Genomic DNA, 287203 nt, shown 5'->3' with positions numbered 1-287203 from the left:
AAAAACATGACCTGGGAAGAAGGGGATTGTGAGGTCAGAAGGAAAGGAAATGCAGAAAAACACAAACAGCAGTTGATAGCACAGACATGACTAGACCAATTTACACATGTGGTTTTAAAAAAGGACACTGTTTTGCCAATTAAGCCCACAAGTAATGCCATTGAACAGCTTCTCACTGCAGTCTCGCTCTGGAGTTCTTTTATACCCGTATGGCCACCTTAAGATCAGTGACACAGGGTCTTGGATGTTTGGAATACCACCCTGCTCTCTTGTCCATATTGAGGTTTCTGATGTTAAGAAACTTCTGTTGTAAGAGCTAAACTGGATTTTTTCTTAGTATAACTGTATCAGAATAAGCTTGTTTGGGATACCTTCGTCTGTCCATGTTAGGGAAAGCTATTCCTCCCCGGTTGCAGCAAGAGCAGAGAAAACAAGGTAGGGTCCTTTTTAATGAGTGTATTCATTCATAATAGCGAGAGATAAAAGAACGCAGCAAGCCCTGACAATGGCATTGCTCCTACTGGACTCCTCCTCCCTCCTTCCGAGCAACAGCACCTCCCTTTATGGTGGCCGCTCGTGGCCAGTTGTCTCTGAGTCCTTTGTTTCTGCACTCTTAACAAACGATGAGTTCTGGAAGAAGGGGGGGTCAGAAATACTCTCCAGTGACAACGTGTCAGCTGGCTGCTCTGCTTCTGTCTCCCTTCCCCCTTCTGCTAACACTTTCCAACTCTTCTGTTTGCCTATCTCTGAGCTGTGATCGTCCTCAAACTCCTCAAACCCCTGTTGTAATTCAGTGCTGCATTCTTCTTCTTCTCCTGCAGCATCAGGAGAAGGAGGGAGTGATCTCTACCATTCCTCCTCCATCTCGCCCTCTTGAGTCTAATCCCTGACAGTTGTTTGCTTTCTCTTCCCCAAATGCGTGGAGACTGAATGTACACCCTTCCCCTGCCCATTTGTGTGTTTTTCTGTAGAAATTTCACCCACTCAAAATGTGCAGAAGGGGGAAAATGAGCTTCAGCAATATTCTCCACAGACTTTAAGGTGTGATAGTTCTCACTTCCGCAAGTGGGCTGATGTGTCAGCTCCCTTTCCCCTGCCACTGAAAGGCACCCAGATCTCCGCAGATCCCCATGAAAAGAAGCTCTTTATACCTAGAAGAGTGTACAGTGGTGCCTCGCAAGACGAAATTAATCTGTTCCGTGAGTCTCTTCGTCTAGCGGTTTTTTCGTCTTGCGAAGCAACCCTATTAGCGGCTTAGCAGATTAGCGCTATTAGCGGTTTAGCGGCTATGAAAGGCTTAGCGGCTATTAAAGGCTTAGCAGATTAGCGGCTAAAAGGCTATTAGCGGCTTAGAAAAGGGGGGGGAGCGGGAAAAATCGGAACACTCGCAAGATGTTTCCGTCTTGCAAAGCAAGCCCATAGGGAAAATCGTCTTGCGAAGCGCATTGAAAAACGGAAAACCCTTTCGTCTAGCGGGTTTTCCGTCTTGCGAGGCACTCGTCTTGCAGGGCACCACTGTATAAAATGGAAGAGCCCCCAACAAGCACAGCTATGAAATAATGTAGACTGCCCAAACTCTTCTCACTTTTACTATTGGGTTTTTTGTTGTTTTGATTCAGTTTTTATTGCTTTCTTACTTGTTTATTGTTGGAAACCTTCTCTAAAATGTGTGTATAGATGAAACTGGTTAGCGGCAGATAGGGCCTGAATTTGAGCTATAACAATGACAGCACATGTAGGGCTTCCCCATACCTGAGTTTAATGTGTATTTTAAGCTGTTTACATTCCCATTTAAGTAGCTTCATCTGCATGACATCCGTCTCAAACAGATCCTAACTGGTGGGCTTCCCCCTGTAAATCCAAGGATTATCTGATAAATTCTGAAAAGCGAAGCAGTTTGCAAGTCCAAACTGCTTCGCTCCAGACATCAAACATATTGCTTCTTTTGTTTCCTGTGGCTGGATCAAGCATCCTTTTTTGGTATTCCCTTTTCCACTCCCCCTGCATCTTTCTAACTCTAGTTCTGTTCTGGCAGACCAATGGTGCCTGTTTCTTGCAAGCTTTGCACCTGCTTTTGGTTATGTGATGTGTGCAGTGCAGAAAAACAGAAAAAAATATTATTTCTCCAAATCTTAACTTTCTCTCTCTCTCTCTCTCTCTCTCTCTCTCTCTCACTCACTCACTCACACACACACACCAATTGATTTGACAACTATCTTTCTGTTTTGGAATGGGAAATGACTGTCATTTTAGGATTGAACATAAAGTAAACTGTGCACCAGCAGGCATGCATTGAATTGGAAATTGGGTTTGTCTTGTTCCCAAAAAGTCAAAATGGATTATCCATCTTTATGGGCACAAGTGGGGGGGGGGGGTACTGTGGTTCTAGATTTAAAAAATCAACTTCTCTCTCCCCCTTTTCCATTAGGTCTAAGCACACTTCTTCCTGCCCTCAGTAACAAGGAGAACATCTTCCCCAAAGCTGCTCTGTTTCAGTCCACCGCCCTTTTCATATATCTCTTCTGCTACAAGGCATGAGGTATGGAAAGATGGCCCATCAAAAAGGTCAGTTTCGAACTGTGGGCAAATAAATGCACACAGGGTGACAGGAGAGAGAGAGAGCTTTCATCCTACATAGTCTGCTTGAGAATTCAGTTGTCTATTGTGGTTTACAGTTACATCCGCAAACCCTGTGTTTTTAAAGGTCAAGGCCTAATAATAACAATGCCATGTAATTTCCTGACACCATACACTGGTAGCTAACCTTTTCTTCAGCTTGAGGACCAAACCCTGAGGGTTTGCCACACCTCCAAGGGCTGCATGCCAGCAAGTACACTCTCACACATGCAGACACACTCATGGAGCACACACACACATGCAGTGTGGGTGTGAACAACCATATAGGCACACACACACAGGCAAACACATTCAAAGAACTTGCCTGAAGGCAGCCACCACTAAGACATCAGCTTTCTTCACCCTCTCATTCCTTGCAGTGGGAGGAGTCTATCTTCTACAGCACTTCCTGTAACATCATGCCAATGCCTGATTAGTAGAAACAGTCATTGTTTCTCCAGGCCAGCCAGTGTTTTGGGCTCCCTGTGTAGCTTTGTGCTTTGGCTGCTTTCAAGAATGTTAGTTAAAGATTGTAGGTGGTAGAGCAGAGCAGCACCATTGGGATTAGTGAACCTAAATTAGTTGTGTTCATTAATATCAATGGACCTCCATTAGACTAGCATTGGATACTAGCCAACAGAGAAGACCTAAAGTGGGAGCTCATATCATCGGTTCATGAAGAGACTACCCATGGCCTGAGATAGTTATTGAGCCAACCCTTCCCCAATCTTTCTTGGCTACAGACATACCTCAGGTTAAATATGCTTCAGGTTGAGCGTTTTCAGGTTACGCTCCGCGGCGACCCGGAACTAATGGAGCGTGTTACTTCCGGGTTTCGCCGCTTGCGCATGCACAGACGCTCAAAATGATGGCACGTGCATGCGCAAAAGCGACAAATCGCGGCCAGCGCATGCGCAGGTGCGCAGATGTGGGTTGCATTCGCTTCAGGATGCGAACAGGGCTCCGGAACGGATCCTGTTCGCATCCAGAGGTACCACTGTATTTAAAACCTGTGTGTTCTGAGGTGAAGGCAATAGAGGAAATGCCCAGGCCAATGAAGCTGAATGCTAGAAAAAGAAAGTACTTCTTTTCACTCTGCATAAGTATAGAATTTGCTCCCGCAAGAAACAGTGATGGCCACCAACCTAGATGGCTTCAAAATAGGATTAGACAAATTTGTGGAGGAGAAGGATATCAGTGGCTACTAACCCTGATGGCTATGTTCTGCCACCACTGTTAGAGGCACTATGCTTCCAGGTACCAGCTTTTGGAAACTGCAGGAGAAACGAATGCTGCTGCACTCCAATCCTGTTTGTTGGCTTCCCATAGGATGGTGGACTGGATGAGTCACTGGCATGATGCAGCAGGCTCTCACGTTCTTTACTCATCAGCTCTGAGAAGACAACCAATGGACTTAGACAATTCTCCTGTTTTATTGATTTGTTTTTCATATTTTCATACTGTGGCATACTGCCACATTTGTACAGTCAAGAGCTAGTAGTAACAATGCCATGATATTTCCTGTAACCATATACTACACTCTTAAAAGGCTGCCTCAGCAGAAAAGTGGTATATAAATGCAACCCAAAGAAAAACAATGAAATAAGCATTACTATAATCCATATCTATTTATAGTTATTCATTAGTGGAGTGCCTTTGGTATGTGTACTGCAAGAGGTTGGTTTCTTTTTATTGCTTGTTCCAACACGTTTTATTTAATAATTAAAATAATTCCAACATTTTATGTCCGGGTTCTCAGGGGTATGCAGTACCGGCACCTTTCCCCTCCAAATGTTAAAAGTGTGGCACTAATGAAGGATAAGCCTATCGATTCATGAAGGATAAGCCTATCAATTGCTACTAGCCCTGATGGCCGTGTTCTGCCTCCACATTTGGAGGCAGGGGGAAACCACAGGGTAGGGGAGAGGACTCTGTGCTTGGGTCCTGCTGAAGGGTTTACCACAGGCGCCTAGTTGTCCTCTGGGAGAATAAGATGTTGTACTGATTCATCGGCCTCTTCCCCATTGTGGCTCGGTTCACAAACTTAATTTGTCGGGAAACATTTGATTGGCTAGTACCTTCCTGTGATGCAGAAGCCCACCGTGTGGTCTGGGTTGCGTGAGATGATTTGTGTTCAGCTGTTGGGTGATTAGTCCAGCATTGCAATCTGGTTTGGAATAGAAAGTCTTCGGCAACTGCATGATTTGTAAACCCCGAATCCAGTGGCTATGAAGCAAACGAGTAATGATAATTAGCTGTTAAAAGCTTTCGGCTTTGTTTCACTTTGTATTGCTAGGCCACAGGATGTTTTCAGGAAATTCCAGCTCATAAGTAGTAAATTTACCGTATCATCACAATATGCAGTAGACCACAGACTCAGAGAGAAAGAGATGGAGGGAGAGAGAGAGGGAGAGAGAGATTTACACCAGCAAGCAGTAAATGACAGGAAGCAACAGTACTGTTTGTTATTGCACAACAGAATTATTAATAACATTAATAGTTCAATTCACTAACTTTTGCAGGAAGGGATTCTGAGGAAAAGAGGCAGATAGTGGTGAAAAGATATGAAGTTCAAGACCTTATTGATAAAAACTGACAAATTGCCAGGTCTGGGTGACATCTACCTGAGAAGAACTCAAATGTGAAGTTGGTGGTTTTCTAACAAAAATATGTTGTTGTTGTTGTTGTTTAGTCGTTTAGTCATGTCCGACTCTTCGTGACCCCATGGACCAGAGCACACCAGGCACTCCTGTCTTCCACTGCCTCCCGCAGTTTGGTCAGACTCATGTTTGTAGCTTTGAGAACACTGTCCAACCATCTCGTCCTCTGTCGTCCCCTTTTCCTTGTGCCCTCCATCTTTCCCAACATCAGGGTCTTTTCCAGGGAGTCTTCTCTTCTCATGAGGTGGCCAAAGTACTGGAGCCTCAGCTTCACGATCTGTCCTTCCAGTGAGCACTCAGGGCTGATTTCCTTAAGAATGGATATGTTTGATCTTCTTGCAGTCCATGCGACTCTCAAGAGTCTCCTCCAGCACCCTAATTCAAAAGCATCAATTCTTCAGCGATCAGCCTTCTTTATGGTCCAGCTCTCACTTCCATACATCACTACTGGGAAAACTATGGCTTTAACTATACAGACCTTTGTTACAAAAATATGTAACTTGTGCCTAATATCAACCTCCATACCTGAGGACTGGAAGTCGCCAATATAACACCAACTTTTAAAAAGGAATTGGAGGGTGGAGGGATTCTGGATATTGCAAGCTGGTTAGCTTAATGCTTGTTATGGAAAAACCAGCGGAAAGTATTGTTAAAGATGAAATAACCAAGCATATAGAAGAAGAAGCCTTGCTGAAGCAGAACCAACATGGCTTCTAGAAGGATAAATCCTGTCTCACTAACCTATTACAGTTGCAGATAGGTAGCCGTGTTGGTCTGCCATAGTCAAAATAAAAAAATTCCTTCCAGTAGCACCTTAAAGACCAACTAAGTTAGTTCTTGGTATGAGCTTTCGTGTGCATGCACACTTCTTCAGATACACCTGTATCTGAAGAAGGTGTATCTGAAGAAGTGTGCATGCACATGAAAGCTCATACCAAGAACTAACTTAGTTGGTCTTTAAGGTGCTACTGGAAGGAATTTTTTTATTTTAACCTATTACAGTTCTTTGAAAGTGTCAACCAGCATATAGGTAGAGGTGATCCAGTTGACACAGTATACTTGGATTTTCAAAAAGCTTTCACAAAGTACCTCACCAAGGACTCCTGAGTAAGCTTAGCATTCATGGAATAAGAGGCAAGGTCCTCTTGTGAAACAGGAACAGGTTAAGTAACAAGAAGCAGAGAGGAGGAATAAATGAACAGTTTTTCTAATGGAGGGTGTGTAGAAAGTGAAGTCCCCTAAGGATCAGTATTGGGAACTATACTTTTTATCTTGTTCATAAACAATCTAGGACAAGAGGGAACCTTGTGGGAAACAACAGGACAGGTCCCATGGCACTGAACAGTAGACTCTGGAAATGGCCCTGGTAGAAGGAACAGAACCACTAAAGTATAATGGCCCCTATCCCCACTCGCCTGAGCTACTCCAGAAGGAAACCAGGATCCACAGTATCAAACATTGCTGAGAGATCAAGGAGAATGAGCAGGGTCACACTTACTACATTTATCTCCTGATAATATCATCAACAATGGCAACCGAGGCAGTTTCAGTGCTATGACCAGGCCTGAAGCCAGACTGGATTGGATCCAAAATCATACTGTAATGTACTTATACACATTCGTGGTGTGGCCACGTGGTGTGTACAGTTCTAGTTGCCTCAGCTCAGTAAGAATATTGATGAGTTGGGAAAACCAGTTTAGAAAAAGGCAACCATCCTGGTGATTGGATGGAAAAACTCCCCTTTAGGGAAAGGGTAGAGCATCTGGAGTTTTTTAGTTTAGAAAAAAGGTGAGGTGATATGATAGAAGTTTATGTAGTTGGTACACAAAAAGTGGACAGAGAAAAGTTTTTCTTCCTCTCCCCTGAATTTGGGGGAATCCAATTCAGCTGAACATTAGAAGATTCAGGACCAAATAATAGACTTCTTCACATAGCACATAATTAGACACAGGAGGCAGTGATCACTTAGATGGCTTTAAAAGAGGATTCAACAAATTCATGGATGGTAACACTATTTGCCATCTTTTGGAACTGGCAACCCAGCAAAAATGCTTTGTGGATTCTTGTGAATCAATCCACCTGATAAAGTTTCTTCCAAGCTGGGTCTCTGCTGCATCAAAGTATGCATTACCCAAAATGTAGAAAAAATCGTGCTTCAGAGATGCATGTAGGGTAGCTAATGCATGTAGTGAAGGATCATGCACACCTGAGGATTCTGACATGGCAAATACATGCTCAGAAAGAGAATTGCACCAACTCACAAACAAAATAAAATATTGTGCAAATCCACAAAAGTTGCATCTTTTGAGGATGCAAATTAAGATTATTCTATGCATTTTGAGCACCAGAGGCAATAAGCAGATGACGGTCTATAGCACGATGGAAAAAGTTTGCACATCAGATGACACAATCTTGTCGACAAAGGGAACTGTCACGCTGCAGTCTTAAACACAATTCTAAAATCATCTTGTACAATAACATCGTGTGTTTTCTTAGCTGTGGCATGAGAGACCTTCCTTATAACATAACCATCCCTGATGCAGCTTACTGAAAAAGTCCCCTTCAATCCCCATTTGAGTTTCCATCTTATGTGAGTGCTATGTTTACCCAGTAGTATATCCCAACTCCAAGCTTTCTAGTTTAGCCCATTTAGGAATAGTTTTCCAATGGGAAAAGTAAAACCAGAGGCCTTTCTCTTAGGCATTGTCGGCCAATTGGTGTCAAAGAGGGATAGAACTTTTTTTATGTACGCTACAACAGCAGCAAGAATACTTATCGCGAAGTATTGGAAGACACAAGATCTACCCACTCTGGAAGAATGGCAGATGAAAGTGATGGACTATATGACATTGGCCGAGATGACAGGCAGAATCCGTGACCAAGGAAAAGAGACGGTGGAAGAAGAATGGAGAAAATTTAAAAGTTATCTTAAGGACTATTATAAACTTAATGAATGTTAAAGTGTTGTGGTTCTCAGAAACAAAGGGATACAGTGATATAAGGTCAGAATATAGAGATGACTAAGATGACAGAGGTTGGAAAGTAACAATTGGGAGTTGCTATAAAATTATGGACATTGGGATGCAGAAAGGGGGGGTATGGGGAAGTCCGAGAAAAGAGGATTATGAAAATATGCTATGAAATTATACATGTATGTTTGTCTTTTTAAGTGTTTGTTTGTTTTCTAAAATTTTGTAAAACCAATAAAAATTTTATAAAAAAAAAAGGAAAAGTGTGTGCGCAAACTTACAAATTAGAATTATTCTTGTATGCTTTTATTTTATTTATTTCATAAAATTTATATCCTACTTGACTGTAAAACAAACAAACAAACAAACAAACCCCAAAACAGTTTTTGAAGACTGCAAGCATTCAGTGAACAGATGGAAACTCACAATCAGCAAAACAACACAAACTGCTGAGACTGTAGCAACTCTTTCTTAGCAGTGATCTGCGTGGTGCGTGGGAGGCTGCAGGGGCACCAGATGGGGAGCTGGGTACAGAGCTCATTGCACTTGAGACTGTGTGACATAGCTGTCAACTTTTCCCTTTTCTTGCGAGGAATCCTATTTGGAATAAGGGAATTTCCCTTTAAAAAAGGAAACGTTGACAGCTATGCTGTGAGACAAGAGCCAGCAGGAGACCTCCCAGGCCCCGAAAGCCTATAGAGCCAGAGCCAGAGCCAGGTACCCAAAGAAGCATTTCGCAACAGGATGGGAAGTAATGGAACAGAGATGGGGGACCTTCTTCAGATAGCAGGTGGCTGGCCCTTTTAAGGGCCTGAAGTTCTCTGCAAATGGTGGAGCCTGGAGGACATAGTCAAGAGACAGAGACTTAAAAGGCCTCAGTCTGCTCCCAACTTTTGTCAGAGCAAATTGGTCCCTCAGAACCATCCACGGTCTGGCAACCTTTGACTCACTAGCCTTGCCTCAAGACTTGCTGCTTTCATTGTGGGATCACGCATCAGGCCAGAACATGGTATCAGTGCTAAGAAGAGAAGCAAGAAGTGCTGGGTAAAGTGGCTGCAGTAGCAGACACTGTCTTTATTTCTCCAAAAGGCCTCTGGCCCTCAGTGTGTTGCATGTTGGGGCTGGGACCTAGAGATGTTAAAGGAAATGAAGATGGTGTCTGTAACGACCTTGGTCACTGCCCCTCTCTCTCTCTCTCTCTCTCTCTCTTTATTGATACACCAAAAAAGGGAAAAACAAGACAAAAATACAAACAAAACAGTGATAAAGACTATATTAATTACAAATCAATAAAGCAAAAAGTGGTCCTTAGACTATAGACCCGACCTCCCGTCCATTCCTTATTTCAATTATCTATTATTTGTTGCCAATACACATTTTTATCTTAAATTAACTAATTACTGATTTATCTTAAGTTTCATATCTTTCTTAAATCTACTACTAAAGTTATTCAAAAGCTGCAACAGAGTTTAAACTACTGTAATTGTTTTTCAAATAAACTTTGAAGACTTCCCATTTTGAGATAAATTCCTGTTTTGGTTTGTTCTTTATTTTTCCTGATAAACTATCTAACTCTGCATAATCTGTTAGCTTTTGGATCCATTCATTGATAGAGGGGATTTCATCTCTCTTCCACTTTGTAGCAATAAGAACTCTTGATGCCACTGTGGCATATAAAAATATACTCTTCATTTTTTGTGGGATATCCAAATCTGTGATCTCCAGGAGATAAGCTTCTGGTTTTCTCTTATAGGAAATCTTTATTATTTTTTGCATTTCTAAGTGGATACTCTCCCAAAATGCCTGGATTTTTTTTTATTTTATTTTTTTTGCATAGCCGCCACATGTGATAGAAAGTGCCTGATTTATTTCCACACCTCCAGCAATTACCTGGGACACTTTTGTACATCTTTAACAGTTTCCAAGGTGTTAGATACCATCAGTGTTGCATTTTTAGGAAGTTTTTTCTTAAGACATAACATTTTGTGAATTTCCAATTATTCTTCCACAAATTTTCCCACTGTGGCATGGTTATTGAATACCCAAAGTCTTGTGACCACTTAACCATGGCCTCTGTGACCTCCTCCTCCTTGACTTCCCAGTCAAGAAGGAGTCGGTATGCTTTGGAGAGGGTTTTTCTTTTAGAATTTACTAGGTAAAGGTAAAGGTACCCCTGCCCATACGGGCCAGCCTTGACAGACTCTAGGGTTGTGCGCTCATCTCACTCTAGAGGCCGGGAGCCAGCGCTGTCCGCAGACACTTCCGGGTCATGTGGCCAGTGTGACAAAGCTGCTCTGGCAAGCCAGAGCCGCACACGGAAACGCCGTTTACCTTCCCGCTAGTAAGCGCTCCCTATTTATCTACTTGCACCCGGGGGTGCTTTCGAACTGCTAGGTTGGCAGGTGCTGGGACCGAGCAACGGGAGTGCACCCTGCCGCGGGGATTCGAACCGCCGACCATGCGATCGGAAAGTCCTAGGCGCTGAGGTTTTACCCACAGCGCCACCCTAGCTCAGATTCAAATCATGAGATTTCTATTGCGAAACCCTTTTGTTTATTGGATGCGGGTGGGGCTGTGGTCTAAACCACTGAGCCTCTTGGGCCTGCTCAACAGAAGGTTGGCGGTTCGAATCCACACAATCGGGTGAGCTCCCATTGCTCTGTCCCAGCTCCTGCCTACTTAGCAGTTTGAAAGCACACCAGTGCAAGTAGATAAATAGGTACCGCTCCGGCAGGAAGGTAAACGGTGTTTCCGTGCACTCTGGTTTCCGTCACAGTGTTCCATTGCACCAGAAGCAATTTAGTCATGCTGGCCACATGACCCGGGAAGCTGTCTGTGGACAAACGCTGGCTCCCTTGGCTTGAAAGCGAGATGAGCGCCGCAAGCCCATAGTCGCCTTTGACTGGACTTAACCGTCCAGGGGTCCTTTACCTTTTTTGCCTTTTTAGGCAGATGATCTAACTATCTCTGCTATTTCTTTGTTTTCCACACCTTTATCACTTAACTACCTTATATTTGATACACATCATTTCACCAGAATTTCATGAACTGCACTTCTCAGGAAAAGTTACATCAGCTTACCAGTGCTAATTACAGTAATTCTTTGAGTATGTGTCACAATCAAGCCAGATATTATTTATTTATTGCTCACCCTTCACCCCCCGGGTCCCAGGGCAGGTATACAATAATATAATAATAATAATTTATTATTTTTACCCCACCCATCTAGCTGGGTTTCCCCAGCCACTCTGGGCGGCTTCCACAAAGACCAAAAATAAACCAAGATGTCACACATTAAAAACTTCCCTGAACGGGGTGGAGGAAAAAACTTTTTTTTTCTTTGCATGATGTGATATTAATAACCCTTCACGCCAGATAGAAATAAGATCATTGCGTTTTCACTAATCACAAGCAGGAATTCAAGAACTGTGTGGGATGGATTATAACAGGAGAGAGGATTGGTGAACGGTGAGAAAGAGGAAAATTTTCATGACGCAGTTAAAAAATGGCGTCTCGCCAAGACAGGCTTGCCGGAGAAAGAAGGACAGGGGGAGGAGAATCAGGATCATTCGAAAGAGAAGGAATGTTGGAACGCAAGCTTGACCTGACAGAGCCTCCTGATTCATTTGATTTATTTGGCAAGCCTGAGAAAAGTAAAGGACAGACCGAAGATTATTATTATTATTTTTGGAAGCGTTGAACAAAGGCTGTCCCTGAGTGATATGATCTTTGGAGAGTGCAAAACCCACACAAAGGATGCATGTTTTCAATCTGCTTGTGAAAATTATCAGAGTTCGCAAAGAAAGGAATATACAATAACAACAAGAAGAGAAAGAAAGTAATAAAGGACTATCTGGATTGAACTGGATAGAACTGTCTAATTAAAGCAGTAATATAAGTGATGTTTGGACTCGTTTGGAGTTTTGGACTCGTGCGGAGCTTTATGTATGGGTACCCCCAACAAAATTTAAAATTTGGCTGTATAATTTGGAACGAATGTGATTTGGATAGTGTGATGTGATTGGCCTGTTAATAAAAATTATTAAAAAAAAACTTCCCTGAACAGGGCTGCCTTACAACATCTTAACTGTTCTTAATATGGTGTTTTAAACAACTTCCAATCACAAAAATAAGATGGGCCCTAAAAATATAACCTCAAGTGTAAAAAGCAAGAGTAAAGCTCTCTGATGAAGGTGCCAGGTATACCTCTGTAGGGAGGGAAGTCCATAGCATAGGTGAAGTTGCAAGCACCCCAAGCTTCTAACACAGAGGAACTATTAAGAAGGTCCCCCTCTGCAGATCTCAGCACCCAAGAAGGTCTGTAGGGAAGACCAGCAGAGCTCTGAATGGCCTACAGTAGATCAGCAAGTGGTATTGATTTTCAATTATTTTACAACAGCAATAATGATATGTTTTGTCTCTCCCCAGTTAGTCCACTTCAGATCGCAGATCTGTACCATACTCTTCAACATTTTTGTCCCCCAAAATCAAGTCATCAGGAGAGGCACACCTTCTGATCTGGCACTCTGGTACATTCATATGCAGGTCATTCCACCGTATTCCCCCTGGGGTACCCATGGCTCTGACCGCTAAGCTACCATTTTGCATCTGGTTTTGAGTGGTAGGTTGTGAAATTCTGGAGGGAAACTGAGTCGATCCGGCAAGCCTGATGCAGTTTTCAGTTCTGAACTTCCTGAAAGTCAACACTTGAACATCTCAACACTATGAAAGCACTTCTCATTTGAACAGGCTCACATTTGGAATCCTATGTTAAAACAGGGGGATGGGGAGGCATTTAACAAAGTAAATTTTATGAAGACTGGAAGAAATTTAAAGACTATTTGCAGAAATACTGTAAAATTAATGAATGTTAAAGGGATGTTGGATTGAAAATAAGCGGTATTGGTAAAAAGATTAATAAGAATATGTAAATATAGATTGACAATGATTGGAAATATTTAGTTATGATAGGTTAAAATATTAAGTGAAGATAAATGATAGAGGGTAAGGATTTGCTGAATTAATCATGTGAACTGGAATACAAAAAAGGGGTGTGTGAGGAGGTCAGGAAACAAGTAAATGAAATATAAGATATGAAAATATGGTGTGTGTTTTCTAACTTCTTTCTTTTTTTACTTTTTATGTATTTTGTCTTTGTATTTTTGTATTTCTTTTTCTTTTATTATTGTTACTTTTTTCTATTTCCTATTTTTAATTTTGTAATTTTATATGGTCTGTAAAATTTAATAAATATCATTTAAAAAAACAAAGTAAATTTTATTTCCCTTGTTTTCATTTGCTGTACAGTGTTGTCTGCTTTGATAAAGGGTAGGTAAAATGATTAAATGAATTGTTTAAAATGTGACCCGTTCTGAGAGGTAATGTAAAGTGTGTTTGTGTGTGTGTGTGTGTGTGTGTGTGTGTGAAATTCTTGGGATTTCCAGCGTTCTTAGAATCAACATGAAAAAAGCTGGTGAATGTCTTAGTTGTTCTGTTTCGTTTTTTCTAATGCTGGCTAAAGAACTCAGCAATAATAGTGATAGATGTGGTCACATTTCTTTTCAAAGATGCAGCTTGCAAGGTAATGAGTGACTCTTACTTCCTGCGGATAAACATCCCCCCCACCCTGAGAAACACAGTTCAAAGTCCCTCCCTTCTTAGTGGCTGCAAAAGTGTCATGTAACTGCGAGGTCTTTTGCTGAAAACCATCTTCCTTTCTGCTCACTCATCATATGGAAATTAGCCAATGACACATCCCTCAAGTAGATTCATACAATGAATTCCAAGTAGGGCTGGGCAACTGCATCAATTTCAGTTTCTTACATTTCCACTCTTAAATTCAGTTCTCCATATTTCCACATCACTTTGCAGTTATTTTTTAAGTTCCCAGGAGAAAATGTAAACAAATTTATCCTAATATACAGCCTTTTTGCAAACACTTTCTGCTAACATAATGTATTTGTAAATGCTGTTCAAAACAATAAATGCACTTTTTTTTTTTGCATACTTTACCCTAGTAAAGTGGTACCTCGGGTTACATACACTTCAGGTTACATATGCTTTAGGTCAGTGTTCCCCAACCTTGGGCCTCCAGCTGTTTTTGGACTACAACTCGCATCATCTCTCGCTAGCAAGACCAGTGGTCAAGGATGATGGGAATTGTAGTCCAAAAACAGCTGGAGGCCCAAGGTTGGGGAACACTGCTTTAGGTTACAGACTCCGCTAACCCAGAAATAGTACCTCGGGTTAAGAACTTTACTTCAGGATGAGAACAGAAATTGTGCTCTGGCGGCGTGGCAGCAGCAGGAGGCCCCATTAGTTAAAGTGGTGCTTCAGGTTAAGAACAGTTTCAGGTTAAGAACGGACCTCCGGAACGAATTAAGTTCTTAACCCGAGGTACCACTGTATCTGCATTATTGTGTACAGTGCTTGGCTGCAGAACTGCGTTTCAAAATTCAAAGCACAATTTTTTTGAAAGATGGTTGCATTTTAGTTCCTTGTATTATTTCAGGAAAGGTGAAATTTGTGTGAAATTTAAACATGAACTGAATCGAATTTTCCCCGATCCCTATCTCCAGTAAAAGACTTCCAAAAAGGATCAGATAAATCACAGGCATCTCTAACAGTTTGAGCAGTGATATAATTGTGGTAGCTTTCTAGTTTGCAAATGAAGCTCTATATGAGCAGGGAGTGGCTGCCCAGGTTCCACATACAGACTATTTTGTTTTAGTGAAGAGGGAAGTCACTCTTTGTAGGAAAGAGAAGGCACATCACAGGCCCACCGGAGCCACTAGATCAGGACAATAATGTGGAAAGAAACTGCAGCGAAATCAGTAGGACAAGCTTCAGCATCGGTTTAGCACAATTTAGCATCATTAAATCAATATACCTTTATACATGCAGGTACAAGAGTTTTTCCCACCCATGCACTGAAGTTTTCCTTCTCACAACGGAAGACCTGCACACATGGAATTCTGACTCATGGTCACTCACCCTAGTCCTGCAATCTCCTGATTGGCTTGGCGGGGTTGTTCATATACGTCAATCCACAGAATATTCTGCCACTCAAGGTGAAACTTTCTAAAGCTCCAGGTAACTTTGAAAGCTGCCTTTCCAGTGTCAGCGGGGGAAGGACTTGGTTGGGAGTCTGTACATGTGCTTTCTCACCTGGGAGCTGTTAAGCTCCTGGAGACTGCTTGTTCTCCTCCTCTCCTGTGCCTTGCTAGAGGAGCAAGCCAACAGCTAGGGAGCTCTTGTCCAGCGTCTCTTTGCCAGGGGCCTCTGCCTTTGAGGGAGAAAAGCTGAGAGCCCAGTGCATGTCTCCAAAGGGACTGTGGAAAGCAATGACCTTAAGTATGCCACATGGAGAAAATGTCAGGAGTTCAGCCTACACTTGAGTAGGACCCTGGCAGAGACACATGACCAACTGGCATGTTCTCTCCCTCCTGGTTGATCGTTCGGGAACTTCATAAGCTTTCTTCAGCCTGAACATCACAGCGACCGATGCCAACCAACACCAGCACACTTAGGGATCTGCAGAGTTTGCGCATCATGTGCATGACAGACCTCAGCAACTCAGCATGTTGGCTAATCTACTTTATTTACATATACAGTGGTACCTCGGGTTACATACGCTTCAGGTTACAGACGTTTCAAGTTACAGACTCCGCTAACCCAGAAATAGTACTTTGGGTTAAGAACTTTGTTTCAGGATGAGAACAGAAATCGTGCTCTGGCAGCGCGGTGGCAGCAGGAGGCCCCATTAGCTAAAGTGGTGCTTCAGGTTAAGAACAGTTACAGGTTAAGAACGGACCTCTGGAACGAATTAAGTACTTAGCCTGAGGTACCACTGTAAACACACATGGAGCACTGCAACATGGCTCCCTCTCTCTCTAGCATCAGACAGTAAAGAGAAAAAGAACAAAGGACAATAGTCCCACATCACGGAACACAGTAATACAAATATCCTGTCTCTGTCACTTCCCACTCTGTGGAGTCAAAACATATACCATCATGTGATAGACAACAATCCTATGACTGCAAACATGGAGCAGGAATTCTAACAGAAAAGACATCACAGACAACCTGCCACACCTGCCTGAAAACAACATAGAAGTGAATAAATGAATATGATTATGTTCGTCCCATTAATTTCAATGGGTCCACCATGAGTAAAACCTAGTTGAATACCATCCTACAACTTCCATCAACCCAGCCGCCGTGGCCAATGGTCAGAGGTGATGGGAACTGATGTCCAACAACATCTGGAGAGCAATGTATTGACTAGCTCTACCTTAAAAAGAAATCGCAGAGAGGAGCTACTTCCTTTCTATCGCAGCGATAGATAGGTGTACGTCTAGGGCAAATTACTATGGAATTGATCCATCTGGGCACAGGTGGTGCAAGGAGTTGCCCTGTTTCCCCAACCCCAACCTAAGTGCATAATTGCTCATACAGATACCAAATAGGGTCATTGCACAGAATGAGAACTTCATTAAAACTTCCTATATGCAGAGGTGTACCTAGGCTACCTTGCATCATTGGCAAGAAGATGTATTGACACGCTCCCAAGACCATGAGCCAGAAACTCAAAGTTTGCTTTTTGTTGCCTTTTGTGCTCCACCAGTCACTTCCTCCATGAGCCTCCCATTCTCAGAAATGCCCCCATGTTCTGATTATATATAGCCATGCATTGGCAGGGAAATGGGGAAATAAGATTTTATGGAGCTCTCACAAGCTTCTCCATGAGTAAATGTTGCAAGCATCCTTGATGGGACAGAGCCCTAAATATTTAGGATCAAGGTGCTAGCTGCATGTTTTGAATTTTTTAATTAATGAAGCACTGTATTGCCTATGAAGGCTGAAGTTGAGCAATAAAAACAATTACTTTGATTATTTATTGTCCCTGTCTGCAGTGATTCTGCTTTAAATGACTGCTAAAATGGCACTGTGGGTTAAACCACAGAGCCTAGGACTTGCCAATCAGAAGGTCAGCGGTTCGAATCCCCGCGACGGGGTGAGCTCCTGTTGCTCAGTCCCTGCTCCTGCCAACCTAGCAGTTCAAAAGCATGTCAAAGTGCAAGTAGATAAATAGGTACCGCTCCAGTGGTAAGGTAAACGGCGTTTCTGTGTGCTGCTCTGGTTCACCGGAAGCGGCTTAGTCATGCTGGCCACATGACCCGGAAGCTGTTTGCAGACAAACGCCAGCTCCCCCGGCCTATAGAGCAAGATGAGTGCCGCAACTCCATGGTCGTCCACGACTGGACTTAATGGTCAGAGGTCCCTTTACCTAAAATGTATATGCAGCATATGCAGTGGTACCTCGGGTTACATATGCTTCAGGATATATATGGTTCAGGTTACAGACTCTGCTAACCCAGAAATAGTACCTTGGGTTAAGAACTTTGCTTCAGGATGAGAACAGAAATTGTGCTCTGGTGGCGCGGCGGCAGCAGGAGGCCCCATTAGCTAAAGTGGTGCTTCAGGTTAAGAACAGTTTCAGGTTAAGAACAGATCTCCAGAACGAATTAAGTACTTACCCCGAGGTATCATTGTATATTACTCAGCCGCTATATCCTTTTGAACGATATGCTCACTGTATCATTTGTTTCTTCTTCTTACTAGAAGATTTAGGTTTATCTTGAGTGGGCTTGATCTAGAAAGGCAGCTTATAATTATTTAAATGGATAAATAAATTAGGGTTTTTTAAAAAAATAATTATCACAGTTATTCAGTGGCCAAGGATTGCTTTGCTGTGCATCAGTAAGCAAAGCTAGGGTGTCATCTTCACTAAAGTTTTTATCCAGTATGCCCACCCGTTGGCTAATCTGACTTCTCCATTCAATGGAAGAGATGGACCTATATAAATCGCTGCCTCTTTCACACAGGGCACCCTAGATGCCTAGGCATTCTGCAGATCTCCTTCTCTGTGGGTGGAGAGAGAGGTCCACCTTTGGACAGGGAGTCCGCCCTCAATGGCTCCCCAGAGCAGCAATGGAAAGGTCTGCTTCTGTTGCACCTCCAACTATGATGTTCTGAGAGCATAGAGGGCAAAAGGCATATTTGTTAGGGAAAGTTTTGAAAGTTCTCATGTTACCTTGACACATCCCTGGAATGGGGAGAGGAGAAAGTGTGCCATTCCTGGAGCTGTCATATGTCCTTTCCCTGCAGCCAACTCCTCCCGCCTTCCATCCTGGCTGATGTGAGATTTGGCAGGGTGGTTCTGCCACCACTGATCCTCACTACCCTAGCTTCCTCAGATTGCTCTGTTCATTGGATAGAAGTTGTAGGCAGGGGGCACTCCCAATGTACACTGGACCAGGAACACCAACCAAAATATTCCCATCACTGGTCCTGCTGCCAGCTTCCCACACTGCTTCTGCCTTCTGAACTATGTCCCTCTGCAAACGCTGTTCCTAACCTATACTGTCCTCTTGCTCCTGGGAAGATTCAGGGTCAGAAGGAGGGGGCAGCTCCCACCATTCCTCCTCAGTACAGTCCTCCTCAACACGGTCCCTGACAATAAATAAATGTATTGCTTGTGTACGGTGTACTGCATATGAAAATTAACAAGAATGTACCACTGGACAAGTTACTGTAGTTATATGTTATTCTTGAAAACCAATAAAATTTGTTGGAGGGCTGGGGGGAGAACGAAAGATGGCAGGATCCCCAGGGCATAGCTGTCAACGTTTCCCCTTTTCTAAGGGAAATTCCCTTATTCCAAATAGGATTCCTCGCAAGAAAAAGGAAAAGTTGACAGCTATGCCCCAGGGATGTGGTGCACAGAGAGCTGGCTTCAGGCTCATTGGCTGACTAACTCTGCGTTACAAATATGACATGAAGGCTGACAATATCAGCCCTGCCATCAACTCTATTCACAATCAGTCTTGGACAGAAAGACTTGAATTAAAATATAAGCATGTGGATGGATGTCCTTATTGTCAGTTCTTCCCGTGATTCCTTATGAGCACAGGGGCTCCCTCTGGTGCAGACACCCACCCCACTTGCAAAGACGTCCTTCTCACTGCCCTGATGGGGCAGCTCTGCACACACAAGGAGATGGCTGTGGAGAATTGCCTCTGCCACTGAAGTGAACATGGAAGCCCATTTCCCAATGGGGAAGTAATAATAAAACTAATTTCTTTCTCCAGTCTCTTTGTGATCTTCAGTTGCCAAAACAACAACAACAACACTTGACACTTTGGAAACAGAATAATATTTTCTTTAATTAAATAATTTATATGCACTCCATGGAAGATGCCAAGTAAACTCTGGACAGGTTCTAACTGACCCTGTTAACAAATATCAGAAGATAAATAGGAATTCAGTTCTATTAATTTATTACATAACATGAATTATAAATACTTCAAATCAGATGCTGATTTGTGTGTGGTTGTTTTTTTTTACAAAATTGGCATTTATAAATAATTATTTTAAACTGTTAAATATAAATAAATAGTTTTTTATATATATTAAAAGGAGCTCTCTGTAGAAAAACAAGGCTAGCCTCTGGGATTTGGTTTGTATCGCATCGGGACGCTGGGGTTGTGCCTTCGACTTCTCCTCTTTCTTTTAACTTCCTCTTTGTTCACCTCCAACATGACGTCGTAAAATTCAGTGATTGCCTTGCGCTGGATTTTCACATTATCCATCTGATTAAAATGACAAAAATGCATTAGCTTAACAGTTCGCAGGGAATTATGCTCCGTGTATATTTACTGGAGAAATGGCACTTTAAAAAAATAATGTAATAACATTCCAGAAAGCCTATGAATGGCAGAAAGACAAACTCAAAAGCCAACAATGCAGATGTGGAGCTCCCTTGTTTGTAAGCCCCTTCTCATTCATTTCAGTCAAATAATAATAACACAATCTAAGAAAGCAAAATAATTATGCATCGTTCATAGGGTCCCATCACCCTCACAGAAATGCAAGTACAGTGGTACCTCAGGTTAAGTACTTAATTCGTTCTGGAGGTCTGTACTTAACCTGAAACTGTTCTTAACCTGAAGCACCACTTTAGCTAATGAGGCCTCCTGCTGCCGCTGCGCCGCCAGAGCCCGATTTCTGTTCTCATCCTGAAGCAAAGTTCTTAACCTGAAGCACTATTTCTGGGTTAGTGGAGTCTGTAACCTGAAGCGTATGTAACCTGAAGCATATGTAACCCAAGGTACCACTGTACACAATAGAGTAATACATGTGAATTATTGAATAGGGGTCAATGACCTACCCTTTATTATTTGTCTGGGTTTTACTCCTCCCTTCCTCTATAACAGGGGTGGCCAATATGGTGCTCTACAGATCCCATCAGCCCCAGTGAGCAATGGGGCAGGGATAATGGGAGTTGTAGTCCAGCAACATCTGGAAGGCATCACATTGGCTATCCCAAGGTGGCATGCAGGACCCCTCCTCCACCGTTTTCCCCAAGATAGGAAGGCGTATGAGGCAGTAGCTGGCCCAAAGTCCAGTAATTATTATGGCTGAGCAGAAATGTCACCCTAGATCGAAGCAGTCTAATTCCAACATACCACTCATTAAATGACATTGACTGGTCACCAGCCCACATCTTGATTGACAATATCCTTGTAGCATTTAACAATGAAGACAACAACACTGTCTGTTTGTGAAACCGGCTAGAAAACACTGACTGGCTAGAAAACATGATTTAACTTCCTGTGGACCCATGACTGGTACCAAATAAAAATCTGGACTTGTTTAGCTTTCAGTGCCTACTTATGCAAGGGATATACTGTATTTTTCTGTCTATAAGACACCCCATGTATAATATGCCCCCTATTTTGGGGGACTCGCCAATCTACTCTCGGCACTATCCATGTATAAAACGCCCCCTAATTTTTGACATTGTTTTTTAGGGGGGGGACCTAGTCTTATACACAGAAAAGTACAGTAATTCCTCATTTCATGCTTCTTTCATGTAGCATCTACTTCCTTTCCCCACCACCAATCAGACTTACTAGGGTTGCCACGTGTCCTCTTTTTCCAGGATACGTCCTCTTTTTTAGAGCTAAAATTTCTGTCCGGGTGGATTTTCTAAATGTGCCAAAATCTCCCTGGCTATACTTTCTGGGTGAGACATACACATAACTGGTGGCTGAGGACTTGCTTTCCTCTTCTCTTCTCCTGCTCCCTCAGCAATATATCACAGCTTCTATAGCCTACATATAGGAGGAGTATTTAAAATGAGAGTCGTCACAGCATCCTCTTTTCTGCTCTTCAAAATATGGCAACCTTACTTGAGCAGAACTAAGAATTACATGAAGTTGAGCAGGCCTGGGCTTGATCAGCATGTGGAGTGAAATCTGCCTGGCTACAGCTTTGTTTGCCTAATTGAGCTATTTTAGAGGAAAGTCAGGTTAACTTTTTAAATAATACATTATGTGCAAACATCAGCACTGCTACGTTCACCCACAGATTCTGACTTTGACCTGTGTGGCAACCCTGCTGTGGTCAGACTTGACCTTAGGTGAATATCCTCATGTTCCCTATTGTTTCAAATTATCTGGTAACATATAATTGTGTGATGAGCTGCATTGCATTCCTAATAGATGGTAAGAAACGCCTGTGATTTTCAATGTGACGTTATTGGTGGCAGAGGAGATTTTCCGAATGCAATGCATCAGCAAGACTGTCGGCCCAAACCATTGACCTGTTGAAGCTTCTGCCAAAAGATTCCTTTAGTCCAGCATCCTGGTTTCCACAGGGGCCAACCATTGGCTTCAATGAAGTCCACAAGTAGGACATGAAGGCAGTGGGGTTCCCCCACTTTCTAAACTAAAAAACCCAATTTTTAAATACACTTTCCCCATAGGAAAAGTCCTCCAATCCCTTGAATGTTTTAATTGCCCTTTTCTGCACATTTCCCATTCACAGAATAACCTTCTTAGAAGTGGTGGCCAGAACTCTATACAGTGGGTGAAGCTACACTCATGGTTTTTAACATGAAGGAAGGGTTTTGATAACTATATGGGCACATGACATCCTACTTTGAACGTTTGTGATGCGTTATTAAAATGTGACACCAGAGGGTGTTACAGAAAATCCACCAAGACCACCCACCATGTATGATCTAGTTGAGATGCCTCATTGCTGGGATTGGACCAAGTGACCTTCAGAGTCCCTTCCAATTCTACATTCTATGATTCTGTGACCAACATCTCTTTCCTTTTTAGTCACTGCCACTTCACAGCACACCCATCCTCCTTTGGGAGGAAGGGCAGGATATAAATTTAATGATTTAATTAATTGATTGATTGATTGATTGATTGATCCCAGTGTGTAACCCATCAGTCCATCCTTCAATAGCATAGAGTGAGCCACATATCCCTCAGATAGACAGACGTTATATTCAGTGACATAAGCAAAAGGAAGAATGCAATATTACCGGAAGTTTTGCTATCTCAATTAGATCTTTTGCTTTTTTCAAGCTTTCGCTGTAACTCTCTTTATAGACTTGCAGGACTTCTACCAAACTCCTGACGTCCTTTGGATTTTGAGTGCTGTTTAGATTAGTCAACAGGTCCCAGTATTTGGAAATCATCTGAGCGAGCAAGATCTTTCTTTCATGGGCCTGCCAGAAAACCAGCCCCAAAGAGAGAGAGAGAGAGAGAATGGATTAGTAACATTTCCCAATAACAGAAATATGGAAAATTATTACATAACATTTATCTCCTGTTCTTCCTTCCAAAATTGCCCAGGGCACCAAACAAGGCACTAAGAGGATACAATTAAAAATAAAACAAATAAAAGCATTTGAAAACTTTAAGGGCATCTCAAAACTTATTAAAATATTAAGAGCCCCTAAAAACATTGACAATCAATAACATATCTTCAGATGTACTAAGGTCAAGGTTTCCAGGAACTGTATCTGGAATGTTCTTAAATTCCTTCTGAATGTTAATAATGAAGGCCCTCAGAACTTTCAAGCAACCAGATTTTCTTACGGCCATTGTTGGCATTAGTGTTGTTATAGCTTGAGTCAGCCATTTGGCAAAAGCCAAAGCAGTGGTGAGCTCCCTTTTGAAACAAGAACGGCTTCTTGAGGGTTTCTCCTGATAGCACCAGAAGCACTCCAGTAAAAGTGATAGATTTCCACCTTTCACTTTTAGTTTACTTATCTCATTATGAAAGAGAATGTAAACAGTATGCCTGATCTACAAAGCTGTCTGGTGATATTGTCTAGCCTTCCTCAATCTGGGGGCTTCTGGGAGTTGTAGTTCAAGACATCTGGACGGCACCAGGTTAGGGAATGATGATATAGTTCTTGTGAGGGTTAAGTGGTGGGTTAATAGTCCAAGGCCAACTGCTAGGCAGCAACTGACATTTCACGTCGGATGATTGGTGTTGTACGAAACCTGTCCAAATATTTACACAAACCGAGACAATTACCTGTGACCATAGAGCGTTCTTCAGATGAGTCCTGAAAATAGCGCCACCCTCGGCAACATCAGGCTGACTGGTGTTCTGCAATACAAAACGCAAATGTCTCAACCAAACATGTAGCATTATTCAGTCTGGGCCATGAACATTCAGGCTGAGCTCCAGCATTTTTCCTCCTTAGTCACATGACTGAGGCCCAGATGTACAGCTCATATCCACCGTGGGTGCCAACTTGAATAAAATATTGGGGGGGGGCCCACAGGCAACACATGACCACCCACATGATATGGTGCACACACACCATTTGAATGGCATATATGCCTATCAACTTTGGGAATCCCGGCCCCCTCAAATATTTTATTGGGGGGGATGACGACCCCTCCGCCCCTAGGAGTTGACTGCTATGGTATCTACAGAAGCAGTGTATTAGACAGGCCCCCTCCCTGTTGAACATTCAGGCGCCTACTGAAGACTTATTTTATTTCAGCAGGCATTTCAACAAAATTCTGATTTCATCATTTTAACATTATTATTATTATTATTATTATTATTATTATTATTATTATTATTATTATTATTATTATTATTATTATTAACTACTTGTACACTGCTTTGAGATTCTTGTAATTAAGACTGTTGTAATTAAGTGGCCTTTAAATTGTCCCCCCGCCCCAGGTTTGAATCATCTGATTCACTTCAAAGATAACTTTAAAGCAAATTTCCTCAGCAGGGCTGGACTTATAGGTTTCAGTTTAGAAAGACTGTGTATACTCTGCTTTCACTTCCACGTACACCCCAGATCTTTACCCAGGAGCAGCCTCCCCTCTCCTGATGCCTTCTAAATGTTTTGGACAACAGTTCCCATAATTTTGCTCATTGCCCATGCTTAATAATAATAATAATACCCCTCCCATCTGACTGGGTTGCCCCAGCCACTCTGGGTGGCTTCCAACATTGTAGTCTGAAACATCTGGAGAAGTTACAGGTAGGTAGCCGTGTTGGTCTGCCATAGTCAAAATAAAAAAATTTCTTCCAGTAGCACCTTAAAGACCAACTACTTAGTTGGTCTTTAAGGTCCTACTGGAAGAATTTTTTTTATTTTGACATCTGGAGAAGGTTAGGTTAGTGAATACTGCCCTAGAGGAACAAACACATTCTGTCGGACTAAATGTGCATGAGTTATTTTCACTTGAATATCTTCTACATTTAACAAATAAATTCACCAAACTGACAATCTTCCTTCTTTTTTTAAGTACCGTGTGTCTCAGCCAAGATGGACACCTATTATAACGTTATAAAACTTGAATAACAGAACTGACAAGCTTGTATCGACCGCTGTGGAGAGATGCTCGACCAAACAGAGGGTAAAGGTATGGCAGGCAATACATTTACAACGGGCTCCAAGTCAGGAGAGAGCAAGTACGAAGAAGGAGCGGTAGCCAAAGAGTCAAGAGCTAGACTATGGTGAGGCTTGTCACTGCAACATAGAAGGAAGGAAAAGGCAGCACCTCTGAGGTTTGCTATCCCAAGAGTGAGTCAAGAAGAGGAGGAAAGGAGAGGCGACCGATGTAACTGAAGAAAGAGGGATTAATGGGGAAGCAAAACTGCTTAGATAAGCAGATCTCAGGAGGGATTTGAGGATGGGAAAGGCTCTAAACTCATCTGAATGGAGAGATCACCAGTCAACATCTCCCCAAAGGCACAAGAATCCCTCGGGTTTTGAAGGCCCTTGGGATCCATAATGGGGAGGGAGAGCCCTCACACGGATATATATGCACCCTGGACTTTATGGGGAGGGGCACATTATAAATTAAATAAACAATAAAAGCAGCAGCAACAACAATCATTATAATTAATATAATATTTAGAAAAATATATTCCCATGAGGAATTCAGTTTTGTATTGTTTAACGTCACAGTGAAAAGCACTCGATAGATATGAAGCTGTGCTAAGAAAGCTGTTGTGATTATCTTGGGCTAGTCATAGGAGAGGTGACTGGTTCTTTGAGGGCTGAAGGAATGAAATATGTTTTGGGTGGCAAGTGACTGGTTGTGCTCACCCACTCCATCTAGTCGATTCCTATTCCTGAACGATTCATTATAAAGAAAACCACACATAGATTTGTAGCAGCTGTACATGTCAGGCTGATGACTAATACTAAATTGTGTGGTCTTATAAAACACCGAGGATATTTCACATTCTCTTGTGAAGGCAATGGAAGAAACTTCCCTGCAACTTTACAAGAATCACCAAAATCGGTAAAATACAAAAAGATTACAAAATGAATGACACATAGTGTCATAAAACCAGGTCTTAGCTCTCTGCCCAAGAATATTGGCCTCCTCAAATAAGCCAGAGTATAGGCAAATGAAGAAAAGACAATAAGATTATCAGAAGTTATACTTACGAATTCTCTCTGCAGCTTGCTTATATGTTCTTTCATGCTTTCAAAAAGTGGCCCAGAGGGGACATGTCCATCAGAATAACTAATAGCCAGAAAGAGGAACAGGCAAATCTTCCAAACCATGGTTCTTGACTCAAAATGGAAATGCTGCTTTGTTGTATGTTTGGATGTCAGCCCCACTGGAGTAGACTAACTTGGTTGTCAACGGCACTTTCCAGTTTGATCTTAGCCACTCTGGGTGGTGATATTTATACCTGGCCGCTGAGCATTTTTATGCATTTTTCACACATTTCAGGAGATGGTGTTAGATAGGAGGCGTGTCTGGTGTTTATTAATAGGCTTGGTTTGTGGGATTGTAGTGTTTAAAGTTTCCTTTAAATGACTAGGTTCCCCATGATGAATGATTAGCTACGTGTCCAACCTATGGTTCTTCAAGGATCCCTCGAAAGCATGCCCACACCACCAAGAGGACACAGGAGAATTTCCACATCAGCCCCCACCCCATTTTAAAGGAAACCCTATGCACACTACCATGAAACTGCTTTAAAACTTTGTGGTGAGGGGACGAGCAAGACAGGAAATTCAGATTCAAAGTGTAATATTGCAAAGCGTATGTGTTAGTGACTCAGATGTGCAATTTTTTTGCAAACCATCAGAAAACAAAGAAACAATTGTATGTGGTTAATGGGTCATTTTGACAGGCATGTCGCTTGTCTTCCTTTTTTTTTAGTATTGATTAATGCTGCACTCATCATTATTAAAAGATAAGACCAAAAAGATAATTATTATCAAAAGAAAATACCAAAAAGGATATATCTGCCTTTCATATCCGCCTTATGGATGATAAAAAATAATTATCATAGGGTTCTTTCCAAAGTCCATTATATCAATATTCCATCTTCACAAGGATTTCTGCTTGTGCAATGAAACATTCTCCTCCTCTTATCTCCCCACACTCCCCCTAATTCTGTTCTAGGGGTCCTCCAAGCCCCTGGAGCTTATCTGGGGAGAATGCATGGGGGAGGGGGGAAGTCCCATTTTATGAGCAAACTTATTTCATTGAAATCACATTATACATTAAGGACATCTGGGAAAATCTATTATCCACATAGTCCCATGAGAGTAGGACAGAATCCCACACAATGGACTTTGAGATAACATAATATGCCATGTTTCTGCAACTAGAACCAAAACTATTTGGGAAATTTGCTTTGCAAAAATCTGTACATTAGGCAATATTGCATACAAAAATTGTATTATGAGAACTATGCACCAAAATAAATATTTATGAGAAGTGGATATGTAGAAACCTGAACTTAAGATTGGACACATGAGAAACTGAGAGAAACCAAAACTGAGATATTCACCCAACTGTAGTGTGAGGTAGGGATGGAGCGAATTCTGCATTTTGGAGCAAACCTCCTCTTTTTGCCCCCTCGTGACCAGTGCATGGAACAGATGGTTGATCTGTGGAATGAGCCACACAATCAATAGACCCAACAGCATATCTGGTCCATACTATACTTACAAGGTGGTCTGAGGGCTTCATCTTTCTTCTTTTTTAATGTATTTAACTTTTTAAACTGCCCAGAGGAACTCTGTGGCCATGCAGTGAAATATCTCTTGGGAAGTGCCACTTGACACACTAACGCTGTGCCCACCCTCACTCTTCAAAAGGAAGATGCAGGGGGACATATTGCTTGTTTAGTCAATGCCTTTGTTGTGCTTAGCCATGTGCCTCTCATGTACCTGTTGCATCTTGTCACCTGTGCCTTACCCGTGTACCGATCTGATTTATGCAAAAAAACCCTTTGGCAGAAACCAGATTGGGAGTTCGAGTTCTTCATCCAGCAGTGAGGACCAGGACAACTGCGTACCATTTCGCCATATTTTTCTCTGTGTCAAGATAGGACTCTGTGCGGTGGGCTGGCCAAAATTGCCTGATGGACATAGTGATGCACTGAGCAGCCGGTCAAGTGGAGACAGTCATTGTGTGGAGTGATTTTTAAGCAACCTGTGGGTGAGATCCATAATAAGTACAGTGGTACCTCGGGTTAAGTACTTAATTCATTCCGGAGGTCCGTTCTTAACCTGAAGCACCACTTTAGTAATGGGGCCTTCTGCTGCCGCCGCGCCACCGAAACACAATTTCTGTTCTCACCCTGAAGCAAAGTTCTTAACACGAGATACTATTTCTGGGTTAGCAGAGTGTGTCACCTGAAGCGTATGTAACCCGAGTTACCACTGTACACAAGAGCACACCAGGTTTTGCCAATTAAGCCCACAAGTAATGCCATTGAACAGCTTCTCACTGCAGTCTCGCTCTGGAGTTCTTTTATACCCATATGGCCACCTTAAGGTCAGTGACACAGGGTCTTGGACGGTTAGAATACCATCCTGCTCTCTTGTCCTCATTGAAGTTTCTGATGTTAAGAAACTTCTGTTGTAGGCGCTAAACTGGATTTTTTCTTAGTATAACTGCATCAGAATAAGCTTGTTTGGGATACCTTCTTCTGTTCATGTTAGGGAAAGTTATTCCTCCCCTGGTTGCAGCAAGAGCAGAGAAAACAATGTAGGGTCCTTTTTAATGAGTGTATTCATTCATAATAGTGAGAGACAAAAGAACTCAGCAAGCCCTGACAACGGCATTGCTCCTACTGGACTCCTCCTCCCTCCTTCCGAGCAACAGCACCTCCCTTTATGGTGGCCGCTCGTGGCCAATTGTCTCTGAGTCCTTTGTTTCTGCACTCTTAACAAACAATGAGTTCTGGAAGAAGGGGGGTCAAAAATATTCTCCAGTGACAACGTGTCAGCTGGCTGCCCTGCCTCAGTCTCCTCTCCCCTTCTTCTATTACTTCCCAACTCTTCTGTTCTTCTATCTCTGAGCTGTGACCTTCCTCAAACCTCTGCTGTAAATCAATGCTGCATGCCTCTTCTCCTGCAGGGTCAGGAGAAGGGGGCGGATCTCCACCATTCCTCCTCCATCTTGCCCTCTTGAGTCCAATCCCTGACACCTAACTTCCCAACACCATGAATTGCTGCTGGTTACTGGAAGGGAGTGGGGCAAGGCAGCTGAGAGTTCAGCAAGGTGTGGACACAGTTGAGGAGCCAATTTGACTCTCCCTTTGCCGCCCCCATGCCATGCCAAGCTCCTCTCTGCCTTGCAGTGATGCATAGCATTGGAAAGCCAGGTGAGCAGTTGCTCCACCAGCCTCTATGGTGCAGAAGGATAGCAATATGTCTTTACATCCAGCCGCTGAAAATGCTTCAACTAAAATATCCAGAAATTGCCTTCTGGGCACTCACATAATCACACGGATCACAAAGTGGCAATCAGCTACAAATCAATAACCTGGATCATCTTTCTGTTCCGAGCTGATGAACAAAAATGTGTGTTATTTGCCCTCAAATGACCGGTGTGCCTGAATCGTATTCTGTTTCCATTAATCCACTTTTGAAATCATCTCGTTCATCCTATATAATTTCCTGGTCCTTTTCTCTAGACTAATAATACCTTATTGAAATCTTCATCTCTGAATTGTAACCTAAGAGCACATAAAATAGATTCCACAACAGATTCCTAAAGAATCTCAGTCAGTGGCACACAGACAATATATGTAGTTGCTGTGTGAGGTTTTTTTAAGAGCACTGAAGATAATATGTTAGAGCTGCCATTGTTCATTGTGTGGACATTTGTATCTGTCATCCTCCATTGTTCCTGAATTGTTCCTCCATTGTTTTGAAGCGATATCAATTATAGCAGTCCACTGCGAACCAATGTAACTGCCATTATTTCCTCTGAATACTGGAATTTGTCATTGCAAAAGAGATTTCTGCTAGAAAGTCCTTAGCCCTACATAGAGCTGCCATTCCCAGGATTCTTTATAAGCCATCACAGTTAAACAGGCCTGGAAACAGATTTCAGATTCAAATTTCTAGTGTAACCTTGCAGTTCACATGATGCCAAAAGCAATAACGGTTCTGTGGCACCACTATGAATTCTGAAGAACTGTCATCTGTATACTCCACCCTTAGGTACTTAAATAACAATAATTGCATAAATGATTATATGATTTAACATTCCTCAAGCTACTAGGGACATGGGTGGCGTTGTGGGTTAAACCACAGAGCCTAGGACTTGCCGATCAGAAGGTCAGCAGTTCGAATCCCCGCAATGGGGTGAGCTCCCGTTGCTCTGTCCCAGCTTCTGCCAACCTAGCAGTTCAAAAGCACGTCAAAGTGCAAGTAGATAAATAGGTACCGCTCCGGCGGGAAGGTAAACGGTGTTTCCGTGTGCTGCTCTGGTTCACCAGAAGCGGCTTAGTCATGCTGTATGCTGGCTCCCTCGGCCGATAAAGCGAGATGAGCGCCGCAACCCCAGAGTCGGCCACGACTGGACCTAATGGTCAGGGGTCCCTTTACCTTTAAGCTACCTGGTAGTTTTTTTTTACAAAATCCAACCACACATGTAAATAAATCTGTTCTTTAAAAAGGAAATGTGCTAATTAACTGCAGTACACCAGTGCTTTCCATTCATTTCATCTGTAAACTTTCATACACTTTGAGCTTTTGAATGATCAAACAGTGTATGAATTTTATGAACTAACTAAAATAAAAATGCTCATCCCTCTTTACCATGGGTTTTTGGCACTTGAGATGTATTTTTTTTAGGACCCACCTAATTTTTGTAATTTTAAGTTGTTTTAAAACTATTTTTAATATTGTGTTCTAATATTAATGTTGTGTTGTAATAGCTGTAACCCACCCTGGGATCTTAGGGTGAAGGGCGCATAATAAATTGTAATAATAGTAGGTGGAAAATAAGGAGCATTTACAGGTGTATAAAGTTATACATGATGTGTAGTACAGTGTACTAGAACTCATGGGACGTGGGTGGTGCTGTGGGGTAAACCACTGAGTCTCTTGGGCTTGCCAATCAGAAGGTTGGCAGTTCAAATCCCCACGACGGGGTGAGCTCCTGTTGTTCTGTCTCAGCTTCTGCCAACCTACCAGTTCAAAAGCATACCAGTGCAAGTAGATAAATAGGTACTGCTGCAGCAGGAAGGTAGACGGCATTTCCGTGCGCTCTGGTTTCTGTCATGGTGTCCCGTTGTGCCAGAAGCGGTTTAGTCATGCTGGCCACATGGCCTGGAAAGCTGTCTGTGGACAAATGCTGGCTCCTTCGACCTGAAAACGAGATGAGCACTGCAACCCTATAGTCACCTTTGACTGGACTTAACCATCTAGGGGTCTTTTACCTTTTACTCAGGGACATTCTAGGAAGCCATACAGATGGACAAAGTAGTAAATCTCTGAATGTCAGTTGCTGGGAACCACAAGTAAAAGAGCACTGATGCGCCCAAGTCCTGCTTTCAGACTTCCCAGAGGTATCTCATTGCCAATGTGAAAACAGGATGTGTTTTTAACAAAACGATGTACCTCTTCACACAGTAAGTACACAGTTAAACTGTTTGCTCCCACAAATCTATCCATTTGGATGTCTTTAAAAGAGGATTCAACAAATTCACTGTTGATATGGCTATCAATGGCTACTAACCAAACGGGGCATCCCATTTTTTCTCACGAGATCTCGCAGCCATTTGGGGGGTCCGCAATCTCACACATGCACTGCGCTCTTGCCCCGAAAAAGTGTTTGGGGGGCTGTGATCTTGCATGGCACCCAAAAAATGTGCATTTTTTTGGGCACTGCATGAGACCTCACTAACACACAAAAATGCATTTTTCCAGTGAGAGAGCAAGGTGTGGGTCACGTGAGTCTCTCAGGAGCACGTCCCAGAAGATGCAGGTCCCAGTTTTACATCGGAAAAAGTAGTTGAGCTATGTTCTACTTCCACGGTTGCTGAGGAGAATGTTGTTGCACTGAAGTCCTGCTTGTGAGCTTCCCAGAGCCTTCTGGTTGGTCACTGTGGGAACAGAATGCTGGGTGGATGGGCCTTTGACCTGATCTAGCAAGGTTCTCCATATGTTTTTATGTATATGCAGCAGACAAAATTGCCAATAATATTGACCTCCACTTGTCCACAATAGCCACCTAAGTTCTACTCAGAGTAGACCTATTGACAATAATGGGCTCCAAGCCTCAATTGGTGCTCCTCTCACACTTCTTATAGCATCACGGGCCGACTAGGGAGGAGGCACTGCTTGGCTTCTGCAGCAGCTCACACCAGTGACTAGATTCCTCTGGGCCTGGCTGCCCAGAGCAGCTGAGGATTGGTCTCCTAGCCACTTTGAGCCAGAGTGGAGAGGCACGATTTCTGTGCCCCCCGGGCCTGGGTCCTTGATGGGTGCCAACCTGACAACACCCAGGTATGCTCCTGCTTTTAGTTTCATTTCAGAGCAAGAGCTGCTGAAGATTTTCTGGTTTGCAGTCAACGTCCAGAGGTGAGCTGGAAACTCTTCAGAAGAAAATTTTCAGTCGCAGGCTTGGTTTCAGCTCATCTGTCACCAGTGGTTGGGCTGAATGATGACAGGATTTCTCACCTACTCATAGGTGGTTAAGTCTCTGTTTGCACAATGAATTCTGCTTCTAAAAAACTGGTTTGCTTAATCAGTATGACAATTTGTATGGTGGAAAGTCCAAGCAAAGACCGTTGAAGGAACAAGTACCTGGCAAGAAACTCCCATTGCAAATAGCAACAAATCTTCTTCACTGCCTCTTGAGATTATTTCTGCTTACCTTTTAAACAATATTGGGTGAGGAGGCAAGGAAGAAAATCGGTCTGTTGTGATTCTATATTAAATACAACAAGTGCAACAAGTACTAGTTTCTGTACAAATACAGAAGGTAGCAATAAATCTCTAGCAAGCCCACTTACCAGCCCTGCTATAGCTGCCTGGCAAAATGCTAGCTCAGGAAGAGATACAGGTCGTTTTCGAAGCCACAGCTTGCTTGGTTTATGCCTCTTTCTATGGAGGGACGGAGGAGAAGTTAAGCACAGCAATTGTTGTCTCTCCTGTCCTGCTCAGCCCTCTGATGTCTTCACCAGCTGCTCTCTTGCCTTCAAGCCACAGGGACGAGAAACTTTTGTTTTAAATGTTTTAAAGGTGGGGTTCTCAGGGCAGTGAATGGTGCACCAGGTGGATATCACGGTCTTTGCATCTGTGCAGTATTCTTTTTTTAAAAGAATTTTTTTTTAGAAAAACTATGTTTTATTCATTATTCATGCAAACTACAGAAGCAATATTTTAAAAAATTAAGTAAGCAAAAGCCTCTAATATGAAATTATTAGATCATGGAATTATACAAGGGATCCCAAGGGTCATCTAAACCAGTGTTTCCCAACCACTGTTCCGCGGCACACTAGTGTGCCGCGAGATGTTGCCTGGTGTGCCGCGAGATGTTGCCTGGAGGGAGGCGGGCGAGTCGGGCGGCGAGAGGCGGGGCAGCGGCGGCGAGGAGAGGCCGCCCAGCGCGGGGCTCTCGCCGTCTGCCTGCCTGGCTGCCTGCGAGCTCGGCGGGCAGCGCCTCCGTCCGCAGCGCCCACCTCACGGCTCTCATTCCCTGCCAAAGCTCACCCAGCCAAGCCGCGCTCTCCTTCCTGCCTCGCTTTGCTGCCTCCTCCCCCCCCCCACCCCCAAAGCTTGGAGGTTCCCCGGCAAGGGGGAGGGAAAAAAATTGAAACTTACACTTTCGTGCGTCCCTCCCGGCGTGACGCTGCACGCTGACGTCAAGGGGCTGTAATGGTGGTGTGCCTCGAGTTTTTTTTCATCAAACAAGTGTGCCTTTGCCCAAAAAAGGTTGGGAAACACTGATCTAAACCAACCCCTTGCAAGACAGGCATCTCAACACACTGTTCCCCATCTAATTTGAAACCATACCAGCCTCTGCTTAGCTTTGCAAATGTGCTAGTAGTTTTATGGCTGCGCTGCTGTCAATACATAATTCCATTACTTTGCTAAAATAAATATTATAAATAAATAATGATCAATGCAATACATGATAACAATAAGAAATGCTTTGCCTGGTGTCTGGCTTATTCCTCGTGTAATTTAAACCTTTTCCTGTTTTGTTTTGCTTTTTTCATTTTTTCACAAGTTCATATAATCAATATGTCTGCAATATTCATAGGCCTGCTACTAGCCTGGTGTTATTTTAATTAGTTTTCTCCGATTTTTCTTCATATAACACCAGTCCTGAAAACCTACATTGCCTCACGGTACATTTCTGAACACAATTCAAACTATTGATGCTGACCTTTAAAGCCCTAAACGGCCTCGGCCCAGTATACCTAAAGGAGCATCTCCACCCCCATCGTTCAGCCTGGACACTGAGGTCCAGTGCCAAGGGCCTTCTGGTGGTTTCTTCCCTGCAGGAAGTGAGGTTACAATGAACCAGGCAGAGGGCCTTCTCAGCAGTGGTGCCCGCCCTGTGGAATGCCCTCCCATCAGATGTCAAAAAAACCCTCAACTATCTGACTTTTAGAAGACATTTGAAGGCAGCCCTGTATCAGGAAATTTTTATGTCTGATGGCGTATTGTGTTTTAATTTGTTGCAAGCCGCCCAGAGTGGCTGGGGTAACTCAGTTAGATGGGTGGGGTATAAATAATAAAATTATTATTCTTATTTATTTACTTTAGTACATTTATATACCACCTGTTCCCTATAGCACTCAAGGCAGTACGGTATATATCAGTCTTTGTCACTCATTGAATGGCTCTGAGTTCTAAAGTTCCCCAAGTATAACTTTACACACCTCTATCATGCCCCCCAGCGGCGTAGCGTGAGTTGTCAGCACCCGGGGCAACGCAAGTAATTTGCGCCCCCTAACCCGGGGCAAGGCAAGTAATTTGCGCCCCCCCAACCCCTAACCTGCGAGTTGCCGCTGGCGCTGCCGCGCAAACAACGCTGCTTGCCCGGAGGAGGATGGAGGCAGAAGCAGCCGCCGCCTGTGGCTGGGCCGAGGGGATGGCGGCGGCGGCAGGGTGCAGAGGCTGCCCGTGCCCGGCCAGGCGTCGGTGGCGGCGTCGGCGCTGCTGCAGCGGCTGCTCCTCCTGCGAGCAGTGAGCGGAGCGCAGCCACAGCGACGGCGGGGGGCGCGCGCGCTAGGGCGCAAGGCTGGCGGTGGCGGCGGGGAGCCCGGCGGAGGAAGGAACTTGTCCCTTCCCTCTGGACTCGCGCCCCCCGCAGATGTTGCGCCCGGTGCGGTCGGCACCCCTGGCACCCCCCACGCTACGCCACTGATGCCCCCTTCTTATCTTGCCCTTTCTCTAAACTGACAAGCCCCCAAATGTTGTAACCTTTCCTTGGTCACAGGGCAGCTGCTCCCCCGATCATTCTGGTTACTCTTTCCTGAATGTTTTCTAGCTCTACAATATCCTTTGTGAGGCGAGGCAAACTTCTCCATCGCACTGCCCTTCAGCTGAACTGAATGGGGTACTGTGACTCACAAGATGCAGAGGCTCCACTGTGAACCCATTAAATAGATCACTACAAACATGGCCAGGATTAGCATGTCAGTGTCAAGCTTGCCATTGGGTTTCCAAAAGGATAGTCGTGGGGTTGGGGTATGGGGACAAATGGCAAATAATGACTAAGAGCCCAAGTATCAGGGTAAAATAAGCCACAACTTTATTTGTTACAGAAGAATAGGCATGTGGCCATTGGTCAACCAGCTGAAGTGACAGTTGATATGCTGTCACCTGACAGAAGAGGTTGGCCGATGCTGGGGCCCACCATGGCATGAACCACTTCTGGTGGACTCCCTTGGGCTACTGGTAGGGGGTGCTGGGAAAATGTTGCCTTCCAAGATCCCTTAGGGATCTTTTGAGCACCTTTAATCAGTCTTCTCTCTGGTCTGCTCCCAGGCCCTGCTTCCGGGGCTGAGCACTTCCCTGAATGCAGGCCCTACCTCAAATTCCCACACCAGAGCTCACAAAAATGCCTCTCAGCCACACAAGAAAACAAGGATACTGTTTCCCCCCCCCCTTCCCCCCTGCCTTGGTAGGGCCACAGGTTGGGTTCCACAGTAAGTTGAGGAACTGGGTTTAAAAAAAAGATCCTTTAACATGCCTGCAAGCCATGCAATTAATAGAGCCTGTAGTTAGGCACTAAGACAATCAAGTCACTCTGCCTTGTGTCAGGGTCAGACTTATAATATGACATCAAACTTTTGCTCACCATAGCTTATTTCATCTGGTACCTTTTATTTGTTAAAAAAACATATGCCATCCTTCATCATATCAATATTTCAGCATGGTGTAGAGCACGGTTTCTCAAACTTTGGTCTCCAGGTGTTGTTGGACTACAACTCCCATCCGGCCTAGCTAGCAGCACCAGTGGTCAAGGATGATGGGAATTGTAGTTCCAAAACAGCTGGAGACCCAAGTTTGGGAAAACCCCTGGGGTAGAGGATGGCCTACAAAGTGAGGACCCTCAATGTAAATATACACAAAGCCAGGGCTTCTGGGTTTCCCATAGCTCACTGAACGGTAGGAGACTTATTCTAAGGGCTGCCTTAACCCTCCTGCTTTTGGACTCAGGCGAGGATATTATTACGCCTCTTCTCTCATTGGAATTTTATGGCTAGAAGAATCCATTGTATCAAATGACACACAATGAAAACTTCCTTCTAGTGGAAAACATCGTCACTTTTCTTTTCCACTGACAAAGCACAGTGACCTTTTTTAATTGGCAGAGAATTTCCCTTATAATTAGCGGGGTTTGTCGTAAAATTACGAAGCACGCAACTTGCCTTCTTGAGGTTTGTTTCTAGACCCTTCTGCATCGTTTGGAAAGAATTGCTGTGCATTCCCTAGAATGCCGAGCAGAAAGAGTGATGCATTTGTGACAGGTGACAATTTTTCTTGAAACAGCGACACTGCGGTTTAGGACGAGGAGCTGTTTTGACAAGCACAGACCACCCCTTTCTTTATTTCAGGGGTGAAGGAAATCAGGAAATAACTCATAGCGTTGTGAGATTTTTTTTTATTTTAAAATTTTTTGCTTTAAGGCGTCACCTTCGAGAGTCCAGGCTTTCCAGAAAGGTAAAAAGAAAGAAAACGCTCTGGGTGTTCACCCATCTTCTTCCATGCTCAGCAACGGAAACCCCAAGCACAATTTCCTTTCTTGTATCACAGTCTGTGTGTTCTATGGCGACTGAAACACTGACTCATCACTAGTCAAAAGTTCTGCTTACATCACAATTGCCTGAGGAGGTTTCCTATTGCCTTAACTGCTGTCAGATGAAAAAAAAAAAACTGGCAATATTGAAACAAAAGAGAAGACTCATAACCTTTAACAATTCTTCAACAAATAACTCCTGTTATTGCCAGCTAATCTTGAAAAGATGCAGAATTTTTTGGGGGGAAGCCTAGCTATATTGAGTGATTGTTGGGAATAAGGAGGAAAAGTTGATAAAAAAACCATATTATTACAAGTTAGGCAGTGATCCTTAGCCTTCCACATGTGGGCATCTATTCTTTTCAGTGCTTCTCCACCCTCGACATAACTTTTCATTTTCATATATTTATTTTATTTTTTATTGTTAAACTTATAACCTGCCCTTCCTTCCCAGGGAGTCCCAAGCGACATACAGCAAGTGATGAAACATATTAAAACAATCCCACTACAGAATACTAATAGCTAAAAATTAGAGAGGGGACATTGTTCCCTCAATATCGGAGTGGTAAATCTAGCTTAGTGAGTTTATAGAGTTGGCCAAACTGACAGCAGCTATTAGACTTCAATCAAATCAGAAATTGAGGAAAGAATGGGTATGTGTGGCAGAGTATATGACAAAACGTTATTCCAAAACAAATTTATTGACATGTATTGACTGAGTTTGTAAAGTTAAGGGTAAAGATAGAAAGAAATTAGTTAATAATACTTATAACACAATATAAAAGTTTTGAAAAACAAAAGAAGCCAAACTTTGGTGAAGGGAAGACACAATGCTAGAAATAAGGAAAATATATATTTACACATAGATCTATATACAGTAAGGATTATACTGTAAAGCATGATGAATTGTGTGATTGTATTCAGTTCAGTTGTATTGTAATTGTATAACATTGCAAAATAAAATAAAGTAAGATGGATTTTAAAAAAAAAAAATAAAAAAATAAAACAATCCACTACCGATATAGACTGGGAAGGATCTCAACTAAAAAGTCTGGTTGAAAGAGGAAGGCCTTCAGTAGGTACCAAAAAGAACAAAGACGGCACCCTTCTAATATTTATTTTAGGAGGAACTGATCTGCAAAAACGTGTATATTGGGCAAAATTGCATACAAAAAATAGAAATATTAGGAGAAATTTGACCTAAATGCTGATGAATTTTCTTAAGGACTTTTTAAAAAGCTGTGGGAAATGCAGAGAAATGAAATTAAGATTGTAATACAGTGGACGCTCGGGTTGCAAATGTGATCCGTGCGGGAGGCATGTTCACAACCCACAGTGTTCGCAACCTGCAGCGGCACGTCTGCACACAGGCGGGTTGCGATTCAGTGCTTCTGTGCATGCGCAAAGTGCCATTTAGCGTTTCTGTGCATGCGCAACAGCCAAAACCCAGAAGAAACCCATTCAGGTACTTTCATGTTTCGGTAGTCCGTAACCCAAAAATATGCAACCTGAAGCGTCTGTAACCCGAGCTATAACTGTAATGAAAAACTGACATGAACTGAAACAGACAGATTAGTCCAGAAATTAACAAACCAGAGTCAAGGGAGTTGGGAGGAAAAGCAAGGGGGGAAGGCAGCTAAAAATGGAGGAAAAGAGAAGTCTGCTTCTGCCACGTTTAACGAGGTTAGAGCATCTTAAACAGAGAAATAGCCTTCTGGATGTGTGTCCCCCAAAATTTGAACAACTTGGGGGTGCAAAAGGGAATTAGGTACAGGGAAGGGGCTTGTATCAATTGGTATTATCCTAAATTTGCAGAGTAATCTTGTTAACTTCTGGGAGGAGAATGAGTGACACTAAATAACAAAGGACACAGGCAGTGAGCTGTCATGGGCCATCATGTAAAAGATAAAGGGACACCTGACCATTAGGTCCAGTCGTGGCCGACTCTGGGGTGGCGGCGCTCATCTCACTTTATTGGCCGAGGGAGCCAGCATACAGCTTCCGGGTCAGGTGGCCAGCATGACTAAGCTGCTTCTGGCGAACCAGAGCAGCGCACGGAAACACTGTTTACCATCCCACCGGAGCGGTACCTATTTATCTACTTGCACTTTGACGTGCTTTCGAACTGCTAAGTTGGCAGGAGCAGGGGCCGAGCAACGGGAGCTCACCCTGCCACAGGGATTCAAACCACCGACCTTCTGATTGGCAAATCCTAGGCACTGTGGTTTAACCCACAGCGCCACCTGCGTCATCATGAGTTAAAAGCAATTCCTACCATGTTTTAAGAGGAATCCTTATGCTCACAGCAGGGATTGAGCTTGAATTTCCCAGAAAATGCAAACAAGAATGCTTACAATTAGGCTGGAAAAAGCTTGCTGGAGAGAAGCCATTCCTAGTAAAGGATAATTAACGGCCAACCTTGATGCATTTCCTACGTTAAATATGGTTCCAGGTGCTTATTTAGGCTTATAAAGACCTGTTCATGTCTGTGGCTTACCATCCTTCTGTTAGGAGCTATTGCTCAGAACAAATCTAAACAAGACACACCTCACACAACATGTGCCGAGTTCCCATTAAACCACATTTTTCAAGAATGAAAGGTCAGACTCAGCCTAAAGCAGATACCTGTATGTTCCTGGCCATCTTCCTGTGAACATGTGTGTATAGCCACAGGAGTGGATTGTGCCTCTGATACAAGGGTTGACAATCTTATGGGTGTGCACATTTGCAGTTTTTAAGATAGTGCCATGAGTAACAGTCAGGAATGGACCTCATAAGATTGATGCATAACACAAAATGGCTGCCATGGGGATCTGTCAGGCTTAGCCAGTGCAAACAGGAACTGAGAAGGAAGAGTAAACAGTCTCTCATGCAATGTGGATTTTTGAGGGGATGTGTACCCTTTTTCAGGGGCCAGGGGCCATCTTCAGCTGTGTTTGTGGCCTCTGCTCTAATATTTAAACCAATGTATTTCAAAATAGCTAAAAAATATTTTTGCGTGCCATCCCAATCTCCAGGCAGTGCAAGATTCCAGGGGTACCAGGAGTTTATCCGGGGTTCATGCTTCCTTTTGGGAATGAGGAACAGTGAGACTGTGGTGTCTTTATGATATATGGTTTATTTGCCCATATTTACAACCTGAGCCCATGATGGAGGGGTTCACAGCATCAACACCCCAAGAAGGTCCTACTTCTCCCATAGTTGCAACCTTGGATTCAAGCAGAAAGCCGGTGTGGCTCTTTTTCCTCTCTGCTTTTCCATCCTGTTGCTTTTTCCTCTAGGTCACAGCACACACCTTTCAACTCTAAACTCCAGCTTCGGTCATTCTCACTATCTAAGAGCTGGAGGAGGGGCCCCACCCATTTGCTACCTGGCACAGACCCCCTTTTCCATTGCTCCCGCCCATCGCTTTTCTTTTGTTCTCTTAATGGCAGATCACCCAGGTGATCACCTGAACCTGGGATACTAGCCGGGCTTATTTAGCTTTTAACACTTGCTGGATCCAGAGATTAAAGGGGCCTGGCACCCACCAACTCATAACAATATTCTGCAGAATCCTGTTGGGATTTCCGCAAGAAACCTCCCCTCCTGGCTAATGCCCTGGGAAGGCCAGGCCAGCCTTGGCCCACAAATTAAAGCAAGACACATTCACATCCAAAGAGACTGCTGTTGCTTCTGCTACATCTAATCAAATTTTGCCTGCACAATGTCTTTAAGAAAAGTGGGGCAGCCTGTTTCCGGTTCCTATCCCGGAACTCTCTGTATCTTTCTCTGTTCGACTCTTTTGGGCCCCTTTGCTCTAGGCTGTGCTGTAGATGGAATCTCGGTGCGATTACATGATTGAGAACAAAGTTTCTGGGAGCTGATAGGCGTATGCCTGTGCAAACCCACCCACAGATAAATGATAGTCTTGTAGATTGTTGGAAGTAGGACCCTGATCTAACTTTAACTATTTTTCGCCCTGTAAGACGCACATTTTCCCCTCCAAAAATTAAGGGGAAATGTGTGTGCGTCTTATGGAGTGAATGCAGGCTCCTTGGCTTCAGCAATATCAACACGAAGCCTCCGAAGCGCAGTGAAAGTGCTCCCGCCACACTCCGGAGGCTTCGGGTCGCCTTCACTGAAGGCTGGAGAGCGGGAGGGGTCGGTGTGCTCTCCAGGCTTCAAGGATAACCTCCTGAAGCCTCCGGAGCACAGCGGGAGCTCCTGCTGTGCTCCGGAGGCTTCGGGTTCCTTTTTCTGAAGGGTAGGTGCCCCTTCAGCTAAGGCACAGCGCCCCTTCAGCCAAGTGGAAGGGGAAATGGAAGGAGCCCCGTTTCTCCTGCCGCTTCGCTGAAGGGGCGCTGCGCAGAGAGGGGGGAATTTTTTTTTCTTGTTCTCCCCCTCTAAAACAAGGTGCATCCTATGGTCGGGTGCGTCCTATAGAGCAAAAAATACAGTAAGTAAGCAGAAGCCCAAATTGGAAGTTTTGAGCATGGCCACCTATGGTAGCAAATGGAGCAGTTTAAGCTACCAACTCGAGCTGGGGATAAATTTGTTCAGTTCGCCATTTTATATGATCTTTCCAAATCCACAGATTCTGATGCACAAACTCAAGTACATCACTTCCAGCAACTCCAATTTGTCAGGATCGATTTTCAGTTTATTGGCCCTCCATTACACTTTAGCACTTCCACTGCCTCCCCTGAATCAGATGAAAAGGAGAAAGAGATCCAGGTAGCATTCGCATACTGATGAGGGCACCTCATCATGAACTCATTTAGCAGTTTCATCATGTAGGTGTTTAGAAGCATGGGAGAAAAGATTAATCCCTCTGGGACCAATGTCATAAATAGCTGGAGACTGAGAAGCAGTCCTCCAGCACCACCTGCTGGAAATGGCATTCGGGTAGGAAGAGAAGCACTGAAACACACCGCCCTCACTCCCTAGCTCATGGTCAAACAAGACATGGTGCAGAATGTGCCAGTGTCAGCAGCTTTTCAATTTAATGCTAAGCACAGAAGGTCCTTACAGTAAGTACACTGCCCTTTATCCAAAGATCACAGGGCAGTTCACAATATTAAAATCAAAGTGTTGGTGCTGACCTTTAAAGCTCTAAATGGTCTCAGCCCAGTATACCTGGAGGAGCGTCTCCACCCCCATCATTCAGCCCAGACACTAAGGTCCAGCTCTGAGGGCCTTCTGGTGGTTCCCTCACTGCAAGAAGTGAGGTTACAGGGCCTTCTCGGTTGTGGCGCCCACCTTGTGGAACGCCCTCCCTTCAGATGTCAAGGAGATGAGTAACTGTATAACCTTTGGAAGACATCTGAAGGCAGTCCTGTATAGGGAAGCTTTTTAATGTTGAATGTTTTACTATGTTTATATATGTTGGAAGCTACTCAGAGTGGCTGCAGCAACCCAGTCAGATGGGCAGGGTACTGTTGTTGTTGTTATGATGATGATGATGATGATTGACCAAAAAAGAGAGCACCAATATGTAATAAAACAAAAATAAACCAATAGGCCTATACGCATCTGCAACAGGAAGCAAATCCTGTTCGGTTCTGTGCAGCTCACATCAAGGTTGGGACAGATAAATCCAGCAGTTTCTCTCTTTAAGCTTCTGGCATTTCCAAGCTTCTTTTCAGTTCAGCACATTTCCACATCAATTTGTAATTTTATTATGTCAGCATTTTAGTTGACATTTTTTCCAGTACAGTATACACATTTTTGTATGCTGCTCTGCCAGATTTACAGATTTCGCCACACAATTTCTCCTAACGCAATGCATCTTGGTATATTATTTTTTTTCATTAATATTTGTGCCCATTTGTAAATATGGGCAATTTTGTACCCATATTTTGCTTGGACAACTGCACTGCAAAATTTGGAGAAGTGTGAATTTCAAAGGATAGCTGTGCTCTGGTTTGCATCTATGTTTTGGGAAGTGCAAATAAGGGAGGTCCACATTAAAATATGAAGTGAACCAATTTGCTTTCCCCTCCCAACTCCCAGGCATGGACTGTTGCCAAAGAGTGAAATTCAACATTGTGCTACAGTGATAATTCAAGAAACTCAAGCATTTCTGCTTTCCAGACAGAAGAATGTCTCAGAACAATGCCCCGAAATGTCTCAGAAGATCCTTTGTTGAGCTCTTTCTTTTTTACCCCACTCAACAGCTGGAAATTTTAAACCTGTGGAGTATATTAGAAGAACTTCCCCCCACATTTTCACAACCTGCACGTAGAATGGATAATCTCATAAAGCACTTTAAAGTAGGTCCAGTCGTGGCCGACTCTGGGGTTGCAGCGCTCATCTCACTTTATTGGCTGAGGGAGCCGGCGTACAGCTTCCAGGTCATGTGGCCAGCATGACTAAGCTGCTTCTGGCGAACCAGAACAGTGCACGGAAACGCCGTTTACCTTCCCGCTGGAGTGGTACCTATTTATCTACTCGCACTTTGACATGCTTTCGAACTGCTAGGTTGGCAGGAGCAGGGATCGAGCAACGGGAGCTCACCCCATCGCTGGGATTCGAACCGCCGACCTTCTGATCGGCAAGTCCTAGGCTCTGTGGTTTAACCCACAGCGCCACCCGCGTCCCTTTAAAGCACTTTAAGTACTTTAAGCTAACCAAAAGTACTTTAAAGTACTTTAAGCTAACCAAAAAAAAGAGAGATCTTGATTGAGGATCTCCCTATCTCCTGTGGCCAGAAGATACCTTTTGCTGAAGTTTAAAAACAAACCCACAATGACTTTACAAGGTTGCCATCTAGTGGAAAGAAAGAAAAAATGGTTTTGTTGTTTCAATTCCCTTCCAGTTGAGGTCTGACAAGACCTCTCCTTGCTGAACTTCCAGGTGTTTGTTGAAGACCTTTATTATTATGATCATTCCAGCAGGGTTTTTAATTGAACTCTGACTTTACAGTTTTAACTCATTATTTTTTTTTAGTTTTATTGTATTGAGTCTCCTGTGTAATTACACAGCATATGATTTGTAGAAATAAATAAAATTAAAATGAACAGGTTCCATTTCCTTGACATAAAGCTATCCAGACATTGTTTATCTTGAACGTACATGCAGAATTGAAATTGGTTTCCCTACTGTGTGTTTTCTATGTACATCCCATTATGTTCCATCCATATTGTCCGTGTGGCAGAGCCATGTGGGCGGGAAAAGGAATGGAACAATTTACCAGAATGGTCATTTGCTTAAAAAAAAAAAAAAAATTTAATCAATCCTTTTTTATAAACAATAACCACAATTATTTTTTGTGCCATTGTGCTTTTTTATATATAATATTTATTCAAAGTTTAATACAGAATATTAAAAAAATACAACAGTAACAGAGAAAAAAGAAGAAAAAGGTATAAAAATACATTCGATTAAAAAAAATTTAAAAGAACAGATTAAACCTTTACATAACTTTCTTCCTTTACTTATTTCCTTGACCTCCTCACACCTCCCAATTTTGTATTCTAGTTCAGTTCGTTTTTTCAGCAAATCCTTCCAACCTTATTTTCATTTAAGTAATTTAGTTTAAAATAATATAATTTAACGTCCTCTCTTTCATCACCTTCCTCAACTCATTTTTACTTAATCCTTTATCTCATATCTACCAAAACTACCTAATTTTTTATTTTGTGCCATTGTGCTTAAACCCCATTTAACTCAGTAGAACCCTCTTTTTTTTTTTTTTTTAAGAAGACGTGCACAGATGATCCGAGCAGCTTAGTAGACATATGCAGGATTATTGGTGTCAAACATATTTATCTCTGCTTCCCTCTATGTGAGCCTGTGCCAACTTTCCTCTGTTCTTAGCTGGCATTTTCATTTCATTCAACTGAGCCGTGCAAATCTACATCGCATCGAGCTGGGAAATTATCCTTATTGTTATAGCTAGGGAATAAAATCTATTTTCTCTCCTTTTGTCAAAACATTCTATTCAATCAATGTCATTTCTTCAAGAGCAGTAGCTCTTGCAATTAGAGTTTAAGTTACATAATCTTTCCCCTCCTGAGTAGGATAAAAGCCTCTGCTAATTGTATGCAGAGTCACCACGCGGAGGTGACAAGTTAATGTTGTGACAGTTTGCCATTTGTGGCGGGTCCTTCACCATTTAATCCACTATAAATAAACATGAATGGGTGGGTTTTCTTCTTTGTATAACAAACAGTGCCATTTGTTTAGTGTTGATGTCTTGATAAACCCTTGCATTGAAAATAAGATGCTGAGGTGAATGCAATTTATATAGCCCTCTTGGAAATAAGACGCTGCCTTGCAACATGTTAGGCTTTGGGTCTATCCAGTGCTGTGTTGTCTATGTTGAGCGGCATCACTTGCCTTTCAGCTCTCTGGGCTTTCAGATGAGTGTCTTCCCTCACCTTCACTGGAAATACGAAGGATCATATGGGAGCTTTTGAATGTAACGCATGCTATGCCCCTCCATGCCATTCATATCAGCCAAAGGGAACCCCTTCTTGGAGCGATTGCTTGCATTCAATCTAGTTTCTGAACATCCCAAATATTTTGTGAAGATGTTGTTGTTTAGTCGTTTAGTCATGTCTGACTCTTTGTGACCCCATGGACCAGAGCACACCAGGCACTCCTGTCTTCCACTGTCTCCCACAGTCTGGTCAGACTCATGCTGGTAGCTTCGAGAACACTGGCCAACCATCTCGTCCTCTGTCATCCCCTTCTCTTTGTGCCTTCAATCTTTCCCAGCATCAGGGTCTTTTCCAGGGAGTCTTCTCTTCTCATGAGGTGGCAAAAGTATTGGAGCTTCAGCTTCAGGATCAGTCCTTCCAGTGAGCACTCAGGGCTGATTTCCTTAAGAATGGATAGGTTTGATCTTCTTGCAGTCCATGAGACTCTCAAGAGTCTCCTCCAGCACCATCATTCAAAAGCATCAATTCTTCGGCAATCAGCCTTCTTTATGGTCCAGCTCTCACTTCCATACATCACTACTGGGAAAACCATAGCTGAAGATGTTAGTCCTTTGCAATCCTTCAACTTTATACTGGGCTTGTAATCGGTTCCTCTCTAATCACTTTCACATTGCTGAGCTGTCGAATCAGCAGGGAATCACACCCAAGTGCCCTTCCAAATTCTTCAAAATAATTGGGTAGATGAAGAGATGGGATAGGCATTGGAAGCAGACAAAGTCTCTCGAAAGACAAGTGGTGTTAAAATCCAACAGGGTGGCATTTATGAGCATAAAGCTCTAGTTTTCTTTCTAGAACATTCCCCTGAGAACGTCATCCATATAGGCTTTGCTTTTATTCACAGAAGATCAGTGAGAGGGTTGCCAGATTGCCATCCTAGTATCTTCCAGATGTTATGGCTATGTCTTCGATCAGGTCCGGACAACCCAGACTGGTGAAGGCTGCTGTAGGTCACCAACAGCTGACCTAGAAAGGGGTTGTGCCTTTAATGCATCTTATGTGGGCTTTGAGGCACAGAACAGTAGAACGTCACAAAGCAGGAATCCAGACAGGAAGATGGTACTGTCTGAGATGACAAATTATGAGAGGATTGCTGAATGATAAGGAAACCACAGAGAAGCTAAACGAGTGTGTGTGTGTGTGTGTGTGTGTGTGTGTGTGTGTTGCTCCTCACCAGAGCTGATTTCAGAAGATGCTGAACTGATAGCCAGACCTGGATAACTGGGAGGGGACCAGCGTCTGAAGAACAAAGAACTGAAATGGCAATACATTAAGTTCTAGGGCTATTTGACACATCAAAGATTAGAAAGTTATTAGGGTGAAAAGGTGAGAGCACTTCCGTATCATTTATGCTATGTCAGTATCCTTACCTTTGCTGTATGTCTTAATGCTATCTATCAAACAAAATTAGAAACTCATTCATTCTCAATGCTTAGGGATATTGTTGTAGGTTTTGAAAGACAGAATGTCAGGGCTGCAGTTCACTGAAGGAGATCTCCATTGTCAGTGAAGTATTTCTTTCTTCAAGGAAAAAAAACATACAACTCAGGCTAATGGCCTCAGCAACGCTTCCCAGTAGGACTTGTCCCTATGGAGCAGTTGCCAGGAGTGAAGGTCCCTACCTTCCTCTCCTCTCTAAGGCTCCTTCTCTGCCACATGTTTCCCCTACCAGTCTCAAACTGTGTCTGCACACCTCTGGTCCCTGTTCTGCCCTCCTTATTATCATGCACTTTCTTGAACACCAGCGGGGAGGGGAACTTGTCACAGCAGAAGAGGGAGACTCCCTGGATTCTTCAGCAGCCTCTTGCCCCCACTTTTCTGCTTCAGCCTTGGAGTCACAGGCTCTTCCTGCTCACTAAACCCTGTTCCCCCTTCAGCATCCAGGCCCTCCTCCCAATCCTCTCCCACTGACCTCTCCTCGGTGTCCCACCACTAATCCCCGGGCTCTGAGCCTTTATCCTCTGGGATTTCACTTGGGGGTTCCCCAGCTGGTACCTCCTACCACCTCTTCATCCAGCCAGTCCATGACTTATAAAATCAGCGATCCAATCTTCAATGCCCTAAGCAACATCTGTGATCTTAAATATGAATCTTCAGTTATCGATGTTTTCTCAGACCTATCCCCAGAGACCTTGGCCTGTCGCAGATCATTCTAATGCTACAGTGCTGTGCTAGCAGCTACAGGCATTCCTTATTGGTGAGGCTTCCCATTTAAGCTACTAGTGCAAGCAAATTGTACGTACCTTGCAGCCCAGCAAATAGAAAATGTATCTTTCTCTCTCTTCTTCTATTAAACAAACAAACACTATATGAATAAAAAAAATCTATTTAGACTTCTGCTTTATGTATTTAATCCATAAGGGTTGGCTAGAAATAGCACAGGAGACTGCAGTGTTATTGGGTTATTGAGAATGCTTTAATTAAGTAAAAGGTCAAGGGAATTATAATAATGAAATGTGAAAATGCAGAGGATTAGACTGATAAAATAGTACCAATGTACATTTTTATTATAGAGACATGCTGTGGTTCTCATAAAGATGAAGCCTCATTTCCATTTCTTTAGGCAGAGAAATTTTACTAGAATAAAACTGTGGGGGAAACCCAACCAAGCCCATCTGCTCGTAGAACAGACACTGGGGGTGAAATGGATTACCCTTTACCCTCAACCCCCCTGTGTACCCCAAATCTCTGCTCTGGAGAGTTGGGAGATTTCCCCCCAACAGATTTGAGGAGTTGGGGTGCAGGGAAAGAAGAGCAAAGGGGAGTTGTGTTGTGTGAGTGTTATGGAGCAATCCCATCCCATGTTCATACAAATGAGCTTGGTCAGAAAACGTACACGAGGAATCACTTGGTGGCGTTGACCTAATAACTTCACAAATGTCATAATGAAGAAATCATACACACACACACACACACACACACACACACACACAACCACCTACTCAGCAGGATGTGGCATTTCTATTCTATGCATCTGCAATAGATGCTTTTAAAAAAAGAGATGCTATTTGCCCCATGCTTGTTTAAGTGGAAAGAGGAGAAGAAAGTTCAGAAGGGGCACCAAGGTCCCCATGTGCGTAGCATGTTCTTCCCATCACAGAGCATGTTTTGCCATCATCCCACCGGTGCTTTCAAGAACAGTTCCCTGTTATAAACCAAGCCCGCAGCACATTCATGTGAGAAATAATGCGTTCATAGTAGGTATGGAAGAGAAATATGGCTGTTTGTATTTACAGCGGTACCTCAGGTTACATACATTTCAGGTTACATACACTTCAGGTTACAGACTCCGCTAACCCAGAAATAGTGTTTCAGGTTAAGAACTTTGCTTCAGGATGAGAACAGAAATCGTGCTCTGGTGGCGTGGCAGCAGCAGGAGGCCCCATTAGCTAAAGTGGTGCTTCAGGTTAAGAACAGTTTCAGGTTAAGTACGGACCTCCAGAACAAATTAAGTACTTAACCCGAGGTACCACTGTAAAGGTTATCCCCCCTTCCCACTTTCCACAATAAGACATGAACCAAAACAGAGACAGCCTTTGAAATTCACACATATCCGAATTTTGCAATGCAGTTCTCCAACCCAAGTTTACAAAAAATGCATGGATTAAGGGATAGTGTGCATAAATATTAATATATTATTGGAAAATAACACACAAAAGTGCATTATTTTAGGCAAAGTAACTCTGCCACAATGTGTCAAAATTGCATATAAGCTTGTTTTAGGATAAATTCAAACTAAAATGTTGGTGAATTTTCATGAGGATGTTTCTTTTTTTAAAAAAAATATGCAAACTGATGTGGAAGTGTGGTGAACTGAACTTAAGATTGGAAAGAATGAGAAACCAAAATTGATAGATCCATCCATCCCTCCTTAATGGGCAAGGCATGTGTAAATGCATCATAAATCAGAACCTAAAAGTATTCTTGGCATTACATTTCTTTCCCAAACTTGACAATGGAGCCTCAGCTAAGTCTTCTCAGAACAAGGCAAGTGTGGAAATAATAATAATAATAATAATAATAATAATAATAATAATAATAATAATAATAATAATAATTTATTATTTATACCCCGCCCATCCTGCTGGGTTTCCACAGGCACTCTGGGCGGCTCCCAACAGAATATTAAAAACACAATAAAAAAACACAATGAAACATTAAAACATTAAACATTAAAAACTTCCCTAGACAGGGCTGCCTTCAGATGTCTTTTAAAAGTCAGATAGTTGCTTATTTCCTTGACAATTGATGGGAGGGCGTTCCACAGGGCAGGTGCCACTACCAAAAAGACCCTCTAACCCTGGTTCCCTGTAACCTCACTTCTTGCAGGGAGGGAACCGCCAGAAGGCCCTCGGAGCTGGAACTGAATGATGGGGCTGAGGCTGTTTAGGGAGAACCTGTGACCATCCATCTGTTGCTGAACAACAACAGCAGATAAGAGCTGTAGTTCATTGGCATCTGGAGGGTCAAAGATTCCCCAACTCTGACAGGTGGGATTTAGTCACTGCTACATGTTCACAGACTTTTAGCTAGGATATTGGCGTGAGCAATGGAATGGCAGTGACAGTATAAGAAGGAAGATCGGGGTGGATGCTGCCTATGACACACACCTATCCCTTAAATATAGCTCTGTTGTCGCAGCTGATGAATGAATGACTTCAGGCATTTTCAAACACATCTATTCTCATGACCACAGTAACTTCAACTTTGCAGCCATTCATGCCCCACCACACACCATCCCAAATTCCTTCAGCTGCATGTGTTTCAGAATGAGCATAGCAATAGTGCAAAACTTTTCCCAGACTCATGCTAAGTGCTGTAACAGTGCTGGGATACCAGCTCCTTAGCCCTACTGCAATTGAGAAATGTGCTGTTGACGCTGAACTGATTTCATCAGTGGCAATGGGGACAGACAAGTGATTCTGTTAGCCATGGAGAAATATTTAGCAGAGCCACAGTTAACTGAGGGTAAGGTTGCTCTCTGGGGTTTTTTTAATCCAGCACTGGAACTGTACTTTTGAATTTATTTTTAAGTTTCTTTTGATGTCAGCTATTATGGGAGCTCTAATAGAAGAACAGCTAGTACCATATCTGAGGAAACAGGGCACAGAACACATGCAAAGAGGGCTGGAAGCTGGGAGTGCTGGGATGGTGTAATGCAAAGTCGTTCCCCATGTGAAAAGTTCCCTCCTAGAAATTGAGATTGATTCCAGAGAATGAAAGAGACAATCTTGCGGAGTACTTGACACGGGAGTTTGTTGACTGCTGGGATCTGGAGGAAGACGAATTCAAAATTACAACAGCTTTTAGACTGGGCAAAAAACAGGACAGAAAGACTCCGAGAGACTGCCTGATTACATTTAGATCTAAGGAGGAAAGAGACAAAATATTAGGACTACACTTTGAAAAGGCCTTGCAAATTGGAAACTCAGCTGTACAGATCTTTAAAGACATCCCAAAATATATTTTGGACTTAAGAAACTTCTACAAGGATTTAGCTCTTCTGTTAAAGAAAAACTCCATCCGCTTCAGGTGGGAATTCCCACAAGGACTATCTTTTGACTACAACGGAAAGAAGGTGAAAATAAAGACAATTCAAGACAAAGACAAATTTTTGGGAAGAAATCAGGAGGACCTGCAGAAGGGGACCGTGGATCCAATTGCAGAACAGAGGAGAGCATTAGACATTCTGAATTTCTCGCTTGGACAAAAACCACCACCATCAGAAGAAGAGCAACAACTTGGAGCTGTTGGAGGAGTGTCAGAAAAATAACAAGATGGCTCTGCAATTCCTTAGCTGGAATTGTAATGGGCTCAATGGGCCTTTGAAGAGAAGACAAGTATTTCACATTTTTAACAGAGAACAACTGGACCTGATATGTTTACAAGAAACCCACATAACCAGAGCTCACAGGAGATTACTTATAAACAAAAGACTAGGACAAGAATTCATCTCATCAGACAAAGTTAAAAAAAGAGGTGTTGTGATATATGTGAAAGAGAAATGGGCCCCAAAAATGATGTTTAAAGATGAGCAAGGGAGATATCTGGCAGTGGAGATACAAGTACAAGGAGAAAAACTTTTAGTTGTTGGAATCTATGCACCAAATGAAGGTAAATCTGACTTCTTCAAGAGACTTCATGAAACTCTGACGGACTATTTGGATTACAACATGATAATCATGGGAGACATGAATGGTGTGGTCTCCACCAACATGGACAAGGCACAAAGACTAACAGTTACCAAAGAAGGGAGACTTCCTAGGACCTTTTTTGAAATGACTGAAAACATGGACTTGATAGATATATGGAGAACAAGGAACCCTCTGGAGAGAGAGGGAACCTTTTTCTCCCAAGCAATGATGACCTGGACCAGAATTGATCAAATCTGGATTACTAGTGGCATGGCTCCAAAGATTAAGAAGGTAGAAATCTGCCCAAAAACTTGCTCCGACCATAACGCCGTGAAGATGGAAATGAAACTTACAACAACTGGTCAATTTAGATGGAGAATGAATGACACCCTCTTTCGAGACAAGGAGATCCTTATGAAGGCCCAAAAAACTTTAAAAGACTATTTTGAAATAAATTTGAGGGCTGACGTGGAGAAAAGAGTGATCTGGGACGCAAGCAAAGCGGTGATGCGAGGCTTCTTGATTCAACAAAACTCAATAAAGAGGAAAAAACAAAATGAGAAAAAAGAAAAGATTTTGGAAAAGATAAAGGAAGGAGAGAAAAAATTAAGAGCAAAACCAAAGTCCCAGGAGATTTTAAGAGAGATTAAGTTATATCAAACACAATATATGGAATTGATGAACCTAGAGATTGAATGGAAGATAAAGCAGATGAAGCAAAAGACATTTGAATCAGCAAATAAATGTGGCAAACTTCTGGCATGGCAACTGAAGAAAAGGCAGAAACTAAATACAGTTACAAGCCTAGAAGTGGATGGAAAGAATATATCTAAACCTAATGAAATTAGAAATTGCTTCTTGAGTTATTTCAAAAAACTTTATACTCAAGGCCCGCAAAATGAAGAAGATATAGACAAATTCCTTGATAAATATGGATTACAAAAAATCTCTCATCAAAGTAAGATGGATCTGAACCAGAGAATAACAGAACAAGAGATAGAGGCTGCCATTCAGAATATGCAACTGGGCAAATCTCCAGGACCAGATGGACTGACTTCAAGATACTACAAATCTCTGAAGGAATGGTTGATTCAGCCGCTAAAAGAAGTCTGTAATGAGATCCTTGAGGGAAAAAAGGCACCTGAATCGTGGAAAGAAGCATATATTTCACTCATACCAAAGACAGAGACTGAAAAGACTCAACTGAAGAACTACCGCCCAATATCATTACTTAATGTGGATTACAAAATTTTTGCAGACATTTTGGCAAAAAGATTTAAAAAAGTGCTGATGGAGAAGATTCATATGAACCAAGCAGGCTTTCTCCCAAAAAGACACCTAGCAGACAATGTAAGGAATATAATAGACATTTTGGAAAAGCTAGAGGTGAATATAAATACTAAAGCAGTATTGATTTTTGTGGACGCGGAGAAAGCCTTCGACAATATTTCTTGGAGCTTTATGATAAAGAATCTTCATGGGATGGGGGTAGGCCAAGGTTTTGAGAATGGTATGGCTGCAATATATTCTGAACAAAAAGCTAAATTGATTGTAAATAATGTAGTAACTGAGGAACTTAAGATAGAAAAAGGAACACGACAGGGGTGCCCAATTTCCCCATTACTCTTCATTTCGGTTCTGGAGGTGTTGCTGAATATGATTAGGAATGACCAGCAGGTTAAAGGAGTGCAGGTCGGAGCTAAACAGTATAAGTTAAGAGCATTTGCAGATGACCTAGTACTGACTTTGCAAGAGCCAAACACTAGTACAAAAAAGGTCTTGGAAATAATCCAACAGTTTGGCCAGGTAGCTGGATTTAAGTTGAATAAGCAAAAACCCAAAGTTCTAGGGAAAAATTTAACAGATATGGAAAAAGAGAAATTCCAAGAGGAGACAAGGTTGACGGTCGTCAAGAAGGTGAAATACCTAGGGGTCTATCTGACATCCAAAAATGCGAATTTGTATAAGGATAACTATGAAAAATGTTGGTCAGAGATTAAAAAAGATCTAGAAATATGGTCAAATTTGAAATTGTCAATGTTAGGCCGAATTGCAGTGATTAAAATGAATGTATTGCCTAGAATGTTATTTTTGTTTCAGACATTGCAGATTCTTGATAAGATGGAATGTTTCAAGAGGTGGCAGAAAGATATTTCGAAATTTGTCTGGCAGGGCAAAAAGCCCAGGATTAAATTTAAAATATTGACAGACGCTAAAGAAAGAGGGGTTTTTGCCCTGCCGGACTTAAAATTGTACTACGAGGCAGCAGCTTTCTGCTGGCTGAAAGAATGGATGCTCCTCGAGAACACAGACATTTTAGATCTGGAAGGTTTTAACAAAGCTTTTGGTTGGCATGCATATCTATGGTATGACAAAATCAAGCTGCATAGTGCCTTTAAAAATCACATTGTCAGAAAAGCATTGTTCAATGTTTGGATAAGATATAAAGATCTGTTGGAAAATAAAACCCCTAGATGGGTGTCACCAGTGGAGGCCAAGGCAGTGAAGAAACTCAATATGGAGGTCGGATGGCCGAAGTATTGGGAAATTTTGGAACAGGATGGAGATAAGTTGAAATTACAAAGTCATGAGAAATTGAAACATAAAGTACAAAATTGGTTTCAATACCATCAAATAATGGAGTTTTTTAAACAGGACAGGAAAATTGGCTTTCAGATGGAAAAATCAAAACTAGAGACTGAATTGCTAGAACCCAATACTAAGAATTTATCCAGAATGTATAACTTGTTGCTGAAATGGAATACACAGGATGAAACAGTCAAATCGGCTATGATTAAGTGGGCACAGGATGTTGGTCATAACATTATGTCAGCTGACTGGGAATGGTTATGGAACACCGGTATTAAATTCACGGCATGTAATGCCTTAAAGGAAAACATTATGAAAATGGTCTATAGGTGGTACATGACCCCAGTCAAGCTGGCAAAAATTTATCATTTGCCCGACAACAAATGTTGGAAATGTAAAGAGACTGAAGGTACCTTCTACCACCTTTGGTGGACGTGCCCGAAGATTAAGGCTTTCTGGGAAATGATCTATAATGAAATGAAAAAGGTACTTAAATGTACTTTTCCTAAAAAACCAGAGGCCTTTCTCTTGGGCATTGTCGGCCAATTGGTGTCAAAGAGGGATAGAACTTTTTTCATGTACGCTACAACAGCAGCAAGAATACTCATCGCAAAGTATTGGAAGACACAAGATCTCCCCACTCTGGAAGAATGGCAGATGAAAGTGATGGACTATATGACATTGGCCGAGATGACAGGCAGAATCCGTGACCAAGGAAAAGAGACGGTGGAAGAAGAATGGAGAAAATTCAAAAGTTATCTTAAGGACTATTATAAACTTAATGAATGTTAAAGTGTTGTGGTTCTCAGAAACAAAGGGATACAGTGATATAAGGTCAGAATATAGAGATGACTAAGATGACAGAGGTTGGAAAGTAATAATTGGGAGTTGCTATAAAATTATGGACATTGGGATGCAGAAAGGGGGGGGTATGGGGAAGTCCCAGAAAAGAGGTTCATGAAAATATGCTATGAAAGTATACATGTATGTTTGTCTTTTTAAGTGTTTGTTTGTTTTTTAAAATTTTGTAAAACCAATAAAAATTTTATAAAAAAAAAAAGAAAAGTTCCCTCCTCCTCTGTACCTCCACCACTTCCCTGAAAGTAATCCAAGAGTTCTGCACTCCCACAGTTCCCCTAAGCTACTGATCCTGCACCTGACTTCAGGCAAAGAGTAACTAATGTTCTCTCTTACTGGCAAAGCCCACTCCTCTCCGGCAGGAGTGTGGAGCCTTTTGTGAACTACAGCATCCATCATCCCAATCAAGCATGGCCAATGTGGTTCATCAAGATCTGGAGAACCAACGGTTCCTCACATCTGCTTTCCAAACTTTCCTGCAACACATCACCAACTCTCGCATTGCGTACTAAAAAGTGAGTGGATAAAGACTAACAATCCAGTGTAAATACCTAGTGTAGAAGTACCCTAGAAAAACGTGGGTCTATATCACACACCAAGTCAGGCCACAGGTCCATCAAGTTCAGTATTGTCTTATGTGGTTGGCCGTGGATCTTCAGGATTTCAGACAGGAGACATTCCCAGCCCTCCTAGGAGATGTGAGGGATTGAATCTGGGACCACTCAGCTAGGTTCTTTCTCAAACCTCCAATGATAAGACACAGGAAAGTTGTGATTTGGGAGTAACTGGGTTGTGGAACATCGTTCTAGAGTTCTTCAGCAACCTTCAGCTAACATACCACTAGCATAACATATTGTCCCATGCTGATTTTACACATCAGGCTGAAAAAAAAATCTATTGATTTCTTGTCCATGTCATTTTCTGAAGCAAAACAAATATTTCACTGAGCTTGGTTTTTATTTCTTTTTAATGAATAACCACATGTGTGGAACTCTTTTTTTTTAAGTCAATGCATATTTTCATAATAAATAAAAAGGACATGATCAACTTTGACAGGGCATCATTATGACATAAAAGCTGCCATTAAGCTTAACTCATAAACATTTCCTAGATTGGTACAGAATATTAAATCATATAAATAAATCTCCACTCATATAAATTATGCAATACAATTTTAAATAAATTATAATTAAATAGTACTATCTGCTAAAATGGTTTTTAAATAAGGCAATATACTTTGTCCTCTGGAGAGAAGTAAACAAAAAAGGGAAAGATTCTTCAGATACCTGTTAACTAGATGTAATTAAGCAAGTTTGCTATCAGAAGATCCAATTTTATGTGTTAAAAAGGAACTTAACTTTCAGTCAGAGAGCTTGGCACGTTTTCCCTAGATTTCATTTGACTTGAAAATGAATTCTATTGAACCCCTTGGGCTTTTTCAAGAAAAGATCCCAAAGCAAGCATATCAATGGATGCAGGGCCACCAGGCTCATAAAGAGGTCCAGGTTGAAGAGATGCTTCCATGTGGCTTGTCTGTATCAGACTTCCCTTACCTGGTACCTGCTGGATGTTTTGAAATACAACTCCCACCAGATCCAGCCAGCATGATCAATGTCTGCTATGATAAGAGTTGTAGACCAAAGCATCTGAAGGGTTCTGGGTTGTGGGAAGGCTGATCTAAACATTAACACCCTAATTCCCATGATGGTGGTGGTTCAAGAAGTTCTTCTGCTAGCACCAAAACTGGGGTCTTTGTTACAGAGGCACCAAGTAACAAAATAAATGCTCCATCTGAGCCCAGCAGAGTCACAAGTTGAGTAACTGCCTCATTTTTAAAGGCCTTCTTAATCTCCCAACCCTCCCTCAATACCCTCCTTAATCAAGACTAAATCCCTCCATTTCACAATACTTCTAAACTCTGACTGGCGTGAGTTGTATTTTATGGACAGGTCCAGAGGAGTTTCCAATCACATGTCTGAGGTGGCTCTTCCTTTCAAGTAAATTTGTTTTGCATTAGGCTAACTTGCCGGCCCTCAATTCACTTTGTAGAGATGTTCTGTCAAAGTTTGCCACTAATCTAGATAAAGCAGTTTGAGAACTGCTGGATCGATACTTTAAAATGGGTCTCATGAAAGCATACATCCGTTGAATTCTGTATGGGTAAAAACATTTGTGTCTGCTGCCTTTAAAAGCGAACCATTGCATTCCACAGAGGCCACCACCGAAGGAAGCTGCAATGATCCTGATTGCCCACTCAGTTGTTCTTCTTCTTGCCTTTGTGGCTCTTGTTGGGGGCTTTGAGCGCTGCAGTGCAGGCATCCTCCAGGTAGTCAAACAGCAAATCCAGCTCACCGACTGCTTTGTTTTTCCCATTTTCTCCCAACTGTAAAATCAAAGCAAAAACAATTTCTTCATCAGAATGGACAATATAGATTATAAAAGATGTTGTGTCAATTTGGGGGGGACACACAGGGGGAAATGGGGGTACTCTAAGAATTAGAGCACAACTCCTCGAGAGGTTTTTCTACATAAGCCTCACTCAATTAACCAAGATCTGCAGAAGGATACAGCAGTGTGAGAAACAGAGTAGAACAGGTTCTGTGCAATAGGCAACAGAGTTCTTGCATCAGAGTTAAACAGGGAAGATTCACAATGGAGGGTTCCCTTCCTAGGTTCGTTTTTAACATGCCACAGTGTTTTTCTCTTTTGTTCAGGATTCAGGCATGAGATTAGCTTCTGTTCAGGTATGTCTTTCCTAGAGTTGCCTTCTGTGAGTCACAGTGGCCAAATGGGAATTAATATGACAATTCACCTTAGCGGAATGAGACAAGACCCAGGAGCCTACTGCAAGAATGCTCATTGAACAGCCTGAACATTTTCTCTCTATAGTACTATTGATCCAATTTGGGTCATTTTGGATCTTCCATTGAGTTCTGTTAGATTCTGATAAGAATGAATTACTTCATTTATATTTTGCATAATTATTTATTTAAAGGGATTGGGTGAAGGGGATAGTAGACAATACCTCAATTTAGCACACATTTAAAGGCAAATCTGCCTAAAAGCAAATCTACTTAATTTGCACTGTATTTGCAAACAATATGTGAACCAAAACACAGCCATCCTTTACCAAGATAAAGCATGGGTATAAATCCATATATTGGTGAAAATAGCATACATTATATTAGGGGAAATATGAATATAAGGGGAATATGCTTTACAAAAATGCATATATGAGACAGAATTGCATCCAGTTGTATGCATTTTTGATGAAATTGACACTAAACTGTTGGTTAATTTTCAGGAGCACTTTTTAAAAGTGGAAATGTCACTCATGTGGAACCTGAACTTAAGTGTTTTTTTAAAAAAAAATAGAATCTGTGAGAAACCAAAACTGACAGATTTCTCCTTATCAAACCTCAAGGGATTCAATACTGGATTAAACAGACAACAACAACAACTATAATTCCACCCCTGAATGAAATGCAAAAGGCTTGCCCTTTTTTTTTTTTTTTACTCCACCTTCAGGAAGCAAAACATTTTGTACTGGATAGAAGTTCAAAGGGGACAGATATGAATGTGAGCTAAGCAAATGCAGCTACAATGCAAGGCTGGCTGACATGGAGGGGTTTCTAACCATTGGCCTTGCTGGCTAGAGCTGATGAGATTTGCCATCCAACAACATCTGGGGGTCCACAGATAGACCATCCCTCCACTATATGCTACAGCTCTCCTTACAATGCAGCTTTCATTTAACATGGATCATATTCAAACCTTATTCCCCTGAGCGTATTCTGAGGGACTACAGTCTGTGAAGACTGTATAAAACATGCCATTTCTAAACATTTGAACTAGCACTCAACTAAGAGGGGGAAAGGGAGATTAATATTTTTTAAAAAAAATATTTTTCATGAACTGCTTTGAGGGTTGTTGTTGTTGTTTTTCATTCAAGTGGTACATAAATAAAATAGAACAAATTTTACAAAGCAACATACCTGTTGTAATTTGTCTTTCATTTGCTGCAGGTTCCTTTCAATGTGTTCTTTATTTCCCAGTGGTTTCTGAAAAGGAAGGAATGCAGCTAAGTCACAATGTGGTTTTTCATTTCACACCTTTCGCTTGTCTTGCACTCGACGGCAGAAAGATTGGATGTTTTGATTTGAGGTTTCCTCCTTTACCTTCGGCACTGGTGATTTGCTACCTTGCCTTGTCTAGAAATATATTGCCAACTACCAGCCACAGACGCAAGTTGAATACCCTGCTCCCCCACCTCCCTAGAGGAAAAGCATCCAAGCAGGTGAAATACCAAGAAAGGAGAGGATCAGGGGTGGAAAACAGAGACAGACTACAGCTATAGATGACACTTACACAGCCATTCAGTTTCCTATTCAAATCGGCCAAGAAACTTGCAACTTCCTGGGCGCTGGGATATTTGTCCCCAGAGAGGGTCATGAGGACGTCTGTCACCACAATATCAGTTAATCTCTTCATTAGGTAGCAGCGATCATTCGCCTGCAAAGACAAGATAATGAAATTATATACCTCAAACAACAAGAGAATAGGAAGGTACAAAGAGAGAATAAAAACATTGTTTAATGCACATGGGAATCTCACCTTGATGTTGGTGTACAGATGCTGCCCAACAAATCTGTTATCTGTGTCCTTATCAAAGTGTCTTCCCTATTTAAAAAAGAGAGAGAGAGAGAGAATGAGAGTGTGGCAGAAAGATGAGGCTCTACTTTTTTAAAAGCTCTGCACTGTGGCACACCAGCTCCCTGAGTCTATATAGCTCTCCAGTTCCACAGCTGAGTTGGAGGAGTTGCTGCCCATGACATGGAACTATAGAAAAGGATGCCAAGGTATTATACTGTTAGTGTTGACCTGGTGAGTGTGAAAGCTGCAAAAGGTAAGCAGGCCCAATGAGCTACCTAACAGATCGGAAGCGAAAAGCAGAGAGCATCAACAAAACGTTAAAAGCCCCACACTTGCCAGTCCCATAGGTAGAAGATAGCCATGAGTGGGTTGTGTGGCTAATTGTTTATAAAACGAGCTCTAGAAGGTTACACTTCATAGGCAGCTGAATATAATTCTGTGGGTTGTGGTTTCCCATAGCGGCGTACCTACTTAAAGTATGCACATACCTGAATGCAAGTTAGCATCCTTTCAGGATGGAAGGATGTCAAGGAGCAAAAGTGGGGAAATCACAAGACAGTACAAAGCATATGAGAGCTGTGCAGATAAAACTGCAGCACGCAGACCAATTGGCTTTACCTGGCTGGCTAAAGTATATGTACGATTCCTGAAGTAGGTTTTCTGGAAGTTGTTTCTTGTGAGTTCGCAGGAGTGGTTAGTATGAATAACTGCGTCCTTCAAGGGCACGGGGCTTGCCAAGAAGATGAGAGGGAGGCAAGTGCAGCAGAACACCCAGACAAGGAAGCATCTGGTCCCATTCTCAAGTGGATTCATGGCTCTCCAAGAAAGGTGGCAAGTTCAGCCAAGTCGCAGCTGCAGTCTTTGAACCTTCTAGAGACACACAGAAGGAGAATTTCCCAGTGAAGATAGGCAAAGATCTATTAACATTATAGTGAAAAATAATAATTTTGCTTTATAAATTATGCATCTAATTTACATTTCAACGTGCAGCAATATAATTATATAAGCACTTGGAATTATTACTTACTTGTGATGTTTTTTGCTGTGCTGTGAAGGAGTTGAGGGTTCCCCTATATATACCCATTGCCACCTTGTTCGAGAAATAGGTAGCGATGAGTTAAAATGACATCATCGAGTCTCTTACTTTCCACCATCGCTTCTGAGAATTTACTAACCACGACACCCAAAAAAAAAAAAGCCACAAGACACAACCTCACTGGTTTTTTACTGTGTAATTTTTATGAGGTGCCCCTGTTGATGAGGCTGGGGGCAGAAAGATGGGTTTGTTCCTGACACAGCTGCAACTTAGGGTCAAACTAAATGTGACAGCATTCACACAATTGGCCAGTGTGTGACTGGCGTGTAAAAAGTAGACATTGGTGGTGTTTGTCTGTGTGTTGATATGGGTCATCATGACCATGGCAAGAATAAAGTCCTTCCTCCTCCACCACCAGGGTCCCAATCCATACAGCTATCCCCACACCAACTATTTACCATTAAGAATCCTGTGATGGCCTGGGACTCGGGCTCAGACTCGGAACCAGAGGAGTCTCAGTCTGCACCGGATCCTTTGCCTCAGGCATCATCTGAACCAAGTCTGGGCCTTGATCCTGAAGAGCCCCAGTCTGCACAGGTTCCCCTGCAACAAACACCAGCTGGGCCAAGTCAGGGGCCTGAGTCTGCCCTGGCTCCAGATGCAGGGATTACCTCGTTGCCTTCAGCTGGGTCATCAATTACAGTTCTCCACTACCGGTTTGGTCAGGGGAGGCTGAGGCAGTCCCTGGGTCTAGTTACCCACCAACGTTTCCCGAGCTGCAGAAACTAAGGTATGAGAGAATGAGAGACCTGAGTACTTGCAGGAGGAGTGCTCGCCTTCGGGCAAAACAGGGAGGTGAGTCACCGGGGGGATCAGGACCGGCTGCTACCCCGACAAAGATAAAAGGCTGTTGGATCCCGCCCCAGGTTGCGGGAGCAACACTGCTGTATGCTGGATCCTGCCTGAGATCCTGTACCTGTCCTTGCCTGGTTTCCTGCCTCATGTCCTGCCTTGGCCCTGTTGGACTGACTCTTAGCGGAACCTTCAGATTCTGGACCGGTCCTGGACCGTGTTTCACGGGTTACCCCCGGGCCCAGCACAAATCTATTCATTGAGTTTGATGCATCGATGAAACTTTAAAAATGTGAAATGTAACACTGCAACAACATCTTAAGTGTTAGAGGAACAACATCTTAAGTGATGCCGAGCTGTGTAGCATGCATTTGTAACCTGTAGACCCATGTTGGGATGCTGTACTGACTTCCTAAACAAAACCTTTGAAAAATTGTGGTGACATTTAACTGTCAGTAGTCTTGCTAAGATGTATAAGACTGAATCAGATAAGTGCTGGAGATGCAAAGAGGTTGAGGAAACCTTCTTTCATATGTGGTGGACTTGTAAAGGGGTAAAAGAGTATTGGGAAATGATCCATAATGAATTCAAAAAAATGTTTTAAAAGTACTTTCCCCAAAAAACCAAAGTCCTTTCTGTTGGGGATAATTCAGACTGAAATTCCAGGTGTCAAAAAAAAGGTTATTTATGTATGCCACTACTGTGGCCCATGTTTTGTTAGCCCAAATATGGAAAACAAGTGAGGTCCCAACCAAATGGCAACTTAAGTTGACAGAATATGCACAGCTTGCAGACTTAACATATAGAATAAGAGAAGAAGAGGAGCATACGTTTAGAGGGAAATTGTTTATTGAATATATGGGAAATAACTGAAAATGCTGGCAGCATTAAGATAAATTCAGCAGTGTAAATAAGTTTTGTTGGATGTAATAATGGAATACTGAATGGTATAGTTTTTGTAAAATATGCAGGGATTTTTGATATGTAAAATGAACCATAGAAAGAGAAGGAGGGAAGTCATTGATATCTTAAGGGTGTAAAAATGAGTACTTTAAATTGTAAAACAGAAATTATATATATATGGCAATTGTGGTGACAGTTCAAGAGTCAGATGATAACAGCCAGGGCATGTGCTCTTACTTGTCTGTATATCAATATGGGAAAATGTTGCACACCACCATGGCATGGTCATGATCCACAAGAGTACAAAAGTGGCCTGTTGCTCTGGATGTCAATATTCTGCAGTCTCAATCCATTTCAACTTCAAGGTTCTTGACTGTGCCCTGAGGGCCATAGAGATCATGGTGCATGGAGCATGTTTTATTTAAATTATTCGCTTTGTTAAAAGCTCAAATGTTCCTGGTACAGCTCTTGATAGACTTACCCTCCATGAATTTGCATAACCCTCTTTCAAAGCCATCCAAGATGGTGGCAATCGCTGCCTTTTGTGGGAGCAAATTCTATCGTTCAACTATGCCACATGTGACAAAGTACTTTCTTTCGTCTCTGCCGAATCTACCAATGTTCTGCTTCACTGCATGTCCACAAGTTATAGTTTTATGAGAGAGGGGGGGGAACTTTTCTCTATCCACTTTTTCTATTCTGTGACCATTTAAGTGGTATAATGCTGCTTTAAATGTAAGCGGCAGATGTGGTCCTAGACAAAGATGAGTGACATCCTCTATTAGCCCCTTGTAGACCAACTTTCTATTATGATTATATTTTCATTTCTATACCACTTCATATTTTAAAGGGGGGACTCAGAGTGGTTTATAACACATTAAAATATCAAATAAAACAATCCAGAATAAAACTGATGCAAGCTTCAAGGAAAATATTTCAGAACCTTCTCTAAGTGACATTTTGCTTTCCCCATATTTATTTACCTACTTAATTTATAGAGCTGCCCCATAGTAGGACTATAGGAAGCCCTGGTGGTGTAGTGGTTAGGGGGTCAGACTGGGACCTGGGAGATCAGGGTTCAAATCCCCACACAGTCATGAAGCTCACTTGTTGACCTTGGAGTCAGTCACAGCCCCTTAACTTACCTCACAGGGTTGGTGTAGGGATTAACTGATTCCATGTGCTGCTGATATAGTAGATTCAAATTCAGTTGATTCTGACAAGATGCTCTGAGAAGACAATTCAGCAATGTCTACTCCAGATTAGGATACAGTCCTCAGCATTCACCCATACAGTGGTACCTCAGGTTCCATACGCTTCAGGTTACAGACTCCGCTAACCCAGAAATAGTGCTTCAGGTTAAGAACTTTGCTTCAGGATGAGAACAGAAATCGTGCTCTGGTGGCGCGGCAGCAGCAGGAGGCCCCATTAGCTAAAGTGGTGCTTCAGGTTAAGAACAGTTTCAGGTTAAGTACGGACCTCCGGAACGAATTAAGTACTTAACCTGAGGTACCACTGTACTGTATATTATCCATTTGATTTCAGTGAATTTATAGATCTATGTATTTGTGACTAGGCTCTAGGTCTATGGCAGGTTCACTAGAACCTCCAAGTGCTTAACCAAAGAAGAGGCTTTCTGTTAAATCTGATATTTTTTAGCTTAATCCCAAATTTTTAAAAACTCTACAATAAAATGTAGAGTTCATCAGTGAAGAAATAATATTGATTTCTCCTTGTTTCATTTTTTTTTTTTTAACAAAGAGAGAGAGAGCGCACAGCACAGTAGTAAAAATCACGTAAGCAGCAAAGTGGTACTCAACCCCATTTAGGGTTTTCCTTTCCCCGTTTTTCTTTCCAGTAATGTCTCAGAAATCACCCTTTTCCCACTCACAGGCTCTGGGGTAATGCTTCGAACCACAATTACACACTGAGTTTCCCTAGGTGACTAGTAAGTCAGAGTGGTTTGATATTCTCAAGCGACTGACCCATATAAAACACAGAGGATTCGAAGCAGAGGAATAGCATGTGCACCAGAAGCCACAAACACTTCCTCCTTGATTTCAACCTTCTGTCGTCATGTAGACTAATCTTTGATTTCATCCTCCTAGGACTTGCACAGACAAGTCTGGCTTAACAACTTGCAGTGCTCTCTTTTTTCTAAAAAAATGTTTAGGGGTACTCTCATTTTAACTCAAGAAAATCACCATTTTATAGTTCAAATAAATACAGTAAATGGACAAAAGTACAAAGATTCACAAAATGTTAGGGGTATGTGTATTCCTGCATCCCCCCAGGAAAAAAAAGGCACTGACAACTTGATTTGTGTTTTCAGTTGTTACCTGGTTATAGTAGCATGAATTTGACACATTTTAAATTCTTGGATGAGATTTCCCAAAAGTAAGCCCGCAACGTACGCAGGGGTTACTTTCCAGAAATCACACCTGAAGGCAAAATCACGTACTGTATAATCTAAACACACTGGGTGCAATTGCAAGTGGGATTACCAAAGTCTTTATTTCCTGGACACCTGCCCCCCTTTTTTGTTTTTTTGTTTTTTGTTTTTTGTTGTTTTTTTAAAGCCAAGCACTTTAAAGATGAATGCACACAACTGAAATGTGTCTAAATTGCAGGCTTCCTGTATTCACAAACTATAGACAAAATACAGGTAATCAGATGCATTACCAATATTTGAGCACCTCCATGTTCAAAGCGCTGCAGTAGGCAATCTCCCACTACTGCTATAGCTAAATAGAGTTGCAACATTTTTATTATTTTTGAAAAAAAATATTTATGATCTTCAGGTTTATACATTTCAGTAATTTTACAGTTATTTTAACATTTCAAATCTTGACTTCCTTCCCCCTTTTCCTGTGGCTCCTTAAATTTATTCTTAATATCTTTTGCATATACAAATTAACTTTTATTTGCTCAATTATTCATCTACTTATGAAAGTAGATGAATACGCTTATGAAACTGCAGCTAATTACAACAATCCTAATATTTATCTGAATATATTCAATAAACCATTTCCATTCTTTTATATATAAAGAAATTGTTATCTTGATTTTTTATTTTTCCAGAAAGTTTTGCCATTTCTGCATATTCCATGAGTTTTTGTGTCCATTCTACCTTTGCTGGGACTTCTACTTTTTTCCATTTGGGGGCAAGTAACATTCTTGTCACTGTAGTAGCATACATGACTAAGTTTCTATACAGTTTAAGTAGTTCTGTTGCTATAATTCCCAAAAGAAAAGCTTCTGGGTTGTTTTTTACAAACGTTTTCCATTCATTATATATCATTTCCTAGTAAGCTTTAACCTTACTACAAGACCTTACTACATATGATAAAAAGAACCTTCTTTCACTTTACATTTCCAACACTGACTAGATTTATACATTTTTGCCAGTTTACTCGGTGTTAGATACCATTGATAGAGAGAGTTGCAACATTTAGACAGCAGTTAGACTGCACACACTTACGTACTTGAAAGCAAGTCTAATTGGATCCCGTGAGATTTACTTATGAGTAGATATGCAGTGCATTGTTAGTTAATGCATTCTATTAATTGATGAAAATATGTTTGATAGATCAAAACAATGCACCTGATGAATTAGGCAGCAAAATTTCAGAATACTTTTTTAAAAAATTTAAAACAAACCCTTCGGAAAATCATGGGTGGTGGGTGACAACTTAGAAAAGATATTCGCCCCCATTGAGGTGGAAATGAATGTCAGAGTCCAATCCTAAGACTGGCCACCACCCAGTGGGGATTGACAGAGCACCACCAACACACCCATAGAGCTGTAGCCCAGGGCGGAAGGTGAGGAGCACAATTATGAGGCCAACATTGAGCAATATGGCACCACGCTGGACTCTGTCACTCTTATTCTGCACCCACAGTGCTTGCCACTGGCTGCCTCTGCAAATGGAGGGAACAGGGCTCTGTAGTGGGACACCTCTACAAAGTATACCTGAAGGAGCGTCTCCACCCCCATCGTTCTACCCGGACACTGAGGTCCAGTTCCGAGGGGCTTCTGGCGGTTCCCTCACTGCGAGAAGTGAGGTTACAGGGAACCAGGCTGAGGGCCTTCTCGGTAGTGGCGTCTGCCCTGTGGAACGCCCTCCCACCAGATGTCAAAGAGAACAACAACTACCTGACTTTTAGAAGACATCTGAAGGCAGCCCTGTTTAGAGAAGTTTTAAATGTGTGATGTTTTATCGTGTTTTTAATAATCTGCTGGGAGCCCAGAGTGGCTGGGGAAATCCAGTTGGATGGGGAGTAGATATAAATAATAAATTATTATTATTATTTCTATTACCCAATCCACCAGTGCAAATGGGTTTTAGGTTGCTCTGTAAGATGGTATATAAAATATCCTGTCATTTATTCCCAGAGAGGTAGACACTCCCATTCACCCACCTGGGAGCTTACTTCTTCTCCCAGTCTCTCACCCTGGGAGACCCTTTCTACCCTGCCGTTCATGCAGTGATTGCCCCCCCCCCCCCGACTGTCTCCTTCCTGTTTGTGTCCTCCTCGGCCCAAGGTTAAGGACTTCTCCCACCCACCCCAAGTTTTTATATATGTTTCCAATACAAAATAGTAAACATACACAGAGAAAACAAGAGAAAGAGAAAATAGAGAAAGAAAACAAACAGAACACTGGTTAAGAAGATAAAAGGCGGTGGAAGAACAAATAACGCAAAGAGATAACACTGTTTTCTTTGAAATGTTCATTTACTCGCACACAAATATGTAATCAATTTGATCATTCGTCAGTAAAAACTAAAATTCGTTTAATCAGATGACAGTCGTAGGACTAAGATACTTGGATGCTGGTATGTTGATTTCTTCTTCTGCACAATATTTCATTTTTTATTATTATTATTTGCCATCAGTCCTGGGCACTGAAATGTCATGCATTAACCCTGCTTGCATGATCAGCCAGGAGCAAAGGCTTCCAAGTCCAGGTGTGCCAAATGCAGAAGCTCAATACAGCAGGATATTGACTTCCCTTTGCCACAGAGCACATGCCCAAAATATGCTCCTGGCTAAGGCCTAGTTGAGGAGTGCAGGTCAATATGAACATATAATAAATCAAGTATAATGGCTGCTGGGCTCTGGGAAGGGACTTCTTCTTTGCCCAGGGCAGATCAAACCTAGGCAGCAGCTTCTTCCATAGTTCTGAGTACAAGGGAAGTGGCGCTGGCTTCCCTTAGCCCTGCACAAAACATGCACTCCTTTGCAAACCGCAACAGCACTCCTAGGCAGCAGGCTTTTTCAGTTTCAGCCACAAGGGAGGCATTGCTGCTCAGCTGGTCTCACTCAGTATAAGACCAAAAAAATCATAACTTATATGGATGTACAGGGTGGATTTGTATGCAAGACCACATTCACACTATGCATTTAAAGCACTACGACGGCAATTTAAGCAGTGATGTCTTTCTCCAAAGAATTCTGGGAGCTGTTGTTTGTCGAAGGTGCTGAGAGTTGTTGGTAGACACACACACACCCCAATTCTGTGAAGGAAGATGGACTGTGGGTTGCTGTATTTTGAAGAGAGAGAGAAAGAGGATGCCATGACAGCCATTCAAAGCAAATAAATGTGATTTGTCTCAAATTTTCTACCTGAAGAAGAGGACATGTCCTGGAAAAAGAGGCAAACCAGTTTAAACCAATCTCTGACAGGCACACTGCCAGCATGCTGGTGTCCTCAAAGTACAATGTAAGTGGAAGCAAACAGTAGTACCCTCATACAGGCAGAAGAAACCTTGTACCCACAAAGGCCCTCTAACCATCTGCTACTTCACAACACTCCCCCCTCCACTTCTTCCATCTGTTCCTAATTGCTCCTTCTGCATCTACACACACACACACACACACACACACACACACACACACCACACCACCCTCTCCTTATCCAAGTGCAGGTATAAGTTGTTAGCTTTTGCAAGTTCTGTGGGCTTCTCCATAATCCATTCAATACCCAGAAATTGGGGACGCGGGTGGCACTGTGGGTTAAACCACAGAGCCTAGGACTTGCCAATCAGAAGGTCGGCGGTTCGAATCCCCGCGACGGGGTGAGCTCCTGTTGCTCGGTCCCTGCTCCTGCCAACCTAGCAGTTCAAAAGCATGTCAAAGTGCAAGTAGATAAATAGGTACCGCTCCAGCAGGAAGGTAAACGGCGTTTCCGTGCGCTGCTCTGGTTCACCAGAAGCGGCTTAGTCATGCTGGCCACATGACCCGGAAGCTGTATGCCGGCTCCCTCGGCCAATAAAGCGAGATGAGCGCCGCAAACCCAGAGTCGGCCACGACTGGACCTAATGGTCAGGGGTCCCTTTACCTTTACCCAGAAATTGCCGGTTTTCTTCCTATCAGAAACTGCTGGGGCTGGAAGTTAGAACCTATCTCTGCATGTTGAGCTATCAGAACTGCTGGCTAGAGCATTGTCCTGGCAGTGAAACAGTCTCATTCCCCACCCAAACTGGAAATTACAAAAGCCCTTTCCTGCCTTGGAAGGCCGCAGTGTGGTGAAACCGGTCACACTGCCCAATTCCGCCTCTGCTTAGTGTCTTTCTAGAGCCCATGTTTCTGCTCAGCTGGGGTTCTCTTGCCCTCCTTCTTCCTTGGAAAGGGACCGCCTGCTACTCCTGCCTCCCTCCTTTATTCCCTCCTCCCAGTACACAGGGAGAAGCTTCGCCATGGGAACAAAGAATCAGAATGTAATAGGATTTTGTGTATTTGATATCCTTCCACTTTGTTGTGGGAATGAGCCATAGTTCAAGGTAAAGGAAGTTCTAAGTAGTGCTACAAAAAAAAACCTCCCATCTGAAACCCTGGGAAGTCACTGCCAATCAGTATAGACCAGATGACAGACATGGTGGCTCTAGAAACTGGTCTCAAACCTCCCAGCACTCTGACCCAGAATGGCCAATGGTCATGGATGATGGGAGTTGTAGCCCAACATGTGGAGAATATTACATCAGCTGTCCCGGTTCAGACAATACCAAGGTAGATGACCAATGGATAATCTCTGACACGTTTAGAAACCTGTAAAAATCAATTTTCATGTAGAAGCAAGTACCAATGGGAAGAAGAGAGTAAATGTTAATATTTGAAGTCTTCTCATTTTTACCGGGGTGATTCATGGACCACATTGCTGCAGTGGTCGTATCAAAGTCTATTCTATACTTCATGCATTTCATTTATGAAAATCAAGCAGATTTCATGTTGTTGTACCATGCCATTTAATGACCTACTTATTCAACTATTGAGAAAAGCCACTTCAGTTGTAGTGACATTTCTGTACTTCCTGCTTTATTTTGGCATCTTATTCACTGAACTTGGTCCACATAATGAAGCTGAACACACAGTAGCACACAACAAAACAAAGCAAGTTAAAATTCAGAGATCTTGTCCTCTTGGGTGGTATAAATCTGTGAAGAAAGAGGCTTCGTTGTTTGGAGGCAGTGAAGCCAAGTCCCCAAAAGACAAAGGTGTTGTGTGCTATTTATTCAAATGTATTTAATCACCCAATAATTGGAAAAAGTCACTTAAATGAACCAAGACCATACACACACACACAAACACCATCTGTTAGGAAGAAACACTCTATATAGCTTGTTTTATGAGAGTCTTTTAATTTCAAATGCTTCTATATACAGGTGGGCAATCTCTAGGGCACTACAGTAGCCTCCGTGGATACTCCTTTCAAGAAAGAGAAATAGTTCTTCCATAATGGAATCTCTGCAAAGATAAAGTGAAACATTTGGATAGATTCCAATTTTCTTATTTTCCCAAGGAAGTGGTTTCATGTGCATAGTGTCAGGGCTGGAGTCCTGCAATAAAGGAAGCAGCTCTCCGTTGTTAGCAAAGTTAGCTCTTTATTCAAGAAAACAAGCATACAACTCAGCCTAGTGGTGTCAGCAGCTCTTCCTGGTAGGTCTTGCCCAGTTGCAAGGCGGAAGATCCCAGCCTAAGGCTCTTCCTCTCCCAGATGTTTCCCAAGCAGTCTCAAACTGCTTTTTATGTGCAGTAATGTGCTAACTCAGTTGTTGTTGTTGTTTAGTCGTTTAGTCGTGTCCGACTCTTCGTGACCCCATGGATCAGAGCACGCCAGGCACTCCGGTCTTCTGTCTTCTGAAAGGAGTGCTAACTCAGAGGCCCCAGTAATAAGTTTTCACTCTAGTAAAATTTAAAACCTATTCTAAATCATAGTTGCAACATCCCTTATGGCAACCCCAAAGCTCCGCACCCAGTGTGACCAAACCAGTCACACTCCCCTAAATATGCCTCTACTATTGGCCCTGGCTATAGAGTTCTAGGTTCTTCTTGCTAATACTATATACATGGATGTATAAATGTGCTTGTGAGTCGAGGACCCTAACCCGCGTAGTGGAGAAAAAATGGACACAGACACAAGTATTTTAGGTTAATGGGCTGAAAAAGGCCACATCTTTTATTGGTTACAGCATGTGAGCGGTATTGGCTTAGGCATTGGATCAAACAACCTATATCCGACCCCACCTGCGCCGCAGGGGGTCATTTGAAGGTTAACAAGCAGTGGGAGGAGCTTGTTGATGCAAATACAACTGGAATCTTCCCCTGATGTCACCGGGGGTCGTGCCTTGGCCCTAGCCACCAGCAGGGCATCGAACAGGATCCATGACCGCCTGATTCCTTTAACGGAATACCCAAAATGGGGCGGGATAGGTGATGGCCACACCCCGTCCCCCAACACACAACACATATTCCAATGCCTAACTGCCAAAACCGGAAAAGTTATGCCAAATTGCTATGAGGTAACTGAAAAACCAAGAGGCTGGTGCCAATTTAGCCAAATGGACAAAAACTCCTAGCAGGCCCCCTGGGCAACCAGGGTGACCAACCAAGGTCCATAGCAAGGTCAAGAGCACAAACCTAACCTAAAGGGTGGGCGGGCAGGTGATCCGACATCTTCCAGGAAGCAGAATGAGGCGCGGAGGCTACCGCGGCCACTTAAATGCGGCTAAACCCCGCCCCCAAGCCAACCCTATTGGCTGGCCCACTGCAGGGAGGGGCAGCAGCTGGGGAGATGATGCAGGGGGCCAAACACGCCTCCCTGCTGACGCGGGAACGTTTCCCGCTCACAACACCTCCCCTCTGGGAAGAGGAGAGGCTTGGCCACAACCAAGCACTTTTCGTTTTGTTTGATACTCTCCAACATTCCTCAGAAGGACATTTTACAAACATCTCTATATCTCAGTGAAAGGTGTGGAAGAAATCCCCGCATTCTTTTTCCAAGCCAGGGTCATGGTGGTTGGGAATCAGACTCATCATGAACTATAAGATTGCTGTTTTGTAAACCTTTCCATTCTTCAGTGTTTGCCGTATCCTCATCCTTAGCTCAAAGGAAGAGGTTAGCATGAATCACACATTTGGGCAGGTCATCAGGGCTGGGCTAAATTTGCCTCCTCCCAAAACTGAGTTTGGGTCCTGGCCAAATATCAGCAACTTTAGTTAACCAGATTCATCACACACACCCCTGTTATTTATTTCTTTTTAAACGATCATTTGCCACTAGTTTCAAAGACTAGATTAATGGTTTCAGCAGTTTGATTTCTGTTTAATTGAACATATTTTAAACAATAATTTTTATATGTTCGGTGAGTCTTTTCTGAATTACAATCAGGGATTAAATAATTGCAAATTCCTGTATGAAATTGCCTGATTCACATCTTGACAAATGTGCAGATAAGAATTTAGATAACCACTGGATTTTGTACTCTTTGAATTTGTAAAAAGTTATCAGTCATTTAAAAGTCTCGAAGTATTCATGTAAGTAGCGGCAGCAAGACATGAACACCTACAGTCAATTAAAAGTTGATTTTATTCCAGAAAAAACATGCCACTTGTCCGGAGCTCTCTGCCCCCGTGACTTATGGCTACCCTGATGATGACTCAACTAAATCCTCAACGTTGTTCCTCTTCCTCCGGAAACAACACATGAAAACGAATCTCTGCCGTCACTTCTGTGATGCAAATTTCCCCTTTTCTTGTACCCTTCCCCTCCTGCGTTCTTGCACACTAAGAGGCTTGGAAACTGGCTCAGACAAGCTATTGTCTGATAACTCCTGTGTTTCTCTGGGCTATGAAGTCCCCCCTGTACTTCCCTCTGGTCATCCCCTAACAATTCTCCCTTCATGCCCTGGGCTGCTGTCCAAGTCTGGCAGCTGCTGTTGCTCACTTGCTGGCTCCAGCCTGACAATGTAGCTATTTTTAGAGAAAATACTAATTTGAATATTATGGCATGGATTTTGAGAGGTACCTTTCACAATTAGTGTGGAAATAAAACAGAATTATGGGTAAAAGCATGCAAAAGTGAAATCTCCAGTTATAACAGGGTTATTTCTAATTAAGGATCTGACGTACACAAATATACAACTTGATTTTTATTTTAAAACACATAAAAAGCGATTTTTAATCATAAAAATCTAACATTAAAAAATAATAATGAAAGTTGCATCACTTCTTTATAAACAGTGCTGTTGAATGTTAAAATGCTGTGGGCTAATCTGGGAAAGAATAAACCCATTTTAGCTTTAAAAATCTTTCTACGACGCTAATAATTCTGAAACAGGACAGCAAGACAGCATTGCATTGTCATCAAGTTCAGTTCTTTCCAATTCCCTGAGTCTTGAGAAGAATCCGCTGTGGTGATCTAAATACAACATTTAAAACGCAATATGGCTAACAGTGATCACGTGTACAAACCTGAAAATTATCATGACAGAGAAACACAACTGTGATTTAAATACAACTAGGGCCAAACTAGGCATTATTCTATTCACACAATTAGCAATGCTATGAATCATTTTAAAAAGTTGCAGGTGTGGGAGCCCCGATCCGGACTGGGACATTGGTTTGGGGCAGCACAGCTTTAACTCTTTGTCCCCAATGACAGTCCCAATCCACGTGAGAGGACTGTTTAAAATTTACTTTCAAAGAACCACTAGTTGAATGGGTGGCAACAAGTCTTTGTCTGGCTCATAGACTGCCAATAACCTTTCCTTCTGTGAAATGTTGAAGAACGCTTCGGTTCAGATACTGCTCATGGGCTTCATTACCTGGAGTATTATGGACTGAGATTTAGCTTCGTCTTTATGATAAAACTGCTAACAGGTGAAGGGGAGTGACACTGGAATGTATATTGAGGACAGAACCAAAGTAACAGGATGCTGTGGTGTTGGGTCATGAGAGTAACTTTTGTGGTTGTCTCTTACTTGGTACTCTCATAATGAAAACTGACTCAGGTTGGTATTGCCAAGGCAGCCACAGAAGCTACATTGATTCCTGTTGGAACCTGCACAGACATGACCAAGTCAAAAATCATGTTAGGTCCATAATAGCTTTGGGTGAATGCCAAAACTGCATTGGAGCATAAAGATCAGTGCTGATGAATCTGACACGAGGAATCTGAATTATTTATATGAATATGCTGGGTGGGATTAAAGGATTTTGGGGCTCAGTGAGTGCCAGAAGAGATGAAGAAATGCTGAGGTCAGGAATCAATGAAGGTTGCTGGCAGGCAACCTACACCTGGGTTCATCCTTCATGTTATTTACTCTTACTTCACTGGGAATACTTGACGATCTCCTCTTTGTGATGGATGATGAAGATGAACACATTGTAGCATGGCAACACTTCTCTGCTATAATGCCATTTGAACAAGACTGACACTGCTCTAGCTAAAAACATTTGTGGCCAAATGAGGTAGAGCTCAAATCTAAGACAGGTTGTGCATTCCCAGAACCCATGCCAGTAGGAGCTTTGCCTGTGACCTCTAGATGTTTCTGGACTCTAAGCTCTCTTCAGTCCCAGCCAGTGTGGCCAATGACCAGAGTGGAGCTGTCATGCAAAAACTCCCAAAGGATCACAGGTCATCTATCCCTGTCCTATCCAAGATAAAGGGATGTGAATAGCCAGCATTTCCTATATGGGACCCTTTTACCAAAGTGGTAAGTGCAAACAACCAGAATTCAGCCTCAAATAATTTCCGCAAATTGGTATTTAAATACCAAAACAATTCAGGAGTATAGCTGAACACAATCACATTTTGCCCCAGAAGTTCTCCTTTCTCCTCTGTGCTCGTTCTAGAACCTGAGATGCCAGTGAACTAGAAGCAGCAGATCGAGCAGATAGCTGGGACAATCGGTCATCATCATCTGTAAACATAACAAAGGGGGGGGGACCAATCAGATCCATGGTAACAAGATAAGCAAAATATGCTTAGGGGCTTGCTAAAATGGACATTGTCCTCTTTAGGAGCTGTAAGGTTAACACAAACTTACCAACAAACATATAATTATTTTCTACACTGGGGAATTAGGAGTATATATGGATAGTGAAGCCAGATTTAGATTGGTTTTTAAAATTATGACACAAGGCACACCTTCAAAGCTTCCTGAACTGTATGGTACTTTAAAAAAACCACACACAATTATACTTTTTAAGAGCAACCTATTAATATTGAAACTAGAGGTGCTGTATTTTATTTCTGAGAGGACCAAAAGCATAAATGAACACATCAGATTCCAAAGTATGCTTTCTTGTATTGGTGCAACCTCAGTCCAGTGGAAATACCATTTTACTTTCATTGACAGTTAACATGGGCCACACTTTTGACCATACTGCGTGGGGTGAACTTAGCTGTAAGAAGATACAGATGTAGCAACAGCACACACAAAGGGATTGAAGCTACGGAAAACTCTACGTTGGAAATTATTACTTGCACCCCAGTTCCAGGAAATCAAAGCATGAGCCAATAGGCATGCCACAGCATCTTCTTCAACACTGCAAAGAATTCTGAGGTACACTCTTGATTCATGCATCGCTTCCAATGTGCACTCTGAGTAGCCTCTGGCTACCATGTAACTTATGCGCTGCACATAAGGAGAGCAAAGCAATCCTGCTGCATGGAGCATGAACTGATAGATGGACATACCTACCCATGAACCATACGTTGCTCAAATCCACACAAAATTAAGAGTTTCTACCAAGTCACTATTTTTGTAATACAACATCACCTGCCATAATCGCAAGAGACCAAACCGGAAAGCTGTTGAAAGAGCAGCTGCCTGGTTTGTCTTTATATGCTAGTTTTGTGGTACTAAGTTTCTGAAAGCGCTTGCCTGAGAAATGTTCAAAAACACTGTATGCAAGAAAAATTACAGACTACCTCCATCACTATAGTTCCTTTCCTGAAACTACCATTAAAGAGGTGCCAAGACTCAGCACCTAAGCATTGCACAGTAAATGTGTGCATTTAAAATTAGATAAAATTTCAGATACTAGCTTTTCTGCTGCTAATCATTTGTTTTCAGTAGCAGAGCAACTGTTTGGCAACGATCTGTCATCTCAAGAAGAGTGATGAGACTGCAGGGCATTGCTGAAGACCTGGTTGACTTTAGAGGCTTTCTGTAAACATTTATAGTTGCTTTGCTGAGCAATCTGCACAGCCCACACACTTTTCAGTCTTAGCTATTACTGAAAGCTGCTAAAAGAGCCAAGTATCAGATGGACCTTACTCAGAAGGTGCAACAGTTTCTATGATATTTGCATATGCAGCCATTAATTCTGAGCAAGTACTTCCAAGCATCTCCCGTCTCAACCTGTGCAATGGGGCATTGCAAGCTAAACAATTCCTCTTTAATGGCAAGTGTTAGGGATGATTCACACATTAATTCAGAGGTGCAAAAACCAATGAACACAGATTTTTCCGCCTCGGGGTTGTTGTTTTTGTGTGTGTGTGCAAGTCATGACCCTACATCAAAAGCTGCCAAGCTACAGAGGTGGAAAGAAAACTGTGAGTATTTCTTTTTATGTGGTTGTGAGGGCCGTTTCTCACCAACAGTTCCCCATTTGAAACCTATGTGGCATCGTTATTTTGTACAGGTAAGAGGCAAAACAGAAACCAAATCTAAGATGCTATGCACAGACAAGGGATGGTAAGCCTGCTAAGGGACTACTACAGGGAGCAGACATGGTGTTAAGTTTTGTAGTCTTCAAGTTCCAATGGAGTTAATAAATCATGGCATACTAAAATTCTTTCCCCACGTACTTATGATCTTGGAATGGTACAGCTACAGAGGTCTACACAACAGCTTTATTCAGATTTAACACTTAATTGTGGTGAATACTGAATACTGTGCATTGAAACAAGCCAACTTCAAACCATACTTTATGAAGCTGGCTTGTTTCTACTGACCATGATTAAGGTTAACCACAATTTAGGGTCTGCATGGCATGTTTCTGACCTCCTCCACCATGGCCTGAGGAGAGAGTGCACAAAGCCAAGGCTCACTCAGGACTGCTCTTGTAGCATTCAACCACAGCTAACACTACATCCAAACATAATCAGTGGGATGACATACAGTGGAACCTTGGTTGTTGAACGCTTTGGAAGTCAAATGTTTCAGCTTTCGAACGCCAACAACCCAGAAGTGAATGCTTCCGTTTTCAAACGCGCCTCAGAAGTCAAACAGCTTCTGAGGCGTGTTTCTATAATTTTTCAATGGATTTTGCCTACCAGCAATTGCACGTCAGTTGTTGAACAATTCGGAAGTCGAATGGTCTTCTGGAACAGATTATGTTCAACAACCAAGGTTCCACTGAACTAAAATCAAGCCATGGGATTCTATATTCGTCACAAACAGAACAGTTCACTGCATAACACATGCATATACATTCTCATATTCATACGTGTGTGTGTGTGTGTGTGAGAGAGAGAGAGAGAGAGAGAGAGAGAGAGAGAGAGAGAGAGAGAGACTGGTTATATATTTATACACACTTTTAAAGTTTCCATTAGCATGAATTAGTATGAAATATCTATTTTTACAACAGCTTTGATAGTTCCTACTGGGGGGGAGGGGAAATTGAAATACTGTACAGAATTATGTGTTGTTATTATTAATGACTACATTAATAATAAATGCCTAAAAATTATTAATGGCTCTAGTTATATTTAACATGGATAAAAGAGGAGAAATACCTTCATCATTATAGTTTCTCTCCTGAAGTGGTAATTGCATCCAGCTCCTTTTAGGGCTTGCAACACCGCCTAAAAAGAAACAGCACACAACATTGCATTTCTCCAGTCCACAAATACTTTACCTCCTCATGGGAAAGCCAATATACTATATTTTTCCGTCTATTAGACGACGCTTTCTGCTAAAAAAAACAGGCACAAATTGGGTGTCGTCTTATACATGGATCGTGAATGCAGAGGGGGAACGTGCGATTAACGCCAGCAGCAGGCAAGAGATTAGCAGCAGCGATTGGGCGGATGATTGGTGGCTGTGGCAAGGCCTGCTGGTGACTGGCTGTGGCTGCAGCAACTGGGCAGGCAACTGGTGGCTGTTGAGAGGCGGGCAAGCGATGGCGGCTGCGGCAAGTGGGTGGGTGGGCTGTTGGTGGCAGCGAGCGGGCAGACAATTGGCGGCTGTGGAGAGGTATGCAATCAGAAGTGGCTGTGGCAAGTGATTGGCAGTGGCAGGCAGGCAGGTGAGCAGTTGGTGGAAGTGACCTCCCCCATCCCCCCCAAAAAGCTAAGCAACTTAATTTCGTAATTTTGGGTTTAAAAAAATAGGGGTCGTCTTATACATGGGGGCGTCTTATACACAGAAAAATACAGCACTAATGTACAGTCAACGTTCTGTAAGCATTTCCCCAAAATATTAACTCCTTCAGATTAGTGTTGAGATGTAAAGAAAAATATCCATATTGTACATAGAATCATAGACATATGGAGTTGGTAGGGGTTATGTAGTCCAACTGTATTCTCTCAGTGTGAACTGTTTGAAAAGAAAGCTGCTACAACAGTCTACTCATAATCTATCTTCATCCATGATTTGTCACTGCCTCCATTTCAATCCTATTTGTTTTAGTTAGCAGGTATCCCTGTAGCTACCCATCCAACATCTCTTGAAGACTCTTTTTTTACGCCAACGGGCCTATTTGGTTGTCTCAAAAGTTTTTCAAGATGACCCAGTCATTTTTATGATTATTTTGCATTGTTTTATTGTATTTGTATAGGTCGAGGTGGTGCAAATCAAGTGGTTAGTGTGCATAACAGCCAGCCATCATCTGCATTCATCAGACTTCATGGAGAATATGCACATAAATCTGTGCATGAAGAATCAACTGTACACATTTCCAAGTAAATATACATAATTTCCAACAGGCCTTGGGGAATGTGGGTCTCTCAACCAAATCTTTTACACTTCCCGCGCAATATGCACATTCTCCACTTAGTATAAATAGTCTTCAAGAAACATGCCTTTTTCTTTCTTTCTCTAGTTCAGAAGTGTGACACCTGCACCCCCTCGGACTGCTTCTGGGACACTGCCTAAACCTTTGTGGCCCCCCAACATACCCTCCCACTGATCAGTCAAGCAGAAGAGGAAGTGGCAGACCTCCAGATAAAGATCAACTTTTTTCCTGCAGCTCAGCCTCCTTTCACTTCTCAGCTGTTCCCTAGTCAAATGAGCAGCAAAAGCAGGGATTGCAGGAAGAGCAAAGCTGTAAGCTACCCCTGTTCTTTCTACACTCCTGAATATAATAGCAACCATGGGGTCAATCATCATCAGAACTGCACACGAGGGAAGAGTTACCCAGCAGGGAAAAGAGGGCTGGAACAGAAAGAGCGTGAACTATCTGTGGTCCCACCCCACTGCTGGCAGATCTCCTCCAAGAGAATTCAGGTCCTGCTGGGGAAAAGGATGCATGCTCCTGCTTCCATTGATATAGCCTTTTCAAGGCTCTAGGAACAGATACTGCCAAGTCAGAAACACAGGCTATATGCGTAATCCAAACCCTGCCAGGGGGCATCACAGTCTAACAGAACAGTAGGGCCAGAGATGCATTTGCAGCCCCGCTGCTCAAACCAAATGGGGCAAGAGGTGTGAGGGGCCAGGCAAATCCCTGTGCCAGGCTTGAGCCCAAATTGGGTCCAATGCCATCAAGTGGCCTGATGAGTACGCATGACAGCCAGTTGTTATGCACATTAGCCATTCAGCTTGCATTACTCTCAACATATACATTGCTTTAATATTTTCTATCAGTGGAGGATATATAAATATGTTGAGAAACATATTTAATAGAAAGTTTCTGCATGCTTAAGGGAGCTGTCTACTTTTGGCTGTTTCAGTTTTTCAGTGTGGGGTCACATTGCAGGGTAATAGGAGACACTTGGGTATTTTTCAATGTACAGATTCACAGAAAGGAAGAGTTTCTATTGCTGCTCCTGCCAAGACCCAGAAGCTCTTATTTAAAGCCATTCTAAAAAAGGTGCAAAATTGTGTAGAAAGTAAGCCAACCATTATGCTGAAACTCAGGATCCCTAAGCATTCCTTGAATGCGGCACGATGGACTCCAATAGGGCAAAGAAGCATCCTTGGCTGATTTTAAGCCAGGAACTTTTGTTGTCTGCCCTGAATATGCTGAAGCTGGAGAGCTTCTTGCACCTGACGATTCTCGGCTGCACCATTGATCTTTCCTCAGAGGCAAAGGATCCACAGTTTTCAGCCCAGCAGCTGGGGAAGGACTCAGTGGCGTATCCTCGTCATCCTGAAAAGACAGAGTTGAAAAAAGACCCTGTCACGTTGTGAAAAACTATGCCAATGCTGTTCACAGGAAATGAACAAGACTGTCCTTTTCCACTTAGTTAGCTATGTCTGGCTTCAGACATTGAAGTTACTTTAAATGAATGTCACATTTAACTGATCACTTCTGCACACACGAGTCCCTCAAACTAGATTCATGAGTGCATAAATGCAGGTTAATAGCTGTGTATGGAGGAATTTTGGGCCAGTGAAAATAGAGAGGGGAAAGAGCTGAAGGGACTGCTTTCGAGATCATCTAGTTAGTCATTTTTAGAGGGACGCGGGTGGTGCTGTGGGTTAAACCACAGAGCCTAGGACTTGCCAATCAGAAGGTTGGCGGTTCGAATCCCCGCGACGGGGTGAGCTCCCGTTTCTCGGTCCCTGCTCCTGCCAACCTAGCAGTTCGAAAGCACATCAAAGGGCAAGTAGATAAATAGGTACCGCTCCGGCGGGAAGGTAAATGGCGTTTCCGTGTGCCGCTCTGCTTCATCAGAAGCGGCCTAGTTATGCTGGCCACATGACCCAGAAGCTGTACGCTGGCTCCCTTGGCCAATAAAGCGAGATGAGCGCCACAACCCCAGAGTCGGTCACGACTGGACCTAATGGTCAGGGGTCCCATTAACTTTACCTTTAGCTAGTCATTTTAGAAATGATCAAAGATTGAATCGCATAAGTGGAGGCAGGAGCCTCATTCCGAGCATCCATCTCCAACCATCAAATGATAGGGATGGTTTACTATGACTTAATTTCACCAGAGGGAGGCACCAGTGGTGAATTAGTTTCAGATAGGCTTGCTTCACTGAGGCTGAGCTTGTCCTGTTTAGCACATAAACTTTGGAAACTGCATTCAATAGCATCTAATACAAATCTCAGACCGGCCCATTCCTGCAGATAATGTATCACTGGCACTCATTTTCAAAGGCTGTCAATCAGTGGTCTAGGGAAGGCCATTTGCTTTGCATAGCTACAGGCCTATAGCATTGTTAGTCAACTTTTTTTATGATAAGGAACAGCGTCATAAGCTGATTTGGGGGATTTGGGGGCCTCGGGGGCTCCCTCTCAAATAGATCCCCCTCTCTTGAGTTACCAGCCTCCTCCCACATATGAAATTGGTTATAATGTCCCAGGCAGGTAGACCCTGGGTGATCCAGGAAAGGGTGTAGTAGAGACGGCCGGGAAGCCAGGTACCCCTGACTCCTCTTCCACACCTCAAGCATAGTGGAAAGAAAAGGGTTCTCCAAATCTCAGAGCCTCTGAGGAGGGGCTGATAGGGTGTGCTTTCAGTCTAAACCATCCATTAAAACACTCCATCAGGGGTTAGTGCATGTCTGTGCAATGTTTAGCAATAGGAATACATAGTCTGTTATTTCCCCAGTTACTTCCATGACATTTGTTTGATAAAACTATAACTGCTTCACGGTCTTCAACAGATAACACTAGATAATTTGTCATTTTTATTCAGTAGACGTGAAAACAAAGAAAGTGAAAACAAATGGTAATTCTAAGCAAATTTTAAGCAAAACGTACCACCCTGTTAGATTTTCTTTTCAAGTCTTCCCTTGAGATTTGACTTGCCAGGGCATGCTTTTCTGAAGACCCCTGCCTCACATGCAGCGAGGATGAAGGCTTCACTTTTGGAGGAGATACTAAAACAGCACCTCCTACAGGAATAAAAGAACACACTATTGTTAATGCTGAATTTCCAGAAATAAATTGCTTTGTGTTCTTTTTATATTTAAGGGGTGTGGGTCTATATATCTATATGTCTCTGTCTTTATACTGTATACTGTATCTATGAATCATTATATATAATTGTTACCAGCAGCTGGTGTTGTAAGGTCATGATGTGTTCTTTGGGCTCCACCAAGTGCCCTTAGCTGTGGAGTAGGAAGCCTGCCACCCTCTTGTGAGGATACCAAAGAAGACTCTGCCATATCATCTGGAGAATTCATGTTTTCTTCTCTGAAAAATATGACAAAACATACAAATATACACATGGTAAAAAATGTATCCTCTAATTTATTGGTGGTCATAATTAATAAATTGAAAAGTCTTATTTTGTTTGCTCTCCCAGGGAAAGTTCTACATATTATATAGGCCATGAACAAGAGAGAATGAAAACCACAAGAGAGCCTTCAAAATATACAGTTATATCTTCATTTCTGTGGGTTTGGTTGGTTCCCACAAATATTATAGGTAGACTGCTTAGGAATTTTACACGTTCGGTCCAATAGACAGAATCATTCTTTTTATCCAATCTAAATTATTAATGGCTGTCTTACACCCATTATTCATTGGCCTCACAGATTTCCAAAAAGCCCCCTCCCTTTCACCATTATGGCCCCCATAGTGTTATCTTTAGTGCAACTTCGACCCCCAGTAATACTGGTTTTCTACCTAGTTTTCCTGTTCTTCTCTATCTTAAGAATGTGTCCTATCTTAGTATCACCACAAAACAGTCATTATGCTCCTAGTTATATTTGTACACCAAAACTGGTCTGGGACTGTAAAAAATTTCATTTCATTTCATATTTGTACACCAGCAAATGAAGTTGGATCTACCTTGTTAACTTTTCCCATTTGTGTTCTTTATCAATATCAAAGAGTGAGCACATCCTTTTTTAAAAAAAATGATGCTTTTATATTTAATATGCTTTGAAGAATGTCACTAGCTGTATCTCTAAACCATTATCTCATGATTCTCATGTTACCAAGACATGCGTTGTCAGCCATTTTCCAGCTGCTTCCCATAAGGAGGAAAAAAACTAACATGGAAAGTAACTTTCAGCATGGTTTTTAGAGCAATTCCCAATTTGCAATATGAGTAAAATAATCCATGTGTAAAATAATCCAGCAGGAGGTTAATCATTCTTTCTTGATACAACTTCAAAACATGGTCTGGCATTACATGAACAAGCCTTGTACTCATGTGCTCCCACCACAACGTCCCCTGGCGTACTATGCTTAATTAGCTCATCACTGCATCCAAACAGGAAAACCATGGTTTATTGCAAGTTGTGCAATTCAGGATTAGCAACAAGTGGCAACCAACAGTTTCTGAATGAATAGTGATGCTTGAAATGTCTCCTGTGGCTAATTAGTAAGAACAAAGAAAACAAACTAGTTCAAACTGAAATAGTAATTTCTAACCTCATTCATGTACATCGATTTGATTTCTCCATTACCTAGTGAAACTGTCATTGCCCTACTTACAATTACATTGCGTGTAATTGTCATAACTGAATGACGTTGGTTTGAAACATAATTTTAGATACTTACACTTGCTGGGCGTCTGTATTTGCATCCTTATCGTTTTCTTCCAGTTCTTCGATCTCTTCCGGTTCCGGCTTACGTTTCGCCCCCTCTTCTTCCTCTAATGCCGGTGACTGATTTTCCAGTTGCTCATCATTGCCTGGTTTGTCCCAAACCAAACGCTGTTTGACTGGAACAGTGGCAGCGTCTGACATGCCTAATTTCCCAGTCTTGTTCAGCTGGAACTGTTTTGGCAATTCAGGATGTGGCAAGAGCTTTCTCTCACGGACCCTGCATAAAGAGGAAGCAAGCAGTTCAGTGAATTCAGGATGTTCCCTTATGTATTCAGAAATATACTGATCAGACTCAAACATATGATTAAAAGCAAAACTATCGTATAAACTCTGATAAGTTTTATACTTCATACCAACATACACATAGTTCAGCTTGTAGGGAATCCACTAGGGTTTTAAACTTGTAAACTAAAGCCTTTGCAGCCAGTATTCAAAAAATTGCATAACCAGTTCTGTAAGATCAAAGGTGCTCTGGGGGGCTTCAGGTCACACGAAAAATGCTTGAAACTGCATACATGCTACATGGGGGTAAGAGGGCACTCAGTTACTGGATTCATTTCCCCTCTTACCCCCATGTAGCATGTTCTTGTGTGGAAGCACAGATGTGCTGCCTGCAAAAAACGGTCTTCACACACATACTTCCAATATGATCTAGAGATGCTGAGCGCTTGAAATCAATTTTACATAGGCTACAGTCACGTATCATATTTTCATGGAAGTATTTGTCATTAAAATCAAAGGGTTCTACTTCTGAATAAATATGTTTAAGGTTGTGCTGCTAATAAAATAGCTATGAAATAAACCCCACTGAACTTGATTTCACTTCTTGGTTTAAAAAGTTTTCTGCCACAAAAAAATATATTAATACACACACACAAACATTCATATGTTTCATTACTAACATTGTGGAGATGAAAAAAGGGAGAATTTCATGCCAAGAATGGCCATTTTAGCACGCTTTTTCTAGAGCCGTCCTAAATGAATTCAAGATCATTGCATGAAGCGATATGATTGGAATATTAGAGGCTGTAACCACAAATTGCACTCATTTAGTGAAATGAATATTCCATTTCTTAAACTATCGTATTCCGGGTCGGCTTATTCCACACAGAATCCCTTACCCTGCAAGATCTAGAGCTCTGACATTGTTGCTAATGATTTCTTCAGCACTGGAATTAGAGGACAAATCCCAAAGCCTGTTGTTATCTGACAGAATCTGATTTAAATGATCTCTGGAAAAGTGGGTTCCCTGGACCCTTCGCCTGTAGGCCTCTGCTTTCTCCCGAAGTTCTTTCACCTGGGTATGAAGATTTCACAAAGTTGGGTTTTTTTTATTGTGGTTTGTAACATTTGTTTAAAACTATTAATTCATTTAATAGTCACAACTGACAGCACAGAGCAGTGTGTCACAGAATACATGTACATGACCAGCGGCAGCACCAACAAGGAGCAGCATATATAAGAGTGCAGATACAGTTTTTAAAGTAAGCAAGAGCTACAAGCGGCCAAGCCCAAGCACAGCTGTTAAATAAATTATGCAGCAAGCACAAAAAGCCTACCAGCTATACATTTGCTTAATGCCACATTGTATTTCATTTTGAAGGTTCAGAAATGTTATAATTGCTCCAAGCAGGAAGAACTTAGATGCAACCAACCTCCATATACCACATGGTATTTAGGGTGTTTTGAGAACCCTAAAGAAAGTAACACAGAAATAAAATAGCATTTATTTACTTATTTGATTATGTTACAGTAAATGAGATTCAATCTCACATGAAAAACGATCCCTTTCCATCTGTTGGGATTGTGGTGTTATCCTGCCTCCTACAGTTCACTTTACAAAGAATGTGATCTACTCTCCTTATGACTTGTTTTGAATGGCATTCTTAATAAACATCCCTATTTAAAACTATGCGTTATCAGTAACCAATCTGACACTTGCAGGATTAGATATTTGCATGTGTATTTCATGTAGTTAATGTTAGCCATGAATATACAGAACTATACAGAGCCCTAATTTTTACTGGTGTATCATAATTTCTGCAACAACACCTCTACAATATCAAAGCATTCAAATTGTTAGCATTATGTTAATAGTTAGAATAGTACAAACATAAGGTCTTATGTTTTATGAGAGAAAACCCACTGATATTAACGGCTAACTTAGGTCTATTAATTATTATGGGTCTACTCCAAGTAGAATTTAGTTGGCTACAACCCATAGCTTTTACTTCCAGGCACTGTACAGTCATGTTTATTATTATAAACCACTTCACAAAATCCAAGGAACGGAAAATCTTAGTATATTAACATATTCACCAAGCTAAGCAAGCTATAAAATGCTTTTTAAATTACCTTTATATATTTCAGGGAATAGGATTGCTGGTATTTGCAGCACAATCTGACTAGATAGCAAAGATCAATGAGAAAGTCACTCTGTGCTTAAATTAACACACACTGAGATCTCCAAATATCAAGAAATTTGAGACCTTTCTGACATATGTCTGTAAAGTTTCAGTACCCTTTTACTAAACACAGATTTGGGAATTTGCTATTTTAAAGATCCATTTTTCTGCATGCAAAATTTGATTGAAAAGCAAAAAACTGTAGCAGAAGAGATGCCTGCATGGTCAGAGCAACTGGGCACGTTGGGAGGAGATGGGAATGGATATAGAGAATGCCTGTGGTGAATTATGAAGAAACACAAAGAACACCTCAGTTTCACTATCCCAGCAGGTCATAGGCTCCGGAAATCCCTACTGTGATTATGAATTGCCCTGTATTAATATTTCAGAAGTCTAATTTGAGGTGAATTTATGCCAAAAGTAAACATACACTTTACAAAACACATAAGCAATTGCCTTCAGGCAACAGCTCCCTTGGAAAGGCTTTATAACTATACTTTCATGCTGTCACTCAGCAATTTGCAAAGAGTCTCTTTGGGGCCTGAAGCCCGGTGTCAGAGGGTGGAGAAAATTAAACAATGAAGCCCCACCTGAACTATTCATTTAAAGCAATACTGTACCACTTTAAACAAAAGGACACTATACCTGGACAGTGCAAAATGATAGTCAGGAACCTATGTATCCAAGCAAGTCACTGTGCAAGCAAAACAACTTCCATGAGTGCAACAGGATTCCCCTTTCTCTCCTCCCCCACCCACCCCAAATATGCTGTGGGGTCACTCCCAAGCCTCTCGAGCAGTTTTGGGAGTAGGGCAGGGGATGCATGGGGAGAGGAGAGGGAGGGGAAGTTCCACTGAACTTGTGGAAGCAGCTTCCCTTGCGAAATGATTTAGTTGGATTCAGCCCTAAACCACTGCCACAGGTAATGAGAAACCCCACCTCACTGATGCTGTTGCATAACTTCTCCACCTGGATAAATTCAGTGAAATGGTTCCCACCACCACCAATTTCTCTGCTCACAAATAAGATGGAAATACTCAAAGTGACGACTGACCTGATCAGGTTTGTTTCCCCTGATATGTAACCAGGCTCCATCTTTGTACATATACTGTGCTGGAGACAAGAAATTTGATCTGTATTCTGTGTTCATTTTCCTGGGAAAAGCAAGTTCACAGGGTGGGGAGAGAGATCTATTATTTTGCAATTATCTGATAAACTTTGTCATTGCTTCCTGCCCCCCTTTAAATCTTTCATCCTAATACTAAAGAGAGAAAATGTTGTATGATATAGGTCCAGGCAAAACACTGGGAAATAAACATTACCTGTAGGAGAAGTGAGCTATTAGCAGCAATTCATTTGTAAAAAGAGGCACACTCTATCTCAAGTCCACCTTGAAGATATGGGGTGATTGGCTTCGCTCAGCATAACAAAAACCACTCAGCACATTCTAAGATGCACTGCTTTTTTATTACAGTGCCACCTCGGGTTAAGTACTTAATTCGTTCCGGAGGTCCGTACTTAACCTGAAACTGTTCTTAACCTGAAGCACCACTTTAGCTAATGGGCCTCCTGCTGCTGCCACGCCGCCAGAGCCCAATTTCTGTTCTTATCCTGAAGCAAAGTTCTTAACCTGCAGCACTATTTCTGGGTTAGCGGAGTGTGTAACCTGAAGCGTATGTAACCCAAGGTACCACTGTATATTGTTTCATGTATTGAATAGAGGTTCCTAGGATGAGCTTTTGTTACTTCTGGCTTAGTTCAGCCATGACCAAGAAAGTTCAAGGCATCATCAGCCACTAATGTCCTCTGTGAACCTGCAAATCTCTCACTTAGTTTAGATAGAGCTATTGCACTGCACCCTATTAAAATTATGATATCCTATTTAGCCACAATTTGGAGATAAATCTTTAGCTTCCTCCTACAAGATGCTAGATTAAATAAATTGGACAAAAGATTCCTGCACTGCAGGGGTTTTGACTAGATGACCCTCATGATCCCTTCCAACTCCACAATTCTGATTTTAAAAGGTGCCACAAGATGCTGTTGGTTTGCTGCACCAGAGTAATGTGGCTCCCCCTCTAAAACTGTCATGTGATACTTACTTAATATTTCTATGTAAGCCAAGTAACCTATGTTTTTGTTTTTGTTGTTTCCGATTTGTTTCCGATTTGCTTAGCTTTGATTGATCTTCTGCATTCTTCAAAAATGTTTCCTTTTCCTTTTTCTGAAGCAAAAATTTCAGAAACACATTATTAATTTTTCCAGAGGCCTCTACAAACTACATTTCTATCAGACGTTATCTTAAGTCTGGACACTTCTCAATGTACCAGCAGTTTCGGGAAAATTTGAAATGTGAAAATGTTCAGATATCTTTAATTGAGGAAGAATGTTTAGTTGACATATTTTATAAACAGTAGTATCTCTCCAGGGTTTCAGACGGGGATATTTCCCAGCGTGACTTGAAGACGCCAGAGATTGGACCTGGGACCATCAACACGCAAAGCAGTTGCTTTTACTACTGAACTCTGGCCCATTACCATATGGGAAGCATCAAAATGAAATGAAATAAGAAGTAATATCAACCCCAGTGTTTTGTTTTGTTTTAATGAAGTTCAGTTTTAGAGACTTACTTTTTTAAAAAAATATTTTTTTACTATGGAATTAAATTTAAAAATACAAGCAGCAAAAAGGAAGAACACACATAACAATACATGATAACTAATTAGGAAGAAAGTGAAATTCACTTTAGGATATCATGGGTAAACCTTTGGAATAATTAGAAGAATACAGCCTAAGGGGGAGCTTATTAGGAGACTTTGCATGTGTAAGTTATGCAGCCAAAACACAGGGGGGGAAACAGTATGTATTTGTACTTTACTGGAGCGTGATTAGAAGCTTGAACAGCTTCCACACCGTAGATAAATGAAAATCATAGTGCCATTACATCCTTCTTAACACTGGGGTCCCATGCTTCTTGTACTCACTCAGTAACTTTGCACAGAAACATGGCATCCCAAATGTTATCAATCCACTGCTAAAGGTTCGATGAAAAGATAAAATGCAACACTTTATAATTAAAAAATCCTCATAATTACTTTTTTTAGAAACACTTCTTTCCCCATGTAATCAGAGTCACCAGCTGAGAATCTAATGTGATCCTGATAATCTTCATATATACAAAGTATTAACTTCAAAAGTTATTTGAAATCGTTTAAAATTACTTAAATATGAATCTGCAATACCTTTTCTCCATACGAAATTTCTACAGGTTCAGATACAGGACATTCTTTCTCCTCCAAACTGCATCTCTGTTTCCGTTCTTTCACAGGGGGTGAAGCTTTGAAACTCCTTTCATATTCAGTTTCAGGAATAATGACAGGAGACTTATATGGAGGGATGGATTTACTTGAACTGTGAATAAGCTTTGGTTCAGAAAAGATGTTAATTTGTTGATTTCTAAAGCTAAATTAACAGTGCAATCCTAACCACCGTTACTCAGAAGCAAGTTCCACTGAGTTAAGGAGGGCTTATATCCAGGTAAGGGGACTAGGACTGCAGCCTAGATCTTGCACTGAAACCAGTGAGATTTAATAGTGCTTAAGTCTCCTAGATCACTCAACAAGGTTATAATGAATTGAGAGGTCTATACTTCTCAGTTGTTATGTCACTGATCCAGCTAAGTAAACACAAGTCATGCTCCCCAATGACAACTGCTTATCTGTGGGATTCTACCTAGTAAAATACTGTACATAAGAATGGTGCTACAATAAAACTGCTAGCACATTTGCAAAGATAAGCAGGGTCCAGCATGGTTTCAATCTTGATGGGGGATGACTTGTTGAGATTCCTGCATTGCAAGGGGTGGACTAGATCAGTGTTTCCCAACCGGTGTTCCGCGGCACACTACTGTGCCGTGAGACATCGGCTGGTGTGTCGTGGGAGGGAGGCGGGCGAGTCGGGCGGTGAGAGGCGGCGAGGATCCGCGTCGAGCCGGGGGCGGCTCCGCGGTGGTGGTGCCGAGCGGCGGGGCAGCGCGCGCAAAAGGGAGGAGCGCGAGACAGCGGAGGAGGAGGAGGCCGGCATGTCCGGGCAGCAGCAGCAGCAGCAACTCCCGCCGCCGCCCCCTCCTCCGCCCGCTATCGCCGCCACCACCACAACAGCCGCCGCCGCCTCAGCTGCCGCCATCCCTCAGTCCCTCGCTCTGCTGCCTCCTCCCACCCCAGCAAGGGGGAGGGAAAAAACTTTCACTTTTGTGCGTCCCTCCCGGCGTGACGCTGCGCGCTGACGTCACGGGGCGGGGCTTTAATGGTGGTGTGCCGCGAGATTTTTTTCCGGTAAACAGGTGTGCCGTTGCCCAAAAACGTTTGGGAAACACTGGACTAGATGACTCTTGGGGTTCCTTCCAACTCTACAATTCTATGATTCTATAAAACAGATTCCTCATATACTACTCATGTAACATTTTATGCACCATGCTTTGGTGTATCGAGGCAAAAATCCTATGCAGGTTTAACTGGGAGCAAGCTCAACTGAATACAGTGGAACTTATTTCCAAATACACCTGAATATAATTGCAATGAAAGTACATCAATATTAATTTATGTAAACCTAACTCCTATACAAACCTAAGTCTGGAGAAATCCCCAGTGAATTCAGTGAGGCTTACATTTAAGAAAACTTCCAGGTACAGGATGATACTTTACAATAAGAACCCTACTTTTTATATGCTTGAAAGTTACCTGGTCTGCTGCAAGCACTGGAGATATCTTTTGAGGAGTTTTCCAAATAAATTGCCGTTGATACTCAGAGCTTCTAGGGAAGCTGCTTGACCATGGAATATTCAGGCCTGCTTTCCTCTGCAAAACTCTGTTAAGCTGTCAACAAGTATTGGCAGTGAACTTGGGGAAAATATAACTTCCTTTCCTCTAACAGTGTTTGAACCTTAAATGAACTGTTTAAAATTAGTGTAAATATTTTCTTGGATAAAGCTGATGAAGGCAATGTCATACCATCATATTGTATAAACATCTCTGAAACATATACATTTCAAAGACAAATCTTGCTTCCATTCATATCAATGACAAAATGTGCTTCAACAGTACCATAACCAAACCCCTTAATGTGTTATAATTATGACAGACCTACAATTTTTAAAAGAGTAATTTTTAAACATTTCGCACAGAAATTCACTTTAACCGCTGCTCTTGTGTCTTAGCTTCTGCTTCCAACATCAAAGCAAAAAGAAATTTCAGTAGTCTCACCTCACCGTCTTTTTCTCCCAATTCCTTTTTGGTAGGTAGTGGTTTTTTGTTTATATGCCCTATTGTTTTGGGTGGTGACACCTTGCTTTCTGCAAGAGCTACAGTTGATTCAGATCTAGAACTTGCAGGGCTGGAATGCACCTTTTCAGGAAGCCTGGGTGCATCAGGTGTTTTCATATTTTCCTGATTTACATCATCTTTGCTGTCTTTTGTGCCCAACGCCAATGGCCGGTGGGTTTCATATTCTGAAGACGTATCTTTCTCCGAATTATTGTCCCCAATCCATTCAAAGGACTTTGAAATCTGTGTGTTGTGATAAGGCACTCTTCTCTTAGAAATGAAACTGGGTTCCCTTGCAATTCCTGCAAAACAGGAAATGTCAAATCTGTGCATTTTGAAAATCCTACACAGGTATCTACTTCTCAAAGCATTATGTTATTTCTAAGCAGCAGTTAGAAAAAGGAGAGAAAGGGAAATGCAAATGGATGTCATAAATAAGTGCTAGTTTTATTTAGAAGATCCTGAAAAAACACCTATGTGATTTTTTGTAGTGGTTGAAACCATATGGCACATAACTGGTGGTGACAGGATCAAAGCCAAAAGTAAGCAGGGCATCCATTTCCCTCCCTCTGCTACGCACTTCTGACCCCCCCCCTTGCTACCCACATAAAACTGGGCTCAAGGCAACAGGTTGCCCAGCCTTGCAATGCATAAAGAGGTGCATCCAACCATGTCTCCCTGCTACAGAAGGCATCATCATTTATGTCCATTCTCCCATAGTCACTGAATTCAAACATGCAACTTTGTGTCCATATTTTCTGGAAAAAAAGTTTTTTTGTGTGGTTTTTTTTGTTCTCTTCTTAGAAAATAATACTGCTGTCATGCAGGATGTCGGGGGGGGGGTAATTTATCTCTATACTATGGTAAACTTTATAAAATTAACACACACAAAGTAGTAATTATACAGCCATAGAAGGACAGAAGGCCTAATTTGGCTTACCGAGCTCATCCGATCGAAGTCCAGCCCATCGGCATTTTTGCTCAGGTGCAGAGCTACAAAGCCTAGACTGAGCCGATTTCCTCCATTTGAAGTTCCTCTTGTACTCACTCAATCCCTACAGCAAGACAAAAACGTGGAAACCAGTGATTTGATGTCGTACTATTTCAACAGCTTCCATCGAACCTAGCTCTACTGCAAAGATTCCTGTGAGTACACTTGCACTCTCTTTATAAGATTGTTTTCTTGAGGGACAGGACATATTGGGGGTCATCTGCATGGGAGTCTAATACATATCCAAACCTATTTGTGTCTCACGTTGTTGTTGGGGGGGTTTTTTGCAAGCTCTGCAACCTTTAAGTTTTAAGCATCGCATCACCTGCATGAAACCCCCAGGTAAAAGTTTCCCTATCAACGAACCCACCTCCACGCCAGGCAGAAATGAATTTCCACCGGGCACACAACTACTGAAGATGCCAGAGCCGTGAATGCGAGATGAGCGGCGGCCCTAAAGGTTTTCCACGCCAACCCAGCCCGGCTGGTGCCCACATAATAACCCATTCAGAGCTCCAGTGGGAGCAGACTCACTCCCACCCCTGCGCTCACTCGGGGGGGGGGGCGGGGGCACCCCTCCTCCATGCTCCAACCGCAGGCTGGGGTTAGGGCAGGTATAGGGCTTTGAGTGACAGCCGGGAGCAGCAGCAGGAGGAGGAGGAGGAGCCAGGTTGCCCGGCTGCAGAATGCAACCCCACGGCGGCCACAAATGGCCCTTAAAACTGACGGGAGGGCACAACAGGGGCGGAAGCCCTTGGGGGCAAACGGATAAAAGCCCCCGATAGACGAAAAGGTGGCGGCCACAGGAGCAGCCGCGTCTCACCTTCCAGCGCACAGGCATGGCTTTAAAACGGAGCAGAGGACGGAGCTGGGCGGTTGAGGCGCTCCGGGACGGTTACGGGGCGGGGTGATAACGGGGGTAGAGGGAGGACGCGGCCGCTTGTAAACACGGCCGTCGCCTTGACGAAGCGCCGCGGCCTGGCTCACCAGGCCCGCTCGGCGCCTGCGCGGGGAGCCGACCAATCACAGCGCCCGGCTTGGCTTGCCTCCATCATCTCCCCGCTTGAAGATGCTCTCGGAGGGATGGTCTCTGCTGCGCCTGGTCCTGCAGCTGCTGCTGCCTCCGCGCACGAAGAAGGACCAAAGTTTCCCCGAGAGAGGAAGCGGGCTCTGGTGTCTCCGCGCGCAGTTGCCTGTGCATCTTGGCAAGAGAGGGGAGTAGTAGTTGTTGCTCTTCTTCCTCGCTCGGGCAATATGCTTGAAAACCCCTCTGCGCTTCTTGCCGGGGTGGGGTGGGGTGGAGGGGAGGGGAGGGTTGTGTAACTATCGTATCTAGAGAGGATGCATTTTGTAACTAGATCTGTTTTGGAGTCCGGGCATTTGTCTCCTTCCTTTCCACCTTCTCCTCTGGTGGAAATCGAGCTGAAAAGAGCTTGCTGTTGAAAGATGGCAGAATTAAAGACAAAATCCTAGCAATAAAACGGGTCTCTGCGAGGTAGGTTAGGGTTAGGGTGTATTTTGAATTTTGCACACACACACTCACACACACTAAATGAAGGGTGCTAAAAAGTTGAAACATGACTTGGGCAGTCAAAAGATATTTTGGTTAAGTTAGGTTTGCTCTAGTAAGTGAAATGTGTGTAAGATTGCATAGAAATAATAATAATAAAAAAGTTTGCCAAGTACTTGGAGTTATATTTGTTGTTGGCATCCATCTGTCTCGAGAGGCAATGGAGTTCGCCTTTGTGGCTGAAGTGAAACTGCTGCGTAGCACCGAAGTGACGTCCCGGGCGCAAGTCTGGGCAGTGTTTTTGGAGGTCCTGGGCTGCCCAGATGACAAAATACCCCACCCCACCCTCCAGGCCTTGCTGATGTGGTCCAGAGGAAAACAAAGCAATACATTTGGCAGCAGCTTGGCTGCATGAGTTATTGAAAGGAGGCGTACAAGGTGCCATCCAACCATCTTAGGGACTCCAGGATTTGTGTAGGGTCTACTCCTTAGCCTTTCCTTCTCCCAAAGATATCCTGGAAGGCAGAGGAGGTTTGGGAACAGAGTTTTCCTTCTCCTTGATGGGCTACCTTTCCAGGTTGACAAGCCCCATGTGCCGCTCACTTCCCTCTACAGCATGTGCAAAAACCGCCTTCTTGACCTTTGGACCCATTATTGGTATCATCTGCTCAATCCGCCTGAGCCAGTCTTCACATGCAGAGGAAGCAGTTATATATTAATTTTATTTATTTATTTTAGTATTATTAGTATTAGTATTATTTAGTTACCTGTCATTTTCAGAAGATAAAATTAAGGACCCATTTTATTGCTAGGATTCTGTGGAAGCTGTTTATGTGCTTCTTCATCAAACATGGACTTACCAAGCTAAATGTTGTCCAGTCACAAAAATAATAGCTAATTTGAATTCCTCATGCCCAAAAACATTTTTTTAATACCTCACACTGAATAAATTTGCAAATATTAACCCCCTAAAATGACACACACTGCTGTGATATGGTAACTGACCTAAGGTGACCTAGGCTGCATACACAAATCTGGGAACTGTAGTTGGTGCTGGGAACTGTAGCTATGTTAGGGGTAAACTACAGTTCCCAAGATTCAGTGGGTTGATTTAAATGCACAAGGTGTACACAGTTCGAGTGAACATGGATTTAAACCTAGCTCTCCCCAGCTACACAACATTGGCTTTATCAATGGTGCTTACTCCTATGTAAGTCCGTATAGTATTGCAGCCTTCATCTGCAGTTCTAAGAATATTTATGGCACAATATTCTGCATCTTTACTCAGAAGTTAGACTTACTTAAGAGTAAATAAGCTTAGTCTGTAACCCAACCCCAAAACAGGCTGTTTGTTAAAAGGAGTAAATCGCATATGTCATATCTATTGGTTTTCTTTGTAAGTACTATATTGGCTGTTCATTCTTCTCTCTGCATTCTGTAGCCTCTGCTACCACTTCCTAGAAATAGCAAAAATTAAATTATATCCATTGGTCATCTGTTTAGGCATCAACTCAAACAGCTTTAGATATACAGCAAACTGAAATTTATAGGGAAAATATGAAGGACGCCTATATATTTTGCTGTTTTACTTTGCCACTTCTTTTTAGGAATTATGATCTCTTGCTGTTATTCAGTAATGCATCAGTAAAATTTACCGCATGGTACATCTCAGTGGAAAAGAGGCAGAGGGCGACTGCATTGCAAATTACTCAAGAGGAGAAGGAAAATTGAGCAGAACATAAATGATGTGCCATTTATTGTACTAATGTTTAGTTTTGGCTGCAGCGAAACTGCAGCTGCTTGCCCTTCATTAAATAAGTATATGTTCAATTTGTAGCTGTAAATATGCAATCATTCTTCGGTCAGGGGCCGGGTTATTAAACTGTGCTATTCACACAGCCCTGCATGCTCTCCCAGTACCTATTCACAGGATGCCTCATAATGTAATTATATTTTTTTTATACAAGTAAGTGGAATTTACCCATAACAATGGTAAAATTACACAGGGTAGCTACAAATAACAGGTTACAATAAGCTTCTGGAGCGTAAGTGATGTTGGCAATGTGCATAGTCTTTTGCTTTATTCAAATCAGCTTCCATTATTTTTAAAGCATTAAAGGGAAACCAGGCAGAATGACACGATTAAGCCCTACATTATTGTGAAAAATGAAAAAAAATATTCTCAAAGGACTCAGCACTATGACCTCTCTCCTCTCCCCTGGTTCACCAAGATGGTAAACCTGGGCTTGGGCTGTATTGATTTTTAAAACACAGGTGGGAGCTCTCTATCACTATTGTTAAATATTTATTTTTCACTCAGGTATCAATAAATAGCCTGGGTAGCTTAAAAGGGGGGGGGGACTATAATGATTGTCTCTCCTTACAAAACAAAAACAAAAAAACCCCTTCATGCAGTTGGCATTTCAGTGAGTAGGTTATAGCCTTCATTGTTAACTCTGCTAGCAAGGATTAATATAACTATTCCTAGTGCAATCCTGTGCATGCCTTCACAGAAGTAAACCCCATTTAGTTCAGCAGGATTTACTTCCATGCAACTGTGTATAGAGTTACAGCCTGAATTTTGCAACTCAGACCTTGAACAGCACTAAGTAATCAAAAGGAGTTACTCAGTTCTGATAAATGGTGACAATCAAAAGTGGTAAAATTTTGAATTTTAAACTAGATTTACTAGCTATATTGTTGTTGCTGTGAAAGTTTTAATTATGGTAAATAGAATGGCTGTGGTCCACAAAGTGCTTGTCTCTGTGGAATATGGAATATTATGGAACACAAATTTAAAACAGGGTTGCAATGTTTAATACACTAATTGGTTGTAATCATAGATTTATAACTTTTGTTCAATTATATATGGCCCCCTCTTTCTTCAAAAGCTCTCTTCCCTCTCAGCTGAGCAACAGGCAATTAGCCAATTTAAATCAGCGAGATGAACAAAATATGAACTATTGCCAGTAGGTGGCAGGCCATTAATGCAATACAATTCTATTCTTAAACCTTTAATGGCATATAGACAAGATTCTGGTAAGTTTCAGTACAATAAAATCACTCAGCGAAATCTGCATCTAAAAGTTAAGATAAGGTTGTATAACATTCACTTGTCCTCATTGCATGCTTCAGAAACCTGGCTATTATCTCCATCTTATATTAATGCAATACATTGTGCTTCGTGTGTACAGGTTTAAATAAATGCCAGTAAATGTATTTGGTACCAGCTTAAAAATAGACCAGAATAAGTTCAGAAAATATTGCATCAAGGTTCAATGTTTCCAGTGCCTGATTTGTGTTTCTGCATAGCAAAATTCATACAGCACAATTCACTGTAGCATATTTTGTCTCTTGGCTTGAATTATATGGCCTTCTGAAAATTGCACCATAACTCACATACGATTATTTTAATTAGCTGAGTTTTCTCTCCATGACAGAAGGATACACATTTCATGTCCAGCAGCAAACATGTACATCTTCAGCATCACAAGTTGAAGACTATCTGACTTGTATAATTAGATATTTAACTATGCTCAATAGAACTCACTAGCAGTTAGGACAAATTTTCTGCCATGTATATTGATTCCAAGAAGGAGTTCATGTATGCATGTCTATCGGTCAATGAACTGCCGCATCAAGTGATGATCTGTTAAGAGCCACCACCCATCACAGACAGAGCTTTTGTCTTACCTGACCTCATCTCAAATACAATGCTTTTCAGTGGAAGCTTTCAGGTTATCAAGTAATGTATATATGTGTGTAAATCAGCTGTAAGTTACCCCCAGAATATAGAAGTGAATGTTGGTTCTGCACATTAGATTTTAAAATTTAATTTTCCCCATGGACCACCTGAAAATTGCTAAGGGTCTTGGCAGACCATTTAATGTTTTTTTGTTTTTTTCCTGCCTGCTGTAGCTATTGTAATGCTCTGTGGTGGGTGATTTTTAATTGTATTTTCAATTGCTTCTTTTATTTATTAGATATTGTGTTTTATTGTATTACAATCTGAATTTCATAGAACTCAATACAATAAAATGCAATATAAGGAAAGAAGCAATAAAAATACAATTAAAAACCAATATCAATATTGAATGTGATGGATGTGCTGTCTCCTGGCTTCAACCATAAATCCACAGACAATGCCACAAAGGACCTGAATGAAACTCTTGTACTACAGGTGGTCCATAGATCACAGTGTGGGAACGTAAAGTACGGTAATAGTTACCTTTGCATGAAATGTTAAAGAACAGTGAGAAAAACAGACATAATTTATTAATTTACAACTTACATACCACAATATAAAAAGTAGTATCTAAGCAGTTTACAAAAAAAATAGAACAAAATTAAAAGCCCAACAAACGTATATATCATAGTACCATGCATATTTGACAAAAGCAATTTTCTTTTGTAAATTAATACAACGAAAGCCCAGCAAATATCTAAACAAAGCAACTGAGATTAAAGATCTGAAGATCTGTTTCTAACAGTGCAATGATTGTGTACATTTGGCACAGTTAAATGAACCTCATCCTGAACTGGATATTTCCACACATGGTCCTTAAGGCCTTACTTCTACCATCTCACTACTCGTCTAGGAAACCAGAAGGGCATCCTTAATATGTCTTGATGGTGGTAAGTCAACCAGCTAGTTGACCCCTGCAGGAGTTCAAAGGCACATCCCCCCCCCCTCTCTTTTTTTAGTCTTTGAGAATCTTGGTCCCAGGCTTTCAGCCATGGTGAGAACAAAAACAGTGGACAGTTACTCTGTTCTGTAACCAGAAACAAAGCAATGTCAGCTTGTGAATATCTCTGCAAGATAAGTCTGCCCATAATAAATGCTAGATTATTTGTTTTTATTTATTTTGCAGTCACCTTGTCTGAAACCACCTTGTTCTCATTAAGGCAATACATTTCCGCTGACCTTGAAAACTTGCCACAGAAGCCAGATTACGTATTAATAATTGCAAACAGCCTTATCAGAACTCCGGCTTCATGGATTACAATCAAGCAGAATGTTATATTGTGTTTTTGCCAATCAACACATTGACTTGAGATATACATTAACATATCACTATTCTCAGATTACATTAAAATAAAAATGGCATTCCTAGTAGCGCAGATGTAGCTGCAGCGGGGGGGGTGTGGCCTTCCATCTCCATAGAGAAATCAGTTGGTTGATTCCAGCCTCCTCCATAAACATTTCCAATGGACTTCCTTGACCTCCAGCCATGTAGGAAGTAGGCAGTCAAAAACAGCTTGATGGAATACTTTGGGGGAAACTGCAGCAGACTGCCCTACAGCACAAAATAATCCTGTAATCACATGTGTGTTTACTCAAATCAAAGTCCCATTGTATGATTAAATAATAAAACATACTGTGTATGTAAAAAACAAAACAAAAAGAAATATGGGATCTACCATAACATGAGTGGTGACCTTCTTAGATTATTTTTTTGCCATTGTGAAATCTACCCGCAAAGCTTTCTCTTATAGTGCATTATAGGAACATTTGGCTATTCAATTGGTTTGGCTCTGCCAAATATTTTTACTTATGAGTCTATTCCACACCCCTTTAGAGATTTTCCAGACTAAGCCTTTTGATAAATCTAGCCCAACCCATGAGGTGGAGCAGCCACCAAAAACATATTTAAGATGAACAAGTGGAAGCCTTGCAAAAAAATAAAAAAGTACTATTACCCAGAGTTGGATGTAGGGTGGTGCAGTTGCCCCCCACCACCACCACAGGACACTAAACCAAGGGGGTGCAAAATAAGGTGGCTGGCATCCAACTGTCTCAGGAGACTATGGAAGAGTGTGCCATTGGGGGTAAAGTCAAACTGCTGGAGAGTTACAGTGCCTGCTGTGGCTGCAGAGACCAATATGGGAGAGACGTCTTTTGTTGAAGGTGGGGCAAATGATTGTGCTGATGCAGGTGTACCATGGCAAAATAGTAGCAGCAGTAGTAGTAATACCTATATTTATACAGGTACCTGCTCAATCTGTGTCCAGATTTTTATTTCTTGAAATATGGCCACCCTAAGTTAAGATGGATCTAACTATGCCTACTGCTTTCTTCAGGGAAAGGCTATCAGTTTGTTTCTGAGCCAAGTTCATGGTAGTGCTTTTTACCTTCCAAGCACCAAATGGTCTAGGACAGGATCTCCCTTTCCCAGATATACATCCCTCTTTATTGGGCCAACTGTTACTTACCTACACATCCCTCAGAGTAAGATGAGCCTTTTGTCCCATTTAGTTGCTCTCTTTTCAGACAGGGTTTGAATGTTAAATGTACACTATACAGTGGTAGCTCAGGTTAAGAACTTAATTTGTTCTGGAGGTCCGTTCTTAACCTGAAACTGTTCTTAACCTGAAGCACCACTTTAGCTAATGGGGCCTCCTGCCGCCACGCCGCCAGAGCACGATTTCTGTTCTCATCCTGAAGCAAAGTTCTTAACCCAAGGTACTATTTCTGGATTAGCGGAGTCTGTAACCTGAAGCATATGTAACCTGAAGCGTATGTAACCCGAGATACCACTGTAATGGGATTCAAATGTGGAAGTTTTACTAGCTATCCTGCTGGTCAAAATAAAACACAGATTGTTATTGTTACTGTTATTGCTATTCAGTAGTTTTCTTTTTAAAAAATGAATCTAGATGTTGTTAACTACAACTCCCAGTCCAGATTATGAACCACAAAGTGTGTGGGGTTTATGACTGCTGTTCTAATTTACTTAAATTGAAAAGCATATTATCAATTCCAAATTAAATAAATAAACTCTGGCTGCTCTTAATATGTGTAGGTAACTTGGAGAAAAGCTGTTGCCTTAGCAGCAAGAGTTTGTTGTTATTTTTATTTTCCCTAAGGAAAAAAAAATTTTCCCCTGTCAAAACACTTCACAATAGCCATGCCTGAGGTGCTGTGTGAAACAGCTCTGCTCACTGTTGCTTTTCTTAACCGCTAAGGTGTTGGCTCAATATAAAAGAAACGTACCGACTGTGATGTGCAAGAAGGTCTTTCCAAATTTGATGCTTCTGGGTGGTTAATGTCAAGCAGGCATTCTTAAAGACACGATCCACTAGCCCACCCATGATTATAAATCTGAACATAAGGGAAGTGTTTTATCAAGGTCAGCTCCAGTGAAAGCTATTCCCTAGCCCACTATCATTAATCTCCGACAAAATTGCTTTGTGTGCATCATTCCACATATGGAAGTCTGCTTATCGGGGGCCTGCAGTCGCTTCCCTGCCCACACATTACTCTCACCTGTGCCTACAACTTCTATTAATGAATGCGCCCAGCTCAAGTCACATTGAATTCAGTGCAACTGCTTTCCTGCTTTTCACAAAGCATCAGTCTCTTCTTATCCATTTCAGGGCCAGGGCCAAGAGAACAGAGGAGGACTGCCTGCACCTAGGATCAAATCTGCACCTTATTTCTACTGGTAAAGGTACAGATCGGTAGGGCAGTGTCTCCAAAGGAGGAGATGAGATGCTGAGACCCAGGGAACAGCCATTAGAGTTGTAGAAGGCAGAGGTTGCTGTGGAGGGAGGAGACAGTTCCATTATCATCAACAGGGGCACTGCAATACTCTCCTTCCCCATTCAAATAACATGGATAGACTTGAAAATAGTACCCCTGGGTTGAAAATGCTGCTGCTCAATGCCAAGCTGGTGAATGGCAAAACAGCACCTATCCAGGATGAGCATAATGACCTGGCTTGTATTACAAAGACTAGACTGGATGAAGGTGTGGGTGCAGGTGGCTGGCTAGCTTTAGGTTTCTCTGTACAGCAGCAGGCTAGATCTGGGGATGAGGCAGGAGAGTTGCAGTGGCCTATCATTGTGTCTTTTTGCCCAGGTGTCGTCTCTTGTGGTCTGTTGGGTTTGAGTGTGTGTATGGGACTGTGGTAGGGACTGATTATCTAGTTGCATTTCAATCTGGTTTCAGGCCTGGTTATGGGACAGAGATGGCTTTGGTCACCTTGATTTATGCTATGATCTGGACAGGGGAAGTGTGTCTTCTTCTGGATCTTGTGGCAGCTTTCAATATCACCTCTGGTTTTTTTATTACTACAACTGCCCTCTGCCATTTGCCTTCCTAAGCTTCCCGCTAGTAAGCTCTGTTGAAATCTGTGAGATTTGCCTCCAAGTGAATATTTTTATTTTTCATGCTTCCAGGAAAAAATGGGTTTAAGTCAGAAGGCCTTGACACAATGGAAGGCTGAATTTGCAGCCAAGTCTGAATCCATTAGGATCACCAGTCGTGTTTGGAGACACTCAAAAGGAAAACATTTAGCATATGGGAGATATTTGTATCATCAAGGCCTTTCACTAATGGCAATGCTGCAGATAAAGAAAGCTGATGTTTAACAGTAATCAAAACACAAATATGTATCTATGCAACATTCTGTTTATTCATTAATCCTCCTGAAAGTAGTTTAAGACCAAGAGGCCAAGCAGGCAAGTCATGGTTATGAAATTGTGCTCAGGCCCTGTTACTCAAATATCTAATGAGCATTTCCCCCAAAACTGCTAAATGGATAAAGATCTTGAGGAGCTGAGTTTGAGGCTGCATGTTCAAGGTCTTGATGTTAATCTGTTTCTGCTTGTGGGTTTCCTACAGACATCTGGCTGGTCACTGGGAGAACAGGATGATGGACTAAATGGGCCATTGCCTGGTTCTGCAGGCTCTTCTTACCTACTCTGTCTGTCTGTCTGTCTGTCTGTTTGCCTGTCTGTCTATTTTCTCTCTGTTTGGATTCCTCTCAAGATATCATTCCCAGACTTGATACAAAGGTTTCCAAGGTGCTCTTTGTCGACATTTGGAATCTGTTCGCCATTTTGAATCAGGTTGGCAGATCGAAATGTTACTTTGGCATGACCTTGCCCATGGTTTGGCCACCTCTCAAGATACCTGCACCAAACTCGGCATGAGGCTTCCCAAGATGGCGGTGGGGATGTTCTCCATCACTGTTTGGATGCTGGGCACTATTTTGAATCGAGATGGTGGACCAAAATGTGACTTTGGCATGACTTTGCCCATTTGGGGGGCATAGGTTAGGCTGCCTCTTGAGATATCATTGCCAAACTTGGCATGAGGGTTCCCAAAGTGGGTGCAGCAGTTTTCAGTGATATTTGGATGCCAGGCACTATTTTAAATCAAGATGGTGGACCAAAACATGAGTTTGGATTGAATTACTTCACTTGATTTTGGCTTGATGGGTCCAAAGTCACAAATTGAACTATCCAATTAAAAATCACATATTTTTGTTTCAGGTAGGTAGCCGTGTTGGTCTGATGCAGTCGAAATAAATAAATAAAATTAAAAAATTGTCCAGTAGCACCTTAGAGACACTACATTGCCTGCCCCTAAGCTGAGGAAATTCTTCCCATGGAATTGCACCATACAGAATGCCATCGAGTGGTGACCAAAAAAGAGGCAGACCCCACTTTTGTCCTTGCACTGTGAAATGCCCTGCCCTCTGTCATACATGAAGCAGCCACCATCAATTGCTTCACACATCTTGTAAAGGCTTGTTTTGGCTCACATTTTCCCTGACGGCATTTTGTGTATTTGAATCCCCTGTATTCTTGCTTTTCTATATATATGTTTTATGCTGCTGCTTTATTGGTTTTGTGCTGTATTTTTCTTTTAATGGCATTGTCTTTCTCTTGCACGCTGTTTAGAAAATTGTCTGTCGATATATCACGCAAGCAGCACATAGATCAAATACAGCTGTAATGTCTGTGATCACGTAGCCGGGGTTGGGAAATCAAGAGCATGCCACTGAAGGAAATAAAAAAAGATTTTATTGAACCAAGATATGACACAACTCTGCTTGATGATGAAATATTATATCCTGAGCATTAATGCCAGCAGCTAAATTCAAATTAATAATTGACACATTGCTATAACTTTATTTCAGGGGTTATCATCACTCTAGAAAGCAATTGTCTCTGACACTGAAAAACCTTCAGGATTGGAAAGTGGACTGTTCTGTGATTGGCATCATTTATAAGTAATAATGCTGAATAATTCATTTTCAAGATACATGTGGATAATATATGGCTGCGGCTAATGGTGCCAAGTAGAGTTCCATTTACAAAGCCAGGGTCAAAGACTTTTTCGCATCCTGTATGTTGTTTGATAGACACATCTAGGAGAGCACAAGTCTTCAGTGGTAGTATTAAGAGCTAAATAGCCTATTTCATACACAAGCGCACGCAGGGACTTTTAGAGGCATAGGATTTTGTTGCAAGTAAACGGAGGAGAGGGACATGAAGTTTGAAATGTGATGTGATCTCAGAACCACTGGCAGTCATGTTTGAGAATTCCTGGAGAACAGGCGAAGTCCCGGCAGACTGGAGGAGGGCAAATGTTGTCCCTATTTTCAAAAAGGGGAAAAGAGAGGTCCCAAATAATTATCGCCCAGTCAGTCTGACATCAATACCAGGGAAGATTCTGGAGCAGATCATTAAGCAAGCAGCGTGTGAGCACCTAGAAAGGAATGCTGTGATCACCAATAGTCAGCATGGATTTCTGAAAAATAAGTCATGTCAGACTAACCTGATCTCGTTTTTTGACAGAATTACAAGCCTGGTAGATGAAGGGAACACAGTGGATGTAGCCTACCTTGATTTCAGCAAGGCATTCGACAAGGTGCCCCATGATATTCTTGTAAAGAAGCTGGTAAAATGCGGTCTTGACTATGCTACCACTCAGTGGATTTGTAACTGGCTGACTGACCGAACCCAAAGGGTGCTCATCAATGGTTCCGCTTTATCCTGGAGAAGAGTGACTAGTGGGGTGCCACAGGGTTCTGTCTTGGGCCCGGTCTTATTCAACATCTTTATCAACGACTTGGATGATGGACTCAAGGGCATCCTGATCAAATTTGCAGATGACACCAAACTGGGAGGGGTGGCTAACACCCCAGAGGACAGGATCACACTTCAAAATGACCTTGACAGATTAGAGAACTGGGCCAAAACAAACAAGATGAACTTTAACAGGGAGAAATGTAAAGTATTTCACTTGGGCAAAAAAAATGAGAGGCACAAATACAAGATGGGTGACACCTGGCTTGAGAGCAGTACATGTGAAAAGGATCTAGGAGTCTTGGTTGACCACAAACTTGACATGAGCCAACAGTGTGACGCGGCAGCTAAAAAAGCCAATGCAATTCTGGGCTGCATCAATAGGAGTATAGCATCTAGATCAAGGGAAGTAATAGTGCCACTGTATTCTGCTCTGGTCAGACCTCACCTGGAGTACTGTGTCTAGTTCTGGGCACCACAGTTCAAGAAGGACACTGACAAACTGGAACGTGTCCAGAGGAGGGCAACCAAAATGGTCAAAGGCCTGGAAACGATGCCTTATGAGGAACGGCTAAGGGAGCTGGGCATGTTTAGCCTGGAGAAGAGGAGGTTAAGGGGAGATATGATAGCCATGTTCAAATATATAAAAGGATGTCATATAGAGGAGGGAGAAAGGTTGTTTTCTGCTGCTCCAGAGAAGCGGACACGGAGCAATGGATCCAAACCACAAGAAAGAAGATTCCACCTAAACATTAGGAAGAACTTCCTGACAGTAAGAGCTGTTCGACAGTGGAATTTGCTGCCAAGGAGTGTGGTGGAGTCTCCTACTTTGGAGGTCTTTAAGCAGAGGCTTGACAACCATATGTCAGGAGTGCTCTGATGGTGTTTCCTGCTTGCCAGGGGGTTGGACTCGATGGCCCTTGTGGTCTCTTCCAACTCTATGATTCTATGATTCTATGAAATACTGTGTTAAACTATTTCATTAAACTGGAACAACTCATGCATGCTATAGCTTTGCTTGACGTTTTCTGCACTGAAAATAAAATTCAAGGTGAATTAATCAACTCCCTAGTTTATTTTCTTTTGAGACTTTACTGTTCTAGGGCACAAGGTTACCTGATCCTGCCTCAGCCAATAGCTTTGGCTACAGTCATTATCAGCTCATGACAATCTGAGAGATGGAAAACACAAAGAATCTGGAACGCTCCCATTTTAAACTTTATGTGTTGCACTGATTAATGAGGTATAGAGTCACCCAGAGTAAATGATTAGGCAATGGCACAGGCAGAGAATTCCTACGCTGCTTTACATGCCTTGGACCAGACTTTTAAAACAAGAGGCCAAAGGCCAAGTATTAACTGGAGTGTTAAAGAAACATGGGCCCTTGGAGCCAGAGCTTTGTTTTATTTTCCTGCACTCTGGTGACATGGCAGCAATACTGTATCATAGATACTTGTTATGGCTTTCTTATCAGATTTCTGTGAACAGGGCTGTCACTGTGAGGTGCCTTCAGCCTTCCTGACCAGAGTTTTGGACTTGACAAAGCATGATTCTTGCAGATTACCACGTTCACGAGTATCCCTCCCTATTTTACAAAGTAAGCAGAGTAAATAAGCACACAGGATTGGATTTGATGCACATTCGCTTCTTCGGATGAAAGGGATCTTTCCATCAGAAGACTCCATCTGTCAGAGGAAGGTAAAGTTTGGATCCAGCAAGCCATACACTTGAAGATATTTGCACATGTGCCTTCAGTTTGACACTGCAGCTAACAATTTGCATTGTGCTGCTTGGACTAGCAATGTGACTTGCAGGTGTCAGATGCGCAAGACTGTCGTATGCCTCTCTCACAAACAAACTCCTCTGCATGGACATCCCCTTAGCAGTTCATTTCTAAAAGAGAAGTCTTTTGTACAACGCTGGTTTCATGCCCCCTGACCTGGGAGGACTTTTTACTTTTTATATTTTTCGTAAGATTTTGTTAAAGCTTTTTCATAAAACAATAAAACAATCTGCCCGGACACTGAGGTCTAGTCCTGAGGGCCTTGTGGCGGTTCCCTTGCTGTGAGAAGCCAAGTTATAGGGAACCAATCAGAGGGCCTTCTCAGTAGTGGCACCTGCCCTGTGGAACGCCCTCCCACCAGATGTCAAAGAGAAAAACAACTACCAGACTTTTAGAAGACATCTGAAGGCAGCCCTGTTTAGGGAAGCTTTTAATGTTTAATAGGTTATAGTATTTTAATATTCTGCTGGAAGCCGCCCAGAGTGGTATAAATAAATAATAATAATAATAATAATAATAATAATTATTATTATTATTATTATTATTATTATTATTATTATTATTATATAAAAGAAACCAATCCAAATGGAAACATAAACAGAGAAAATTCAGATGCAGAGCTCTATTGACCTCAATGGCATCTGCTTTTATTTGGACATTTCTCTGCATTGGGCAGCCTTTCTAATGACAGAGATATGTCATTTGGGCTGACTAAGAACATTTCATTATTTAGGGTTGCCATCTTTCAAAAAGTGAAAATCCGGACACAAAAGTTGTTGAGTTTTTTGTGGGTTTTTTAGTTACTTTAAGGAAAATTGCCCAAAATGACATTGCTGACATGGATACTGCAGTATTCCAGCTATGTCCGGGAAATTCCGGGTGTATGGCAACCCTACATTATTTATAACTCACGCCTATCTTATGACAGTTGACATTCTAGCAAATATTGTTTTGTAAAATAAGTACACCTCTGTGGTACAGATATTCCAAGTGAATATCGGCATCTTTTATTAACTTTTCCCCAGCTATGTTTACTGTGTCAGAAAGATTATTTATTGCCATCATTTAAGCAAGTCAGTTAATTAGCCATGAATCTGCGTTTCTGAATGTCACTAAAATTCTGTCCTGTCCATATGCTTGGACCATCAAGTTGATCAAGAGCCTGAATTGTCCTAAACAAGAAGGAACTTTTCGCTGAAAGATAAGTCTGGTTTTGAAATAGACAACTCAAGATAATTGTGCAGTCCATATGGCAGAGAAGATGTGCCTTGTCATTTCCTTACAAGTTGCTTAGGCTGCATGTCATTATATTCCATGTGTGGCTAGAGATTATGGCTGAGTCCCTCACTTGACGCTTCCCTTAGAATTGCAAAGGACGTGGGTGAAATGACTTGCAAGGGCAGGAAAATTACTGATAGTGAATCATTGTTGGGCTCTGTGTATGACTTCCAGCCCAAACATTTGACAAACATTAGGCAAAGACCTGCTATTGCTATTAAAATAGGAATCTACTCTTAAAATTCATGGTGTAATCATATAGCATAGAAAATAAGCTCTCTGCTATATTTCAGATAAAATGGTTTTTTAGCAGGTGGGGGTAGAATTGCATTTCATGTGACACAGTGACTTTAAAGTCCTGATCCTACAAGCCATGTAAATGACAATACAGTTTGTTGTAGAATTGGATACAACTTTTATTGATGAATCCCTAAAGCTTTACAAAGCATGAGAGCAAGACGTAAACATGCATACTTTTTCCCCTCTCCAAATTTATGCCAGGATGCTAATAATATAGTTTAGTCTGCAAATACTAAACTTACTTACTGAGGAGTAATGCTGTAATCCTACATTCTCTTACCTGGGAATAAGCCCCATTATCTGGGAGTAAGCCAAATTGGGTACTTCTGGATAGGCTTGTACTGCGTAGGATTGCCTTGCCAGGCCCATGGAGTAAATCTGCAAATGAATGTTCAATTGTGTTTATCATTCTAAGCTTACCTAAAATCCTTTTGTCCTTAGCTCATAAGAGCTGCCACCAGTTCTAAATGGCAAGTTTGCAGTACACAACTACGGTACTCAGAAGTAAACCCATCAAGTTCAATCGCACATACCCCCAGATAAGGATGTGGGAGAAATTTAATTCAAGCTGAACTTACTGAATTTGCACTTTTGAAATACTATGTGAACCTGAAACACAGCCCACTTTCAAAATTCGTACTTCTCCAAATGTTGATGTTTGGCCCTCCAGACATGTAATGTGTACAAAAATGCATATGCTAGGGTAAAGTGAGCGTATAACTGCATGTATTAGTGAAAATAACATTTTAAAATGCAGTATATTAAAGGAAATTGCTTTACAAGTAATGTGTTATTAGGAGAAATTTGCAGTAAGTGCTAATGAATTTTCACTTTTTTGGAGAATCAAACTTAAGCTTGGGAAAATGAGAAAACAAGAGAAACTGAAATTGACAGATTGGCCTATCCATATTCCCAGGTATGTGTGTATAGGATTTCAGCCTTGGAGGTTTCTCAGAAAACAAAGACCCTTGCCCATACCTTCATTCTAGTTTACTGCTTAGCTCAATTCACAGCCAATACCTTATGACTGGCTACTAACATTAAAAATAAAGCAAAGCGAATATTTTAAGAGCACAGCAGGAGTTCTAGCTTTGAATCATAATTTCCTGCAGTCCAGGCAAGCCTCTCTATGGGTACTTAGGGGTTTCAAATATTTATCTGTTGCTTTTTCACTAAGTCTTCAAAGCAACCAACAATTAAAAAATAACCAAAATAGAACTGTAAGATTAAAATATGAAAACACTAAAAAAAATAAAGGTAGTTTATCCATTTAAAACGGATAAGATAAGAAAAGAAAACAGAGCAGCAGTCAATAAAATCAACTGAGCAGTAAGAATATAAATCAAGGCAACCTGGTGTAGGTATAAAAAGAAATGAATTTTTTTAGTCTGAAATGTTAAAAAGACATTTTAATGCATAACAGTGACCTAGGCAGAGGAATTAGAAGCAGGGGAATGACATCATAGGAAATGGAAGCTCAGTTTTACATTTCCTGTATCTCCAGCTATATAACTGGATAAAGTAGGAGTAAATTCTTCTACTGTAAAATTCTTGAAAACTTTTCAATAAACAATAAATATCATATAACTATAGAATTGGAAGGGATCAACTAGTCCAGCTCTTCTGTACTGGGGGCCAAACCTGCAACCTTGGGGTTATCAGCACCACACTGAGCTATTCTTCAAAACCTTAACCAGGTACCTAAATGACAATATTGTGGGTGCTTAATGAATCTGGGTGGGGTGCCACTGCTGAAAAGACTAGATTGTCCGATGGATGTCTTCTGAAGTTGATCTTAAAGACCTGGTAAGTTCACATGGCAGAAAGTGTTGCTTTAAATAACCACGTCCCAAACCATTTGCCCTGACATGTAAATATAGCTGCAGATAAGCCTCACAGTACCCAACTTCCAGTCATTTCCTGAGCATCTATTATTATATAACCATATTTGTGGCTAGTATTGATGTGCTCTCATGGTTGGCATATCTATTGTGCTTCATTATCACTTATTCTTTGCAAACTCATGGATCATTTGGCAAGATGGCAAGTCTTTTCTTAAAAGGCTGTTTTCCCTCCTTGCCCAGCTATTTTTATTCTGACTGCTTTGATGTTTTTTCTATGTGCTCTTCTCACATCTTCAAACACTGCCAATTCATTAAGGAATTTCTCTGCTGGTTGTGACACTACTTTGATTTACCATCGTGCATCAACAAATTAAAATGGAGCACGCCTCCTTTGGTTTCTAATAGACACACAAAGTGTATGCAAATTTAACGCCACCTTTCTTTCTTTTTTTTAAAAAAAGTAATCATCTAAGGATCCTCTGGCTGGGGGCTTCTAGTGCCCACCCCCTTCAGTTCAGAATTAGAAAACTAGAATTAAAGTATATAAGGAAGGCAATACAAAAAGAGCAGGGACATACTGCAGCTAGTACAGTGGTACCTCGGGTTACAGACGCTTCAGGTTACAGACACTTCAGGTTACAGTCTCCGCTAACCCAGAAATATTACCTCAGGTTAAGAACTTTGCTTCAGGATGAGAACAGAAATTGTGCTCCGGCGGCACGGCAGCAGCAGGAGGCCCCATTAGTTAAAGTGGTGCTTCAGGTTAATAACAGTTTCAGGTTAATAACAGACCTCCAGAACGAATTAAGTTTTTATCCTGAGGTACAACTGTACCTTTTCCCAACATTATAGAATAGCAGTAGAGTCATCAGGGGAGGCCTTTGGGGCAGAAGTCAAGGGTTTAGATTCACCAAATAGGAGGGAAGAGTAGATACGGTAACTTGAGTGCAATAAAATAATATTAAATCAAGTACTCCAGATTAATTATATTCTCAGTGTGGGGTGTGTGTGAATTTCTTCATTGCTTCTTTACAATAGCGCAAACACTATTCAGAATCATGAGCTGAAGAATGTCAGAAGCTGCCATATTAAAGTATTGTTACAAAAGTTGGATGCCACTTCCACTCTCGGCCAAGTGATAGCAAGATCTCAGGTGGTTCCAGGCACTCACCCGGGGTCTGTGTTCCTTTGGAGAATTGAGACATGCCGGAGACCGTCATAGCTTTATGAAATATGGTTTATTCACCCCTTTATACCTTCAGTCTGCATGGAGGGAGTCCAGATCTTACATTATTTGAAGAGGGGCTTATTACCCCAAGTAGTGCAGCCATCAAGACCAAGGTATCTTTCCCAGTCAGCCTGCCCAAGATGGATCCCAGTCTTCTCTCTTCCTTCTTCTTCATCTTCCTCAAAAATTCCCTTTTCCTGTCACTTCAAAGACACACCCTATCACTTTGGCAACATCTGTCTCCCCAGGCCAAAGGAATCCTCTCAGATGGCCCATCAACACCTTTTGTCATGTTAACAGATTTGCTCTTCACTAGGCCAGCCAGGCTGGTTTGCATGAGCCAGCCCAGGGATTCCCTCTCTTGCACAGCTCTGCAGTTTATACTTTCATCCATATCCCAATTAATCAAAATCCAACCATTTATGAATTTCTAGGGTTTATGCTCCCCCCCCCATCTATAACAGTACGTTGTAACTTTGCTACTGTTTTGGTCTTGCTCTTTAACTTCTGCATGCTTTTGTTTTGTTGTAATTGCAGCTTGTTCCATTTTGTATCCCAGGAAACGGATTTGTTTAATGTTGTCAGTATTGATTAAACCTCTGTATTCTTTCTCAGGAGGCAGATTGGGGGTTAAGAATGGCAAACTGGTACAAACTTTTGGAAAAAAAACTCAACAAAACCACAAACTGAGTGCAGATTTATGATGGTTAACAGCTCTCCTTTTGAATGGACTCTTCCGCAAGTCTGCCATGCATCAAAGATTTGATTGCACTTTTCAAACTCATGCAGATTTCATCACCCATAAATGAAGCAAGTAGTTCTCTAAGACTGATTAACCCAGACCGTCGGGGAACTTGCAGTTTACGTGGCGTCCTTGTCTAATCTGCCATCATTACAATCATTTAGGTCATTGCTGCACTTGGTGACAAGCTGCTACAGATGTAGAAAGGAGTCGGGTGTGCAGCTGATGCTGCAGAATGTCCTATTTCCTATTTTCCCAGACTTCTGCATGAAAATAATCATCCATGAAGTTTTTTGCAGCTAGTTATTTGCATGCAATAATAATAATAAACCCTCCAGTAACATAAATACAGAACAGTTGCTGAGTAAGGGCTGGAATCAGTTGTGTTACTTAATGATGGCAAAGGTGAAAAATATGCATGCAGGGCCAACTCTGCTATTGGGCAGAGTGGGAAGGATCTCTCAGGTAACTGATTTGGGGCATCATGAAAGGGCAGCAAGTTTTTGGTTATTTATTTAATAGTTATAGGGTTGTACCCAAAGTTGTCCATGTGAGAGCAGAACCAACATCCGTTCACACATGTGTGACTTTGCTTTCCTCTCCTCCCCCATGCAGATCCCCCCTGTTATGTACTGAAGTTCTCACCCTAGGCCAGCAGAGGGATACTGTAGATAGTTTTCACTCAGGTCCGCATATGCAAATAAGGAAATGAAAGTGACGTTCGGTGATTGGATAGTTACAGAAAGTTGTTACTGTTGCTTTGTAGTTGAGCTCTATATAAGCAGGTTGGCTGAACCCTTCAGTTCTATTCTGTTCTGTTCTGGCCTGTGAATAAACAAGAGCTGTCTGAAGAATCGCTGTGTCGTCTGATATGTTCACCCACAACTTAACACCCCCCATGCCCACAAAATCTGCTCAAGAGTGGTGGGCCCTCTGGAGCAAATTTTGTGGGTGTATGGAGGGATGTAGAGAGGAGGAGAGAAAGGTGAAGTCCCACTGAGTGAGTGGAAGTCCTCTCGTGTAATGCGAGATTCCACCCGTTGTATTTTTCTTTCTGGGGAGCAGGACAGGAACTTGTGAGGATTTTCTTCCTCGGGTGTCAAAATAACCTGACTGGCTTTGGGTGCAATGGCACCTTGACTTGTAGGGCACCCACTGCTGCCCCACAGAACACTGGTTAAAAACCAGTAGCCTAGCCACATCATAAGTGGTCAAAGTAAACCAGGGCGATTCAGGTAAGTCACAAGGGGTATTCTTTCTCGACATAGACTCTTTTGTCACCTGCTGTCATGGATGTAGAGTCTAGAGCCATTAGAGTACAGTACTGTGTTGAAAGAAAAAAATCATTACTGTGGTACCTCAGGTTAAGAACTTAATTCGTTCTGGAGGTCCGTTCTTAACCTGAAACTGTTCTTAACCTGAGGTACTGTACCACTTTAGCTAATGGGGCCTCCCGCTGCCGCAGTGCCACCGCCACACAATTTCTGTTCTCGTCCTGAAGCAAAGTTCTTAACCCGAGGTACTATTTCTGGGTTAGCGGAGTTTGTAACCTGAAGCGTCTGTAACCCGAGGTACCACTGTATAAATGTTTTATTTGGGTTTATAATATGGGCCACATTCGGTTACAAATTGTGATGGTTTTTGCTTAGTAGTTTGAGAATGACTTGTGCACAAATCAGCACTTTTATCTAGCACAAGCTTGCGATATTTAGCGTCTGTTGTAAAAGACTTTTTAATACCTTCCAACCGTGGTTACTACCTCCTGGCTTCATCAATAATAGATGCACCTTACATTAGAGCCTAGCAAGGCTGTAAAGCTTCCTTGCTGCTGCATGAGTTAGATGGGCAGAGGTATCCTATACGCGCATAACACTGGGGCAATGCCACTGTGGGAGGAGAACATGCAGCCTAGCAAATGCATGTTTAACCTGGGAGGGGAGAAGGAAATCACACAAACAGATGTCCTTGGAAACGCCACCAGTGTCTACTGATCAGTGTCTACTGTGCAGAAGCTGACAATCTGTCCAGGCACAGAGGGAGCCAATGATTTCACAGCGATGGGGATGTGTCCATAGCACACATGCCTCTTGACTGCAACATAAGCAACAATGCCACGGAGCCCCTCTCCACCAGCCTCATGATCCCCAGGCATACACATACACATATCCAGGCAGATGTGAAAATTCTTCCATGCTCTGTAAGGGACGACAGTAACTGTCAGTTTCAGTTCCTCCGAGTTCCTCATTTTTCCAATTTTAAATTCAGTTATCCACATTTCCACAGCAGTTTGCAAAAAATTAATAATAATCAAAAAATCCTCCTGAAAATTCATCAGCATTGGAGTGTGAATTTCTCCCAACACGCACATGTCTGCATGACATTTTACCTACTATAACTGATTTCTGCAAAGCAAATTCCCCTAATGTAATGCATTTTTTGTATGTTACCTTCACTAATGTAACATGCAGCTTTTTAGAAAGACAAATTGAAGCAGTTGAGGAGACTGAGAATTAATGGGATCACAGCATGCTTCGAGCAGGATCTTAAACCTTCCTCCCTCTATTGTGGTTCCAGAAGAAAATGCCTCCTCTGAACCTTGTATGGGGAGAACATTTCCCCATTGGTGCATCACAGCAGCTGTGGAAAATTTAACCCTTTCCTCCCTTGCCATGGTCCCCATGAAAAACAACTTCTCAGAAGCTGCTATTTGCATTGGGGGGGGCGGGGAACCCCTCCATCTGTGCCAATGGGATATTTCCTCTCCCGCCACCAATGCAAATAATAGCTTCCGAGAAGCCATTCTTAAATTCGGACTACAGCAGGGCAGGGAAGGAGTTACATTCTCCGCACATGCTCTTATCTGCTTAAATATCAACCCCACACACCCCACCCAAATTGATGCAATTTGCATTTTGGATACAAAGGCACATTCAATATCACAAGTAATTGTTGGGATACTGCCAGGGAGATAAAGTCCATCATGGCCCCCAAGCCGGCTGCTGGACGATCCATCGATCTCCCGTAGGCACGCAGTATCAGCAATTAGTGACATGAGCTCCAGAAATAGCCTGCCACATTCTAGAGCTGATGCACACTCTCTATCAGCAGATAATGCACAGCAGAAGTTGCACTCAGGAGAGCATTATTTACAAGTTTTATTCTGCGTTGATCAGAACAAAGAAAAACATGACTGCCTGCTTCAGTGTCTCTGACACACAGAGAGAAACGAAAGCAACAGAAAACATAAACATCCTGTGAACAGGAAATGCGCAGACTCTGTGACTCACAAAGCCTGCTCCCTTTTAAGGTGGAACGGAAATATCCTAACAGTAATTTGGCCCTAAATGTATGCAAAAGGAGTTGTGATATTAGAGCACTACGAAATGAGAGTTCAAGTGGTTCAGACTAAATATTCATTCTCAAGCATCAGTAGCCACAAGGAGGGAATAAGACCAAGAACCGTTCCGGCTTTCTGATAGTTTAACCATTATCCAGCATGCGCGCGCACACACTTCCACTTCCATATTTATTTCATCTTTCATTCCATTTCCCCCCATCAGGATGCAGAACACCTCAAAGTGCTTTTCAGTTAGCTGCTACTCCTCTTAAGATAAGCAGGAGATAGAGAAAGAGAGACAATTGTGGATGATTTCACGAGTCATAAAACAAGTGGCTGGCCAGATTCTATCAGCTGCTGAGGAGCTTGTCTAAATGCCATTTTCTCTCTCTACCTGACTGGACATTTTTGCCATGCTTACAGCACAACGCTCTATTGCAGGGTGCTTTCCGACTCAACCAAAATCCCTCCCTACATCATTTAGGAGCTGCAGGAAACAGGAGCTCCTGAATGGAACCAATCCAGGCCCACAAAATTATGGGATCTGTCACCTGTGTTTTGGAAACTGACTACATGGTGCACAATTGCATCACCCTGAGTTTCTTCTCAGTGTCCCGGGTGTCTTGATGCATTATTGCAGTGCAGTGATGCACACGTGTTGCAGCAGTCCAGCAGATCTGGCATCCAAACATCTCTGCCATCTCCCACTGCACAAGGGACATCTCGCGAACGTGTTGTTTCTAACAGTCAAACTACATGTCGAATATGCTTTGTGAATACTTATCCATTTCCCCAATGAGTGCATAACCCTGGTGTGATTGGGCATGTTTCCATTTTGCTCTGGATCCTCATGTGCCGCGCAATCTGCCCCCTTCTATATTTCTCTTGCTGCTTAACACGTAAAAATGAGGAAAGCAACTAATGACAAATGTTCCTTGACAAATGCAGCACTGTGAGAGCTTCTGTAGCCAAAACAGCATCACCTACACAAAAGAAGAAGGTATCAGCTGGCTCAGGGAAACCCACAAGTTTGCAACAGTGCAAAAAAATATACAGGGGTACCTCGGGTTAAGTACTTAATTTGTTCCAGAGGTCCGTTCTTAACCTGAAACTGTTCTTAACCTGAAGCACCACTTTAGCTAATGGGGCCTCCTGCTGCTGCCATGCCGCCGGAGCACGATTTCTGTTCTTATCCTGAAGCAAAGTTCTTAACCTGAAGCACTATTTCTGGGTTAGTGGAGTCTGTAACCTGAAGCATATGTAACCTGAGGTACCACTGTACATTTTTTTTGCAGGGTGGGGACCAAGACAGGGGGGGGGGGAATCCAAACAGTCCAATAAGAACTTCGCTTGCTCAGCAGGCATGGAATGCTGAAGAACTGGAAGTGTGCAGGGCCGTCTTACCCATGGAGGCTAGTAGCGCAGAGCGCCAGGGCGCCAAGTTCTGGAGGGCGCCAGGGAAGAGGTGGAGGCTGGGCGTGGCACCTCCTGGCATCAGCTCATCGCCCTCACCCGCCTCCACCATGCCACGCCGAAGCAGCGCCGCGCCCGGAGCCTCCGCCTGCCGTGGCCACCACAGTACGAAGCGGCCAGCTGAGCTGGGAGCCGCCATGTCCAGCCTTCACCTCTTCCCCGCCGGAGCTGCCCTCCAGCCGCTGCCCACCTCCTCCAGCCCCGCAAAGCTGGGCATGTCGCCGGCAGTGCTGCCTTCCCTAAAAAAGGTTGGCAACTCTGGGAGACGGGGGGGGGGGCGCTGGAGGGATCTTTGCACCATGGCGCCTGATATACTTAAGATGGCCCTGGAAGTGTGTACAAGGAAACTGAGGCAGAGAGGAAAGGGAATGAGGTATCCTAGAAGAGGTGGTGGCTGGCTGGCTGGCTGGAACCCTGAACAGGAGCATTCCTTATGGCAACCTTTTATAGCAAGCCCCACTTATTATTTTTTTATTTTCCCAACTGAGCTACAGAGCAATATTACCACCGCACCCATCTCTATTGTCTTGAAGTTTAAAAACTCTGGGGTTTGTGAAAAATTGAGGGTGACATAAGGTACAATCCTATGCACGCTCACAAAGTAGTAAGCCTCAAATTTAATTATAAATAATATTACGATGTTAAAAATATTATATTAAAATATTTATATGACGCCCTCTGGAGGAGTGTATGCCCAACTTATAGTTGACACCTGTTGGGCTTCTGTAACACGAAGAACAAATAATAGTGTTAACAGGATACAATAGACCTGAATTGCAGTAGGCATGACATAAAAAGCCAAAACCACCTTAAAGGGGAGTTTCTCTTCTTTCACGTGCAGGAGGAATGCCTCTTCTAAGCAGACACTGGAGTTATTTTTTCTAGAAAAAGAGGTGCCAGAACTCACCATGAATGCCTCCCTTGTTCTCTTTTAATGGCAATGGCATCCACCTGAGAGGTGCCAGTTCTGGTGAGTTCTGGCTGATAAAAAGCCCTTGCTGACATCTATTGCAGCACATAAAACAAATAAAACATGGTGCTTGGTTCAGAAATATTGCTTTTGCACATGTAAATTTAGTTAATAAATTCATTGCCTAAGACTTACAATTAATCAATTAAAGTACTGTAATCATCGCCCAATTTTTGTCCTTGCTTGGTCAGTATCTTCTGCATGTCCTATATCAAGCCCCAACCCCTAGGTCTCACCACCAACACAACTGGGCTCTGGCTGATGTAGCTGACCTCAGGGATCATGGTTTGAAGGAAGAACAATCATGATCTGACCTGAGCAGAGGAAGGGTCAGACTCAGCCAGCATTCTCAGGGAGGAAGGACACATGGAGGGCCATCAGGTTCCCCATCTCTGGAACCAAATAATGGGTGGGGAAAGCTCCATTGTCTCCCCAATGAACAGATTGCCCTCCCTTGATCAGGATTATTAACTCTCTCTTTTTTCTAGTAAAGTTCTAGACAACTTTCTATATTTACACCTCCAAGAACTAAAACAGTATGTATGGCTATAATTGGCACTAACATTACAAATGCCATGTCTGATATTCCAGCTATTAACATTCCATATCACTTTCCAAGTAATTCGAACTATTAAATTATACTTCAAATATAACTTGGTGCTTACAGTGTCTTCAGTATTAGGGTTTCCATGACAACTGTAACTCTGTTCCTCTGTCTTGGTTATAGTTTACATCAGAGTATATTACATTCGTTATACTATGCGAACACTTAGGTGGCTGGGTTATAAATATTGCAGGAAATATATCTGAAATATTCTGACTTTGGAGCAAAGTTCCGGGTTAAAAGATTTGCACTAACAAAGTACCGTATTTTTTGCTCTACAAGACTCACTTTTTCCCTCCTAAAAATAAGGGGAAATGTGTGTGTGTGTCTTATGGAGCGAATTCAGGCTGCGCAGCTATCCCAGAAGCCAGAACAGCAAGAGGGATTGCTGCTTTCACTGCGCAGCAATCCCTCTTGCTGTTCTGGCTTCTGAGATTCAGAATATTTTTTTTCTTGTTTTCCTCCTCCAAAAACTAGGTGCGTCTTGTGGTCTGCTGCGTCATATAGAGCGAAAAATACGGTAATCCTGCATGTAATCTTAGGACTCGCTGTTCACATATCTAGGCATTTCAATCCACTTTTCACTACTTAGTATTCAGTTACTTGAACATGTGAACCATCTCTTTTGCAATGATGGCAAGGCGACACGTCAGCTCGGAATGCAACGTCATTTATTTCTTCATTTCTCAAGGTGGTGTGTGATAAAGAAATAGGGTAAATGGAACCATAAAATCTTTGCTGGCTGTTTCACATGCAGAGGCTATGGTGGAAGTTGGGTCAGCTCTTCCCTGCTTGCCACAGGACCTGAACCAATATGTTGCTGAATTAGTCATAATGAGGTTGTTGGCTGCATATTTCATCCAGGATCAGAGACAGCATGGGAGAAACAGCAGGAGATGGTAGCTATTGCTTTCAAGTCCTGCTTGTGGGTTTCCCAGAGGCACTGTGGAAAACAAGATTCTAGTTGAGATTGGGCTCTTTTGATATCTCTGTGGCAATTGCATTCTTTTACTGAGCTGGTCGTTTGAATGTGCATCTTCCTCTGTGGAGATAGCCAGTGTGGTGTAGTGGTTAAGAGCGGTGGTCTCGTAATCTGGGGAACTGGGTTCGCGTCTCCGCTCCTCCACGTGCAGCTGCTGGGTGACCTTGGGCCAGTCACACTTCTCTGAAGTCTCTCAGCCCCACTCACCTCACAGGGTGTTTGTTGTGGGGGAGGAAGGGAAAGGAGAATATTAGCCGCTCTGAGACTCCTTAAGGGGGAGTGGAAGGCGGGATATCAAGTCCAAAACTCTTCTTCTTCTTCTTCTTCTTCTTCTCTGAACACTTCAGGGTTTTAAGGTTCCAAAATCCCATCTACTAACAGCAAACACCTAACCTTGAAAAAAGTACTGGCTGCCAACTGAGGCCATATTGCTTGTCAGACGCTGCAGACAGCCACAGACAGTACTTATGAGAGGTGTGACCCGCTTCATTTATCACTCCCAGCACCCTGCATGCTCTGCAGTTCACAGTTTATGGATGTGCTTCCCCCTCCTCGTTCTCTGCTAAAGTAAGAGCTCAAGCAAGATGCAAGAAGCCAGAGTCCCTAGAACCTGTTGTGTTCCTATTTCCGGCGCAAATGGAGCATAATCTCCATGTATTATTGAAAGCCATGGCATTTGGGTCAGTACTTTGCCTTTCCCCCATTTTTATGTTGTCATTTTCAAGGCGAGTGCAGAACTGGTCGTCAAGGACAAAGCCCCAAAGAATAAAGATACGATACCTTTCAATCAATGAACTGACAAAAAGACAACACTTGCAACTTATAAACGGATTGCTTATAGCTGCAGACTTTGTTTCGAGAAATATGACAACATTTGGAATGAGTTTATACAGAATGTAGTAGGCTGTTAACATCTACATATGGATTAGGATAATAACACTATATCAGTTTATATAAGAATGTATGGGAGTATATTGCATTGGATTTTTGTATATATATTTTTCTATCTTTCTTATACACATCTTTGCTTTCCCCCCTCACTTTCTCCCCTTTTCCCCCTTTGTATCACTTTATTCCTTTATAAATGAAATACTTTCTATAAAAAAATTAATATTAAAGAAAAGGACAAAGCCCCAAAGAGAACAAGTCTGTGTCGCATGGTCTTATGCATAGCAAAGTGTGCAATATCACACTTTCTCCTGAGAGGGGGGCGGGAAAATGTGGTTGGACCAGATAGCAAGGCAGTAGCATAAACAACAGTTGGCCAGGACTGTTTCAAAGTTTACAGCAAGGGTGGGGAACCTCAAGGGCTGGGAGCCAAATGTGAGCCTCCTAGCCTTTCTATGTGGCCCTCTGGGATCTCTCTAGATCCCATCCCCCCAACCCCTCGCTGGCCCTCCCTCATGCCCTCCTTGAATGCTTTTGTCTAATAATAATAATAATAATAATAATAATAATAATAATAATAATAATAATTCCTGCCAACCTAGCAGTTCGAAAGCATGTCAAGTGCAAGTAGATAAATAGGTACCGCTCCAGCGGGATGGTAAATGGCGTTTCCGTGCGCTGCTCTGGTTCGCCAGAAGCGGCTTAGTCATGCTGGCCACATGACCCAGAAGCTGTACACCGGCTCCCTTGGCCAATAAAGCGAGATGAGCACCGCAACCCCAGAGTCATCCGCGACTGGACCTAATGGTCAGGGGTCCCTTTACCTTTACCCTGCCCATCTGGCTGGCCTTCCCCAGCCACTCTGGGTGGCTTCCAACAAAGATTAAAAATACATTAAAATGTCACACATTAAAAACTTCCCTGAACAGGGCTGTCTAGACGGGATATGCCTTTAACTGTAATAATGGCTCTTGCCTGACTGACCGGAGAGAGGTGGGTAGATGTAGAAACCTCTGGCATTCCTACGGCTGCATCTTAGCCTGCTGTACAAAGGCAACAGTTACATCCATTGACCCATCTACTTTGGCATCACCCATCAGCCCCCAGAAGGGTCTGCCCAAGATAATGTGGACCTACACCCCGCCTCACAGCATTGGATTCACAGACCAGGTGAGCCTGCCCACACTAATTGTGGTCTTCTCCCCCACACGGCCACATGCAATCCTGTTTCCCCAGTGCCTCTTGTCCATCACCACTCATAGCATGACCATTATTGTAAAATGATCATCCCTTCATCTTACAGAAGTGAGAATTTCCACAGGGAGTTTTAGTTTTTACTGCTGTTTCATTGAAGGGCAGGAGTGAAAGTTGAGGTTTCTACTTACCTTGTAAAATGGGCTTTCTGGCAAATAACCAGATTAATGTTGCTATGGAATTTCGGGGTTGTTGCCATGGAAATATATCCCCTTGTACAGAGGAGTAATGAGGCTACTTTTTGTTTCCTTTTTTAAAAACCTAAGCCCACATTAAAGTCTGGAATCAGTTAATTCCTAAATTTCTGAATATTAAAATCTGGTTCTATATCTGACATTCTAGCTTCTCTTTATTCCAACCTAGTTATTTCCAACCGTCTGTTATAAGATACAAAAATTTCACCAGTAGCACCTTTCTCCACATCCCCTCTTTTTAATTTCTAAAACTTCCATTTATGCAACTTTAGTGTACCTGAGTTCTGTGTAGATTACTTCTCAAGCCAAGCTGGGTAAATAATTAATTCAATCAAGCATTTAGCTATTTCAAATGAACTATGTGCATTAAACAAATTTTCATCGCTCTGCCAGTTGCCATACGAGAATCTCTCTCTCTCTCTCTCTCTCTCTCTCTCACTCACACACACACCACACACACACACACAGAGAGAGAGAGAGAGAGAGAGAGAGAGAGAGAGAGAGAGATTTACAGACACACTGGGGAGAAACACAGAAAATGGTTTAAAGGGAGGGGGTATAAAAAGTTGTGTACATGTTATTCATATTAAATGCCCACAACTATTCACTTGGTAAAATGCACCCTTTCACGTACCTTCTAAGATTAGGTATAATGAGAATTGCCTTCCTGTTAATTTTCCTGTTTGATCTTCCTCTTTTTATCTTCTTATATCTTTCCTGATTATAGTTTTGCATTTTCACATTTGCTGTAAGTTTTCAATATGTCATTTAGGCATGCATAGTGGCAGAAGGTTTTTTTTTATCAGGAACTTGGGTGAACCTTTTAAAAATCAAATACCGGTAATTCTTTTTGTTTTTGTTGTTGGCCAGGTGTTGGGGGGGAGGGGCAGACCCAGAATGGATATACACCCAATGCCTGAGACAAAAACCCACCTATATCTGTAATCAATAAAGCCGTGGCCATTTTTTAATCCAGATCATCATCTGCTTGAGTTTATTAATCACATCTTACATTAAGCCACTGCCCAGGGTGGGTGGGTGTGGCACTGCAACTGGGCCCACAACAAACAAACAAACAAACTTCATGGTGAGTTCCCCCATTTTTTTTTCCAGAAAGAAAGCACTGCATAGTGGGGACTCCACTGATTATTAAGCCAGGGAAGGGCTACAGTTCTGTGGTAGAACACCTGCTTTGCATGCAGAAGGTCCCAGGTTCAATCCCTGTAATCTACGGGCGGGGGTGGGGGGCGCTGGGAGAGAAGAACCCTGCCTGAATTCCAGAGCGCTGCTGGCAGTCAGTGTAGGCTACACTGAGCTAGATGGCCAATGGTTTGACTCCGCTTCCTATGTTCCTATGTAATTTGAAAATGAGTAGTTTTGAGGCAGGCTGGGCAACATGTTCCGGTTAATTGGGTGTTCTGGAGTGTATTTAGATGGATGAGGCACAAATTGCGGGGTACTGCCTGGGTTCCTGATGCCACCCTAATCGTAAGTAAAGCCAGGTTGTTGGTGTCCTCCAGCAATTCTTCAAAGAGCTCTTGTTTATTCACAGGCCAGAACAGAACTGAACTGAAGGGTTCAGCCAGCCTGCTTATATAGAGCTCCTCTAGAACGCAACAGTAACCATTTTCTGTAACTATCCAATCACTGAACGTCACTTCCGATCCTTTATTTGCATATGTGGACCTGAGTGAAAACTATCTACAGTATCCCCCTGCTGGCCCAGGGTGAGAACTTCAGTACATAACACCCCGTATCAGAAGACAGGAACCATAGTTGAAGGAATGCCGGGTGCAATCTGAAGACTTCTGGGACTCTCACATTCAGCACTGTTGAAAACCCTCAGATCCACCTGGTGACTCACACAATTCACTTTGGGAAGTGTGACGCCCAGAGGTTGTCTCGTGGCAGCCGCAGCCTTGTCACTAAACCTTCATAAAGAGACAGATTTTGACACCAAAGGTGCTCTTTCCTCCAAACTAGCAACAACTAGTGTGAAATCCCCATCACTCGGGAAAGGTTGGCAGGGAGTGTGCTATTTTGCTGAAATGGATGTGACTGATTTTAATCAGTAGCACCAGCTTATGCCACAAATGAAAAGAACTGTGTGGGGATGATTCAAAGGAGCAAGGGACAAACAGTTCCCAGTTTATTTGCCAAGAGTCAGGTTGTTATACAATGCGGTTTATGACCATCCGCTAATAAAATACTACTTCTGAGCTACGATGTGCAATAATGCAGATGAGTAATGCTTTGGGTTTGTGAAGTGCCCCTCCATGCAACTGTCTGGAATGAATAGATTGTTCAATATTTTTTGCCTCAAGGTATCGATGTGCATGAAATGTTATCCCAGGTTCTTTGGTCCTATTAAATAAAAAAAAGAACCAGTTTTGTCTTCATCCAGCCAGGCTGGCACATCAGCTTTGTGTCAGAAATTCATCTACATGATCTGAGAATAATAGACTGGGCTTTGCACAATAAAGCTTGCTGCAGTAGAACTCTTGCCAGTCTCTTTTGTTATATTCTGCTTACCCTAACAATCCTGGGTAACTTGATACATCTTTTGAGTGGCATTTATAAGATAAAAAAGAAGCTGCTTGGCTTCACTGTTTTTAAAGAAGACTTTTAGATCCCTATCATATTGATTATTTAAAAAAACAACTGGAGTGAGCTTCTTTTCCTAGGATAGCAGCACCACAATCTTGCTATGATTGATATATTAATTTGGCTCCATTGCTGGCAGAGAGCCATCTGGAGGCACTGAGGGGGTGCACCAGAAACAATTAACCCTGGACTCCATATGCAACTTGCTTGGGCCATACAAGGAAGGGGAGCAAACATTTTGGAAAAGGTCCCAGATAAAATCACTTGCATCTTCAGGTTGAGCTGTCTGAAAACCTGGAGTACAGTGGTACCTCAGGTTAAGTACTTAATTCGTTCCGGAGGTCCATTCTTAACCTGAAACTGTTCTTAACCTGAAGCACCACTTTAGCCAATGGGGTCTCCCGCTGCTGCCGCGCCGCCAGAGCATGATTTCTGTTCTCATCCTGAAGCAAAGTTCTTAACCTGAAGCACTATTTATGGGTTAGCGGAGTCTGTAACCTGAAGCATATGTAACCTGAACTGTATGTAATCCGAGGTACCACTATACTGTGGTTAGTATAGATTGGGGGTCTCCAACGTTTAGTGGCAAGGGACCAATTTGGTAACCCAAGACCTTTAAAGGTGACACGGAAACTACAACTAACCCAGAACATGTGTCAGGGACTGACTAGATGAGGAGGAGTGGTGGAAACTGCTCCCATTAGATGAGATCAGGGCAATGAAAGCTCCGTTTTCAAAGTCTCAGCATTGCTGCTTTTTAAAATTGTTGTTCTGTCTGGCTCTCCCTTGCTTGACAGTAAGTTCCCAATAATTCCTCCCAATACCCTTTAAAAAGAATTTATAAAATTGAAAAAGAATTTACTGCAAAGGTTTGACCGAGTTTTGTTTAAAGTAAAAGGTTCCCACACTGCAAAGGGTTTGAGAACCACTGCCATTGAGCCTCTAGTGCAGCCTTTCTCAACCTGTGGGTCCCCAGATGTTGTTGAACTACAACTCCCATCACCCCTAGCTAGGAAGGCCAGAGCTCAGGGATGATGGGAGTTGTTGTCCAACAACATCTGGGGACCCACAGGTTGAGAACCGCTGCCTAGTGGATTGGAAGTAGGAGTCCCAGAATTACAATGGTTCCACTTCTACCTATGGGGCTGGTTCCAGAGAGAAGTGGTATGGGAGTGTGGAGTGAGTCCTCTTGGCTTCATGGCGGACGGTTCTGCCCCACGTGCTTTTTAATATTTCTATGAAACCACTGAGAGAGGTCCTCAGGGAATTTGGGGTGAGGTGTCACCAGCATGTGAACATCATCCATTTCTCCCTATCATCTCAACCAGGTGAAGCTGGGCAGGCACTCGACCAATGTCTGCAAACATTCATGAGCTGGGTAACAGCCAAAAAATTTAAGCTGAACCCCTACATAGCAGGTGCTATGAATTGGTGAAAGTTTGGATGGGAAAGAAATTGCATGAGAAGGCCCTGCTCTCGGTTTGTCTGGGGAGGACGCTGGGCAAAGTGGGGAACCCAGAGAAGGTATTTATGGTAGGCTTTGCTGAAGCAAATTGCCCCCACCAAAGCAGCTGCCCAAGGATGCTGGGTGCTGATGCTGACCCTACACATGAGAGACAATAATTAACTTCCATTTTCTTTCTCTTTGTTCCACTTTTTGACTTCTGTTTTGTTATGTACTGAAGTTCTCACCCTGGGCCAGCAGGGGAATACCGTAGGTAGTTCAGGTCCACATATGCAAATAAGGGATCGGAAGTGACGTTCAATGATTGGATAGTTACAGAAAGTTGTTACAGTTACGTTGTACTGGAGCTCTATATAAGCAGGCTGGCTGAACCCTTCAGTTCAGTTCTGTTCTGATCTGTGAATAAACAAGAGCTGTTTGCAGAATCGCTGTGTCGTCTGATATGTTCACCCACAATTTAACATGTTTCAATATATTTTCTAAACCAGTAAAGAAAGAAAGAAAGAAATCTAATATACTGAGGCTCCAAGAAGTGCGTACAGAGAATACAATGCTTTACAATACCATGGGGGGAAATATTTTTTAAAACACTTCCAGTTCCCAAACTAAATCTAATTTTTCACTTTTAATTTTCAGAATAGCAGCACTGAGCCATCTAAACAGTGCAATAAATAGATTGTCTTAGGCAAGCGATCTTTAAAAGTACATTTCTACAATCCTACTCACCTTCCTGTTCTGTTTGCAGTTTCTGCCACATCACTTTAATCATGCTTCATCATTACAGTTCTTCTTGATGGGGCAGTTTAATTAAACTTCCTTTCCTCTCTGAATCCAGGAATATACAGCAACTGTTTGTTTTTAAACACCTTCCCAAACTTGATTTTGGGAGCATCTTTTCATTAAACAGCTTCTACTATATCATTATCAGTACCACGGGGAGCTATGGCATGAGCTAACCCACTCTGGGTTATAAATAAATGTCCTCTACAGTCTATGGGTGAACTTCATACAGAGAAGTAATAGGCAATACATCTTGCCTATTAAGCCTTCTGCACATATTGACATTTAACTATTGTGGTTTCATCAAATTGTGTAAATACTTTAGAAAGCCATTGATAGTCACTGTCATTTGTAAGGCGAGGGGAACAAAAGCAGCCATTAGATTAAATTTCTTGAGTGTCCATAAACCACAAATGGTGTCTGAAGCAAATGATGGCACATTCACAAGATAACATAACATAACATGGATACATTTAATCACTACTGCCTTTTAACAGCCAAGCATCACCAGACGTCAATATCATAATCTCATGCTATATGCTTAGCCTCCTTTCTTCTGGCAGGAGTCTTGTGCCTTTAAACCAGCAGAGGGGGATCTCTGGTCCACAAACCTAACTAGGCCCAGTAGGGATCCTAATTTGGCCATTGTGCCAATTATCGCATACCATACCCACCTGCCCCACACTTGACAACATTATGTGATATCAGGTGTGGACATGTGTCTGCAAAGGAAAAACCGGAAGTTCAAGCACACTCTTGGCAAGCAGGGCACCAATGAGCACCAACACAGAGACCCACTGGGATTGGCCACACTAGGGAGTTCAATATCAAGAACGTCTTAGTGCAACCACTGGGGCTTACAGCACTGATCAGCTCATTGGCTTTAAGTGGGCCCAGCACTGCACCCAAGTGATTTTGAGTATGTGGTAGTTGCTATAATTTTTTTAGTGTAAGGCTACGTACGTATTAGAGGGATGCAGGTGGCGCTGTGGGTTAAACCACAGAGCCTAGGACTTGCCGATCAGAAGGTTGGCAGTTCGAATCCCCGCGACAGGGTGAGCTCCCGTTGCTCGCTCCCTGCTCCTGCCAACCTAGCAGTTCGAAAGCACATCAAAGTGCAAGTAGATAAATAGGTACTGCTCCAGCGGGAAGGTAAATGGCGTTTCCGAGCACTGCTCTGGTTCGCCAGAAGCGGCTTGGTCATGCTGGCCACATGACCCGGAAGCTGTACGCCGGCTCCCTTGGCCAATAAAGTGAGATGAGCGCTGCAACCCCAGAGTCGGCCACAACTGGACCTAATGGTCAGGGGTCCCTTTACCTTTACCTTACGTACGTATGAATTATCAAATGATTGTCGTTTGTCACTACATAAACAGGAGAAAACAGCTGTTCATCACAGCTGATCAGATCCAAGTATAAGGCCATGATATTAACATATGCTATGAAAAGAGGTCCTGCGTTTAAATTATTATTATTAATCTAATATAGTGTTCACCTAGAGAAAGGTGCAGTGTTCCTTAGATAAGCAGCATCTGGAGGCTCAGAAGTGATGTTCCACGCCCCAAAATCATTAGCTGATTAAATGCAAAAAATAAAACAAAATGGTTCACCAATACCCGCCGAAAGTTGAAGTCTTAATTGAAGGGAGTAAATACTGAATTAGGATGTCCATGGAAATCCTTACAGTGACCTACATGACTACTCATAAGACCCACTAACAGCAATGATATACTCCTGGGAAAGGGTACATAAGAGTGAACCTTTACTGTCCAGGGTTCTCTCAAATCCACAAATTACAATGAGATTTTTTTTGGTGATAGTATTGTTTGGGCTACTGAAAGTCCATGGGAAATGCTGAGAATTAAAAGGGAAGTCACATGATGGAAGGAAGGTAGATATAAGTGGAATGAATGAATAAGCAGCCCTGGTATGACACTGTCATGCTGGCCAATAAGAAAAATATGGATGTGGGTAGCATAGAGGAGGAGCAGAGATGTCGTACCTTTATGTCCCTTCAGTTCATGGCCATGTGTGTAGCTTTATGCCAGCCCCAGATCTGGTGCATTTAAATATATATATATTCTGGGTAACTTGGGACCTGTCTCAGTTTCTGAATATGTTGATTATATTAATCTTATGCCACAGAGAAGTTGGTTAAGATAAAACTAGCGACAAATGTCAATCAGTTTGTACAGTATATTTGTAGCCCTATCCTAACCAAGTTTGCAGATAAGTAGATTTCATTGCTTTGCCAACTGATTAAGATCAGGCTGTAAAAATATCATATATAAACAATGAAAGATAAGAGAGCCGCTTTAGGGAAATGCAGCTTTTCTTCTTTTCTGTATTTGATGTCAGCAACTGCCTGCCTTTCCTCCGCCACCACACCCACTCCCTTTCCTGGGAGTGTCACTGTCACTGCAATTTCCTGCCAGTTTTGCACAACAGTGTGCTCCCAATCCCCCTAAAGTGAGTGGTGTGAGGAACATCCCATTCAAACCAGCAGAACAAGGAGACCTCCTGTGCATGTCTACCCAGAAGTAAGTCCAGCTGAAATCTGCAGTGCTCTCCCCCTCCCCCCTTTAAGTGTGAACAGGATTGAAGCCCAAGTCCCTTTTGCTTTCAACGGGACCTTAAGTTGGAATCTTATGCATGCTTTCCCAGGCAGTATGTCCCACTGGACACAGCAGGATTTAGCAACATCCTTAGGGCTGTGCTGTTAAGTCTTCATGACTTATTCTGGATTCGTGGTCCAGTTAGGCGTGCCTCCCTACTCGTTTCAATACCTAACTCTGCACAGAACTGCACAGAATTATTTCACAACATAAAGCAGTCCTTTTCCCACACCGGCTTTGAGATGGATGCCTGACCGGGCTATTCTTGCCAGCAGTTCCGTGAAGAGCCGCCCCTTGGGGAGTCTGTAGATGAGGAATGTCATCCCAGAAGGGGAAACTGGGCGGGGACGCGAAAGGAGCATGGCTTTCCTAAGCATGAAAAACTGCCCGGCTTTCTACATCGAGATCATTTAGCAAGAGTCTCGAATGGAGCGGCCACTGAAGATGCAACAATCCGGTGGTCCTAAACATGTCGCTTCGGAACTGATCCCCGCACGGGATTCCATGGGGCTTCCTAATAAGGATGTTTAGAATGCCGGCGTTCTTCTTACAGAACCCCTCTTCGCTGCCCGAGAACGTGGCGCGACCGAACCTGCTCCCCCTTCCGTGCGCTGCAGCCGCACTTCTCCCTTGCACACCAGGTTCTCTCCCCCACCCCTAACTATAGCGCTTGGCAATGGGGCGCTGCTTGCTCGCTTCTTCTCCACGCATTTGCGGGCGACGACTTCTCACTCTCCCTCTCTCTGGGGGCTGCTTGCTGGAGCTGCGGCAGGATGGGGGCCCTGCGTAAGGTTGCGGGACGGCATGTGTGTGCGTGTGTCGTGGGGCGGAGGGAGAGGAGAGGCGGAGAAGAGAAAGGAAGTAAGGCGGTGCGGGGGGGGGAAGGCTGCAGTGTCTTCAGGACTGAGCCGGCCGGCCGCGCGTGCGCGCTGGGTGCGGAGCAGAGAGGTCATTCCCCCCTCCCCTCCCTTCCCTCATCACCACCGGACCGAGCAAAGAAGGGAAGCAGCCAGAGTGAGGCTCAGGCGTGCAGCGTCACGGCGGCGGCGGCTCCAAGCCTCGCCCAGGCAAGAGGTAGCGAGGAAGGAGGGAGTCTCTGCGCGCGCGCGGGTGTGTGTGGTGTGTGCGCGCGCGCACGGGCGGGGAGGACTCCGGGGCTCGGCCAGGGAGGCGGCGACGGACGCGGGGAGCGGCAGCGCCGTCCGGTAGGTAAGAGGAGGTGGCGGCGGCGGCGGCCACGGGAGTGACGGCTGGGTGGGGAGGACGACGACGAAGACGACGAGGGGGAAGGGGGCCCGGCGCCGAACGCGTGAGGGGACGTTGGCGGTTGGCGGTTAGTGCCTGACACAAGCGGGGTGGGGGTGGGGGGGGCGGCGAGGGCGAGCCGGGATGTGGGGGGGGGGAGCGGCGGCGGCTCCGCTCTGCAGGCGGGACAAGGTTCCTCAGAGAGAACATGGCGGAGGCGGAACCGAGCCCGGCCGCTCCCCTCCTCGGTAAGGGGGGTGGGGAAGCCGGGCTCCTCTTGCCTCAGCTCTCTCTTCCCTCCCCCCCACCCCGTCGCTTCCTTATGGCCGCCTCCCCAGGAGAAGTTAGAGCGGAAGGGGAAAGTTGGAGCCCCTTTGGCGAGGCCGCCCGCAGTTGGGACCTGCCGGTAAGGAGGAGAGGGCGGCGGCGGCAGCAGCAGCAGCAACAACCACCCCCCACCCGCCCTGCTTGTAGCCGGGAAGAAACTCCGCCGGACTCCCGTGGCGTCGGCCTCTGCTGGAAGCCGCCGCCCCGCCTAGTCCGGCTGGGTCGAAGCGGCTCACTGTTTCCATTCTCCGCCCCAGCGGGGAAGCAGGGCGGCCGTTTCCCAGGCGGAGATAGGCCTCTTCCGCTTTCCAGCCTCTTGCCAGAATCTGTTCGCATCCCCCTAAAAAAAGAAGAAGAAAAGAACGAGCGGCATTTGAACGCGGGTTCAGACTCCGCATAAGGGAGATTCGGCGTCAAATCGGGCCGAATCTGAATTGAGATCCGGGCCCTGTTCTGCTGAACTCACATTTGCATATATATATATGGGGGGGGGGACCGCTCGGAAAGAGTTGACGGGGGAGTGCTGCATTGATTGCAGATCTGCCCCCGTTACAGAAAGCCAGACAAATTGGAGAGCGGAATTGAGGGTGGGTGTGGGGATCCACCCTGTACTGTATACTACCCCCCTTTGTGGTATTTCTAGCAAGTATGAGATATCTGATGTCTTGGACTTCAATGCAGTGCAACTGCACTAAAGTCAGTGGGTGTTAATTTTCATTAAAATAGGCTTAAGGCGTCAGGTTAAGAGGAACTAGAGCAGTTCCAGCTTGGCACAGTGAAGTTAACTTCACAAAATGGAAGTCAGTGCTATCCACCACCTCTTTCTAATAAATCATAGAATTGTAGAGTGAGAAGGCACCCCAAGGGTCATCTAGTCCAACACCTGCAATGTTGGATTCCTACCCATAGCTGTCTCTGAGTGGGCTCCAAGCACTAACCTTTTGGTTAATAACCAGATACACTTGACCCAATATGCCACAGGAGGTGGCCATATTTCTTAACTATTCTGGGTTTTAGTGGCATCTCTGCCTAACGCACAGACTCTCTTCACTTTCTTTTGCTGTGCTGACTGGCTGTACAGTTTCTAGTTGATGTGTCCTATATCAGTATCTGAGAGTAACTTCCTGTCTAAGAAACTAAATCCAAATGAGACTAAAATGATTGTCAAACCCCATTATTTCATTGGAGGTGGAGAGTGGCCTTGAGGTGCTCTTGAAACTAGCACCATGTTCAGAAAGGATACAGGTGTGCCTGGAAATGTTTTTCACCAATTTTATCTTCCTCGGACATTAAATCTAATATTTCAGGCTTTGATACTTCTGTAGTTTGAATACTATAGTTGCTTCTTGGCAAGATTATAAATGAAGATTAGATGAAGATTAGTTTAGAATTCTTCAACTTGTTCAGAATGGTGAGGCTTTGGAAATTTGTCTCTCAATGGGATGTGTCAGTGGCATAAATCTCATGCACTGGCTTTTTGCACCTTTCTGGGCATACTTCTTTATGTTACTTTTGTTCTATAAAGCCCTTAATAGTTTTATAATCAAATACTTTCTCATTCCCTTTATCCAAACAAGAGCCTGTTCTATCAAGAGCAGCCCTGCTCTTCTTTTTTGAGTGGCAAAGATATATAGATAATTTTTTGACTACTCCAAAAATATGGAAACTTCTTTCCCTTAAGGACTTACCAAACAACACCTGGAAGTTTATCAGAAGCAGTGGAAGACCATTCTGTTTCGGCTTTACTTTTGTTCCTTTCAGTTAAGCCAGCGGAGTATTGTTGTAAATGTGAACAATAATGCTTCCTGAGCCATAAGAATTTGGTAGGACACAACTTTAAATCACAATTTTAAGTATAAGAGTGCAATGAACAACTTCACCAACTATAGCAGTTGAAATGCTAATGTGAATTTTATTTTTCCTTGATAACCTCCCCCTCCCCCCAAAAATATATTGATGTGTCATGGGTTTAGAATGGCTAGTATAGTGGCTTGTGAAATATTTTTTCACCAATTTTCTTCAGTTACGTTGATTTGAATACTGATTTTCTATAAATACTTGGGATTCCGTAAGTTCCAGTATTCTCCATTTTTCCTTGAGAAAATATTTGAATCCTCATATCCAGCAAATATTCCAATACAGGAAGTTTGTTTTATTCTTCCAAATAAAATAGCAGACTTTGCGCAATACTAGTTAATCTTCAAAATTAATAGTTAGTTGTAAACATAGACTTGCATCTTAAGCTCTTACTCTGTTAACAGAAGTTCTATTCATGGAAAGAAAGTACAATTACTCTTGGAAGGACTCGTTCTGTGTGCTGAACTTCTGTGAATGGAAGTTCCTTCAAGTCACAGAGAAAAATATTAGAATTGAAGCCATACATCTTGTATGTCATCTAGATGTATGAAGCTTTATTGGTGGACTTCTAGGAGCAGAACATGTACTGCTTTAGTTTAGTGTTGAACTAGGTGTGGGAGTTTGCAGACTAGTTTAGCCAGTTGAAACCCATTGCCATCAGTACGCATTCCTTGCTTTGATCAGGTACAGTGGAACCTCTAACTGCAACCGTAATCCATTCCAGAGGTCGAAACGGGTCGCTGAGAAAGCCACCGTTGTGTGCGCATGTGTGAACGGCAATCGCCGTTCCTGCGCAGGCGCGAACGGCAGGAAACCCACCAGTTACTTCCGGGTTTGCCACGGACATTGGGCAAAATGGATGCAATTGGAGGCAGACGTAAGAAGAGGTTTGACTATTAGTACAGTAAAAGGATTTACCTGCCTCAATATGAAAGTAATTGCTACATGTTTCAGTATCTTGACAATTTTTGTATAGTTGTATTCGCACTTGTGATGTGATATCCGAAGAATGATTAGAAAACAAACAAGAAGAAACAAGCTTAAGAAATGACTTGAACTTGAGTTTTGTAAAACAAGGTGAAGAACATGAAATTACATAAAGGACCAGTTGTGCAAGACATTGAAATATAACTATCATTTGGGCTTCAGAATCAATTAAATGCAATAGGACCAAACTGCATGTGAGGGCAGTTGCCTATTTTTATTCACATGTATTCCCTGTTTACATATAAAGTTGGCAGTGGTGGCTAATTTTTGCATTGAAAGAGGCAAGTGGTTAAGGGGAGCTGAATCCTCCTCCCCGTCCATGATTGGTCAGTGTTCTCCCAGCTGAACTTCAATATTGAAAGTGAGTTGGCCTAGAGAAAAGTAAAAAAAAAAAAAGGGTAGACACTTGAATAAACAAATATGGCCATCCCTATCTAGTTTGTGCCTTAACACCAGTTCATTTCAGCACTTGGTCTCTACGCAGAGAAAGGTCTCCCATACATTTGCCCCCTTTACACATATATGCACATTCATAGAAGTTGTGTTTGGCTGCCTGGTATTGAAGCAGTTTCAAGTTGTATTTTTAATTCTAAAACATGGAAGATAGAAAAAAAATACTGTAATCTAAATGGTATCGAATAACTCCTGACAATTGATAAGTTGAAGAGATGGTGTTGGTGCCTATGTTGGAGACAAAGTGATGGATAGTTTATATAATAGTGACTGTGCTTAGCTTGTGGTTCCAAATATTGTTTTCAGATTGTGAACTCTTGAAAATTCAGCTTAAGAGAAATCAGCTTTCCTAAAAAAAGGCTTTTTGGTGGCAGTAAGGCATCTTTAGTACACTGGTATCTCTGGATACGAACAGGATCCATTCCGGAGCCCCGTTCGCATCCAGTAACAAACGTAACTAGTGATGGCACGTCTGCACACACACACGTCACTTTTCGCCACTTCTGCGCATGCGTGTGACATCATTTTGAGTGTCTGCACACGCGTGAGCGGTGAAACCCGGAAGTAACGTGCTCCGTTACTTCTGGGTTGCCGCGGAGCGCAACTCGAATGCGCTCAACATGAAGCATATTCAACCCAAGGTATGACTGTACTTTGATTAATGTGATAGAAATGGCAGTTAGGTGGTTGTTTAGGTAGCATGCATTGAACAAAGTTAGGTAGTAAAAATAATTGTGAAGAAGCGTGTTCATGCTGCCATGAATGGATAATTATTGCTGCCTAAATAAATGTATTTACAGTTTACAAGTGAAAACGTTTATTGAAACCTCCAATAATCTCTGTGTGTGATACAGAATACTTAAAACAGTTCTAATTTATAAAACTAGTGGAAGTTTATTAAGATAGCAGACTTCTAAAGTCTTGGTGAGTCTGCAGTCAGAGAACAGTGGAGTTTTCTTCCTTGTCAGAAATCAGTAAACTGACAGAAGGCTGCATGTAGCTGTTCAAAGGAAGACACATCTAAAAGAAAGGAGGACCTTTCCATACATCATAATCAGAAGGTTTTGGCCTTTTTAAAGTTTTCTTTATTTATTGCTGGGCCAATAGAAAAAGTTTTCAAATGACTGGTCAGAATTTTTTTAAAACATTAACTTTATAAGAAGAAAGTAGATACATCTACAAAGATGCTACTTAATACTTTGGTTAATTACAAAATCAAATTAATTTCATTGTTAACCATAACATTATAATGAATTATAACTATAATATTGAGTAAGGACTCTATAAATGTGAATGATTAATTAAATAGTTCTCTGGTTTTTATTCTTGCAACAACTAAACTGTGCCAGTCTTGGCTAATGGAATATTAATATCAAGAAAAAAGGTGGTCAGCTTACCAAGTCTTAATTATATTTGTCAAATTTTATGTCCTATCATTCCAACGTGGTTTTCAAGCCAACCATGAGTTTACATGGCAGTTTACATTTCCCCCTTATTCATCCTCTTAATGCAGTTTCCACCATTTCTTCTTTGACATTAATGTGGAGTTCATTGCCTCCACATTTTTGCCATTCTTTGCAAATATTCTAATTCAAAGTAAACCACCCAATCCATTGGGCGGTATGTAAGTTGCTCTTGAGCAGTCTATGTAAATGTATGACCAAGGTGCAGTGCACTGTAAAGATGCTATTGAGTTGTGTGTTCTGTTTAAAGATGTTATTGGTGCCCTCAGTGCAACAAGAATTTAGAGATCTTTCACAGGTCTCAGAATTGATCAAACTGGTTTCCAGAGTCAGAAAATTCAGGGTAAAGGAGAACCTCTTCTAAGATAGATTACTAATAGTAAAACCTAACTTTGACTCCTCTGTGTTATCAGCTGTAAGAAATTTCCCGCAAGACTTTTCTTTGATATTCTTTTGGTTTTATTTCCCCTTAACATATTGGCACCATGGGCGTCGGTGAAACTTTTCTGGGAAAAAATGCATTTGTGGGAGCATGCCATGCAGACTTTAGCATGAAGTACTTAGCAAGACCCATGCAAACATACTAATGATTCTTAGGTGATGGTGAATTGTCTTGTGAACATTTGTGGACATGGGCTTGATTGGGGCAGTAGACAGGGTGAGCACCTTATAAGGTCAACAGTGCATGTGCAGGCTTTCTTATGTTGGTGTTTCTTAAAATTTTTGAACAGCAATTGTAGCGCAGATTTCAAACTCTTTAAGTTTTCAAAGCCTTGCCTCTTTGTTCATCAAAGAACAGACTTCCCAGAGACAAATTCCATAGCTCAAATAAATGTGCAAATTTGCAGGACTTACTCAGCTTTCATAATTAAATATATTTGACCGGTTTGTGAATCAGAATGGTGTGTAAGAAGTGTCTGCCCTCAAAAGTGGTGGTTACTGAGAACATACTTTGGTTCTCACCACTACCTTTATCAGGCTTTTAAAATTAAGAAGGGTGGAGGCATTTTCTTTTGTCTTAAATGGTTGTTGACTACTGATAGCCTATCCCAAGGAAATGAGAAAAACTTAGTATCCAGCAATAGGAGTTACAGAAAGTCTAATGAAGAGAGCATAACTTGTAGGGGCAATGTGTTGAAGGTAGGAGGACAACACAGGACATAATATTTAAAGAAACTGGAATGTTGGGAGCAGAAAGACTTGATTGAAGGGTGTAGATTAGGTGGGAGGGAGACTAAAATAGTTGAAGGATAGTAGAAATAAACAAGGTAGTTGGGTAGTATTGAGCTCTATGGCAATAATAATAATATTAATAATAATTTATACCCCGCCCATCTGGCTGCGTTTCCCCAGCCACTCTTGGCAGCTTCCAACAAAATATTCAAAATACATTAAAACATCAGTCATTAAAAACTTCCCTAAACAGGGCTGCCTTCAGATGTTTTCTAACAGTCAGATAGTTGTTGATTTCCGTGACATCTGATAGGAGGGCATTCCACAGGGCGGGCACCTGGTTCCCTGTAACTTTCCTTCTTGCAGTGAAGGAACCGCCAGAAGGCCCTTGGCGCTGGACCTCAGAGTCTGGGCTGAACAATGGGGGGGGGGGAGAGATGCTCCTTCAGGTATACTGGGCCGAGGCTAGTATGCAGGGCAAGCATGATGATTTCTTTGTGAATTTAAGAGCTGCTGAACTCTATAAATCAATCTACATACTTCATCATATACATGCAGCTTATTTTATATGCAAATATGCATGGAGTGATTTTCCTTTATAAGGAGGGCTTCTCCAGCTGAGGAGTTTAAATGGGTTGCCTTATATGGAACTGCTTTGTGTCATCCTGTTAACTCCTGGTCTTAAATTCACCTGATAATCCAGGAGGGCTACTAGGCAGTGACCTCTTCCTTTCACTGTAATTGGTTTGTCTTTGTTACTGAAGCAACACAATGGGCCGGTACATCCACTGTCACACCTACAGATGTAAAAGAGAAGTAGAGCTGTGTGTAATAATCAGCATATTGCTGACAATTTACTCCAAAACTGAATAACCTCACTCACTGGTTTCATGTAGACGTTAAACAGCATTGGGAATAAAATTGAACCCTGAGGAATGCCACATTGAAGATTCCACAGTTTTGAAGTCAATATAGGACCGAGTGATCGAACAGTTATTGGATGTTCTGAAATTGGTGGAGACAACACCTAGAGTAGATGTTGCAACATGGGTGTAAAGTTTTTGAATTAAAAATTCTTGATTTTTAATCATAGATAGTAAAATCATAGAGTTGGAAGGGGCCCTGATGATCATCTAGTCCAACCCCCTGCAATACATGACTGTACAGCTGTCCCTTATGGGGGATCAAACCTGTCACCTTGGCATTACCAGCACCACATTCTAGCCAACTGAGTTATCAGATGCTTGCCCTCTTCAGGTGACATATTTTGGTGGAACAATGCACACTTAGGGTCATATTTAATGCATAGCTCTGCTTTAAGGGTTGTACCCAGAGACTGCATGAGTGGATATCAGGTTGTGCAACTGATCTTTCTCTTCACCTTCTCTCGCTGCTGGGGGGTGGGATTGGGAAACAATCTCCAGGAACTTGGGGAGGCCCTAGTGGAAGAGTGCAGGCCCAGAGTCAGTAGCATATTTATCTGTGGTGTAAAGATCTAATCTTCCCTTCCTTCCCCTGAAGCCCCTTGGCCCCCCAATACTCTGTCCAGAGGGTTTGGATCAGGGAGCCCTGAACAATGGGATGTATATTGTACAGGGCTTTAGGGGGAGAAGGGAATTACTCAAAATAGCGCAAAAGGATTTTACACCAGCAGAACTCCCACAGGGTTATAGTGAGAATAAATTTTGGCTGGCTACATAGTCAGCTAAATTTTGTTGACCCATACAGTTCAACTTCTGCTTCTGACTGTGAACATCTATATTAATGATGCTTCTGTTATTGGAAGGTAATTAATTAATTAATACTAATTTTTGAATGACTATATTTGCTTTGACGCTTTTGAAAACCTCATCCAGGAAATGTGCAAGAAACATCACTGATAGTGTTCATAAAAACATGCCAGTTGACTTCTGTATTGCGCTATTTGTCTCAAAAATGGACAATAATTGATATCCCAGAGACAAATGATATATGTGTCCCTCAAAAAATTAAATATGGGTGTCATGCGGTATGATCAGTGGTTTATGTAACTATTTTATAGGATTGTTTTTGTTGGAAATTAAAATGAATTTCCATGAACACCGTAAAACTTAACTAATATGCTCTGTGTGGTATTGTTATGCAATTGCTTTATGGTTGCTTTCTCTCTAAAGTTGACACAAAGCAAAATGTTATCTGAGTAGAGGTGGCTAAAAATAGTGCACTATGTGATAGTCTACATGCAGTAAACTTTGATGTAGCCCAGTAAATAAACTTATCCATAAGCTAGTTCTGAAACAAAAGTTTTTTGAATGTATGTGCTGTTTACTAAGCACAGCAGTGGTTTCTGGGCCTTCTTGTTCAAGGGTTAGTCTAGATAGTTGGCAGACACACACTTACTATTGGACCAATATAAATAATCAAATGAAGAAGAGGGAGCATGTTTTCTGGAAAAGCTCATTAGCTCATGGTTGAAGGGGGGCGTTCCTAGTGCTTGGTAGTAATGTGAAATCTGATTGTTCTGCGTAAAAGAACAAAATACTTCAGTCACAACAGGATAGCATCAGAGTTCCTGAATTGGACAGAGCATCATCTAATGTCAATAAAGGCCATTCACATCAAGGGAATCCAACACAAAGGCTTTTTTGCACAGCAGGGAATCAATATCACAAGCTGGAAGTGGCAATTAAATGATGTAGCTTGCTGCATCTAGGAGCTAGAACTTATTTGTTTCAGCAGATAATACTAAGCCTGCTCACTTTGTCTAGTAAAAAAGACCCATATTAGCAAACGATCCACTTTTTTCAAAAACCAAGGTCTGTGCTGCTTTCAATTTTACTAGGATGAATGCTCAAATTGTTCTGCTAAGGTCGTCGTAAATAATGTGATGTCTTTCACAACTTCGGTGGAACTTGCACAACAGGAAGGCCTAATTATTGCTAATCTGTCACTTTGGTCTAGTTTAGCTTTTCTTAGAAAGGAAGTTGGGTTATAAGTTATTTCCAAAAATGGTTTCATGTATAAAACACATGTTTGACAATTTTACTTAATGATTTGTTAACTGTCAGATCTTTTTTAACTGTTGTAAGCTGCTCCAAAATATTCCTGTTTCTGGGATCACAAAGCAAATTTTAACTATCAGTTAAATTTCACTTTTGTGAGAACCAGTCTGGAACTGTATTATCTTTCAAACCTCATGAATAACTTTTACCCTGTACAGACTCTTCTACGTGAAGCCCAAAGCTAAATTCAGTGTGCTGAGCAAGATTAGCTTGGACTACGTTCTCCCTGACAGCTTCACCAGTCTCTCCCCCCCCCACCCCAGTGTTCTATGTAACCTAAGCACATTCCTATTGCTTTGTACTTTTGTAGTGAAGAGATCACAAAGCAAGGAGAGAAAGTATGTTGCCCAGTAGATAATGGATGTGGATGAAAAGGCTACTTAGTGATGAGAGCACTTTTGTTCTCAAGACTGAAGTTTCACTTGATTCAAGAATGTATAGACACAGAATTACGCAACTGTGGCATTCATGTTTTTAGGCACACATGCAAAATATTTTCTTTGACCTATAGGTCAAATAAACTTTTAGTTCTTGTCAGAACACTTGGCGAAGAATCTAAGTGGTGTAATGAAAACAGAATGTTGATGAGTCCTCTTCTTCTATATAGCTCATATACTTATGTATTCAAATGAGGCACATGTGCTGTAACCCACATTTTCGAAGCACTAAATTGCTTTGGACAAGGATTTTTAAAGGACCATCTTCCAGATATAACTTCCTGTTTTCAGTGGTTATTGCTGGAAGCCCTGCTCAGAGTTCCATCACTGAGAGGCGTGTAGCTGGTGGGTGCACATCACAGGAAGGCATGGAGGCTGTTTCAAAAGCTGCTTTGCAGCATTAATCCAGGAAACTCTGGTATTGGGTTTAAATGAGAGGCATGGAAGACTTGCAAAACCATTGTGGTGCATAATGACATCATATAATTGATAGGTTGGTGCCCACCTATCAACTTTGGCACACAAAGCCAATCCTGATAAGAATCTGGTCCCCAGAGGCAAAAAAGTTTTCCCCTACCCTGCTTTAACTCCATCCAACTTTCCATTCTGGGCCCCTGCTGTCAATCAGTTTCCCACACACTCTTCTGTCACATGCTCCTTGGGTGCTTTCAGTTGCATTTGAAGCTAGGGCAGTGTATGTTGTGCAATTCAGTTGGTGGAACTGGTGAACTTATGATACTATTGACCTAGTCTGAAGCATTAGATATGGATATTTCTCATATGCACACACATCAGTTTTGTTTGCATAACTCTTGTTATATACTTGTATATATACTTGGTTTTGCAAATCTAATAAGGTAGAACGGAACTTCAACTTTGCATTTGGCTATTTTCAGCTCTGTAGGTATATAGGTCCTGATTTAGTAGGTAGTAATGAAGTCCCCCCCCCTCAACCCCCTAATGCCACCCTCAGCTGTTCTGTTGTTGTTGTAGCTCCTGCTGCTGCTAGACTTCCTATGCTTGGCTGACTTGAGTGTAGCCTTTTGGTAATGAAAAGCCAAGATGTCTGCTGCAGTGTTCGAAGCTAGGCATTAGACAGTTCCACGATAGGGAATGGTCTGTGTGTGAGCAATTTCTGAAGTCCTGTCATGATGTATGTGACTGAGACTTGAACTTAAAATTGCCTCCTGCCTCCCAAGTGAACTGTCACCGCTTGCGCCGCAGCATGGGTCCGCTGACTGGCGCTGAGGGTGCGGGAGTAGAAATGACTCCCCGCATGACTCTAGAGTAAAGTCACGGCTGCCTCCTCAATGGGCTGCATCTACCCTTCCTGGCTTGCTGTTGCTGGGCTTCCTCCTCTCCTCTGTCTGCTGCAGTGAGAAAGAGTGAGCAAGCAATCGAGGCGGGCAGGACTTTGGGGAAACTTCTCCCTCAGTATCTACTGAAAAAGGACCTGCATGCTTTCTCTCTCTGCTGGCTTCACAGTTTCTCCACATTGTGATTTTTGCATAGCACAAATACACATCATTGATTCGCAATATATTGCCAGGTCAAAAATTATGAAACCAATATCATGATATGGACTTCAAATTGGTTTTGGACAATATATTGACAATATATAGCCCCTTCTTTTCTCGCCGCCCCAACTCCTGTAGGATCCTTCCCATTAGCTTTCAAATTTAGGCCACTACACCTCACCTCCCCCACCCTACCCCTATTATTGTGGTGGCCTATCCCCCCCCCGCCCTTTTTTTGGACTTTTCTGCATCCTAAACCTGGCCAGCTGCTTTAGTGGAGGAAGCCATGTGAAGCATGCCGAATTCTTTGCCATTTCACTCAAACATTCTGAAGAATGGCTAGCTCCTATATGTTAATTGCCTGTACATCAACATCACCTTTAGAGGCCTGTCAGTGTGTCCTTGACTTTGGTGTTTTGTCTGGTGGCAACTGGGTGTACGACTTTTTGGGGGGGGGATCAGGGTATCCCATCTTTAGAATTCCCCCCTCAGAAAGATCTGTCTGGCACCATTCCTCTTAACATCTCTTAGCACTGGGTTAAAATGTTTTTCTTTACAGATGCTATGTTGCTGCTGTTTTTATGGTGCTGCTTTTATTGATACTTGTTTTTTCCTGGGAAAAATTTCCCAGGTAAAATCAGTATTTGTAACATTTTATTTTAATAGTAAGACATGATCCCAGAAATGTAAGGTTACACAAAAAGGGTATATCAACTGACACTGACTTTATAGTTGTATCAGGACACTGTGCTAAATATATTACCTGCAGTGGATAAGTGACTACGATATTTGCTAAACTTCTTCCAACATACTTTTCAGACCGCCTATCACATAGAAAAATTGTTACTATTTTCAAACAAGCTATCTGTACTTTTTGTTTGTTTGAAGTTTTAGTGCAATAGTATGAACACTCTGTATTCTGTACTAATAGAAGATAAAAATGATAAGCCAAACTTGTGCCACATGCAGCTCAGTGTAACAGATTCTTTTTTTTCTTTTAGGTATTAAGGCGGTGACTCAACACTTGCACCATGCGTGAATATAAACTAGTGGTTCTTGGTTCAGGAGGTGTTGGAAAGTCTGCGTTGGTGAGTGATATTTTTTGGCCTCTTATGACTATGTCTAAGCATATAAAACTTGTGTATTTCATCTGAAACTCCCAGTAAGATGTGTCTGGATGTTTCAGGTGACTTCTGTGCACTGTGATGTGCCCGAGTCCAGTTTTTTTATGTGCGAAGCATGTGTTTAGTATTAAGTCATAGGATTCCAGATCCTGGCAAGCAATCCAAGAAAAGCACAATTATCCTGCTGTAAGCATCACTCTCTCTATTAAACATTCTAAGCAACCAATACGTTAATAGGCAGCTGGAAAGCATTTCAGGTGTGTAATATGAGCATACGCACATATACCGGTATATATCTGTGTGTATACATACATATGTTCTATACCAATTTTATTTATCTATTTTTAACCTACCTATAGTTCAGTCAGTACAGTCAATGGAGTGCCCTATTTTTTGTGTTTATTGAGGGTTGGAAAGCTGTTCATTTTGCTTTAAGAAAAAAATTAATGCTACAGTAAAAATTGTCAATGTTGGGAAGCTGGAATTGGAAGTAGAAGTGGTTGTTGCAGAAACAAACAAAATGTTCATTTATTTTTGAATCTCTGTTGAACAATATTTGAAAAATAGGTCAATGGTCAGCTTCCAATAAATTATATTAATGCTTAAACATGAATTCCAAAAGTTTACAGGTAGAGTGTTTTAATAGATGCTCTTCTTATCTATCTGTAGCACCTTATTTGGGCCTAAAATTCGGCTTCATTTTTAAAAACCTTAATCATTTGAGTTACTTCAATCATTTATAAAAGGTAATACAACTTATTGTCACTTCATCATGACAAGAATTTGTATAACCTTTTTGTTTTATTATTTTGCTCTAAAAAAGGGGGGAAAAGACTCCAAACGACCTCCGTTACCAATAAAGAGATTTTACTAGGGGTGTGAGATCATCTGCCCCAATGCATTCTGAATTTTCACTGTCTAAAATTAGGCTGGAAAAAGCCTCAAAAATCGGGAGACACTGAGGAAGTCACTCAAAATCTGGTGACCTTTTGAATGTGTCTTAGCATGGGGTTTGGATATTCAGAGCAAACACTACTTAATGGTAAATGTCAGTCAGAGAAACCCTATGCTAGTCTTTATTCTATTTTTTGTAGGAAAGCAGAGTGTGGAGGGTGATATCCAAAATTGCATGAGCACATTTCCACTTCTTCCCCTTCCCTTTGCACTCATCCTAAACTCCAGAAGGTCTTCCAACTATTTAGAGAAGATCTGGGGGACTACAGAGCCAGAGGAGATGAATGGGAAGTCCCATTGCACTTTCAGTGTATAAAAGCCTCATGCCATCAGATACATATGCAGAGAGAGTGCAGATGTCACTCAGATGCAATAAGATTAAGCGCAGCTCCCTTGAAGGCTTCCTGTCTTCAATATGTGGTAGTAAAGAAAAAAAGAGAAACGGATTTAAGCACCTTATAAGGGGGAAAGAGACAGACACCGGGGCATTGTCTGAATCAATTAATAGTGGCTGATGTAATTTATAGTACAACTGAGTTTAGTAGCACCTTCATTGTTCAAGGCTGAACAGTTTTTCTCTGAAGCAAAGTTCAAAACTAATGCTGGCTCTTAACCTTTAAATTGACATGTCAGTGTTCTGAAGAAACTTAATCTAAACATAGGCAGCAAGCTAGAAACAACTTGTGTTTTCTATATGTGTAATGAACTGTTTGCAGTTTAAATGTTCCTTTTAATAGGAATATTTATAAAAATTGCATTAAAAAGGTATGTATATATAAAATGCTGTTTTTGTTGTAGACTGTACAGTTTGTTCAAGGAATATTTGTTGAAAAGTATGATCCTACGATAGAAGACTCCTACCGAAAGGTATGCACATTATTTTAAGTTGTAGTATACATTTAAGTGAATAGCATATTTTGTGTTATTGAAAACAGTAGCCTATCACCCAAATGTACTTGGTTGAGACAAGCTGGGGATGTTGTTTCACAACAGTGAAAGTTACCTGCTTTGTTTTTCGATGTGGCTAAGTTACAACCCAACCCAACTTGAGAAGGCTACAGGCATTTCTAGTCAGATTGGAATAGGTCCTTTTCGAGATGGAAAGAAGCTTGACCTAGCTTCCGGCAGTCAAAAAATAAAAGTAGGGCAGCTTGGTTAGCTTGTGTCATGAAGGCTACTGGGCTCTGTTTTGAGCACTGAGCACTTTTGAACAAAGCAACTGTCCACAACTTACCATACCATAGTGACAAAAAAAACCTACCAACTTTCCGTGAATGATCTGGAAGAACCCAGTGATGTTTAATGAAGCTAAGTGAGGGTGGACCAGTTCACTGCCAGAATGGGAGAGGCCAGGAAGTGCTCTGAGTTTTCCAAAAGGAAAAATGTGGTGGGTTGTAATTAAAACATAAGAATAAACCATATAGACACAATTATAGCAGTATGAACTAAAATGAGTCACTATGGTCAAGAGGAACATTGTGTTAAAGCAAACAGTAGATGTCTTGAGCTCTAAAAGGCATGCACTTTACCTGCATTGTAGCACATTACTTGAGCATTTTCCAACCTGGTGTCCTCCAACTGTTTTGGAATAAAACTCCCGTAACCCCTAACCACTGGATATTCTGGCTGGGGTTGTTGGGAGTGGTGGACTGGGGTATTTGGTATTAGGAAAAATGGGCTCCCCCCCCCCCCAGTGTCCTTAAATGGTAACAAACACTTTCTCGCTGTCATCTTGTTCTTCTTCTGCTTTCGCCTTCCCCTCTGCTGGAATTTAGTGTGCAGTTCTTGCTACAAAATAAACCCCGACCCAAGCAAAATTAACATCTATTTTGCTATTTATTATAAACTCTCAAACTCTCTTTCAGCCTGCCAACTGCTTTGACTATGGTAAGGGAAATAATCTTGTGCATTGTGGGTATAACTTGTAAAGGCAAGTTAATGAGTATTTGAAGTCTTGCTGTTTATACTTCAGTACAAAATTGTGTCTTCTTCTTTTTTGACAGCAAGTTGAAGTAGATGCACAACAATGTATGCTTGAAATCTTAGACACAGCAGGAACGGTATGTAAAAATAAGACTAAGTGTAAAACTACTATAGGTCAACTTTTACAAATGAAAGAGCAATAGATTGAGCTACAGAATAAGCCATTCCAGTTAATTTCTGTAAACATTCATAAGACTATTAGTATATTATTGTTTTCATTTTTGTTTATTTGAGAGTGTGTATGTTATCCATGAAAAAAAATAATGAGCTACAGAACAAACTTGACAACAGTCAGCATGTCACTGTCATTCTTTGCTAAGTTACAAATAAATTGTTCTTCTTCCCCAACCTATTTGACAAAACTATATAAGTGACATTATTGGTAAGTAGAAGGAGGAGTGGAGGAAATGACCATTGAATTCTAAAATGATAGAGGGTTAGTTTTCTGTACATGTTTGAAAGGTATTAAATGCTCACATACAATCACTTCAGCATCTTGATGTTCAGCATCTGTTTAAAAATTGTTTTTCAGCAGGCACACTAAGCTTGTGGTATGGTATGAAGCTTGTACATGTAGAGCAACTGATCTGCATACGTAAACCTGTACTAATTATATCTTGCATATAAGGAGAAACAGTACACCAATCTTTGGATCCATCCTGTGACTCCCTCCCAAAAAACACACACAGAAAAAAACACGTGGCTGCACCATAGTTCTGCAGAAGGTGCAGCTTTATTTTCAGTCCCTTGCCTATGCCTTTTACAGTGCAGCTCTTCGCTGAGTTGGTATTTTTCACTCAGCTTTCCATCACCTTCCCAATATCATTCTTAGATAGTCTGTCAGTTCTGACACCACGTATGAAGCAGTGCTGTGCGTTTCCCAGAAAATTTTCTGCTGTCCTAAATCAATCACAACTAAAGTTAACATATCTATTTGTCTTATATAGACAAATATATATACATAACAATATGTTTCCTGAGGGGTGTAATATATTACATGCTGTGTAAAAATCTCAAAGTGTTTGCGGTAGCCCAAAGTAGTTCAGTGAAAATATTTGACTTAAGGGAAAAAAGCAAGAAGGTGTATTTCATGTGATTTAATTGTTATGCAAGCAAATACCAATTGGTCGGTCTGGTCTGTGAACTTCTTTTCAGCTGAAGAGCAGGACAGAAATGCTGTAAATAAATTCAAAAATGTACCTGGGGTTTTTAAAATACTAAATAATATCTGTCCTCCCCCCTTACATTATTTAAAGGGGAGAAATGAAGGCACTGAAACGATAAACCATTGAGGTGGTATCCTGCCAAGAATGGCTAATTTGTCTATTGATTCCAATGGGTCTACACTGAGTATGACTTAGCCATGTACCACCCAGTTTAAACATGCCTAAAGAGCAGTGCACATGAATATTTGCTCTCTCGCAACGTTAAATACAACTTTGATTCTATATTTGATTTTGTTCTGTATCCATTTTACTACCCAACTTTACTAACATTGAATGCCTTCATTATACCACTAATTTTTAGGAGGAAAAGGCTGTTCTAAAAACCGAAAATCGGGGTTGACTACCTGTCAGTCACCTGGTGTCAAAAACCATACAGGAAAAGGCTCAGTGCTTTATAAGCCCACATGTGGCACTTGCAAAAAACAGTGCACAGGGCTTTGCAAACTGTCGAACAGCAAAACTCGGTATATTACACAGATATACAAGCCCTGAAGATAAGCTGATCATCAGCGCCTCTGTGCACAGGGCTTTATAAGTGCCACTGATCAGCTGCAAAGCCCCTTTTGGCGCAGCTGAGTGTTTACCTGCCCCAGACCTGATGTCATATATGATGATAGGTGTAGGGCAGGTGGGTGCCTCACAAGCCAAATGGGGAGACCTGGTCCTAATTTGGTCCATGGGATGGAGGTTCCCCACTGCCAGTATAGAACAAGATGCTGCCTGAAAAGAATGGGAAAAGATGGAAAAAATTGTTAACTGACTAAAGATAGCTGGAACTCTGAAGTTTCACTACTAATTTACAGTGTGTTTAATCCATCTGCTTGTGCCTTTTCCCCCTGTAAATCTGTAATTCTTGACACAATGCTTCCAGCTTATTTTGAGTAAGTGTCAACTGATTACATGTCCAGAAAGCCAGCCAGCTCCTGTTTAGAAAAAACAGGATAGGAAAAGTAAATTCATGCTTAGGGAAAAAAAATGCTGTGTGATCAGTCCTCATAAGTCAGGCTGCATTTGTCAGATAACTGTTCTGAGTTCTCCATTTCTGTCATTGTGTTTTACAGGAACAGTTTACAGCCATGAGAGACCTCTACATGAAAAATGGTCAAGGGTTTGCTTTAGTATATTCCATCACAGCACAGTCCACATTTAATGATTTGCAGGATCTAAGAGAACAGATTCTTCGAGTCAAAGACACTGATGATGTAAGCAGTCTTCCTAAGCATTGTTTGCAAATGGCCAGTGGAGGTTCTCTTTAGGAGCACAGCTTATGGCTCTTCTATAGCCAGTGTTCTACAATAAGGACATGATCTGATGTATGCATAGTAACTTGCCTTGGGTGGAAACGGGATTCCTGTTGTCTCTTTCCTTGATATGTGGCCACTCAACAGAAGATCATCTGCTACTTTTATGACTATTGTATAAAAATGTAATTGAACTAGCACAAATTCACTATCAAAAGCTTTAAAGACAGAATAAGCAAGAATCATAAATATAAAAGATATTCTTTAAGTGGGACTTTATTATTTAAAATGGGACTTTGGAAGATAAACTATGCACACAGGCCAAGACTAGCAGGATTCATACTGCGTTTGAAAACGTAAACAATGCTTGGATATTCAGTTCCTTGATTAAGTAGAGACGTGTGTGCAGCTGGCCATTTTAAAACATTACAAAACAATGAGTACTGTCTGTGGTGTGAATTTGGAGCCAGAAGGAAGAGCACTGCTGGTTGGATTCAAAAGAAGCTGGTGCTTTGCTTTACTGCATTACTATATTGTGCCATATTGCTCCGTCTCAGATTCCAATTATCTCATTAGAATAAGTTGCTCTTTTAGGTTCAGAAAGTGGTGAATCATACAAAGGCAGTGGATTATTTTACTAGATAATATAACAGCCCTAAATGTTATGTTAAAATGAAATGTAGATTCAAGTACAGAACTGCAGTGCTGTATAACTTGGATTTGAGAACACCAAATCTAAGCTACTAGTGGCTTTATTCTCAAATGTTGATGTCTTAAAATTACTTTAATGATACGATGCATTTTAAATGCATTACCTCTAGTTTGATTGTGTAAGAATCCAGTTTTCAATTAAGACTTCAGATATAACTTTCAGAGTGTGACTGATTAGTATCGGAAATTATTTAACTTTTCACAGTAGTAGTTATTTAATTTACATTTTAAATCTTTACTTAATGTTTATCATTTTAGGTACCAATGATTCTGGTTGGCAACAAGTGTGATTTGGAAGATGAAAGAGTTGTGGGAAAGGAACAAGGACAGAATTTAGCAAGGCAATGGAATAACTGTGCATTCTTAGAGTCTTCTGCAAAATCAAAAATAAATGTTAATGAGGTAAATAAATAATTTTACACATTTAATTTTACTTTGTTTATCCCAAACCCACACCGCCACTGTTATCAGCTCTTGTGAGTTTTTAATCACCTTCATTATTCTAGTGTAAAATTAGACGTAAATTTGTACCTAATTCCTATTGAAATCAGTGGGATATGTCATTCGTTGCTGGCATATCCTGTTTCATTTCAACAAAATGCAGGTGGAGTCTGGCAAACCTGTCTTAAGTTGTTATGAATTCTACCTCTGTCTTAACTCAATGCTAAGGCAGAATGATGATCTCTGCTTCTGGAAAAGTCCAGCAGAAAGGGGAAGAGATCACTGCTCCAAAAAGGGGAGATACCTTTTTTTTGTTCTTGGCATAAAGTAGGGAGAGAATTGTCACCTCTGGAAAGTGATTAACTAATGGCATGAGGTTTCATAGGCAACAGTCCACTTCATGAGAATGAGGGAGACTAGTTGGTCTAAACAGCAAAGGGTATTGTACCTCCTTAAAGACTAACAGATTTGTTGGTCTTCAAGGTGCCACAAGAGGTAGCCCAGGGGTAGCCAACGTGATGCCTTCTAGGTGTTGTTGACAACTCCCATCAGCTGTAGCCATTGTGAATAATGGTTGGGAATTTGGAGGGCATCATGTTGGCTACCCAATTTAGCCTATTAGAGCAAAAACAATATGGCTATCCTTCTGGAAATAGACGATCCAATTCACCATGGCATTGTCTTCTGTTAAAGCCAAAACAACTGCTCCTTTGAAGTTTGAATGCTTCTAAATGTTAGAAATTAATAATCCTGTTTTGGAAACTTGTATAAATGATGTGAACAGATTGGGTGACTCTTTGTTGGCTTCTCTGATGTAAAGATATGCAGCTGCAGAAGACATGATTGGTGATGGGACTGTTCTAGTTATTTCTAAAACTTAAAATGGCAATCTTGGACTACATTTGGGGACATGCACATTACAACTGACAACACATTTGATCTTTCCCCCCCATGGAATTTCTTTCTTTGAAACTGGTCAGAATGCCTTAAACTTCCAACAGCTTTTTTAAAAAAGCATGAGCTCTTTAAGAGCAACTATCATTTACGGGTTATATGCAGTATTTCCCTGTGTTTCCCAAGGAACTCCTGAATTGCGCATAAAAACTATTCAAGCAAAAATTGAGGTCTATGGAATTAGGGGCAGAAAGAATTTTTGAAAAAAACTTTGGTGCGGGGAAACTAGCTTTTCAGGATGACATTTACTCTAAAACATAGCCAGCTATTGAATGAATAGCTTCATTTTATGTGCACATAGTCTAGAATTTATATGAAACTGTAAGGCTTTAAAACATTTCATCTTACCAAAGACCTATTCACATTATTTGGCCCTTAGAACTGGATCAGGATCTCCTACTTTGTTTCCTTAATGCAATGTTTGTTCACCTGTCAATTACATGATGTCACTATCGCCATTGTGTTTTCTTTTGTCTCTGCAGCTTATCAGAGATGTCAAACTTTACTTCCTTTGCTCGAGTGGTTTGATTTCAAACTATGCAAGCAATGGATGCATTTCTCTGGTGGACTTGGTTTAAGTGGCGCTTTGATCAGCATTGCTTGCCAAAGAACAACTGAGAGCACACTTAAGGCTCCTGATTTTCCCTTTGAAATTGTCTTTACCTGCCTCATATGGACCAGACATTCCCTACTGCTTATGTACAAAACAGGCCCAAAATATTTGCAGGATTCCTTTGCTTAACATAGGAGGAAATTAGTCCCCAAATATTCATGCTGAATTGTATGTAAAGAAAAGCTTCCTTAAAATCCTGGCGTATTGTGTGCATTTCTTGGAAATAAGGGGTCTTCAGTGGTGCTACTCCCTAGAAAGTGCTTAGGATTGCAGTCTCAGTCTTGTCTGTCAACCCCCTTGAAAAGAATCAGGGTCTTATTTGCATGATTTGCACTTCTGGGGGAAAAAAACTGGGAAAAGTAGCAGTTGTCAATTTTAAGAACTCTGGAGGGCAGAATATAAACGCTACACATCAGAATTTCGTTTGTGGCAGCAGATATCTGCAGTGGTATTTAAATGTCATGTTTAAAAGCTATGAAGCCTGAAAATGATCCCACTTGAAAAACATTGAATATATGAAGCAAACTTTGTGTTCACAGATCTTCTACGACCTTGTGCGACAAATTAACAGAAAAACTCCAGTACCTGGGAAAGCACGCAAAAAGTCATCTTGTCAGCTACTTTAATATATGTGTGTACTGTAGCACTGAGCCAGGTAAGTGTAAGCAACGTCTTGCCACACTGAAAGCCGCAACAAGTAGTGCTGTATTTTTAAATGATTAATTGATTTCTTTGCATTCACCGTGCTGAGATGCTTTTGATTATTTCAATCTGGTTTTAAATTATAACACTATATCTGCATCCATGTGCACTTGAATATGCATGAAGGATTGCCAGCTCTTTATAGGATGGGTCAAAAATTCAAAGTTAATGGCTTGGGATTCAGATATAGCCTTGTGCAAGTAAAAGGTACTTCTGCCAATGTTGTGGGGGATCTGACTTTTTTTGCCAGTTGCTTCTTGCTGCAACCTCCTGTGACACTTCTCTCAGACCTCAGGAGCAGTTTTTCAGGGGCTGCAGTAGGAAAGAGGTGGAAAAATCCTGTTCTGAGAGCAGAATTTCATTTGGGGGTAGTTGGAATTGAACCCTCTCTTGAAATGGGAAAGAAATTTTAACACAACTGAAACATTTAATGTATGAAACATCTTTTTTCAATACAGTGATTCTCTTTCATTGCTTAAATACCATCTGAGTATTAATCTCTGTTTCTCTTTATGTTCCAGGTCTGAAGAACTGTTGCTGACTACAACAGTGCCAGCATTCCAACTTTATTAAACCTACCAACATCTTAAAATGGACTTTCCTGTGGTGGTACCCCTTGTGAAATGGATGACAGCTACTACATCAGTTTGCACATTCTAATCACTTTCCAGTGTCACGAGAGATTTTTACTTATAAATAATCTAAATGTATGCAACTGGTAAAACCAGAGCCTACATCCAGTATTACTGATAAGAGACATTGTTCATCCACCAATGTTGTACATGTATGAAAACTGTACTGTATACTGCAACAAACCCCATACTTCCTATTGGAGAGTACAATAATGTAAATCCGAAAAGCACCACTATTTTAGCGTAATAAAAGAAAGTCCAAAGAGCTCCTATATAGACTACTCCAGATAACTTTGCTTCATCGGTATTTGTAGCTTATTGTAACTTTTTTAAAAGAAAAATACAGGATCACCATTGTATTGTACAAAAGCGCTTTGATTAACTCAACAGCTATATAGTTTTTTAATTTTAGGATAAAAAACCTGTGGAGACAGTGATCTAGTCTTTAAAATGAGTCCTTTCAGTATAATGTCGGTCTAAAGACATTGCCTTTAATATCTGTTGGGAAGGAAATGTCCAGATTTTTCAACCTTTTATTGTATGTTTCCTTTTCCTTGTTTACATAGGGAACAATGTTTATAGTTGTGTGTACAGTGGGGGTCTACAACAAGAAGTGTATATTTTAAAACAATTTTTTAATGATTTAACAATTTTTTGTAAATCATTTTGGCTTCTGCAGCTGTAGATTCTCACTGTGAATTCCCTTGCTTGCTCATGCATAAGTGTATTTGCAATACCAAATATACAGGTTTAGTACTTTTGCCTGTTAGTGATTGTTTTACATGTGTAACGTTTTGGTTGAGATGTTAAATGGTGGACGAGTACTGTGGATGTGAATGTGGGAAGTAATTTTAATCATGTGTAATTGGTCCCAGGGCCTAAGTTGCAGTAATTACCTTTTTGCAGATTTATTTAACAATGCCTTGTTGCTTTGTATGCATTAACGTTTGGGTGTAAAGATTGCGTGTAAAATCCAACAGGGAGCCACAGTATTTAAATTGACCAACCTAATGTTACAACTGCTTTGAGGTGGCCAAATGTAAACTAAAAGCCTTAATTAAAAGTGGTGCAATTTTGTATGACTTAGCATCAGTAGTTCAATAAATTTGGATTGCCATGCAAGGGCTTGCATTACAACTACCTGTAATTGAATGTTTTGTGTAATGTTTCAGTGAGATCAGTAATGTGTTAAAATGTGTGTTTGGCAATTAGAATTTGAAACCCCAAGGAATCATTGCTTGTCCATGCTATACAAGTCAGACTACTTACAACATTCTCCTAAATAATCATGGATGTGCTCTGACCACTAATGTTGCCATAATTTACTGGTTTCAGTGGAAACATTCCAGAGTTAGTTCAGCCTCCGTTGCTGAGTATCTTCGTTAAGAAATGTGATAGAAGGAAAAAGAGAGTGGGATTATTTTTACCAACCTTCTTTGTCCCAAGAGGGTACTGGTATATGCTAAACCTAGAACTATGTTAAGTTTACAAATACTTTGAGGCCTGAAAGACATCACATGCCCAAATGGAGTAGTCTTACAAGCTGCTTGTTTCTAGATAATTCAAACTATTATTGACTATGCATAAAGAATCCTATGTAGTCTGCTTGTTCTCAAGTAAAAAATACCAGGTTAATTGAGCCACAAACTCATGGAAGCATGAGGTATCTGAAATGTACAGGCAAGGTTCCCCAGATACTTGCTGTAGTTCGCAAAAATATGGACAGCGCAAGTTGACCAACTATGAGTTGGGTATTCGTTTTATCTTGGCTACTGAAGTCCAGTCACAAGAACCTGGTTACTGGGGCAGGAACTGTATTTCAGAATGATGAATCACAGTACAGTATTGGGATTTTTTCTAATCCTAGCTAAAGAAACCAGCTGCATGCAGGTGACTTGGCAAAAAGTTCAGTTTTTTATAAAGCCTTTCATTTTTTGATAAACTGTGAAGCAGATAGCACAGGCAATAGTTGATACTATGGCCTGGGTTACCGCTTGGTTGGTAGTTTCTTGTAACCTTGTCTGCCTTTGAGAACTGAATTTTAACTATACAGAAAAATGCTCATTAACATCCTTTGGTTGGAAAGAAGTCTGTTTCACTGGTAAGTTCTGGCACTCTGTTCGTGGGTGAGTATAACTTGTGTGTGCTGCTGTACTTATTGGTAGTCTGGACAGGCAGGACTACTATACAAAGCAGCCTTGTACATAGCCCTGTGTGGGAGAAATCTCTTGCCAGTTCTAGTCCTCCCATGCTCCAAATAGGGCTTTTGCAGAGCTCTGCCAATTTTGAAGCAGCTGGGCTTTTTTCTCACCATCACTGGATTTTAGGTAGAAAAGGAGCCAGCAGAGAAACGTAGCTGGTTAACTGCATTCATATGAGAAAGGATGACTACACAAAAATACATTAGTCTTGGTTCTGCAGCTACAGCATTTCCTAAGAGATTGTGCATGACTTTTCTGTACAGTATAAAATATAGTGCCAAACAATCGTATATACTATGCTTTTTGTCACAGCTTTTGGATAGGATTGTTTTATTCATATCTCATCCTTTATTTCCTCACAGCTATTCATTTGCAGAACACTACAGGCTGTAACATTAAGCAACCCTAAACGTGTATGTGCGTGTACCTTAAAGTTGCAGGAAAGACTCATACAGCCTTCCTGCAGCTTAAGATACAGTATGTATTCCTGGCCCAAAAAAGTTCCTCCTGGGTTTTCAAATGTGAGTCTTTAGTGGGAACCAAACTCATAACTCACCATGGTGGTGGTGGTTTTTTAAAAAATAAACACCAAACTGCCTGTGTCCTTTTAAATAACTGGCTGTGTTTTGATAATTGCAGTTAATCGTAACCCTCCCCTCAAATTCATTGCTCACTTTTTTAAAAGGCTAGTATTTCCAGGTTAATACATACTGTGTAACATCACTTTTCAAACTCCGTATAGTTCTGTATTTCATCTGCTTATTCTAGTTCACAGGATTAGGTTTTTGGCAAGGTATTACTAGCTACTTGTCTTTCATGATAGTGTACTTTCTGTCTCCCTTGGCACAGCAAATCTGAAGCAAACATCTCCAAGAAGAATGCAATAGGAGAAACTTGTTCTCAAAAGTGCCAGCATAAGAGGTTTTATTACAGCTCAAGGAATTTCGGAATTCATGTTCCTTCAGGAGCAATCTTAAACTTTCACAGTACAAATACTTCCTATCTGTCACCATGGTCTTCCTCATAGTGCCAGATAGGTAGCAATATTTGTGCAAGCTGCTTCAGCTGCCTAATGTTCACATTCTGTAGAAAATTGCTTCTTGAGTAAAAGCTGACTTCCAAAGCTAGTAAGTTCATGCTTTGTGGGGAAGAGTTTTTCCTTTTGTATTATTACTGGCTTCTGTGCCTAGTTTGTTTCTAACTTATCCTCGCTCAGTGGGTCTGCAGTTCAACATCTGTGTTAGGATTATCACTGTCAGGATCTCTTAAAGGACATTTGTACTGATGCGGGGTGGGGAGCTCGCATTGGCAGAAGCAGCCCTGTCTCTGGTGGTGTCTCCTTGTCAAGGCAGAAGCTTTCAATGTGAAGCAACCTCTATCTCCTAGCATTTCCACTTGCCGGGTTGTCTTTTCTGTCTGGGTTGTGTGTGTTGGATTTGTATTGAAAGAACAGTTCCATGGCTTCATGTATGAATGACCAGCCCTACTGCTACACTAGCAACTGTTAACATGCATTTTAGTGTAAACCCATTAGCTAGCCTGCCCTACTCTCCCTATGACATGTCTTCCCAGTTCTTGCTCTGTAAGAGAACTGTTTAATCTCTTGCCAATTTAATTGTAATGGGTGGATATTTGGGATGCTTTACCTGTAAACCTAATTTCAATGCTAATAAAGGAAATTGATTTTTCTTTGACACCGCGTTTTTGTTCAGAATAGAGAGGGGGGAGCTTAGCAAAGGTTAGCAGGTCTAAACCAAATGTACTGGAAGAGAGGACTCCTTCCATGCTTTTAGTAGCTACACAGAAAGGAGAATACAATTTCTTCTAGGCCCTTCAACATAGTGAGGAGAAACTACCAGTGAAATATTCAGTTATGTACCCATACAAAGGTAGCTTTCCAGGCTTTTCGAGGGCAGTAGCTTGAGCTATACTTGGCAGCCCTTTCCTCCTAACTAGACCAATGTTTCCCAAACTTTGGTCTCCAGTGTTTTTTTTGAACTACAATTCCCATCATCCCTGACCACTGGTCCAGCTAGCAAGGGATGATGGGAGTTGTAGTCCAAAAACGGCTAGACACCCAAGTTTGGGAAACCCTGCTCTAGACTCGTAAGAGCTATGGATGCTATTATAAAACCAATAAAAACCTCAAGACACCCATTTCCTTTTCTGCTTGAGAGAGCCCAGTCACTTTAAAGCCCGTCACTTCTGTGGTAAAATGTAATGAAAGGATCCGTTCTGCATCCTCGTCCTTTTAATATATCCGAAATTATAATGCCCAGTTCCGAGGTTTTTGCCGAGTTCTGCAGTCCCAAACTTTACACGGGCATCCGCTCAGCGCCTGCCGTCGGGAAATGGGTTTCTATCAGAATGGTCCTCCCAAACGGCAGGCGGCGCCCTTCCTACCCAGGAGCCTGTCTGTGTCGACCGTTACAGGAAGCCGTTGAAGCCGGCATGGCGAGTGAGAAATTTTGAAGAGTCCTTGCCTCTCTGTACGAAGAGCTCCAAGCGACGGCCCCCGCAGGCCAGGCTTCCGTTGCCCTTTGGCTTCTCTGCCTTGGAAACATGTAGGCCCGTATGAGCCTCAGGCGGCTTCTCGCCTCAAACAGGCGTTGCCACAAATCCCGCCCCCTCCGCTTTCATTGCCTTGACTCTTCCACTTCCTGCTCCGGGTCACGAGCTTCCGGGGAGCGGGAAGCCTCAAGAAGCGGCAACCCGCCTGCCGCGCGCCTCCGAGATGGACAAGTCGGCTCCTTTGACAGAGTACGCGGGGGAAGGGGAGGCGAGGCGAGAGATGTTCTCTCTGCCTGGTGCGGCCGGTGCGCTTGCGCGGGCGCTTCGCGAAACCGGGGGGGGGGGGGAGCCTGCAGCGAGCGTGGGCTTTGTCCCCGTGCGCGTCCGTTGGCCGTTGGATGTGTGGGAGGGAGGGAAGGAGAGCCGTTAGCTGAGCCTCGCGCGCCAGCTGATAGGCGCTCGGAAGGTTGCCAGGAAACGGAGCGGCCTGCCCAGGCCAGCCCTCCTGTTTCCCACAGGGAACATGAGGGCAATATTGGGCAGCCTCCCTGAGCTGCCCTTTGACATAAATACAGCCGTCCCCCTTCTGATAGCCTTGTTCTCCATGAAGCTGCCTAATCCCCTCTTGAGAGCGCTCCAAACTCATGGTCAACCAGCACGTCCTGTGGCAGTGAGTCCCACAGTTCCACTTTTCATCCGTTCGCATATGCTCATTTGGTGGTTTTAAGGTGGGGCGCTTAGGATGAGGGACTCCCGCAAAGTCAGGTTATTAGAAACCCCACTAAACCTCCGTGGCTTAGGACCCACCCCCCAATATCTCTTGGACTACTTCCTCCTCCATCAAGGTGCTTGAAATGTTGGAAGCTTTCTCTGGCTGTCCTACTTTCTGAAGTGCTGCAGGTAGATGACCAGGCCATTTCAGTGGTAGCTCCTTGCCTTCCTTAAGGCAGGTTTGCCTGGCGGTCTTGTCGGTATCATTAGGGTGTCTGGCCAAATTATTTGTTTTACTCAACGTCAATTTGAGTTTTACTCTCTGATTAGACTGTTGCTTTTAGTTTGTGTTATGTTTATGTTATGATGGTATGTGTTATGTTATGACCTTGTGTCTTTTGTAACCCACCCTGGTACCATACATTTAGGCTGAAGGAACTAAATAACCACATTCTGTCATGACACTTAAGCACACTTTACCAAAGCAAACTCCCACCACTTATCACAGACTAAGTGAAATGGAGCCTCCTGGCCATCTGAGTATAAGATGCTGGAGGTGACTTGCTACCATTCTGTGTTGCAAGCTTCACAGAGACATTTGGCTGGCCATTGCTATGGTGCTGGACTAGAGGGAGAAGAGACACCACAAAATTAGTTGAAGTTAGAGAGGTGGGGTCTAAAACTCAAAAATTATTTTCCCATCCCAAAATTAGCCATTCCTTTGATAGGCAAAGTTTTTCCTTGCTTCAAATTGCTTTTCTTCCTCCCCACAATTTCCCATGTTCGCAGAGAGAAAAGGAAAAACATATTTTTTGATCAGTGTCACAAAACCATGTTGTATTCTTCACACAACACATAATTAATTAATTACTGCAAGGTGCAGTGAAGCCCACAACCTAAAGATTGCTTTTTTTAAAAAAAGACTTTATCCATGAATTTGTCTGTCACCATATTTTAGCCATTAAAGGTAATTAGAAAATCCAGGTTTAGTGGATGTATGCCTCTGAATGCAAGATGATTCTGTGGAAAATAACAGTGAAAACCATCATCTTCATGCCCAGCTTGTGAGCCTCCAGAGGCATTTGATTGGCAGCTATTGGGAAAAGAATGCTAGTAAACTGTATAGGAAAAGTACCTTAGGTGAATACTGAGATTGGTGAATACTGATGCACCCCTAAATGTTCAAAGATGGCAGAAATTATCTAATGTGCAAGTAGAGTCTTTTCTTTTCAGCATCTGGTTATTATAATTAGCTGACTGATTATTATAATTGGCTGACTGCTAGAATTTTGCTGTTGAGGATATTTCTTTATTAGATGTAAAGTTTCAGATTTCACACATGCAGATGAGGTATTGTAGAACAATTTCGTTCATTTATTTTTGGAAGTGTCTCTTGTTTCAAATTATAATATGAAATTTTAGGTTCACTTTAAACTTTTATTATTTAGAAGTAATTAAAATAAAATAACGTTGTTGTTTAGTCGATTAGTCATGTCCGACTCTTCGTGACCCCACGGACCAGAGCACACCAGGCACTCCTGTCTTCCACTGCCTCCCGCAGTTTAGTCAGACTCACGTTGGGCGCTTCAATAACATTAGATGTTTGTATTCTTTTCAGGGATGATTTTCAAAATATGCCTACTCCACAAGAAGCAACTCGTCCAGTTCGGAAGCAGAGTTCTAAAAAAAAAGTTTCTAGTATCCTTTTCCTTTGTTTTACTTAAAAGCATACTCATATGGTTTGTGAGCTAGACATTATCTCTTTAAATGATAATGTCTTTTTTATATAAAGGTAAAGGGACCCCTGACCATTAGGTACAGTCATGACCGACTCTGGGGTTGTGGCGCTCATCTCGCTTTATTGGCCGAGGGAGCAGGCGTACAGCTTCTGGGTCATGTGGCCAGCATGACTAAGTTGCTTCTGACAAACCAGAGCAGCGCACGGAAACGCCGTTTACCTTCCCACCAGAGCGGTACCTATTTATCTACTCGCACTTTGACATGCTTTCGAACTGCTAGGTTGGCAGGAGCAGGGACCAAGCAACGGGAGCTCACCCCGTCGCGGGGATTCGAACTTCGAACCACCGACCTTCTGTTCAGCAAGTCCTAGGCTCGGTGGTTTAACCCACAGTGCCACCGTTAATTAAGAAAAGTTAATTGAGGACAGTGCAGAGTAACTTATAATTTATTTTCTGTTACACATAGTAATTTAATATGATTTTGACCATTATTTTGCTTCATGATTTGTTACTTTTTGTGACAAATATGTACTAAGACCAGGCGAAAAACACTTTAAGATTTGAAGCTATTAAAATTCACACCCAAAGTGAGTATCAGCTTCAGAAAATGAGATATTTCTCAGAACTGCAGCAGGAGTGGGAAAGGTAACATTTACCCACATATGCTTGTTCTGATCCTGTTAATTGTCAGCATATCCTCCACCTGATTCAATTAGCGTTTGTAGAAAAACTGCACTTAAGCAATAGGCTTCCTGGGAAAGATGGAATTTGAAGGAATAATGACATAGACTGTTTACAAGAACTTATACTTTAAGATGGCCAGGGACACCTGTAAACTGAGGCAGAACTTTGAAGCTTATTTTCTTAGCTTGATTCTATTTTCTTAGTCCTTGCTTCTCTGGATGACAGTTCAAGTGGCATGACAACAAGAGGACTGACAGTCCCCAGGACTCCAGGACTGGGGCGGATTTCACGCTCCTGTAAGATCTTTTATACCTATTGCCTTATTTGATGTACGCTTTAGTACTTAAATTTACTATACTTCTAAGTGTTTACATCCACTATTCCTTTCACGCCTAAATAGTTAAAATTAATTAAAATAGCATTAAATACTAAGCATGATACTGATTTTCTGTAAGAGGGTGAAGTTTTATTCACTATTTCATCTCTCTGCTGACTTTCAGCAAGGGGCAACCCCACCCCTCGCCATGTCTTGCTCCTGTTCCTGTTTAAAAAAAATAATTTTAAAACAATTTTTCTCCAGTTACTCCACAGAGTCGGAGTTCCATGAATCAACTGAATATGTCTACCATCATGGGCACAGGAGGAAAATCTCCTTATCTTGTGCATACTCCTGGGCACCTTGGAAATGTGTCTATGGTAAGAACATGCAAAGTACAAATGAGCAGCATTGAGAGTCACCCATCATTGGGTACTTTTGCAACATTTAACAGCCAAATTCCAATTCTGCAGTTCTGAGTCTATGAAATCTTGTGCATGTTTCTTCAGAAGTAAGTCCCACTGTACTGAGTGAGGTGTTCTCCCAAGTAGTGTAAATAAAATTGCAGGTTAATATTTTTCTTTTTTGTCCTTTCTAAAGTGAGGTACCTGTGAAAATGTAACTAGAGTTCTAATCTAGAGAATCAAAAATAATATAGTATGCTTAGGAGAGAAATGGTTATACTCTCCTAACAAATGTGTACTTGTTAAGGGTTTCAGCCATTCCTGGGAACGGAATTTTCATCCCACAACTTCCATTTTTCTTTCCCAATTGACACACTATATTCTGTGACTACTGAACATGCTCACTCTTCACTGGACTGACCACCTTAGTTTGTTTTTTTAAGTTGTACTTTATCAAATCTTGGGACTCAGTCTAAACATGCTGTTACCTCCCTTTTATTTCTCAGTGCCCCTGTTTCAGCTCTGACCATCAGCATTCACTCATCTGAGTTTGCTATTAGAAGGAGTGATGAGAAGAGCAGCTAAGATTGGTTATTTTAAGTTCTTAGATATACTTCAATGTGTCCAGAAACTAAAAAGACAGAAAATGTTCCCTGTTGTATCATTGTGACATCACTGGATTGTTGCTTTAGCTACTGTTACTGAGGCTACTGCTCCCTATTATGTGATTATGATATCAGAGGCTTGTAGCACTGGCTACTGCTCTTGGGCTAGTCTATCACTGTCTCCCCTGCTGTCATATTGAACGCTGCAAAATCTAGTCAGTCTTTTAAGGTAAGAAGTTTTCAGCCCTCATGTAAATGGAAGGTGGGGATAATGATCTGCTGCTACTGAAGCTGGGTTCTCACCATCTTTCTTGATAATTTGCTGTCAATTTGTATGTCATAAAAACTTGCCTTGACAGCACACTTTTTAAGGATAATATGTAGTGTTTAGATGGGTAGAAGACTGAATGGCTAGAAGGAACTTTTCTCCCTCCGCTTACATCATTAGGAAATCTAGGAATGCAAAGGAGAGTCATGTACCAGTAGGGTGCAGTTTTGTAAAACTCCATTGTTGGAGCAAGACACGAGATTACAGGTGACTCCTTTCTTTTAAGGAAAAAACAATCATCACCACCTACATTCAATCATCCCATCCCTATTTCAACCAGAGTACATTTTCATGAAAACTGCAATATCTGCAATGGTGATTATTGTCTCTTTTGCTGTTGACTGTCTGCAGTCGAAACTCTTGGTGTTGGCTGGCAGGGCTTAACAGAGCTGTCCTGGAGCTCTCCACTGGCAAGGAACTTGGCTGGTAGCAATTTCACCCAGTCACACACTTGGCAGGCGGAACAAGGAGCTCTTCAGTGGCAGAGTGATGCTGGCATCACTGCAGGCAAAGGCTGGTAGAGGCTGATGGGGCTGAGCTGAGTGTTGCTTCTACCCTGTCAGCACACGTAGTTCAATGCAAAGGGGGATTGGACTCCACCATAAGTAGTAGATGGCTGACACTGAAATCTGAAATTGAAGGGAAATCCATATTAATCAACTTCAACCCCCTGTGTTGCAATAGGCCATCAATTTTGCTAGAACTACTTTCTGAAGAAAAATGTACATAAGCAATCACAATGTCAGACCATTGATACACAATGCAGTGATATTAATAGGGTTTTTATTCTGTGTATCATATTGTGTGTTTTAGTTAGATGACAGTGACTGGACAACTTCACTCTCCCCTCAACATTCAATCATGTTCACAAATTTAGAGTACAGTGGTACAGAAGATATCACTAAGAGTGCTGTCCTGTTGAAGGAGGATGATCCTGGGGAAGCAGGTGAGAGCTCACTTTTTGCCTTTGCTATCTGTTACGGCATCAATGCCTGTTGTTAAATGCATAAGGTATCCTGTTGTAGGATAAGTAGCTGGTCTAGTTTTTCTTCATCCCATCCAAGGGATAGCTCAGCTGGTAGAACATGAGACTCTTAATCTCAGGGTCATGGGTTCAAGCCTCATGTTGGACAAAAGATTTCTGCATTGCAATGTGTTGGCCTAGATAATCTTAGGGGTCCCTTCCAACTCTACAATTCCATGATTCTAAGTAGATCATAATCTTGGAAGAACCGTAACATGGCCGGGGACAGTCATAATAACTATTACCCTGTCATATATAAAATAGGTACATCTTAGGAAGTTAGTTAAACCACATTGTACATTTCCACAGGCCTGATGTTGTTTTTGTACAATTGTTCTGGGTTTGTTTTTGGCGCATGATTTCAGAATTGTAGTGCTGAGAATTTATTTAGCTACATTTCTTTTCCTGTGTCTAAATGTTTGACTTTCCCTCCTTTAAGTCAGAGACGGAGAACCTGTGACTCTCCAGGTGCTGCTATACTCCCAGCTCCCATCAGCCTCAACCAGCATAGTCAATAGTCAGGGATGATGGGAACTGAGGTTCCCCACCACTGCTTTAAGGAATGATTCGATTATGTCAGTTTCACCCCATCAGTACTTCCATTTTATTGTTCTAAAGAACATCTGCAAAGGAGAATGTGTTATCAAATGTGCTTTGAAACATTGTGCTTATTGTACAGCTATTTTAAAAATCTTCTTTTATAAATTTTAATATATGTACAAAACATAGGCACTATGAGTGTAAAAATATAATAAAGGTGAACTTGTTACAATCTAGACTTGTTCTAAAGTAGGTTATTCTAATTAACACGTTTCTTCTTCTAGCAACGAGGAGTATGTACTCTGATTTTCTACATTCCCTTTTAAAACACACTTCTACTACCATTTTTGAACTTGTAGATGAGTACGAAGATACTTGCAATAACCAGGTATATTGTTATGTCCCTTTATGTATTCGTTACTTGCTGAACCAAAATCATTTTCCCTCAGTGAATAAGCATAGAGTAGTACAGGCAATGTCACTGCCGTATATATGAAAAGAGTGTTACTGTTGAGAGTGCCTGTAGTTTGTACAGAGAGCTCTCAAAAATAGCTTCTGTACAGACGCATTTTGTATAAAGCTACAAATTTACCAGTTTCATGTAATAGTTTGGGATTTGTAGCTGAAGATGAAGATTTGAACATCTTTAGCAATAAGCACATTGTATTAGTCCCTAACTACAACATTTGTTTAACTGCCTTTGATTGCATTAATCCCATTACCAGTGCATCTTCCATTCTTCCTCTCTACTTGTATTCTTCTTACTGTCAGCAGGAAATTACTTTGTTTTTACTTATGCTGTATAAAGCAGGGTCACCTACCCCATACCCGATAGTGTGGGGCAGGTATGGACATACCTACAATGGAACAAAAGGGAGCCTCAAGTGAGCCCCTGGTTGTTCCTTTGCAAGCAGGGCTTCCTGTCAGTGCCAATCAGCTGACCAGCTCAGTGCTGGGGGCACACCTTCAAAGGAGGTGGCAATCCCCTTTGAACTTTTTAGAGATGTAAGTCACCCATTGATTGGATCCAGTTCCGAACCTCTGTTGTAAAGCACTACACAAATTCCACTGTACAAAGAATAAAATATTGTAGGAGAGAAGAAAAGATGGTATAACCCAACTGCTGGTTTTTTTTTTAAATACCAGGTAAACATTCTTCAAAAAATAGTGTACCGAGCTACTCCTGGGCAGCAGAAATTTTCAAAAACTGCCAGTGTGTTGTGGCTTCTCAAGCAAGAGATGGTAACTTGGAGACTATTATCCTCAATTTACAGGTAATTCTTCTGAAAGCCTGCTTGTGTTTTTTCCCCTTAATGCTTAAATTTACTTTGCAGTGCAATCACACCAAATGTACATTTAACTTGTGTGATTTCAGCCATATGTGGTTGAAGGCTGACTGGCTAAAATTGCAGAAGTTAAATCCAAGCTAGACAGAGCTTAAAATCTCTTTTTGTGCCAAGTCTGCTCTTAGCCTTGCTTGAGGGAAAGAGGCCCGCTCAGCATGCCAGGTTTGAGATGCTCTCGCAATATCTCACAGGGCCATCCGAGTTCCTGCAAGATTTTGCATGAGTATCCTTAGACTTCCACAGCCGGTGTGCTGATCGAGGGGTTCTAGCTGGTGAACCAGCTGGAACTGAAAAAAGTCAGCCACCTGAGCCTTCAGTGATTAGGTTAGTTAAAGTGTGCTTGGCAGACATTAGCAAATCAATATAGGATGTGGCAGTTGAATGAATGACACAATGTCACTTACTTTGGAATATATCCAAATACAGTGGGTGATATAGTCATACTGGGAGTAGAGTCATTGAAATCAGTGGAGTTAAAGTCCATTGATTTCAGTGTCCCTACTCTGAGTATGGCTAACCTTGGCTATTGTCCAATATTAAAAAAAAAAATCTAACTGAACTATAACAGCATCCTCAATAGGAACTCTTTAAAATCCTCAGTAGAACTTTGAGCACATACAAGTTGTAAGGTACAAGGAGGGAGACCAGGATGGGGATATGGCAGGCGTACACAGACCTTGCAATTTCCTTATCACTGTATCTGTGCCAGTGGGGTGAAGGGGATATAGGGTCCTCAGACCCTCCTGGACATTGTGTATGAATTGTGCCCTATGGGTACTTGCGGATTTCAACGAGATATATGTAGCTAAGAAATAACGCGATGCTAATCCTCAGTATTGTTTTTTCTCTCTTTGCTTTAAATCCAGGGATAGGATACAGTCTGCTCTAGAAGAAGAAACCATGTTTGACCTTGCAGTAAGTTTTGTCACAGTCTTTTTCTACTAAGGAACAACTTACCCACATTGCTTTTTACCCTAGTATCGCATTGTTAAAAATATGTAATAGAGATAAAAACTACAGAACTAATAAAGCATATTGTATTCTTAGTTTCATAAAGCATAGTTGATGTGGATCAGCTTTAACAATATTTGGTCTTGGAGTGGGGGGATCCTATTAAGCACCTGCACTGTTTAGCGATCAGTTAAGCATATAATTGTCAGATATGGTTAAAGTGTTCAAAGTGTTTCAAATAGAAAATAATTTTTGATCATGAATCATGCTTCAGTCATTTGAAGATAGGTTTTGTTCTTCCCTAGGCTATAAATGCTAGTGAAAAGACTGTTATAAACAGTCTGTTCCAGAGAGATTCATTGGTTCGACAAAGCCAGGTATGACACAAAGTAGGGATTACCCTTGGGAGTAATCTGTCGGGGGGGGCACATGCCAGTGGTGGTTAGGGCATCAGAAAAGGGCCCGCCCACTTTTCTCTCCCTCCCTCCTTGTTCAACAAGCCATCAAGGGAGAACACATCCCTCTTGCAAGAGGTCAGAACTGATTGTTTTGTTTTTAAAATATCTATATTTAAGATACATTTACAGTGCTACCTTGGTTCTAGAACATAATCAGTTTCAGAAATCTGTTCGACTTCCGAAATGTTTGAAAACCAAAGCACAGCTTCCAATTGGCGCAGACACCCTGGAAACAATAGCCGACAGCCACATTGGACATTCAGCTTCCGAAAAACATTCGAAAACGGAACACTTAATTCCAGGTTTTTGGCATTTGGGAGCCAAAATGTTCGAGTACCAAGGTGTTCAAGAACCAAGATTCCACTGCACTTAGGAACAAGTCTCCTTAACACCAGTGGGATACTTCCCATATGTGTTGCAAGGAAACTTTTTATTGCTCTTCATAAGGCTTGAAAGGGCAGCATTTGATAGAGGTTGCAATCCTATGACTACATCTTTGAGAGTAAATGCCATAGAATTTAGAGGACCCTGCACAGTGTTGGTCTGACGCATCTTTGTCCACCCCATAATCAAAGTGGAAATTGGGGGAAGGTCTTGTTTTACATTATTGTTAAGTTTAGTTTAATTTTCAGTTGGTGGTAGACTGGCTAGAGAGCATTGCCAAGGATGAAGTTGGAGACTTCTCTGATAATATTGAATTTTATGCAAAGTCTGTATATTGGTAAGTTATTGACCAACTACTGATCACTCTTGATATGTGCATGCTATTGGTTCTCTATACCATATTCTACATAAACATCTCAAGCAATTGATTCAAGATTTTTTTTTGGTGTTTTTTTTTTTACAATTATTACATGACACAATCCCTGTTCTTTAAATATGAGAGACATGGAAATACTGCATTTATTTTTTTGCTATATCAGTGTTGTGATGATTCCTAAAAAGCATGTTGAATAAACTTTATGTAAAATTGTTATTTATATTGGGCTTTAATTTATTTTAAATATGGTAGGTATTAACAAATCTATTAAACTCATAAAAGGTTTATAAAAATTACGCTTTACATTATTGCTGTGCATTATTCTTACACCACAGAATTGCTAAAGACAGATCTGCTGAAATACTGCATCAACTTTCACCAGCTGTAATTTAAAAAGTTCAGTTAAGGGTTTTTTTAAAAAAAATCAGGACTAATTAATTAAATATAATTTGTTAAAGAACCTTAATGCATTATAGTGTTGACAATAGAATATTTTACTTTAGTATGTATTGCTGTTGAAGTAATGATATGCCTTGTGTTTTCAGGGAGAATACTCTGCACATCTTGAAGCAGCGACAATTAAACACTTTCTCTGGGAGCTCAAGGCCACTAGTGACTGAATTAGTAAGTGCAGTTTACTAATTCCAGACCTTAAATCAGGGATGGGGAATCTTTTTAGATCCTTGATTATTATCAGGGTCTGCCTTGTTGGCCATATTTGCTTTGCAAGTTCCCCCTGCCCCAGTCCCTGATCTCAGATTTAAAAGGGGAGCAGGATGAGATTCCAAGTCTCCCCACAACTCCCTTTTAAGCTTCCAAGATCAAGGAGAAGCAGAGAGTCTTGTAAAAGACATTGAGAGAGCCCCTGCACTTCTGTTTGAGTCTTTGGCTATCTTCAGGCCTTTCCAAAAACCTATTTGAAGTAGCTTGCGAGTGAGAGCTGCTTCAAATGGTGGTTTTGCACAGGAATCTCCATTCCACTGATAAGCATGGATTAAATCCTGCTCTCTTAGCTGTGCAATGGAGGATCTTGCAGGCAATGCAGGATTAAATCCTGTCCTCCTGCCCATCAGTAATGACAGCAGATGTGCGGTTGGGCTTGGTTTGGAGGAAATGGTCTTGTGGGCCAAAGTAGACCCCCTAGTGGGCCAGGATTGGCCCACATGCCAGAGGTTCCTCTCCCCTACCTTAATTGAACAATTAGCAGTTTTCTCTGTTGATGAAAATTCATCAGTATTCAGGGTAGATATTTTTAAACTGGAGATACTCTGCCCTACTTTATCAAACTATGGTCCACCCTATGTCTCCTCGTATGAGATTTCACTGAGCAACTATTTTATGCAGAGTTAGGCAATTAATTAATAGAACCAAAACAAGAGTAGATATACTCTGGCTGATAACCCAGAAATGTAACAAGTCAAGGTAGCCTATAATGTTTTAATACAAATCTATGCATCTGATGAAATGTACTAGCTCACGAAAGCTTACGCCATAGTAAATGTAGCGGTCTTTGTTGTTTTTGCTGGCAGAGACTAACACTGTTGTCCCTCTGGAAATGGGAAACAGAACAGCCTCCAACAGGAACCTCCTGTCCTTTTCAATGACTTAGCTTAAAAGCAATATGCAGGGAGAAATGTGCTTTTGCAATTCAAAAGAATCAGTGCAGTTTTTCTATTTAGGACCCAGATGCTCCGATAAGGCAGAAAATGCCACTTGATGATTTGGATCGGGAAGATGATGCACGGTTACTTAAGTTCCTTTTCACTCTCATTAGAGCTGGAATGACGGATGAGGTAAAAGAAATGTATTTCCATTTACCTAAAGGGGTGGGGAACAGGTGTGTGTAAGTCATTGGGTACACATGCATACACACGCACACATACAGTTTATAAATGCTTGCATGCATCTAGCGCAGGGGTCTGCAACCTTTAAGACAAAAAGAGCCACTTGGACCCGTTTCCGAAGAAAAAACAACAACTGGGAGCCGCAAAACCATTGCGACATTTAAAACAAATATATCTCCGGAGCCACGATCTGACAGCGGGCGGGAAGGTGACGTCGGGACGGTGCGTGACTAACGCACGCACCGCCCCCATGCGACGTCACAGCCAGTACAGTGCCCGCCACAGTGAGGAGTGTCAGGGCGCACAATGTGCCTCCTCCCCTTGCTAGTATCCGCCCCGGAGCCGCAGCAAAGATGTAAAAGAGCCACATGCGGCTCCGGAGCCGCGGGTTGCAGACCCCTGATCTAGCGGAACCTCTGCAGAATGGGCATATTTGTACATAGATCTTTGGTCCATAAAATGCTATTTATTAGGTACCATAAACTACATAAATGAGAAAATAAGTATGGATTATGTTATTAAGTTTGAGAATAGAATCACAAACAAAAGTTGCAAAAAAGACTTAATTATCTATCTTCACATGCTTGTTTGCTTGAATGCTGAAATTGACTTCACAAAGTTCTACAAACACACCCACATATATGTGCGTGTGTGTGCACACTCTTTTATAAGAAAAGCCATAGAACTTGAGTTCCCCATATCACCCTTCATACATGAAGGAAGGAGACTGAAAGTTTCTGGTTTTAACTTCAAGTTGATCTGAGTTTCCTATTACATCTTAATTTAGGAAACTGTAGTTTATTCTAAGTGTAGGTTAGCAAAACAAGATCTGAAGCAAAGGTTTGATCCTGGTTTGTTTGAACTATCCTTCTAAGCCCTAAAGAGCACTTCAGGGCTCCTGATCTAGAGTGGCTGGAACCCTGAACAGGAACATTCATTCAAGGGACTGGAGATGCACTATGGCATTATTATTATTATTATTAGTAGTAGTAGTAGTAGTAGTAGTAGTAGTAGTATCATTGTCACTACCATCACAATAATCAGGTCCTTGCATGTCATGTGGTTTTAACATGAGTGGAATGCACCATATTTTTTCCAAGTATAAGACAATGTTGTCTGCTAAAAAAAAGGCACAAATTGGGTGTAGTCTTATACACGGATAGCGAATGCAGAGTGGGGATGTGCAATTAATGGCAGCAGCAAGCAGGAGATTGGCAGCGACGATTGGGTTGGCGGCTGTGGCGAGGCAGGCAGGCAATTGGTGGCTGTGACAAGGTGTACGATCGGCAGTGGCTGTGGCAAGTGGTTGGGCAGGCAGGTGTGCGATTGGTGGAACTAACCTCCCCCACCCCCCAAAAAAGCTAAACAACTTAATTTTCGGTTAAAACAAAATAGGGGTTTCCTTATACATGGAAAAATACGGTAAATGTGTTTCTCTCAAAACTCGCCCACTCCCTTTGCTTACTTTATAGGCCCAACGATTGTGCAAAAGATGTGGACAGGCTTGGAGAGCTGCAACGCTTGAAGGGTGGAAGCTGTACCATGATCCTAATGTGAACGGAGGTACTTAAATGAGACACACAAAAACTGGAAAAAAGATGCATGGCCCTGTGTGCACATTTGTTCATTTTACCTGTCTTTTCAAAGATTTATTCTGGAACTATCTGAAGATGCACACCATCAAATTTAGTGAAAATTTGATGAAGTGGTTAGGGTCCATCTAGCAAAAAGAGGATAGAATAAGCTTGTAAAGTCTTAGCTATAATCCCTGTCTAGGTATTTTCTTTGGAATAGGGGTCCAGATTGGATTGAATATGCATAACAGCAGGTAGATCTTGATATCCAAGAACAGGCTACGTTCAGACTTCTAAATCATTGTTTGGAGGAGCTATAACGGGTAGGCAACCTAAGGCCCGGGGGCCAGATCCGGCCCAATCACCTAAATCCGGCCCACAGATGGTCCGAGAATCAGCATGTTTTTACATGAGTAGAATGTGTCCTTTTATTTAAAATGCATCTCTGGGTTATTTGTGGGGCATAGAAATTCGTTCGTTGTTGTTTTTCAAAATATAGTCTCCAATTGCTTGGGAAAAACTCTGGAGAGGTGGGGACTTTCTGTCTTGGCAACTGATCTATGGGAAGAAGACCTACCGGGGATGAGCTGCTGTGCTTATTAGTCGATACACTGCCAAGTCTGTGCAGATTGTGCTCTTGCTAAGAAACGAGTTAACTCCCAACTTGAACTGCTGGCTTGCTCTTGTCACCAGTTGAAAGGCTTGAGGACCCTGCAGTAAATTGTCTAATAGAGCCCATGCACGATTCATTACCAGCGTTCCTTCTCTATCGGCATTCTCATTTAGATGTACCCTTTGTTCTTACTTGAACGTAGCTGTAGTAAGATAGTGAGACTGCTTTGCTTATCAGATTAGATAGCCTTCAGCATCTTGATTGCTCTTTGAGGAAAGTTTCAGAAAAACTGAAAGTGGATCCTTTGCTGGACAGTACAGTTCTCCTAAGTTGCTGAATTAACCACATATAAAATTACTCTCTACACATAGGAACAGAGCTGGAACCTGTAGAAGGGAATCCATACAGATGTATTTGGAAACTAAGCTGCTGGAGACTGGCAGAAAAGGTAAGCATGTAGTTGTAATAGATTCTGTTTAAGGATTTTTTTTCTGTCATTGACTTTCAGTAGATATTGGATTGTATCCAACAGTGTCTCTCAGCTGAACAGAAAGGAAAGCAATTTTCAGCTATTCCCTCTGCAGTTGCCCACATCTCCCTAAAACTGTTCTGGATGTTACCGCAACCCTCTGCAGCAGATCTGGGCAGTTTTGTGGCAGCTGAAGGATGAATAACTGAAAATTGCTTCCTATTCTATATCATTGGTGGAAGTCTTACTGTTGCTGGATATAATCTATTGCCACTAAATTTCTAACCATATCATTAGCTTGGCTTAAACAGACCTGAAGGTAAGTAGTATTTTATGCAATAGCTAATCAATTGATATTAATAGAAATTGTTAATTTATTAACAAATAAGGAACTGGAGACGGAGTGGTAGCCAATGCTAGTCCTCCTCGGAGTAGACCTATTGAAGTTAATGGTTCCTGTATTAGGTGCTGAATTAAGTATACTGGTGGTGGCTTATGTATTTGATTAACTAACTAATGCTATATTACTAACTGTTCTCTGAACCTTTCAGAAGATACTGAGTATCATGATTGAGTTAATTAGTGTTTAGTACATTTCTTAAATAGCTATAAACAAAATATAATGATCACAAATAAATATTTTTGAACAATTTTAGGAACAGTTTGACAAATACGAGAGAGCAATCTATGCAGCACTCAGTGGAAACCTCAAACAGGTATGATATATATTAATAAAACAATATCTTGTTGTGACAGCTTAGCAGAATAGAAGGAGAATGGCCAACACATAGGCTGCTGTGACTGGGAAACTCTAAAAAGTATAGTGTGCTTTTGGGTCTTTCAGGGCTTCACAAATAGGGTAGATTCCTTCCTTTTACACCAGAAGATGGTGCTCGGAATTTACTACAGCTAAGTTTGTGCTTGCTTGCAGTAGCAGGCAAACAAGCTAGTCTAGCCTTTATTTGTACTCAAAAACTCTTAACATTTTAATGACATTTTGAATACAGTTCTCTTGGATTTCCTATTAATTCTTAGCATTATTAATGATTTCATATAGAGATAAATAACATAAGTTGGGACTAGCACACGTGCATTGCGATATGACAAGCTTCTTGGCATGCAGCTTGTTTCTGTCATAATAAGCAGTGGCTTACATTGAAATCTGAATGCATCCAGGCTAGCTCACATCTTTTGTTAATACTGTCATACCTCGGGCTAAATATGCTTTGAGTGTGTTCGAGTTGTGCTCCTCGGCAACCCGGACGTAACAGAGTGCGTTATTTCCGGGTTCTGCCGTTTGCACATGCGCACTCAAAATGACGTCATGCGCAGAAGCAGCGAAAAGCGACGTGCGCAGCCATGCCATCGCTAGTTACGTTTACCTCTAGATGTGAACGGGGCTCAGGAACGGATCCCATTGGTATCTAGAGGTACCACTGTATACTTATTCCAGAACTATTAATTTTGGCTCTCTATTTTCCTTTGCAAACCTAAAGCTTCTTCCAGTTTGTGACACCTGGGAAGATACAGTTTGGGCACATTTCAGGATCATGGTGGACACACTTGTCGAACAGGAAATCCGTTCATCGGTGATGACCACAGAGGAGACAGAAGACCTCCCCAGAGAGTATTTAGAGACAAAGTAAGTTATTATTTGTTACTTAATTAGCCATTATGTAATATTCAATTAATTGCCGTTTCACTTACGTGTTTGAATATATATTTTTTCCCTTTATATTTTGAAGCTGGACTTTAGAAAAGGTGTTTGAAGAACTTCAAGCAACAGATAAAAAGGTAATTTTGAATCTTAATCAGAAGAAAGAAAACCTTTTTTCTTTTATTGTACACTTCTACAAGGCAGTCCTGTATATGTTTACTCAGAAGTAAATTCCTCTGTCTTCAGTGGGGCTTGTTTCCTGGTAAATAGATATGGGAGTGCAGCCTTAATCCTAATTAGTAAATATAATCCTATAACATAAACCTAAATAGTTAGTTAGCCCAAAAGTCTGCAGGCAGTTCTGTACTATGAAAGTTACCTAGGTCTCAGGAAAGTGTTTCCCTAGTAATCTTACCTTTTTTGGCTATCGCTTGTTGATCATGCATATTGGATGTACCTGAACCTCAGAATACAGGCAATTCCTTGTTTGCGTGGAGTTTGTGTTCTGGGACATTACGCTTGTCAGCAGTTGTGCATAAGCCTGTCCCACCCCACTCCAGCGCCAAAACTAGTGCGCACATCACAGTCACTCGTCAATCAGATGTGCACAAAATGGTTGCCTCTTGTATATCCATTCTGGATGAAAATAAGAACTTAATGTTCATATTTTCTAAAAATAGGATGATGGTTATTTCAGCAACTTACCAATAGGTCATCTTCTCCCTGCTTTTCTTTTTTATTCTGTGTTGGTTTGTTTTTTTACTTTTGTTTTGTATTTATTTCTTCTCTATTTTACCTTGTTTTTATTTAAAATGGAGGTGAATAAAATAAAGATTTAACCATGTGTTCTGCAAAGAAGTACTTCCTCTTTTGTTTTCTGAATCTTTATGGATATATGGTGTGTCTTCACAAATTATAAACTGCTTTTCAGAGAATTTTGGAAGAGCATCAAGAACATTATCATGTGATTCAGAAGTTCATTATCCTGGGAGATGTGGATGGTAAGTTTGCTTTGAGTGTTTTTTCCAGCAATAATTGAACTTTCACTAATTTTGTGTTATGCTGTGCCTCAATGGCAGCTGTTTTATGATTAGTGCCCACATCACTTTCTTGAAATTTAAGATGTGCCTGCAGGTCCAAAAAGGGTGGTGACCCCTGATTTACACTATCCATTTAAAGCAAAGCACAGCAAGCCCCCCCCCCAATATCTGTTTATTAGTGTTAAGGTGAATTGAAACTTGTTATTTTCTCAGGTTTGATGGAAGAATTTAACAAATGGCTCTCCAAAGACAGAAATGTGCTCCCAGGACACCTGCTTCGGTTCATGACACATCTCATTTTATTTTTCCGCACTTTGGGACTACAGACTAAAGTAAGTTCTTGTAATGGTGCCTGGAATATAGGAAAGAACTGGTAGTTCCTCTCCTTTCACTTGTGCAACCTAATCATTCTTTTTCTCTAGCTACCAAGCTAGGTTTAAGAGCTTGATGGGAAGGGAAACAGACCAGAGCAACACAACAAAGAGAAAACTTTTTGCTAGTGATTCTTTAGTGGCTTCTTCCCCTCCCCATTTTGCTAGTAGTAAAAAGAAGCATGCCATATTCAGCATGTAATGCTAGTTTAATTAAAAATAGTAGTCCGAGAACTGTTTCAACAGAAAGCACCTATACATTGCAATTGATATTTGACTATAAAGCACTTATGGGGAACTGTATTGAGCTGGCAGGCTACTTAGACAGGTGAATGAGGTTGCTCATCTGACATTAGGTGAAACATTACGCTTTGCAAAAATTCTTTGCATGGATCAGCTGCACGCATCAGCTCTGATCAGGAGCTCACAATCCCAGCAGGCTAACATTTGGCTCTGGATTTAAAGTCCTGGATGCAAACCCCTACTTGCAGCAGGGATCAGTTCCACTTAGGAGAGCCAGTCCCAGGGGGGCTTGCATTTGACACCAAATGCAAGCCCCCACTTGCAGAGGAACAATCAGGAGTGCACTTGAAGGCTCCACATTGTTCCTTTGTAGCCATGGCTTCCCCTGCTCTACATCTGATGATATGTCAAACATAGAGGGGGATGACCTCATGGGCCAAGTTGGCCTTTGGGCAGGAGATTCCCCATGCATGCTATTAAGAATAATTTGCAATATGTATTTTTCCACCATAATTTAATTTGTCAGTTGTTTTTGTCTAGTTAAATGGTTTCCTTTCAAGTAAAGTTTGGGCTAAGCAAGAAACCCATAACGTTTTGTGTAGATATAGAATAATGAGGGAATGGTAAAAAATATGTATTTCTATGTAAGCAAACAATACCTGTACCTCTACAGCGGGAGTAACCTGCTAATTAAGGGAAAATCAGGTCCTGTTGTACAAGTAAATATCCATAAAAGAACTAAAGCCTTTCTTGTCTGTGAGTTAACGTCAGTATCCTCATAGTCTTCATTTTCTGTCTATCCCTGAAACGTGCAAGGTTACTATAACAAAACTCCAGTTGTAATGTAACAAATTTCCAGTTTCCGCTAATGCTGCAAAGCTATTCTCCTTCCCAGAGGTATTAATATGGAATGACTGATAATTAAATATCACACAATAAAAATAGTGTCACCTGTTATGGAATGCCTGACATCTGACAATGCTCAACTGTAACTCATTTGGTTCCAATCTAGACTCAGTCATTTGTCTTAAAGAGACCTGGATGAAACAAGCGATTTTCAGATAGTATAGAAAGGTGTAACAGTGACTTGGAAATTTAATTGACATTCTTAAGTAATGTTATTAAACCTAGTAACTTTTTCCATTAAGGAGGAAGTATCGGTGGACGTTTTGAAAACTTACATTCAGGTAAGTCTTTAGATGCAATATATCATCTACAATAAGCTCTAAAATTACTAGAACAGTTTTCATTTCTTAAAATGGAAACACAAATAGCAAACCATTTGCTGAAATATTTTGGCTATTTTTAACACACCTTCACAAGGATGACCATTGTTTATACAAATAGCTTATGGATTGTCTTAGTTACTGCAGAGTGTCATTAGAATAACTGCTGAAAGAAAAAAAAAGCATTATCAGTTTTTAAAAACATGTAGAGATAAAATATTCTGATTTTCTCTCGTGTGCACAAATGAAATATAAATTGGGCAATGCAATAAAACAAATTTCTTTTTAAATTTATTTTTATGCTGCAGTGGTTAATATGTGAGAAGCACACAGATCTTATAGCATTTTATGTCAGCCACTTGCCTCAGGATGTAGCTATTGCTCAGTATGCTGCATTCTTGGAAGATGTCACGGAGACAGAACAACGTCACCATTGCCTAGAGTTAGCAAAGGAGGCAGGTAAGAAATTTTGTGAATGATTTATTTGGGAGTGGTATTCTCTTTTCCTGGGGAACATTTAATTACATCTTCTAAGTGGGCAAGTATTATTAAGCAGCTATGTCCAAGTTGCAGTATTTCAGTCGTCGTATAAACTACCAATTGTATTCAACTAACTTTTAGTCTAGGTACACAAAATGAAATTAATACACCTAAGTTAGTCACGGGTCCACTCTGAGTAATAGTTAGTTGAATACAAAACTATAAATAATTTTAAATTTGTTCAGCATTGGATTTAGTTTTGAAGCACCCATAAACTTGTTTTACTTTTTTAAAGAGAGACTCTGCCCTGCTATGAAATTTTCATTACCATTTTCTACAACCCTTTGTTCTTGAAAAATATCAATCTAACCAAACTGAGCATATTTATCAATATTGCTGATGTATCCTTATTGGTACTCCTGCTCAGTGGATGTGCCCTTCTTTTTTCTTTTCGTGACATTTATTTAAAACCAAAATTTCCTCCTATAAATTCCTCCTCTTTCCTCATATCTAACTCTTGTATATTTTTCTATTTAAAGGTCTGGAAGTAGCAACTATCACTAAAACGGTTGTTGAAAATATTCGCAAGAAAGATGCTGGCGAGTTCACTCATCATGATCTTGCAATAGATACAGGCACAACAGAGGTGAACAGTGGTGCTAACTGTGTTTCTTAACACTTTTTCCCCAAATAGAGAAGACGGGGGGGGGGGGGGGAGTCAGCAGCTGTGGAAGGGATACTCATAATTCTAAAATAAATTGTATCCCTTGTATTCTGTTGACCGCAGTATGTGCCAAGTACTGCTCATAGTATTAGTATTGACATGGATTCAGACCAAAGCTATGGTAAAAGGGGAGAGTTGGGATTATTTTCTCATGTTGCAATTCTTGAGTGTTTAATTGTAATTTATGCTGTCCACCAAAATACACATTTGTATGGCTTTTCACCAGTACTTAAACATTATTTGTGCCAAGATTACGGATGAATAACTCAAATTTTATGTTCCAAATGAATTGTGGATGAGGCTGGCTAATAGTGAACTGCTAATTTTTCAAATACTTCCACTGTTTGAAAGTAAAGATTTTGATAGGCATCCATGGAAAAGTTACTATGAAAGTAACTTTATATTAGATTTTATATTGTGAAATCTGTGGCTACCACCCAGAGAGGTACTTTGGACATACCATGGAGTGTTTGAAAGTCAAACAAAGCTTTTTCTTGGAACAGTAATACTCATGCCTTAGTCACAAATTGTTCTTGAAACACAGAAGATTTAAATGCATTTTGTCGCAGTGATGGAAATCTGCTGTTAGAGAAGCATAGGTCTAGTGCTCTGCTTGCCATGCTAAGCTAGTCATGTAGTTTTCTAGATTGTGACCACTGTCTTTAATTTGTTTTGTATCCTCAAAAGCTGACTAGTAAATTTGTTTAGAATATATACTGAATAGAGAACTTTTTTTTCTAGGAAGATCAGCTGAAGATTGATGTAATTGACTGGCTGGTATTCAATCCTGCTCAGAGGGCTGAAGCACTTAAACAAAGCAATGCTATAATGAGGAAATTCTTAGGTACTACAATATTAGCCATCAGTTTGAAACTAGAGAAAATATTAAGGAAGTATGATGAATCTGAAAATGACTTACTGATGCTCTTTAAATACAGCATCAAAGAAACATGAAGCAGCCAAGGATGTGTTTATAAAGATTCCACAAGACTCTATAGCAGAAATATACAATCAATGGGAAGAGCAAGGAATGGATAGTCCACTTCCAGCTGAAGATGACAACGCTATTAGAGAGCATTTATGTATTAGAGCTTACCTGGTAAGACTATGATCTAGGTCCCAAAAAGAGGTACCTAGAAGACCTGCCTTCTAATCAGATATGTTGAGTGTGGGCTAACCTTACTCAGACATGAGAGGAATGCACTCTATTCAAGCATATGGACCCATTTTTTTAAAAAAACAAACTAATATTCTAGAGCTGGGCCCCATCTTCTCTAAATCGGTGGTCTTCAAATGCATATTTAATAGTAGTCTGTCAAGGATCAGCATGTCAACAAACCCACTACTATGTCTACCTGTGTACACTTACCTACATGAAAATGACTAAACATTTCCAACTCAATTTAGGAAGCCCACGAAGCCTTCAATGAATGGTTTAAACACATGAACTCGGTGCCACAGAAGCCTGGTCAGCTTTTACAAGCAAGTTTCACTGAAGAAGTTGCCTATGAACTTAAAGAGAAGAAATATGAGGTAAATAGAAAGGAAAAGTAAAATTCTCCCATCCATCCATCTTGCCAATTGGCTAACCCTGTGCTAGTAAGATCACATATGTGATGCCCTCCAGATGTTGGATGACAACTCATATCAACCTTGAATGATCGGCTGTGCCAGCTAGGACTTAGGGTAGTTGTCTAATTGAACTGGATAGACCCAGTTCATAATATCATTAACAAGCGGGTAAGACAAAACTCTGGGTTCCACTTCATTGGCAAGTTTAACTGCAAGTTGACACTTCAGTTAATTAACCAGCAATCTGCTGCTCTTTTGCAGAAGAGAGGCAAACTGTTAAAATTGTGCAGTGTAGTAGAATGTCAGCTGCACCACTTACTCTGTCTGGAACAACCTGTGCTGTAACACTCCCTCTGAGCTTATTCTTAAATTAATGGAAAAGCATGCAATACAGTATATTGTGGTGAAGAAACAACGTGTGTTATGAAGATTTGAAAGATTCACTTTGACTTTTCTTTTTCAGATGGACTATGGTATTTGGAAAGGTCTCCTAGATGCCCTTACAGCTGATGTGAAAGAAAAAATGTACAATGTCTTACTGTTTGTTGATGGAGGATGGATGGTTGATGTCAGAGAGGTAGTACATACATATTTACTTTAAATATGTGAAGCTGACCCTACCCAGTAATTGGCTAGCAGTATTGCTTCCCAGGCTAACATGCTGCAGTGCTGTTGCTTAGTTTTCGTTTACCTATGGATTGATTGCTGATTTAGTAATGCTTGTTCCGTGGAAAACCTAGGAATATTTAACATTTATTTAAGGAATAACTGCAAGATGACAACTATGGTTTTAAAAAGCTAATACTTTACTCAAACTGTAAATTTGACTTATTGCAGTATCTTCTAATTTGGCTAGTTTTTGGAGGTCAGCATCCTAAGACTATATGAAGAGCCCTGTTGGGTCAGACCAAAGGCCTATCTCATCCAATGTTCTTTTATCTCAGTAACCAATTATCTACCTATGGGAAGCCCACAAGCAGGACATGAGCGCAACAGCATTGTCCTGGTTGTGATTCCCAGCAACTGGTATTCAGAGGCATACTGCCATTGATACTAGAGATAATATCATCTTCATGACTAGTTGCCACTGATAACCTCCCATGACGGTTGTGTTAGTGCAGGATTTAGCATTATGATGTTTCAATTTGGAGTTTCCATATGATTGTTAAACACTAGAGTTTGTTAAAACTGAATGTGACATTTCTGGTTAAGACTATTCCACACTTTCTTACCAAGGGTGCTGAAGATGACCCTGAGCGTACCCATCAGATGATCATGCTGCGAAAACTCTGTTTGCCAATGATGTGCTTCCTCCTTCATACTGTATTGCATAGCACAAGACAGTATCAGGAAGACCTAAGGCTTGCTGACTTGATTTCATCAGATCGACATAAACTCTACATGGTAAGTTCATTTGCTTAAAGTTTTAAATACTCTGCTTGCCTATTTAGCTGAAAGAATCCACACTGTAACAAGCACTTTTGTCTTATTGTCTGTATTTGTCAAATTCCAAAGCACACAATAAATTAGTCACACTATCAAATAGTGTTTAAAATTTCTGGGAAGCAATTGGGTGTGGCACACATCCAACACTGCAGCTCTGCTGGCACAAGGTTAGGTGCGCATAACAGAACTTCCTCTCCAGACACTTGCATGCCCTCAAAATTAGCTGTGAAGAGTTGGTTGACCATTTGGAGCAAATCTGGAGGGGGTGCAGGGCAACCTAAGTCTTATAACACTAGTGGAACCCTGCTGGTGCAGTACTGGATACAACACTGTATGTTTATTTTGGGGCTTTCTTTTAGCACTTCCAAGATAAATTGGAATAATGCAGGACACTAGTACACTAACAGAATAAAGGAACAGACAGTCCCAGTCAGTATAGCACCCATGAGAGTGAACAGTCCTTATGACTATATAATTTAATGGGGGGTTTTTTTGAGAAAGCAAACTTTCTAGGCAGGGAATGCACAGGTGGGGGGGGTTGTATATTTTTTGGAGAGTATCTTTTTAAAAAGCATTTCTGAACTAAATTCAATTAAAATTCTCAGCCCCATGTTTTAGGATTATTGTAGATAAAATATCATCACTTTTTCCTGTACTTAGATTGTTTAACTTTTTTCCTCATATAATAAATGCTTACAGAGGCATCTGTATCTATACCCTTAAGTTATTTTTATCTTCCTCTTCAGGTATTTTCTAAGGATGAACTCCAGAAGCTGCTGCAGAAGCTAAGGGAGTCTTCCCTCATGCTTTTGGATCAAGGTCTTGATCCTCTTGGATATGAAATCCAGTCTTAGTTCCACCATTCTAGGTTATAAAAATAATGTTGAATGGTGGCACAAGTAAACGTAACGTTGGGCCCAAAGGTTCTCATACTCCAGGTGAAAGGGGAAGGAAACCTCTGATTCAACCCACAAAGTTTGGCATAGAAATTTTGTTTTAAAGATGTTGCAGTGCATTGACACTAGCAAAATGACTTTCTATGTATGTAAAATGACAAACTGTTTTGACATTTGTATTTTTTTCCAATAAAATTTGAAATGACTGGTTTACTATGAAATAAGTATCTTTAGCTCATAAATGTGCAAAATGCACTATAAATAAATGCCTCTTGTTTGCTAGATCACATGGTTGAATTGTCACAGCTGTTCATAAGTACAGCTTACCATCTTCCAGGTAAAATCCTGTCGCCTGTGCACCTTTTCTCAGAACAGAAGCCCTTTCTACCATATTGAGCCTGACAGCCAAAGGCTTTGTGTGACTTTCAAGTGAGAGTGAAGCATTCCAGATATATACATGTATTTACCGTATTTTTCGCTCTATTGGACGCACCGGACCACAGGACGCACCTAGTTTTTAGAGGTGGAAATCAAGGAAAAAAATATTATCCCCCCCCCAGCCCCAAAGAGCAATGGACAGGCTACATGCAGCCTGTCCACTTCTCCCAGAGCTTCTCGGGGCTGCGGGGGAAGCCCGGGTCCCCCCCCCCAGCCCCAAAGAGCAAAGAAGCCAAGACAGTGCGCGGGATCCATAGCCGCGCAACCTCTCCAGCCAGGAGCTAAACCTCTCCAGTGCAGCTAAAGAAGACAAGGCAGCAAGCGTGATCCATCCCGCTCACTGCCTTGGCTTCTTCTTTAGCCTTGCACAGCATCTTTAGTCTTGCGCAACGGGATGGATTGCGCCCGCTGTCCACCGGGGCTGGACTAGATGACTCCTGGGGTTCCCTTCCAACCCTGCAATTCTATGACCTCGGAAGGTGTTTGGGGTCTCCACCACTGGAGGCTTTTAAGCAGCGGTTGGGGGACCATCTGCCTGGCGTTCTTTAGCTGTGATTCCTACATTGTGAGGGGGCTGGGCTAGATGACCCTTGGGTGGCCCTCCCAACTCTATACAGTCCTACAGTTCTGTGGCAGGAGATCCACAGCCACTTCACACAATGCCCACCCCCAATTTTCATCTGAGAGACATGTGTCTCTCAGTACCCCCCCTACCTGCCACACTTCCCCCACCCCACTTAAGCTGAGGGAATTCCTGCCCAGAGAATCTCCCAGCAATCAAGGAGGAGGAATCCGCTGCAGCCTCCAGCAGCGGAGGATCCATGGTCCCCTTCCTTCTCTCCTCCGTAGTTGCTTTGAAGCAGGAAAGTGGGAGAGGAGCTGCTTACACGAGTGTAAGCTGCTCCCCTCCCACTTTGCTGCTTCAAAGCAATCACGGAGGAGGGAATCCGCTGAAGCCTCCAGCAGCGGAAGATCCATGGTCCCCTTCCTTCCCTCCTCCGTAGTTGCTTTGAAGGAGGAAAGTGGGAGAGGAGCTGCTTACACGAGTGTAAGCTGCTCCCCTCCCACTTTGCTGCTTCAAAGGGAGCCCGGGAGGAGGGAATCTGCTGCAGCCTCAAGCAGCGAAGAGGATCCATGGGTCCCCTCTTTCCCTCCTCCGTGGTTGCTTTGAAGCAGGAAAGTGGGAGAGGAGCTGCTTACACGAGTGTAAACTGCCCCCCTCCCACTTTCCTGCTTCAAAGCAATTACGGAGGAGGAATCCGCTGAAGCCTCCAGCAGCGGAGGATCCATGGTCCCCTTCCTTCCCTCCTCCGTAGTTGCTTTGAAGGAGGAAAGTGGGAGAGGAGCTGCTTACACGAGTGTAAGCTGCTCCCCTCCCACTTTGCTGCTTCAAAGGGAGCCCGGGAGGAGGAAATCTGCTGCAGCCTCGAGCAGCGAAGAGGATCCATGGGTCCCCTCTTTCCCTCCTCCGTGGTTGCTTTGAAGCAGGAAAGTGGGAGAGGAGCTGCTTACACGAGTGTAAGCTGCTCCCCTCCCACTTTCCTGCTTCAAAGCAATTACGGAGGAGGAATCCGCTGCTGCTGGAAGGAATCCGCTGCAGCCTCCAGCAGCGGAGGATCCATGGTCCCCTTCCTTCCCTCCTCCGTAGTTGCTTTGAAGGAGGAAAGTGGGAGAGGAGCTGCTTACACGAGTGTAAGCTGCTCCCCTCCCACTTTGCTGCTTCAAAGGGAGCCCGGGAGGAGGGAATCTGCTGCAGCCTCGAGCAGCGAAGAGGATCCATGGGTCCCCTCTTTCCCTCCTCCGTGGTTGCTTTGAAGCAGGAACGTGGGAGAGGAGCTGCTTACACGAGTGTAAGCTGCTCCCCTCCCACATTGCCGCTTCAAAGGGAGCCCGGGAGGAGGGAATCTGCTGCAGCTTCCCCCAACTCCCGCGGAAGCCGCACGCTCTTTAAAGGGGCTGTGCGGCTTCTCCTGGCTTTTCTGGGAGGTGGGGGGATTCCCCCACCTCGTAGAAAAGCCCGCAGGAGCCGCGCAGCCTTTAAAGAGGGTGCCGCTCTTGGGGGCTTTTCCCCCAGGAGGGAGAAGGGACTGCTGCAGCCAGTCAGTCCCGTCTCCCTCCTAGAGAAAAGCCCGCAAGAGCGCACGAAGCTTGTGTGCGGCTCTTGAGGGCTTTTCCCGTCTGCCTCCCCCCTGCATTCGCTCCATAGGACGCACACACATTTTCCCTTGCTTTTTAGGAGGGAAAAAGTGCGTCCTATGGTGCGAAAAATACGGTATATAAAACACTGCTGCTTAAAACAATGGAGGCTTAGGATACAAGCATCACTGGGATTCCAGCCTTAGTGTTGGGCTACTTACTTGACAGAATTTCTGATTATCAAGAAAAAGTACACATAATCCATTGCAAGGACAGATTGAAAATTTAGGGTGCAACCCTAGCTCACACCACTTCCCAGTGGGGCTTACTGGAGTTTGGAGCACTACACTGGCAGCCCTGCTGGGCATGCTAGCTGGGAAAGAAGGTGAGGAGGCAGGCACACCAGCTTGGAGCTGGCATAGCACTTTGGCCCAGTGCTGTCAAGATCCTGAAGTGGCTCAGTCCTTAGGCCCTGCCCCTGGAGTGCCTTGGGGGGGGGTCTATTTGCTGCTGGTGGGGAAGGGAGGGGGCTGTGAAATTAGTGGTTCCTACAATTTCCATAATTGGTGAGAAATGGTTTAAACTGGCCATCCTGCTTGCTTAACAAAATACTTGATAGTAAACCATTGTTTGAACCTGACCATCTGTGTCCACAATCTCATTGAGTTGAGTATCCTGTACTTGACAGCTAAATTTGCAAGTGTTAATCCTTAAACCAGATGTGTGTGAACTCAGGATATTCCTGAATGCCTTTCAGCAGGGAGCTGGACTGGGCTTATTCCACAGTCACCAAAACTCATCATGGAAGGTCTCATGTCATATTAGAATTGTCAACCTTATGCCATGATCTACAGAGATAAACTATATAAATTCAGATTAACACACCTCACACTGTTAATTCATAGACTTATAGAACTGTAAATTGGAAGGGACCCTAAGAGTCATCTAGTCTAACCTCCTACAATGCAGGAATCTTTTTGCCCAGTGTGGGGCGCAAACCCATGACCCTGAGATTAGGAATCTCATGCTCTACATTTTCCCTTTCCCAGGCGCAATATTTTTCCCACCCAAGGGCAAAGCCTCATAAGGCTACACTACCAACTGAGCAACTACAGGCAAACATAATTCCATTTGATAATGGAAACAACGCGGACTCTGCTAGAATACTGTTATGTTTATTTATATTTCACATTTCCCCTCAGACCGGGATAAGGATATGACAAAACCTATTGTAGACAAAAAAAAATCTATTGTTTTTCTAGTTCACAAACGTTCTTCTTACCTACAAGTCTCATTATAAACACAAAATGACTGGTAGGTGCCAGTGAGTGTGTATATTTATGCAGGCAACTTGTATTGTTGTAAGCCAAAAGCATGTAAAGATGGCTTTAGCTCATCGTTCCTGGCAATTCAGCCCATGGAAATGCTCCAGTATTTTGTTTCTTACCCCATTGCCTGGAGCTGGAAGATTCTGCAATGCCTGAAGCAACTTCTCAGCTTGCGACCCTCCAGCTTCTTTTGGACATCCAACTCCCAATGGTCAGGACGGATGGGAGTCGGGGGGGGGGAATCAGGAAGGCCGCTATAAAGTAAATACATCTTAAAGAGTTTCAGCTATGCACCACCTTTGCTGGCTACGTTGTCAAACGGAGACGGAGCCGTTATTTTTCCATTGCCGCCCCCCCACTAGCCCAACGCTTTTCAGTAGCCCCGTTAACTCATTTGCCCGACAGACAGCAACTGCGGCACAACAGGGCAGCGTTAAGGCGCCTTTTGCAGCGCGTGGCCGTTAAACAGACGTTAAGGGAGTGGCGTTCGAACGCGCGAGCTCACCTCAGGGGCGGCAACGGTCCCGCTCGAATTTTTCGAGGCGGGTTCGCAATTCGGCACAGGCGCATAGCTGTCAACTTTCCCCTTTTCTTGAGAGGAATCCTGTTCGGAACAAGGGAATTTTCCTTAAAAAAGGGAAACAACTATGCACAGGCGCCCCCTTTCTCCCGAGCTAAAGGGAAAGGTAAGGATTCGTTTCTTTCTCTTCTCACGGAGGCTCTTCTCCTCTAAGCCTGCCAGAGGGGCGGGACGCCTCCCCGTGTGAGTGTCTGAGGGGAAAGAGCGCCGCTGTGAGGCGAGCCGCTTCTTTGCCAGGGCGGAGCCGCCGGCCTGTTGGCCCCGGAAGAGCCTACGCCGGAGCCACGTGGCCCGGTAGTGGGCGGGCAAGGCGGTGGTAGTGGTGGCGGCGGCGGCCAGTGCTGCTGCCGCCGCCGCCTACCACCCAGCAGCGGTGGCTACTGCGGCTGCCTCGCCGGTTGCGGACGAGGAGCTGGGCCCGGAGGCCGGCGGCAGCATGGGCCCGGCGTTGGAGCGGGGCCGCCTGGCGGCGGGTCTGCTGGTGAACTTGGCGGCGTCCATCTGCATCGTGTTCCTGAACAAGTGGCTGTACGTGCGGATGGGCTTCCCCAACCTGACGCTGACGCTGGTGCACTTCGCCGTCACCTGGCTGGGGCTGTACGTGTGCCAGGCGCTGGGCATCTTCTCCCCGAAGAGCCTGCGGCCCCGCCAGGTGCTGCCCCTGGCGCTCAGCTTCTGCGGCTTCGTGGTCTTCACCAACCTGTCCCTGCAGAACAACACCATCGGCACCTACCAGCTGGCCAAGGCCATGACCACGCCGGTCATCGTCCTCATCCAGAGCGTGGCTTACGGAAAGACTTTCCCCGCCCGCATCAAGCTCACCCTGGTGAGGAGAAGGGCGGGAGCCAGAGAGCCAGGGCGGGAGGGGGCCATTCCGCACCAGCAGAGCGACCCCGAAACCCTTCCTCAGGCCCGGGGGGAGGGAAAGGGGAGCCAGCCGCTCTCGCACGTCCAGGCGATCGCTGCCCGCAAACACTTTGAGCCAACTCCTAGGGGCCGAGGGGTCTTCGTCCCCCACCCAATGAAATATTTGAGCCCCCCCATTTAATAGGCATTGCCATTCAAATAGTGATCATGTGATCGACCCATAATTTAATTCAAGTTGGCACCCCTACGCACAAAAAAACCAGAGCTTTGGCTTCTGAAGGGATACCCGGAAGCCTCTCCCGCCTTTTTTCCTGTCCCAGTTTATGAAGGCCGTTAATTCATTCTGCACAGGCTCAGAGGCCCTTTCTTTTTCTTACTGCGTTTGCCCTAGGTAGGCTTGCAGCCGAATAGGAGGGCCTGGCGCAGACGACCCTGCTCGCTGGTCCTGAGTGAAAGAATCGGATTGCCCGTTTCTAGTGCAGGGAAGTGATGTTCCGGGAAGGCAAATGCCTTCTTGGTCCAGTCCTGTTAAATAAGGGGTGACCCTTCCCTTTTTCAAAAGCATAGTGCAGTATGCTGGTCTTCTGAAGCTCATGGAGAAGGTGGACAGCTGAGGTTGTGAAGTATAGGAGATAAGAAAGGTTAGGAAGTAGTGAGATGTCTGCATTTTCAATATCAGTGCATTTCAGTTAAGAACTGCTAACCATGCTGTTGGTTTTTTTATTTATAAAAGTATATGCCGCTAAAGCACAAAGCATATCGGAGCAGTTTACAACACTGAAAAGATAAAAACCATACAATAGAGGCATAAAAAACTAGAAAAGCATATAAACCTCCCCAATTAGGGCTGTTCCCTGATTTAATAAATCTTAATTGTTTGGGTTGTAGTAAATTAATATGTCGGTTGAATTTGCATAAACTTCCATAAGAGCAAAAAAAAAATAGCATTGAAACAAAAATTACACTTGAGTTTTAGATTATGTATGTTTATTTCCTCAGATGTGTCATAGCCAATATATTCGTGAGCTGCATGTGATGCAATTGCTACAGCACTTCTGCAAAATAGTGGTCTTTTAGTCTGTTTCTTGAAGAAAATCTTGTATCTCACCAGAAACTTGCCCAATGTTCTGAGTAGGAGATGCATTTTTAGTGGTAACTGCTTTCATTTCAATAGCATTGCTTATGTGTGACTTATATTGGTGGCATTCTTTTTCTTCCATCAAATTATATATTGATACAGCATCTCTGGACGTTACAGCTGAAGTTTGGACTTTGAGGCTTATAGATAAGAAAAGTTTTGTTCTGTTGAATTGTATGAGCAGCAAATGCATAGAACATGTAACATTCTTTTTCCTTTCCTTTACAGATTCCTATTACTTTAGGCGTTTTCCTAAATTCCTATTATGATGTGAAATTTAACTTTCTTGGCATGGTATTTGCTTCCCTCGGTGTTTTAGTTACATCTCTTTATCAAGTGGTAAGTATTAAAAAAAGACCTTTTATCATATGCAGTTTTTGATTCAAAATAATAACTGTCTTGATGTAACACTCCTAAATCTTCTACCTTTTTTCTGGCTATCTCAGATGGCAGGTCCTCCACTAATATATTGTTGTGCATTTACCACTCTTGACAACTGTAAAATACGAAACTGTGGTCATTGACACCAAACTCTTTGTCTGCAAGCAGTAGGCAAATGTGTATTATGTGGTTACATTCTTTATTTTGGGGTTAAATATGCAATATTTATTCAAAGTGAAATCTGGATTTTAAACAAACCAACGTATTAACATTTTCACTCTTACAGTCTTGTAAAACTCAATCATGGCCATCTCTCAAACACATTGATTTAAAGGCTACTTTTCTATGTAAAAAGAAATATGGGGAAATGTCTGAAGTTAGGTCTTATAAGTGATATATGAAGCTTATAGCCCTAAACGTACTTACTAGGGAGGAAGGCCCAAAGAACCCAGTGTGGGTTAACTTCTGAATAAACTGGCTAGGATTAAGAGGCCAAAAGAGGTACCAGACACAATGGGGATGAGAGAGGGGATACTTGAATTTAGGTTGCTTTTTTCTAAAAGGAAGGAGTCTCTGTTCTGATCTTGTACAGGGAACAAGGAATTTAGGCGCATTGAATATAAAACCCTGTACAACTCTGGACGAGGTTACCTGAGACAGACTTCCCCTCCATTGCCTAGTAACAGCTTTAAAATCAACAAATGGAAACTGGTTAATCTTGTCCTGGCCTGATATTTTGTGGTGCTGCTCAGGTGGGTTTTTTCACTAGTGGCACCAGTGTTATGGAATGCACTCTATGCTGAAATACAAGAGGTTCCATTTGTGTTAGTGTTCTGTTAGCTTTTGAAAGTGCACAGGCATCACCTGTTTTAATTGCTGTGGAGTTTTAATTGAATTATTTTCTTTTGTATTTAATTGTGGGTGTTTGTATAAATAGTTTTTATACTTTGCAAACTACTTAGAAGCCTATTTTGACACTAAGCAGTATATACATGAATAAATTAAATTCAGAGCCCAGCCATGTTTGCAAGCTTATTTAGAAGTCTTGGCCTCCAAGCACCATCTTGATTCATATCATTGCATATTAAGAGATTCAAACAGATAGTTTTCTGCTCTCTAAGCAGCTACAATTTTGCAGCTTCTGTGTACTGCAAGATTAAGAAAATAAATAAATTATATGAAGTAGTTGCAAACCAATATCTTTTGTTATAACCACCAGTTAAAATTAATGCTTGTTCAGGAAGTAATTTGACTCCGTAGTTAAACATGGCATTTTTTTCTTGATGATCTAAACCTATGCTGAATCTCTCAGAAACCCCAACCCTGTGTCATTTAAGCCTGTGTAAAGAAAAATCCTTTGAAATTCCAAATGTTTCAGCTTTCCTCCCAAATTTGGATAAATTGGGCTTAGCTGTCCTCTAATATACGTATAGATTTTTGTTAATGTATATATCTACGTTATCATTTTTGTAGAAGGCGCTAAAAGAGTCCTTACAACTTATTACACTTGGATGTCACAGGTTATTAATGTATTTTTCTTGATTTTAGTGGGTAGGAGCGAAGCAACATGAGCTACAGGTAAACTCTATGCAGTTGCTGTACTATCAAGCTCCCATGTCTTGTGGCATGCTGTTGTGTGTCGTTCCCTTCTTTGAACCAGTATTTGGCGATGGTGGAATATTTGGTCCCTGGACACTTTCTGCTGTGGTAAGCCTTTGTTTTGTGTCTGCTTTTTTTAAAAAAATTAAAGTTTGAGCCTGCATATTTGAGTAGTATCTTCAAAATGATAATCCATAGTAACAGTGGTGCTCCAAGTAGAAACCGCTTAGCCAAATATAATTTATGGAGTATCCACTTCAAATAGAGGGTGGGGGAGTGTCCCAAGTTTTGCAGTTACAGTCTGGCCTAAGTAAGTAAATCTGGACATGCAGTTACTGAAATCATGGGGAATTTTATGAAGAAGGTCACAGCCACTCATGAACTCTAAAGCCCATAGAGGTCAGTGCAGCTTATACCACCCAAAATACAGGTGTAATTAAATTCACTCTATAGGAGTTTATGGAAGGGCAGTAAAGTAATGTTTACCCTTCCCCAGCCACAGACCTCTTGGGCAGAAGCAGTGGGGCTTGATTTACACAGAAGATATGCCAACATATCTGCCCCTAGTGTATCTGCCCGGTTAGTATTGCTCTGCCTATCTCATATTGTAATCCTGTATGAATTTACTTGGAGGGAACTGTACCAAATATAATGGGAGTTTACTTCTGAGTAAACATAGGATAGAACTGCATTATGCTCTCTAGTAATAAGCCTGCTAAGTTGATGGTTCTATCCTCCTTGGGAATAGGTATGTCAGACTCTTCAAAGAAAAAAATCTTAACAAAAACTTTAAAATAAAATAAAATATTCCATTTGAATTAGATTTATTTATTTATTTATTCTAGGTGGTTCCCAATACATATGATTCTCTAGGCAGCTTGAAAAAAATATAAGCATACAGTAATACAAAATACAGTATAATGCTGTAATAATAAAAATCAGTATAAAAAAATAAAACCTTTCCCAGCAGTGACATAAAACAATTGAAACTCCCAAGGCAGCTAACATCTGTACAATGTATATGCCAACAACATAAGAATCCATTATGTTATTGTGGAATTATTGGGAATGAAAAAATGGCATTGTGGCTTCTGGCCCAATCAAGGCCCAAAGTTGTCTGCCAGGGTCAAAGAGAATTCATGCCTCCTGTAGTAACTGTTCAAAACACTTCCAGGAAGAACACTGTGCTTTGCAAACCAGTATGGGTTTTGTTTGTTTACAATCCATATTTGCTTATTTGATTGTGAATTTGCTATACTGTACTGTATTATGTTATACAGCTGTTCAAACGTTTTAATGTAGTGATGCCTTGAAACACGTTGCAGTGCTCATGTTTTGTTTTGTTTTGTGTGTCTATTACTTACCCACAGTTTATGGTGCTGCTGTCTGGAATCATAGCCTTTATGGTGAACTTATCTATTTACTGGATCATTGGGAATACTTCACCAGTCACGTATCCTTTTCTCTTTTTTAGTCCTGTTTCTCACTTTCAGTTGAAAAAAATATATCTTCAGTATTCACACTGGTATATTTAATAAAGAAATTAGTGTGCCAGCCAACTAATAACGAACATGTTTTGTTCTGATTACAAGACTGTAAAAATGCAGTGGCTTGTAACCACAGTCCTGCTACTTCAGCTGTGGTGGGGGAATGTAACTGTTACTCTACCCTCTCCTGTCCGCACCCCTCACTGGTCACAAAAGTTGCTATAGAGAATCCTCCAACCCACCAGCCATAAGAAGCCTTTTTATACCAGGTCAGACTATTGGCCCATGTAAGTCCAGCATTGTCTGTTCTGACTGGCAGCATCCTCCAGTATTTCAGACTGGTCTCCCCCAGCTCTGCTGCTTGAGATCCTTTTTAACTGGAGGCAGAAGTGGCCAGCATGATGGAACAGTCTGATTTATAGGTAAAAACCAACCCCTTAAATTGTGCCCAGAAAGCAGTTGCATTGGATTCTACTAGCACAACTTTTCAGTGCTCAAGTGCCTGGATATGCATTTATCATTTCATAGTAATTAAATCACAATAATGAATTTTTAGTTTGTAGGTAATGATCTGCTATACATAAAGCATAAAAGTGTCGATTATAGTAGCTGAGATGTAGCTAAAAACCCAAAATGCAGCTGAGTAAGAACTCAGGCTTGTTTAAGTTGTCTGTTGTTGCTTCAGTGTGCTGTACACCACTTACAGATATTTTTGATCTATTAAGAGGTATAGAAACAAAATAATCAGAAGTTGGGTTAAGCAGGTGATGGGGATACCTAGGTAGCAGGCATGGGCTGCAACCTTGTGCACTTTTAGGCAGCTTATTAAGCCTATTGACTGCAATAGGATTTAAGCAGCCAAACTTTCCACAGGATTGTATCAACATACAAGTGGATAAATGAACTTTGCATGTTTTACATTTGACAAGTATATGCTCCTTAACAGATCTGCATAGCTATAACATGTTCGGACACTTCAAATTCTGCATCACCCTCATGGGAGGGTACCTCTTGTTTAAGGATCCTTTATCAATTAATCAAGGCCTTGGAATTACATGCACATTGTTTGGAATTTTAGCTTATACCCACTTCAAACTTAGTGAACAAGAAGGGGGCAAGAGCAAGCTGGTTCAGCGTCCATAGAACAAGTACTGATATGGATGGTGAATGAGTCCTTTTAATATGCACTAGTTTTGAAACAAGCAAAATAAGGAAATAGATGTGCCCAGTTGCTGTTAAGGAAGTGCATTTCTGTTATTTTTATATAAAGGATCAGTTTTTAAAAAACCAAGCACTACAAAAACTCATCTTCTACAATCTTGGCCTATGGTTTTTTTTCTATTCTATTAAGTGATTTCTATATTTAAAATATGGTTCATAATTACAATTCTAAGATAAGAGAATTCAACTATTTCATACCAAATGGACTCATCTAGTTAAATATGACATTAATTGCCAAAGGAATTCATTCCGCCCTTTTGATTATGTCAGTATTACCATTTCTAGAAAGGAGGCTGTCTGCTGATAATGTGAAGTCAAATGAACATTGTATCTTCTTGATCTGGTAAAGAATGGAAAATCAAATTTTGTTTTTGTTTGTATTTTCTTGTATTTTGTTTTTGAATGAAATATTGTATAACATAATCATGCATAGATTTATTTTTAACAATCCAATAGAAAGCATTTGTTTCTGAGAATTTGATTTTCTTCATTTACAGTTAAGCAAAATTACGGTATTCTAGTATTATTAAGACACCTAAAATGGCCTGATCCTTTGCAGCGTGATCAGATTTCTAAACTCTTTAAAAATGTAACTGGCTGCAGGGCTGGCTCCTGTAATCTGAAATGCTTTTCTTCATACCCACGTTTAAGGTCCCAGAATTTTTCATAGAAGAGGGCGGATTCCTTAGTCAGCCACCTTGGGCCAGTATGGATATAGTATTTTCTGTTCCTGAACTGAGTTTGTGTACTTCTCCCAAGTTTGTGTAATGCCCCCTATCCATCCTCAAGCTTTAAGCATGATTAAGAATTGCATCTGTACCAGGGTTAACCATGGCTAATGCCAAGCAGCATTTGATAAATAACCATGATTTTTAATCGGTTTCAGTTCTTGGGTTTCAACTGCTGGTTAAGATTAACCCAGAGTAAAGTTGACAATTAAGCAGTAGGAGGCTTTGCTTTGGGGGGGGGGGGAGCTAGTAGGGTGGCACTTAAGATCCTCAGGTCCCTTAACATAAGGGATTCAGTCTGCTCCAGCCTCTTATAATAGAAATACATGGGGTTGAACAGGAAGATGGGAATGCTTCCAGACATTTGCAGATTATGTCTTAACTAACAAATAAAGATTTCTGCAAAATTTTGAAGTCAGCTGGTAAAGCCTTTCAGGAGGGGGGGGGACTTTATGGAAAGGAAAATAAAGCATCCATAGTAGTTAGTTGCTGTCTAAACCAAACTACATGTATTTTAAAAGAATTTTTTATATAACCATTTAATAAAATGTCTGAGCAGTAAGTTCATATTTTTCAAAATGCCAGCAGAGCTGTTCACTTATGGAACAATAAAATATGATGTAACACTTTTAATAAAAAAAAGAAACAGGCTAATTTGTGTCCAAAGGGCCTTGCAATCTGTCTGAATAGCCTGGTCATTTGTTACTTCATACAAGGAATAACTCCATAGAAGGAACAAGCCCCAAGGGTTGCTGCATGCCTTTGTTCCACTGTTACGAACAGCTGCTAGTTTTGATAAAAGACTGAAACTGTAAGCCTGAGTTGTAAAACTAGAAGACTGTGATTCCAAAAAGAAATTTGCTTTGAAAGGGTGTGTAGTTTTTGCCTCACAAGCTACAAAGTTCATTTGATAAATACATTAAAATGCTGTTTGTTTGTTTGTTTGTTTGTTTGTTTGGGTTTTTTTGTTTGTAAAAAAACCCCGCCTTGTATGATCAAAAGCAGAACTTTATATACTGCCTGTATTTTATTTCTGTCTGTAGTTTTAGGAAGATATGACCAAGAACAAATAACTGAATTCTGCAACTCCTGTAAAATGAACTGTATACTAATTTCTTTTGATAAAGGTGTCTCTTCACAACTATGATGCAAATCTTAGATCCCAAATTCTTTTAGTGATTTGAGCAATACGATGTAGAAACAACCACCTCAGAAAAGGGCCAGTGTTCAATGATTATTCAGTTCTCAAATGTTTTGGTTGTGTTTGTAGCCCAAATCCTTCAGTAGCCTAATATACCCCTGGGGGGGTCTTGTATTTTGATAGACCATTTCATTTCATGTCTAACAGTTTTAGATACTTTACAAAATTAGTTACTTTCTTAAATATCTGTAATTAGCGTTAAAAATAGGCTGCAGAAAAATATGTTCAGAACATCATGATCTTGAAGTGCGTATTGTTCCAATGTATGCACTGACAAAACAATTTTGTGCTGTGCACAAGCTTTTCTGTAAGATAAATACACCACAAGGATCTGTTTAATTAAAACAAAAGACTAATTCAGATGCCTTTATAAAGACACAAAGTAGCCTCTAACAACGTGGATTCAAGAGGTATAATGTTCCTGCAAGTCAATTCTGTGTCTGAAAAGGTAGCATAAAATGGTTAAACTCTCTATCTCATTCAACTGTAACATGGTTTGAAGTTGTAGGATATTACTGTAAATACAGTGTACAATAAGAATGTATAAGGTACAAATGGCACTGAAAGCTGGAGTTGGTCCTTCTCAGTGGCAGAAAATGTAAATGAAATGCACAAACCAAGAACCCAAATGTACGCATCCTGTAGTTAGAATGAAGAGAGGTTTTATTTAAATTCTTGGTTTCGCTGATTGAATAAAAGAGTTCTTAATTATTAGCCTTGCCTAAGGACTTTCTTTGAAACAGTATAATTTGTCTCCCTTTTAAGTTATTTAAGAGCTATGGATATGGTGGTGGTGCTTTCATTTAAGAGAACAGTATTGTTAAAGGTTGCTGCCTCTACAATGCAAAACTAATATTACTTGCACTTCTGCAATTCTATATCTGATGTTCCCCTATATATTTTTCATAATCATAGGATGAGAAGTTATGAGTCATATGCTCACTTTGCCATAAACAGATTTCTAACCATTCCACTAGTGCAAAATTGACATCTTGTCTTCCCAGTCTTTATCAAAAACTTGTACATCTCAGCTCTGTTCTGCACTTTGTTTTGGTTGTACATTAACCATTAATAGTAGAGGCACTACGCTTTTCTGTTGAATCAGATCTCTGTCTTAGAGACACACAGGCCTCTTTCATAAGAACAGAAGCAACCTACATTCCTTAATGTCTTACTGCCTGGTGCAAATGTTTAGAATGTATGAGGCAGAAAATACTTAAGGCACATTGCACATTTTCCCTACTGTAATTTACCAAATTCTTCATGGCCACAAACACCGTTAAACTCCCTCTGAGCTGTCCTGAGGCTATGAAGCTTAGACTTCCAAAGACAGAGATGATTGCCTCTCCTGTTGCTATGTCCAGCTAATCTCATTAATCTCTGTTCTTTCACTGCTGGGTTACTGTGTATTTCCCAGATTAGAGAGTGGATTGGAGGAGTGGTTCAATGAAGTACAGTGGTGCCTCGCAAGACGAAATTAATTCGTTCCGCAAGTTCTTTCTTCTTGCGAGTTTTTCGTCTTGCGAAGCACGGTTTCCCATAGGAATGCATTGAAAATCAATTAATGCGTTCCTAGGGAAACCGCTTGCCAGGCTGGCGGTGCGGAGAAGGGCTTTTCTCCGCACCGCAAGCCTTCAGGACAGGTACGGGAACAGAGGGGAAGGCACGCAGCGCTTCTCCTCTGTTCCCGGGGCTTGCGTGGGAGGAGGGTTTTTCCTCCCCACCGCCAACATTCAGAACAGCATTCTGAATGTTGGCGGTGGGAAGGAAAACCCTCCTCCCACCCCAAGTCTTCAGGACAGCCATCCGATGCCGGGCTGCGGGAGGAGGCGTTCCCCCCCCCCCCGCCCGGCATTGGAGCTTCGTTCCGATGTCCGTTGGAGGGAGGAGACGTTCCCCCCCCCCGCCGGACATCGGAGCTTCGTTCCGATGTCCGGCGGCGGGAGGAGACGTTCCCCCCCCCCGCTGGACATCGGAGCTTCGTTCCGATGTCCGGTGGCGGGAGGAGGTCCGAGGACAGTGGGGAAGACGCGCGCTGCGCTTCCCCGCTGTCCCGGAGATTTCCCTATGGGCTGTCGTCTTGCGAAGCAAGCCCATAGGGAAATTCGTTTTGCGAAGCGCCTCCAAAACGGAAAACCCTTTCGTCTAGCGGGTTTTCCGTCTTGCGAGGCGTTCGTCTTGCGGGGTACCACTGTATAAAAACAGTAAGCATGGGGAGCAAGGTGATGAATTAATCTCTGGAATTTGCTTCAGAAATTAAGAATTAGGGAACTGAATCCCCATCTAACATGGGTCAAAACCCATGATGGGTTGGGGGTTTGGAAATCTAAGTGAATTGAACCTGATGTTATAAGACACAATAAATATTTCGAATCAGATGTCAGTACAAATGACATGATTTCGCACCCAATTAAATACATGGCACTTTTCCACTATTTTACCTAATCTACTTGATGCACTTATTAGAACAGAGTGTGCTCCTAATGTGTTTATGTCTTCAGCTTTGTTTGGGAAATTTGTCTAAACTTTCTTCATGGATCCCTTGTGAAACTCAGCTGTTTAATCAACCTTGCCAGAAACTTGTTTCATTAATAATAATAATAATGAATTTATACCCCGCCCATCTGGCTGGGTTTCCCCAGTCACTCTGGGCGGCTTCCAACAAATTATTATTATTATTATTATTATTATTATTATTATTATGCATCAGAGTAGGATTATCTGATCTGCAACTCTTGGGTATCCTGATTTACTGGGACGCGGGTAGCGCTGTGCTCTAAACCACAGAGCCTCTTGGGCTTGCCGACCGGAAGGTTAGTTCAAATCCCCACAATGGGGTGAGCTCCTGTTGCTCTGTCCCAGCTCCTGCCAACCTAGCAGTTCAAAAGCACGCCAGCGCAAATAGATAAATAGGTATTGCTGTGGCAGGAAGGTAAATGGTGTTTCCATGCACTCTGGTTTCTGTCACGGTGTTCCGTTGCGCCAGAAGCGGTTTAGTCATGACCCAGAAAGCTGTCTGTGGACAAACACTGGCTTCCTCAGCCTGAAAGCAAGATGAGTGTCGCAACCCCATCATCGCCTTTGACTGGACTTTACTGTCCAGGGGTCCTTTACCTTTTACCTTTTAACTTGCAAACAATACCTTTGCCTCCTATTGCTATCCCTTCACCTGTACAAACAGTTGAAAACTGCACAATCCATTATGCATGACATGGACTCGAGTTTGCATGGCTTATGCTTGGGTACTGTGCGCACTTAGGGTAACACTAAAGCAAGCACACTGTCACCATGGTGGTTTTCCACTGGAGATATGCCAAAATGAGGAGTGTTCATTATGTTACAAGCAACTTCAGTACTTTTAGTGGTTGGTGGGTAACTATGCTTAAGTAACTAGCATTTCTCTCTCAATTCACTGACTTTGTTTTCATGTCTTGTTTCTACAAGATGCCAATTTGTTCAGAAAGCTAACTTCCTCATTGACAACATGACTGCTGGGGGTTTTTAAAAAGCAAAAACATCTTAATAATTTCTGAAATGCCGTTTAGCCTGGTGTGTGACTTAGCTGGGACAGCTCTTTTTTTTTTAAAGACCTTGTGACTTCTTTCACAAGCTATAGCCTTCAGCATTCTGCTCGCAGAAGCGATATAATTTGTTGCCCCACCTTCCAACTTCCTCCTTTAAAATCCTGTTTCAAAAGTAAGCTAGTTTTTCCAACTTGATAAAATCTCAAGGGCTGCTGGAGGAAAGGGCAGAGGTTAGAAGAACACTTGCCCATAATTGAGCCTGGCGCAATGGGTCAGTATGTCACTGTTAACCAGAAGGTTGGTGGTTCAGTCCCACCCAGGGATGGCTGTGGGCGGAATTTCTGCATTGCAGGGGGTTGGACTATATGACCATTGGGATCCATACTCTACAATTCAATGTTTCTATGAATGTTGGCTCATAAGGGCTAATGAGGTGAGTCATGAACAGGTTTTAAATGGAAGTAAAAAAGTACAAAAGTATTATTTCTTGTTCTAATTTTGCATTCTCCCTGTTCTATCTGCCCCATCCCCTTTTTATCCATATAACCTAGTTTGTTTTGGATGTAGTGTTTGCACAGTGTCCATGTCTAACCTGAACCTGCTAGAAGTGTGGTCGTTGTCTTTGGGAATCAAAGCGGATCTTGACTGTTTGGGGCATACTACCCGCTCCTCTCTTTAGCTGATAATAGCACAATTACACTGCAGTCTTCTGCACTGTCTACTCAAAAGTAATTCCCACTGAACGCAGTGGGGCTTACTTAAGGAAACTAGGTGCAGGTTTGCAACCTTAATTAAGCCAACAGGTAGCAGCCTACATGATCTCAGGCAAGGGGGATTATGGAGGGTGTAGACATTTATTAAACAATTCTATACATTGTTCCATAGAGAAATTAAACTTTCCCTTGTTTTTAATAAGGCTAGAGTGAAAGTATCTGGCTTAAATGACGAAGAAAGGGTGGGGGATCCATGCCTCCATTAGAACCAGACAAACAGGTAAGGGAGAGCAGGGTGGATTCCTTGGAGAGCATATGTAGTGTGGTGTTTTGGCGACATAAGGGCGCACTTTATGTGCATCCTGGGGACATGTGGTGGGACGCAGGGCGGCACAAAACAAGATGTATAGAAACCAGAAAGTGGAGGGGGGCATGCAATGGGCATTTTTCTGGTAACACAAAACAAACGCACAGAATCAGTTTGAGGGTTTGAGCGTGTGTGTATATATGATTGTGGCGCATATGCAGCTGCATGTGTCACTTTAATGGTCTGATCTGGGCTAGAGATGAGAATATAGGTCGGAAGAGGAGTCTCACCTGCGTAGCGGGGTCCCAACCGCAGGAATGTTCAGCGTTGTAAAAAACACACATACCCAGGACTTTAAATCTCCACACACACACAACCACTACAAGTGAAGAGCACAGCCAATTACTGTCTCTGGTATAAGCGCAGCATGGCAGTAAGGAGGCCGCCTTGCAGCAGAGGCACCACGTCGCCACCCTCCCATCCCGCAAGGCGCCCCGCTCCTTCCTGGGGTGGCGCCAAGGAGGAACCAGCCTGCCCGCCCGTCGGGACAGGCTCCTTGAAAGACAAGGCCGCGGCGGCATTTCACGAACAATGTATTCGACAGTTCCTTCGGAATAGGCCCTCTTCAACACGCACCCTACCGACGGGGGGAAAACGGCCCCCGAAACACTGCAGGAAAGGCCGTGAAGCGCGCCACTGGCGCAAAGAGCCGGCTGCCGGGTTGGGCAGGGCCGACGGGGGCGCTCGAGAGACGCCGCCCCAAGAAGCCAGTTGCTCGCGCCGCGGCAAAACCCAGGCAGGGCATGGCCGTGTTGTCGGGCCTGAAATGGCGGCCTTCGGCGTGGAATTCGGCCTCCTCGGCCGTTGAGGTAGACGCGTGCCTTTCCCTGCGTGTGGGTGGGTGAAGCGGAGCCTGCCTGGGAGAACTGAGGCGAGGGCCCTTCCTGAGGGGGACCCGTTGAGGTATGGAGAGGTAGGGAAAGGGCAGGGTATGTGTGTTTATGTGGGGAGGAGGATCCAATGGCGGCGGCGTGGCTCCCCTCCCGCCTGACTCAGTGTTGATCTTGCGAGTCATGCTCGGACATGTCGGGCCGCGGCCAGCCAGGGGAGCGAAGCCCGGACTTGCCCCGGCCGAAGTCGTAGGCCGGCCGGTAGGCGACGCTCTTCATACTCGACCCCAGGCGGGGCCTTTCGCTGCGTTTCTTTCTGAAGCGGCGGTCTAACCCGGGTGAGGAGACGGGCGACCGGAGGGCTTTATGCGGCTCCGCTTGTTGGCGGGGACACCTTGCGGGGGACGGACATAAACCCGTAACCGCTGAACCTAACCGAAGTTCCTTCTAATCCTCACAGGGAAACGTGCAATACGACTAAGATGGCCTCTACTACCGACCAGCCCATCGAGGGCACATCTGGCAGCAGCCAAACGCGTCCGGAAAAGTTGGTCAGTATTCGGGGGAGCCTTTGCCCCGGGGACTCTTGTGCAAATGTTTGATTTTTAGGTTTGCAGGAAACCTGCTAGGACCACGCAAACCCGTTTCATTTAAAGGATTTGCCTCTTCCTTTGTGGGGTTTTTGTTTCGTTTTGTTACGGTGCTACCGCCTCCCCCCCCCCCCCAATATCTTGAACAGGAACATCACCGTTTAAATCGAGCTGCGTCTTTTTATGTTTCCAGGTTAAACCCAAGCCGTTGCTGCTGCAACTTCTGAAGCTTGCTGGTGCAGAAAAGGAGACTTTTACTATGAAGGAGGTAAGTTATGGTTATTTCAGAGAATATTGTGGTGAAACTTTATAACCTGTAACAATCAATAAAAAATGATACAAAAATGAAACGGCAATTAAACAAAACTGCTTAAAAGCTAAATAGAAGTTTGTCTCTGTAGGTTCTTCTCAGTTATGCCTTTTTACCTACATAACTTAACCTTAGGTTCAAATTCTTGATTGTGCTACGGCTTGATGAGAAACAATTTTAGTTAAAATGTGTATAGTAATATTCTTGAGCTCAACTAGGAAGTGTGCTAGTTGATCTTATATTACAAAAAAGTGCATTGTTTTATGTTTGCTCTTACAGGTAATGTTCTATATTGGTCAATATATTATATCTAAACGTTTGTATGATGAAAAGCAGCAACATATTGTCCACTGTGCAAATGATCTTCTGGGTGATATCTTTGGAGTACAGAGTTTTTCTATAAAAGAATGCAGGTAAAAATATTTTTTGCAGCCTGGTGTTAAATGCTGAGCACATGTGTTATCTTACTGGCACATTCTTACATGCCAGATATTCAGTTTTCTACCCTCTATCCCAACACACCAAGTGCTCTCCTTAACCACTGTCTATAGCCAAGGTTTGTTCTCAGTTTGCCTTACCATGATGTGTGAACCAGGCCTACATATTGAAAAAGCCCTGTTGTATCTAAGACCTTTGGAGAGTGCTTATTCTACCTTTAGATGCTCCTATGAGTTGCCTGTTGACTGGGATGTCCAGTTCTGCGCCTTTATTTCTTAGACCTGAATTCCACTTACTGTGTTGTCCCCATACAGTAATTAACTTTTGTGTTTAATTTTGGTTTGGAGAACTACTTATGTTAATGAATTATGACTCTAAGCTTCTACTCTCCAACAATCTCAGTAGTCTGAACAAAAGGAGGAAAGCATTGATGTAAAGTAAGCAAAGCCTTTATAATAAGGTTCTATCAGTATCAAATGATCCAGGTTTTGTCCTCATGTCTTCCAATTTTCTTAATATTTTGTACACTTGTTGAATGATCACAACTAAGTTTAAATTTTATTTTTTTATTTCATCCAATGTTTGAGTTATGAGGGTTTTAAATTTTCAAAAATTTTACAATTTTGGCCTTGCCACCAGACTACACAAAAACCTTAAAAACTCAGCCCAGAATTGAGATGTTTCAAAACTAAAAATACCAATCTGGTCAGAACTTCATGGGCTTTAACATAATATGTCACTTGATGGGCTTACTTTAAATTTTAAAGTTAAGTTACAACATTTAAAAATTTAAAAAGTGATTAAAATTAATGATTAAAAATTCCCCAAAATGTATTGATTAATTAATATTTCTAAGAGCTACCTGAAAAATTTCATCTTGGGATCTCAATGGGATCACATTAAGAAAAAAATATTTTGTACATGTCTGCCTGATTGAGTTTTTTTAGGATAAACGGGTGGTCTTAGAGTAAAATATAACAGAATAAACAAGACTTCAAACTATAATATCAGTTACTTCAGGCATTTCTTTAGAAAATTATTCAATTAAAAGGTATCTGAAAAGCTAGTCAGGCTTTTCGTTTAAAAATGTGTTTCAAAGCAGAGTGATAGCTTGCTGTTGCATGATAGAAGTAACCCTTTTAAATAATTATTGTTAGTACTTCATTTCATTTAAATTTTAGATTTAAACTTAAGTTTTGATCATTCAACAAGTGTACAACATATTAAGAAAATTGGAAGACATGGGGTAAAAATATTGGGTCACTTGATATAATATGACCCTCTGTATTTTATCTGAGGCTAATATACAAATTTTGCTCCATAAGACGCACCTGACCATAAGAGGTATCTAGTTTTTAGAGGAGGAAAGGAGGGAAGCCCCATTTTTGGGGTGATCAGCTCACAGTTGTGCAGCTTCTTTTGCAAAAGAAGCCCCGGTTTTTTGAGGATCAGCTCAAAGTTGTTGGGCTTACTTTGCAAAGGTAAAAAATCCTGTTTTTATGGGGTTCAACTCACAGTTCTGCAGCTTCTTTAGGAAAGGAAAGGGAGCAGTTTCTACAGTTTCCAGACAGATAATCTAATCAGCCAGTCACATGTCACTGGGGAAACAGCCTCAGTCTGCAGAACATTCAACAATGGAGGCCTGGGCCAGGGGGCGGGGCCAGAAAGGGAGCCAGCAATCAACCACACATTCGCTCCTTAAGGACGGACAGACATTTCCCCTTACTTTTTAGGAGGAAAAAAGTGTGTCTTATGGAGCGAAAAATACGGTAGGTAATTGATAGGGGAAAGATCATATAATTTGAACTGCTTTTAGGCATGGGGTGGGTCCAGGTTTTTTTTAACCAAGGTGTCAAAAGCATATAAATATCTAGTTCATAAACTTTTATGTTTGTTTTTTTTAAGGCAACTACGTTTGATGATTTCTAAAAACCTGACAGCAGTCAGTCAGCAAGGTAAGCTAGTTTGCTATAATGATGCTTTTCTTTATTCTGGATGAGGGAAGGACGTGATAATTTTAAGTTGTACAGTAAAGTTGATTTGGGTTGTATGCTGCCCTGGGTTCCATGATGGAAAACAAATAAGTAGTAAAGGGGATAATCCATGTATCCTGTGGATTACTGTTTCTGCTGTAACTGAAACTATATGGAAAATAATTGCGTACATAAATTCAACAGTGTAAATAGGTTTTGATGGATGTAATAATGGAAAAACAATTGGTATAGATTTTGTAAAATATGCAGGGATATAAGATATGTAAAATGAACCATGGAAAGAGGAGAAGAGAAGTCACAGATATCTTTAAGTATGTAAAATGTTTATTTGAAATTGTAAAACAGAAAATGTAATAAAAATCATATTTTAAAAAAATAAAAATTAGAACCAACAATCTATAAAAGGAACAGCTGGGAGTTTGTACTACCCCACCTAAGAAGGATTATTTGGATTGGGATACCTATCTGCTGGGCTTTCCCCAAGAATTATAAATAGGAACAGTTAGGACGGTGATGAATAAGTAGCTAGTAAGAAAGCTGATTTACCCACATGTGACTTGAAAATAGAACTAGTATTCCACTCATTAAAACACCACAATTAAGGTCCTGAACCGATCCAAATGTCTGGATGAACCCAGTCTTCCAGAATTCACCTGCTTGCCACCATGCAGTTGTTGTCATTTGTGAATCATATGCACAAATCATACAAAATATAAGTGTGATTCCCAGTTGTAAACTTTTTCTATCCCCAAATTTCTCAAAATATGTTCTAGTTGGATTCAGTTTTTAAATGATGAACATAGAAAAGATCTTGAATTTGAGGATTAATTCATGTAAAGCAATAAATAAGCTTCATTGATTTGTCTCATAGGTTATTACAATTTTTTTCCTGTTCACATGTTTGTGCATTACTCCAATGCATACTGTATTCCTGAATTACGATTTTGAGCAATTTATATTTATGGAATTGCAGTGTATTAATCCGTTTGTTCTTAAATGTGTATTTGAACCTCCTGCTGTCCCTTTTTGATGACTTCCAGTATGCATTTCTTTTTGAAGGCTCTAGTAATTTTAACACATCTGTGAATCAGTCCAGGTGGCAAGTAGAAAATGGAAATACTATAAAGGTAATTTTAATTACACGTTACATTCTTTATTTCCATACTTTGAAGTGTAACATCTGGAACGGTAAAGATTAAAGAGATATCTGAGGGGTTTGGCTTATTTGTTTGTTTTTAATTAAACAGGAATCGGTGCAGGAATCCAGTGAAGCCAGTTCTTCTAGGAGAAGAGCACACAGTGAAACAGGTGAGCACAGCCTTCTGCTTTATCGGTTTCAGTGCTTATAGTAGCTCAGGTATCCAAAACTCAAGTCAGTGATATAACACACAAAGTTAAATGTTTGTGAGAAGAGGTGACTTTTTGCTGCTTCAGGCTTGAGGGTTGGTTCCCTGGTGTCTTGGTGGAAGCGATTATTTGAAAATCCCAGTACAGTAACCCTTCGAGCCATGGCCTAAGTTCCACACCTTCTGTTTTGCGTATCTCACTCCAGTGTGCTGGGTGATAACTTGTCATAGCTTACCATCCTTTATGAGCAGACATATAGCTGCCTACTTGTAACTGGATGTCAGTGTGGGCGAAAAACACTTCTGGATTCCTGCTTTTCCCTAGCTTTTGTGGGGACTTAATCCTTATTTCAGCTAAGTTTATCACCCAAGAAACTTGTGAAAACTGAAATCTTCTTGCCCACAAGTGCTTCTGACGTTAGCTGTTTGTATTTGAGTTGCTTGTCAGTTTTCTTCAGCCTTTTGAAATTGTTACTTTAATATTCATAACAGTACTTGTGTACATTATAGTTATTTGCATTTGCCATAATAGCATTGTAGAGGAAGTGATTATTTGCATTTCCCAAATGGGACCTGAGACTGAGAAAGTTATTTAAAGCAAGTGTGCTGTACTGAGAATATGGACCTCACTCATAGATTTACATATTATCTCTTCTAACACCTGAAATGTACGATTTCCTATGCATCTTTACAGCTGCAGTCCTATATTCACTTACCTGGGTGTAAGCACCATTGAATTAAATGATTTCTGAGTAGATATGTATCTGATTGTGCTATATAATTGCTGTGCTTGTTACAGTGGAATGCCAGTGGCTTCTGTGCAAGCTTCTAACACTATACAGTAAATGTGGAGTGATGAAAATTATATTATTGCAGTGAGAAGTCTTAGGGGCATCAGTACTTTTGGATGCTTTGGGATAACATGGCAGAAAGGAGAGAGAGTGAGAGAGAGACTGAACCAAGAAGTCCCATACCAAAATCAGGAACTGCAAAACTTGTAGAAGTACAGTGGTACCTTGGGTTAAGAACTTAATTCCTTCCGGAGGTCCGTTCTTAACATGAAACTGTTCTTAACCTGAAGTACCACTTTAGCTAATGGGGCCTCCCGCTGCTGCCGCACCACCGCTGCACAATTTCTGTTTTCATCCTGAAGCAAAGTTCTTAACCCGAGGTACTACTTCTGGGTTAGCAGAGTCTGTAACCTGAAGCATCTGTAACCTGATGTACCACTGTATTTGCTAAGAGGTTGGGTTTTTTTAATCCTGCAGAAGAAAGTCCTTTAGAAGATAAGAATGATGAAAGACTGAAACGGCATAGATCAGACAGCATTTCCCTTACATTTGATGAAAGTCTTTCATGGTGTGTAGTAAGCGGTTTACCTTGTGATCTTAGCAACATCAGCAGTTCCACAGGCTCTTCATCAAGTCCGGTAAGTAGTAATGGACTTTCATGAGGAAACTATTTTCTTTAAGTCTCTCCCGTTTTTTTTAGGTTCTCATTGTGTCTTAAAATTGTATCACCAGATGAAATAGAGGACAGTGCTCCTGCACTTTTCATAGTTGTGTGGAAGAGTGAAATTCAGAAGTTATAGCTTGTCATGCAAATTACCTGCTGAAATTGCCTGTTCTGCACAGCTGTTAAACAAGCTGGAACCCTGCCCTCTTTTTCACCTGCCCTTCCAGTGTACTGTAGAATTGTCCCCGTGTATACAGAATGTAGTATGCCAGAGAGAAGTTCTCTAGGCTACCCTTCTCTGCAATTCGCTATTCTTCCCCCCCCCCAAAAAAAAGCAAAATAAAATAAAATACAGGAAGCATTCAGTCATCTCATGTAGTCAGAAACAGTAAGGTCCATTAATGGGTTTTTTATGTGCTAAGCTGTCTAGAATACTTAAACAACTACTGAAAACTATTTGCACCCACGCCCAATATGTTTTGTTCAGGTCATAGCCTGAATCTTTTCCATTTGGTAATGGTTATGACTATTTTCAACGATGAAACCAAATTCTGCTGAACAGAAATAACAGCATCAGAAAAGAGATAGTTTCTCTGAATTGCTGACTATTAAAGTTTGAACTTTTCCCATATGGATGACCTTCTTCCAATTATGTAGCGAAATTAGTGTTTGAATACTTAGGTGGGAGCTGTTAAAACAGAATGAGCTCTAAGTGACATTTTAGGATGACATGTGTTTCACCACTACTATTGTTACTGCTAAGTGTTTTCAGAAATGTATAGTACCCTAGTCAAAGCAAATATAAGGATCTAACTTGAAAGCTTAAAATCACTTCGTACCTGCCTGGGTGAATTGAGACACATAACTCATAATGTCCCACTGTGTCAGCCTGTTCATGTAAACCACTGTTCCAGTTTCATCTCTTCAGTGCAGCGGCCCATACCCCTGTTTGCTCTCTCTTTCTCAAACCCCATTGATAATGTTTTTTTTCTGGAGATTGTCATTGCAGCAAAACATTTAACCTGGTGGTACATATTTTTGGTTATCAGAATCTATTCATATTTGGACAGCTACTAATATGCAGTGATATGTATCCCATCATAGGAAAAGCTTACCATGCTCCCAAAGGGAGGATTGTTACCAGAAAAATGCCCATTGCATATCCCCCTTTTCCCCTCTCTATTCATCGCTGTGTGCCCTGCCACGTCTCCAGGATGCACATGAAATAAGTATATCCTTACATCGACTCAAAGTACCACCCCACACATGCCCTCACCTTTCTTCAACATTTAAGCCAGATACTTTCACTCTAGCCTGCTTAAACAAGGAAAACCTGAATTTCTATATGGAAACTAGGTATAAGATCACTTGTAAATGTATTATTCTTGAGCCTATAGTGTGTGTGTATATTATATTGCATTGTGAGAATCTTTGGGTCTTCCATAATCCCCGAAGCCTAGGGTCATGTTGGCAGGATGCCCATCAGGGAAGCTCCCAGAATCTGCAACGTGTTAGTCACCCTAGAACAGGGGTCGGCAACCCGCAGCTCTGGATACTAGTGAGGGGAGGAGGCGCATTGTGCGCCCCGACACTCCCCACTGTGGTGGGCGCTGTACTGGCTGTGACGTCGCATGGGGGCGGTGCGTGCGTTAGTCACGCACCGTTCCGACGTCACTTGCCCGCCCGCTACATTGTAAGGGGCATGTATGCTGGTCACTGCATTGAAAGGGGGCATGTACGCTGGTCACTGTTTTGAAGGGGAGTGAAGAACACACACACACAAAAGGTAACTTGTTAATTTAACATTTATTTCTATGAGGAGGAGTAATTCTGAGGGGTCAAACAAAGAAATAATAAAAAAGTGACAAAAAAGTTATTGTTATAATGACGAGTTTTGTGGCTCCCAGTTTTTTTTTCTTTGGAAACGGGTCCAAGTGGCTCTTTTTGTCTTAAAGGTTGCAGACCCCTGCCCTAGAAGGTTGCCCTGTTTGCTCAGGTACTCTACATAAAATCAATCTCCAGATCCTGCCGGATCCTCTTACCATGTTGACTACCCCAAGCTCTATTTTCAGTGTCAATACTTTTTGAAAACTCTGTCTGGAACTTTGTGCATCTTCAGGCATTTGACACCCCGGTCTGCCTGACTCCACCTAGTATGTGATGTAACCATGACACTTATCCCAGGTGACCCTGACACTTGCAGAAGAGGGTGTCCTCCTCCATGCCAAAAATGCAAACCTTTAAAAAGATGGGTTTTTCCTTGTTCTGGGTCCTTCACCTCCTGACTAGGGGTGGGGGAACGGGAAGAGAAAGACTGTTGCAACAGATAATAAACGATCAGCTTTGCTTTCACTAGAATTCTGCCTCAGCTCATTCATCTCTGACTGGTAACAAACTAGTCAGGTTGGAAAATAAAAACAAGTTACACAGAATTTTGCTGCAATTGATTAGTCTCCCCATACTGACACAGGTTTATTTCTGTTTCTTCAAGCAGCTCTTCCCTTATTTCCATGATTATTTCAACAATGTATTTTACAGAAATAGGTGGCTATCTATGGAATTCAAAGCCATTAATTTCATTACTGTTAGTTCTAGTTACAAACTTGACTAAAAGGACATTATTACCCCTTCCAGGATCATGACAGCTTAAGTGAAACAGCGGACTGGCTGGATGAGGATTCTGTTTCAGATCAATTCAGTGTTGAGTTTGAGGTTGAATCTATCTGTTCAGAAAACTACAGTATCAATGAAGAAGAATCTGAGCTTACAGAAGACGATGATGAGGTAGGAGAATTAAAGTTAATTGGAATGGTAGTGAAGAAAATCTATGAACACTTGACTCAGACTGGCAGCCACTCGCATCTTAGACCAAAGCCTTTCCAATGACATCCATTTAACTGGAATTGAATCAAAATATGTGCTCTGTCTGCCACTGTCCTGTGGACCTTCTCCAAATATGCTTTATGGGTTTTCTTGTAAGCCCCCCCCCCCCACTGTTATAGATCCTAAAAGTTTCTGGGAAGCACAAATAGTTATCTGACAAATAGTTTAAAAAAGATGATGATTATAGAGACTGACTTGAAGTCTTTGTTAAGCTTTCTGACAATTTTTCATACCATCCTCTTCTTTCCCCTCTGCAGTTTTTACAGTTACTTGTTTTTGCAAAAAAAAAAAAAGTTGCATAATTTCTCAACAGGGTAAATTATGTTGTCCTGTTGATATAGTATTGTTTGGCAGATTGTCTGGCAGTTGTCCTTTTGATATAGTATTGTCTAGCAGATTCCATTTAACACAACCTTCAAGTATAATTGGAATCAAATGAGTACAGTCCCAATACATATTGAAGCCATTCATGAGTCAATTGATTTTAATGGTAGAGAGGACCACAGTGATCTTTTGCAGTGTTGGAACCAGTTGCATCATACCTCAGTAATTCATGGAAGAGAAATACAACGTTTACACCAGTACAATTTGTCTCTTTGGAGTTCTGACGCCTTGCATATTTGTGTAATTGGAATCTAAACATTTTCTTCTATCAGATGTATGAGGTAACTATATATCAGACTGAAGACAGTGATGTGGATTCATTTGATGATGATCCTGAAATTTCACCAGGTGTAAGTAATGTCTTCATTTAGAGTAAATTGCAGCTTTTTAAATTAGATGTTTTTGTATATGCTAGAGCAACATTCCCCAACCTGGCGCCCTCTGAATGTTTGACTACAATTCCAATTAGCCACAGACCGCATGACCACGCTGGCTGAGGCTGATAGGAGTTGTGCATTCCAGATGTTTTGGACTGCAAGGTTGGGAAAGGTTGCTTTAGTGGGTAGGCTATGCTGGAAAATGGGTATGTCCAAAGCAAATAACATTAAAATAACAGATCAAAAGCAGCTAACATTAGGAATACTGGGTGTGTTGGACAGTAGGAATAGACTGTTGATCTCTTATAATTTATGGGTGTCATACCAATGAGATAGGTCAGATTTGACCAGGCAATGCACAAGAGCCAACTAGTCATGCAACTTTTCCCTAGTAGATGCCAGCTAGACAAAGGGTTTTATGCAATGTACTACAGTCAAACCTCTGTTGTCGAATGTAATCTGTTCCAGAAGCCCGTTTGACTTCCGAAATGTTCAACAACCAAGGCGCGGCTTCCGATTGGTTGCAGGAGCTTCCTGCTCTCAAGCGAAAGCCACGTTGGACGTTTGGCTTCCAAAAAACATTTGAAGACCGGAGCATTTACTTCCATTTTTTTGGCATTTAGGAGCTGAGATTTGACTGTAGCACTAAGTTGCTTGGCAGTACAGTATAGCACTGGTGAAATGGTTTGCACCAATGGAACGTTGTTGCACAAAACTATAAGCAAGTTGCTGGTAACTTTGTTGCACATCTTGCAAAACAATTTTCTGCTAGTGCAACTGTTCCTCTGTTGAGCAACATAAATTGATAGACCTGCTAGCCCACAGTCTGCACAATTAATATTTATATGATGCTGAAGGCTAGTGGGATTGCAGCCCATGCTTCCTATCTTGAGCATCCTTCCTCCTCCCCTTGTGGGTGTAGTAATATCTGCATATGATATCCGGTATTCGTAATACTTGAAATAGAGCCGCTAAAATCAGTGGACCTAAGCCCACTGATTTCAGTATGTCTTAATCTGGTGATATCACCAATGTTTTTTGACTGTGCAGAGGAGAAAAATGGTTGATCTTTGCTTTTTTTTATTTTGGTAAATGGTAGCTTAACTGTTTCATGTCTAATTGACTACAGGATTATTGGAAGTGCTCCAAGTGCAATAAAATGAACCCGCCTCTTCCACGCCATTGCCCAAAATGCTGGGCTCTTCAGGAAGACTGGCTTCCTGAGAAGAAGACGGAAAAGTCTGTAGAGGGCAAAATTGAAGATGACACACCACTGGATCCCGAGGAGGGCTTTGATGTTCCTGACTGTAAGAAAGGGAAAACACCTGAAGATGAAGTGGAGGATGACTCAGAACAGAGCTCTGACTCTCAGAAAAGTGAGGACTATTCTCAGCCATCTACATCTAGCAGTATGCTTTGTGGAAGCCAAGAAGACTATAAAGAACCTGAGAAGGAAGAGGCTGAAGACAAAGAAGAAAGCACTGATTTAGTTTTACCCCTTTCTGGTGTGGAGCCCTGTGTCATATGCCAAACTCGGCCCAAAAATGGTTGCATAGTTCACGGAAGGACGGGACACCTCCTGTCATGTTTCACATGTGCAAAAAAGCTAAAGAAGCGGAACAAGCCTTGTTTGGTCTGCAGGCAGCCAATTGAGATGATCCTGCTAACTTATTTTTGCTAACTGAGATACAAGCAGAATTGCTTCAAGAAACCCTACAGCCCTAAAATAAAATTTTGTACAAAAAATATTGAAAGTTTACAAAAGTTTTTATACCTTCTTCACAGGATTTTCCTACAAGAGACAACATTGTGCTGAAGCCGATGCGTTTAATTGTAATGTTCACAACCTCCTTTTTAGCCCCAGTAGCAAACAGTTAGCCCAAGCAAAGTGATGTATGGAAGCATGGCAACAAATGAACAGATTTAGTGTTTGTGGTGAGATCTTTTTAGTCTTATCTTCCAGTCCAAATCTTCTGTGTCTAAAAATAGCATTCTTTATTCAGAAAAGAGATTGAAATTGCAGCATTTTTTAAAAAGTGTACTAGCTTCCATTGTTTTCAACCATGCTTGAAGACTAGATACATCTTGCATTTACAGAAAAGTGATTTTAGTCAAAAGGCTGTAGGGCAAACTCTGTGCAGAGACTGATAATCTTTTAACTCTGGTTAAGGGATCAGAAGCAAGCTGTGGGATTGTGGGTATTTCTTTCACCTCCTCTCTGGAATCCATTGCACTGTAACTGGTTATTAGCAGAAACAACATTTATGTCCCTCAAGCATGGTTTGAATCCAAGGTAGATGGAAGCCTGGTTAGTCTCCCTTTTTTAAATAAATATTTTACTTAAGTTTTCAAGAATACAAATTAACCTAGTTGCATTCCCCCTTTTATTTGCTTTATCTTCTTCATACGTGCTACAGCCCACAGTTTTTGCCTCCATTTGTGTATTTGAAGACTGTGCAGTCATTTGCAGTTTGGGGTGGCAGGTTGTGCCAGTGCAGCTTTGTTAGTGTTAATGTCAGTGTTCACACATACATGGTTCAGGCAGGAGGAATAAATTTGCTCTGGGGCTAGGTAGAGAGCAGCATTTTGAATGAAGAGCTGACAGATCTCCAGCACTAAATCTCCAGTTACCCTTTCTGGAAGCCTACACGCTTTTACCAGGACTGCAACGAAGACCATTAGGAAGTGTTAATGGGGGAAATCAGTATTCCCTGGATGATGGAAAATAATAGCTAGTCTGCAAAATCCAATGAAAGTGTGTTTAAAGGGGTTATTTGAATCATAGCCACCATATCTGCATTTCTCTGGTAAAGGTTTAAAAGTCTGTTAAACTGAAATCAAATTTTGTTTTCATCCTCAAATGATTTTTACATGTATATCCTTAGCCTCGTTGGCAAGAGACTTAACATTCCATTTTTGCCATTGTAATGTGTTTAGTTCATTTGAACAAAACGTAAAATATTGAAATTCAGTGCAATAAATGTACAAAATTTGAATTTAACAAATCCCCAGTTTTCAGTAAATCTCACTAGTTTGCTTTCTCTAACTGGCTTGTTACCTTCTGTATTTAAATCATGCGATCAAAACATTTTGTATTTTATGTTAAGGACGTGAGTCTGCTGGATCACACCAAAGGTCCCATCTGGTCAGCATTTTGTTCCCATGGCGGCCAAGCAGGACTTGAGCATAGCAGATTGCTTATTTTGGTTCCTTATTTTTATGCACTGTGTCCTCTTGTATAGGGGCAGGAACGGGTCGTGATCTCTCCCAACCACCTGTTTCTGTATCATCAGGAGGGCATCTAAAACACTATTGCAAAGGTTTTGCACATGAGATTTCTCCAACTTTGGCTACCATAACAATGGCACTGAATACCAGTATTGTATCTTTTTAGTAAATTGCTGAAAATTGATACCCTGTTCATACCTGAGTACTGGCTTGAGCTGAAGGAAGTTGACACCTGGAGGGGCCACTGGTACCCCCTATGCTGCTTTAGTAACGGCAGAATAAACGTGCATGGAAGTTTGTTGTAATTATAACCAAACACAGAGTCCACCCAGCTGTACTCAGAAGTTAGTCTTGTAATGTCCAGTAGGGCCCCTCCCCCTTGTGTTTAGGATTGCAACCTCATGGTACTAATTTGGTATCCTCATTAGGAGGCCTTCATGCATTTTTATGAGGTGCTAATTGGAAAAAGAAGGTAGCTTAGTCCTCTGGTAGAATCAAACATTGAAACCAAGTGGTTCATAAATAAAAAATTAGCATAATTGCTGGATAGTGAATTGTAATAATCGAATTCCGTTGCATATTTTTGTGCAAGCACAAAGCATTTAGTTGTTCTCTCTTTAAGAAACGTATACTTTATGTAATACAGTACTTTATTACATTACACTGAAATAACCCATTTTTGATTGTCAAGAGAAGATTGTCCAGTCCATTTGAATGAATATATGCACATAAAAGTTTCATCTCAACACTGCATAAAAGATATTAACTAAAACCAAGGAGGTAATAGCAGGCTTCAGTGTGGCAGATTGGTTTTTATCATACTCTGAAGAATAAAGGGGGTCTGTGGGGCATGAAGCAGGCTCGGGTCTGGTCTGTAAATGGGGGACAACAAAGTCATACGTGAGGGCACTGAACTGTGCTCTGCCGTCTGGTATATGCAGTTCCTGTAGCAATGAGCTAGAGCCAGGTGCGGTTGCCTAAAGACCAATAAAGACAGGAAAAAATGTTTGCAGTTTGTCAATATGTAGACCATTTTAATTACACAGTGGAATCTGAATATATATAAATTTCTTCCCTCCTAATATAAGTGTGGAAAGGACCTCAGTGTAAGTTAGTCACTACTTTAAACACTAGGGTAAGCGTTTGGAAAAATGGCATTATCTTTTTAATTCATAAATTGACCTTTAGACATGTGTTTGCTGAATCCTTCATGGAGCCTAGAATTCCATGGCCACATTGCAGAGAAGTATGTGATGCCATATCAGCACAGCAGTCCTACTCTATCTTAAATTGCACATTCTGGGGATCTAAAATGCTGCATAGGAGTTTTCAGTTCCCTTTCTCTCCTAAGGCCCTGGTCCCCATATGAGGTGTAAGGGGACTAGCACCAGAAGGAAAAACTAGCCCACCCTCCACAAGAGCACAGAACCTGCATGCATAAATGTCTAGGGATTCTGGCCATGTTTACCAGAACAGCAGCTTGCAGGTCTAAGACAAGATGACTTACATTAAGTGTGTAGGTGCCAGGCAGGAGGAGAAGATAATATTCTCCATTTTTGTTGGTTCTGTAAGGACATATGTGTCTCCTTCCGACAGCTTCTACTATCACACCTGGAACAGGTTCATCATTCTTATCCAAAACACGACCTTTTACACCTATGGCAAGAAGTCAAAAGAGGAAGAAGCCATTTCTTTTCGTTTTTGGCATGTAACTAGAAAAGTTTTCTGCCAAGGAAGTACAGCAACAGGAGCAAATGGCACAGCCACTTGCAATCTAGTAACAGCCCTTTGTCACAGAATGCATTCTATAGTAACATGTTTAAACACTTGCTAAGGTATTGTATGCACATTCCCCAAAAGAAGAAATGTTTGGCTGGTGTTTTGATTTTTATTGGGGAAGGAAATTTACCTTTAGTTACTTTAAGGATAATAATGGATATGGTGAATTTGTGTAGATAAATGGGAAAAACTTGCCCCTCCTCAACATATTCACAGAGAACCAAAACACTTCTCTTGAGGGGTGGAGGCAAAATCACTATTCTTCCTTAGAAGTTTAGAACAAGACTAGCACATGCCTCCACAATTCCACGGAAGTTCTGGACAAAAGCCATGGCAATGCATGTATGGAGCACTGAAGTGGAAGAACTATCTACTGCTTGTACAGTGGTACCTCGGGTTACATACGCTTCAGGTTACATACGCTTCAGGTTACAGACTCCGCTAACCCAGAAATAGTGCTTCAGGTTAAGAACTTTGCTTCAGGATGACAACAGAAATCGTGCTCCGGCAGCACAGCTGCAGCAGGAGGCCCCATTAGCTAAAGTAGTGCTTCAGGTTAAGAACAGTTTCAGGTTAAGTACAGACCTCCGGAATGAATTAAATACTTAACCCGAGGTACCACTGTACTGGATAGAATTTGTTTGTTTGTTTGTTTGTTAGGAAAAAAGCTTGACTATCCAATTTATTAAATCTGTAAATTCAAAGTATGGGGGAAATGTACAGACAACACAATAGCATAAGGGCAATTAACCTTTTATGGGCCAAGGGTTGTGTTGATCCACAATCAATCCCCTGCAGAGAGCATATCAATGTGGATATGGTCTCTTTTTTAATGTACAAATGGAAGGGGCACGAAAAACTTTGCATCAAAGTAGAAAACACAGGAACCGTAAAAAAAAAATGTTATGTAATAACAAAACAAAAAACTTCTTGAAGTAGGATTGGCTTGGCAACAGTATTATCAATTGAAGGAAATCTTCAAATCAGACAAGAAAATGGATTTGAGAAACATATCAAAATTGGAGAAAGAAGTATTAATAAACAATAGGAAAATATTATCAAAAACATAGATTATTATTAGGTTGGCAACTTAAAGATGAAGAAGTGTAGGAGGTTATGGTGAAATGGGCACAAGGCTTTGGCTATCCAATATTAATGGAAAATTGGGAAAGACTATGGAAAACAGACTTAAATTTCATGGTCTGTTATTTAATAAAAGAAAATTTTATGAAGATGATATACCGGTGGTATATAACTCCATTCGAATTGGTTAAAATATATAAAAACAACACAGACACATGTTGGAGATGTAAACAAGAAGAAGGAACCTTATTCCACATGCGGTGGACCTGTCCCCAAATTTTAAAAAATTGGAACATAGTCTATAAAGAGGTAAATAAAATGCTCAAACAAACATTTATTAAAAAGCCAGAGGCCTTCTTACTGGGCATCATGACTATAAATATCTTAAAAAACCCCAAAAGAGTGTTTCTGGACACAACCACAGCGGCTAGAGTTCGAGTTGCCAAATACTGGAAAGGAGAACGGGTGCCAATGAAAGAAGAGTGGCAAATGAAATTATATTAATATGTGGGGCTGGCCAAATTGATAGAGGTAGTAAGAAACCACTCGAATACAAAAATCAAAAAATGGGATTGTTTTAAAAATTATCTGTGTAAATATGGTTCTCAAAGCAATATTTGGATGTGTATAGATTTGTTTTTACAAAATGGAATTAGAAAAAATAAGAGGAATATAATTTATAAGGAAAAGGATGAAAGCATGTTAGAATGCAATACAAAAATAAGGAAATAAAAAGAAATGAAGAAGCTGTAATAGGGGTAGGAGGAAGTCGACTATTAGTGAAATGAGATTAGATAGATGAATGAACAGAATTTGTGTATGTTTTGTACGTTAAAGAAGAAAATATGGTGATCTGTATGTTTTTAAATTGCAATAATGCTAATAAACTTCCTGAAGTTAGCCACCACTGCCAGAAGAGAAAACCTAGTTTTAAATTAAGGGAACTTGAAGAAACTTGTTTTTGTAGGAGGGGAGAACCTTATTCTGAATATTAGGATTAGCAGAATTAAGCTGATTCCAGACTGTTGCTCTTTTGTGGGTGGGATTCAACCACACAGTGGCAAACCCAAGTTGGACAATTAAACTGGATCTGCATAACAAAACAATTCGTAAAAATTAAATAAGGAGAGTGACGGGGAAATGCTTGATGTGAGTGCATATGACTGCCTCTGAAAACGAATCAGAACTCAATGCTCAATGAACAGGCCATGTCTGGAAGTGAACTTGATGTATTAGCCTGCTTAAAAGTTTTGCCCCTGGCAATCCATGGGAGGGCAGTGTTGCTTCACTACATAGCATACAAACATGGCTTCCTGCTCATGTAAATAGGGGTCATGCGTGAACATTGCCACTGGAGTGTACTCTTCTGTAACACTAAAGGTATGTACACATAACATGCTTTGAAAAAACAGCTGTGTTTCAATTCGATTTTGCAAATCCTGGTACACATCAGTTTGATCTGTTTTCACTTCGGTCGCTGTCTGTTTCCCATTAGCCCAACTAGCTCAGTACTTGAGCTGTAGCCCAACTATATTCAGAGGGCCACAGGTTCCCCATCTGTCCCCTAGTTGATGGGCAGTGTCACTGACTCCTTCCTCTCTTCCTTGAACACTACCAATCCTCATACTGTTTTCACTGGGTAAAATTGCTTTGTTCTCTGAAACAGAACTGAAACCTTTTCGGTCGCTTTCTGGCAACACATTATCAGAAATCCTTTACTTTTAGCCCCCTTCCTAAGCAATTACTATACTAATTAAAGCACTAAAGTGCTTGCATGCAGATCTGTAAAAACTATTACAGTAAACAATATTTATCAGAGATGTTTTCTTCTTTGCTCTTTAAGGAACTTATTCCACAACATGTGCAATAAATTTTTTAAGGTCTTATATATATAAAATAAATGTTCATAAATGTACCAAGCAAACTTGTACATAAATATATAAACCACATGTCTGAAGCAGCATAGGAAGACAGTCCTGAAACCATTTTGACTCCCAAACTGACCAAATGTTTCTCTGCAAGGAGGGAGGGGGTGAGGGAACCTTCCCATTGTCCCAGGAATTGGGTGATTACCATCTCAAAGGAATGGCCAGACTACCAGGAAAGGCAATCAGATAAGGTATTATCAGATAACCTGGCAGACAGGAAAAACAACATTCAAATTTCTGTTGTAGACCGCCATTTCTGTGATGCAGGTATGATGTTTGTGGGGGGTGGTCTTGGGTTACACCCCTTCTGTGATGTATGTATGATGTATGGTGGGGTGGTCTTGAGCTCCAGGACAGGGAATTTCAAAATGGCTTTATAAGGGCAAGCACACATAGTTTGTGGTCCTCCTCCTCTCTCCTGTGGGGGGGGGGGAGCACCCTGTTGCAGCAGTTTAATAAAGATCAGGCTTACTAGCTGCTTTGCTTCTCAATATTCTCTGGTTGGCCTCTGTTTTTTTCTCCTACCAATGGAGAACCTACAAAGGACTCTATAAGGGCTCTTGTGTACCCCATAAGGGCATAAGGGCAGATTTTGTTTACAACACATGCAAACCAGAATATTAGCTATGACAAAAGAAAACCAAGTAGAGCCATCTTACCTAGATGAACTTGTTTAATGTATTCGATCAAAGCATTTCTATTGTCATTCCAGAAGGATGGAAGCTCATCTTTTCGTGGAAATTTACAACACGATACTTCCAGAGTGATGTCAAAGCACTGTCCCCAGACGTAGCTATAATCCTGCATCCCACCTAAAGTATATATTTAAATGCATAGTTTAAATGCCATTAAGAAAAAGTTAGCATTTTAAATACTCTCCTAAACTCCTTTGCCAGGTGCCTCAACTCGTCAGCCTTGGTTCAAATGTCCCCAGGAAGCTGGCTTGGCATGTGAGCAGTAAACAGCTGGTCAGCAGAAAAGTCAGCAGTGTTCCAGCCGCCGCCACTGTCACTTCAGCTTGTTGATCTGCTACCGCTGCCCATTGCTTCTTCCTCCCTAGACTGTCCTGTAGAATCTGCCAATGGCAAATGACTAGGCATGGACAGTTTTCTCTTAAGTCAGAGGTTTTCAACATTTTTGAGTCCACAGCTCCCTTGACGCAGCTACATTCTTTCTGCGGCACCCCTGTGGGGCTCAGGAACCCAGTAACGTCACCCCTTGCCTGCAGAGCTGGCGGCCTCTCACCATTTTTCAAACACCACCCCTTGTGGAGTGTTCCCTCAGCCTCCTCTCCCCTCTCCTTGGGGGTCCTCCATGCAGCCCCAGCTGCCACCCCTGGTCTCTGAGCTGCCCACCCCTCACCCCAAAGAGAGGTGCCTCCTCATACTGCCCCACAGTTGCCTGGTAAGCACCCCCTGACCGGCCCCAGAGGCACCATTTGCCTGGGGAGCTCATAGCCAGGGCTGCTGCAACAAACAGTTGTGCAAGCCTTTGGGAGGCAGAAACGTGAGACGGCATCCGAGGAAGGAGGGAAGGAAAGGGACGGAGGCCAGTATTGCCTGCAGCATCCCTGAGCATCATTCAAGGCACCCACGGTGCCACGGCACACGGGTTGAAAACCATTGTCTTAAGCCATTATTATTACTGTATTTCAATATTTGGTTGGAAGCCGCCCAGAGTGGCTAGGGAAGCCCAGCCCAATGGGCGGGGTATAAATAATAAAATTATTCTTATTACTACTACTATTACTACTACTACACCGGCACTAGGCTGTCCCCACTTTTTCTTGGGTCTCCTACTCCCACTACACAGCTGCATGCAGCTTAAAAGCTCATGTCAATGAAGTAAAAAGGAAACACTTTTCTGCTCACTTTTCCAACAAGAAGACTGCAAAAGGTATATAGGTAGGACATTTTTTTTCCCTCTGGTTGAGGGGCAACCAACTACAATGTAGGATTATTTTCCTGGGTTATCCAATTTATGCACAATCCTCATAAAATTTATTCTCCACACCCCCAAGTCACACTCTCTCTCTCTCTCTCTCTCTCTCTCTCTCTCTCTCTCTTTCACACACACACACACACACACACACACACACACACACACCAATACAAGCAGAGACTTCCAATGCCTCTAAGTGTGTTGGGCACCCACTTTGGAATGCAAATATCACTTGGCACCTCATCTCACTTCACCCACCCACCCATCACTAGCTTAAGACTGAAGAACTTCGAAAGTTCTGAATTTTTGCCAGGAAATTAGTCCCAAAAAAGTAGTGGGGAATCCCCCGCTCATGGGCAAAATAGGGTCTGGCAGAGGGCCTAACCGGAGATTACATGTGGGGCAGGTAAGGAAATGTGTCTTAAATGTGCTCCTGATTCCTCCTTGGCAAGCAAGGCCTTGTACGCACTGACAGCAGGCCCCCACAGGAATCAGCTGCACTACCAAGTTCCCAGTTGGGAACTCCATAGTGTAGCCAATCTCTGCCCAAAACAGGGCTTGCACTAAGCTCCCATTGGTTAAGCAGTGCTTTCAGCAAGCTCTGTTGGACCACCTGACACCATGATAATGACGAGTGGGTGGTCCAACAAGCCAGTCAAAATGGCTGGGAAAGGGGAGTGGAAGAGCTCAGGATTTGGCTTGTCAGTTGGATCCTGTCTCCCCACCATGGCCTACTGATCTTGCAGGTGTTCACTGTCTTTGATTGCAATATATTATGTACTGCTTTGCACTGGGTCGCTGCAGTATTTTTGTACAGTGGTACCTCGGGTTAAGTACTTAATTCGCTCCGGAGGTCTGTACTTAACCTGAAACTGTTCTTAACCTGAAGCACCACTTTAGCTAATGGGGCCTCCCGCTGCTGCTGCTGCTGTGCCGCAGCATGATTTCTGTTCTTATCCTGAAGCAAAGTTCTTAACCTGAAGCACTATTTCTGGGTTAGCGGAGTGTGTAACCTGAAGCGTATGTAACATGAAGTACCACTGTATTGCTTTGTGGATTTTTACTGTTTTAAATTGCTTCGTTTGTTTTTATACCTGTGTACGCAGTGTAGAATATACAAAAAAAGGAGGAGAGCGCTTAGGGAACAACGGGGGAATTTCTTACCTTGAAGCATGTACCACTGATATCCATTTGTAATGCCGCCTGGGAAGTATTCTACAGAGTTACACGCATTCCCTTTATGCATCGTGGCATGTTTCTCTGAGTATGTTCTCGCCAGGTGCATGAAAACATCATTATCCACAGTTCGGCTCTCATCCAGAAAATTAACAGTAACTGTGGAAAGAAAGTAACCACAGTGGAAATTTGGTTACAGTGTAGATTGCGTTTACCTGGGTTTCTGCACACACATATCACAACTAATAAGTATAGTTTGTATCATACAAGCATAGGCACATTTCTGGCTACCGCTAGAAATCCTTCCCAGTACAAGGATTGCTAAAAAATGTGGGCTGGCTCACCCATGAGGCAAACTGAGGCAGCTGCCTCAAGTGGGGGAATCCCACAGTGTGCTCTGCCCGCTGCCAGAGAAGTGAGAAGATGGTGGTGGTTTCTGGTGAGTTCCACGACATCTCAGGTGGCAAAGCTGGACGGGCCACTCCCACCACTATTTGTCGCATGTATAAAGGTAAAGGTAAAGGGACCCCTGACCGTTAGGTCCGGTCGTGACCGACTCTGGGGTTGTGGCGCTCATCTCGCTTTATTGGCTGAGGAAGCCGGTGTACAGCTTCTGGGTCATGTGGCCAGCACGACTAAGCAGCTTCTGGTTAACCAGAGCAGTGCACGGAAACACCATTTACCTTCCCACCGGAGCAGTACCTATTTATCTACTAGCACTTTGACGTGCTTTCAAACTGCTAGGTTGGCAGGAGCAGGGAGCGAGCAACAGGAGCTCACCCCCACGGGGATTCGAACCGCCGACCTTCTGATCGACAAGTCCTAGGCTCTGTGGTTTAACCCACAGCACCACCCGTGTCCCTTGTCGCACGTATAGCTTGCCACATTTTCAAACTTACATTACTGGCACAATTCCCTCTAGACTAGATCAAAGGCAGTGTAAAGCAGCCTTTCTCAACCTGTGTGTCCCCAGATGTTGTTGAACTACAACTCCCATTACCCCTAGTTAGCAAGGCCAGAGCTCAGGGATGATGGGAGTTGTAGCCAATAACATCTGGGGACCCACAGGTTGAAAACCGCTGGAAAGCAAGTACCACTGTAAATGTGCCCTGTTGTGGCTTGGCTGAATTTGGCTGAATGTCTGTGGGAGTGTTGGCCAGTGCTATGATGTACACTCCATGTTATGAATTCCTGTTTTGAATATATAATCAACCCTGCTCGGCATAGTTCATAGCTTCTCTGAGTTATCTGACCGAACTGCGGGAGGCAGTGGAAGACAGGAGTGCCTGGCATGCTCTGGTCCATGGGGACACGAAGAGTCGGACACGACTAAACAACTAAACAACAGCAACAACAATCAACCCAGACTATTGGCTATGCTGGCTGCGGCTGATGGGAGTTCAAAACAGGTCTATATGACTGAGATCAAATGATTCAAATACTTTGTATTATAGACAGAACTGAAGACCTGCCTTTGCCTGTGTATCGTGAAACATCAGCTATGGGTTGCCTATAGAGTTAGTGACCCTATGCTCAAGCAATAGCTTACCTGAATTGCCATTATCGAAAGGGTAACTTGCGACCAGTGATCCGCCATGCAGATTAGCAGAGAGGACAAACGTTTCATTCTTTAACCAGTTCATTATAGCTTCAGTCTCTGGCTGGATGTCATGAGTATTTAGGATAAAGGCGTCCGGGAAGTTCCTGTTCAGATCTTTATTATTAGCATTGAATCTTAAGAGGGATAAAAATATATATATTAGGCTGTCATCTAGAACATACTTTCAAATGAGTGAGTTTAGGATGCAAATGTTTGGTTGCAATCTGTCTGTTTAGGGCCTCTTTATGTAGGGCCCTAGAATACTGTTGGCTATTCATGGTTTTAAGCTGTCTATGGCAGGGGTTCTCAAACTTTTTGTATCTTTGAATCCTACTAATGCCTTTTGCTTGCCTAAATGGAGGATAGATGTAGACTAGCCTACTGTACAAAGGTAAACATTTCATATGTTGTTCTGCCTGTTTTTGCCTCTGGTCTCTTTCACCAGGATACATGGCCTTCAGGCTGAAAGATCTCCCCACCCTTGTGTACTGGAAGCCTACTGCAGAAGAATCTTGTATTTCAAGGAGGTAGGTTAATTGTTTGCCCAATTCTTCCTTTTTGTTTACTGGAACACGCTGTCAGAGGGTTTTTTTTGTCTGTTTGCTTGCTTTGTTGTCTTGATATACTGTTTGTGCTCCAGGAATAAATATCAGCAGGATGTGGGTCAGCTGAAAGCTGAGTGACCACCAGCAATAGTACAGTTGCAGGATTAATTAATCAATTATTGGCCTCGCTTAACAGGTAGGCTAATGAATGGAATATCCAATGGGTACCTCATAGTCCTCATTATCCTCAAGCATCTGGTCCAGTTGAAAGAATGAATGAACTGCTGATACAGAAACTAAAACAGCTATAAACTCTAGCCATACTTTTCAAGGATTGGGAAAGGTGGTTGAGTAAGCAGAGGCTGAATTAAACAACCACCCCTAGGTGCTACTCAAACACCCCTGTAGTGCATGGCAGCGTTTGTAGCACCCATGCCACTAGAGCACCTGAAGATATGAAAATTGCAGCCTAACAACAAATTTTATTATTTATACCACACCCATCTGGCTGGGTTGCCTCAGCCACCCTGGGTGGTTTCCAACACAAATAAAAACAACATTCTGCCCAGAGACTGACGTCCAGCGCTGGGGGCCTTCTGGCGGTTCCCTCGCTGTGAGAAGCCAAGTTACAGGGAACCAGGCAGAGGGCCTTCTTGGTAGTGGCGCCCGCCCTGTGGAACGCCCTCCCACCAGATGTCAAAGGGAAAAATAACTACCAAACTTTTAGAAGACATCTAAAGGCAGCCCTGTTTAGGGAAGCTTTTAAAGGACATCTGTTTAATAGGTTACTGTATTTTAGAGTTTTGTTGGAAGCCGCCCAGAGTGGCTGGGGGGACCCAGCCAGATGGGCGGGGTATAAATAATAAATTATTATTATAAAAACATAATAAAACATCAAACATTAAAAACTTCCTGATACAGGGCTGCCTGCAGATGTCCTTTAAAAGCTGAATAATGTATGGAAATGTACCGTATTTTTCGCTCTGTAACACGCACCCGACTATAACACGCACATAGTTTTTATAGGAGGAAAATCCGTAGGCATGCCACCCGTAGGCATTCCCTCCATAACACGCACAGACATTTCCCCTTACTTTTCAGGAGGAAAAAAGTGAGTGTTATGGTGCAAAAATACGGTAACTTATTACCATATTTGCCTGAATAGAAGCCTCACTTTTTCCCCAAATTCCGACCATGAAAAGTTAAGGTGAGGCTTATATTTGCAACCTTGCGGTGTGCAGCCAGGAGCGCAGCAAAGCGGTGCCTGCCCCGCATGTCATTCCCCATCCTCTCCAAGGCTAGGAAGGGAGAGAGCAAGGAAGGGGAAAGGCCGCCGGCAACGTAGCATGCCCCCCCCCCAGTACGTAGCCAGGAGTAGCGAGGACTGGGGCAGCTTATATTTGGAGATTTTTTCTCTTTTTCTTTTCCCCCCTCCAATTTTAAAGGTGTGGCTTATATTCGGGTGCAGCTTATATTCGGGCCAATAAGGTATATTTAGTGTACTATATTATATCCTTGTATATGCTATTTTTTCTCTTCTTTCTTTCTCTTTCTTCCATCGTTTTATTTTTTTTAACAGGGAAGAAGGAGGAGGAGAAGGAGAAATAAAGAAATGTTTTCTCACCCCCGTCCTAGAAGGACCCAGATTCAAGACAACTTGGAGTTTGAGGTCCTGCAACCAGGAACAGAAGGTAAAGGCCTTTGGGCAAATGTAATGTGGGGTTCTGAAATGTATTGAAAGCAAACCCTAAGGTGCTCCCCATAACAATTTTCGCTTTGTTCTCACCTGCCAAAAAGAGGCTCGCAGCTGGCATTGATTACTGATTCAAATCCGTCAGGGTTCATTGAAGGCAGGATGTGTATTCGGGTGCTGTCAAGGAGTTTTGTAATGACCGGATCATGCTGATCACTGGATACCAAAAAGTCTATAAGATGGAGCAGCAACTCCCTCCCGACTGCCTGTTTTAAGAAGCACAGAGTTGTGTGTGTTTTAAATGCAATGGTCAATAAGGTGCAGCACAGATCTTAGTTTGCCCAAGGTACAAAGGTAATACATAATGCAGACCTAATACAAAGCACCGTGTTCCTAAAACTAGCAAGTAGAATATGATGGCCAACATGAATTGGGTTAAAATATATTTCCCCCAGAAATCAAACAGCCAAGAAAAACACAGCGATACTTTTCTTATGGGCTTGAGCAAAAACTGTGCCAGTGAATGCTTTTGGGGCCTGGGTGAGGCTTCCCACTGAAAACCAGCTCCAGCCAAAATACCCGTTGCCCAAGCAATGCTATCCATGTGGAAAGTGAACCAGACAGGGCGCAGACACAGGCACAGCTAGCGAACAATGAGTTTTCCCTCCCAATCACTGCAGCTGGAGAAAAGCACCAGTGAGTGGAAAAATCCCTGTAGCTGTATTTGTTTACATTCCCCACACAATCATATGCACACATATGGCAACAGACAAAACACATTGAATGGGAACATTTTCACAGCGTGAGCTGGCCCTATCACAGTAAGCAGCAGTTTTCAGCAAGGACCAGAAGCCTGAGAATTAGATGTTATAGCCTAGCCTTCCCCAACCTGATGCCCTTCAGAGGTTTTATACCACAACAACCATCACCCTTGACCATTGGTCACGGTAGCTGGAGCTTACTGGAGTTGTAGCCCAACTAATAATAATAATAATAATAATAATAATAATTTTTATTTATACCCCACCCTCCCCAGCCAAGGCTAGGCTCAGGGCGGCTAACAAGCAACAATAAAAACAAATTGAATGAATACAACTAAAAAAAACAAGATTAAAATACAATATTAAAATATTGAAACATTAAAATATTAAAATGCAGCCTCATCACAGGAGGAGAAGGAAAAAGAAAGAGGGGGAGGGAATCAAATTGGCTCCAAGCCAAAGGCCAGGCGGAACAACTCTGTCTTACAAGCCCTGCGGAAAGAAATCAGATCCTGCAGGGCCCTGGTCTCATGAGACAGAGCATTCCACCAAGTTGGGGCCAGTGTTGAAAAGGCCCTGGGCTCTGGTTGAAGCTAATCTAACTTCTTTAACTACAGATTTAAGAGCAAATTTAAGAGCATATTTTTTTCCGCTCTTGGGGACTTCACAGATAAATATCATAATATATTGCTATGTACCCTGGACATTCCTTAAACCAGCACATTCTATTCTCTTTTGTCTATACTGCAGACATTGTGTTGTTACAATGAAAACTATCCTGCGTGATAAAGTGTCCAACTCTGTAAGTTTGGAATGCTGTAGACTTCCTACAAGTTCAGCACTTTAGCTACTGCCAGATGAGATCTGGTTTCTGGAACAGAGAGGCAAGAGGAAGACTATGTATTTTTATTTTTATTTTCTAGTTAACTGAGCTGGAATGGTTTTGTAAAATGCATAGCTCTACTTCGTTCAATATTGCTCATGACCAAATCAGAATGACCTTGAATGCAGATCTTTAATGAAATGGGACACATTTCAGAAATTGCTATGCCTAAAAGGAAGGGAAACTTCAGCAGGAAAATAAAACAGAGAATATGGCAAAAGTTTAATAAGCATGTCATAGTCTCTCTGGATTAAATGACTCTCCTGACTGATTCCCTAATGACTGAATCCTACTAAAAGACCAAAGGTAGATTCAAGCAAGAGTTTCCACACTCACCTATGTGTTAACTGGAAACAACTTTATTTACTACCTGGCAGGATGATAAGACAACCAACTCAGCTACTGAATTATATGTGCACACTTTGAGGAAGCAGCCCCTTAGTAAGGCGCCATCCAAGTTTGTAAGCAAAGCTATGTTAGGCCAAAGGATGGAGACAAAAGCAGAAATGAGACAAGAGAGGAAAAGGCAAAGGGTCAGAAAGCACTTTGATATCACAAGCTAAAAATGTCCCGCTCTGTCTATTACTATGGAGCAGAACTGGTAAACCTTCCAAATGCTGAATGCCAGTGCTGGGCAGGCCCAAGCAAGCCAGCAAAGTAGGCACTCAGAGACATAATAGGATAATACATAGTTCCATGGATGTTTGCTTCCGTCTCAACATTTTAAATAGGATTAGCAATGACATAATGTTGCATCGTAAAAATAGTTCCTATTGCAAAAACAGAACATCACCACCCTACCCACTTATAAATGTCACCATAGCTCTTCAACATGTATCTAGTCACATTCCACGGTGCACAAAAAAACAAAGGGAGATGTTCTAGGTTTTTTCCTATTGTGGGATCTCTGACACTTTCCCTAGGCGATGATGAGCATATTCTAGTTAGCATTTAATCATGAAAGGCTTTTTTCCAATTACTTCTTTGCAATTCTAATTACTGGTGTCATACAGTTCAGCAGGAGAGTTAAAGCACAGAGGGAAGAGAGACTCATCTCCTCTGAAAATGCCCGCCATGCGCAGCAATTAGGCTTGAAAACAGGCTCCCCTTGCAGCCAATTTTCCCAAGCCTAATTATAAAGTTTGTTAGATATAAGTCATTTTTGTCCTGTTGGTACCGTCATGATCTCACTTCAGCTGAGGAACTTTGTAGTATTTGTATTCAGACATGAATGATAAAGTAGGGATCTAATGCCTATTTGCTCCTGAAGCAGTTGTTCTGTGTCAAACTGCAACCTCAAGGAAATCATGTGAGATGTTGTGGGGATCAGCAGCAACAGTTATTTATTAAAGCACCAAACATATACTATGTGCTGTATATGAATAAAACGCACGGGTTGCTGCTTGCAGTGCTCACAAGAACGAGATAGGCAGAATAAGGAAAACTTGGCTAGGCATAACTAAAGAGTTTACAATTAAACCTATACTACAATTAGCTGACAATAAAAATTATTCAAAGGAAGCAGTGCCTCATCAAGAGGGAAATGCAAGAGAAGACATGAGTCCTTAAAGGAGGATGAAAAGAAAGGTTGGCAGGTATCTATTCATAATTACCCTTTAGCATAACCTCGCAGAGCAACACATGCACAGTGAAAAGAGTAAAACTATGGAATAAACATTCAAAGGTAAAACAACATCAACAGAAACAGCAGCAACTAAACTAGGCCAAGCCATAAAACAGCAATTAAAGTATTCAACATACTAAATCACTGGGGGGTGGGGGTGGGGGAGGAATTAATGAAAAGTCAGGCCCCACACATGAGGAAAGTACAGAAGTGAGAATTAGAACAAGGAAATCAATAGGTTAGTATTTTATGAATGGTGAGACTAGGACTGGGGAACCTTTCTGAACTAGAGTGCCTTACCACCACCAACTCCTACAGGCCTCTGTCAATCACCTGGCATCAGGTGAAATCCTTAATCTGAAACTACTGGTTTTGCAGTGCACTTTCTCTTTCCTCAGAATGCAGTGTGGTGTGAATTGCATAGTGTACTCTGTGTGGGAAAGTAGGGTGAATGGTCCTGCCTTGGGGTGGTGAGTGGATCTGATGGCTCCTTGGTCCCTCTTTCCACTCCCTTAATTGTAGCGAGAGAAGAGATCTATTCCCCCCCCCCACACACACAACAGTGAATTCATAGACATGTCTATTGAATTGGGAGGGGTGTCTAATGCACTATTTGGCTTACCTTCCTTTTCACTTCATTTTTCACATTTAAACAAGGTTAGCCTACTTCACCTGTGCCACAGACTCATAATATGGTATTGTTCGATTTGCATAGGACTAAATTATAGTTTTACACAAGTTTCATGTTATGGAAATACCGTATTTTTTGCACCATAACACTCACTTTTTTCCTCCTGAAAAGTAAGGGGAAATGTCTGTGCGTGTTATGGAGGGAATGCCTACGGGTGGCATGCCTACGGATCTCCCTCCTATAAAAACTATGTGCGTGTTATGGTCAGGTGCGTGTTACAGAGCGAAAAATACGGTAATTAAAACCACACACCACCAAGTAATAAAATTAGCCTTTGGTAAGCCCATCAGTAATGCAAACTGAATATTATCATTGCAAAATAAATAAATAAATAAATAAATAAATAAATAAATAAATAAATAACAGCATAATAATAATAATAATAATAATAATAATAATAATAATAATAATAAATTTTATTTATAGCAGTCAGGCAGACACTTCCCAAAAGGCTTCTGCCTGTTGTTCCCCCCAAGCCACCCTGATATGGGTCATATGTGGTTTTGTTTGCTTGCTTTAAAAAGGCCATGCTCATATTGGCACTGTCAAGCCCTGCTAAAAATAATGCTTCTTTGTTAGCGCAGTCAGGCCTCTTCCCATCAGCAACAACTTAGAACAATGCTGTTGCTTTGCTGCTGTCAAGAGAGAGATTGTCCTTATTTTTATTTTTTAATCAGACTAGAATTTGTTTTTTTGGAGCACACAATGATTTACACACTGGGTTCTCCTTTCCCTCAGGTCTGGATGAAAGAGAAGTGTGCCTTGGAAGAGAAGGGGCTGCAATCCATATTAAGATAGCATTTTGTTACGGCAGCAGGTTGTTTTCTGTTATTGTGGCACCTACCTGTGTAAATTCACATCCTCAACCTCTTACCCTGAGCTAGCTAGTCTCTTATCTTCTCCTCTGTAACCTGCAAACTCCTTAAAGGCTACCCCTCAATCTGTGAAGAGTGAATTGCCAGAATTCACTGGAAGCAGGCAACCACGGTAACTGCTCTTTGCCTTCCTGGTATCCTCAGTAAGACACAGTCCCCTTATTATGAAGCTTTCCCTGGCTAGCAGCATATGAAGTTAGCTGTATAGGTGACATCACATCCATATAATAAACCAGTATTGAGCATTGAGAGAGAGAGAGAGAGAGAGAGAGAGAGAGAGAGAGAGAGAGAGAGAGAGAGAGAGTTTTTAGTCTTTTAGTCCTCGCTAGTGCAGGAAGAGAATCCAAAACTTTTAGACACCCAACAGGATTAAGAGCTCTCTGTGCATAAGATGTATGTGTGGAATTCCTGCACACCTGAGGATCTCGGGGGGGTGTTACTGGGTTGTTGTCATTGTTGTCATTTTGATTGTGTATTTTGTGGTTTTATATTTTGATTTTATTTTGTGAACCACCCTGAGACCTGAGGGTATAGGGGTGGTATATAAATTCAATCAATCAATAATCTTGATGGACAAAGTCCAGCGTGTGCCATATGGACTGGTTCGCTCCCAAAATGAATGAAGTGGCCAAATGCCCCAGCTGATAAATCTGTGGGAGCGACTGCAACCAGACAAGCCACATAAGTACTTGTGCTATACAGATGGTTATGGAAAGTTAAAAAGCAAAACATAAATGCCAAGGTGTTCCACAGCAGCCACTGGGAAAGCTCTGTCACCGCTTGTTTGGATCATGGTGAAAACCTGGTGAAGGCCTAAACACTAGAAAAGGGCTTCCTGGTTATCATTTTAATGGATTTATTAGTGCTGCCAGGTCAGCTCTCGGTCCTTCTTTCCCCGTCCCTTCCACATTCCTTACTTGAGGAACCAACTGCTTGTACAGTATTTCTCTCTTTAAATACAGTATGCAAAATATTCTGCTTTCCTTTCAGTATTAGCATTGTGCGACTGTTAACGCTTTTTCTACCTGCAAAATGCATCACTTCAGTCAGGCCACTTGAATTGAGACTGAAACTTGAGAATGAACTGAGAACACAGAAAGGAACCATTGTGTAGCCAAAATGCTTAACCTCTCTCTCCTCCACAGTCAACCCCAGACATTCCACAATTATTCCTTACTGCACTGACAAATATATACATGCTGCACTTCAGAGTGTAGATAAGAATCTGTCAATATTTTCCCCTAACATTTTTAAGAATTTTGTTTAAAAATTTGCCCAAAAATCCATTGTCTTCCATGCCGAAATATGTCTGGATTTTCCTGGATATCTGGGAAGCAGCAGTGTCCAGGTGGAAATTGGGCAAATGTCCGGGGAAATCTGGACGTATGGCAACCCATGTTTTTCCATAAAAATAGCTCTTAAAAAGCTTATTTTTAAGAAGCGAGTTTGCCCAAAAAGCTCAACAACTTTTGCCAAAACTAAAAAGAAAACTTCATCAACTTTGCCAAAAAGTCTGGATTTTCATTATTATTGTGATGCTGTGAAAGATATTTCCATTGAATTAAAATAATTATCTTCTACTGTATAGGCATTCCTCTAAGGATTAGATATGTCTTTTATAAATAAATTATTATGCAAATGGATCAAAGCACAGAAAAACTCCAGGATTACTGACAAAATAGAATAATCCACCCCACTTAAATGTTTGACCTTTCTAAAATAAAAATTGCCAACAAAGTCAATGCATGATAGTTCAAACAAACTTTTTAGGAAAGACTGGAGCTGAGTCATGTCAACATTATAATCTACACTTATTTCTTTCCACATTTGTAGAAGAAAGGGGGGTGGGAGTTCAGCGGAAGGGGAGACAAAGGTAATCAGCAACATCAAGTGCCATTCAGTTCTACTAAAACGCAACAAATTTAATGTAGTTCTTTAAATTGCATCTGATCCCATATGGTTGTATGGGCCTTTACTTTCGAATTCCAGCCAGTCCATATGAAATACGTTGGGCATAAAGCCTGCTGACATTATTTGTTCCTGGATGACTTTAAAGTATGGGTAGGTGAACTAAGGTATGGGGGCCGGATCCGGCCCAATCGCCTTCTAAATCCGGCCTGCGGACATTCCGGGAATCAGCATGATTTACATGAGTAGAATGTGCCCTTTTATTTAAAATGCACCTCTAGGTTATTTGTGTGGCCTGCCTGCTATTTTTACATGAGTAGAATGTGTGCTTTTATTTAAAATGCATTTCTGGGTTATTTGTGGAGCATAGGAATTTGTTCTTTTCCCCCCAAAATATAGTCTGGTCCCCCCACAAGGTCTGAGGGACAGTGGACCGTCCCCCTGCTGAAAATGTTTGCTGACCCCTGCTTTAAAGGAAAGAAATACATCTGAAGAGAAAAGGAGTTAAAGTGGAAAAGAATGAGACGAGAAAAGCTCCAGTCCACTCCAGGTTAAAATAGAGGAAACACTGGCTATTAGTGTAATCATACTACAGAAGGCCTGCACACATAATATCCAAGTACAATTAGTGCTCTTTTTAAAAAATAATGAGGTGCCAGTACTAATATCTTGATAAATGCTAGCACACAATGGTTCCGATCCATAGGCACCAAAGAGAAATAGGTGATGGTAATCTGCACTAGTGACTAGCATTACAAAAAAGCTCTGATTACTATTAACACATTATTTTCATAATGTATCATTCTTTTCATGCTGCCATTTGAGACGCTGTCTCAACCACATTGATGTTATCAGCGTTCAGCTTTGGCAACAAGATAAAACTAGCCTTGGAGAACTTAGCAGGACAATTATTGTTTGGTATGCTCTTTCTAATTATTACTGAAGGTTGCCAAAAATGCACAAAGTAAGTCAGATTATGGCTTTTTCTGTCATTTGTTTGTTTCCTAGGGGTCCTAGGAAATTCACCAGGAAGATCATATGTATCATTCTCTCCATTATTGTTTTCTTCAGCTGTTATCAACTGTGGGAAAGAAAGTCTAAAACCCAGTCTTGAGGAATGATCGAAACAGATGGACCTTCTAAATATTACGTGTGACAGGCCCTTTGATAATATTTAGCACATCTCTCTCTCTCTTCAATTCCACCACGGCACTTCCATCCTTCGATTCTGAATCCCTAAAGAGAGAAATGTAAAATGCATCTCTAGCAATTTGGCAAAAACTTAAGACTTCCATGAGTATATGATCTCAGCTGCTTCCAAGATACCAGGCAAACAATGCTGCAAAGGAAACCACAACAATTGAAGTAGTAGACGTACCTCATCCCCATGCATATTAGCAACATAGTTGAACTCTGGTATGCCAATCCTATGTTGGGTTGGAAACCTTCCCAGAGCAAGAACCCACAGGTCTCTACCTTTAAGTGGAAAAGAAATTTTTTTATATATATACCATGGCAAAATAATGCAAAGTAAACAAATGAAGGGCTATATCTCCTTTGGCTCAATTGAATCCCCGCACCAAAAAAAAAAAAAAAACTTCCTAGAATAACAGGCACGGGATCTTCCTGACTTGATAAGCAGTTGGGATGCAATTCACAATGGAATTTTTTGGTGCAATTACTGGGATTCAAGTGTGAGTAACTATGTACAGAATTGCAACCCAAACATTGTTTTTTAGCTTAAGCCAAAAATAAAACGTAAACAATATTATTAAATAAAAACTGTCAGAAATGTTTCCTTAGTCTTAAAAGCTTAACCCACTTCTACAAACAAAGACTTATTTAACAGAAGAAGACTTTAAAAATATATCAACAGGAAATCAGCTGCAAAGGAATAATGGGAAAAAGTAAAGCAAATAAAAGGAGCTTACTAAAAAGCAACAGAATACCATATAAGGCATGAGAATTAACTTTCTTAACAAACAAAAGCTGGCATGAATTTTTGGTCAGAAACCAGAAAATTAAATTTAGCTAAACAACTATAGGGTCGGACTATGAGGCGGAGTGAGGCAGCCTGGGCTGCCCAGGACCTCCATACACTCTGCCCAGGCTTGCGCTCCAGGGCGGTCACTTCAGTGCTGCTAATGCAATGGTTTGACTTCACCTCTGGAGGCACACTCCATTGTCCCTCAAGACTACTGTTCAGAACTCCAAATAATTATATCAGATTGCCCTATATATTTGCTGCCACCCATTAAAAAATTCTAAAATCTTGATGATGCAGGACTTCCCTTTGCAGAAAGCCATACTGTTTCTACCTCAAGAACATTTCTCTTTTTTTGATGTAATTATTGGTTTCATAATGCTTTACAGCAAGAGGTTAGGCTGATTTCCTAGGTTCCCCCAATATAACATTAAAACAAAACAAAAAAGCTGTTACACCAACCACATTCATACTTCATGATAAATGATAATTAATGCTTTTGTGCAAACATGGAAATCACTCCTGCTTTGCTCTACCCTAAGTACCACAAACATAGTTTATGTCCAAACAAAGGCTCATGGTTTGCTCCACTGGAACAAACCTTGATCAAGAAGCCATGAATAATATATAAATAAAATTTATTATTATTATTATTATTATTATGAGTAAACCTTGGCTTCACACAATGGTAATGTGTGAATGCAGCCATTAGCTACCTGCCAATGCTCCAGCAAGGAGATTTAATGGAAAGTCACTTATTTGTTAGGAAATGCTTAATTTCCAATTTGAGCTTTAGGTCTGGTGTCTCACTGATTTCATTTTGTCAACCAGTCCTTGACTTTATCTTTTGTCACCTGGGTTCTTCAGAGTCTCTCTTCATAGAAAGTGGTTTTGGTGTGGGTACTTACCAAAAATCATACATAGATCAGTAACAAGGATTTCATCTCTGGAACCTACCAATCCTTGTTCCTTAATCGTTTCCCACCTTTTTCATCTAATAGTGCAACTGCCTCCCTGTCTTGTTTCTGCTTCTGATGTACAGTGGTACCTTGGTTGTGGAACTTAATCCATTGCGGGAGTCCGTTCTACTCCCGCGACAGTTCGGAAACCAAGGCACGGCTTCTGATTGGCTGCAGGAGCTTCCTGCACTCAAGCGGAAGCCGCGGAAGCCACATCGGACATTCGGCTTCCAAAAAACGTTCGCAAACCGGAACAGTCCGGTTTGCAGCATTCAGTTTGGACAACCAAGGTACCACTGTATGGATGTTTTTAGCAACATGTCCTCATTTTCTATTTTTAGTTTTATTGGCAACTTACATTAGTTTTGCAAGAGTCTCTCTTCCTCTCCCCCCTGCCCTCATTTGAGTAAAAGTTCCACTTTCTAAAAAAAGCATTGCATTTCTTAGCTTGACTCTTTGCATGATCAACACTGCTATTCTGTTATCTGTACATCTGCTGAGCATAGCAAATATTTTATTTGAGCTTTAAATATAATACAATATTATATTCTAAATAACCTCTAAGCATCGTGAAGAGATTTGACATGGGGTAGCCAATGTGCTGCTCTCCACATGTTACTGAACTACAATTCCCAGCACCATAGTAGGACTGATGGGAGTCCACAGCAACATTGGGAGGGTGTCATGTTAGCTATCCCTGGATTTGAATATCCTGACTCTAAATTTCAGCCTATCCCTTTCATATTCTTTTTCACGTTTCCTCTTTCGAAATCAAATGTGACTGTCTGGGCTTTCTTGGTAATTTCCCACTTAGGAATTGTCACCCAACTGCTGACCAGTTCACTTGCCCAGCTGCTTTTGCAGAAAACTGTGCCTTTGGGAGGAACCAACACCTCTGGGGGCAAACAGCAACTGGAAAATAGCAGCAACAAACTAGTAAGGGGCCCAGATCAGGAGCACATTCCCAAACAGTACCATGTGGCTGTCTCCCACCCCCACCCCCCCAAAAGTGACTATTTTGTAAAAAGTGTGAATTAAATAACATGTATTTTGGCACTATCTCTCAGAGGCTCCAATCCTACACATGCTTAACTGGGAGTGTGACCCATTGTATACATTGGAGTAAACATGCATTGGATTATGTTACATTTTGCTGACAGAGGAAGCCAAAACCCTTAGCTAAATAATATTAAGCTTCACTTGGTTGTATCAGACAGTTAGGCTGCAATTCTGAACTCATATCTGGGAAGGAGTAAACCCAAAAGAAACAAATGAGACTTAGTTTTGAGGGGACATATACATATACAGGATTATTGCACTGTTTTTAATATTTAAACTTTTGTGATTGCCTTCCGGCAGGATCTGAAGCCCATGTGAATGGTGCGTTGTTTAGCAGATTTCAGTACATAAAGTATTGCTGTTGATTTTAAAAAGTTCACATACAGGCTATGTGAACAAAAACAAACAAACATCTACTTCCTCTGATTTACAGAAGATTCCTGGGCTAAGTCAGAAATTTATGTATGAGTAAACATATCACCAACATTTTTTTTTACTCTGCTAGCTCATTTTGTATCTATTAAGCTAGAAGGACTGAGACACCTGAAACATGATGTTCTTTCAGACATCAGGACAAACTTTGCTTTCATTCCTCTGGGAAACGAAAGCACTGAAAATAGCAATGTTGATCTAGCATTAAGTTCTATCTATAACTAAAAGGAACTACGGGCCACTGTTTGTGCAGTGAGACTGTTTCATTAGTCATTAGTGTATTTGGTAGAGATGTAACTTTCCTAACCATTCCGCTACTTATTAGTTTTTATTACCAAACTTTTGCGTCACAATGAAACTGTCTGCATATCAGCTTGAGAGTCTCCAGAATACTTTACGAGGGTCTTCATCCCTTTACATCTACCCTAATCTAATGCATGTTTACTTACTTACTTAAGTTTACTAAGCATGTTTACCTATTTCAATATCTATGTAGTCCTTATCACCAAAAGAGGATTCTGCTGTGCTAAGAAAACAAACCGACACAGGAGTGGTCATAGGGCTAAGGTGGGTTTTTGTAAGTGAAACTACCATAACATACACAGTGACCTGAAATCTAAGATACAGTACTTCCAGAAAGGATACTGAGGAGTGACAGTCATTTATATCAATACTAGAAGCTTGCTGACATAAGAGAAAAAAGAGAAGACAGATTATAATTGGCTATAAACGCTAAGGTAGATGCCATGCTAAACTTGTAATTAGAAAGAACATTAGGGTGTAAAAAATAATAAGAGCAGGGCATGGTTAGTTTAATCAGAATTGAGGTCTGTGTGAGATTGAAGATTTAAACTCCCCACTACCACAATCCCCCTGCCCTAAAAACTCATCCTCATCCATGTGGCTATGAGTTTTAGAAAAGTTTTAGAAAAAGGGAGATTCCCCCTGGCAAGCTCTAAGAGGAATGTGGGAAGAGATTTTTGTTGGAATTGCAACAGGGATATGAAAGATTAAAGCTCACCACCCCATGTGCTCTGCTCTCAATTCCTTCCTACACTTTAAAGTAGGTTTGTCACTCTGCCTTTGTTTGACTCAATAGGGCAGAAAACCCTTATGCAAAACAGGCAAAAGTCCTCCCTGTCACAAGAGGGGAAACGGAGGGGGCTGGGGAAATGATGGTGTCAGCAAAGGAACAAGCAGCAAAGAAACAGTTTGCATTCCTGAACCAACTTAACCTCCACAACTGCTATTTGCAGCCAAAGGAAAGCTCCCACTTGGTGTCAATGGGAGTTTTGCTTCCAATACAGATTTATTTAACCATTTGTTCATTTAACAAAATTTATGTACTGCTTGGTCAATAAAAGACGTCAAAGCAGTTACAACGATAAAAGGGGAAGAACAACCAATCTGCTATGAAAAGGAAAAATGGCATAATGTTCTATAACACTCTCTCTCTCTCTCTCTCTCTCTATATATATATATATATATATATATATACTTTAGCCACTGGAAACTAAACATAGCTCTAGGATGGAGGTGGTAAAGGCTTTCTGTGGGCAGTGAAATAACCCCGATTCCTTACAATTAGGCTACAGTTGTACATAAATCAAAAGTTGTTTTCAAAAACAACATCTGCTTCCTCTGATTTACAGAAGATTCCTTGCATAAGTCAGATATTTATGTATGAGTAAACATATTACCAACTTTTTTTTACTCTGCTGGCTCATTTTGTACCTATTAAGCCAACAGACGTTTTAAAATATCTTGCAGAGAGCAGTGAAGATTCTTAAGCGAATGTACTCTGCCTGTTTTCAAAGACAGCAGTAATTATATGTATTCATTTTTTTTAAAGAAATAAATTACATACCACTGTATCATAAAAATATATCACAGCAGTTTGCAATATAAAAACAAAACAAAACAATAGCATCATAAAAAGTTAAAAACAAGTTAGAAGCAAAAGGAAATTAAAAACAAACATCAACAGATCATTGTGGGGAATGTACCCTTAATTGCCTGCATAAGCTTCCTGGAATGGAAAAGCTCTTAGCAGGCATTAAAAAGTGTGACACAGAAGGCACCCATTGAAAAGAATAGAGAAAGTTTGACACAGATCTTCAGTCCCAGAGTGTGGATCTGCTTGGGCATTTTCTATGTTAAAACTCTATGCAATTTTCATGATCAGGTTTAGGTTTAAAAAGCTTGCCCAATCTTAGCCCAATTTATAGAACAATTCTATGCATATCTTCTAAGAAGTAAGTCACACTGAATTCCATAGGACTTAATTCCCCGGCTAGTGTGGAAGGAATATGGCCAGTTAAGGATGTTCACAATATGTTAGTGCCTGCTAAGCCAAGGACGTAAACCTTCACTATGTAGTCACGCAAGACCCTCTCTCTGTTTTGCATCCTTCTGGCTCTTGGTAAGAGAGATGGGTTTTCAACATTCATACACAGCACCTATGATCAGCAATTAGAACTTGTCCTGGGAGGAGTTTTTCAGATTTAGAAGACTCAACTGCAAACTTTTGTTGTTCTAACACAATGCCACTATATTATGTACCCCTCCTAGTATTTTGCAGATCTGATCCAGCCTGATGAAGGGATCTGAATAACCTGGAAGTTTGCTCACTATTTTGTGATGTTTTGGTAGGTTCTAATAAAGGTATTCCCCCCCCCATTATTGATTTTGGGACACCTTCGCACACACCATGCTTTCAGTACATTGTACTGATAGTAACTTTCACAATAGTAGTATAGTAAAGATGTAGCGCCTTGTAATGATGTTCCATGATCAAAACTGAACATATTAAAATTCACCTTCAACATTCCAGTACTAAAATGCACGAACTCTTGTTAATCCAATATTTATATTATTATTTTAGCAGCATTTGGTGGAAAGACAGGGCACAAATGTAACAACCAAAAGCAGCATTTCCACAATTCCCTTTAATGGGAAAAAGGAAGCTAGCCAGGCTATAGGAGGAACCCTTGAAATGTTTTAAATTATGCCTGCTTCTCTGCTTATTCCATACCAAGGGCACGGCAGTAGTAATAAAATGCAATCTTCGTAAATCACGCATATAAATTCAGCAGTAACAAAGAGAAGCTGAAACGACGCTTCATCATGAAACAGTTATTGCGGCCAGACAACACCCTGTACTTAGCAGAGACACAGACAGCACTCTTGAAGAGTTAGTTATCTGGGTCAGATTGTAATGGTTTATTGAGCTGATATGAGGGGTAAAAGTAATGTACTGTTTCTCAAAGCAAATGGGTGTGTAATGAATATTTATGGGCACCAAAACATTAGAGGTGCAATCACACCTAGATTACATCCTTCCTCTACAGGGTCCAGCTAGGTGTACAAGTTGTTTTAGCAAGGCTCACCTGAGTCGCAGCTCAATTCCAGCCATATCTATTTGGAACTATGACCCACCACTTTCCATGGTCATTCATTCCAAGTAAATGCAATTAAAATTAAGGTGTAAAAGGTGGGGAGGGGAAAAGAAGGAGAATGTGATCAGCTTTGCAGGAAACTTAACTCACATTTTCTTTATTGAATGAACTACAACTGAGACCTGAAATTATTGCAATGTGGAGTACTCTTTTTGAGTGTTCAAGGCTCCAGCTCGGCATGTATTTTCATAGAACTTCTGTTTAATAGAACCTATTTCTCACTCCCCCCTAGTTTTCCACCCCCACAACAGTTAGTCAGCACACTGTGAACACTAAGCATGTTTAGCCCTCACTGGGGTGTTCTTAGGTCCCATTGCCCTCACTTATTTGCTAAATATATTTAGTATTACTGAAACATTAGGATCTCCACAGCCTGCTGAAAACTTGCCCTTGAGTGGCTGGTGCTGCTTTGCCTCCCAAAGGGCCTGTACATAGAAAATGAGTTTGCTCTTAACATGTGTGCAAAATTCAAGGTTTTGTTTAGGCATACACACATCAAAATACCTCATGACGATGGGCAGAGGAGAAGGAATGGATCCAGGAACTGCAATAGGGATGCAAAGAAGGTGGCAAAGGAAGCTTGAGTGCCCACTGCTAGGGCTCAGGGACAAGGTTGGCCTCCACCATACAACCGACTGGCAAAACAGGAGAAAGTAAAATGCTACACTACAGTGCTTTATTCAGCTGGGAAACAACGATACCCCACCTCCCGTTCCTGACACTGGTGATCATGTGGAAAACTGCCATTCTCTTCTGTGGGGAAAAGGAAAGCAATAGTTTGTATGCCACCTCTAGAGGACAGGTAGGTACAGGAACTGGAAGCACAGTGTGACCAACATAACAAAGCCAAAGTCTCATGTATGATGGGGGAACCTTTAATGCAGAAGCATTCAAATAAACTGCCTTCATGCACACTTTCCATAACTATTCTTCTGCAATTTAAGCAGAAAAGCACATCCCCATATCTCAAGGGCATTCCCTCTTGCAGTAATAAAGAGTTCCCTGCTGGTCACTTGCTCACTGAAAAGATGGACTTGAAATCAAATGGACTAAAAATATGTATTCTGAATATGCCATTTATTTAGAGTTTCACCCATATCTGCACACTACCATTCAGGATGTGCATATTTGCAAAGGGTAAGGGCCTTAGTCATTCCTAATCCCACTTCTCCCTGTGCCCTGCTGTAGCTACACCATCAACTGATATGCATTAATGAGTACATTGATTGAGAATTAGAAAAAAAGATATTTGGAAGCTTTTATTTTACAAAATTTGAATGACACTGTTGACCTCCAAAGCATGGTTCAGTTCCTTCTGCCTCTTTGGACCCAGACTGATTTTAAGAAATTCATGCAGACAAATGAATTGGCACAGCCATCTCTGACAAGAAGCCAAAGACTGTTGCAAAAACAATTAACATCAAGGAAGTCAATTAAAATGGATATGTGCCTATGTCTTTTTAAGTTGTGCTTTGGTTGAATTATTGACAATAGGTAAGTGTAATACATTATTTGCGGGTTAATTGGTCTTAACCTCTGGAGAGGAATTTTGCATTGTTTATTACCTGTGTATTTTATATGTATATATTACTTGGTACATGCCTGTTATATACGCATTCAAACACCTTTGATTGACAGAACTACAATTAAAAAGATTACAGTCATATTTTCTTAAAGTGAGCATGTTGCTCACTTAATGACTATGGCATAATCCTCCAATAAACTCCTTTTTTTGTATCATGATCTCAACAGATATTAATCATGAAGCAGAAGGATTCTGCATTACAATTAACCAACTTTTTTTCAGAATCCCTAGACTATATAACACTAATGTCAGAATTATTAAAAAGCTCTAATAGAAGCACAGGGAAGTCACAACCCTACACATAAAACTCTATGTGCCACTCTGCCATGTTTTTGTTTAGAATCAGCAGCAGAGGGTGAGAATCATCCAGGCCAAGTAATTTTCAAAGCCACTGAAAGATATAAGCACTAAGTGTTTTTCAATAAAGCAATGGCATTTTCTAGTGTAGAAACATACATGTGTATTTAATTGGAATATAAGGTACCAACTTCTGTGACTGGCATGCCTAAATCAGATACACTATCTCTTCAACCTCGCTTCCCATCACAGAGCTGCCACTTGTTCAGAAATGTAAAGGAACCTGCATCTTACTATAAAATTTGTTCTACTGCAATGTGCTCTACATGGGGCTACCTTTGAAGGTGGCTCAGAAACTACAACTAATCAGAATGTGGCAGGTAGACTGGTGACTGGGAGCGGCTGACAGAACCATATAACACCAGTCCTGAAAAACCTACATTGGCTCTCACTATGTTTCCAAACATAATTCAAAGTGTTGGTGCTGACCTTTAAAGCCCTGAACTGCCTCAGCCCAGTATACCTGAAGGAGCATCTCAAACTCCCATCGTTCAGCCTGAACACTGAGGTCCAGCTCTGAGGGCCTTCTGGCCGTTCCCTCACTGTGAGAAGCAAGGTTACAGGGAACCAGGCAGAGGGCCTTCTCAGTAGTGGCGCCCGCCCTGTGGAATGCCTTCCCATCAGATGTCAAGGAAATAAACAACGCTCTGACTTTTAGAAGACATATGGAGGCAGCCCTGTTTAGGGAAGTTTTTAATTTTTGATGTTTTATCGTGTTTTTAATATTCTGTTGGGAGCCGCCCAGAGTGGCTGGGGAAACTCAGCCAGATGGGCGGGGTATAAGCAATAAAAGAATTATTGTTGCTGTTATTGTTATTGTTATTCAATTGTTCTTCTGAACAGTTACAAAATACGAACTGTGCATATTTCCCTTTAACATTTTCTACCCAAAATGATAACAAAATCACAGTAGCTGCTTCTTCCTGTTGAGAAGCCTCCGTGCATGCAATTACAGATTATTCCTAGCAAACCCAGATTAAACAGGATTATGTGGACAGATGATGCACTTCTCAAGAATGTAACTTTATGCTGTTTCTCTTAGAATAACTGTCATTCATTAGGCAAGGAAAAACTATTTGGTCTTAATTTTACTATGACACTAGTTGGAGCATAGCATAAATTTGCACAAGTACAAATAACTTGGTCCTAAATGGGTTTTTCTGCAGCGTAACAAACAGACAGAGTACTCTGCCAACCAGAACTCATCGGTTTATGTAGAGGTCAATTTAGATAGTGTGTTTTTAAAAAGTCACCATGTATTAACTGTAGACAGCAGTTTATTTGCTGAGATAAAAGCTACAACTCATTAAATAAAAAATAATTACCTGTCAGTGAGCAGTTGTTGGCAAACTTCTTATGTATTGTGATGAATAATTATTCAAATTTTGAAGTAAACCGGCACTGACACCTGTTCACAATGTCATAATTATGCTGTCCCACCTAATCTACTAATCTACATCTAGAGGACAAACACATTAATCTAATCTACATCTAGAGGACAAACACATTACACAAGGAAGCCCATGATTTAATATCCTGTCTTTCCACTTCATAATGTGGGGCTACAAATTTGTTCAGAGCAGTAGCCAAGGTTTAATCCTTTCATCTGTTCTGTTTTAGTAAGAGTAGGTGCTGGGAATGCAGGTTCCCTGTCTTCCACAGCTGCATTTCAGAAAAAACAACAACACATACACACAGAGAGAAATATCAGATATGCTTCTCCCAGCATAATGTGGTGGTTTGATCTTTATGCGTCTGTTTGCTAGGATAGTAAATGTGATTACTCAATTTCTGCCATGTTGATTGAAATGTACGTCTTAACCAAGTATTAAGATGGACTGCTTAAGTGGAGGTATTCACCACGCAGTTTCTGCCTTCTCTCTCAAAAGTGTATATGAGCTGTACCATACTCAAACAGTACATCTACCTGTAGAAGCAACTGCCTTCAGAACAAGTATACAATATACCTAAACCTAAGCAATTGCTATTTTGAAATTCCATAGAATAGCATGGAGAGAGGTGCCACTTACCAGCTATTGATATCATAGGGCAGGTACTAGTCAGTAATCATACAACGTAATTCCAAATAGTATGTTGAATGATAATAGGCAAGTTTTCTAGTGGGATAAATTATCAATAGCCACTAGCCAAGGAAAATGTAATGTGGGCATTCTGAAAGTGTTGTTTTCCCTCACAGCAAAATGTGCTAGCTGCAGAAAAGATATCTGGATCCCTCTAAACAAATTGGTACTAATTGCATGTTGATTGCATTATAAAGACAAATAATAATGTAGAAGGGTCCTTGGGGGGGGGGTGTTAAAGTGGAACTTGTATCTTTTAAAAATAGCTTCAAGGCCTATGTCTTGCAAAGTGCATTTTAAGTAGTTAATCATTCCAGTTATGGGCTAAATGGCAGAAATACCCACCAACCCATCCAAAACAGTTTGAATGCCAGACGGTTCATTCAGAGAAATTAAAATATACTGCATTCGAGCGTACAGAAAATGTACACCCCAGCCCTAAACAAATTGGTGACTCTGACTAGAAAAGGTTGGTCTTGGGTAGGTCCTGCCGAAAACCCCACTGCTGAGATTTCATGGGGGTTTGGGCGTGGCTCACTCTGTTGGAAGAAGCCACTGACATGTGGCACACTAAGTCCGATTGGCATTTCAGCCCACGAACCTGTACTTTTAGGGGAGATGACTGGCAGCTAAGACCTCTCTCCCTACCCAGGCCAGTTAAGTTCCCCCTTTGGTTCACGAATGCATTATGGGGGGAGCATAGGAGCCAACTCCTAGGGACCAACGTCCCTTCATTCCCCCCCCCCAATGAAATTGGTCCAAGACACACACACCGATTTGGTGGGCATTGCTTTTGAAATGGTGTGGGTGTTACTGACTATGCAAGGTTGGGGATTACCTGCTCCCCCCCAGGGACGCGGACTTAGAAAAAATATTGGGGGGGCCCGGGAAAGCTCATGAATAATAAATAAGCTCATGAATATGCAAATAAAGTGGCTCTGGCCCTAAATAGGGCAAGCCACGCCCCCCGGCCAGCCGATTGGCTGGCTGGGAGGTGTGGCCAGTCGGGATTCCCCTGTTCTCGCGGGATTTCCGGCAGTGCCTCCGATTAGGGCGCGCAGCTGGCTGGCTGGCGAAGGAGCAGGTGAGGAGGAGGCGGGGGACGGCGGCGGCGCTCTGCTGGAAGGGCGCCCGCCCGAGATTATTGGGGGGGCTGAGCCCCCCCAAAATTTTTTTTGAGGGGGCTCGAGCCCCCTCAAGCCCCATGGAGTCGGCGCCTATGCTCCCCCCCCCAAAAAAAAAAATATTATTCAAGTTGGCACCCTTGGGGGAGGAGGAGAGCGAGAGAAGCAGGAGCCGTACCTTGCACCGACTTGCCAATGCTATATAAGTGAGCGATGTTGCTGTGGTCCCTCTGCACAGCCTTCAGGAAAGCTTCCAGCTCCTTCGTGTGGTGGTAGTTGAAGTCCAGCGCGGCCACCAAAGGGAGCAGGAGCACGAGGCTGAGGGTGCCCATCTCCTGGAAAAGAAGCAAGAGGAGCGAGAAAGTCAGGGCAGTGCGAAGAGAGGGAGGTGAAGAGGGTAGATAAGAGAGCCTAAGGCGACACTGGTGCTCCTTGCCTTCTCCTCCTCAGCGCCGGAGGCAAAAGTGGCACAAGTTCCCCACAGCGCCTCCTTTACCTCAGAAGCAGCAGCAAAGGCGCTTCCCTCCTTGGAAGTCCGACGGCACTCGTCGCGCGCTTTGCTGCTGCTGCCGCCGCCCACGCTCCCAGCTGCTGCTCGCGCCGCTCCTGAGCGCAATCTGAGCCCGGGCGCTGCTCCAGGCGCTCCTGAAGAGGCGCTGGGCCAACCCCTCGTTGAGTGACGCCGGAGGCAGCCAGTAAGCGTGAGAGGAGACCCGCCCCTCACTCCCACCGTGTCTTTATCAAGCTCCGACCAGCCTGTGCGCCCGGCGGGCGGGCAAGTAGGGAACCTCGGAGCGGAAAGGATCGCGGCTGGCAAGTTGCTACGTGTGCAGGCGCCGGAAAGGCCTCCAGGGAGACCACCCCGGCACACTCCCAAGCGACAGAGTTGAATCACGCCCCGCTGCCGGGGATTGGCGCGCTTCTTCACTAATGTGGATCATAGAATTGGAAGGGGGAACCCTCCGGGTCATCTAGTCCAACCCCCTGCAATGCAGGGATATCATGCAGTTGTTGCATGCAGGGATCGAACCTGCGACCGTGGACCCTGTTTAGGGAAGCTTTTAATGATTAGCAGACCACTGTATTTTAATACTTTGTTGGAAGCCGCCCAGAGTGGCTGGGGGGGGGGAAACCCAGCCAGATGGGCGGGGTATAAATAATAAATTATTATTATTATGATCTAACCAACTGAGCTGCCCAGCTCCACCACAAGTCACAAACACATTCCACCACCGATTGCGTTAGTTTCTTGACAAAAACCAAACAGGGCCAAATCCGTGTCATTGTCGTCGCCGCCCCTCTCCCCCATTGATACCTTGCTATTAGTTTTCACATGAAAGATGACAGAGCGTAAGAAAGGCCCTCCGGATCAAAATGTCCGTCATCCCCATTTCCCAAAGAAGCTGGTCAGATGCCTACAAGCCGAACATGCATGGGATGGTGTGCTCTCGCAATCGCCTTCCTCAGCAGCAGGCATTCCAAGGCTGTGATGTTGCAGGAGGCACTAACAGAGCCGTGCTGTCTAGTTTGCCATAAACAGCAATGAATGAATTTGTTTTATCAAGCTTGGGAAGCTGTCCAGGTTGGAGGCCATCACCGCATCTTGAGGCAGTGAGTTCCTCATTTTAACTATTTGCTGCAAGGGCTTCCTTTTGCCTGTCTTGAATCTCTAACCGTTCAGCTTCATTGGCTGACTGCAGGTTCTTGTATTGAGAGAGAGAGAAACTTCCATATTACCACTTTCCCTGCACCACCAACCTCTTATCATTGCCCTCCTTACTCAATCGTTTTCTAGGCTAAAACAGCCCCAAACAGCATATCCTTCACAGCCCCTTTTGCTCCAGCCCTTTATCGTTTTGTTTGCACCTTTCTGTGCTTTCTCCAGCTCTCCCGTATCCTTTTTGAGGCACAACAAAAAACCAGAACTCTGCAAATTATTAAATGAGGTCACACCATTTGTATAAGGGCATTCTGATATCGGTAGTTTAATTTTAAATGATCCCCAACACATGAAAAAAAATGCAAATTCTAACAGCCTTATAATGGGTTGACATTTTCATTTCATCCACCATGCAATAAAGGTTTCTCTCTTGGAGAAGAATCCTAGAAACTGTAGAGCTGAGGGTCGTCTAGTCTCAACCAAATTATACAAGACAAATGGCCATCCAAACTCTGCTTAAGAACCTTCAAGGAAGAAGAGTCCATCACCTCTCAGGGTGAGTATGCTCCACTGGTGAACAACATTTGCTGTCAGAAAGTTCTTCCTGATGCTTAGTCAGAATGTCTTTTCTTGTAACTTGAATTTATTGGTTCAGGTCCTAGCTTCTGGAGCAGGAGAAAAGAAGCTTGCTCCATCCTCTGTCCGACGGCTGTTTGCGGGCCAGCATTTGCTATAGGCATCCTAGCAGAAAATAAGGTTCACTGATTGTTTGCTAAGTCAACGAACCATTACTCATACTTGAGAAAGAGGAGTGGGATGAATAATTTATCTGCATGTCACACACATATCAAGGCACTTTTAAAAGGTGCATACTAAATGTTCAGATGTTCATATTCCCCAGTATGAAGTATCTAGTCCACAATGCATTGCGTACGAAACATGAAGGTTAACCCTTACTTCATTTTTTTATACAAGAGTTATCAGATGGAGAGTGCCTTTCATTTTTTTCTAAGGTTGTAGATTAGAACACATGTGAGAATTAGAATGCATTTAGAACACTGAGATAAGATTGCATGCTACTGTTGTTAATACCTGCCATGAATACTCTAAGCCCTAAGGCTTGGAAATATGAGGCAAATATCCAACAAAGCAGAGGTTGCCAAGGTATGGATTTAGCAAAATAAGTGCTTTTATTATCCAAAGAAATCTCTGTGTTTGAAGTTGAATGTCTGTCCCCATGTGATGAATCAGAAAAAGAGAGTAGCTGCGAGTGAGGGAAGTTGCAGAACATACAGAGCTAACCTAAAGTCTTGCTCTGTGTCAAGGAGCTGTCAAGCGAGCCCAGGTCAACCACAAGGCAGGGAATCACGGAAGACACAGGACGCAAGTAGCTTTTTATTAGCAGAAAATAACAACACAGTAGAGTCCTCTGGTTCATCTTAACCCAGCTGAGACATTGCTGAAACTGACCACTAGCCCCGCCCTTGCCCCCTCTAGACTCTCACTCTGGACCCCTCCAAAGCAGATGAAGGCTGTGCCAAGGGAGTGGGCTCCTCTTCTGGGCCTGTCTAGCCCGTTGCTCAGCAACATGCAGGATTCTCCTTGAGTAGAGTATCAGATGGGGAGGAGAGCCAGCAAGACTGAGACTGTTCTGCTGCTGTGTAGCAAGGGTAACCTCTGATTCCTCTCTATCTGAGTCTGCGCTCACACTGTGACTCTCAGCCTCTAACCCTGCCCTGGAAGGGCCTCCTTCTCTGGATCCCCCGTTGATGGCTCAAACCTCCTGCTTCTAGCACCTCTCAGCTCATCCCTTCTGCAGACTGCTCTCCAGTGTCCCACCACCAGGATCTAAGTCGTCTTCTTCTGTATCCTCCCTGGGGGACTCTTGGCCAGGCAGTTCCCACCACTCTTCCTTATCCAGCCAGTCCCTGGCTGCTATTACACATCTAGATCAGCCTTCTGTTGCATAACATAGACACAATCCTATGCACACCCAACAGCAAAGTAGAAAACAAAACCATACCAGAAGAAATGAGAGGTGCTGTAGCAGCGACATGGGTCATGCTTGCAACGTCCATGGTAACGTCCTGCACCACTTACCACTCATATCACTGTGTACTGATGATGCCTTCATATCATATCACCCAGGCAGAGAACACACTGGTGAACTCATAGCAACCAGAGAATTCCCCCATGTTGTCACAGAACCTAGAACACACACCGAACTCTGCACAATCAGGTAGCCGGGGAGGAAACCACCTTAAATAAGGAAAGACCCACTAGTTCTTAGTTCCCACTTAAATATGTAGGCAGTGCCCCACTAAGAACCAGGCCAACATATACAGCCAGATGCCTGGAGAAGGAATGAGAAAACCCCTTCGCTCAGTTGGTAGAGGGCATGAATGGAGAACCCACAGGTGGAGGCCAGAGGCCAGCTGTGGGAGCAGTGCTCCCACGTTGTCAGCTGTTGGAAAACTCCACATGGTATGTGCTTTGCTTCCCTTCCTTCCCAGCACATCCCAATCGTGCATCATCTTTCCCAATGGGTGCCACTGACAGCTAGTACTGCTTCTGGAAAGGAGGAACCTTCTAGGTCTTGGGAATGATGATCCAGCAGTCTCTAGGACACACCTAGAGACTGACACCCCATCACCCATCTCCCTTAACTCAGCAGCACCTCTTCAACATGTAGGCATTTAGCAGAGGCGGCCTGCAAACTCTATTTTCCTTTGCACTGGCATTTTTGGGTGATTGTTTATAGTGCAGTACAAGTGTTTTGTTCTTTTAAATAGATTCTATGCTTACAGTGACATTTTAATCTCATTGGGCCTCCTTTATCCTCTGCTCCAAAGCATATGATCCCCTGAGATTGTGAAGATAGAGTTGGAGAACTTGTGGCCCTCCAGATGTTGTTGGACTACAAACCCATCTGTAATACTAGTCTATGTATTATGTGTTCCAGTTCACCAGAGCCTGGAGCAGTTCTAGTTAAGGTTTTATAAGCCCGGGAGCCCTAGAGACCAGTGCCCTGAGGCCACTGAAGAGAGAGGTTTCTGGTGGGCTTTCTTTATGCCTTATCTGTGCTAAGGGTTTGTTCTGAATAAAGTAGACTGGTCACCATCCTTCATGTAAAGAGCACCTCTTACACCATCACCCATTACCTTTCTTGTTGGGAGTTCCTTCTGACTTTACATAGTCTTCTGCTTTTCTTTCAGAGGTCACTCAGCTCCATTTCATCAGCTTGCCTAAGGAATAGGTTGACCAGGCGGAATTCACAGTCCATGGACTCTGCTTCCCAATGTGCTACTATTGCATGAGGATGGCCAGCTGGAAAACAGCAACAGAAGGTAGGGTGTGTAGACCCAATTTTTCATTTACTCAATAAATGTCCTCGATATACTATGAAAAGCGGCGCCGTTCAGTTTTTTCCATTCATTCCTCTTAAACTGAACTTATAGGAGGGATCAGGCTATCATAAATACCATTGCAGCGTATACTTAGGAGAAACGCACACAGATTAGTGCAAGACAATGAGGAGCAAACCCCGATACCACTCAAAATACCAGAAAGGATTATACTGGGAGCCCTCTGATTGATGTAGAACCTCTTCGTTTCAATCCAGCTGTGAAAAAGCAACTTGTATTTTGCACAACCCTTTGCTGCAGCTAGGCTAGCAATTAAAAATGACTTCCTGCTAAAAATATCTGGTATTGAAATATTTTTCTAGTGTTTGGAATGATGGATCACTATCATGCCATGCAGGGATGAGTTAAGGCAAGCATACATGCTTGGAGCTGGGTGCATGACACACAAAGAGAGCCTAACCAATCACACTCTAGCCGAATTACAAGGAATGCATAGAGCAGTCGGACAGATGTGCGGGGTTCCTACATTTTGTTCTAGAAAAACAATGCAGTGCTGCTAAGTCTCAACTAGCAGCTTGAAGCTGGTCATCTGATTAACTAATGTTGTGGTCAGGATGGGGAAGATAAGGTAATCTACCACACCACATGGACATAACTGCATATGATGATTCCAGCACACTCACCTGATAAACAGAAGATGATTGCCAGGTGTCCCCAGAGCAGTGTAAGTTTAGGTGCATGGGCCTGAGTTTAAAAAGTGGGGTATCATTTTATGTGTGGGCAAAGACAAATGTGTGGGGTGGGCCTATGGAAGACGAGGACATCATCTGGAGGATAGAGGTTGGGAAAGAGATATCTTGGGGCTTCTGATCTTGTCAGACTCTGGTGCTTTCAGCAATTCTGATGAAAAACTAGCACTCCTTTTTGTACCTGTTGCACATATAAATAACAATTGGACACCTGATATCTCGTCCGCTGGGCAGTGCTACTGGATATGATACCTGCAGGTCTCATAATCTATCCCAGAGGTGGAGAACCTCAGACCAGTGGACAAAATTTGGCCTGCCAGGTCTCTTCATTTGACCTGCAAGGACATTTTGGCCAAACCATGTCCACCCACCCTACACCTGACGTGATTATGTAATATCAGGTGTGTGGCAGGTAAGGACGGGGCTTCAAAGGAACAACCAGGAGCTTAAAGTTTGCAAAGCACACTCCTACCAAGTGTCCCTTGCTCAAGGAGGGGGGAGCACTTTCCATCGAAGCAGCTGTTAAAATGGAAAAAGAATATATCCAGTGGAAACTGATTGTGTCTCCTACCAGCATGGGCCTTTCAAACACCCCACACGGTACTTTGAAGTCCTCCCATTTTGCCCACAGGCATGTCTTTGGGGGGACACCAGGAGTAAATTATTCCTGCTGAGCATTGCTCAAGCAATGAGGTCTTTACAGGATCTGGTGTGTTCTGGCTTCCTAGCTTGCCCTTTGTACAGCCTCATTTGTCTTGTGATCCTGACTTCCTCTTCGGACCCAACTACTGGCTGGTCTCGTGGAAGTGTGCAGTGCAAGTTTCACTGCTAAATTTCTGACATCAGGTTTAAAACGGTTTTATTTCAGGCCCTCATGACATGAATGGTGTTCTAAAGTTTTATTCTCCAATGTTTTAATTTATGTTCAGAATTGTGTGTATTCTTTGTTTTAAGCCACCAGCCGTGGTGAAAAGCTCAGTATACTTCTAAAAATCTGTATTTTAAAAAAAGAACTCATCAGTAGCAGCCTTGTGACCTGGCTAATAGCTCAGCAGAAAAGAACAAAGCAAGAGGATACAAGCATTGTGAAAAAGGAAGTTTGGGTACAATCCTATCCCAGCAATGAGCCTACACTAAGGATAGAATCGTTCTTTTTTACATTCTATCCATGAGAATGTTCCACTGGTTACACTCGCCAACTAAAACAAAACTAATATGTCCGTATAGCTGATGGGACATGGTGCTCCAATTATAAACAGATTGTGTGACATCTCTGGTGCAGACTTTAGGTAAAGGTAAAGAGACCCCTGACCATTAGGTCCAGTCGTGGCCGACTCTGGGATTTCAGCGCTCATCTCGCTTTATTGGCCGAGGGAGCCGGCGTATAACTTCCGGGTCATGTGGCCAGCATGACTAAGCTGCTTCTGGTGAACCAGAGCAGCGCACGGAAACGCCGTTTACATTCCCGCCGGAGCGGTACCTATTTATCTACTTGCACTTTGACGTGCTTTCGAACTGCTAGGTTGGCAGGAGCAGGGACCGAGCAACGGGAGCTCACCCCGTCGCGGGGATTCGAACCACCGACCGTCTGATCAGCAAGTCCAAGGCTCTGTGGTTTAACCCACAGCGCCACCTGCGTCCCTTGGTGCAAACTTTAGTTACCTACAAAATACCTTCTCACTTCTAGTTTCTGTGCGTTGTATCTATACAGGACTTCTTCAAATGGATGGGGAGGAATTCAACATAGCACTATGCAGCTCGCTCAGTCAGCCCAAGCAATTCTGCTTGCCTGACAGAATAATCTGACCCCTCCCAGAGTTAATTTAGGTGGGTGCAGGAATGGGAAAGCCACATTGCACTAGCAGGAAGCCCTTGCATGGGCTTCTGCTGGTGGGGCACATTACCTGAATCCTGCCCACGGTAAATGCACAGGCTGCAATACTAACCCTATTCCATTGCTCCGCTGTAACCAAATAGGAATTACTTCCAAGTAGGCATGGTTAGGACAGTGCTGTAGTGTATTTGCAAATGTCTATCTATCCTATTTATTTAGTTAACTGCTGTGCCACCTGCTTGTTGAATGGTCTCTTTAAATTTGAAAGTTCATTATTGTTCCACAAGATGTCTATGTCTTTAAGGGCCAGAGCAAATAATATGACCCAGTTTTACAGCTGTGAAGGAGTATAGCAGGTGCTGTTAAGTTGTGTTAATTAAGCTGTGTCAGCAATTGGGTATAGCATATAAAGAGCAGCACCTAGCTGTCTCAGTACCCCGGGGGATGGGTTGGTGGTTGGGTCATGCTTGTTGATATATTTAATGTAAAAGGAGTTTTTGTTTTTGTTATTAAAACCTTGTTAAAGTTATTTTTGAGTTCCTTGTAATGCGTGGTCTCCCCAGCAAGCTCTCTGCAGCGCAACTAAACTGCAAACAGCCAACACTGCTATGATTAATGCTGATGTTTGATTGCTCCTTATGGCCCAGCACCTTCACAGGCTATTGAAATAATAGTCTACACCAAATAAATGCCTGCACCATATAAAGATACTGGAGTATTATAAAAATAAATGATCATAAAATATAGATGGGCGCTAAATGCCTACAATACCACAAGTATTTCATAGTGATATAGTGGGGGGAAACACTATCCTAAAGTCACAGGTCTTTCTTAAGATACAATGCCTTGATTCTTTTTTTTTTACAAGAACCATTTCTAGCTTAACTTTTCCCATTTCTGCAGCTTGGAGGAAATGGGGCAGAGATGGAATGCTGATTTGGCTAAGGTTCTCTTGGGCTTCAGAGATTCATATTATATGGGGATGGAGTGGGAGAGGAATAAAGGGAAAGGGACCCTGGGAAAGTCCACATAAACAATTAATCTTGCAAATAGGAGACAAATCCCCCTGGGAAAATGATAGTATGGAAATCATGAAAAGTAAGCTGAAAAACATCTACTTATCGGAACCAATGTGTACAGGAAGAATGACACAGATGGCGTCTATTGACAATGTTTTTTTCTCATGATAGATGTTTGTGTTGTCCTAACAAACCATTAAGACAAAATAATTTACTCACTCAGACCTCTTTTTTAGGGGGCCTAGGTTGTGTGCCCTCTACTGAAACATATAGTTATTTTGCTTAAGAAATGTAACATTTTTCTTGGTTTTTAAAAATTATTACTCAATTTATATCCTGCATTTATTTATTTATTTATGATTTAAATTTGCATGCCACTCTTCGTCTGAAGGTCTTAGGGCAGTTCACAGCATAAAAATAAAAAAATGAAAACATAAGAGACGTAATAAAAACAAAAACAAAGCAAAACAATAATGCCCCCTCCCAGAAACACATTTAAAAGGAATATAAAATGTTAATCAGCCAAAGGCCTGGTTTGCGAACATTTTTGTCAGGTGAGCTTCCCTGGGGAGCACAGGTGCTGGGTTCTGCCCAACTTTGTGCCGTGTCATGTCGTCACATTCACGACGTGTGTGGTGTCATGTGGCCGGCCACAAGTCCTGCCATGGCCACAGGGAGGCAGGACAGAGTCTGTCGCAGGTGGAGGGAGGCCCAGCAAGACCCACTGCAGGCCACAGAATATTGAGGGGGCCGGCCCCCTCCTTGAAAATTTTGCCATTCCATAAACGGGGAGCCACTGCAAAAAAGGCCCGAGGCCCAGGTCTTTCTGGTTAGGACATCCATGAGCTGAATTAACATGATAACTGAACTACTGTACCATTCCCATGACAGCAAGGAGTGATGTTTGTGTCAGTTTAGGCACAGCTTTGCAGCTTTCACCTTGCATATACAGTGGTACCTCGGGTTACATACGTTTCAGGTCACAGACTCCGCTAACCCAGAAATATTACCTCAGGTTAAGAACTTTGCTTCAGGATGAGAACAGAAATTGTGCTCTGGCGGCGCGGCGGCAGCTGGAGGCCCCATTAGCGAAAGTGGTGCTTCAGGTTAAGAACAGTTTCAGGTTAAGAACAGACCTCCGGAACGAATTAAGTACTTAACCTGAGGTACCACTGTATAGGCATCTAAGGAGGGCTGGTTTACGTACTTCAGGGCTTCAAAATAAACAGTGGGGCAGCAGATGGATACAGGCAGGTGGATGCAGGTGAAGCACATCAGTCTAGCCCTCTTCACCAGCCTCGATCTGCTTCTGTAGTGACAGAGGAAGTGTTTTCTTAGACCCCCCCACTGATAGGAGAGCTGGGCCACAGAGCAGTCGTAGTCTCTCTTTTTCCAAGCCTTGAGGTTGTGGAGTTTTGTATCAGGGCCAGGAGGTTTGGACAGTGTCCCACCAACCTGATGAGGGCCCCAACAACATGTGGGCTTGATCATGCACGGGGTGCACAGGCTGTTCCACTAGCGTAGTAGTGGCACATCTCCAGACCTGGAGCAATGCAAGTATAGAATTGCTCTGCTAGATTGTACTATGATAAACTATATTATAATGCTCCATGATTATGCCAACACAGGGTGTCGATATTTCTCATATCTTTTGGGGAAGACCATTCATGGTGGTTTGGAAAGTAGGGTCTGAAATGATACCGTCCCCATCAGACAATGCCCCACTGATTCACTTATAAAAGGCACTCTGTTGTGTTGGGGTGACATACTGCCTACCCTTACATTTCATTAACTGTTTAACCGGACCCTTTTGAACTATTCCTTACCCTTTCTGGAGGGGAAACTTCCCTTCTGTTTCACAGTTCATGGCTTCTTCATTTTTCTCCTAGCAACCTTGTCAATACACTTTGCAAACACTGCAGGACTAGAGCCAAAACAGTTTAGAGCCATCATATTTGTGAAAAATGTCTGTTCTTCTGCAACAGCCTCTCAATTGTTGGCTTAAGAAAGGCTGGCACACTGATGATTTATCCCTACTGGTATATCAAGACTAGCATTTCCTTTCGAGAATTACCGTATTTTTTGCTCTATAAGACTCACTTTTTCCCTCCTAAAAAGTAAGGGGAAATGTGTGTATGTCTTATGGAGCGAATGCAGGCTGCGCAGCTATTCCAGAAGCCAGAACAGCAAGAGGGATTGCTGCTTTCACTGCGCAGCGATCCCTCTTGCTGTTCTGGCTTCTGAGATTCAGAATATTTTTTTTCTTGTTTTCCTCCTCCAAAAACTAGGTGCGTCTTGTGGTCTGGTGTGTCTTATAGAGTGAATATGGTAGTTAGCCAATTGGTTCTGGTTCATGCAGAAGTTATTCCCTACTGTAGTCTGTGTAAGAATTAAGCTGAGAAATAACTGTGAATCCAGCATAAAGTTTTACATTCTAATCATTTTGTTTTTGCTTGCTGGAGAGCAGATTTATAGAATTATATTAAACATTTGGCCCAGTAAAAAAACAACAGAAAGTGAGTTGTGACAGTAGCTGTCAAGCAAAAAGGTTCTCCCAGGTCCCAGCCCTTTTACTTGATATCCCTTCACTAGAGATTCCAGGGATGTGATATAAGGCCTTCTCATTGTGCTCTCTCACATTTCCATCTGTCCACGGCAACACTAATTCACAGCTAGTAATTCCTCATATCTGCCAGGCAGAAATAGATTGTAATAATAATATAATAATAATAATAATTTATGATTTGTACCCCCCCATCTGGCTGGGTTTCCCCAGCCACTCTGGGCGGCTTCCACAAAGACCAAAAATACACTAAGATGTCAGACATTAAAAACTTCCCTGAACAGGGAATGTCAGGTAGTTGTTTATCTCTTTGACATCTGATGGGAGGGTGTTCCACAGGGCGGGCGCCACTACCGAGAAGGCCCTCTGCCTGGTTCCCTGTAGCTTTGCTTCTCGCAATGAGGGAACCGCCATAAGGCCCTTGGCGCTGGACCTCCTTCAGGTATACTGGGCCGAGGCCGTTTAGGGCTTTAAAGGTCAACACCAACACTTTGAATTGTGCTCAGAAACGTACTGGGAGCCAATGTAGGTCTTTCAAGATTGTACATTGTAGATTGTACATTGTCATCTGCATAGCATGCTCCAAGCTGTTCACCCTGAATGCAAAACCATGGCCAAGTAGGTGTTCTCCATCTTATATTTGTGCAGGTGGCTATTCTTGCCTAAGTGTATTCATGTCTAATATTGATCTGTCTCATTTTTGTAATATATCTGTAACTTTTTTAAAGCTATTTTTGTTTTAAATAAATCAGCGTGTGGGACAGTCCAAATTTCCTCCACCCCCCATTAGTGTATGTGCATTCAACTGAATATTTCATATTTCAGAGTATTTCATTTTGGCCTATGTACAAAATAACAAATCCCAAAAGCTGGAAACAAGAAGAAGAGCAACTGCCATGTAGCAATGCACAAAACCAGCCAGTTGTTTTCATGAACACTTCATCTTGGCATTCAAACTTAAAAACAATACATTTGGTGAGGCCTAAGTGCCATCTGTTTTGGAATGAGTCTTTCTTTGTCCTTTGGAAAACTGAGCAAGTCTTGGAAATACAGTATTGTCTTACGGTTTAACACAAACTCATTATAGCTAATTGTACCACAAGAAGGGAATATGGAGTGAGCAAAAAGCTCCTCTATATTTGCCCAAATAAATTAATGTAACCTGTTAAACTGCTAACCTTAAATGAACTTCTGTATTACCGTATTTTTCGCCCTATAGGACGCACTTTTCCCCCTCCAAAAATGAAGGGGAAATCTGGGTGCATCCTATGGGGCGAATGCAGGCTTTCGCTGAAGCTTGGAGAGCGAGAGGGGTCAGTGCGCACCAGGCGCACTCTCGCTCTCCAGGCTTCAGGAAGACATCCGCAGCCTAGGCAGCCCTGCGGGAGTTCCCGCAGGGCTGTCTAGGCTGCAGATAGTAACCTGGTTCCCGGAGCGCCGGGCGCGCTGAAAGCAGAGCTCCCGGCGCTACGGGAACACATCCGGAGCCTAGGCAGCCCTGCGGGAGGTCCCGCAGGGATGTCTAGGCTGCGGATAGCAGCCTGCTTACCGGAGCGTCGGGCGCCCTGAAAGCAGAGCGCCCTGAAAGCAGAGCGCCTGGCGCTTCGGGAACACCTCCGCAACCTAGGCAGCCCTGCGGGAGTTCCCCGCAGGGCTCCCCACGCTGCGGATAGCAGCCTGCCGCCCGGCGGGCAGGGCGCCCTGAAGCAGAGCACCCCTCGTGCTGGGCAGACATCGGCCAGCCCCACAAGCTCGGGGGACAGCAGGGAGGCACAGTGCCGCCATCCCGCTGTTCCTCGACCTGGTTCGGTTTCCCCGACCTGCTTTTGGGGGGGAAATAAAGGGAATTTTTTCCCCTTTATTTCCCCCCCCCCAAAAAAAAACTGGGTGCGTCCTATGGGACGGAGCGTCCTATGGGACGAAAAATACGGTAACTTTGGGACAGGTTGTCCAAGTTGCTAACACAAGTAACAACTGAAGCATTCTGGCAGTTCAAACTCCATGGAATTGTATGGAGACACAACTTGCAAAGGGGCTCAAAATTAACTTTGCAGCCTAATTTAATCATTGTGGAGGTCCAGTTTTGGTGTTTTGCCCTTTATGGACCTGCAGATCTTGATGTTTGCAGGCTCTGCTCCACAGGCAAAGAAAATACGTAGTGATGACTACCAATTTGTATAGCTTTAAAAGCGGATTAGATAAATATATAGAGGATGAAGCTATTAATGGCTATTACTGAAAGTGTAGGAAGCAGTATGCCTATAATACAGGCTTCCTCAACCTTGGCCTGCCAGATGTCTTTGGCCTACAACTCCCATGATCCCTAGCTAGCAGGACCAGTGGCCAGGGATGATGGGAATTGTAGTCTCAAAACATCTGGAGGGCCGAGGTTGAGGAAGCCTGCTATAATACAAGTTACTGGGGGGAAACAAGGAGGGAGAGTGTTGTTGTGCTCAAATCCTGTTTGTGGGTTTCCCAAAGGCATCTAGTTGGCCACTGTGAGAGTAGAATGCTGACTAGATGGACATCTGGTCTAATCTGGCAGAAATGGAGATTTTATACTTTATGATCTGGAGGAAGGAATTGTAATGCTGTATTACTTTTGAAGTTGGTTAATGTTACTTTAGCTTTAGTGACATCTACTGTGGCAACAGTGTATGACCATTTTACAGAGTTTTTCTTTTTTTAAATCATTCCCTTCAATTTCTTTAAACTATGTATGGTCTCTGGATTTTTCTACAATCCATCTGAGACACAGTTATAATTCTTAACAGAGCCTGCTTCTTACTTATGATAGACAAGGCTGTACTTAACACACACACAAATTCAGGTTGTACCAAAAACTATTTGGAAAAAGAAACTACTGATTCTATGGATGAAAAAGTCAACGGCTGGTTGAATCTATCTCTAATAACAAGCAGGTCCTGTATGCAACAGCACAGTCCTAACCATATCTACTCAGAAGTAATTCATGTTGAATTGAAAGGAATTTACTCCCAAAGAAGTGGGATTAGGATTGCTGCCTCAGGGACAGAGCACAAGTAAAGGTATGCTTTATAGTCCTTATATTAGCAAAGATGGAGATTAATTTTAAGCGGTGCACTGCACAAGGTAAAGTAGCGGTGGGGAGCTGGTGGGCTGGATCCAGAGTGCTCCACTTTGACAGGCAGGTGGGGTGAGACTTATTTTTTACAAGTAAGCCTATAGAGGACTGGGCTACCATTATGGAATCCTACACACATTTATGTGGGAGTAAGCCCTATCAGAGGGACGCGGGTGGCGCTGTGGGTTAAACAACAGAGCCTAGGACTTGCCGATCAGAAGGTCGGCGGTTAGAATCCCCGTGACGGGGTGAGCTCCCGTTGCTCGGTCCCTGTTCCTGCCAACCTAGCAGTTCGAAAGCACGTCAAAGTGCAAGTAGATAAATAGGTACCACTCCAGCGGGAAGGTAAACAGTGTTTCCGTGTGCTGCTCTGGTTCGCCAGAAGCGGCTTAGTCATGCTGGCCACATAACCCGGAAGCTGTATGCCGGCTCCCTCGGCCAATAAAGCGAGATGAGCGCCGCAACCCCAGAGTCGGCCACAAATGGACCTAATGGTCAGGGGTCCCTTTACCTTTACCTTAAGCCCTATCAGAGAATGGGACCTCTAAGTAAACATGTAATGTCACACTGAGTTGTGCCCAATTAAGTCATCCTTTTAGCAGTGGGATTTCTACTTGTGCAATGGAACTGCCTCTTTCTGCATGCCTCCTGCAATCTGTTCCAGAGTAATGGGGCAACTCCCCAAACAGGGTATGCTAGGAGAGGAAATCTTGTTGCACAAGCTGAAGTACTTTTTTTCTGTTTGCTCCAGCCAGGGTCCCAGCAGCATTTCTCTGGGTACAATGCAGACTTACAACACAGGGTCCTTCCACTCCTTCTCCAGAAACAGGAAGATGGATCATTGTCCTTTAGCTTCCTTTATATTTATAAGCAGACATTGAAGTATATACAGTACATACACATGCATGCATGTATTGAATTGTAACACAAGGATGGGACAAATGCCCTTTACACAGTCCCTGGGATCTAATGTTTGTTCTTCTATATCCTCCGGAGACAAGAGGCTTAATATATCATTAATATGTATTTGTGGGCCTTTGAATCCTATCAGCAGCACTGGCTTCCCTCTGTCAGTGGGATCTCAAATGTCCCCGATCATCATTATGTTTGTCCCTCCCTCTTGCTGCCAGTCCCTGTCGCACACTCCTGGTTCCTCCTGCTGCCTGTGCATGGGACTTGCAGCAGGAGCGAAGGCACTCTGGAGCCGCAGTTCTCGAACAAGAAAGCAAGAGTTTTCTGCAAAAGCGCCTTCTCTTTCGCTTCCGTGTGCCAACAGGGAGGTCTGATCCAGCAGCTGACTCCTCCGAACGTTGCATGATCTGCTCTTAACACTGCCTCCGATTTGCTCCAGCAAATCTCCAGCTGGGAAATAAGGGAAGGGCCAACAGCTCGCTGCTAGAGCACATGCTCCGCAAGCAGAAGGTCCCGGGTTCATTCCAGGTAAGGTCTGCGAAACACTCCTGTTTGCAAACGGCAAGCCATTGCAGAGTCTACTGAGCAAGGTAGCCAACGGTCTGACTCGAAGTACTTTTATAATTTTTAATTTTTATTTATATATAACGGTCTGACTCGAAGTACTTTTCTGTCTGCCTAATTTTTAATTCATATATATATATATATATAATACAACACCATATATATATATACACACACACACACATATATGCAACTCCAGCTCCACGACTGGGCACGGTATAGGAGACCCCCCCCCGCTTTGTTTTTAAGGAACCTGCCTCCCAACCGCTGACGAATCAGAAGACTGGAGAAATATAGCCCCTCGTTTGCTCTGAGGGGGTTTTCACGACCCAAGCAGGCCCCGCCCCCACAGTGGGCGTGGCAGCGAGGGGGGACGCGCTACTAGTGCGCAGTTTACCTGCCGGAAGTTTCCGCGGGTTCGCGTCCGGAAGTGACGCCTCACGTCGCTCCCTGCGCTAAGCCCCCTCCTCTGTGGCGGCGGCGGCAGGCTGCGGCAGCTGTAGAGCCGGGCGGGGCTTTCGGCCGCGGCGGGGAGGCGGGGAGGAGGAGGAGGCGGAATATGGCGGACGGCGTGGACCACATAGATATCTACGCCGATGTGGGAGAGGAATTCAACCAGGTAGAGAAGCTCCGGGGGCCGAGGGGGAGGCCGGCGGGGAGGCCTGGCTGGGCTGTGAGGGAGGGAGGGAGAGAGAGAGGGAGGCTCTGACTGGCTGCGCTCGCTGCAGGCCTCGGCCCAGCGGAGGGAAGCCGCCGCCATTGTTGTCTGCGGCGCTCGCCGAGAGGCCTCTGCCGCTTTCCCGCCTGGCGCGCGCGTTGGGGGGGGGGGGGAGCTCGTGTGGAAGAAGAGAAGGGCCGAGGGAGGGGGCGCGGCCTAGCTTTGAGTGCGCCGCCGCCGCCTCCTCTCCCTCCCCTGCGAGGCCTCAGGCGCTGGTAAACAATGAGCCCGGAGACGAAAGTGGTTGTTGCCCACTTTCCCCCCTCGGGAGGAGGAGGAGGAGGGGGAGCCTGGAGCCCAGCGGCTCCGACACAGGCAGCAGCCGCTTCCCCCAGGAGGAGGCTGCGACGGGGAGGCGTGACAAGATGTTTAGCCTCCTTCGGGAAGGCTGCGCCGGAGACGAGGCTTACGAGAAGTCCAGGGCGCCGAGGGAGAGGAGAAGCATTTCCCTCGAAAGGTGCTTCGCAGCACAGCCTCCCTTCGCGCCTCTTTTCCGTTTCCTGATCAACACGCGTGACGAGACGGCAGACATTGCGTTTTCAACATTTAATAGCTCGGTTTGCACAGGTTGTTGAAGGCTATATGGGTATGTTTTTTACAAGCTTAGAAAATGGCAGAGGCTTTTATTCCTGTGAAGTCTATATGAGTAATGGGGCAGCAAGACAAAAAAGTAGAGAATTGTTTCTGTCCCGTAACTGTTTTGTCAATCAGTGTAGAGAAGCATCCAGTTCACTGAGTATGCTATTTGATGCTGGAAGGTTTGGTTTAGCTTCTACCGTTCTGCGTTGTCATCTGTTCACCCATTTTTGTCCTTATTCTCTTATGTAGTCTCAAAAGAGTATTGTGGAGATTTTGAAAAGACTCACATTGAGCAAGGAAGTGCTCCTAGAATTCATTTCTATGCTATTTCTTTTGGAGTAGTTCTTGTGCCTTCTTTTAAAGGCATATTCTTTGTTTTCTCCCATATTTCAAACTCTCTTTAGTTTTCGTTTCTGGTGGCGATGGATTTAAAAGGTTAACTGGTGAAACTAATTGTACTAAAGGGGAAAAGTAACTTGAGTATCTGCATTCAAAGGCTGATCTTTTCGTGTTATTACAGGTATTGTAGTTGTGTTTAGTAAAGGGAGGGGCACTACATGGATGAATATGCTAGGTCTGCCCCCTATTTGCATTCCAGTTGCTCTGTTCAAAGTGGGGAGCCCCCTGTCCTCCTTGAGGATTCCTGTGTTATTTAGAACCCTGGAAAATCCAGAGTTCTAAAATGTGCAAGAAGCCTCTGTGGGGACAGGAGGCTCCCTGCATCAGTCAATCACCATCCAACTCATGGAGTTGGTGATGGAAACATACAACCCAGGTGGTGGGTCATAGAGCAAGTGCACCTGTTCTTTCCCCCTCCTTCTATATGTACTGACGACCTGAAGGGAGTGTAGGTGAACTAGTGTTCTGAGCTTGTGGAACTGACATACTCCATTGGATTGGAGTCCTTGGCCTTACTTATGGGTTCAGACTCCTCAGGTAGAAGCAAATGTGAGGAGAAGCAAGAGGACACTGAAAAGTCTGATTCCTCCAGTGTGTCATCAGTACACAGGTTAAAGTCCTTTGTGAATTGGAGGGCAAATGTCTGAATTGGGGAGTTTCTAATACTTGTGAAGGCTTCTGGATCCTCATACCTGACCTTGGCTCTCAAACTCCTGGAACGCTTTAGTAAATGTAAAAATGATGTGCTGGAGGGGACATAGCTTTGCTTCTTCTTAAAATTTATAAACTTATGACACCTGTTTATATGTGAGGAGACGAAACACCCTTTTAGAAGTTCTAGAAGTGTATAGTACTGCAATTCTATTTCTCTGTTTTTAATTTGGTAATACATTCTGTGCTGTCAATCACTTGAAGTTGTACACAATTTAAATCAGAATAACTATTATGCATAAAATATTAATAAAACTGTACAAACTCAGCCAGCTAAAACTTCATTGGCTAACTAAAAGCAATATAGTAGTTGAAAATTAATCCGTCCAGGCACCAAGAAATGAACTTTGAAAAAGCCAGTTTTACTTGGTGGCAGAAGACCATAGCAAGGAGAGACGAGCAAAAAAAATTGTGTGGAAAGCATTTCATGATGTAGGCGCCATCACATAGAAAGCTCAACTTTGTGGTCTCACTGTTTTTAATTCTGTAAAGAAAGGGTCACATAGCTTTCTTTATGGACATATGGTAATGTGGAAGTACATATAAATTGTTCCCCCACCCCCAAAAAAATCTGTGCAGGAGGTGTATGTGTATTTGTTGCTCAGTGAGATGCTATACTGTATTCATGTGTCATCATCAGGTAATCTGGCTGTCTAAATTGAAATGCAAATTGAACATTGTTTTTGAAGTTCACTGCACACATTTGCATCTGTTGCAGCATCTACACCTCTCATTTACACTATTGCAGACATAATAGGTCTCTTTGTTATCTGTCTCATCACACTTAGCAAACTGCAGTTCACCAAAAATTAGAAAGTAGTCATGACAATAATGGAAAGAGGAGGGTGTGTGTGCGTGGGTGTAGATGGGTGCGTGCGTGCTGTTTCCTCATATATTTGGGAGAAAAAATGGGTCCACTGTACTTTTCCGCTGAGTTAGCAAGCCATTGGCAGAGGATGACCCCTTCAAGTCTTCTACCAAAGTTTAAAGCTACTTTTGGCTACTTTGTAAAAACCCCGAAAACTTAGGGAAAAATCATCCTGTGTAGTTGGGCTCTTAGATACAAGTTTCTCAGATTGAGCCCTCTGGAGGCCAGAGAAAGATTTTTGATGAAATTGGTGTAAGCCACATTGAGCCTGTGAAAAATGAATAAAAGACAACAGTGGTGCTTTAGTAATTAACACCTTTTAATGCAATGGCCTCTTTGACATGTGTAATGAACTATAAACTCTAGAATTCTGTGTAATTTTTTGAGCAATTCTATTAGGCTATCTTGGTTATTGCAATGAGTAGGAGATTCATTGGATTAATAGATTTAATTCTTTTGGTGTAGTACTGTTTTGTTGACTTCAGTTACCTCTAGCTTCAAGGTGCTATGTTTTTTAAACACTGGAAATGAAGTTTTCACTCTTTGTTAATTAATATTTTACTTGTATTATTTCTTAATTGGTATTTTTGATTGTTGAATATTTTACTTTTTTTAAAAAATGTAATATATACTACTCTGGAATAAATATTATGAAGGTATGGTATATAAATACCATTAAATAAATAAATAAATAAATAAATAAATAAATAAATAAAGTTCTATTCAAGCCTCCAGAAAAAATGAACTAAAAGTATGACATTCAATGACCTTTGTCTTCTAGGAGGCTGAGTATGGTGGGCATGATCAAATAGATCTGTATGACGACGTCATCTCTCCATCTGCCAATAACGGCGATGCTCCAGAGGATCGTGATTATATGGACTCTCTCCCACCATCTGTTGGAGATGATGTAGGCAAAGGATCAGCACCAAATGTTGTCTACACGTATACAGGAAAGAGAATTGCATTGTACATTGGGAATCTTACTTGGGTAAGTGTTCCACTAGTTATTGCTGCAATAGGAATTGTAAGAAACTGCATTAACTCAGACCATTGACCTATCTAGTTCACTATCGTCTGGACTAGGTGCAGCCCTCAGAGGCTTCAGACAGACATGTTTCCTAGTCCTACCTGAAAGTTTTGCATGCATATTGTCTACCACTGAGCTGTGACCCTTCCTCTTTTGCTATAGGTAATGACTGTAAAGTGGACTTTTGAGTTTGTAATCATTGCTTCTTAAAGTCTATGTAAATTAGAAAATTCTTTGCTTATTTTAAACATAATTTGCTGAATTATATCACTGAGCATTAGGAATCTTTCCAATAACTTTAGAAAACAAAAAGTCAAACCAACTTAGCTTAAAAAAAGCTTTTATATCGTATGCATCAGATGCAAATAGCGTCTGCTGTATTATCTGTTCCCTTGAATGGTGCAGTGGAAAAGTGATAATGAATGGTTTTTTGGATGTGGCTTTGCTTCTATTTTGTTTTTGCTATTATGTTCAGAAATGAGATTTCAATTACAAATATTTTCCAGTGGACCACAGATGAAGATTTAACTGAAGCAGTTCATTCACTTGGTGTAAATGATATTTTGGAGATAAAATTTTTTGAAAACCGAGCTAATGGCCAATCTAAGGGGTAAGAATTTTGTTTAAATTCAACATCATTCCCATTTCTGTTCTACAGTTTGACAGGCTGCACAGGCGACTGTTTTTTTGCTTGAGAGAATGTAGCTTAAGAAGATGGGACAGGACTAAAACAAGATTTAAGGGAGGAGTAGTGAGTTTAACTGGACAGACCATAAAGGAAGCTGAGACTGTGTTGGTCAAGAAAAGGAATTGGCGAAGCAACTGGTTCTGAGTATGGCATGAAAGCAGGCTTAAGAGACAAAAATGAAAGCTGGTCTGCTAGAAGGTTTGGGGTGTCTTGCTAATAGTAAATTATTAGGAAATGTATGGTAGCCTATTACAGTTTGCTTATATGGGGGTGGGGGAATTAGGTAATTCTTGAATAAAAAACTGACTCTTAAGTCTTCCTTCTAAAATTATTGTAAAACATTTAAGTTGAGTGACACTTTCTCAGGGCCCCATCACCACCATACATAATTCCCCCATCTATTTCTTTTCAGGTTTGCTCTTGTAGGTGTGGGATCTGAGGCATCTTCCAAAAAACTAATGGATCTGTTGCCTAAACGAGAATTGCATGGTCAAAATCCTGTTGTTACTCCTTGTAATAAGCAGTTTCTGAGTCAATTTGAGCTGCAGTCCAGAAAAAGTAAGTGTTGCTCCCAGCTACTCATAGTGAAGTGAAAGAGCATGTTTTGGACAAAAAATTACCATTTTGCAATTGTGGATATGTTTGTATTTGGTTATTAAGTGCTGAGAATCTGCTGACTAAGGCCTGGTTTACTGAAATGAAATAACACTGCTCAAACTATAGGTTCTGTAGACTTTTAAAGAATATTGTAGAAAGACATGGATCTTACTTTCTCTAGTACTACTTATTTTTTTGGTGATAAAAACATGAATGATGCCAGCTAATTTGAGTTCCTATACATTTGAAACATCACATTGATAAAGCATCATGTAACTGGTGAATCCTGGACCTATTCAAACTAGCAAACGAAAGCATAAATATAATAAAATTTAAGAACAGCATAAAAATAAGCCAAGTGTTGTATATTGAACACTTTTGTTTTCTTCTTTCAGCTACACAGTCAGGCCAGATGTCTGGTGAAGGCAAAGCTGGTCCTCCTGGAGGCAGTTCACGGGCAACATTTCCACCAAGTAACAGAGGGAGGGGTCGTTTTCCAGGCGCCCTTCCAGGAGGAGATAGATTTCCTGGACCAGCTGGACCAGGAGGACCCCCACCACCTTTTCCAGGTAAAATGTTTTGCATTATACATTGCTGCCTTTATGTATAGTTGAAGATACTGAAATCTGACTTGCCAGTTATTGCACTTTGTTTCTGGACAGTAGGATTATTTTATATTGACATACATTCTATACTGAATAAAAAAAACAAGTTAAAACACACACAGTATAAAAAATCACTATAATAAAACAGAACCACGAGTGTATAGTGTTGGTTCTGTTGATAATTGTTGCTGCAATATTGGACATTTTCATTAGTCCCTCTCTCCTCTAAGTCTATACTCAAAAGTTATAAGCTTTATTGTAAAACATTAGAAACCTATGGTAGTTTTTAGCATTGGCGTGTTGTGGAATGCAGGTAGCTGTGGTAGATGACACCTCTTATCTTTCCACCATGAGAATTGCCAGATTATTTGTTAACATGTGGATTCTTGTTATATTTAATATTCATATCCATATGTCAGTAAGCTTTCTCAATGCTCCTTACAAATGTTTCTGTAAATTTGGAGAAGGTTTTGCTAGAAGTAGTAGAAGGCATTATTCTTTCTTTCTTCCTTCCCATTTAGCTGGACAGACACCTCCACGTCCACCCCTAGGTCCTCCCGGCCCTCCAGGTCCTCCTCCACCTGGCCAGGTTCTACCTCCTCCACTAACGGGTCCCCCTAATCGTGGTGACCGTCCCCCTCCTCCAGTTCTGTTTCCAGGGCAACCCTTTGGTCAACCTCCACTGGGCCCACTTCCCCCTGGCCCTCCACCTCCAGTTCCAGGCTATGGTCCTCCACCAGGTCCTCCACCCCCACAACAGGGCCCTCCTCCACCTCCAGGTCCTTTCCCCCCTCGTCCACCTGGTCCGCTAGGGCCACCCCTGACATTGGCTCCTCCTCCTCACTTACCTGGGCCTCCACCAGGTGCTCCCCCACCAGCTCCACACGTGAATCCAGCTTTCTTCCCCCCGCCAGCCAACAGTGGCATACCTACATCAGACAGCCGTGGTCCACCACCTTCAGACCCATATGGCCGGCCTCCACCTTATGACAGAGGTGATTATGGTCCACCAGGCAGGTGAGTTCCTTTCCTCATTGATAGCATCTTTATTCCTCTTTAAAGAGTCTTAATAAGGAGGCTTGATTTCCTTCAAGGAAGTAAGGTTACATCAGAAAAGTGTTTCTCAAATGTGGGGATAACATTAAACCAGTGTTTCTTAAAACGTTTTGAGCTTGGCTCCCCTCTTATGAATGCATGCTTTCTAGGGTCCCAAAAACCATCAGTTCCACAACAGACCGTATAGAGATGATTGATTGCTGCAGTGTACATAGCTTGCTGCTGTGTGCAGAGATCTGTGAAGTGGAGAACTGATCCAACCCAGGCGTTAGGAAACAAAATAGAACAATATACAGTCGTACCTTGGATCCCAAACGCCTTGGTACTCAGACATTTTGGCTCCCAAACGCCACAAACCCGGAAGTGAGTGTTCCAGTTTGTGAACATTCTTTGGAACCTGAACATCCAACAGGCCTTCTGTGGCTTCCAATTGGCTGCAGGAGCTTCCTGCAGCCAATCAGAAGCTGCACTTTGGTTTCTGAACATTTTGGAAGTTGAACGGATTCTGTTCAGCTTCCAAGATACGACTATATGATTGTACATCCTAAAGCTACACCCCAAGAAAGCATCATTGGAACATAGCAGCAGCTTTTGCCAAATCATGCCCACAAATCCATGGCAGAATGTATCCTTTGCTAAAGAATATTTAACCTACCAATATCTTGACTGACAAAGGAAAGGAGGCTTCAGATCAAATCCTATGTTCTCCCCTTCAGGTGTTTTGTGAACTCCCAAGGGGTGTGGGTGACTGCACAGTTTGAGAACCAGAGTGTTAAAAACAGTACTTAGACCGTCCTCATTTCCATCAGCTATGTACAGTATTTGTTTTATTTTGTTTTCATTGGTGGCTTCTTTTATGTCTTTAAACAAATGCTACATTTGTAAGCTCCCCATACCTGTGTGTGTGTGTGTGTCTGTGTCTGTCTGTGTGTGTGTGTGTATAATTAACTTTTTAATGTTCAGCTACTTAAGTTTTCTTCACCAGCTGAAAGTTGCAATTTAGTTCCTTTAAAATAAATCACAGTAAAGATTAATATAAATGTATGTTCTTTTAAATGAACAAATTTGGTCTCTAATAAGAAAACACTCTGTGCGTCAGCTTGAGATGTCCTGCTTTACTTTCTGCTTATCCTACATCTTCCTTGCAACTCCAGTGACCTAGAGTAATCTTTGTATGACTACTCTGATGGATTCAGACAACCATATCAGATAGCAGACAATATGAGGAATCATTGAGTTGTTTTTTAACTGAAAGAGGAACCCCGATTGTTGATCAAGTTTTATTCAGGAGATAGTTAAATTCTGTGTCTTCACTCAACTTGCGAGTTATCATTATGGGTGAAATGCTTAGAAATCCCATGATGACCTTATGTCAGCTGCTGTATCAGTTGTCTACATCCACCTTTTCTTTTCCAGACTTACATAATAAACTCCTGTTGGCTTACCCTTTGCTGCTAATTTTCCTTTGCTGCTGTTTGTCTTATGTTCATGTTATACCACATTTTTAGACGTTTATAGATTGTGATATATAAGAATCTACTTGCATGTTGTGGCATATAACAGAGGCTTTGTTGGGATAATTTTTTTGTCAAATAACCTTCCTCGTCTTTTACTTGAGAACATTGTTTCTAGCTTTGTTAATTGGTTCATGGAATTACTGTCTAAAATTTAAAATGTTATCATTCAGCTTTTTAGAAATTTAGAGCATTTGGCATAATAACTTGGAAGACTATGCTGAGAACCCATAGTTTATAAAACAAGCTTTTTAATATTTTGTATGTCAAGATAATACTCTAATAAACAAGGGAGGGCTGAGGGGGTTGAAAGCAGAAGTAGAATCTCTGCACATAATGTCCAATATTTTCATGATGATCTCAACTACAGTCCATAACTATATTTAAATTGTCAATTATATATCATAGGCGTTTCACTGGAAATAACATGCCCATAAGAGAACAATTACATATGCCATTGTATTGGAGACAAACGAAAAATAATACTCAAAACGCAGGGAGGTATGAATTTTTAGACATTTCCTCTTATGCTAAATCAGCTATAGGATCTTGATCCACTTCTTGCTCTTAAGAGGATAGCATTGCTTATCATTCTGCATTTTCTTTCTACCAAAAGAACTAACACTCGCAAGAAAAAATTTCTTAAAAGCACATAAAGCCATATAATTTTATAGTGCTGGAAGGAATATGGAGAACATAGTCCAGTTGGTGTTCCCCTGCTGATCGGAGGTATCCATCAGCAGAACAGGAAGAGAGGCAACTTTTGCCAATTCCTCCTCACTCCTTAGAGCTGCTGCCTCCCCATCTGCTCCAGAGGGTTGGGGAATTGAAGACTGGCTGATAATTAATTTCCTTCCCATTCATCTGGCAGATGTCTTCCATCAGCAGGTGAACAGCAACTGGTTACCACCAGCAAGGATTAAAATCTCATCCTAAGGCATGACTTCCTTTCTAGCTTCAGTCAAATATATTACATTATCTAGATTAGTGTGTGCCACAAAGAAACTGGAGGAGGAAGTTGGGTGGTACATCCTGAGGCATAGTAGAGGTGCCTGTAGGAGGAGAAAGGCCTTCTCTAGTCTTGTTGTCATTCTCCAGATGTTCTGTTTAAAGCAGAGACTGGCAGATGTTGCAGAGCTCAAGGGGGCATAAGCAGAATAAGTATATTTCTGTCACTAACTTCAGTTAAGTAAATAGTTAACTACTGGCACATTATGCTTATGTTAAAAGCATGAATATCTTTAGAGAACAGAGCATTCTTAATGCTTGGCAACATTTATTCATTATGTTCACTATGACAGATTAGAGTATATGTTGAGGACAGAACTCTTTGAAAGACTCATTTACTGATTTCAGCAGGCTACAGATCTCTCTGCCTCAGTGATACATATACATGCTTGACAGATTTGTAACTATCTGTTGGAGCTTTCTGAAGATGGAAAGCAGAACATAAGTAGATTATCTGACATTGCACACTAATAACAGAGTTGCTGCTGCTGTGGTAGTGTACTTTTTCTCTCTAGCCTGCAGGTTTTGCATTGTAAATATCTTGGTTTAGAAAAAGCTTCCTCTGATTTGTTGTTTTGCTTAAAATTGCATACTAGAATTGTTAAAACAGTTGTACTTCCCTAACTCGCTGGAGGTAAATGTTTTGAACTTGTGTGTGTTTGCAGAGAAATAGATGCTGCAAGGACGCCTTTAAGTGAAGCAGAATTTGAAGAAATCATGAATAGAAACAGAGCTATCTCTAGCAGTGCCATTTCAAGAGCTGTATCAGATGCAAGTGCTGGTCCGTATATTTTCTTCATGATTGTCTGATGTGATATCTAGGACTGTCTGCATACATACATATGCCTATCCACTAAAATAATCTGATGAGGCCCTTCTGTGTGTTTCCACTTTCTAAAATACAGGTGTTGGAAGCACATGACGGGCCTTTTTCTGTTGTGGCACCCAGAAAGTGAATTCACTGCCATTGGACGTTAATTGCTCTCTCTTATCTTAGTGTTCTGCCATCAGCTAAAAGATTACCCTTTCAGCACACTTTTAGCTATCTGTTGCTTAAAATAATACTTTTCTTAGCTTTATGGGCTATTTTTCTATAGCTGCTTTGTAGCTTTGCTCTCTTTTGCTGATTATTGACATTATTGTAACTTTAATTATGAATGCCACCTGAGCACTTCCTTTTGGAATTGGAAAGGTCTAATATAGAGCATGTGCCTAGATCCTTCAAACAGCAGTAAATGTGTGGTTTATACCACTTCTGACTGAATGTGGGGCCTGCATAATTGAATTCTCCCCTACAAAAAAGCGAAGTACACAGAGAAAAGTAGTATATCATGAAAATGCTAGAGCAAGAACACTTTTCCATTCTATTTTTTCTAATGTAGATGGTCACATACTGTATGGAGGACTATTTCATCATATTAGCCTCCTGCTATAGTAGTCTAGCTCACCCATCACATTAAACCATCGTTTGAAACTGGTTTAATATGAACAAGCAGCATGCTGGTACACGCTGCTCAAAAGTTCCTGTGGCATTCCTCTTTTCCACTTTTGCTACTACACCACCACAGATGAAACAAGCAAGTGTTTGGCTTGTCATGTTGCTTGTGGTTCATTCAGAGAGAAGCAAATCATGAGCCCAAGTTTGGGCAATGTGACAAGTCAAAAGAGTCTAGTTTGTTTTGTCTGTGGCGGGGAAGTAGGGGAAGGGTGTCATGGGAACTTTTGAATGGCACGAACTCACACACTACTCATTCACATTAAGCCGTAGTTTATTTTTAAACTGTGGCTTATTGTAATGTGCGGACCAGGTCAGTATGAAGTTGAACAATCTATGTTTGAACAGTTGAAGAAGGCTGGACAATGGGAAGGGATATTCTGATGTTAAGGATTAATTAAACAGTTCATTCACATTGTTTTATCAATTTTCAGCGGAGTATGGAAGTGCTATAGAAACCTTGGTGACTGCAATTTCATTAATTAAACAGTCCAAAGTATCTGCTGATGATCGTTGCAAAGTACTTATTAGCTCTCTGCAAGATTGCCTCCATGGAATTGAGTCCAAGTCTTATGGTTCTGGGTCAAGGTAAACCTTTTGTATAAAAATGGGGGAAAGTTTTGAATAAAGTTCCAGATAAGAGTTGTGGGGTTATATTAGGGAACGGACCTATTTAAGTCATGCAATGTACTTAAGTCTATGGATTTTAGTGGGTCTATTCAGTGTGTGACTTGGATATCACTTAAAATAATTAACTTGATGTAGCTCTAGTTTTTGTAAAGCTTAATTTCATGGTTAGGAAAATGCAGATGTAATTGGAAGGTTAGTGTCTAATGAAACCACGGTTGAACAACTTCACAGTATCTTAAAACCTAATTAAACTGTTGAAAAAACCATTGTAAGTTCTTAAAGTGACTTTTATCAATGAGGGACTCAAATTACAATAGCTGGTAGGAAAGTTAAGAGTAGGAAAAGCATAGAAATTCCATTATCTTGAACATCAGCTGGACTTGGAATGGAATAAATTTCAATTCTAAACACCTGTACCACACTATCATTAAAGGAATTTCCTGTCCTGCCTTTTGGCTTTGCAAAGGCTCCTAACATAGCTTCGAGATTTAAAAGACAAAAATAGAATAAAAGTCATGAAATCATATAAACCACATTAGCAGCAGAACTATTACTTGATGATAATATCACAGTGAACCTAATTGCCAAAGTTCATCTAAACAGTTTCTTTGTATCGAGACAAGGTTCTTCATACCAAAGGAAGCAAACAAATTCAGTGTGTTGTGTTTATTGCAGCAAAATGTTGCAATTTGAGAGAATTAATGAAGTAATTCCTTTTAGAAGACGTGAGCGATCAAGAGAGAGAGACCACAGCAGATCAAGAGAGAAGAGCCGGCGCCACAAATCTCGTAGCAGAGATCGTCATGATGATTATTACCGGGAAAGAAGCCGTGAACGTGAGAGACATCGTGATCGCGATAGAGACCGCGACAGAGAGCGCGATAGAGAACGAGAGTATCGTCATCGTTAAGAGGTAGGTATATTCCTCTCTTAATGAGGCTTTTAAAAACTTTTTACAGTTTTATAGAATAAAGGTTTATGGTATGTTATATTGAACACTTTCCTGATGTTGATGTTATATTCAGGTAAGTGTTAATATCTTGTCATTTCTCTTCTATCTCCCTCCCTTTGCTAACTGAAGAAATACCTTCTGGTGTGTGAAATGTGTTTGTGTGATTTTGCTGTTTTAATGGCAGCCTGGTGCTCATTAAATTTAGCAGTTCAAATTTACATGAACTTTCTTTCAGGCTTTGGGGTGTCATTTAGCACAGTGGTCTTGCCTACATATATCTTTGCATGGTAACAACATGCCAAAGGTGGCTACTGGGAAGGTTTTTGATGGCACTAGTGACCGGGGTAAATTGCCGCCACTATTGTAGTGCAACATGTTGTGACATTGCACTGATAGTGGAGTCTAGTATATAATCCTATGAGGTGCTGTATTATTTGAAACAGAATCACATAGTTAGCCCACAAGTCTATTTTAAATTGCTTTAATCCAAGCATTTGGCCTTTGTTTTATATTAATCATAGTAAGAGGAAATAAGATTACACAAATCGTGTAATCGGTACCTAAATTCCTGTATATTTCAACTTTATGGATTATTTAACACATGGCTCATAGCCCATTTTCAGTTGCCCACAATATACATCAAACCCACATTTGATGGGTTTGTGTGTGGCTGTTACGCTAGGTTTTCCTGTTCCTCTTAACTGTAGTTTCCAGAATGCAGGTTATACAGTTGCATATTCAAATTAATAGATATTGAATGAAGTTCTAGCTGTTTTGTATTTTTTTTTATTGGAAAGCCTAGTACCAAGATTCAAAGGAAAATACTAATGCATTTCCAAGGGGGAGTAGCTTTGAATTTCTTTCTTGTTACAGTAGCCTCCTAATGTGATATGGCAAGCCCTTTTTATGGTATGGGTGGTTTGCTTTTAAAAGAAAAACAAAAATCCCACTGGCCTGCCCATTCCATTAGGCTTCTAAAGTATAGCTTTGGGTCCTGGCCTAGGTGTCACTTAAAAGGAAAACATAATAGTTTAGAATAAGTTTTATAATTGGTCTAAAATATTTTGTGTCCTTTGAGTTTTATAATTAGCATGAAGCTGAAATTACTATTTTATATAAACCTTTGAGTTACACAATTTATAGCACATCCAAGCTTTTCTCATTAACTCTTGATGTTACTGTTAAGACAGAATACATTTTCTTTGGTTATAATCAGTGATGACATTGCACATATGGTAACAATGGGAATCTTCAATTTGATGATGGGAGTTCTTATTACAGACACTTAAAACCAAAAGAATGTGTTACATGTTTAGAAATCAGTGCCAAAAATATGAAATTAACTTCACAGTCACAGACCAGTATACACCATAATTTCTAAGCATAAAATTTGATGTCCCAATCTTTTAACTCTGGAGGAATTAATTTGCATGAATACTTAGGGTATTGTGAGGGTGATTGAAGAACCGTGGAATGTTAAAACCCTAAAGCTGTGTTGGGTTTTGTTTTAGAATAGATACATTTTCATGTTTGTGTACTTGTATGCTACACAGATGGATATAAGTCAAATTGGTCCCATAACAAAATAAGCAGTATTTGATTTTGATTTGAAAAGACATTGGGATGCTAAATGTCTGCTAAAAGGAGATAGGATTTAAATGAAGTGTTGTGTTTTAATCACATCACTGTAAAAAAAAAATCTGTTCCTTAAAATGGTCTTTTGTTTCTGTAAAGTAAAACCTGTGTTCTCTTGTAGATGTTTATTTTGGGCAAAGCTTTAAATTTCATGTACTTATTGTACTTGTACAATCTGTGCTATATGGTGCAAAATTAATATAAAGAAAGTTGAGGAAACAGTCATATTCTGAGATGACCATAGAACAGTTAGCTTAATTTACTTTTATAGATACACACAAACACAGTTAAGCTTATAAGGTTTATTTTTCACTACTTATGTGAGAGATACAACTTTCCATTCCAATTTGTATGTTCATCTAAAATTCCATTACACTTCTTAAAGATTATACTTTTATAACATTGGAAGGGTAAAGGTGAGAATTTACAAATCATAATTTGATTGTTACCCACATCTATGCCCCTTTTAAACTAGACACTGTTGTGCAAGCTAGTCACTTTATTGCTATAATCTTATGAACTATTGTTTGTGTTCTCTAGTGACTAAAGATTTAAGTAGATATACTGTGCTTCCAGCAGCAGAATGACAGAACTTTTATCCCTATTATTTGTTGAATTGGTGAATGATGTGAAGGTAGTTTATGAAGGGTTGAATCCAGAGAAATGTCCATGTATCATAGTTGGTGGAAGCTTCCACCCCACCCCTTGTGGGAAGGGGTCAAGGGTCATCACTGAATGGGGTGAGTTCTAGCATGACAAGCTGGGACCAAAGAAGGAATGTCCAAAAAACAGGCAGAGACGACTTTGTAAGTGGGAGCTCTTGCTTATGAAGGTTACTTCTGCCCAGATTACTGGGCTCCCTCTTTCCTCTCTGCCCCCCACGCCGCAACCTATTCCATTGCGTAATATCCCACAACTGGCAGGGGAGCCTGGGGTGGGGGGTGGCAGAGGGTGGAGAGGTTATCTTCCACCAGCCCCATTATTTACACATTTCTCCAAATCCAACCCGAAGTAGAATTTATTATTGAATATTTGTAGCAATTCACTAAACTTAATCTGTAGTGGAACAGTCAGATATTTTGATCAGTCACATTGGGTTGGATCTGATGCTCTTCCCTGTGCACAGAGAGGGGTTTGTTTAGGATTGTGAGAAGTGAGCCCAAATCTAGAGAAGCTTCTCCGTTAGTGCAAGCACTCTGAAGAACTCCTAGAGCTCAGTGCTCTCCTGCCTGCCTTCTTTCTTTATTACTGTTTCTTATGTTATATCACAATCCCTCATACATGGAGGCAGAGCACTGTGTGAAGTTTTGCACTACTTCTTTTGCAAGAAAGTCCATGGAACAGTGCAAATGCATGTTGTTTTCCCTCACAATATTTTGGATCCAATCCATTGTCACCCGCACTTAGTAAATTCATAGAGATGAGATGAGTCTCTGAAATCAGATGTACCATTCCATCCTTCTTGTTTGGTGGTTATTGAATGGTGCACTGAACGATCCCATAGTGGGGTTTCTCTTCCTTTAATATGCTTATACTTCATGATGTGTGAATTGACAACATATTTCTAGCTATTGGGTTATTTTGAACGTGTTCATGAAACTTATCATTTTTTGTTACGTCTTTTGTATAATGTCAATATAAAAGTACAAGAAAATTGTGAATATTTTCAGATGTACCTATTTTCTTGTACTGATCTGCTAGAAATTTTGGCAACATGTGTGCAAACCACAAGCAGATCATGAACATGTTTGTGTTGGGTCATATTTAGAGCAAACGTAAGCAAAGGTTGAATGTGTAGCGATAGAACAGTGACAATCTTAGGACTGCTTCAGACATGAAAACTAAATAATCACATGCAATAAGGTACTTACTGATCTCATGCTTTATCCTAAGCAAGTGCTCTTCTGTAGGGAATTCATAATGATTGATCTTAGGCTCTGATGTGAATAAAATGATGCATCAGCTAAACTGTCAGTTTTTAGAAGTCTAAATGCTACATACTATTTGTTAATTTGTGGTTATTAAAGTTTTTAAAGTCAAAGTAGATTGGTATGGAATTGAAAAAGAATGAAGCACCCTAATGTTGATTGACCTGTATGTTGAGTTTGAGCCCCTTTTTTGACATAACACTTTTCTGTATTCTGTTCTCAAACCACCATAAGCAAAACTCTTCAGATGCTAAGAGTTGTTTTAGTGTGCCAACCAAGAGGCCAGTTTGTATAAAAAGTGATTTGTTGTTCTTTTTTAAGTGTGTTCACAAGCTGTCTTTTATATGTGTAGTAAGAATACTGAAAAAAATATTGTTACAAGTCTGTGTTCATGAGAGGTAATTGAGTGAATGCTCCTGTTCACACCCTGTGATGTGTGTTGAAAATATGTAGTGTTTGTGAACATGGTTTACCCTTCCTGAGCCCGCCTTCCATCCACTCATTGGACATTATGCAGGTATGAAATCTAAGCCCATAGGTCAAATCTGTGAGATCCCAGCCTCTCAAAAACAAGCAGTGAAGGTCACACCACTCCAGTTCCACTTTCCACTGTGCATACACTCTGTACACATTAAGGCATTGAAGTAGGGCAATTATATGTTGTGTATCAAATGAATGCAACAATATTATGAGGATGTTAATTACTTTCTGTTCATGAGACTAGTAAGTCCTACTTTTATATAGACGGGCACCTCTGCTGGACTAGTCGATACAGACCTCCAGAACGAATTAAGTTCTTAACCCGAAGTACCACTGTATTACTACCCCTTTTTAAAGAGGCAGTGATTATTCTAAAAAGGTTAGAAAGATTTATTTGCAAAGTGACAAAACAGCAAGGGCTATGTTTCTCTTTCTCCCTGTTATAATCCATAATATTTTCCTTGGTTTTAAAAATCTTCATTCCTAAAATACATGTTGCTATTTGTATTTGAAACTCACATTGTTTTTTGAAACTCATTGTAGGAGGCCATATGGTTCAACATCATTTTTGCTGTAACACATTTATTTACAGTATTGATTGCACTGCTGCTATTTGGAGCTTATAGGTTACAAATTGCATTTGCACAGTAAATAATTCATTATGCAGATAAAACCATCTACCATTTCTGACAAATTTTTAGTGTTAATTGTGAAATAAATAAGTACTTACTGGTATAGTGCATAATCCCCAACGTGTTAAAATTTGCTGTTAAGTTTGTGTTATGGGCTTCATGAAAATCCAGTTTCCTCATTGTCTGTTTTTCATAATCGTTAGTTAGTACAAATTACTTTGTTCAGTAGATGTACAAGAAGCTGTATTGAAGACCCTCAATCCTTTCTGGTTTGAAGTGGCTTAATTTTTGTGATGGCAGGGTATTGAAGTTGTTGGGAAACCTTATTTGGGAAGTGACCTGGCCTGAAACTCTTGTTTATTGTGGTTTGAGAACAAATTGTGTGGTTTTTTTTTAACAAAGAAACTTGTGTATTCACCATTTTACTTGTTGCAGTCTGAGTTATACTAGTCTTTGTCATGCCTCAGTGTGAACATATATATATATAAAGTAGACTATAACTAAATTGTGACATGTGCAAAAGGGAAAATGGCTTTTATAGCAAACCCTTAATGAGGGTATTTTTGTGCATTGAACTGGGTTGTCACTACTAAGGGTTTAAATAATGTGCATTTCTGACTAAATGTATTGTAATGCTACAAATTGCAAAATTCCTGTTACGAGAGTAAGTGGAAGTAGCTTCAGAACTGTGATCCAAATTTATTAGGCAGATTAGCAGAGTTTTTCACTTGGAACACACTAAATTGATAGTTTTTACTGTGCCTAGTTAATAATTTTTTTGCTGTGTCTAGTTAATAAATTGAGTAATAAGATATGGTTTTATGAAAGCTTAAGCACCTGGGGAATTGGTTGAATGCATTTCCCCACACACCCCTAAAATGCTGTTGAGTGTTAAGGTTAGACTGATACACATATTAAGCACAATAGTTGCAGGGGGAGAGATGCCAAAATATGAAAGACAGAAAAATAGCTTGTTGTAAACAGAAGTGCAAACCTAAAGAGTCACAGAATATTGACTTGCAATTTCAAGTTGTTGCATCAGTGTATGATTGAAAAATAAGATTTGTGTCCAGCGCTGCAGCTCTGCTGGTGCAATGGACTTCTGTCACACAACAAAGTCTCTCTTTCTAACTTGTCCCCTCCATACCCACCCACCCACAAACTCATATCTGGAGAGTTAGGGGACCCACAGAGCAGATTGGGGGTTGAGGAGAAGTAGAAGTTCCATTGTGCCAGCAGAACGCTGCTGGTGTAGCATTGGATACAAGCCTAAGTTCTTGAGTTATAATATGAATGTTAGTCTCATTTGTATGAAGTTCGATTTACAGCTATGGACTTTGAACTTAGTGAATAAGGTAAAAGGGAAATTCATTCTCCTGCAGATATAAAAATAAACTAGGTTTAGGGGTTGTGTGTGGGCCATCAGTGTCCTTCACCTTGCATGAATTTTCCCCTGCCTCTTCTCTGTATTTGGCCTACAGGCCTACATTGTTGCCAGTACAGAGGACACTCTTCAACTCATTTTTGACAACCTAATTTAATCAGTGTTCTCAGGTGACTTTTGGAGCACAAGGATGATTCATTTACCTAGGTTTGGTGTTACAAATGGTCATTGCTAACGTAGATTACAGTGAGGGGGGGAATTGATGTAAGACAAGGAATTGGCTGGGAGGGGTGAGGAGATGCATGTGATCTTACTTCCAGTTCCTAAACCAAGCTTATTTTTATATCTTCATTGAGGTGATTTAGTAATAATGATTGCTTGGGTACTCAAAGGAGTAGCTAGGGTTTTATTGCTGTTTAGTGATGTTAATTGCACATGCCTTTGAATAGCAAAAAAGGTTATTGCTTTTACAGCTTCTATCTGCATATCGCAGCAGAGAAAAAGTTACCCTGTGAACACATTCACCCAATTAAAATGTAAATTAAAATGTTCTATAATTCAAATTTATAATTTGATTTTAGATAAGGGACTATACTTTGTGAAGAAAGGAGGCTGGTTTCCTACAAATTTCCTACATATTAGAACAACTTCACTGAATAGCAATATTCATGTAAAGCTATTAACTCCTTGCCTAAATCACTGCAAAAAGAATTTGTGCTTGTAGCCTATTTTGTATTATACCATTCATTTGGGTGTAGCTATTATAGATTACTGCAATGGAATTCAGTGAGTCTTCACTAACTTATTTATGTTAAAATCCTTTAAAAGAACAGAATGTGTATCAATTCATGATAATCCCTAAGATACTTTCCACATAATGAAACCTAAAATTTCTTGTATTGACAGTCATTTAAAAAATGTATTTACTGTCTCAAATGAAAACTGCTACAGACACATAGCACATTATGGTACAACAATGAAATTCTTTTCTCCTGTTCAGAATTCCTTTAGAAGCAGTAAAGACACTTAATACCAACAGAATATAAGATTGTTGCAAGAGTGGGAAATCCTAATATGCAGTTTTGCAGCTGTCATTTCACTCTTCTGAAAGTGAAGTTCACTAGCAACTTGTTTTTCAGTTGGCTGCTACTAAAGAACAATATTGCCTTACTGTTAAAAGGCAGCTTTAAAAGAACTAAGGATTTGGTGATGTCAAAAAGCAGAATACTTAGTCATTACTGAATACTTGAGAAACTAAAGAAATTATCTTAATCCTGCATATTGATTAGTTATATAGCCTAGACTTTATTAAAAACAATATGTGGGAAGAGGAAAACTTCTGAAGTTCTCATTATTATCATAAATTTGTTTTCTAATCTAAATTGTTTTGTTTTGTTTTTACTAAGGGTGACCTTATGACAGCTGCATACTGCTACGCGTTCTGACTATATTAATATGCCTGAATTTGAAATGACTTATTGATGTGCTTCTTTGCAAATTTGATTTTAAGCTATTTTAAAAGCTTTTGGAAGTAGATGTGAACCACTGAAAAATAACTTACTGCATTGTAGTTATTAAAAGTTTTGCATTATCCTAAACCCATTTCTTTCTGGAAGTATGTTCCATTGGGTTCAGCATGGCTTACTACTGAGGAAGAGTGTGTAGAGTTTAAGGCTGCACTCTTACTTGGGTGTAAGCACCATTGAAATTAGTGGAGCTAGCTTCTAAATAAAGTTGGGAATGGAAAATGTATGTTTAAAGTTATCTGAGTAATGTTTGTGCATATACGAGCTATTATCTATTTACTGTGGTTTTTATATAAGCAGTTCTGATTCTTCAACGCGATGGTTTTTAATACATAACTGTTTACCCCTCCTCATATCTTTGGCATAATGTTCTTAAGGAAGGCTCTGCAGGCATGACTGCTGTAGGTACTACTTGCTTTCCAGTATGTATGTATTAACCTGCATCTAAAGAAACCCTGATGCACAGATATGGGTAATCTGAGATGCAGGTATGTTATCCATACAGTCATACCTTGGTTTTTGAACAGCTTAGTTCACAAACAACTTGGAACTCAAACATCGCAAACCTGGAAGTAGGTGTTCCAGTTTGTGAACTTTGCCTCGGAAGCCGAATGTCCGGCGCGACTTCTGATTGGCTGCAGGATGCTCCTGCAGCCAATCGGAAGCCACGCCTTGGTTTCCAAACATTTCAGAAGTCGAACGGACTTACGGAACGCATTCTGTTTAAAAACCAAGGCATGACTGTACTTTGTTTCCTAAGAGTAATGGTGGTAGTATATGCAGCAGTAATGTCAATTTTAGAAAGTGTGGAGCTTCCTTTAAACTCATTGGCCAGGATCCAAAGAACTCTGAAAGGTGGCTTTGAACTTGGGTTCCTGCCCCCCACATCACCATCCCTTCACTCTGTTCAGTGGGGCAAGTTTCTTTGGAAACCGGGAGATTTCAAAAATGTTTGTGTTATAGCATGAGATCTGCAGCTCAAAGTGGTTTTTTTTAAAAAGTATAAACAAGCCCTTGGGGTTGCCTAAAATAGCTTTTTGGATCCTGGCCATTGATTTTAGTGTAGCTTGCATCCCATGAAAACTTCATCAATGTCTCTTCCAAAGCACAGAAAGACGCTAATAGTTATAGGATGAAATTGTACAGATCTCTTGCTATAAAAGAGTGACAGTATTTGAACTGGTCTAAACATTCCAAAGAATGGCAATCACTAATGTGGCTGTTGGCTATAAACATCCTCAGGGAGATTCTAACCAAGTAAAAGCTAGTCACCCATTACCTCCAGCCATGCACCAAACTAAACCATATCTCCCTCGTTTTTTTCACATTTATATTTGCGTATATGAATCTGTTATTTGCTGCCTCTCTGGCTTCCACTAGTTATTCAATACTGAATGTGGACAAAAGGGTGAGATCACTGTAACAATTTTTTTTTTGTGATAAAGTTCTGGCTTACATTTTTTGTGTGCTAGTTAGCTGTTGCATAGCTTCATTTATGATCTTACAAATCAGCTAAAACTAATGTAATACACCAATTTGGCTACTGCATTATCCTTTGTTTTTTCTTATTTTTGAGCAGAGGAAATGTTCCTCTTTACTAGTTTTGTAAAATGGAACATTTTCTGTATTTATCAATGGCTGTACTTGGGTGCCAAACTAAACCACACCAGTGTGATGTGAATAAATCTAGGCAAGCCTCAGGCCCATGCACACTCTCGCCCCCCCCCCCAAACCCTACCACACGTTCAGAAGGGGAAATGTAAAGGTTTCCCCTTTTGCTTAGCACACTTTGCCATTCTAGCCAAACTGACAAATTATGGTTTTCCATTGGCTTTTTTGAAACAATTGTAGTTAAGTGTGTTAGGGTGAAATGGCAAAACTGGTTAAGTAAAGGTGGAAGTGAACTCTTCTGATCTATTATTCCCAGTGGAGAAATGCATGTCTAAGGCTTACCTAGACACTTTCATGTCATACTGAACTAATGATTTAGTATGACATCTGAATGCTGCCAATGATTAATTTTTTCTGCATTGCTGTAAATCTTTGGACTGCTTTCTTGAAAGCTGTAGTTTAGATTATTTTCGAGCCAGTAGCAGCGGTCTCATTATTTACATTTCCATTATGCTGAAATTGGTGCACGATTGGTGTATGTATAGTTAAACCAACATTTTTTGTTTGCTGTGGGACGTAGCAAAATCTACATCACAAATTTTGACACATTACAGCTGAAGGAAGAGGAACACCTCACCAGACAAGAAACTTAACTTCACGGAAAGAGGCTTGTCCAGCAGTTTGCTTCTTGTGATCGAACAGAGCCTGTAAAGATTCATGGATAAAATGAACAGGAATAGATCTGAATAAGGCAAATCTGCATACATGGTAACCAGTAGCTCTCTTACCTTTTTATGTTGCTTAGCTGTTTTATTTGAAGGAACCTGTGTGATTTAAAACGTATAGCTTTTTGCAACTTTATTACTGGTTATATACATTTGACAATTAAAATGTGCAAGCAATTGAAAAAAGTCTAGTAAATGCTTGTTTTTATAGTAGTTCTTGTTTAAATGTTCAAATGATAATGTCTGTAAAGAGCATCAATCTGATTACAATAGATGTAGTGTTGTAATAAACTGTTTAATGGGGCTGATGTGTAAAGCTGTTCCAAGTTATTTGATGTTTACACCTCAGGGAGCGTCTTGTGTTCAGCAATATTTAATGGTGTTATAACAATGTCTCTAACAAAACATAGCATATTTTTTGCATATGCATCAACTTGTTGTATTTGCTGAATGATTAGCAGTTGTCGAACACTTGATATTGATACTAGAATAGTGGTTACATTTTTTTTAATTTGTAGCTTTTTTGCATAGATGGCTTGTGAATTTGCTGAAAGGTGCGCAAATCTGTAAAAACTGTAGATTAACATTCTGTAATAATTCAAATAGACTGAACGTTCTTTAAAGAATATGAAGTCTGAAGTTGAATTCTGGTTTACTGAAGCCTGTCTGTTGCAATATGCAACACTCAATACTTTGTTCAAGCATACAATTGGCCACTTTTAAATAATGCTGCAATAATTTACAGTTTTTTGTGCTAATGCTGTGTCCTGCCTCTAGAGCACTAGTCATTCTGTACCTAGATATATATGCCAGTTAAGGAACTGAAGAAAATGTTTCTCCTTAAAAATAATAATCAAGATTTCAAACAAGCTTTTTGAGCAACAAAATTTCCTGTCCATAAAAAGAAAATGCATACATATGCTTTGTATAACTAATAGTGTAATAATTTGCCCTAACAAATAGTTTGTGATCTAATGCACCCCACAAACTAAAGAGAGCACATTTTAATCATAGGTTTAGCACATGTTGCTTGATTGTGGACTGTTTTCTTTTAAAAATACTTCTTTTTCCAAATTTTGCTAGTTCCTGCCTACTTTCTAATTATTTCAATTATAGTTTTAAAAGTTTGTTGATCAAATATTTGAAGCATTATGACATGTAATACTCAGTAAAATTACTTGTGGTATACGAATACTTGGATATTAAATTAAATGAAGACCACTTAACATGTTTTAATATCAAACTCAAGTTTACCATCAAGCATACCCTTAACAGAACCGTGACCAATCCCAACTTCCTAGCCAGTGCACTTGTGTAATAGATGTGTTTACAAACGTTCGTCACATTCCCACTTTCCTTATTTAGGTGTACATATAAAATATTTTAACTGTATAACAAAGACACAGTGTATCAGTCAGACCTTAGAGACATGTATAAAATCACACTGTTTGTGTCTTACTAAACATAGAAGCACTCAAGTTACCGTCTCAAAGGCTGTATCCCAATACAACTAAAAATTTATATAGTTGAAAGAATCCGCCTGACATTTGCACAGCTCAGGTCAATGCAGCTGATTTACTCTTTCCTGGCCAATATTGTTTGACTTGTGTTTAATAACTGGAGTAGATGGTTATTTTAACTATTAGCCATTTTGTACGCTGAAAGTTTTCTTATGGTCCATTCATGCTTTGTTAATAGATTTCCTAATTTGCCACGTTTCTTATGTGAGATGTTGGGCTTGCTTTGAAATATTATTTTGAACCCACAATGCTTTACACAACTGTTTATCTGACAATAACGCCTAAATTCATTTTACTCCTGGGTTTGATTATACACAGAAATCAAAGTGAAGTGAAGCAAAATATCAGGGATTTCTCATTTGCATGAATTTTTAGTCCTACAAAACCTGATAATGTATACATTGGGTTGTTTGCTTTGTGCAGGGATGAATGTGAGTTCTGTCTATGGATAACTCCAGATAATCAGGAAATTGGATGTTGCTGCAGTACCTTGCTATTGTATGTCCATGTTGGGGTGGTTGTTCCAACTCTTAAGAAATCCAATGTAGCATTGCTTTTAACTAGCTGGGATGTGGGCAGACAATCTGAATTAAATTGTACTGGAAATGGCTCAAGATGGGGGAAAAACAGGTAAGTTAGGCGTGCAAATGCTATTTGAGTAGTAATTTCAAATATTCAGTAACCAAAATTAAAACAATTTAAAGTCATAATTTAGCTTTCTGTATGAACCCCGGAGATACTGTTGTGTATTCATTGTCTTACATTTTCTCCTATAGCGATTTCCATTGCTGGCAATGGAGCTGCCAAAAATCAAACCATGAAATAACTTTTTGATATGTGTAGGCTGAACATTTAACTTGTGTAAGTAGTAAAGAGTCATAGTAGTTGTCTTGTGAGTAAAACTTGTTTTCTCAAGAACTCTTCTCAGTTTTCTCAGTAATTTTTTTAAAAAGGAGTCCAAAGATGTTTAGACAAAAAAAGTGAAAGCATTTTACTTGTGATAATCTCTAGAAGGAAGTTTGTGCATTTATCTTCAGCCTGATAAACAATGCTCCTGATGAAATAATATTGTAAATAGCTACCAGATAGTAAAATAAAATCTGAGTAGTGTCTTGGTTGCTACTGCAGTGGGCTTTGGTGGCTATATTAAATCTGTTTCTGTTAAGAAAATGTAAATAAACTTTAGGAAGTACTTAATAATCTGTATATAGGTTTTAATAGATAAATGATAGCATTAATGGCTATTTTAAAATAAATTATCTGACTGGTGGCCTCCTCCTGGATAGTTGTGCTGACATCTGCCCACAGTGGTATTGTAATATAAGTTTGCAATGTTGTGCAGTGTTGCAGAAGTTACTATTTCTGATACTAACTAGAAATTACAACTGGCACTGCAAACCAAAATAACTTTTGACTATTCACTGTCTATTTAGTTGTATATTTGAGTGCTTTCTCCAATAACATGAAAGGCAAGCTTTAAATGTCCTGTGTATTGATTGACTTCAGTTAAAAAATCCATGTAAATATTGGACAAGCTTTCATTTTTCACTCATGTACAGTTTAAGCAAACTTTTCCAAGTTTTATATATAGGATCTTAGTCACACTGTTTACGTGGTAGGTATGTAATGATGCAGAGAACATATAGCCTTAAAATGCAGCTTTAAAAAGTTACAGGATTAAGCATCCTCTGTAAAATTTACAATTTTCTAATGTTTGAAATATTCATAGTTTTTAGTACAGTGGTGCCTCGCAAGACGAAATTAATCCGTTCCTTGAGTCTCTTCGTCTAGCGGTTTTTTCGTCTTGCGAAGCAACCCTCTTAGCGGATTAGCGCTATTAGCGGTTTAGCGGCTATTAAAGGCTTAGCGGCTATTAAAGGCTTAGCGGATTAGCGGCTAAAAGGCTATTAGCGGCTTAGAAAAAGGGGGAGAGCAGAAAAAAATCAGAACACCTGCAAGACGTTTTCGTCCTGCAAAGCAAGCCCATAGGGAAAATCGTCTTGCGAAGCTGCTCAAAAACGGAAAACCCTTTCGTCTAGCGGGTTTTCCGTCTTGCGAGGCATTCGTCTTGCGGGGCACCATTGTAATCTGAGAAACATGTTAGTAGAATAGACTGGAGTTTTTGAAAATAAGAAAATTATTAAAAACCTGATTTTTAGAAGGGAGGAAACAAGCAAGATGCTTTAACATGTTAGGAGTATTTTATATATTGGACTTTAGTGCTCCTTATAATTTTATACACACACAGGAGCAATCACATACATATCCTAGAATCCATGAATCTCATTTCAAGCTGCTCTCTCTCTCTCTCTGTAGTTGTCAACTTTTAACTTGAAACAAAAATAATGCCACTGCCCATAATAATGTACTGTGTACTATTTAAATAGCTTAGCTTTCAAGCCTTTTTGGCTCAATATCCAGTTGAAAACCAGGTTTAGTCAACTTTTGGTGATCTAGTTTCTGTCAGCTGAGAAACTTTGTGTTGTATCCAGCCAAAGCTCTACTCAAGAGTAGGCCCGTTGCAAATTAATGGACCAAAAATCAGTAATGTTCATTGATGTCAATGAATCTTCTCTGAGTATGACTGGTGTTAGAGACATCCCTTGTATCCAAAAGCCTATTCAGCATCCAAATTCTATTTGGCTGTAATGGAGGAGGATCTAGCACTAAAGCACATCTGGGCACATCTGTGATCTCATCTTACACAAGTAGCATTAAATGGGTGAGTTTTCTGACACCACATTAGGGACAGTTTCTCACTTCAGTACTTGAACATACTAACATCATTTTCAAAACCTTCAGCTAAAATACTAACCCAAGTCACCACTGAGAGTAGCATGTTGTACACTCTTCTTTGGGAATGAATTTCACATTAATAGGTTTTTTCTGATTAACTTTATAAATGTAATACAGTGGTTTATGTTTATTCATTGCAAGTGTATTGCATTTAAAATTCATTTTTGTCAGTGTTTTATTTTCCAGAGTGCCTGTGGAACAACTATGTTCCCTTAAAGATTTTTACATGATTTTGGTTGGGTTTCACTACATTAAGTTTTGCCCAAATGTGTACTCGCAAATAAAGAATAATAATACCATTTGCTATAGTTTGTAAACAGTTGCTTACATTACAGGTTTTAGGTTTATTGGTATGCAAACAAACCTTTTTTTAAATGGGCAATGCCTTTCTAATACTTGAAGGCTCAAAGAACATCTTGGTAGTGTTGAGTTTCTGGACACTCGAATGTCTTCAGAAGGTAAGAAGAGGGTGTCCTTTCACATCAGCATATGTGATTTTTTATTTTTAAAAATGCGAACTCCATCTCAAACTTT

The 287203-nt window shown here is 41.7% G+C and overlaps 9 protein-coding genes and 3 long non-coding RNA genes across 38 annotated transcripts; 6 read left to right on the top strand and 6 right to left on the bottom strand.

The window, feature by feature from the left end:
• Nucleotides 1-19447: 19447 nt before the first annotated feature.
• Nucleotides 19448-26240, bottom strand: IFNG (interferon gamma). Its single transcript, XM_081211866.1, has 4 exons — nucleotides 26052-26240; nucleotides 23654-23728; nucleotides 22650-22835; nucleotides 19448-19899 (listed from the first exon to the last, which is right to left on the bottom strand). The coding sequence occupies exons 1-4, from the start codon at nucleotides 26169-26171 to the stop codon at nucleotides 19750-19752; spliced, it is 531 nt and encodes a 176-aa protein (XP_081067992.1). The 5' UTR covers nucleotides 26172-26240; the 3' UTR covers nucleotides 19448-19749.
• A 30137-nt stretch (nucleotides 26241-56377) lies between these two features.
• On the bottom strand, nucleotides 56378-60629 carry IL22 (interleukin 22). Its single transcript, XM_081210794.1, has 5 exons — nucleotides 60404-60629; nucleotides 59747-59812; nucleotides 59501-59644; nucleotides 59128-59193; nucleotides 56378-57515 (listed from the first exon to the last, which is right to left on the bottom strand). The coding sequence occupies exons 1-5, from the start codon at nucleotides 60596-60598 to the stop codon at nucleotides 57387-57389; spliced, it is 600 nt and encodes a 199-aa protein (XP_081066920.1). The 5' UTR covers nucleotides 60599-60629; the 3' UTR covers nucleotides 56378-57386.
• Nucleotides 60630-72993: 12364 nt separating this feature from the next.
• MDM1 (Mdm1 nuclear protein) lies at nucleotides 72994-93265 on the bottom strand. 3 transcript variants are annotated; one of them, XM_081211585.1, is made up of 15 exons: nucleotides 93082-93265; nucleotides 92208-92322; nucleotides 91208-91569; nucleotides 90686-90820; nucleotides 89189-89368; nucleotides 88049-88170; nucleotides 87001-87100; nucleotides 85197-85235; nucleotides 84663-84838; nucleotides 83495-83758; nucleotides 82035-82177; nucleotides 81743-81876; nucleotides 80078-80180; nucleotides 77605-77673; nucleotides 72994-74779 (listed from the first exon to the last, which is right to left on the bottom strand). In XM_081211585.1, the coding sequence occupies exons 1-15, from the start codon at nucleotides 93097-93099 to the stop codon at nucleotides 74664-74666; spliced, it is 2076 nt and encodes a 691-aa protein (XP_081067711.1). In that variant the 5' UTR covers nucleotides 93100-93265; the 3' UTR covers nucleotides 72994-74663. The 3 variants fall into 3 exon arrangements, with proteins under 3 accessions (XP_081067711.1, XP_081067709.1, XP_081067710.1); XM_081211583.1 differs by having other exon boundaries at nucleotides 79931-80180; nucleotides 93082-93264; XM_081211584.1 differs by lacking the exon at nucleotides 85197-85235 and having other exon boundaries at nucleotides 79931-80180; nucleotides 93082-93264.
• A 32432-nt stretch (nucleotides 93266-125697) lies between these two features.
• On the bottom strand, nucleotides 125698-129714 carry LOC308596645. Its single transcript, XR_014012600.1, has 5 exons — nucleotides 129163-129714; nucleotides 127811-127889; nucleotides 126262-126360; nucleotides 125998-126014; nucleotides 125698-125734 (listed from the first exon to the last, which is right to left on the bottom strand). It is a non-coding gene; the product is annotated as an uncharacterized lncRNA (long non-coding RNA).
• RAP1B (RAP1B, member of RAS oncogene family) lies at nucleotides 128835-153148 on the top strand. 7 transcript variants are annotated; one of them, XM_081211855.1, is made up of 8 exons: nucleotides 128835-128855; nucleotides 142432-142518; nucleotides 144307-144375; nucleotides 145512-145568; nucleotides 147779-147919; nucleotides 148928-149071; nucleotides 151217-151332; nucleotides 151901-153148. In XM_081211855.1, the coding sequence occupies exons 2-7, from the start codon at nucleotides 142462-142464 to the stop codon at nucleotides 151301-151303; spliced, it is 555 nt and encodes a 184-aa protein (XP_081067981.1). In that variant the 5' UTR covers nucleotides 128835-128855; nucleotides 142432-142461; the 3' UTR covers nucleotides 151304-151332; nucleotides 151901-153148. The 7 variants fall into 7 exon arrangements, with proteins under 7 accessions (XP_081067981.1, XP_081067980.1, XP_081067976.1 ...); XM_081211854.1 differs by lacking the exon at nucleotides 128835-128855 and adding an exon at nucleotides 129870-129997; XM_081211850.1 differs by lacking the exon at nucleotides 128835-128855 and adding an exon at nucleotides 130005-130135.
• Nucleotides 153149-153304: 156 nt separating this feature from the next.
• NUP107 (nucleoporin 107) lies at nucleotides 153305-180957 on the top strand. 4 transcript variants are annotated; one of them, XM_081211518.1, is made up of 28 exons: nucleotides 153305-156972; nucleotides 159053-159132; nucleotides 160061-160153; nucleotides 160438-160553; nucleotides 162324-162456; nucleotides 163359-163462; nucleotides 164221-164348; nucleotides 165287-165335; nucleotides 165677-165748; nucleotides 166462-166550; nucleotides 167135-167213; nucleotides 168269-168382; nucleotides 169906-169996; nucleotides 170992-171068; nucleotides 171746-171805; nucleotides 172586-172731; nucleotides 172835-172883; nucleotides 173678-173747; nucleotides 174000-174118; nucleotides 175549-175587; nucleotides 175935-176085; nucleotides 176646-176752; nucleotides 177572-177674; nucleotides 177769-177929; nucleotides 178238-178363; nucleotides 178866-178979; nucleotides 179639-179806; nucleotides 180595-180957. In XM_081211518.1, exons 1-28 carry the CDS (start codon nucleotides 156947-156949, stop codon nucleotides 180700-180702), a joined length of 2772 nt encoding a protein of 923 aa, XP_081067644.1. In that variant the 5' UTR covers nucleotides 153305-156946; the 3' UTR covers nucleotides 180703-180957. The 4 variants fall into 4 exon arrangements, with proteins under 4 accessions (XP_081067644.1, XP_081067645.1, XP_081067646.1 ...); XM_081211519.1 differs by lacking the exon at nucleotides 153305-156972 and adding an exon at nucleotides 157159-157393; XM_081211520.1 differs by lacking the exon at nucleotides 153305-156972 and adding an exon at nucleotides 158759-158784.
• LOC308596616 lies at nucleotides 161712-185294 on the bottom strand. Of its 6 annotated transcripts, none has more exons than XR_014012564.1 (5): nucleotides 184766-184937; nucleotides 178200-178342; nucleotides 175990-176063; nucleotides 175066-175789; nucleotides 161712-162139 (listed from the first exon to the last, which is right to left on the bottom strand). It is a non-coding gene; the product is annotated as an uncharacterized lncRNA (long non-coding RNA). The 6 variants fall into 6 exon arrangements; XR_014012565.1 differs by lacking the exon at nucleotides 161712-162139 and adding an exon at nucleotides 172901-173005; XR_014012566.1 differs by lacking the exon at nucleotides 161712-162139 and having other exon boundaries at nucleotides 174896-175202; nucleotides 175715-175789.
• A 130-nt stretch (nucleotides 185295-185424) lies between these two features.
• Nucleotides 185425-194562, top strand: SLC35E3 (solute carrier family 35 member E3). The gene is made up of 5 exons (XM_081211825.1): nucleotides 185425-186052; nucleotides 187460-187570; nucleotides 189161-189319; nucleotides 190582-190664; nucleotides 191655-194562. The coding sequence occupies exons 1-5, from the start codon at nucleotides 185663-185665 to the stop codon at nucleotides 191839-191841; spliced, it is 930 nt and encodes a 309-aa protein (XP_081067951.1). The 5' UTR covers nucleotides 185425-185662; the 3' UTR covers nucleotides 191842-194562.
• Nucleotides 194563-197618: 3056 nt separating this feature from the next.
• Nucleotides 197619-210807, top strand: MDM2 (MDM2 proto-oncogene). Of its 5 annotated transcripts, none has more exons than XM_081211730.1 (11): nucleotides 197619-197643; nucleotides 199743-199833; nucleotides 200066-200140; nucleotides 200462-200595; nucleotides 202526-202575; nucleotides 203674-203741; nucleotides 203862-203922; nucleotides 205229-205389; nucleotides 208050-208199; nucleotides 208955-209032; nucleotides 210189-210807. In XM_081211730.1, exons 2-11 carry the CDS (start codon nucleotides 199765-199767, stop codon nucleotides 210738-210740), a joined length of 1398 nt encoding a protein of 465 aa, XP_081067856.1. In that variant the 5' UTR covers nucleotides 197619-197643; nucleotides 199743-199764; the 3' UTR covers nucleotides 210741-210807. The 5 variants fall into 5 exon arrangements, with proteins under 5 accessions (XP_081067856.1, XP_081067852.1, XP_081067855.1 ...); XM_081211726.1 differs by lacking the exon at nucleotides 197619-197643 and adding an exon at nucleotides 197783-197805; XM_081211729.1 differs by lacking the exon at nucleotides 197619-197643 and adding an exon at nucleotides 198837-199261.
• A 2112-nt stretch (nucleotides 210808-212919) lies between these two features.
• CPM (carboxypeptidase M) lies at nucleotides 212920-247544 on the bottom strand. Of its 3 annotated transcripts, none has more exons than XM_081211743.1 (9): nucleotides 247497-247544; nucleotides 243992-244148; nucleotides 232153-232250; nucleotides 224126-224298; nucleotides 221744-221928; nucleotides 220183-220353; nucleotides 217737-217889; nucleotides 213795-213943; nucleotides 212920-213264 (listed from the first exon to the last, which is right to left on the bottom strand). In XM_081211743.1, exons 1-9 carry the CDS (start codon nucleotides 247527-247529, stop codon nucleotides 213025-213027), a joined length of 1359 nt encoding a protein of 452 aa, XP_081067869.1. In that variant the 5' UTR covers nucleotides 247530-247544; the 3' UTR covers nucleotides 212920-213024. The 3 variants fall into 3 exon arrangements, with proteins under 3 accessions (XP_081067869.1, XP_081067870.1, XP_081067871.1); XM_081211744.1 differs by lacking the exon at nucleotides 247497-247544 and adding an exon at nucleotides 244310-244438; XM_081211745.1 differs by lacking the exon at nucleotides 247497-247544 and adding an exon at nucleotides 238598-238635 and having other exon boundaries at nucleotides 243992-244109.
• A 137-nt stretch (nucleotides 247545-247681) lies between these two features.
• Nucleotides 247682-259632, top strand: LOC308596648. The gene is made up of 3 exons (XR_014012603.1): nucleotides 247682-247957; nucleotides 248689-248820; nucleotides 259383-259632. It is a non-coding gene; the product is annotated as an uncharacterized lncRNA (long non-coding RNA).
• A 413-nt stretch (nucleotides 259633-260045) lies between these two features.
• CPSF6 (cleavage and polyadenylation specific factor 6) lies at nucleotides 260046-284791 on the top strand. 5 transcript variants are annotated; one of them, XM_081211667.1, is made up of 11 exons: nucleotides 260046-260201; nucleotides 263639-263848; nucleotides 264394-264497; nucleotides 264988-265133; nucleotides 265568-265741; nucleotides 266299-266794; nucleotides 268756-268848; nucleotides 270021-270136; nucleotides 271285-271438; nucleotides 272204-272393; nucleotides 282243-284791. In XM_081211667.1, the coding sequence occupies exons 1-10, from the start codon at nucleotides 260142-260144 to the stop codon at nucleotides 272388-272390; spliced, it is 1740 nt and encodes a 579-aa protein (XP_081067793.1). In that variant the 5' UTR covers nucleotides 260046-260141; the 3' UTR covers nucleotides 272391-272393; nucleotides 282243-284791. The 5 variants fall into 5 exon arrangements, with proteins under 5 accessions (XP_081067793.1, XP_081067791.1, XP_081067792.1 ...); XM_081211665.1 differs by having other exon boundaries at nucleotides 272201-272393; XM_081211666.1 differs by having other exon boundaries at nucleotides 272201-272393; nucleotides 282209-284791.
• The last annotated feature ends 2412 nt before the right edge of the window (nucleotides 284792-287203 follow it).

The sequence above is a fragment of the Podarcis bocagei genome (assembly GCF_964188305.1).
Source record: "Podarcis bocagei genome assembly, chromosome: 10".
Lineage (NCBI taxonomy): Eukaryota > Metazoa > Chordata > Lepidosauria > Squamata > Lacertidae > Podarcis > Podarcis bocagei.
Note: the sequence above shows the minus strand (reverse complement) of the source record. Positions and strands in the feature narration are given on the sequence as shown.

What these genes read in the sequence shown, in the direction of transcription:
- CPSF6 (XM_081211665.1), top strand. Translation starts at nt 260,142, where the DNA reads ATGGCGGACGGCGTGGACCACATAGATATCTACGCCGATGTGGGAGAG. An exon ending in GCTAATGGCCAATCTAAGGG is followed by an intron (nt 264,498 to 264,987) that starts GTAAGAATTTTG and finishes ATTTCTTTTCAG; the next exon opens with GTTTGCTCTTGTAGGTGTGG. An exon ending in AATACTCAAAACGCAGGGAG is followed by an intron (nt 268,849 to 270,020) that starts GTATGAATTTTT and finishes GTGTGTTTGCAG; the next exon opens with AGAAATAGATGCTGCAAGGA.
- IL22 (XM_081210794.1), bottom strand. Translation starts at nt 60,598, where the DNA reads ATGAATCCACTTGAGAATGGGACCAGATGCTTCCTTGTCTGGGTGTTC. An exon ending in CATATACTTTAGCCAGCCAG is followed by an intron (nt 59,813 to 60,403) that starts GTAAAGCCAATT and finishes TTTTTTAAATAG; the next exon opens with GGAAGACACTTTGATAAGGA. An exon ending in ATAGGAAACTGAATGGCTGT is followed by an intron (nt 59,194 to 59,500) that starts GTAAGTGTCATC and finishes CTTCCTTTTCAG; the next exon opens with AAACCACTGGGAAATAAAGA.
- RAP1B (XM_081211855.1), top strand. Translation starts at nt 142,462, where the DNA reads ATGCGTGAATATAAACTAGTGGTTCTTGGTTCAGGAGGTGTTGGAAAG. An exon ending in GTGTTGGAAAGTCTGCGTTG is followed by an intron (nt 142,519 to 144,306) that starts GTGAGTGATATT and finishes TTTTTGTTGTAG; the next exon opens with ACTGTACAGTTTGTTCAAGG. An exon ending in CAAAAATAAATGTTAATGAG is followed by an intron (nt 149,072 to 151,216) that starts GTAAATAAATAA and finishes TTGTGTTCACAG; the next exon opens with ATCTTCTACGACCTTGTGCG.
- IFNG (XM_081211866.1), bottom strand. Translation starts at nt 26,171, where the DNA reads ATGGTTTGGAAGATTTGCCTGTTCCTCTTTCTGGCTATTAGTTATTCT. An exon ending in AGAACGCTCTATGGTCACAG is followed by an intron (nt 22,836 to 23,653) that starts GTAATTGTCTCG and finishes GTTTTCTGGCAG; the next exon opens with GCCCATGAAAGAAAGATCTT. An exon ending in TTGAGATAGCAAAACTTCCG is followed by an intron (nt 19,900 to 22,649) that starts GTAATATTGCAT and finishes CATTTTAATCAG; the next exon opens with ATGGATAATGTGAAAATCCA.
- NUP107 (XM_081211518.1), top strand. Translation starts at nt 156,947, where the DNA reads ATGGACAAGTCGGCTCCTTTGACAGA. An exon ending in GAGCTGGAATGACGGATGAG is followed by an intron (nt 168,383 to 169,905) that starts GTAAAAGAAATG and finishes CTTACTTTATAG; the next exon opens with GCCCAACGATTGTGCAAAAG. An exon ending in GCTGGAGACTGGCAGAAAAG is followed by an intron (nt 171,069 to 171,745) that starts GTAAGCATGTAG and finishes GAACAATTTTAG; the next exon opens with GAACAGTTTGACAAATACGA.
- SLC35E3 (XM_081211825.1), top strand. Translation starts at nt 185,663, where the DNA reads ATGGGCCCGGCGTTGGAGCGGGGCCGCCTGGCGGCGGGTCTGCTGGTG. An exon ending in CCCGCATCAAGCTCACCCTG is followed by an intron (nt 186,053 to 187,459) that starts GTGAGGAGAAGG and finishes TTTCCTTTACAG; the next exon opens with ATTCCTATTACTTTAGGCGT. An exon ending in CCTGGACACTTTCTGCTGTG is followed by an intron (nt 189,320 to 190,581) that starts GTAAGCCTTTGT and finishes ACTTACCCACAG; the next exon opens with TTTATGGTGCTGCTGTCTGG.
- CPM (XM_081211743.1), bottom strand. Translation starts at nt 247,529, where the DNA reads ATGTCGCTGCTACAGCACCTCTCATTTCTTCTG. An exon ending in CATTAAACAAGTTCATCTAG is followed by an intron (nt 213,944 to 217,736) that starts GTAAGATGGCTC and finishes TTCTTGCCATAG; the next exon opens with GTGTAAAAGGTCGTGTTTTG. An exon ending in CTGGCACCTACACACTTAAT is followed by an intron (nt 213,265 to 213,794) that starts GTAAGTCATCTT and finishes ATTGGTCTTTAG; the next exon opens with GCAACCGCACCTGGCTCTAG.
- MDM1 (XM_081211583.1), bottom strand. An exon ending in ATACCATGTGGTATATGGAG is followed by an intron (nt 84,839 to 85,196) that starts GTTGGTTGCATC and finishes CTTCATACCCAG; the next exon opens with GTGAAAGAACTTCGGGAGAA. An exon ending in AATACAGACGCCCAGCAAGT is followed by an intron (nt 82,178 to 83,494) that starts GTAAGTATCTAA and finishes CATATTTTTCAG; the next exon opens with AGAAGAAAACATGAATTCTC.
- MDM2 (XM_081211726.1), top strand. An exon ending in AAAATGGAAATACTATAAAG is followed by an intron (nt 203,742 to 203,861) that starts GTAATTTTAATT and finishes TTAATTAAACAG; the next exon opens with GAATCGGTGCAGGAATCCAG. An exon ending in ATCCTGAAATTTCACCAGGT is followed by an intron (nt 209,033 to 210,188) that starts GTAAGTAATGTC and finishes AATTGACTACAG; the next exon opens with GATTATTGGAAGTGCTCCAA.